Here is a 211,274-nt window from a genome sequence, read left to right as displayed (position 1 = left end):
ACACCAAGGTGTGACAACAATCACATCCAATTAAGGACCTATCGCTATGTGGTACTGGGTATCTGTGGCCTAAAGCTGATGAGGAGCTAATCAAGTAAACAGTGATCTTTATAAATATTGTTGACTTATTGTATCATGTTGTGCTAGCCTGAAAACATGCTATATCATACTGGCTATAGATTTAGAGATTAAAAACAAAACAAAGTGATTTTTCCATATCTGTATTTGCCCTAAACAGATATCATGGAGCCCTCTCAGGAAGGAAGGATGCAATCTTCAAGGTAAGCCTTATGCTATCAGACCTACTGATGTGCCTTTCTCTGTGTTCTTTATTAGATGAGATTGTGTTTGATATTTTTCATTTGTCTTTATGATCTATTAATATCACTTTATATAGGTATCACTCTCTATTTTCTGTATCATTTTATCCAGTGCTTTTGCTTTTAAGATGGTTCTAGAATTTATAGTACTATTCCATGTCCTGTATGCATTTTGGGCATATATCATACTTAACAGAAAGTTTTGCAAAACCATAGTTTTACATTGTAATGAGATACAGAGAGATTAAGGCTATTTTAGTACTTTGGCTACTGGATGGCAGATGAAGGGCAATATGATTAAATGCAAGATAAAACTGTGAGCTGAATGATAAAACCAGACAAGTATATGAAAGATTCTTCTGTCAGAGGTTTTTCTTATTTGTCATGTAAATATTGCCTGAATGCACTATTACTGAAACTGAAGTTTGTAATTTTGCAGCTAGTAATTCTCTATTAGAGGTATCATTTCATTTATCACTATGGGGTTTTTTTTTGGAAGAATAAGAAATGTGACAAAGTCACATAACAATAATCTCCCTTAACCTATGCTAACCTGGCTGTACTGTTTATTTCTAGCAGCATGCACCATTTCCCAGGGCTGAGATCTAACAAGGTACCACAAGGGATGCCACATGGCTCTGCAATGTATAAAATCAGTATCTGGCTCAAAAAAAGTGCTAAAAACAAACAAACAAAAAAAAGGGGCAAACCAGGTTGCCAGGGTCTCTAGGTCTTCATCAGGGAGAGGTATGTACATCTGGTAGGTGGTTAATATGCTGAGTGGGGAAGCACCAGGAATTAGCCAGTAGGATATGCTGAGCAGCAGGGTCTACTCAAACATCCTTGCAAATTATTTCTGCTATCAAAGAGTGGAAGAGTGGAGAAGAAAGGGATATAACACTCCAGCAACCTCATCTGATCTTTTTCAGGACCCAAGGTGATATCTGTTTTGGAAAGGTCCAGGCTTGCTCAACCATGGCTTAGAGATCCCTGTGGTGCACTGGGGAGTGGGATGGGCTTTGGTTTCCCCAGCTTCATCCCACTGTCCCTGAGCTGCTGAGGAAATTACCTTGATTTTTAGGGTGTATGTAAAGAATGGAGATGTGAACACTTGTGGTTATCTCTCTGGTAACACAATCTTTGCACCAGGAAACAATAGGAGCCCCATTGCCAGCAATATTCCACCTCAATTTTTATATCAAGACACAGAAAACCAGCCTGATCCAGGTTTTGGGGATGTGGCTGGAGCACCTGAGCCTCACACTAGCAATGCACGCTAGTTCTAGCGTGGGACGAGGTTTGCAGGGGTTTGCTGATGTTGCTGGTTCCTCTTGCTGAAAGGCTGTGGGGGCTGCCTGTCTGCTGATGCAGCTTTGGAGGAAGACGCTGCTCACCATAAGCTACCAGAGCAAATTGTAGGCTCTGTGTAAGTTGCAAAAATTACTGGCCAAAGATTTTGAAAAATGAATACATTTGTTCTCAAGCTATTTATGAACAGGAAAAAAACAAACCAAACCAAGCTCCTAAAAACCAGTGGTTGCTTGAATGTGCTTTGTTTGCCTGGCATTAATGGATATCTGAAGGAGCTCAGTTGCATGACTCATTCAGTCAAGCTATAGAGATGATCAAAGGGGGTGAGAAATACTTCCAAAGGATCCCATTCTGCATTCTTCAAACATCCCAAACTCCCAGTGAATTCAGTACAGAAGAATTAAGATGAGGTTTTCATCCTTACAGGTCCCCTGCCTCCCTGGTACTTTGTGTACAGCAGAACTGAGACTAAATCATGTCCCAGAGCTCATATGGGAGCTGCACAATTGGCTCATTCTGTGTGACATTTTTTACATGCATTTCCAGTCCCTGAGCTGGATCTAAGCAGTTCGCATGTGACCTGCTGCCTGTCCCCTGCCACACTCTTTCCGTAAGGCCCTCCCCATCACCTGGGGATGGAGACCTGCTGTGCAGCCCTGGTTGTCTTGGTAATGAGCTATCTGGCTGCTCTTGCTGAAGTCCTGGGGTCCCTCGAGGATGTGTGACACCCAGGAGTAAAATGGAATTATCACTATAAAAAAATCTGATCTTTTCATGTCTATAATTTGTTCCTGTGTTTGTGTGTTATTGCATTGCATTAAGCTCCTTCTAAAAATAAAAAGCTACAATTCATAATCAGAGAGAGAGAGAATAATGCTGGGAATCCCAGATTACTGAAAAAGAGAGGAAAACAACAACACAAAATTGCTGCCTGAGATGATTAAAGACACTTCAAAATTTTATGTGGAACAGCCTGCAAAATTGCTACAGAAAATGGTGGGAGATAAGGCAGAACAGGAGTTGCTTATCAGAGGAAGAAGTTGGAGACCTTTTTTGGAAAAAAGTCATCATATGAAAATATCCTCTCTGGTCTCGAAAAACAAAAGGTGCCAAGAGCAGATATAACTAAGGAACATAGAGATGATCAGTGTCCCATGCTTCATTCAACTGGGCAATCAAGATAATTGCAAAGTATGGGAAAGATTGATTAATGGCCAAGGCAGACATTGAATTGACCTTTTCTTTATTGCTAAAGCAGTACATTTAAATAGTCTCCACTTAGCAGGGTTTAAAATAGAAAAGTGAGCTGTTATAGATATAGTAAATGTGTAACTAAGAATGCATGATCTAACACCCCTATTCTGTAACTTGCTTCCCACTTTTAATAACCACACCATCTTATTTGAATACGAATTACTTTAATTTCTTGAATCCATGCTCCAACAGTAGTACTAGTTACTATCTTATAGATATGAATTTATTTAATGGTAGTAAAATAAATATAATTTTAAATATTTCAAATTGAAAATACGAAGATGTAGTGGTCAGTGTCACTTAGTGAACTGGCATCAGTCATCTTATTCAGGGGAACAGGATCAGGGGAATTGAAACACACTCCTCACGCTGGGAGGCCCAGGTTCAGTGACAAATTAACTTATCCAAGGCTTTCTTGGTGGTACCTGCTGCTAGGAGAGCCTGGCATATCTGCAGCTGGGCAACCTGAGCTGCTGCATCTTCATATCAAGAGATTTTGGCTCAGTCACCCACAGCTGGGGCCCATGGATCCGTCACAGCATCAGTGCCAGCAGTAACAGTGACAGAGAACAGATAGAAATCTCAAGGAGGAAGAGAATTTGCTAAGGCATCTTTGGATGGTTGGAAGAGCAACCAAGCAGGTGAGAACAGCAGAATTCAGGGTACAGCAGTGCTGCCGCAGGGAAGCCAGGACTCAAGTGTGCCCAGGGAATATCCCCCTTTGGAGAAGGGTTTAATTTACCTTTTTTATACAAAACATCCCTCTCTAAAGTGAGAAATACAGCAAGCTGGGCTCTATAAGGTGACCCTAATAGCAAATGTAAATGAGAAGCAGAGGTAGGCACAGATACTTCTCCGACAGCAGAGAGCGGGAATGAATGATGCTGGATTTTGCCTGGAGGCAACCCAGGGCAGCAGTGTTGTCAGATCTCGCACAGAGGAAGTGCACTATGTATCCTGCCATCAACAAGGGCTGGGCTGCAAGTGGTGTGGGCCTGAGCACCGCCGAGCCTGCTGGGGACGGCTCAGCTTCTCACTGAGCTTCCGTGATACCTCCTAAAGAGTCACAGTGTTTTCTCAGCCGCTGAAATGAAGAACAGTGTGTAGTGCTCAGGGCTGTTTGCTGAACAGTGCTCTTCCTCACAGGCAGGTCTGCAGGGAAAAGAGAAGGAAGTTAATTAGTAACACTGGAAGGCATTTAGGCAAAAAAAGCATATTTGGAAAAAATCCACACCAGCCTCTGTGGTATAACGCAGGTGAAATCAATGGATGTCTACAGAAAGTGTTTTTGCAGAAATTCACAAAATCTGCAGGGAAATTATGACATTAAGCAATGCTTGCAACTGCAGAATGGTGTTTGAAGCAAAAAATGTTACGTGTTATTAATTCGTAGTAGTCAATTCCCCCCCCCAACTAGAGTGTTAGCCTTTTAATTTTGTAGAGTTGAAAGCCATTGACATCTTGTATAAAAAGTTTTCTTCTGTGAGTTATCTCTATTAAGCAGAAACAATCTTGATCACCAGCATTGGATCAGATATTCAGCTCATGTAAATCAGCAGAACTCCTCTGGTGTCAATAAAACCACCTTGATTTACAGTAGCAGGAGATCTGAGCAGTGTATTGCTTTGAAAAATTGAGGTGTACGTTTATTCATTGTTTTAAAGGTAGAGGCTTGATGTGCTCTGCTGGGACACAGCCTTGCTGTGTCAGGCAGCTCCACTGAGGTCTGTGCAGGCTCTGGAGGACCAGGGCTTGCTTACAACCTGTACTTTGCAGGATCAGCTCCTCGCTGAATAGGAGCAACTCCAGCACTTCCTGAGGAATGCCTCTTTACCCTAGCCGATCAAAAACACACTTGCAATGGCAATTAATTGGTTCTGGGATACCCTCCAATGCAAATGGCCAGATCCGAAGCCCTCTGCTTTGCTGGCTTCAAAGGGCACCAGCTTAGTCTCAAGGGTGTCAAGTTTTGAGACTGGTGCTGGTGCTTTATATGCATCTAGGTCACATTTCATCTGTGACCAAACACGTGAGCTGCGATCCTGTGCTGATCCCCAAATGGGTGTAGGGCTACGTGGAGCCCTTTTTAACCTCACTGCTCCAGTTGCTGCAGCGTGGGTGTGAGAGTGCAGTGAGGCTACACAAGTGCGTGGGGGTGCTGATACCTGTTTGCATTTGCTGGCCTGCACCCAGGCTTTGTAGTCCTGTTCATATAGCACTGGCAGGTAGGTGAGATTCCAGAGCTGGTCTTATTGAGAAAGTTGCTTTAATCAATTAAATATGTTAAAAAACCCCAACAAACTAGTAAGGAAATGTATACTTTGTAATATGAAAATGGGGCTGCATTTTAAACAAGAGGGCAACAAACAACTGTTTTGGAGACTGCAGAAGGTGCTGTCAGGTTGCAGCAGGGTTTGGTTGTGTGTTTATACTGCATTAAATGCCATAGAACTGGTGGTTCAATGTGGTGAGAAGTAGAGTACTTCTGTCTAGTGCTGAGCATTTTCCATTCTCATTGACTTCGCTGGAGGAAGCTGAGGGAGCTCTGCACCTTGGAAGGTGATTGCAAGTGCTGACATTTGAATCGTATTAATAAAATAGGTTCCCTTAGTGGGATATGCATTTCCCCTCCCCCTAAGTTTCAAATAATACTACTCCTTAAAGTAGGAACAAACATTTTACTTATGGCTAGAATGCATTTATTGGTAATTTTCACATAAATCAACTTATATGAAAATATATTCATAATCCAGGCTTTCTCTATAGTGATAAAATGTTTCTGCTTCTGTGGTAGAAAATAGCTTATTATGCAAACAGCATTGCCAGTGTTACATTATGCATGGGAGTCACCTGGAGAACATCACAAAAGCTTCAACCAAAAGGAAAAAAAAGAGGGGAGAAAATCGGGTGTTCCATTTACTGCACCACTTGCCTATTATAATTAGCTGTAAACGAGCTGATATCTGTACTTTGAAATGTATTTCATATATGCCTTGGTAACACTATACAAATAAGAAAAGCAGAACAGAATGGAAGAATACAAAACTCACCAAGGAATGGCCTTGCAAAATGTCACCCCAATTAAAAAGGGAATGCCAGTTGCCATTTTGAAACTGGTTACTTGTATTTACTTTGAGAATGCCTTGGTTGTATTTATATACTACTTGATTTAATTCAGGATGCTGCAAGTTCCCACTGGACCGTCATTATTATGAATGACATTACTGAGAAGTTTAATTAAATAAGATCTGCTCAGGCTAAAAGACATATTTTCTCAGATTTTTTTTTTTTTAAATAATGATGCAGAAAGATTAGTTCCAGCACAATCACCCAAGGCCCAATGTCTCATGTGGCCTTTCTTCTTGAGGGATAAGAAGGTGGTTTTAAAGAAAAGTGGGGGAATCAATGCAATAATGTAAGTCCTCTGGAGACAGTGAATTCTTGTAGTTGTTCCTGTGGCACATCTTTTGGGAAGTTCTGGAGAAGCATTGTGCATCAGAGCAGCTCTTGCCTACACTGCATTTAGAGTCGGGCTTGTTCAAGATGAAGTCTCTGATTTTGTAGTGAGAGGACTAGTATTCAAGTTTCCGAGTATTCAAGTATCCGAGTGTTTCAGAAATTACTCAGTTTTAGGAATGTATATGACTGCACCAGCCCTCTCTTGGCCACTGTCTTTACGCCTACAATGTTGTTACGTCTCTTAAATCTTCACTGGTGGGATTCTTTTGGCTACAATCCTCTTGCAGTGGCCAGATGTTTCCATCGTCTTCTCTATATCAGCTTGTAAACAGTGAGCTCTTGACTTCTCTGATATTCTTTGCCGTGTCTATAATCAAACTGAGTAACTTGTATTTTCCTGAATCACTTGAAACACTGAAAATGTGCCAGACAATTGGAGATGGTTTAAATCTCACTTCAGCATCCACAAGATATGGGTGCAGGCAAACAAGAAGTTAATCAGAAGGCACTTTTGTTACTGGCAACACTTTGATCTGAGACAGCTCATGTGCTTGATGGTTTCACTTAACTGTCTTTTGGAGACATCACTGGGGAATGATGAAAAATAGCACAGAAGAAAAACATGGTGCTAGCATTGCATACATATACTATATATATTTAAAACCCCATGGTATGTCTACAAATGCAAGCATATGTGTATCTATATCTAGAAATCCAAGACTGAGAAAAGAGAAATATAATCTGTGACTTCATTTAAGGCCAACAGACTGATCCTGGAGTACAAAGTCTTTAGTAAGAGACAATATCATGACAGGAATCTGGGTCAAAATACTCACAGAAATAACTGTTTGAGAAGTCACAATTAATATGTGGCAAAGAAATAACATTTCTGAAAGGTGGTAACTGAAGCTGCATTTTTTTCCTTATGGAGGCTACATGAGAAGACTCTGCGACTCATAAGGGAAATCCAGAATATTAGATGAAAAGAGAGTGGCAGAAAGTAATGACCAACAAAAATAGCATATAGAGATGCACTGAAAACCAATGTAATCAAAGATAATGCCTGATAATGGGATAATGGGAAGATATGCAAAATTGAAATGGTTTAGGTTACTTTGCAAGAGTGCATATGCCAGCAGAGTGTGTACAGCATGGACAAAGAAGATGACAACAGAATCAGTAGCTCTGAGCAATTCCTTCTTTGAACAATGGACACTGCTGAAGGTGAGTGGAATATTAGCTTGAAATCAAATGGAACATTTATGAATTTTAATTGGACACAGGTAGACAAGCTGGTGTGGGGCCAGAAACACAGATATTATCATGGAGATAACAGCCACAGGCAGTAGGAAATGAGTTGGAAATGTTGAGGCTTACAGTGGGAAACTTATCTCTACTGAGAGAGTGTGTGAGCTAAATGTATAAGCAAATAATAAATCACGAAAAAAAGATTGACAGATGTGCGAAGGTTGGGGGATCTATTTTTTGCTTTAAAAATGTAATAAAAAAATGTACAGTTATTAAGCTGGAAAAAACCTAAATCTCTTTGATAAGAATTTGAGGGGACCTTCCAGAGGGTGGGGAAGGAAGTAAAAAACCTCAGGCTAAATTTGAATAAACCTATTTATCCCACATCTAATGACTCCATGACAGGGTTTTCTCGTATTCTAAACTGGAAGGCAAAAGTGCAGCTAGTTAAGTTGTTGCTATAGAATCCCAGAGTAAGTGAAGCATCCCTCCAGAGTGGATACAATTTCTGGGAATTGCAGGGGAAAAGAAAACCTTTGGTTACTTACTGATATATTAAACAACACTGTGAAAGGTAAGTCTGCTTGCCAGACAGTGACATCTTTGGAAACACGGACGTTGCTGAAGATGCTGTGTGTGTGATGTACAAGTGCCAGCTGGGAAACTCCTATAGTGAAACGGTGTTTGCTCACCCCACGTTGTGTCCTCCTGAGGAGCAGCCGAGAAGCCACTGACTGCAGTAGATCATTATATGTGCCCATAGGACCAGGTTATGTTCCTAAGGAGAGTTCAGCAACACCCCCACTGTCCCACACCCAGTTTTTCTCATCTTGGTTGAGAAATTTGTCTCCACTTTCACAGTCATTTTGCCCTATCTCTACCTTATTTATGATCCTACCTATGTTACAGCACTGATGAACTGATTTTTCTTTTCCTCTTTCTTGCCTATGTTAAATGAATTACCTAATGAAAAGGTATTTAATGAGAGCATACTTTGAAGCTCTGCTACTCTTCAAGACTTGGGAGACTGTGAATGCTCCTGATTCATTCTGGGGCTTGAGTTACAGACCTTCCCCAACTCTATGGTGCCCTTTGCTGCTTTGTCTCAGGACAGGTCTGTGTGGCTCTCCAAAGGTTATAGAGAAGAAGTCTTATCTCAGCAGGTAGTATTTTTTTTTCTTTCATGTGTTCGCCCTGTAGATGGCTGGTGAGCTGGACTAGCTCACAGTCATAAAGCTGAAGAAAACTGATCAAGGAACATTAACTGAAAACTCACTCTGTCCCCAGATTGGTATCATAAGTTCCATGCCTGCCTTTACTAATGAAATTACAGACTTGTGTGAAAATAGGAGTAAGTCTCAGCACATGTGTAGATTACAATAATGAATAGTCATTTACAGGATGCTGAAGATCCTGCTGCTCTCTGAATCCAGCAGAAGGAAGATGAATCTTTTCTGGCACACAAATGGTGATGACCATCCTGCCTGTGTTCTGCCTAATCACTTTTGCTTCTGCATGGAAAAGTGTCATATCTTCATATTCCACCAACCCTATAAACGTCTTCACTTTCTTATACCCTAAGAAACAAAAGGCCTTTAATGTTCAATGTACTCAGCTGACTTTAACTAGAAATGAACAAAAAGAGGTTTGAGGTAAACCAGAGAGACAGTTTCTTCTTCTTCTTCTCCTCCAAGTTGTGGTATCATCAGTAACTGCTTGTTCATTGAGAGAGGCAGTAACTGGACTGGAAAAGGTAGAGTCATTACATCACTGCACCCTTCAATGAGATGCTACAAGTTGTGTCTGCCCCACTGCAGGCCTCCAGGTCTGGCATGAAGGCCAGTGGGATCACACTTGTTATGATACAAGCTACTTTCTCTGCTCTTTATTGGCATGCAAATGCCAAGACATAATGTGTATAGACCCATGTTATTTTTCCAGTTTACTAGGAAAAAAGATGGTGGAAAAGGGAAGGATACCAATGTGACAAATGGTAAAGTAAACGACAATTGCCATGCACCAAGAGGTGGTCTCAAGGACTGGAGGCTTCCTATGAAAGCCTCCCACGGGAGCTGAGATTTTAGAATGGTGGCTGGGAATCAGAAAGGAGCAGGAGTTACCATGCAGGAGCAGAGGAAAGTAGAAATAAGCCCGTGGGATCATGAAATAGTGTCCTTTCAGGCTGCTAGACAAGAGAGAGCAGTGCTCTTCAGGCACAAGGCTGAGCTGATAGGGTAATAGCTTGCTATAGTCAAACTGCAGAGTGGGATTATTATGGCTTTGGATAAGAGCTATTAACTATTGTTAAGGTGATTGATCACTTTTATCATTTTGCTATGGAAGGAGTTTCACAATCAGAGCTAATCATGGGACATTACCGTGCCCCTGTCTGCTTAAATGCTGAAATCCAGAGATAGATTGTGAGGTGATTACAAAAATTACAAGACTCTCATTTCCATATTGAACATGGACTGGGCAAAAAACTTAACAACACATGTATTGCTGAGGCACCCCATGTAGGGGAAAACACTTGTGAAGTTTGCTTTCAGCCTCTGGAGAGGGAAACAAACAAGTTTGCTCACTGTTGTGTTTAACTTTTCCAGCACAAAAAGTTTCTACAGTTTTAAGGCTGTGCTGCTGTGCATCTCCTGTGTTATATCTATGTCTGGGTTCTTTGGTACTGACTTCTGCCAACTCTCAAGATTTTCTGAGATTTTATCAGGGAATGCTCAGAGAGTGTTTTCCCGTACAGGTGTTTAAAGCAAAGAGGAATAAAAATGCACCTCACACACAGAGGAATGGGCTCAGTGTTGCAAGGCCATAGAAACATACTCAGGTGTCTCCAGAGCAGGTCCTGCATCAGGACTGAACAGAATGGAAAAATACCAATGACGCTGGCCTGGCAAGCCAAACTTGGTTTGAATTGTACAAATAATAAATGGTGCAATAAGAATTCTGCAAATAAGTACCATATTGTTGTGCACAATATTAATAATGTGCCAGACCAGCAGAGCATGTGCACACCAATGCAATCTCTTGAAATGCTGCTTCTCTGCAATGGCTAACTACTACAGGCAAAAAGAGACATCTCCTACTACAGCCAGCCTGCATGAGAGACCTCATGCAAAGAAACATTTCCCTGCCACTACCTCGCTTGTTTAAAGTCTGTTACATCAGACAGGTCCTTCCTCACATCTTCCCTGGTATTTTTCCACTTTTGACCAGGAATATGAACTCTTCTGGTCCTAAAGCTCAAATTGGCAGAATCTGATTTTATGCATAACAGGCTCAGTTCTGCTTTGAAATTATCACCTTCATAATCTATGAATGGGAACATCAGTACAGACATAAACTTTGTGGGGTTATTCCTGGATCAATGGGTTTCAGCACAAGTCCATGTACATGAATTTCCCGAAAGATGCTATGTGGGTGTTCTTTGTTCTCCTTTGACGCAGATGACCTTGACCAATATTAACCTATCAATTCATTGGTCACAACCCATTCATCTGTCACCAATGCAAAAAGAGCCCTGTTCATAGATATTATACTAATCCGTAGAATGATACAAACATAAGACAAATTTGTAGATGTTTCATACGACTAAACATACCTGCCTTGGGAGGACATGATTTTGCAGGGAATGGAGGAGAGTTGGTGTCAGCTGATGTGCCCAGATTTCAGCCTGCTTTCTGAACAGAGGGGAAAACCAACTCTAAAGTCTTTAAACGTGCGTGCTAGCTAGATTAGGTTTGTACTGATAGCTTTTGTTTCCGTTCCTTTCTCTCTTGCCTAGTTTAATATGCATGGCTATATATGGAGAAAATGTGTCTCTGTGCTGGCATAGCAAAGATAACCTTGAAGAGTATAAATGAATGTACGTATTGATGGAGCAATTTGTGTTTTTATTGATTTCTTGCTGTGTCTTGCTGAATTCCTAGTATGTAGAATAGGCTGTAACTACTTTGTTATGAAGAATGCTACAGAATATATTTTCTCACACATTTCTTAAGGGACATAGACGATTTATACATGAGAATATGAAAGAAAGCCTATGGTATGTATTTATTATTATTATTTATTGCTATAAGTAGGATTTAGGGCTCCAGCTAGAGATACAAGACTTGATATCAAAAAAGGGTGGTATATTTTCTGTATAGCAGGGCAGAGCTGCCAAGATTAAATACCAAGATTTTAAGTTTAAAATCCATAGCTTTTGCCAATGTGGAGAAAGTTGAAGGTGACACGTTCCTGAGAAGAAAGGATGTTGTCATGGAGCGGTGATTAATGCTGTCAAAATTCTAATGGCTGACTTGAAAAGGAAAGACTGGGCTGGCTCTCCTCTGTGCTGTGGACCAGCTTGTGCTGCAGGTGTTTTTCCAAGCAGGCAAGGTGGGCCAAGGTGTCACCAGCATGTCACCAGCACTGGGATGAGATGAGGATGTCAACCAGGTCCAGCTGCAGGTGCAATTCTAGGCTCTGATCATGTACATGCTTCTGGACCTGAGATCCTTTGGTGTCTTTGAAACCAGTTATCTTCTACATGCGGACAGGGGACTGTAAAGTAGGGATGTAGTTTGAATTGGTGATAGTGTTTAGCAGCATTAAACTGAAGGCTCTGGATTTTCTTCTGTTTTCCAATCACACATTCCACCTGCTCTGAGCACAGAAATAAAGCAGAGAAATGTGTTGAGTCCTAGCTCCTGTGCAGCCTTGCTGGGCCTTTGTAGTGGGCACTGCAGACCCCGCCAGGTGCTGTTCAAGGCAGCTCTAACCCAAAATTGAACCAATCCTCCATTCAGCTCAAGGAGAGGCAACTGCACCTTTCTTGTCTGGTTGCTTGTGAACAAGGAGATGAGCAGTGTGTCCATCCTGCTGCACAAAAGTTAGCAACATCAGAGACACTGCACTGGGAAGGAGGCACCTTCATTTGGCCCAATATTTGCTTTCTGAATGTGCCCATAAGTGGATGCCTAGGAAAGCACGTAAATAACAGTGCGCACAGAGCATGACACTTTCCTTCAGATACCGAAGGAGTTTCTTAAGGTTGCCTCTGAACCCACGTTAAATAGACACCAATAGCACCACCCTCTTTGAATATGTTTAATCTCTTCTGAACTCATTTAGGCTTTTGTTCTTTGTAACATCCGCTGGTATTAAACACAATTTCACTGTACTTTGTGAGGAAAAAGTACTTCCTTTGATTCCTGTGTAGATCTGGGCCTCTTAATTCTAAATGAACATACATGGCTATCAATAAGGGTTTTAAAATGGAGTGGGGAATTCATGAAGCAGATCACATAGATCTAATGTCTGAGGGTGAACACTGAAATGTGGGAGTGGGCAATGCCAAAGGCCTGAGAAACTAAAGGACTGACAGAATGGAATAGTAGTACTGTACAAGACCTTGCTAGATTTGCAGACTTCCAAGAGAGAATAATTATGTGAAAACATGAGACTTGTCAGAACAATGATCAATCACATGATATATATTATCAGTGAAGTTGTGGGTCATCATGCAAGTAACTGTGTATGATGAATGTCTGTGAATGAAGACTGATTTAGCATATTTCCTTTCCATTCATCTCCTTACCAAGACTTCAAATTCTCTGTCTTCAAAATTTGTGTATACCAGGGACTTGTACCATTGTATGCTGGTAAAATAGTTCCTCTTTGTTCTCAGCCCTTTGCTATTGTTTCTTTCCATATGCTGCATTCTCAAGAGAAATACAGGAACTTATTTTTGAAGATGGACAGTCTAAACCTAGGCCAGCTCTTAATTCATGCATTAATAAGGAATTATGCAGATTTAACAATGACTTAAAACTGTGCAGTTTCTATGCATAGGTGAGATGTGAGGCTCCAGATATGTCAAGGCAGCTTACTCCTGAAGCCTGAGGACAAACCCGTGATCCTTATAGCAACCTGGTGAGCAAGGCATCTTGGCGCATCCTTGCAGGAGGGCAGCAGCTCTGCTGGCCTCCCCTGAGCCAGTGCCATGGGGACTCCTGCTCAGACCCAGCACTTCTCTTGCCAATTTACTTGATCTTTAACACCGTTTTGTCGGCTAAGCAACCTATTATTGTCTAAAGAATGCTGATTTCCTTGACCCCCTTCCTCATGGCTTTTTGGCATGCAGGAATGATGTCAATCTCGCAGAGCAAGAATTTCCACTTGGTGACAGGCTCTGGGGACAGTTTCAGTGCTGAGTTCCTTCACTCTGCATCTGACCATGTCATGGAGCCCAAATTTGTACTTTGAGCACTTCAGAAAGGCAGGTTTTGCTTCACAGCACTCCTGTGGAGACAAACTGGAGGGAGGTGAATGGGCCCACAGCTCATTCAATTTCGTGGAAGAGCTTCATTTTCAGTGTTCTGCTGTGGGAAAGAGCTCATGGACCTTGATCCAAAGGAGAGGCAGGGCACCTATGTGGTATGCCACCAAAACAGGCTTCCTGAGGGCTGGTCTAAATGCTTCCTTGTCTTCATCCATGTTGCCTCAGCTGGAGCAGAGTCTTTGGAGCCCTGCTGCATCTGCTCACATCTTGCACCTGGCTGGGCTGATGACCTCATCTGAGCTGGCATCCAAAGACATCTTCCTTAGGGTATCTCTGCGTGTAGTACGGGAGCCAGCCTACCTTGGGGCCAACTCTATCCTGAAGCACTGAAACCTGGTATCCTATGGTCAAGCCACCTTTTGACAAAATGTTGCCTTAAATCCAAATCTATTGACCTTCAAGACATCGTTTTTTTCATTAACACTGCTACTAAAGGGAGAAAAGAGGCGATGCCAAGGAGCTAGGAGCAACAAATTCCTACAGGTTTGACTATAGGGCTGTTGTCTTTAGTGAGAGCTGTGCACAGGTTCCTGTTTCTGTGGGAATTTCCAGTGGAATTTTGTTTCTGTGGAAGACACAAAACCTCAACATTTCCTGTGAAGCAAGATAGGCAAATATTTTTTTTTAGCATGACTTACATTTACAATTATATTGTTAATTTAAAATTTCTGAACTAAATAACTTGAGGATAGAATCAAATTATTCTAGACCAAACATGTTGCAACAGATGTTAGAATTTTTAAAAAATGTTATATTAACTGAAATGAAATGTTATTGAAAATCTACCTGTGAGATATTCCAGTATCAAATTATGGAATCTTTTGAGTTGAAAGATTTTCTTACAGAAGATTTTAAGCACACTCTGTATTTGTTTTACATGTGGTTTTAATGCATTTTTATAATTTCAAAGCCAATTAATAATAATAATAAATGCAAAAGAAAATCTTTCTGGGACTAAGAACATTTAGTAATAACGGACAGTGCAAACCCAGAAAGTATTTTTAAAATGGCCTGTATGCTCCTACTGTTTCACACTGAAGAGTAATTGCTTCTGTAAGCTATCAGACTTATTTTATACAATGTTCAGATGTTACAGTGTTTTCATTAATTTATGTTGACAATACTGTGAAAAAAAAAGAGCCCTCTAGAAGAGCACAGGAGGGCGAAACTTCCTGGGGAAGTTTCGCATCTCATGGACCATTTGTATTATTTGCTTTTAACCATAAAAGAGAGTTTCCTGTTTTCATCTATCTCTATTTGGAAAGAGGAGAGTGGTTTGGTGACAAAGGAGCACTCAAAGTACATCAGTGTTGCAAAGGCAGAAATATAAAGCAGTAATTTGAGGATCTTGAGGGCACTGTGCAGACTATTAAACTAATGGAACAGCTGTTGCTGACAGAGGAGCAAGGTTTTCAGGGCTTTGGGAAATTCTTGTAATTACTTGCTAGGTTTGGCAGTATTGTTGCAGATGTTCAAAATTCAGACACTAACTGTTCAGCAACTAAGTGTAGTGAAAACTTTTTCTAAAACAACTGAAGACTTGGGAGGGGGTGGAGAGGGAAATGTATTATCCAACAGGGTAATGCCAAAGGCCATTTAATGGTCACTCAAAAAATGATGCTATCTCCTTCCAGACCACCAGGCCACCCATTCAGGGCTATTGGCTGGTACTTCCATCTCAAAGTCTTTTCTGTCGCTAAGAACACACACCTCATTCTCAGAAAGGTAGAGCAGAGATCATTGTTTCTCTTTGGGTGTTTCATGGCCCCTAGAGCACGAAAATCAGTCAGAGGACCTGCTTGCTCTTCAGCGATGATCTGTGGTTGTAGTGACGACATGAGAAGCAGGAGGTCTGGAATGAGAGCCCCATTTAGCTTAAATCCACAGCTCCAGTCTAGCAAGATTGACCTGAGAGGCTGTTGGTTGCAAACTCCTCTGTCTCTGACTGTGGTGTAGAAAAACACTGTCAACTGCTCTGAGGGCCTGATTCTGATGGTTTAGGTATTCTCAGGGCCTAGGGTACGGGACACTGCCTAGATCCTGTCCCACTGGGACTTGTTTTAAAGGTTTTGTCACTTGGACACAGACAACCATGGCAACAGAAACGGCATAAAATTTTCACTAATTTCTACATAGATCTCTAAAGAAACTTCCTTCTGTTATGAAACACTTGTTTTTCAGTACCTTCTGGATGACTGCTGTGTCAGAACCCTGCCAGTCTGGGTCTCGTATGAATCCACAGAGTAAACAGCAGTTTGTGATTTCCAGGCTGAGATTGAAGCTCCTGAAGCAAAAGTCTGATCTTCACTGTAAATGCCTAGTGCCTCCCCTACTGAATTTACCAGAAGATTCTGGAATCATAGGATGGGATGTACTTCTCCCCCCACCTTTGAAAATGGTAACACAGAACTTTTACAAAAATGCATACCTCCAAAGCCAGTGAACAAATGAGTGTAGATAACACAGAAACATAAGAACTGTATGGCTGTATTTATATTGATTCTGTTTTTTAGCTAATAATTATTTGGTAACAAAATGCCAAGCTAATAGTACCAAATACAAAGGAAAGAGGAAAAAAAGTCAATACTTATTATTTTCAGACTCAGAATGTGTCAAATAGATATGACCACTTTTTGACACATTTGCCAATATTTCCTTCCCCACTCCTGTTAACAGCTGTCTGGCAAAACCCGATGAGTGGACACAAAGGGACAAATTCAGCCAGAGTTTAACTTCAGAGGAATGAATCGAGGGGTATGTTCAGTCCATTATGGAGAGCAGGGACTGCAGGCTGATTGGCATCTTGCCAGTGTTACAAGATTGTATTTAAAGATGGAGAAATTACTTTTAGCACATGCTGTTTCCACCCCAAAATGTGTGCACAGCAGTGCACACTGTATTTTCAGGAATATGATTGCCTTTAAAAAATAAGCTGCTTGGATACGTTTTCCATTCTTCTGATTTATTTATGGATTTATAGGTTGAGGGGCAATTCCTCTTGGCAGGGGAAGTTTTTTGTTTTCTTTGGTCTCTTACAGGAGTTAGCCTTCTTTATAATAAGAAGTATGGAATCTGTAGGTGTTTAATTAACATAAAGTAAAATGTGAAAGCTGGTATCATTACAAAAGATGACGAAGATCTCTTCAGGCTGCACCTTGCCTTGAGAAACTCTTTAGAAATGCCAGTAGATACATTGGTGACACTGCCAAAGCAAAGCTAGAACAAATCCTCTTAGTTGGAATTGAAAATACTTGTTTATAAGTGAACTTCTCAAGGTTTCTAAACTTTAATACTTATAAAATTGGGTCCCTGGAAGGCCAATGACCTAGAGCAGGAGCCACCCTGTTGCTCTGTGCTGGCCTAGTGGCTTGTACAGAGGAGTCCAGGTTATGACCAAGCCACTGAAGTGCTACAGCAATGAAAAGCATTGCCCTGTTCCTTGCTCAAACCTGTGCTTTGCTCTCCTTTTTAAAAAATTAATAACAAATAACAGCTATGTATGTGCTTGAAGGGACTGGCATACTGAAGCTTGCCAAACGTAAGATAGAATTTCTAAGATAGGAAGGTTGCTATGTGTGAGAGGATGTATCTTTACATCTTTTAAAAGCAAACTTTGAGTGATCTGTAGCTAGGATGTGAAGCCAGATGGTTACTCTGCTGAGGTGTGCTGGTGTTTTGTGACCCTGCTTTACGCAGGATGCTATCTCGTGTCTCACTCTTCAGAGGGACAAAGAAATGGAAGGTCACAAATGGCCACAGGACCATAGGCTTCCTTTTCATGCACAGTTTTTCTGAAGTGGTATGAGGTAGATAACGCTACTGAAAATGTAGCCAGCTGTCCAAAACTCATTTGTACCAAGGCAATCTGTGTGGTACTATGTCTCTGAGAACTGAGAATATCACAGGAAAATGTCTTTAGTGAGCAAAACACAGGTTTCTTTTAAATCTTACGTCTAAATTAAATGGTGCTGAATTATATCTGAATTATATTAGTGCTGACCTTTGGGGATGATGCTTGAACTCTAAATCTTTGCTTATCAGATCCATACTAGACAGATTGTTGTCACTGTTTTTTCTTGTGCTCGTGAGTCAAAGATGGACATTTATTGCAGAAAAAGAGCTACAAACATTAACTTCCTTCTTCTTGCAACATTACCTGGAGGTCATGCATTACTGTCTACAAAAAGTTCCCACTATTCCTAAAGGCTTTAGGGCCTGCCTTGAGTGGCTTTATGACCCTCGGAGCAGCTCTAGCTCATATTCCATGGCCAGGTCCTACCAGATGAGCAGTCCAGTTATGTAGCGTGTAAACCTTGAGTATTACATAGACTGTTCAGGGGACGGGTGAATGAATAAATAAGCATCTGCCAGAGGATGCTTATCCAGGGCTTCTGGTGGAACACACCCAAAGTGTGATGCCGAGCACAATTAGATTAGATTTAGAAGATTAGATTTCTCACAATGTGACCAGGCTGCAGTTGCAGGTACCAGATTGGGGGGGCCCTGTAGGGAACGGGGTGCTGTTCGTGGCAGTGCCCCTAGAGGGCACCCCCGGATCCCGTTTGAAACATGTATGTCCATAAAATCCTGATTTCAAGAGGTAATCAGCACCAAAGGAAGATGAAAGGGTGGTCAGAGTCCCCCATGGGATGCCTGTGGTGGGACTCAGGATGGATTTGACCTGCTTCCTCCTGCTCTCCTCTGTCTCCCCTCTCTCCCCTGTGCTTTAACTACAACCAGTTAAAAGTCTTTCCTAGGCTTTGGACAGGTTTGAGCATTGCTGAAAATGCGGATACTGAGTGCTCTCATCTTTATTTCAAATCAAAGGAGCTGTGTGTGAAACAAAGCCTCAAAGAAGACCCAGTAATTCATGAAATTTTGCGAAGCATGCAATTTCCTGAATTAATTATGTCAAATGAGATAACATAGATTTCACATGGGATCTTTTTTTTTTTTAATAGTGCTGTAGACCAGATAATTTTGGGTGATGGAGCTATAAGTAGAGTATGCTATACTTTCCAATTGCAATACCTTTTGATTGCATCAATACCTTTGGGGCAGATGTCACTGAAAAGTTTTCCTGTCTTTCAGCTAATAGCATATAGGGTTTGCCTCAAACAAATATAAACAGTCTCTTCTTAATGGTGAATTTAAAGTCTGCCAAAGTACTAACCTGGGTGTCTGAAAATAAAAGAATATCAAGAAAAAGTCAGTGGCTTTAATTTATTCAAACTACAAACAATGCAGTAAACTCCTGTAAGTGTTTGGGATGTGTCAGTGTTCTCCTGAATCTGCCAGCTACAGTTTTTCAGAGCACAGCTCATATTTGCTTGCAGACCCTGGCAGGGGAGACAGTGTGCTCTGATGAGCTGCAGGCACAGGCTGCTTCAGTAGATTCCAGGGATTTGCTGTGCCTATTTATTCCAAAAATAAGCGTATCTCCTCCTAATAAATGTTGTATGCAAATATGGCTCAGTCATTTCTACATGAGGTTCTAATTCATTCATTTAAAGATGTTCATTTTGTAGTCTATGCAAATTTGTGTATGTAATTCAGCAAAGGCAGGAGCAATCTTTTATTTTCATCACTTCTGACATTTTAATCAATGATTTATGTCTTATTTTTACATTTTACATTTACTAGCCCTACCTCAGAATGCTAAGGCAGATTATTATGCATTGATATTTCTTTACATATATAAAGCTCCTTAGGACTCATTGACAGAAGGATGGTCAAAGTGCAGGAACAGGGGCAGGCATTTGAGGCCTTATGCTTTAACTTCTCTACAGGCTGGTTGTGCTCATTTGATAAACAACTTCCCCATGTCACCGTTGTTCCATCTGTATAATAGAGATAGCATTGCCCGAACTCAGAGGTGTGACTAATTGGAGTTTCTAAAGCTTCCTGAGGTCCCTGACTGGAAGCTGCTATATAAATATTCTTCTGGTCACAAAGAAAATTAATGAGGTACAGTCCTATGTAATGGAGATATCAACCATTGTTTCTAGTTTCTGTCTGTGTTTAAAGGTGGCTGGTGAAATGGCATCTTCTTCATCTAGAGACTGCCCTTTGTAGGTATTCACAGTCACACACTCACTGACTTTTTAGACAAAATACAGTTTTTACTGCAATTTCCTTGGCTTTCCAGATCAGAGTGACTAAACTGGATTTTATTACCTCCTAGTCACCACAACAGGATAATTTATCTAGTCAAAACAGAATGATTTATCTATCCAGTTCTGGGCTCCACAGTATCAGTTCTGGGTGCCACAGTATAAAAAATAAATTAAACTACTGGACAGTGTCCAGAGAGGGCTATGAAGTTGGTGAAGTGTTTGGAGAGGAAGTTGTATGAGGAGCGGCTAAAGTCACTTGGTTTGTTCAGCCTGGAGAAGAGGAGACTGAGAGGAGACCTCATTGCAGCTACAGTTTCCTCACAAGGGGAAGAGGAAAGGGAGGCACTGAACTCTCCTCTTTAGTGACCTGTGACAGAACCAGACGGAATGGCAGGAAGATGTGCCAGGGGAGGTTTAGGTTGGACATTAGGAAAAGGTTCTTCACCCAGAGGGTGCTGGAGCACTGAACAGGCTCCCCAGGCCTGACAGTGTTCGAGAAGAGACTGGACAATGCCCTCAGACACATGGTGCGAACTGTGGGGTTGTCATATGCAAGGACAGGAGTTGGACTTGATGATTCCAGTGGGTCCCTTCCAACTCAGGACATTCTATGATCCCATTATTCTGTTCTCCATGCCAGTCAGTCACTCCTCTGTGAAACCTTGTGGGGCAGTTGTGTTACAAGGATGATTGGAAAAGGTGAAATCATAAGACACAGAATTACAGAAGAGTAATTTTGAAGGCCCAATTTAACCTACAAGAACTTTATGTCTGGGATCAATGTGTGCACACAAATAAATGAGCTGGGATCACAGATTCCATTTCGAGTCTCGACCAGGTCTCAGAATTTAGAGGAGTTATTTGTGATAAGAGAAAACAAAAAGGGTTTTTTCAAAAGCATAATTTCACCTTAGAGTGGAAATACAACCCTGCAAGTCTTTCAGTATTAGAGCTTTGTCTACACGATCTTTGGCAATATGTTTGTATTCCTGTATGCCATGAAGGCAGCCCTGAGCCATGCAGGAATCCATTTTCAATCTCCAGCAGTGTAAATCCATTGACAGTACTTACCAAAAGCAAAATCCCAAGCATGTTTACACTTAGGAACTATAGACTCACACTTTGTGCATGGGGTTGCGCATTTGGTGAATGTCACACCATATTCTCAGAGAACACAGGCATATGTGAGAAATCTGTTCTTTATTCAGTGCAGCCACTGCACACAGCTGAAGTTCATGGTGTCCCTGTGAAAAGAAAATTTCTGGAGGATATCTGGATGTCTCAGTGGAGCAGTTTATGAATTGCCTGTCCTGCACACTCCAGTCAACATGTTTGAATACATCCATGTGGCTGCAAATACTGACTACTTGGCTCACAGTAAGAATGACAGACACAAGAGACATAGAACATACAACTGGATATTTTCATCACAAGGAAATCCCATCTGGCATGTAATTCTACTCAGGTATCGTTCTGAGTCCTATGACTGTCAAATATATCCAGATAATTTTGATGCCATCCTGTCAAGCCCAGGATAAACAGGATAAAAAACTTGCATTGTTAGTTTCTCTTGAAGAACTACAAGTAAGTATAGTGATACTTTTAAAAAAAGAGTAATTTTTTACATTAATCTAATGCTAAGGATCCTAAAGAGAGATGTGTGCACATCCCTCTGTTCTTGGATGTGTAGCTTAAAAAAGTTCTGGTTGCTACTAGTGAGGAAATGTATTAATTCTAGGGAGGTCCTCAAGAGTCAAAGAAAAGTGGGGAAAAGAGGCACTGCAGTATCTTAGCAATTTTGACCCTTCTAAAATCTTGAGTTGGATTCTCCTCTCCTAAGCAAACTATTGTGAGTCACCCAGTTCTAACACTCCAAGGTTAGACAACTACCTTAAAAAAAGAAAAAAAGAAAAAAAAATTTCAAAAAAACGACATGATTCCAGGGGCTGGAGCTCTAAGAAAGTCACTGTCCATTCTCCTCCTCTTCTGTCTCCTGAGACGTGGGAAAAAAAGCTTCGGTGTTTTGTACTCTCAGGGAATACAGTCTGTTCTCCACATTGCCAAAACACTTCTTATTTCATATTATAAAGGCATTCCAAACACTTAAAAAAAATATTTTAATTTTATACCAAATGGGAAAAAAGACAACAGGCATTGAAGTTCTTGTTTTTGTGGTTTCCTTATCACTCAAACCAGAGTTGGCAAAATGGAATGAGAGGAAGAGACTCAGCTGCAACTGCAATGGTTTGTTATTTATTAATCCTTATCCTACACCACCCTGCCACCTTCCACTTTCTGAGGGCAGCAACAGCAACACACCGACTCACTGAGAAATTATCTAATGAATAAGAGACTGTTTGGCATCACCCACTTCCATGAAAAGCAGGTTCTGTAGGACAGGCAGCTACTGCCTGTCAGGTAACACACACTTAGACGAATCCCGAGTTTAACTCTCTGTGTCTCAAGGGCTGTCAGGTCAGGACACCCAGAGCCCTCCTTGTGTCCTCTGCTGTCTCTCCAGGTCCCGGGGGAGAGTGCCTGCAGCACAGACTGTGTTCCCTCCTGGTAACTTTGCCTTCAGCACCACACACTGAGTACCCTTGAGATACCAGCTTCCTCCAGTCTCTGCTACACCTCTGATTTCAGGTCTGGAAGGTCTGGGCAGGAGAGCAGGGAACTGACTCAGGCAGTCCCATGACTGGGGCAGCCCTGTCCCTCCTCACCCTTCACTCCTCAACCAGCAAATACAGCATTGCCTTTTCCTAAATGTCAAATGCTCCACCAGAGGAACCTTCCCCAGCACTTCTAAGGGTTTCCTCAATCTGTAATTAAATAAACAGCACTGCAAATCTGAATTAATAGTAAACATGGCAAATATAAACCTAAAGAGAAAAGATGCCGGAGAGATGGATATAATCTGAAGAGAATGTACCAAAGGATTTATAGGACTATTAAACACAGAAAACAGAATAGGAGAAGTACAACAGTACACAAGGATCACCACTGAATGGGTTTCATGGAAAGCCCAAATATTATTTTAATTTGCTCTACAAATAGCACTTTTTTTTCATGTGCTATAAAGAAGCTTTTGTTCTCTCTGCTATGAGGACACAAACCCATAGCTGGATCTAGACAGAGGAAATGGTGCAGGCAGTGTAGTGCTGCCACAAGGAGTTAACATTGCTGTTGTCTTTCTCTTATGGTGCCTGCCACCATGTGGATACCTTCAGAGAGGTGCTCCAGGATAGAGGCAAGATTACACCAAGACAAGCAATGTTAGCGCAGTGAGACCAGCATGGGATTTGACCTGGTCTTCCTTGTGTGCTGGTCCCACTCACCTCCACCATCCCACAGGAGACTGAAGACCCCATCACAGGCCTTCTCCATTCAGTGAGGATCTTCTGAGAAAAGCATCTTGTTAGTGCTGGTAAATCCAAGAGTCTAAGGGATGAATGAGGCCAGACCTGAGCATGGACAGCAAGGCGGTATGTGGACCACTGCTGAATGTTTGGTTCTTAGACTGTGGGTTCTTCTCTCTTTTGGCTACGAATCTAAGACCATTCATAGCACTCTCCCTTTGGGGTCCGTTCTCTGGTGCCAGAAGGTTCTGCAGAGCAAACACTGACCTTCCTTAAATGGGAAAACAGCAAAATGGAAGAGATTTTGACTATGAGAAGTGCAAAATGATTTTTGCTTCTGTATCAGATGCCAGCAAAACAGACACATTTTCAGGTAGGTACACGTTTTGAGTTTTTAATTGCACGATATATGGTGTCACTGAAAAGTCAACCTGGAGCAGCAGGTTCTGTGCTGCTGCTCCCTCGGCTGCTCTCACCGATCTGAGCTGGTCATCCAGCTCATGAACCTCTCCAGCCATTTGAACATTTCATAAAAAGCTGCACTTCTGGAAGGTCTGATATGTTTGCCAGTGTCTGCACAGGCCCTGGTGATTTATTTTTTGGTAGTAAGTACTACTCATTCATTGAACTTCAGAGATTTCCTGTGTGGTTTTACAAGTAATTCGGCCAGAGGTAAGAGTTGCAGACCCCATAGGCTATAGCCAGCATTTGTTTCACATAAATCATAGCTTTCTTTAGGTTACATTTTCTTTGGAATGGAAAGTTAATTTGTTTAGTTATGTTGGTCTGAGGGCATCAAATTGGACCATATTGTCACTGATACCAAAAACAAGCTCACAGACTGCTCAGGACATCAGTAAAGGTAATCGGTCAAATGACTTCATCCAGCCATAACTCTAAAGGTAGACGTCTAATAAGTTAGTCAAAGCCCCACCTTTCATGAGCGATCAGTTCATACATCATACATCACTCTTGACATGAAAAGGGCCTCATTCCCACAGCTTTAGTACCAGAAGTGTTTTTTTACTCTTAAAAATAGCATCTGTGCACAAGATAGTCTTGGAAATTTTATACGAGAAACTAATATCTTACTGAAACAGACCTAAAGGATAGTTCTCCTGGGATATTTGAGTTTATTTGGTAATTGTACTACTCATTCATTGAAGTAACGCCCTTCAAATCAAACCTTAATATAAAATCCTAGCAAAAGAAGCAATCATTCTTCCAGTTTCTAACAGTAAGATGAAGTAAGTTTAATTATTCAGTAAAATTATTTATGGGCAAATGTTTTTTTGGTAGCCTCTGTTATCATTACGTCTCAGACTAACAGAACACTTTTTAAAATCAAAAGATTCTTTGTTAATTTATTTATTATATGGCCTCTCTTTTAAAAATTTTAATGCTGTACCTTACAGAACTGTAAGATAATTATAAGCAACAGGACAGTGGTCTCATTAATGAATGACATGAGGATGTTGCCTCTGGTCCTAGAACAAGGATTACCAAAACTCTACTGGTGACCACTGCTGATGGCCTGGAGTCCCAAAGCTTTCTTCCCTTGCTTTAACATAGAAGTAACCCCCATCAAAAAGAACTATCTCTAACAGATAATACTGGATATGGATCCAGACATTTTGTTCCTTTCCTTTCCTTATATTAACTTTGCTGAAGAATTAAAATTTAGGAAGAGCGAAGACATCTCTGCCCCCAAACTTTAGTACAGTGCATTTACCTCCTGATTTGGTAATTTTTTTGCTATTGTCTAGCTTTAATAGGTCTGGTTGCATTGATTTTCATGGAATGAATGACCCCAGGGGATCAAAGGTGTTAAGATGGCCTTGGATTTGTACAGCATTAAATAACACAACAATGTACAAGGTTTCAGATGCAGGTACTTCAGCCTCCTTGTTCTGATGATATTTTAATGTTATAAGGAGGGAAACATTAAGTAAAGCATTTGGGATGTGACTCATTAAACTTTTTGTTCTGACACCATTTCTCATAAATGTTTTCTACAATTGAAAATAAATAAGTACATTCTACTCTTTCACATTTTATTTTCATCCTTTCTTTGGCAGGAAAGAGGAGAAAAGGAAAGGAGAGAAGAGAGAAAAATACCCTGAAGATGAAGAAGATGTTCATGCAAACACAAGTGCAAGGGAAAAATCATGGCATACAGATATACCTTGAGTGCAACCACACCCTCTGACGCCTGGTGAGCTTGTACCAGAGTCAAGTTGTTTATGGCATTGCTTGTAGTTGTGCTTCCACTCACATCAGGTGACAGTTTGATCTTTACCTCGGGTGGAAATTTTTTTCACTGCAAGATTGTCTAATTGTTGTTTGGTTTGGGTTTTTTACATGTCGCACTTGTGTAAGCAAGCACTTGTGTAAGCAAGAACTTTTAGCACTTGAAATGTCCCATCCCAAAGCCTGACTAGCATTTTGCTAATTTTGTAGCTACCACCTTCTATTATTAGAAGACATAAACAACAACTCTTCCCCATCCACTTTTTCAATGCTCTTCACAATTTGGCTGTATTCTCCCCATGCGATTTCTGTTCCATGCTAAAGAACCCTAGTCTGTTGTTACTCCTTGTAACGGAGATACCCTCATTACCCGTTCCTGGCATCATGCTCTTTCCTCTTCCAGTTGCCCTGTTGTCTTTCTAAGCGTCTTGTCACCACTTCGTCTAGTACATAACATTTTCTAGCTATTTATATGTCCCTGCTACATAGTTTACAATCAAAATAATTTGTTTGTATAATTTAGTAGAAATCCTGTCTCCTAATACACATTCTAGTATTCAAAATACTAGATACAATACCATTTCTGCAGTACCTAACTAATACCCAAATGTCCTGACCATAATTAGAAATGGACAAAGCAGCAATCACATCACAAATAGATGGCAGTATGCAAGCCTTGATCATATAGAGCCTAATACGTATGGGTACATAGGAAATCAGGCTGTTTCTTCTTGAAAGTGTACAATGTAAAGTTTAATTCCAGCTGCTATGCAAGAATATGTGCAGATGTAAGGGTTTGTTGCTCTTTTCGTTCAAACCTGAGTACCAGCTACTGAAAAACTGGACAAAATATCATGCTTTCAGCTCTTCCCATTAACAGCTTGTCTCACTTTTCTACCTGTTTTCACATTACAACAACTCATTCCAATACATGATCAGAAAAAGAAAATGGTAGCATTATGATATCGGGGAATTGCTCATCTGAGTTTAATAGCTCTATTATTGATTGAAAATTACTTTCTCTAAGGGCTGTTGAAATACATTTTCATGATACATTTTGCGCCAAAAATGCCAATACTTACTGCTCAATAATCCTGCCTTTAGTTTGCCCAGTCCTTCATCTGCTGAAAGAGGCTCCTTTGTGTAATGCTCCTTTGTGCAGCACACAAATGCACCTTGGTGTAGCAATCATTTGTAGCAGGGCTGTCTCACAGTGTCACTGAGATGAGGCAGATTAGAGGAAATGCTAACTCTAACTGAATGACAAACAATCCAAGGGGACACATGATTACCAACCACTTGCTAATTGCTGCATGAGAAGATCATTGCAGTTTGATTGAACACCAAGGCTGTACGCTGCTGCTTCTGCTGTGGTGCATCCTGAAAGGCACCGAGAATGATCTGATATGGAGATCTGTGAGAAAAATATTAATTGAATTAATTAATACCTTCTATTTCTCGGATTATCTAAGCTGTAATGTTTTGTATAAAATGCAACGGTAATCCTTTACTTGAGCCTGGTGAGCTGGGAATTGCCATGTCCTAATCCTATGGTGTTTCCTGGACGGCAGGTTCTGCCTAGCTTTAGGGCAGGAATGGGAGCCTAAGGGTCTGTTTGCCACCCAAGGCCGTGAACCACTCACCATTGCCTTCTTCCATATCAGCAGCCTCCAACCTGGGGACTGGAACTATAAACACTCTAGCTGAAATATTAAGCAGGGCTGCAGATGTGACAGAGAGAGGGACTGCCATGCCAACACAGGTGCTGGTGTGATGGCAGGAGAGCAAACAGCAGGGAATGGGGAGGAAGCACCATTCCCAGGATCAGGCTGTGGCCTGGCTGGGAAAGGAGCAGCAGGTTCTGGCAGCGATTGGGATTTGGGCTGGCAGGGATGGGGATTCAGGCTGCCTGCTGGGTAGGGAGTGGAGGGAACACCAACATCCAGCTGCTAGAGTGCTAAAATTAGCCCATCAAGATGTTGTTTTGAGGAATTGCTGTTTCTTCCTTTAGGCTTAATAGAATATTTGTAGGTGTCTTTCCTGTTACTGTTATGTGCACCAGGTAGTGCTGAAGCCTGATGTGGTTTCAGAGCTGAAGCCTGCAGAGCAACAGAACTGGTGAGTCTCAAAAATGTTGTTGCTGTTTAAGGTTGTCAGGCATCTTTAAATTGTGCAGTCAGCAGAAGTTTCAGTGCATAGCTGTGGCTATGGTTGTGTTTTTTTGTTTGTTTTTTTTTTGTACGTGCCCTGAAAAATTTTAGTCCCAAAGGATGTTGATTAAAAATGTTAATATGGGTTTTAACAGCCAAGCTACATGAAAATGCTCAGCCTTTAAGCACTGTTCTCAGCATTAATAAAATTAGCAGGAATACACTCTGCATGTATGTAACAATTATCCCCCAGTTTCTGTTTTGTTCCACTAGTTCATCTTGCTTGCTTCAAGTATCCTGTCTCCATGATTTATTGCTAGATCTGCTTTGTCACCATCTGCTCTGCTGTTGCTCAAGAAAGAACAAATCCCCTGAAAACATTACTGTCCAGACTAAGCATCATATAAGCATCCTTTGCACATTCAGCCAAATATTGACTAATGGTGAGCTAAGCTATAATCACAAATTCCCTCCTTTCCTGTTCACTACAGTTCAGATTCATATCAAAAACTTGGTGGAATGCAGCTATCCTCCTTGGGGACATAGGTTACCATCTGTCTGGTTTCCAGTGGTACATTTAAAAAAACATTTGTCTCATTTTCATAAAACATCCTGCTGCACAGCAACCACTTTAATATCTAATTACACAGCATTATGTATCACATATGTCACAACCAGAATAATTTCACCTAAGTTTCTCTTATCTAGTCTAGTCTGTTTTCCTGTTTTAAATTAAGTTATCCAAACACCTAGAAATCCAAAAGTATGCCTCTAGCTAATGTAATTTTTTTAAAAAAAGTAAATATTGAACTGCCTGAGGAATATTTTGGATTTAATTTGGTAATTTATATAAGATTTTCATTTCAAAAGCAAGCTAGTTTTTAAACTGAAGGTTAATGTACTTACCATAGCATTGAAAATAATCTAAGTTAGTAAAAGCAGGCAAGAGAATAGCAAAATAGATCAGTTTTTAAGCTGCCCACATTAACACACAAATGCCAAAAATGCAACAACATGAATTTGTCTTCCCCACGCCTCAAATTTTCACGGCTGTCCCCCGAGGCCTGTGTAGAGGACAGACAGTCATTCTGTGGTCACTCAGGGAAAAGCATCTTCCCAGGCCACATCTGCTCAGGCTGCTTGATGCAAAGCTTACTTGTGTCTGCAGGAAGCTTCCCATTGACTCCACCAAGCCATGGTGCTGTGGGGACTCCTGGAGAGGGGCCGGGAAGAGGCAGCCAGACTGTGCCCCAGCCTTGTCCCTCCTCCATGGCCAACCCACACATCTTCACTAACTGCACCTCTGAGCACCTTTACAATGCAATTAACAATGATTGGGGCACTGTGATTTCAAGTGCATGTGAACCTGCTTAATACCAAAATCCCATGGGACAGTGGCTTTCACCATCCTAGACCAGTAACTTGCCTTGCACCACTTTGCCCAGCCGTGCTGTATTTCTGCCCTGCCCATGCAGGGACAATGCTCCAGCAGTGGAGGGACGATGCTCCAGCGGTGGAGGGACAATGACTAGAGCACCCTGCTTCTTCTTCCTCTGGCCAGGATCTTTCTTCTTCCCCCAGCAAGGTGCTGAAGCAGAGCAGAGTTGCCATGAACATGAGTTTAGAGGGTTAATGGTCTGTAGGTCCTCAGGGGCTTGTTGAGGGTGGGGGATGGGGAAAATCTTGGAGACTCCACTCAGTTCCTCTGGGAGAGCTCCTGGGTGAAGAGCAGGATGAAAGTGTCTCAGGGGCTGGTGCTCAATGAGAGGAGAGGCAGATGTAGGGAAGAAAAACATCCATCCTTCTTCTACCCAGAAATTCAAGTAGACCCCTTCGCCAAAAGTGTTGCTATCTAAGTTGTGCCATGATACTTTTTTCTGCTATCAGGTCCTGAAAGATTCAAGCATTATTTCCCATGGCTATCCCAAGGTTGTGGCAGACCATTCCTGAGATGACAAACAGATGATGGATAGTAGCAATTATTTTTTTAGCACAAATTATTTTCTGTCTGTATCTAGCCAGGAAGCAGCTATCTCGTCCACAGCTATTCGTCTAGAGAAGCTACAAATGTAACTGAAGTTCACGGGGAACATACAGTCTTGAGGGAAGTGTTGAGGAACATACTTCTGTTATCACATCAGTTCTGTCTGCACTGAATCTGAGGTAAATGATTCATTCTCACTCAATTTCTCTGAGTCTTCCAGATAGATATGACTTAGTCCAAAGAAAAATGTTAATGATGGAGTCTGTACTGTAGGATTCTTCTCCAAAATTCGGAATCACCTTAGAAGAACACGCACCATTAAGAACCTTGTCCTGAAAGTAGCCAAGCTTGATCAAACAGCCTGTCTTCACTGAGTTTCCACTGTGTTCTTCAATGAGAGGAGGGCTCTGGCTGCTTTGCAAAGAAAAGGCTGTTCCAAGGAAGCTGTGTTGTTGGAGTGAGGGAGAGATGGGATGGCTGAATCTATAGAGGTACCTTGAGAGACTAACTCTGTCATTTCTAGAGCATGAATGACCTTTATATAAGGTGTATTACTGGGCAAAGGAGGTTTACATCCCCTGGGACTGGTCATGGTTTGGTTGCACATTAGCAAGCATCAGTTGTCTGGTAGCAATGTCCTGAATGCACTGCGGACACTCAGCCAGGCTTCCTGGGGCTCAGACAGAGGGGCAGGAGGCACATGTGATTGGAGCTGCCCATCTTTTGCACATTATGATTATTTTCATTATGTTATTGGTGTTAAACTGAATTCACAGTAGTAAATGTCAGATCTTATCAGAGAATTATGTCATTTAAGAAATGGATATTGAATTCTCGGGAAGAATTGCAGCAAAAAAATAGGAAAGTTTGTAAATCACTTAGATTTTCAAGAACTTGTTCAATTCTACAGGCATCCCAGTAGGACAGAGAAAGCTCTCTGTAGGAAAAAATGCACAGAATCATATAACGTTTCATTATACTGCTGAGCTAGTCAATGATATTTATAAAATACTCAGACATCAATACCAAAGCCTATTTGCTAACTACCCCCCCAGTGGAAATATTATAGTATGGAGCGCAGCTAGCCAGGAGAAAAATATTCTGATATCCATTAAAGTTTATCTGCTGTTTCAGGACAGATTATGTGACTAAGATCAGTATGGCTCTGAAGTTATCTCAGAGGAGACCTCCTGAGCTCTATGATATTCAAATCAACATCTGAATGAGTAAAAAAGAATTCAAGCATCATAACTTTTGAGATATTTCATTATAAGATTGTGAGTGGACATCTTACCTCTTCAACTAACCAATAAACAAATAAATAAATAAATGCAGAAGGAAAGTGATCTCTGCATTACCTTAGTGTAACTTTGCACTTTTTGATGAATGACAGAATTTATAACTTTATGCACAGAACTGCATTTATGCATCCACTTTTGAGCACATTCACTCATACAACTACTGTGATTTCCAGAGCAAACATGCTTGCAGCCAAGATACAAAATAATCCTCCATTTATGAATTGCCTGTGCACAGAGGTCTAAGCACTCCAATAAAGGCAGGATTTAACAGTTCATCCCACTTCTCATCATGGAATTAATGAGGACAACTGACAGTAAGGCAGGCTTCCTATTTAATAAGCAGATAATAGTAATGAGTTTTGCACACATAAAGAGAAAGTATCTGATGTCCCCAACCTGTACAGGGGGGCAGAAGTCAAAGGTTTTTATTAATTTATTAGAGATGAGAGTGGAACAAAACAAATAAATCACCTGTAAGATTAAGATGCCTCATAAATGAGAGTGGTGACCAGAGGCCATTGGAATAAAGAAGTCTTGGCTCTGGCACAGTAAGGAAGCTGCTGCTCTGGGCACCTGCACATTTTCCATAGAGATTCTTATGTCATCAGTTCCCTGTTGTTCATGTGCCAATAATTCACCAGTGGGATGTGCAAGTTCGATCACATGGATGCTATTATTTTGGCTAACTGGATTACGGTGTAAATAAGTCTCAGGATGTCTACAAATTCTTTTTGTGTCTGTGCTGTCTCCACATGGCTGTGCAAGGAGCTGAGCAGACGTGTTTGCTCCTCACACTTTCAATGGTTTTAAGTGTAGTGCTTTTCTGGTCTAGCTGACAACTAGATTAGCTGTTAGGCTATTTCTTTAGAGAAATATATAAATAAATCTTCACAAAAAACCTGAACATATCTAATCTTTCATCCTGAAGTGATGGAAATACTCCACAGTATTCTTTGCATAAACCTGAAATATGCCATAAGACAGGATGTTAATTCAGTTTTATAGCTGCTGGTAAATGCAAGACAGAGAACACACGTACATCCATCCCAGAACATACATTAATATATTCCATGAGTGTTTGAAGGATCTCAGATGAATGAAACAAACAAACAAACAAACAAACAAATTGTGTGGTCTTTTGTTTGTTGGTTTGTTTTAGAACTGATAACAGTTTTAGTGTCTTAGTCTCAGTGCAACTTCTCCAACTAAATAAAAAGCCCTAGCTGGTACAATGAACCTGAGAATATGAAAAGTATCTTCAGTTTCAAACACAGATTCTGTTAAGCAGTTGTTACCTAAATTCTATTTTAGGAAACAACTGACAAAATCTGCTTGGTTAGTTAGTAAGAGGGTATTAGAGTGAGTCTGCAAACACAAATGCATCTTTGATTACAAGCTAATATGACAAAGCAAGCTGTATTTGTAAAAATGAACCTGAGGATTTCTATTTTTACTTTGCTGAAGACTGTGATTTCCCAAAGTGTGTTTTTAATACCTAAGGGATATTTGATGGAGGATGTGGGAACGAGCCATTATGAATCCTGTGACTAGTCTAGCATCTGCAGCTGAGACTGTCTGATGACTGGGTAACTATGGGAGAACTACCAGTGTTTCATATAAAGATGTGAGCTTATATCTTGCCTGAATTCTTAGGAGTAAAGACCTTGCCATTTGCTAGCAGAGAGTTTTGTAGAATACTTTCCTCATACTTAAATTGAACTTTCAAATGCTTGTGCGATAGAGTAATAATGATTAATCATACAGCATCTGAGCTGCAGATCCAAAGTTTAGGCTAAGAAAAAGACAAATAGGTGACTGCAGAGAAGTACAATAAATCATACTTTGAAAATTGTACAAAAGAGTGAAGCAGCTTCCAACCAAATGAATAATTTCTCACAGAAACATAAGATTAACTCTTACCTAGGTTAATCTACATGGTGTTTAGCTGTTTCACTCCTTGGTATTCTAAGTACTAGGATTTGCAATAGGTCTATTAATCAAAGTGATAGAAGAATAAAATCTTCACACTCAGCCAGGAAGGCATCAAGTCAATATCAAAATCATAACATTTTAAGTTAAAGCCGTCTATCTGGACTTTGGAAAAGTTTAGACTACACAAGCAAAAGTTAGAAACCAAACATTTGAACTAAACTGATAACAAGCGATCATTAATTAAGGCTGAAGTCAACAATCTGGCATGGAAGAAATTTCTAGGGCCATGAGCCAAAATTCTAAAGTAAGAAGTCCAAAGTAAGTTCATAATAATTTATCATCAATTTGAGATGAGATAAGCTCATTGGAGGAAGCCAGATGTAGATAATACAGGGGACTACAGGCAGCCTGTATGATAAAAACTCCTCTTCTGAGAGGGAAGCTAATGGGGACTCAGGATTCGGCTAATTTAGGATTGGTTTTATAACTGGATAAACAGTAATGTACAGCTGAGGCTACTAAGTATTATTGATGTTTTCAAAGATTTATATCGAGATGCCAGCTAGCTACCAAAACCAGCTGTTGAACCCAGTTGTGCTAGGCTGTGTGCCAGCACACATTAGTGCCAGCCCTTGCTCCACCTACCCTTCAGTCTAAAACCAGTCTGTTAGCACAGGAGATGAAAAAACAGCCTTAGTAATAAAATAATAAATACAGTGGGATGTGCTCAGTTTTCAGCCATCCAGTAGCAAAGCTGTTAGCAGACAGGTTATGAGCAGATTATGCTCTGCTGAGCACTGGGGATTTTCAAGGGACAACCCATGGTCTGCTGACAGTCTGCAAGACACACGGAAGTGTGTGGTAAAAGCAGAAGCTGCATGTTCTTAGGGATGAGGTTTAGTGACATTGTAGGTTACCGGTTGGACTCAATGATCTTGAGGGTCCAAAATTATTCTATGATCCTATGATTCTATGATTCTATCACTGATTCTTCTTCTGTGTCTGCTTTTGCTCTATGCAATGGTTCCCAATTTCTTTTAACCATCTAGTGTCCTTCAAAACTTGTTGAAGAGAATGATTGTGCATAGGTTAGAACACATAGGTGGGGAGCTAAAGGAAAACCCTGTAGTGATGGATTTTCTCTTCAGCTTTTTCATTTCCAAGAGGAGTCCTGGAGAGAGAGAAGAAAGTTGCCCATGCGCTCTGTATATAAGCTATGTGTATGGTACGATGGGAACCCTCCTGCTTTTCTTCCCCAGGACCATGTGATGTGTCCCAATGGAGCTGCTGACTGTGCCTGAGCAGATGCTTGCAGACTTGCTATATACATGACTTGGGCTTGGGGGTGACCCCGGTCTGCAAGACAGTGCAGACTGTCCCAGCCTGTTCCTGGAAAAGGCAAGTGGCAGAGGATGCTGGAAGGGAAGTGAGTTGAGGTGAGATGAGGTGAGACGAGGTGCAGTGAGAGGCAGCTGAAGAGAGCCAGAGCAGGAGCGGGGAGGGAGGCACCACTGGTGTCTGAAATAACCACTTCCACCAGCAGCCAGGACCTGTGGTGCTCTCACATCACGCCATGCAAGCAGGGCAGCTGGGACACCCACAGCTGGTGTCCCTGTGGCAGGACCTCTCCCACCAGCAATGGGATGTGATCTCCTCTTGCCCTCCTGCACGGCTTCACCTGACCATTCCACATATGTCCTTGAGCCCGTAACCAACATCACTCAGAGAAATAATTGCACTCCAAACTCTGCGTTCATTCTCACTCCTCACACAACAGCCATGCACGTTCTCTATGGTAACGGCCCTTCTGCAACACATACTCTGCACCAACAGAAACTGCTGCTAGAAAAGGAGATTCTGTGGCATCTTTTGGTTATGAATACCCCATCGCATGTCTCCCAGTGACAAAAAACTCCTGCAGTAGCCCCAGCCTGCACCGTAGATGGCAGTGTGCAGTTACTTTCCCTGGTGTATTTACCTATTAGCTGGTTCCCTGACATTTGCTAGAAAACTACTTCACTCAGGTAAACAGCAAAAACGCTAACACCAGAGACTATATTTAAACGCTATTAATTTCATATCTGAAATAGGAGTATTTGTTAAGTGTTTGCTGTAAACTTTAGTGTGCCATAAATCTAGTTGTTTTTATAGGTCAGATCCCAGAAGAAACCTAAGCAGAGAGACCAAAATGTAGATAAGCAGAACAAATTTTCCTTGGGCTGTCGTATATAAGAATAATAAGAAATACTTAGAAGTAAAGTTATTAATTCCCCAAACACATGACTACATTCAGTCTATGTGAATACTTTAGTCAAATTCAAAAGCTAAATATTTTAAGTCAACATTACTGCTCTCCAAAATAACTAATATGTTCACCAAAACACTTTATGAATCTACTCATAGTTCTTCAAAGACTTAGTCCTTTTAAGGTTTCCTGCATCACAGAATGCAGCCTGTACTTTTGCTGACATTCAAAGATGTCCTCCTACTCATTTTTTTCCTTGACTAATAACCAGACTTCGTAACTGCATTGTACCTACATGGTGGTAATGGTCTAAACTTCAAAGGGTGAAATGTGTTGGAGCAGACCCTGCTGTTTGTGCCACTATCACTGCTGATGCCAGCCAGGAGGGTTTGAGCTGACTTTTGGTTCCTTAAAGCTGGGCTTCAGAATAGTCATCTGATGACTAGCAACTAAGCACATAGATAAAGATTTTGTTCCTTCTCCCAAGGGTTTTGTCTCCCAAGCAGGAAAAGTGGTCTGGAGACCAACATGGGAAAGGACAGAGCATGAATGGGGCTTGAGCAGAAGTCACTCCCAGGCTGACTCAGGAGCCCCTAACAAGCCCCTAGATCCAATAGTGCTCTGTGAGGCTTTGTCCCTCCACTCCAGCAGAGCCGTAAGTAGAGAGGCTAAAGGTGAGATTGCTGCAAATCACACTAATGGCTGCCTGCTCAAAGCTCTCACGTGAAAACCTTCCCTCAGATGATTAACCACTGCAAACCAGCCCAATCATCCTCAAGCTGAGGTCTGAGCAGTAGCAGCGAGCTTGTTTATTGACACTGAGCTACCACTGAACACACAGTTATAGCAACTGAACACAAAGATGGAGGATGCAAGTGGTCCAGGCCCTGAAGGGGCAGATATAATATTTGAAAGTCACTACTCACTGAACAACAGTGACAGAAGAGTTGCTCACAGACATTGTGCCAGGGGACACTGCAAGGCAATGCACCTCACCGACACCATCCAGCTGGGGAAAGGCAGCTGTTTATGTGAAAGAAGGTACCGTGGGGCCCAAACTCAGGAGCATGTCATGTCAACTCTCCAACTAAGGCAAGGAAGATGCACCAACAAACAGAAGAGGTTGCTCCAGGGAGAACTGTGGTAGGACACAAACCCAGACCATGCCTGGCACTACCAAATCAGGTTTGTGATGATGGTGAAAACCAGTTTATAACTTAACAACTTGTTTGAGGATGACAGATCTCATGAGACAGACAAACAGAGCAACCATGTTTGGAAGAACTGTGTTGAGACCTTAACAAACCATGTGAGTTGGCAACATATGGGCAAATGAAACGTGGTGTCTGCAAATACAGGGTAATACAGTTCAGAGATGCACATTCAGACTTCAGTTTAGACACTTCTCAGGACTTATTCTCAGTCCCCAGTTATTAGTGATCCAACATTTAAAACTATTATATATAGGGCTCACTGGATAAGACCTTTTTCTTGTACAGAAATCTTGTTTGGGCAGATTTCAGGACTGTGCACTTCAGTCCAGAAACCCAAAATGTTTCCTCTGCAAGCACCCTGTTCAGCCATACAGTGTGAGCCTAACACAGATTGCTCACTGCTCGGGGAAGTTGGACATGATGTTTTAGGGCTTTTTACCTCACCTGAAGCACCAGAGAGATTAATTTGGATTAGGTGAATGGCAAAACCCATCCGGTTTGTGATCTGGAAATGCAGTGTATCAGGAGCAACAAGCAGTTGGGCACAACTTGCAGCAGCTCAGCTGCTGGTCAAAACTGCACCAGGTAGGCCCAGTCCCTGACCTGCCCTGGGCTGGGCAGAGCTGAGGTAGAACTACTCCTTAAATCCTATCCACCTGCAGCCGGAACAAAGAACGTGGGTCTCAGTTTTCAAGCTCATCTAATCTTTCATTCACTACTTGTATTATTATAATAAATTAAGATCTAATTTATGTCATCAAATGGTAATTTTTTCAGACCTGCCATGTTTTACATATTTTGGGAAATCTGCGGTACATAGGAAGTGTTAAGAGGCCATACCAAAGACAGGACAAATACAATGAATGAACAAAAAGTAACTATCTTTTATGAAGATGCAATGATACAAAAGCAAACCTGAACAGATGGTTCTCACTTGGGCAAAATGTAGCCCAAGCAAATGGGTTTGGAGGACTTGAGCCACAGGAAATGAGAGAATATTCTCACATTCGAAGATGCAGGATTTGGCCCCGATTTTTAGCATTGGATAGCAGTTATTTAATGCTCAGAATAAATTGGTAACAGCAGTAATACAAGCATTTTAAAAATTCCTCTTCTGTACTATTAAAATACTGAATAAAATTATTTAACTGTTGCTGACTGAAGTGTCAAGGAACAGTTTAGTTTAGTTTACAAAAGAATAATTATTTTAGATCCAGAGGATCCATTGCTGATGAGTTATTTTTGTGGCCTTTCAGTACTTAAAGGGAGCTTACAAGAAAAATGGGGACAAAATTTTTAGCAGGGCCTGTTGTGATAGGACAAGGGGTAATGGTTTTAAACTAAAAGAGGGGAGATTCAGACTAGATATAGGGAAGTATTTTTTTACAATGAGGGTGGTGAAACACTGGCCCAGGTTGCTCAGGGAGGTGGTAGATGCCCCATCCCTGGAGACATTCAAGGCCAGGCTGGATGGGGCTCTGAGCAACCTGATCCAGTTGAAGATGTCCCTGCTCAGTGCAGGTGGTTGGATTAGATGATCTTTGAAGGTCCCTTCCAACCCAAACTATTCTATGATTCTATTTGTGTAGAATTTTGATGTGTTAAAAACAAACTACCAGTGCTAGATATTAATATATCCTGCAGAAATAGTTCTCCTACAGTTCTGTAAAGTATGCATCCCACTTAAGGCTTCAGGCACTATATAATCTGTCCATCTGTAGAATTCTTTATACATTAATTGCCAGTTATTATCATGCTTTAGTTTTGCAATAATAATAATAAAAAAACCACTGCATACTTTTAAACTTAGGTACATGTTTATCACACAGTCTGTTACTTAAGGATTGAAACAGTGTCCTCATGTTCAGCACTATTTATTTGGGAAAAAAAAGAAATTACATTTGTATGTATTAACTTTTTATTTTTGAATGTTCAAATATTCTTTTTCTTGGTGTTAGTGAAAAAAGACAGTTGTCTTCATTGCCTGGTAAGCACATTTTCTTTCTGCACTCAAATGTCATGTTCTCTCACATACTTTCCCTTTTTTATTTATTTGTTTTGTTTTGTTGTTGTCATCGATTCTGTTGCAAAGAAAAAGAAGTAGACACTCCACCGTGCAGAGCAAAGCAGGTCGGCTTGATGCTATCTCTCTTCCCTGCCCTTTCTGTAGCATTATTCATTAATATGATTATACCACTAAGTCTTCTGTTTGAGGGATTAGGGAATTGCTGGCAATAGCACACTGAGCTTTCCACCTCTACCTGGTAAACTTGGTACTACTTAAAAATGGTTACGGTTATGAAGATTGTTAGAAAACATAGTTATTTACTAGCAATAACTTATTCTTTATCTGCAAGTTACAAAGAAGGAGCTATTTGCCAAATTATAGTTGAAAATTGGTCACATTTTGACCACCGTTTCACCGGAAAAATGTTAATCAATCTTTTTTTTTTTTTGGTTGTCAAAACATTTCCCCATGTTCAGTGCTTTGAAAATAGCTCTTAGAAATGCAACAAAACAGCCACTTTTACACTTTCTTGATGACTTTTTCTTTAGGATTTTATTGGCTATTGTTGCTAGCAAAAGGTGATGTAATCACTTACTAGCTTTTTTTTTTCGGAATTGAGAAATATTGTTTGGAGCATTTGTTTCTGAATCAGAGGAACTTCTGGAATAAAAGCAAATTAAACACCTCTTCAGAAAAACTTGTTGGTAGCCATAAGACAGTCTATTTTTAGATATAGCAAGATCACCAATTTCTGTCTCTTCTAGACATGTGTCCTTGTTCTTCTGCTCCTAAGAGCTCTATGCACCCGTGGATGCTGAGAGAGAGCAGAGAGCACCACTGTGGTTGTATAGAAGAGATACATTCAGTGCACATAAGTTACTGTATGTAAGCAAATCTCTTCACCTTTCATTACACGGTCTCTACAAAGCTCAGTGTAAGACAAGAACAATCTCCTAAAGGGTAGTTGGTGGATGGCTGGGATAATATATCCCTTGAACAGGGATGGCTGCATTGCTGGCTTGAAAACAGCTTCTGCTCTTGATGGCTTAGAAGGAGAATTTCTGAAGTCTGAACCTCACTCCTCCACCTAGCAGTGCTACAGATTTCAGATAAGGAAGCACTACTACTGCGATATGCTTATATATGTATCAAGATACGAGTAACCCAACATGAGTGGAGCCCTAAGGCATTTATGGAGTGACTAATCTTACTTTGACAGTCATCAAGCGGAGATAGATAGCCCGACTTCTACATTTTTCTCCAAAAGCTGTAACCGGTTTTCTCACCAGGTTAATTTTGGGCTAGTGTAAGAGGTGCTGCTTTTAATAGCTGGCCCATGTAACCTCATTCCTCAAGTATTCTCGAGAGACTTCAGAAAACACAGTGATATTCCTGACTGGGGTGAAAAACAAGGCAGTGCAGATCAAATCCCAGAAATATTTATTCAGAAATAAATCATAAAATATTGACTGTCAGAGCTGTAGCTCCCAACCCAAACCAGTTCAGAATGATTCCTCCCTCCCATATGTGAAATAATGCTGAAAAAAGAAGCAAGGTAAAAGAAAGAAGGAAAGCAACACATTTCTCTTTGAGTCAATCAACCACAACACACTTTGTGGGTTTCACGGATCTGTTTGAACTTGCTGATGCAGGCAATGGGATGAGGTTTTGCAGCCAGAGAAGGAGCAGAAGCATGGTGGGAGCCTCCCTGGGGCGTGGGGCTGAGGCTGGGGTACATCTCGGTGCTTCGCCAGCTGTCCCTCGATGGAAATGTGGGCAGCCTGGCAGGTGACAGGGATGTGGGTGGCCTGGCAGGTGATAGGGACGTGTAGCTTGGCAGGTGTGTCTCCCAGCAAGGCCGTTGCAGGACGGCCTTTCTCAACAACCAGCCAAGAATAAGGACATAGATTTAGAGTGCAGCCGAACAGAGTTTTGTTCAAAATAGTCCTTATGTGCATAATGAAGCAGCTTATGTAGCTCGAAGGGTTTGCAATTTAGATGGTAGATTTTTTAATTTTTATTTTTAAAGGGAAATATGCTTGTGCCGGGCTGATTTTTGAAGCTAGTAACTCAATTTAGCCTTCACATTCTTTACAATTCAAGACAATAGTTAATGAAGAGCCAGGGTGAAATGACCAATCCTGTTGGTTACCTCAAGCAAGATGTGAGCTGAGCCTATCGTTACCCTAGTCAAGACAGAAATGTGCAACTATTTAGGGGTGTTTGGAAGATCCAGTCTCTGCTTGGACTCTAGGAGCTGAGCCAAAGTCCCAGGGCTTTACTAATATCAGTAGTGCCCATGTGAAATGGTAATGTGATTAGCTCTCATGCTAGAGCTCCATGAGTCACTGAATGTTTTATACTTTAAAGGATCCCCCAAAGTATCATAGTGAAAACAGGAAAAAAAAGGCCCAAACCCAGAAAACTGAGTGTGCTAAGATTAGTAGGAGCTATGAATCTGTTTAAAGAGACTTTAATATCTGTTTTTACAATCAATCAATTCTTCAGACATGGATAGAAAGACTGCAGAGGTCATTTAAGAAAAATTGTTTGATCTTGCCCTGAAGCAGATGAGGAATGCTATAATGTGCTTTCCCCATGGGTTTACTGTGGGGACTATAAGAAAAATCTGTTAAATAGTAATCAACAAATGAAATTATCTTCTCTGCCTGTTATATGACTAATCTTGCCTTCACTAGTTTTAATACTAAGTTTATAAACAACAGTAATCAGAGCAATAGCTACATGGGCTTTTAAAAACAATATTTTTCATCCAAATTCCACATTGGCTTATCACCTGGAAGCTGGAAGACTTCAGCTAAGATAAATAATAAGCAAAGTCTGCATGGGTACTTTGCAGGAATGTTACCCAAAAAAGTAGTTGAAAAGTGAGGTACTCTGAGCCATCTGATGTCCTCAAACTGCAGATGAAGGATGCTCACCAATGGTTTGCATGACATTTTTTCCTGTATTAATTAATTGTGGGTTTAGTTTAAAGGAAGTAACATGAATAGATGCAAATGAATCTGCTAGCATCTCAGATTTTTTTAAGGATGCGGTTACACAGATGCAACCTTTATAAAAGAAGAGCAGAAAAAAGGTCTCTGTGGTTCAGAACAATCCAGTTCCACTAGAGTCACATCACGTTCTGTAAACTGCATTCGTATTTTAGAGAAAGCAAAAAATAAGCCCAAATAAGTCAGTTAAGAGCTTAGCAGTTCATAGGAAAACTGCCCAAGTATCCTCAGACTTTCAAGGTTTGCTGTGTTTGCAAGAACGGTACCAAAATTTGCCTCCGATTTTTAGTTGGCACAAGTGAGATAAATTCACTCGAGTGAGTGAAATGCCATTTATCCACAAAAAAATAAACCAACTACCTATGCTCTTTCAGGCAAATACTTAAGCCTCTGCAAGATTTTTCTTGCAGGATGGAGCAAGATGGGATTCAAATAAAGACAAGGGCAATTGTGCCCATTTAATGGAGACCCTGCACAGCTGCCATAGATTACACAAGAGGGGAGCAGAGATAGCCGCTGCTTAAAGCGGAACATAAAGGCAAACTTTTTATCAGTGATGCAAGCCCTAGAGATGCAACACAGGAGAAATAAATGCAGGTTAAAATCATGCTGATGCCTGTGGATTGGGAGCCCACCCAGTTTCCCTGCAGAAGAATACCTCTGCAGTTCCTGCAGTAGCTAAATATCTAATACATATATACATATAAATATGAAGGATTATTTCAGACCTCTTTTTTTTTTTTAATTTTTTTTAAATTTTATTTTGGAAGATGGTGAATTAATTACTAAAATCAACATGCGAGCTGTGACTCATTTACTCAGCAATTCCTACCCAGTGCGGCTTTCCTGCAAATCTGACAGACAGATCTGTTGTTTCTCTGTCCTCTTCACCTGAGGACAGCAAAACGTACCATGCAGACCTTACCCAGCTCCTCCTCCAGACCTCATCCTGGTCAACAAAGAGATTTCCTTTTGACCCTCCTGGAAGCTGGATTAGGCTTTAAAAGGCGTACGTTTCAAAACATTCCATGGAGGTTATGTTTGCTCTAAAACCATAGCGAAGTAAATGCAAAACTATATTAATATTTAACATTGGCCTATGAAAACTAGGAACTCAGAGTAACTACAGCTGCTACAAGTTTAATTCACATCATCATTTCAAAATGAAAATGCAGAGAAGGACAGAATATCGCATCTTCACATTTGAAATTTCTTTAAGATCCAATTTTATTATTTATATACCAACACCTGTTAAATAGCCCTGAAAAATATTTTGCATTTATAGAATTTTATTAATTTGCTTTTCATATCCAGTATTACTGGTTATATTTAAAGAAATAAAAAGAGAAAAACAGGTCAAGTAAAAAAAAAAAAAAGATAATAGATTAGTCGAAAGAAAAGCAAACACAAATATTGTGCTTGTGGACTGTATTTGGGCTTGGCCAGAAGTCTAAGGTCTCGATAGATGGTTCTCGGCACACAGTTTTATTGCTGGTACACAGCACACTTTGTTCCTTTTGTTACACAAAACCTGCCAGCTTTGGAAATTAGTGACACGGGCATTCAAAATGTTTGGCAAGTGGTCAGACTCCAATATACATATTCATACCCCAGCAATAAATGATGGCAGGAAGTTTCAGATGCAGTAAAAAATGAATTATTTCGTTCAACCCAACTTTAATATAACACTAGTTTCATAAGCTCTTTTACCGTTAAAGCAGGAGCACCTCTTAGATAGCACACAAGGGACACATCATTTAAAGAAATGTTTTCTTGCTTAAACCAGAATTCCAAATCTGCTCAGTTCATTTAAAATATTTTTTTTCCTCTAGAATAAATGAGTAAGCAGTTCCTTTTGTGGTTTTCCTGATGCTTGGTGACTTGCTATTATTCTTCCAGCAGAAAAAGGATCAGACACTCATACGAACAGATGCGTCCCTCCTCCTCAGCCCCACACTCGCCCTCTCCCTTTGGAAAATAAAGGTGATGGGCCCACTGTTTGACTAAAAGAGGCTATAAATCTTCAGGGGATATACCGCTATGTCTTTCCACTTCAGAAATATCGAGGAAAGGAAACAGGTTAAAAAGCAAAGAGTCCTCGTAATAAATCACACACTGTGCTTGTGTTTTTTAACTCTTAGAAGTGCAGGGCTGCTCCAAAAAACTGCCAGCGCAAGAAACGCTTCTGCTTTGGGGTGTCAGCCTAAAGGGAAGGCAAGAGGCACACTTGGGCGTGCCGGGAGGGAAGGTGCCCGCATTTAAGCCCTGCCGATTGTGCCCAGAGGCTGAGCCCGGGGAGGAAGAAGCCTCCGAAAAGCAAAGGCAAATTCCGCTCCGTCCGGGCTTGGCCCCGTGTGACCAATAGAGCTGGCTCGGGACCGGCCCAGCCACACAGATCGCGGGGGGCAGCGACGTGCGGGACGAAGCTCCGGCGGCAGCGGAGCGCGGGCAGCGGCGGGCCCGGGGGCGGCAGGTGAGCGCGGGGGCGGCCCCGCGGGGGCGCGGCTGCGGGGGAGCTGCCCCCAGCCCCCGTCCGCGGCGCGGGAGGCCCCGCATAGCGCCCGGGGCCGCCCCCTGCCTGCCCCGGCGGGGCGGGCGGGCAGCGGGGCGGCGGCGGCGGCGGCGGCGGCGGCGGGGCGATGGCGGGGCGGCGGCGGGCGCTGCTGCTGCGCTGCCTCCTGCTGGGGCTGCTGGGCGGCGGCGGCGGGGGCCAGGCCGGCGGCGGCGAGTACTGCCACGGCTGGGTGGACGGGCAGGGCGGCTACCACGAGGGCTTCCAGTGCCCCGAGGGCTTCGACACGGCGGCCGCCACCATCTGCTGCGGCTCCTGCGCGCTGCGCTACTGCTGCGCCGCCGCCGAGGCGCGCCTGGAGCAGGGCGGCTGCACCAACGACCGGGAGCCCCCGGACCCGGGAGTCACCGCCCGTGAGTGCCCAGCCCGCGGGTCCCGGGGCGGGCGGGAGCCGGCCCCCGCGGAGCATCCCCCGGTCGCAGCCCAGCAGCCGCCACCGCGGCAGCTGCCGGCTCGGTCGTGCCCGGTGGGTGGGCAGGAGGCGGGCGCGGCTCCAGGTGCGCACAGGGAGGAGGCGTCGGGCGTGCGGGGCCGCGGCGGCGGGTGACAGCCGCGGGAGCGGCCCCCGCGCCGGGAGGCGCGCCGGGGGTGCGCTTCGTGTCGTAAAGTTATCGGCTAACACGGGCTCCGCAGCTGGATCCATCCTAACTGGAAAGCGCAACTGTATTTTAAGTTTGCATCGGCAAACTTGACTGTGCCTGCTTAACTTTGTTTTTTCCTGGAGGTGAGATCGGGCTCCCGTGCTTTGCAGACAGAACCTCACGGTGCAAGGGGCCGTAAGGTTTTAAAACAAAAGAAATCCAGCAGTGCATATGGAGACTAGTTTCCCAAATCACACATTTTATGTTTATTTTCCACCTTATGAGGGAAAGCGACTTAACAACATCTGCAGCATTTGAGCTTCACCTGCAGATTCATGCTGTTGCATTGGACAACCCTGGCAGTTTCAGGAGATGAGGGAGAGGGAGAGGAGTGTGATTCTTGAGTGAAACTTAACTTGAACCAGCAAATGAGACATGGTGTAGACAGCTTTCACCATTGGTACCCATTAAAACTCTCAACAGAAATAAATTTTGATGGGTACACACAGGGTTTAACTTTGCTCTAATGATAATGGCTGTATCTTCTGACCAGAGTGTGTTAGTGGGACTGAAGCAATGTGGGGCTTCATAAACTCTGTGGAGTGTATTTCTGCACAGCAGACCTGTTATTTTAGTAGGCTAATGTGCATGGCTTTTCTTATTCTTTCTTCTCCCAGAACCAATCTACGTCCCATTCCTCATTGTTGGATCAATATTTATTGCCTTCATTATCGTGGGCTCTCTGGTAGCGGTTTATTGTTGCACATGTTTAAGACCTAAACAACCGTCGCAGCCAATACGATTTTCTCTGCGGAGCTATCAGACCGAGACTCTTCCCATGATCCTGGCCTCGACGAGCTTCAGGACGCCATCGAGGCAGTCAAGTACGGCAACAAGCTCCAGTTCGACCGGCGGCTCGGTTCGCAGGTTTTCCTTTCCCCGGGCAGAGCCAGCGTGCCTTGTGTCATCGCCACCTCCGCCGTACACATCAGGCTGCTTCCAGACAGCCCATGCAGTCCACCTGACCCAGCCGTCAGGATTTCTGGTGTCACCACCGTACTTCGGGTATCCTCTCCAGCCAGAGCCTGCCCTGGCTGGGAAGAGCTGCTCTGATTTTAGTCAGAGCTGAAAGGAGTTGTCAAGAAACAATGCAGCCTTGGGAAGCGCAGGGACTGCTGCTGCTGGGTGTCGCACTGACATGCTCTGGGGTTGCAGAAGTCAGAACCGTTCCCGTGGGTGAGTTGCCCTTGAAAAGTGCAAGGTCTCGTTTGGGATCTCATTTCCCCAAATTGGATCACACAGATGAATTACAAAATATTTCAAACTTAGTTGCTCTAAAAACTGACTGATCTGATGGTTCAATTTGTGCAGAACAGATTCAGAGACAGGTGACAAAACTATTGGGATAAAGGTACTCATTTCACAGAATTATAGATGATGTTTTAACTCTAAACACTATTAACTTGGTTAACAAACAGTGGCTATGTTCCACTGATAATAATCAGATTAGTTCTATAAAGCAGCAATAAGCCTAAGAAGAGAGGAGTAATTTTAACTAAGGGGAAGAGTTGGCGGATCCTGAAAACAGCTGTTTTCCCCTTACACAAGCAATGAAAACCTGAGGACGAACTTTGCTATAGATATCAAAATACATAATTTTTAAAAAATACACATAATATACTTGAACTTACACTGCATATTTGTATTAGTAAACTTTAACTAAGATAGACAAAACTAGTACTAATTAGGCTAGTTGAAAACATGCAAATCCCAAGCAGCCAAATAATTATCTATGAAAAACGCAGAAGGTATTCAGTAATACCACTAGTAACTTCTCCTCTTAAAATTCTAAAAATGATGTTATATTAAAGCATTTTTCAAAAATAAGTATTTATTGTTGGCTTTTTGCTCAGCAGCGTGTGTAAGTTGGACAAACTGATCATAAAGTTCTATTTGTAAAACTAGCCATGTATAAAATGTAAAGACAAGCTTGTAATTTAAAATGTATTTACGGCATTGACAACACTAATTATTTAGTAGTCACATGCATAAAAGTTATCAATAAACTGTCTGGTTGAAATATTGTGTCATCTGTATGTCTCTGTACTGTTAGTGTTTGATGAGCAAATTTTCATTTTGATGACGTAAACTGTTTTCCTGTTAAAAATAGTTTATTTTGCTTTTGTAAATGATTTACATCTTTAACTGTGCACCTGTTGTGCAGATTTAATAGAATATAAAATTCCGACTACATAGCAAACTAACAGATGAATTAATGTATTTTATATGTAACCGTGGTAAAAATGTGGTAAAATCTATGGTAATTAGTTGGGTATTTTAATTTAAAATATCCTGCCCTAGGAATGAATTTTGTTTGCCCTTCTACATTCCTTCCCCCAAGTAAACCAACAAACCAAATGGAAGAAGAAAAAAATGCTCCTAAACCAAACACATGCAGCACGCAAATAGAAAATACACAAGAAAAAAATGCAGCCATTGAAGGGCTTCTCTGTATACTTATTTTTGTGAACAAATCAAGTCATTCTCTGTGTCAGAATCTACATTAGAGGCTGAACTTTCCTATTTTATCAGCCCCAAAATCCCTGTGTATAGGATCTGTTGAAGTAGATTCTAGCTGACCTGTTTTACAAGTACTAGCATATTGGTGTGTATTAAAATTACAGCACTTCTAGTCTGAATTACAGTGTACTTCTCTGTATTTTAGAAAATCTTCATTGGTTCATCCTCAAGAGTTGAACACATTCTTTTCTCAGCAAATAACTAACATTCAGTATCTTGGCATTTACGAAAAAGTTTTTAACCCTTTTAGTATGTTTTTATTGCATAATTAACAGCACAATCTAATAGATATTACTGCTGGAAATGTGGTTTCTAAGCAGAAGGACCACTTAAGTTGTATACATTGATGTTTTAAGTAATAGGTTTTAGCTTGAATGTTGTAATTGTTAATTACAAACTAAAATAATTATACACAGTATCATATGCTTTATAAAAATATAGTAAGTAGATTTTGAGTACTTGGGAAATTACTTGAAAGGTGTTTTGGCTTGCAGTTTTTAAGAAACAAATCTTCAAGGAGGGAGGCAGGTAAATTTTTGCCCACCTTTGTTGATATTTTGTAGGACTCTCTTCAGTGCTCATTTTGAATGGATAAGAAATATGAGACCATTCATCAAGTAACTTTTTGGAAAAATAATTTGATATTGCAACAGATATCGGCTCTGTTGTTTGGAAGCATCCCGCAAGATCCACTGACCGTTCTGTATAGAGCAGAAGCAGTAAAACAGGTCAATTGAACTGTATTTTTAGTGAATATATAAGAAGTCTTCAATTAGTAATCTTTTTTTATCTAGTAAACCAAGGCAACACCGATCCTTCTGGAAGCAGAAACTTGATAAATTCTAGTTAAAGTGCAATTTCAAGTTCCTTTAAAGAGTGATTAGTCGTCAGAGCCACTGACACAGGTGATGGGGTAGCTGAAATACAGTGCTCTCCTCAAGGATGGGCTGTTACACTAAGAAGTCACAAGTTGGACTTGGTTATGTCCTATTAACATTTGGTGGTGTGCACTGAACAGGCCCACTGAACACCATAGTGGCCTCAGTGGGCTCTGTAGTCAGATTTATTAATGTTTCAACATAGGTACAGATTTCCGCTACGCTTGCGTAAAGTCTTGCAGATTTTAATGGTTATTGAGCCTAAGTAGAAGCTGTGAAGTTTGCCACGTCGTGTGAAACCTGGCCTGGCAGGGAAGAGCCCTCTGAGCTACTTCCTTTCCTCCCCTGATGCATGATGGGTTTGACCTCAGAAAATGCTTGAAGAACTCCATGCGCAGGAGTAATATAATTGAATCAGACTACACAAGCCTATAGGTTTACGGAGTGCTAAGCACTTCATAGATTGGTGGCCAGAGTGCAGCAAATCCTGCAGGCCGGGTTCCAAGGCTGGGAAAGATCAGGGGTAGTTAAAGTAGCTGTGCTGGGTTACCTGCAAAGCAGGAGGGGTGCGGGTTGTGCACCATCTGCAAATAGATAGACAAGAATCTGTAAGTTCAGAAGAATCTACACATCTTTGTTCATGTAGCTACAGTGGCAGTGACCCATCTAGCTGAAGGGGAGGAGGGGAGCTGGACAGAATACAAGCCCATGGACCAAAATGCTTTTTGCAACTTCCAACTCAGATTTGGGCTGCAAGTGAGAATGCTGAATTTCCTTCCCAATGAAAAGTATCTATTGGCACTAGATGCTCCTATGATTTATAGAAAATAGTCATTTTTCTAAAGCTTGCAGACAGAACACAAATGGCGTTCTGATACACAGTTTTAATGAGTAATGCAACAGAGTTTGAAGGGCTGGATGTATGCTTGAACTAAAAGAAATTACACGCTGTCAGAAACAGCGTTTACACAGAACTTGCTTTACTGCCATGCTTATTTTTTAACACAGTAGGCTTAACTATTCCTTTTGTAATGCTGGAGTTAGCTCATACTCATTATACTAGAGCAATACCAATCTAAAATAACTCAAAATGAAACAAAAATCACAGTAAATTGATTATTGTGATTCACACACATTATGCACAAAATTATTTGATTGCCATTAACTAGTAATGGCATGTCTGAAACCCAAGCCTTCTGTGGGCCAAGAACAATAGTGGCATGAATTGGATCACCCAGTTGTTTTGTATTTTTACACTCTGCGTTTCTTAAGCGTCCATCTCCAAAATGCATCAAAACTCTTCAGGGCTAAGAAAAACATTACACATAGTTGCAAGAATATCTGAAGGATTTTATTTGAAACTAGGCAAGCGATACAGTATATGGCTATGTACATTCATGAATTATTTGTAATACTAATCTCACTGGAATTAAAAAATGACAATTTCAAAATTATTTTCCACTACTGTTCAGTTACAGTCTGACAGTAACATTAGGGAGATGAGTCAATTTTCAGTGCCTTTTTTCTACATATTGCCACGTGCTATGGACTTGATACTCTGAACAGAGCTTCTGCCTTTGAGGGGGTGGCTGCTCCTCAATACTCACGTGAACGGTTTTTGATTCACAATTACATCAAGGCTGTAATTCCATGCTATCCTATCTGCATTAGCAACGGCAGAAGAAATGCCTTTTCTGTTCTTTTTATTCTTTCCATCTCCGACTTGCGCAAACTCAGGGGGATGTGGTATAAATCAGGTTAGTGAAATGATTTAGCTTAAAAATAACATTTGCCAAAAGAAAAGAGGGAAAGGATTTGAAAGGGAGCCTGGATCCTTATAAACTAAATTATAACTTGAATAATTCCAACAGCCTCATGACGGCCAGTATAATAGAAGTGATGACTATACCATGAGGTGGAATCTCCTTAAACCAGCTCTACCATTAAAGACTGGGTATCATGAAACTAACAGCATGAAAGATACATCTATTATTGTACCTGGCTAGTACAGAACTAGTTGTCTAGTGCATATAAAGAATCAACCACCTATCTACAACCAAACCAGTTCAGATTTGGATATATTGATTTTTATTCAGGGGGTGGCCACTGTTAGGGGAAATAAATACCTGCTACTAGCCCAGCCAGAGGATACAGTATTTCTGTCTTCTGAAAAATTAGATGATGTTTCCTTATGCTTGTTCTACAGTTCTTGTACTGCATTCTTCTCTTTCAAAATACAGTATCACCACCAGAAGTATGTCAGGGCTCTGCTGCAAATCACTGAACCGTAGGCTTCCACGCACACTTTAAAAAATTAAGCTACTATTTATTTCTGCATGTTATTTTCTTTTTCTGGACTTCATGTAAGAACTGAAAAAGACATCTTAAAATAGGTGTTTAAAAAGGCCTCAAAAATATTTTCTGCTTTTCCAGTGTACCTTAATAACAGAAGAATTCTTTGCTATTTGTGAAATGCTTTTTGTGATAGGTCCAATTTTAAAGAATTCCAAAGCAAGAGTGACCTAAGTTTTTCTTTGAAAGTAATCCCTAGCATTTGCAACCAATCAATTCAAAGTTTCTTCATTTAATGGCAAAGTTTATTCATTTTTTTAACAATTAAAAGACAAAACATTTAAAATTTGCAGTTCAAAACATGCACATTCACCAAATGACATGTAACACTGCATAGAACTTAATGTGTTACTAAAGAGAGAACTATTTATAAAACACAGTGCATTTAACATCCAGTTAAAACTAAACCTGAGAAACTACCATAAACACCGAGTCAAAAAGTCTTCATTCATGCAGCTTCATAATTTCCACAACAGTTTCAGCAGTAATGGCCTAGTGGAGCTGTAAAGCCTCACTTTACCTTGAATGCAAATTTTGCTATTACAGACCGACCGCTTTCTGCAGCGGTTCACACATATCAAACACTGAAAAATCTTAATGAAAAATTAAGCTGAAGTAGAAAAACAACATTAATGCATTTATGGCTTCTATTCTACAATAAAGAAACACCATAAATATGATTTAAAAAAAAAAAACTTGCTCTGGTCACAGCTCTGCAATTACAAATCCCTCGCTCTATGGAAATGCTTTCATTTCAGTTAAAGTATCAACTCTCCAACTACTCGCTGCTCAGATGAGTAGTCCTTATACTCACAAACAGTCCCGTTGAAGCCTATGTAACGGTTTGCATAAGCAGGAACCAGGTTTGGAATGCTAAAATATTCCTTTGTTTAATAAAGATCTATTGGTTAACAGCGAGGAAACGGGGGGAGCAAGGGTGGAGGCGGGGAAGGAGAAACTCACTTGTTGAGTTTTGTTACCAGTGAAAACATCCAGTACCAAGAAAGCTGAACTGACAAACTCATTTGCTTACATAGCACTAGCTTCTCAATATATTATGAGCAGACATATAATGAAGGCATCAAAAAACAGGGAACAGCAACCACCATGCATTGCCACAGAACACGTAAAAATATTACTTCATGCAGACAGAATGATAAAGTCATCAGAATTACATGTGCTTTTACACGACATATAAGAAAAAAGGGAAACAACTTCTCTCCTTAAATTTAACATATATTCCAAATTACTCATCATTCAAGATGGGTCTAAATGAAACAAAAGAAGTCTCAAGACACTTAACACACATCTTTGCAACACAGTGAATTTTATGGATGCATGTGGACATATAGGAATTTTCAGCTATCTCTTAGAGTTTCAAAATATTTTATTTATCATTTTATATAAATAGAATGATCACGAAGTATAAATCTGTTGAAACTGCTTTGCAAAAATAAGTGTCAAATTAGGAAACGGCAAGAAAAAATTCGAAATACAAATTATCAATAGGTTTGTTAGAATTTGTTTCCTTTCACTTACTCTTTTGAATCATTTATATATATGTATATATTTAAAAATAATCCAGCAACAGAATTTGTATAAGGTATCTGATTTCTACGTGGTGCTCATTCAACTTTTGATGGGAATTTTTAATACTAGCTTGTAATTATTATGCAGTGCACATGAAACAGATGGAAAAGTCCATCTCAATTCTGTATTTAACAGAAATTTGGATTTTCAAACAATAAGAACAGAGGCATTGTTATGAGCATTTTTGTCTGAACTGTTTTTTCTTCAGATAAACATCTGCACAATCCCCTTATTTTAACAAAGATATGATTTACTAACAGGATGGTAATAACTATATTACTATGTACTCAACATGAAAATAAAGTGCATATTGTATACCTGACCTGATTTAAAAGTGGGCACACATAGTCAAGACAATCTTATGTTTTAAAACTGAATTTTATGAGCAATCAAAAAACACAGAATTGCCACATTGTTTTTTGTACTATTTCCAAGACGCGGTATCTTCCAACTACTGATTACCAAATAATAAATAACATATAGTGTGTAGAGAGATGGGGAAAAACCCTTCAGAAGTAATAAAAATGAAAACTGCACTTTATGAAATACTACAAATTCTGTAAAGATGCAAGGATGAAATGCTGTGATGAGACAGTCTTAACCTTAAATCACAGTCTAAATTTAGGACCTTAGAGCTCTTTCAGTTGTTTTCTTCCTTTTTAAGACAGTTAACCTGGGGATATATGTGCGTTGTTCTCCGCAAACTGTATTACAACAGTGAGAAAGAATTTTATTTCATAGGAAGAATAAGAGATCATGTAAATTTCTCATTGTAAATATTTTACAATATATTCTATTCCTCACTTCCCCCCCCCCCCCCCCCAAAATCAGCAATTAAACCATTTGGAACAGGAGAAAAAAAGGTAAAAAAAAAAATACCCATAAAAAGAGCATGTACGTATTGAGTCATTTTATATGAGTTGAGTACGCTGAAAGATTATAAAGGAGCAACAGTGTCATGGTTAATTTCAGAAATGTTTTGAAGTTGGTCATTGTCCCTCAGATGGCAGAAAACAGGGATCCCCATTTTAGGAAAGGGGCATGCCCCCAAATTTTTTCTTGCCGTAGGTCAAGTGATTTGGCCCTCCCATATTGATCCATCTATTTATCTATGTCTGAAATGGCTTTTCTGAAGGCAGTTCTTGTCTGCATGACTGACTGGCAGTACTGTTTCTAGTGGGATACGTTCCCTTTGTCCCCGTGTCTTCTGTTTTCTGTGTAAAGATCACTTCGGGAGAGTGAGAGGAAGACGTTGCATAACATGCATGTGAAATGCAGAGTGCCTTCCCATTGATATGCCTTCCTAAATATGTACTTTCTTATAGTGCCTTTTGTTGGCATTTCCATGTGTTTTTGTAAGTTTCTCTTAGGATGGAACATAAGAAACTTGGATAGTGCAATAAAATTTTATGTTAAGTGTTTAGTTAGATGAAAGGCAAGGAGGCAAAGTCAATCTTTACTAAGTATACGACTAATGAAGGAGGGCAAAGAAAAGATGGGAGGGGTTGACTTGTTGCTTTTAAGTTGAAAGTGCATGATTTGGTGAGTGAAGAGGAAATTCTTAATTTAACAGATCACTGGGGAGGTCATTGTTCTGCTTGTTGATCTAGTTGATCTCCATTCAAAGAAAAACAGATCATTTCTGTGTAATGCACAGAAATGTAATTAAAAATAAACCCAACTGCTAGTATAGAGAAATGTATATTAAATGCAATTGTAGTGGCTTTTGAACTCAGAGACTAAAGAGCTGCAAAATTTAATTAAATTCTGAAGTTAAAGTAGCTTTTCTTAGTTTGAAACCTGACTTTTTTGAGAAATACCAAAGATAACTACTTACAAAAGTTATCGCAATTTAACACCTGCACTCCCTTTTTTTTTCTTAAACCAGATGTGTGTATTTTTCTGCAGTCACCTCCTCTCCATTTTTAATTAAAGGTGAGAGTATATAGGTATTCTGCATGACCAGTAAGTTGTAAAGGGGCTGCTGCAATGTGTTTCCCACCTTTATAGGAAGTGGCTTTAGTGCAAATAAAACAGTACATACCACAATCTAGTGGGCATGCTTTGCTATCTATTTCAATGTATGCATTTCAAATAATTTCAGTATAAAAATGTTGAAAATTTAATAAATTTTAAGAAATAAGTTAAAACAAACGTTCTTTTGAACCTACAATATAAGCACATAAAACTAAGCATCGCAAAAAAAATTAAGTTTGCTAAAGGGAAGTAAGGCAGAGCAATTCTTAAAAAATTGAACAAAATAACACATGTACTCAGTTTTACAAGGTGGCAGCCATTTTCAACATATGCAACACTAAATGAAAATAAGGGAAAAGCTCGTATAAGGCCAAAGGTGCAAAGATTTGCAGTTTTGAAAGCAAATGCCGTAAAGGCCACTCAAATTAGACCTGCTGTACTGTAAATCTTTCCCCTCGAGTGCAGAGACTCAAGCATGCACTTCTGAGCTCAGGACTGGAGTCAATTTCTTTTCAAATTATCTCTAACAACAGAAAACATTTATGGAACTTCTTTGGCAAACATTTTTAGGTTAGTTTGACACAAACATCTATAAACATCTTGAATCAAAATCTTTCTCAATTAACACCGTTAGGGTACTATTTTTTCAGCACTTGTTGAAATCAAAGGCTTGTTATCAGCTGTATTTAAATATATTAACACTTAAAAACCTCCACAGATGCTAATGGCCTGTCAATGTAAAGTATGTTTAGCAATCTGACCATTGCCTTCCAAGTACGTGACCAGTATCTATTCAACTTCATTGTAAAATAAGCAAGCTGGCAAGATACAAGGTAAATTCCAATCTGTTTACAAAGGCCAAGCAAATACTTGTTAAAAAATTTAGAGATGGTGTGTTACGGTGTAGTTGCACAGTGCTTATGTCTACTGAATACAGAAATCCAAACTTTATGAAACAAGACCATCATAGATCTTTAAATCTCTGAAAACTGGGCCATGGCTGAAACTCCCAGAAAAGATCTAGTAGTCTGTCTCACAGAAGTAACTGACTAAATCTCATGCTGTGTTCCTTCACCATTCCTCAGGCCTTTGTTTTGTGGTATCATAAGCTCTTATTACTTCAGACTGGGAAACGATTCCATTTTCATCTTGAGAGAAGGCATAGCCATCTGCAGATACAAACCAAAATAGAAACCAATTAAGTTTTGATCACATATTTTTGCTAAAGCTTTAACAAAACCAACTTAACAAGGGTCAGTAGGGGGCAACAATAACCTTTTTAGCAATTAGTAGGGAGAAAACTCATGCTGCTTCTTACATAATTTTGCAATTATAAAATAGCAGAAAGAACTCTATGCAGTATCTTAGGAATGAAGAGAAACCTACCAACAGGCAAAGAACACAGTCTACTGTGTTTAGGATACTATATCTTTACTATAAACAAATGCAGTGAAAGGTAGAATTTTAATTCTATATTATTAATGGATATTAATTTTTCTTTGTCAGTGAACACTTACGAAGCAAGTTTTGCTGCAGAGAGTCAGAACGATACAAGTTCACATGGTTCTTCTTAAAAACATTCTTCAGTAGTTGGGCTCTTTCAGTTAAGCTAGAAAGAAAGTGGACATGTGTGAAAAATATTTATTTACTAATTACAACATCCCTTTATCTTTGAGTCTGTAAACTGAATTAATTATTTAATGAAAAGTGTTCATTCTCCTTTTTCTCTTTTAATTGTGCCTGAACTAATTATTAAGAAGATGACTAAAAGCGTGTGTGAGGGCAGATTATGAAATCCAGATCCCTGGTAATGTTTTTACTCGTCACAGTACAAGTAAAACATCTGTTGTGTGCTTACAATACAAATAAACGAATAATATTGCAAACATTTCAGCATGACTCCTTGAGAACCATGCAATGTAAAGGAAAGGAACTGGCTCTCTTGACGTAGTATGGCCTGACTAGTGCCAGGCTGACTTAGTCTCTCCTTTTCTTACAAAAGAAAGTGCTCTGAACCTCTGCTGAGACAGTGCCCCAAAGGGACAGGGAAAAAAAGATGGAGAGAAAGTCACATCCACGGCCATCAAGCTGTTTGTACAAAATCATATTGATTCCATGTCCTAGCAAGGTGTGTTCCACATGAAACTCTAGGTGGTGTTTTTCTGAAGATCATACCCAAATAACAGATTACTTTTACTAATAGAAGTTGGTCACTTCAGCCCATTTCCTTCTTCCTCAGCAGTACTGCGTCTGTTGTTTTGTCTTTATTGCACTTTAATGTGATCCAAGCAACTCTCCATTTCAACCCAGCTAGAGAACAGGAGTATTAAACAATTTTTAAACTGAGTCTCAAGTCTCAGGTGAATGCTGCAAACTCTAGTGAACAAAGCCGTGAATGTGTCAGGTTTCTTTACCATGAATCTTTCTTACATTTAAAGTTCTCTTAAATAGGATCCCATATTACTAAATAAATAACAACGCACTAGCCATATCTCAGAAAGCTTTAGAAATCTGACAATTTTGATACATATAAAAGATGTGCAAGGGATATGTTAAACTCACACAAAACCTTCAATTTCTTCCTCTAAAGTTGATATTAACTGAATTAGAGCTTGTGTTTCAGAGAAGTACCAACCTATCACTGACACATTTCCAATGCTGAAAAACCCATCCGCTCCCCATGTGGACTGGTCTAAAAATTAGTTCACTTACAAATAATAAAGAGTTTCTTTTGTTTGTTCTGAGTATATAGTGATTTGATTTTGTTATTGTTTTGCTAGATTATCAAAATTGTTTCTTGTGTAAGGATGTAGTAAGTATAACAGATTTCACATACCTATGTTACTGAGTTTTGATCAGTCCAATTACTTTTTCAATTAGCTTAACAGGTTTACCTTCCTGGGCTACTGACAGACTAAGTGGTGCAAGGAATGGAACTAGACCGCTTCAGCCGTTCAAACCATTAAATTAGAAATTCTCCTTCTTTCTTCAGTGAGTATATACTTATTTATAAAGTTGCACCATTGTCTTAAACTGGAGAGACTAATGGTCTTTCTGTTCCTCTCCAGTCTGGTGGTTAAAGCATATAACAGGAGGTGAGAGCTTGGCTCTTTAAGTTAGAGACAAATAAAGCTATTATTGCTACACCCATAGAGGAATGCAAAATCTACAAGATAAGAGGACAGGCAGGGGAAACCGCTTCTATGGCCCTGTTTTGACTAGAAAGACAGAATGAGATTTCCTTGTGAAAAAGGAATTGGGTACCAGTTCCAGGAAAGCTGTTGGCATCTGCTGTCTGAACCAAGAGTGGAGAGGCTGGAGTACTGAGACACACCGTACTGTCAGTGTTTTAATAAATTAGCTCTTTGGAAATGTTTTTTTCCTTCATCCTAATTGCTCCTCTAGGCAGGGTAGGACCCTTGTTTTTTAGTTCAGAGCTACCAACTGTGAAAGTGACCAGATCAATAAAAAATCAGGGACTGAGGTTTAAACCACAAAGATAAACTGAGTGGAAAAATAAATATCTTCATGAAAGATGGGATGTCAAAGAGGTGGAAGACCATGTAAATACTTTGATACAGTTATCAGCTGTGTCTCCTTTGCAATATATCTGAAGAACCCTTCTTAATGTGAGTTGAAATCTGCAAATTTCTATGAAATTTTTGGTTTTGACAGGTGTTATTTTCATTAAAAACATTCCACGCCTATTCTAGCATTTTTGACACCATCACTATTCTTTGCTCATGTTCCAGAATGAAATGTTCAGATTGCTTAAATGCTAGACACTGAAAATTCTGCTTTAAGTTTTACAGGAACATGAAGCATCCACACACCTTAGTTTATCTATAATGATGTTTCCACTGCACAGATCTGATTACTGGTACAGAAAATACAAATAAAGTATGAAATACATTTGGGAAAAGTGCTTCCAGCTATCCAGGTATTAAATTCTGCTCTATTTCTATACTTGAAGAAATACTGCAGGCTCTTGATGATGAATCACCCTGTTGCCATTCAAAAACATATTTAAAAATCTACATGCGAAGTCAAGAAAACATGGTTTCATAATTAACAAATGATAAATCATAGTAACTAAATACCTGTGCTCATTATGTGTACCAATATGGACAAGCAGAATATTAACTATTTTTGAATATGAAATGTATATATTTACAGGCAATTAATCTCATTTATAGAAAAAAAATACTACTTTATATGTTTCTGACCAATCACTTAGCTGGTCTAAAAACAATGTCCAAGTGGATTGAATGAAAAACAATGATGATATGAAACAGCATTTACAGTACATATATCTAAACTAATTTCCACGATTCTGGGCTGTTATTCATATTATTGTTAGTCTATGTAGTATTCAACCCAGTAAAAATATTTTTGTACTAAGTATTAATACTGTTGTTTCTGCTTAACCATTATAAACAAGGTATCAGAAAACTGTTTTTGAACAATGGTTTTTACACAAGTATCCTTTTACCTCAGCCATTTTAAGTACAAATGGTTTCCTGGTGTTTCAATTACAATGGCTCTAAAGATGGAAATAACAAACTTGTGCCACAAAAAGTATTAATCCACTGAAGCTGCTCTATTATTTATGCTATCAAGGCACCCTCAAGTCAATAGTATTCCAACATGAAAGTTCACTTTCTGTTGGAAAAATGACCATGCAAAATTAGTATTTTCTTGCTCAAAATATATTCTTACTTTACTGACAAATACATGTGATAAAAATCAATTTCAATGTGTTGCCTACAGAAGAGCAGAATAAAGTGTTTTTGGACAACTTTGGGGAAAAAATCTGATTACATAATCTTATACACACTGAAACAGCAAGATATGATAGGAATGCTCTTCAGTGATAAGAGTTTAAAAAGCTTTTCAAATCATCACTGGAAAAATACAGGGGATGACAGATTTTAAGACTATAGACTAGCATGTCCTACTTTCAAAGCATATGCTAAAATATAATAAAGATCTTTGAAGAACAGGGTTTTAAATTGTTTCAATGTAAATGTCATTTTTTATCCTAATTTTAAGAAAACAGCTGAAAGCACAAATTCAGAATTTAAATAGAAAATTCCCATCCTAAGATTGTTTGATAGGAAAACACCAAAAGGTAAAGCCTTACAATCCTATTTAAATGCATGCAGTATCAGGTCAACACAGTGCTAAAAATCTGCAACAAATATATTCTAGTTGAAAAAAATTAAGTTGAAAAAAGCCATAAAAATTAACACTAATGTACTTCTAAGTAATCATTCAGGTAGTGTCTGATTGCAACATCTAGCCAACAGTAGAATCCTGACCTGTTATCTGTGGAAGCTGAGCCTCTGGTTTTGTGTTGTAGTATTTTTAAGATGAGAATGGACAGAGTGGAAAAGTTCCTGAGTTATCTTTCTCACTATTTCCCACTTACTTCTTAATCAAACAGTGATTTAGATATTCTTAGATTATTTTGGTATTTCATGAGAACAAGTTCCTTCTTTTGCTACAGTATAAAAAGGTACTTCCGGAGACATGCACACTAGAAAAAGTAGTATTTTGTGCTGAAGAATACAGAGTAAGTTTGTCCAAAATAACTATTTGTTCTTGCATGAAAAGTGCTACAACTCAAGAGTAAGAGAGTTCTCATGCACATATTTAAAACACCTGCAGAGGACATTCCTTACCAATTTAACTACTTAGTCTGTGCTGGTAAGTAGTTAATCCAGGCACTTAGGACACTCAAACATGTTTACAATAGTTCAATCCAATTTCTGAAGCTGCAAGTAAGTCAGTTCATCGGACCAATTTTTAAGAAAAAATATTTTCTCCATAAAGGGCAACTTTTCATCTCTATTACCCACATTAAGTTATAATAACAAAAAAAAAAAACCAAACATGGAGAGAATAAACCCTTAGGAGATATTAAGATGTCTAACATACATTGATTTGTGTGTTAGGTGGATGATTATATACATTAAAGAACAGAGGTCTAAAAATAACTCTGTAGAGAAGGAATGAAGACATTCTGGCAGGTAAGTAAATCACCTTCATGAAGCCCTCCTAACTACTTAATTGTGGGATAAAAAGATAACTATAAAACACCAAGTTCCTCTTAGATAAATAAGAAGGGTTTTGGAAGACCTTCTGTAGGATGAAGGGAGAGCATACTGCCTAGACGATGGAACTGAAAGTAGCTGAATTTGGGAATACAAGAGAAGTCCTGGGAATGCAAGTATGGAACACTAAAAGGTACATTACCATACTTTCTTCCGAATCCACAAGATGTTTCCCTTCTAGCACTTTCTAGTACTAATGCCTGCTTTCTTTTCTGTAATTCATTCTTCTTCAACTTTTGCACTTTGCAAGAGAGCACACAGCACAGATTCCTTGTGGCTCAAAGCTCAGCTCATTGGTATATGAGTTGGTTAATTTGGAGGAAAATCTTGCCCTGAAGCTGCCTGAATGAGCACTGCCACTGGAGAGAGGCACCCGTAACAATCAATTTAGATCACCTTTAAAGGCAGGAGAACTTACTCTTGCAAGCACTAGTGATGAAGGAAAAGTCTTGCAGTGATGAAGGAAAAGTACACTCCATGCAGGAATCATCATTAACTGGGGGATTTTGCAGTACGGAAGTATGGAGCTGCTGCCACACAGACAGCATATGGGGCCTGATGGGAGACACTATACAGGAATGTGCTCTTGTGTAGCCCACCACACTAGACTAGGTGGTGTTGCACCAGTGGTGGGATGAGCTTCCAGGCCTCATGGTACATCCCCTAGTATTTGTCTGTGGTACTAGGGAAGATGAACTCCTCTAGAGGGAAAACATTCTTGTGAAAATAATTTCTAGGAAAAGAAAGGAAAAGTGAGAGCAAACACACAAGCTGGATATTCCATGAATTAGAAATGGCGGTCATCACCTTGGTATGCAATGTAATTTGGTCTCAACTGGTAAATCCTAGTAAGCTGACTCCCGCAGAACTGGAGGAGGCATACAGTAAGACTGAAGGAGAAAGGGAACTTAAGTATCTTTATGAACTAAAGGTGATTCCTGAAAACTGATCCTACAATAAGTGGCTGTGCTTTCTAGTCTCTTTCTATGCATACCTTGGTAGGAAAAAACCCTTCTTGGCTAAGCCCTTTGCCATGAAGATACTAAAAAACCAGCAGTTCAAAGGAAAGAAAGAACAGGAAAATAAAGTATTAACAGTCTTGGCTTTTTTTAGACTTCACAAAACTCATGAAAATGAAGATAAGAAAGCTTTCCCTCAGCCAAAGGGCACTGATGAATTGGAAGTGGGGGAGAGAGGGGGGTTTCTCATCTCACACTCCCGTTCAGCAAGCATTTGCTACAAGTTCAGCTGGGGTTAAAAAGTCTTAAGTATTTCAGTGAGTGCACACCTTTACACTGAGTTTACACATAAAGATTGTCTAGTTGTTCAGTCTTACCTTCTCCCTTTTCAGATTACCTGCCTGACCCATGAAGGAGGATGTAATGAGGGAATTCTTGTGGAATCTTAAGTTGAATGTGTATGAGGTAAGAAATAATTTCATCAAATTTGTTAGTTCTGGACTGGCACTAGATACAAAGCTATTTTTTTTCTTTTCGATTTCAGCAAATACAAGACAGATTTTCTTGTTTTCCCCTAGGCTACCAAATAGGTTTTTTTCTTTTTTTTAATAAATTGTGCTTAGGCCCAATTTATAACTATACTAGTGAATGATACAGGTTTAAACTCACTTTATGTTAATTGTTAACACAGTTAAAAAAGTTTGTTCTATACATAATAACTAGAAATATAACAGTCAGCTACAAAGAAACACATCAGATAAAACTCTTGGTAAAACCTAAATCTAAGCATATGAAAAGAAGTATGGGCTCAGTATACCTGAAACCTCTTTACAGAGGTTTCTATGGATTTTGAAAAATAATCTTTGTCTTTGATACATGTATAAGGCTGAAAATATCTAGTTTTTTTTTTTTTTTTTTTAAACAAAACAAAACAAAACAAAACAGTGATCTACAGATTTTTACAGTACCTCTTGCCATGCACAACTGCCCCAGGATCCTCAGACTTTGCTTCCAATTCCTGAACTTCATCTACCAGTGTCTTAAAAGTAGCTCTCTTTACTCTGTAATAAAAATACTGCCAGATTTACTCTTGTTGAAAATAGAAGAACAGATTGTTTTGACACTTATATAAACATTCAATTTACAATTCCATTTTCCCAGATGACTTAAAAATCAAGCTTTGTAAGAAGAAATATTATCAAGCAAGTCTAAATAATACATTTTATCAGCTGGTCTTGCAAATTAGAAAACACAAATATTTATTAAAATATATGACAATTATTGAAACATTTAAAATACTAATAACACTTGTAATAATATTTTTCAAAAACCAACAATGTGAAAATATATAATCACCAGAGATGAGCTTCATTTGCTTTTCTTCTATTAGTAATTAGAACACATATTTAAAATTCAGTACTTTCTCCCATAAACCTTGGCATTTCTGTACTCACACTTTATATACCACATCAAAAAGTAAAGCTGTCATAGGAATACACAGAAGTCCCATCCAAAACACTCCGGAGCTGAACATCATAGCTGCCTGGAGGGGAAAAACAAAACAATGTGATGGTGTTATGGCAAGAACAAGGAAAAAAAAAAAAGCCAACAACTTAGAAGTATCAATTAGTTAGCTGAGGGTATCAAAAGCAATTTAAACGAATCATTCTAGACTCTCTAATGTGAAATAAAACTTTAACTGTTTTCTAAAATCCTCAGAGTCATTCTAGAAATCCAGTAGATAGTCAGCACTAATTCATGTTAAGAAGCTGGTAGAAAGAACACACTGCTTAGCTCACTGAGAGAAGGGGAATCTGTCCCTCCACAACCCTGCTCTACACCACTATGCTGACCGTAGACATTTTCATTAAAATCAGGTTTATCAAAAATCCATCCCCCCCCAACCCGCATAATCTTTGTCAATACGTGATGAGCACAATTTCTTATTTGTAATCAACCCTAGCAGGATATAATGGTTCCTGATGCTTGATATGGATATTGGACACTGTTACAATCATTTTGCAATATAACTTGGATCTAAGTTACGTCAAACAGAACTCACTGTACCACAATTCCCACACTGCCCCAGACTCCTGTTCAACAAACTGCTTAAAAATAAGAACTAAGAAAACAATAAATTACGTAATTATATAAGTATGCAAGACGTTGTTAAATGAAGATCTAACACATTAATGCACAGCAAAATACTTGCAAACCAGATAATTGTTTTTAGCTGTGTGTTTGCTTTTTTATACACTGCTTTATTTTAATGCATAGGAATTTCTTCTGTTCTTCTATCTGTAAACATACTAAAAACTAAAACACACTAAAAAGCCAAAACAAGCATCATAATCTATGGACATTAAAGGAAAAAAAAAACACAACAAAACTTCACCCTTGTAATTCGTGCCCAAGTATCTATATCAATAGTATTATGGATGTAAGGAGTATGATAAATACTTAATGAAGCATATTACTGAAAGATTGTTTTGCAGTCAGTATTAAAAATACCTTTGTAATGTAATTAGATTGCACAGAGAACGAAAGTTACTTACTACACGATATGCTTTCAAATCCTTTGCTCATTACTTGGAGATTAATTCCTTTCTAAGGCTAAACCTCAGTATGCAACTAAAATAAACAAGCTGAAATTTTGCTAACATTAACTAGCAGACAAATTCAGGTAGCTTGCAGTAGCTGAAGTCTAATTGCTGAGTGCATATACAGAAACATTTTAGAATTATACTTGATACGTACATGTGTAAAACCAGAAGTGAATTATTTTCAGAGTAAAAAAGTCTCATTCTCATACAGGTAAAAAGTTCTATTTACCTTGTTTTTATATCCAAATTCCTACTGACACTGACTGTTTAGAAAGCATTAGAATGTATTTGAACTGAAAAGTTGGTAAACTTTCCACAGCTATATTAAAAGTATAAAGATATTGCCCCGAGATTCTAGTAATTATTTCTGCCAACAGCTGTCAGCAAAGGTGTAAACACCAAGCAGTGACAGGTTCAATATAAAACAATTCACATTTTCAACAGAGAAAAAAAAAAAAAGAGAAAGTTGCATGAGGAAGTGGAGAAAATGTATTAGCATAGTCACTTCAGAAGCAAAACATGACTTTTGATGTACTTGATGAAATACGCATTTCCTAAAACAGCAGCTAATAGGAAATGTTCATCACCGCTACATTTTGCAAGACTTTTTATAATTAACTAGCAATTAGAGAGACAAAGTTTCCTAAACAAAACCAAGAAAAAAAATATTAGAAAAACCCCAAACCCAACTTGAAGTAATTACGACTCTTACTTCCTATTCTAAACATTTTTTTTAATTTATAAGGACATAGCAAAGAGCTGTGCTTGTGTTAGCCACCCTGTATTAAATGTTTGCTGGTGAAACAGCAAAAGTGATAATGTAGGTCTTAGGATGTTAATTCTGACCATTGTAATGCTAACTATGAATGAAGGAACAACTGGCGCCTACTATTCAGTCCATCCAGCCTTTGGCTTTACAAATGAACAACATGAATTGGGGAAAAAAAAAAGTTTTTCTGTGTCATATTTGAAAGCCTGTCAGATTTTTTTTTCTTTTACAGAGTTAATCCAAACCTAAAAGATTTAAAGCCGACATTCGCATTAAAGACAGAGGGCCTCTTTGTATTTTTTGGACGAAGAGGGGAAAAAATAAAATCCCACAGAGGTATTTCCTTCCTTTCTGTACAAGAAAGCTCCCCCCTCACTCTGTAGAAAACATTTTTGTCTCTAACTTTTCACATCTCTCTACACATAGGCAGGTCATCTGGGAAATGGCAAACCAATCCTTTTCAGACAATGGCACTAACAGGAGCAGCCTGTTCTGGGGACGGACTCTGGCTGCCTCTGTTTGTGGTTTACAAATTGTTCCTAATGTGAGAGATTTGTGGTCTATGCCAAGTTTTCCCCCTTTAGGCCTTGTGAAACCAAATGGACTCTGCCACAAAAGTGGCTCCCAGGGGAATTCAGAAGTAATCCAAATTGAGGGCTGGGAAGCCTAGTTTATTGTAGGACTTAGAAATCCTGCAGGGAGGATAAATAATTTGTCGTCTGTGGAGCTCATGCTCAATATTAGGACTTTCTAAAGTGAATTAACATTGCTTAAGTGCATTGTACAGATTTTTATATCAGCCCCTGTTTTTCAAAAAAAGAAAAAATGCTGAGCATTACTCCCTTTCATGGCTTAGTGGCAGATTAGAAATCCTGGCTGCAAAACATTTTTAATGTACTGATGAAGAGGTACTATTAGGAAATTACATGTCAAAATTAACAGAGAATATTCCCTTTTTCTTCACTACAAGATGTTCTACAGAAAGAGCTAGCTGAGATGTAAAAAGCCTTCTGAAAGTAAAGACAGAAAGGCAAAACGAACAGCAAAATTCTTGCTGCAGAAAAGCTTATGGAAACTATCTTCAGTTTTTCTATTTCAGGTATCATCTAGGTATGTGCCCTCTCCTTATAAACTACAGATTAAAATAATACCTCCTCAACACTACCAAACCAGCTCCAGATTCTCCTACTTACTACTTCTTTCTTACTTCTTCTACTTACTGTTGTAATATGAAAACAGATTTGCATTTATCACCCAGTGCAATGAAGTTCCAACAAGTGATCTCTTGTAATGCCTCTAGTATTTCTTTGCTATTTAGAGTTTAAAAAACATTTCGTAGGTCCTATTAATTAAGAACTAAGTAGGAACTCTGCTTGTTAGGTATAGTAAAAAGGGAGCCCCTCCATTTTCTGCAAATACATTCAAAAGAAAACAAAGCCTTACTGGTATTCACCACACAGTAAGAGGTACTGAAATAGAGGGAGTACCAGGCAGTCCGGAGACAGGTAACTGTGGAAACCTGCAGGCAGATTCTCTAAGTTTTTACTTGAACAAATCTCCTATGAGATGAGAAAAATGACTAAGGATAGACTCTGTAACATGTCTTCACTTTTCCCTAGCTCCTCTAATTTTCTTCAGGTAAGAACACTACTAGCCCATTGCAAGATCACTGATTTCCTCACTGCAGGTGGACATGAAGGGTGGAATGTATAGCACAGAGCCATGATTAAGATCTTAGTCCTAATTATATGAAGGCAAATAATAAATATTACAAATAATAAAGACACACACAAAAGCTCACAAATACAGACACGTACTATAAATCCTAAAGCTTCACAAAGTACCTCTATGGTGACACACTACTTCTAATTGTGCTTGTTATCAGAAAATACTATTCTGCAAGAAAAGGCTAGACTGTCGTCTTCTGCCTTAGAGTAAAAGATTCCCAGGGAAACCTATCTGAGCTGATTCAAAGATGACATAAGAAACAGTATCGGGGGAAGGAGATGAAAAGTCACACTGAGCGGATGAGTCCTGGCGGTTCTACGCGGTTTGTTACCAGGATAGGGGCTGCCTGTGCTAAAACAGGTGTGACAGGAAGAAGTACAGGAAACACTGGAATTTGTAAGGAGCTGAAGTCATCTCTCATTACAGCACATCAGTAGAGAATGTTGCTATGGAGAAAGATGGCAGCTGAATATCATTAAAGTGTCATTGTATGCATAACTGCAACAGGAGTGTGTACTAAATTTGATTCACAATGTTTTAAAGCGAAAAAACCTCAGAACTTTAGTTTATAAAGGAGACTGACAATAATAATGCTGAGGGAGGGAGTTCAATTAAATGATGATACTGGGAAAAGATGAACCAATAAAAAGGAAGAATATTCAAAAACTAATACAACCCAGACAGTTCATTGTAAGCAGAAAAGTTAAATTTGCTAGTTCAAAGATCAGCTCTGCTGTTTCTGTTTGCACCTGTGCAGCTAAAGAATGGGAATGCAACTACTGAATATGGAATAGGATCTTTGAAGTATTTCTGGGAATAGCAGACTCTGGCTGTGTGGCAGAGGCACTTGACCCCTCCCCAGCCAAACCAGCAGCTGTCTGCTCAGGAGACAAAACTGACGGAAGTGGCAGATGCATCACAGGTTTGTGTTGCCATCCAGAGAGACTGTGACTGGTGGAAAAAACGGGCTGACAGGAATCTCATGCAGTTGAACAAGGAGAAGTGCAAAGTCCTGCACCTGGGGAGGAACAACTCCAGGCAACAGGAAATGCTGGGGGCCGCCCACCTGGGAAGCAGCTTCGCAGAAAAGGACTTGGGGGTCCTATTGAACAACAGGTTGAACATGAGCCAGCAATGTGCCCTTGCAGCTAAGGTGGTGAATAGCAGCTTCAGCTTCATTAATCAAAATATTGCCAACAGAGGTCAAGGGAGGTCCCCTCAGCACTGATGAGGTCACACATGGTGAAGTGTCCAGTTCTGGGCTCCCCAGTAGAAGAGACATGGACATCCTGGACAGAGTCCAGTGAAGGGCCACGAAGATGCTGAAGGGGCTGGAGTATCTCTCATATGAGAGGAAAGGCTGAGAGAGACGACTCAGAGATAATCTTATCAATGGAGATAAATACCCAAAGAATGGGTGTAAAGATGATGAATCGAGGCTATTACCAGTGGTGCTCTGTGACAGGACAAGAGGCAATGAGAACAAAGGGAAACACAAGAGGCTGACACAGATTGTCCAGAGAGGTTGTGGAGTCTCCATCCCTGGCAATGTTCAAAAGGCGTCTGGACATGATCCAGGGCAACTTTCCCTAGGTATCAGAGGAGCTGGACCAGGTGACCTCCAGAGGTCCATTCCAATCTCAACCATTCTATGATTGTGTATTAGGCTAAATATGGGCTTTGCTCTCCATTAGACTAAAACAAATTCCCCCTTTCAGATCAGACTTCAGACAAACATCTCCCCAAAAAAGACCTGTTGATTAGAGATTGAAGTATCCAGACAGCTACAGTTTTAAGAAGTGTTTGTGTTTTTTGTGTGTGTTTGTTTTGGTTTTGTTTGTTTTTTGATTTGTTTTTGTTAAAAATCAGTAAGGAGATTAAAGGATGTATATCTAGTATGATAACAAGCACAATTCCATATAAGCAGGTTATGCAGAACAATACAGAGGGAAGCAACAATGCAATATTTATGAAACTAATACTGTTGGCATAGTATATTCTAACACATATTTCCTACATGGTGCAGCTAAATCATCCAACAAGGAATTTCACAAAGATTTTGCAAACCTCAGTCAAATGATCTAAAATTCTGCAAAATACATGCTTGATCCTTAACTTCAATTTCCGTCAGTAGTTTTATAGATCCCCTGGGTCAGACAGAGCAGAAACAGACGGTGCTCTGAAGAACTTTACAGTGCATTATCTGCAGTACCACAATAAATTAAAAAGTTATGCAGATGTTGAACTTTAGCTTTTAATCTAAATGTCATACTTCTTATTCCAGTAAGTGTTATAATTCTGAGCTAACTTATTAATCACATAGGTGTATAAAAAAAGGCCTAACAATTCAGTGCACACAACGGTAACAAATGCAAAAGAGTCAGGAGTTGCACTAGTATGAAATATGCAACAGGTTGGTTTATTTTTCTCTCCTCCCCAACTTGGTTTTCAACTCAAATCACAACCATATTTATTCAAGAAAGAGATAACCATACCAGCTTAGACCTGTATCCATATTTTTTCAAATCAATCTGCTTCTTTAAAGTGCCATTAAAAAGAAAAGTAGCCTTTGAACTGCAGGGATCAAAACATTAATGGAAAATGCTTGAGCAGCTTTATAGTCTACTGACACATAAATGGTTGCTACTCTTATTAGGGCAATGTAAGTTACTGAAACTTTATTAATTAATGCAATTATTACAACAGGCCTGTTACCAATCTCTAACAGACCCCAGCTATATAGCTACCAGCTATCCATATCAGGAGATCACTTGTGTCAGGATACCTCTGGTCACGTGAGCCAGAAGCCACCTTTAAACTCTTACACCTATTTGGCAACCTAGTTACCACTGTTTATAGGACTTAGGAGCACTGGAACATAGACAAACATCTAGTTCCCACACCATGAGGAACAGCATGGCACAGCTGGGATGAGTTGGTCCAGTGTGGGACCAGCAATCTTGAAAGACCAGAAAACAAAGGTCTTGATGCCAGAACTGCCTCAGCATTCTAGACCAACAGGGAATTTTGGATCAAAGGGGTCTTTGGCTTTTTTCTGAAAAGTCAGAGCAAAACAGCGAGAAAGAAAATTACACCTGATTATAGTATTAGGAACATGGCAAAGAAGGCAGGGAAGTGCCCTAAACAGTGAAAAAAACCTGCTGTCACTGTCATAAAGTCATCATTTTTCATTTCACTATATTTTATTCTAGAGCACAGCATTCTATCTTCTTTCCTTCTGTATATGCAACATACAGCAACACATATGTAAAAGCCAACTTTAAATATCTTCTTTACAATTGGAATGATACATAAAATGATGGAAACAAGTAGAGAAAACTTGCAAAAATATGTTATCTACTTGTTTCTTTGTCCACTAAGTTAGTGGACGATGCTTTGACACTAAAAGATGAACACAAACCAACAGTTCTTATGATTTAACTTTGGGCTGCTAGCTTCAGTGCTCCAACACAAGAGTGTTTTTGCAGCATGAACAGACTCTTTTCTTCTAGTACAACTATTTTTTTCTTGAGGCATTATCTTATATCGTTCTCCATTAAAACATATTTATCAGAGCTGTATAGGTGCTTTATAGGAATACAAGAAAAACTCAAGTTTCAAAATATTTAGATGAAACCTTTCCCCTGCATCCGATGAATGAGTTTTCCATCAGCTCCATATGCTTTTTCTCTCCCCTTCAAGAGCATTAGTATTTTATTTTCTTGGAATAGAACCAGCAATAAGCAGCAAGAACCTTATTATTTTCATGACATTAATATGAAGAAGTTACACTGAATCCTTATTAGACTGTTTCAGTAGGTTCTTTTCTGTCTAAAAGAAGCCATAAACCAGATGTTTGTAGAAGACAGATATCATCATCTAGTTAGGACTGAACAGCTGGATGAATGTTGTATCAAGAATACTGACTAGTAAGACTATAAACCTACTGAGGTAGAAGTCTTTTTAGCAGCTCCAAGGGGCTGAAAGATAATATGTTCAAACTTTATAAGGATTATAGTTGGTAAAATTTCCTTAAAAATCTACAATTTATTAAAAAAGGGGCATTTTAAATGAACACATTTGGAAAAAAAAAAGCCTGAAAATCCTCTTCAGCATAATTTATCAGATCAGGCCAAGGCAAAACAGACAAAAAGCTACAGAAGTAGAGGTCAGCTTTTGACTTGTTCATTTAATTTCTGCCAAATGTACTTGGATGAAGTCTTCAAGCCTGACTTGCACATTGGAAGAAATTAGACAAAGCAGTGTTTGCACATGCAAGCTAAGATGTTCATAGGGATTTGTTTCTATAACGTCACAATCTTTTCTACAGTTAAATTAGCGAATCTTTTAGTTCAAATACTTATGGAAGGCCTGGACTTGCTTTAGAGAAACCCTGTGAATTCTGTTCTGTCAGAGACCACCTCCTCAGGCAGGGGCTTCCAGGGGGGCATACAAAAATCCTGCTTCCAATCTGAGCCACTGGTATTTATTGACAGGACTTTTAGCCACACAGAGTACAGCTCAAAAAGCTAGACCAAAGCTTTTAAAATCAGTTCTTATGGTCTATGAGATGTTTAGGGGACTTTATTCTGATGTTACAGACTTCTAACTATATTCTTAGTAAGAAAACAAAACCAAAACCAACCTCACCCAACAACACAAAAACAACTGCTTACAGGTACACACATCTAAAGCTACTACATACACGCACAAGCAAACACAGTAAAAAAATAAGACTGTCCATTTCAAGTACAGGTACAGTTTTATCACAACAAGTATATGCATTTGGGTTTGTAAGTCAGATTACTTTGGTGACACGTTCAATTCAAACCCCAAGAGTATTTATTGTTGTTGACAGCTACGTCTCTTTATGAATAACTGTTTTTCCAAGTTTGTAGGAATTACATTTTTGCTCACAATAAATTCAGAGACTGAACAAGTACTAAGTAAAATATCCAGTTATTTCAACAGTGAAGCAGCCACCTTTCTGTCATACCAAGTATAACACAGCCTGCTGCTTCCAATGTGCTTATTACTATAAAAGTTCTTCTGTCTTAAAGAAACTTAATTCCTTGCACTTTCCATTAAAATGCAGTAGTTATATAAATGCCTATATACTATTTTTCCCATAACTGTTTATATGTAGGAGGTGAGATTTGTGGGTCTGAATTATCTCCAAGTGAGGGAGAGAAACGCACCTAGATTTCCTGCATGAGTTTTTAAATTGCTGAATTATGTCACAGAGGTGGAGTTAAAGGCACTCACTCTTTTACTGGTGTAAGGCTTATTAATAGTTGATATGCTCTGAGAACCATTAGAATAACATCCTTCTGAAACAAGCAGTTATTCTCAGTTTCTGATTCCCACTGGGACTACATGCTGAACTCCTCAGTTCAGGAGGCATTGGCCATACCCAGAAGCAGACATTACCGTCTGGGAAATTAATACTAAATTTTAGATCTTTCTCAAACCAAATGGTTTTGAAAATTTGGCACTGAGATCCAAATCAGATCAGCACAGGCAGCAATTACGCATCTTTTATGTATTCAGTCCTGTTTGCAATATTCAGAGTAGGTTAAACAAATGAGATAATAAATGAAAGTGACACCAGCAATTACTGTCAAAAGGTTAAAGATACAGTACAATAATGCATTCCAAGCAGCACATAGATAGCACAATAGAAAAGGAAATGTGTGCATGACAAGCAGTTGCTAATGCAATGTTATGGCACCTCATATTTTTTAAGGCATTTTACAGTTTCAAATACTTAGCAAATCTGTAAAACTGAAGATGAAAAAAATTCTTAACCACTGCACTGCTTGTGCTACCTCGTTATAAAAACCCTCCAGCCAAATAAGCACTGTAATTCTGAGTTCTGAATTTGGTAAGACTTCTCGTCAGAAAATTCAGACTTACCAAGGAACTGCAAAGCAGCTTACCTGTCTATTCTTCCTCACTAGACCATATAATAACGGCTTGTTAGTTGAGCTACATTTTCACAAGACAGAAATTCATACTATTTTAAACAAACACGGCTACCACACAGAAGGTATAAAAGAAGCAACTCTCTTATGCATCTCTAGTTAGCAGAAGGATTCAATAAAGATTAAGCCTGTACTGAAGACTGAAACAATATTATTTGCACATATTTGGATATTAGTTAAAATATTATTTTACCTCTCCTGACATATCAGGTGCCATAGGAATGACTGGCCACAAAGAAGAGTAGATTCCAAAAAACACTACCCAAAGTGCTATGCTGCCCCAAATAGCTATATGGCTGAACTGTTGAAACAAAAAAAGAAAACAGAACAATCATCACAGGTGTATTATGACATAAAAGAGATTTTTGTTACTTAGTATTTACAATGCAATTCTGATACATTAGATGAAATTGCCATGACTTGTAGTAATTTAACCCTGCTACTTCAGTTAGCTATTTCTTGAAGAAAGAGGATACTTTCAGTGGCAATATTACTGCATTTTAAACCAATTCAAGTTCTATTACAATCAGTTCAGAGGAATTTGATTTTTCTAGTTTAAAGGTAACTCTAAGCCTTATCCCAATGTCCTCCTTTTCAATATTAAACTTTTTGTATGTGCATATTCTGTCTTTCCATGCCATAACCACAGTTTAGCTTGATACTGTGGGGCGGGCTGACAAACTCTAAGGGCCTAATATAGTCAGTAACAAGAAAAGAATAGAATTATTAATCCATCAGATTTATAGAACATTTGAGAACATGGTAAAGACATCTGCTTACCAAAGTCCAATATGAGGTCTCTAATCCAGCCTTCAAACACACAGTTAGAACCACAAACTTAAAAGAGGGAGAGAAAAAAAAAATATTTAATATGGGAATCTTACTTAACATACAGAATTGATTAGCTGTGTTAAACGTTTAAGAGAACAGAAGAGAAAGTTCAATGATTTTCATACTTCATGTTTACTTGCACAAATGAAATAAGGGAAAGGATAATCAATCACTTCAATTTAAATGTAATTTCCTTAATCACACTCAACAAAGCTCATAAAGCAGAAGGCAATCATTTATATGGACCTGCAGAAGCTACAGAAGAGTCTTTCCACTTTAATAGGATCTGCTTCCCAAAAAACGTTGGACCCTCAGCAGCCCTGAAGTGAAATTCTTTTAGACCACAGCCAGCTGTATTTTTCCTCCGTTTTTGTGTGTGCGCTTAGTTCTGAAGTTTAAGTGACCCTTTGAAATGGCCACAGTAAAATGCCAATAGAAGATTTAAAGAAACACCCCAGTAATGACCTAGTAATAGAACACGAAGAATTATTAGCTTCTATTAATAATCTCCACTAATTTGACTCAGAAAAATCTTCTGTATTAAAAGTCTTAAGCATTTCCCTTGCCTCCTAGAACTCTGTCAGTCTAGTTCTTATTGAGTTGTTGGCTTTTTTATTGATGGTATTTTGCATAGACAGAAAGGTTTGTGAAAAGCGTAGTCCACTTCAGTAGAGACGGCAGATCCCTTAGTTATGGAGAAGATGCCTACTGCTTCCTACATGAAGACAGACGATACAGATGCTGAGCTGAAAACTTGCAATGAACCAAGCTTACAGTAGTCTAAATTAAAACCCAACCAAACAAGTTTTATTTACTTCATTAGTACTTGGTTAGTAAATCAATCACCTCAGCCAAACCCTGAAAAGCCAAAGAGTTAAATGTCAGCAGCCTATGATCCGTGTTCTGCATACAAAATAACATGGTGAGCAAGTCTCTCATTTTCATCCTCCCCTCTCATCTTTACTCTTTTTATGAAGCAGTCACTGAAAATGTCATATTATTGTCCTGTAGGGCATACTCCAGTTTAGTTTAGAGATGACCACTAGTAGAAAGTTTATAATCCCACAGCAAGGACTAGTTGATTCAGGAAAATTGTTTGTCTTCTTCCTTTGAAATTCACACAAACAAGTTTTCTGTTTAGTAAATAAATAGTTTTTCCATTTTGTAACTCATATGTGAGCATGTATCGGCAGGTTTATCTTTATGTGCAATCTGAAGAACATGAGGCTGAGAAACTGAGTCACAAAGACCAAGCTCCAACTCTAACAGCTATAGTTGAAATTCCAGTTTGTTGGCCAGTCTGGCAGCAATGATTTGAGTTTGTGGTTGAACTTCAAGGAGCCCCAGCAGCTCAGAAGAGATTTATTTCAATCAGAAGCTGAAAATAACGGGTTAAATATATTTAGCAAATCTTTCACTATGTCTGGTGCACAGAAGAATACAAATCCTGCCAAAAAGATTTTACTCTAGCTAAAAGTTTATGCTTTTAATTCTGGAATCTGTTTCAACTACTTCTGCATTATTAAGGACAAAAAAAAATCACAGTGCCACAATTCCATTATCTAAAATGTGTGAAATCTAATTAGAAGAAAATTAAGGATCATGATGAGTATTAGAATTTAGTCTATCCAGTTCTGGTGCTATGTATGGATGAGTGAAAAAAATGAATTATGGCAAAAAATTACTTCTGATCTGGTACAACTGCTTGCTACTTTTGAGTCAGTCATAAGAAAAGAAAACATCCTTCTTTGCAATCAGATCAAGAATTCTCATTGCATAGGCAAAACAGATACACAAAACACTGCAGGTCTCTATATAAGGAGACACAGACTATGTGAATATATACCCTCCTTGCATCTTAACTGATTCCTCTAATACAGTTACCAAATATGCACAGCAGCTTACTTGAGAATTTGGGTTATATTGCTCCCTCCTCCTCTTGATCCAAACTAACAACAGCTCACTGAAGCCTACTCAGGAAACAAGAAATCAAACTGGTATTCTGTATAAAGCACTGAGCTTTATAAAAGATCTCTCAAGAAGGGTCATACAAATATTTTCATGGAACTCCACTCCTACTTGAAATTTATGTTTGAAGAAATTATTCCAGGACGTTACACGAATCAGTGCACATTCCTGACTTTGTGGATCCAAAGAAACCGTGTTCATTTCTGAATCTCTTTGTTGCTGATTTTCGCGTAAGGGATGAATGTAGACTTCCAAAAAACAGATTAAAACAATGGCAAGAATGAGAAGTTCCTTAGCCTTATGATTTTGATATTTCAAGACAATGACTGACAACTGTCCTTGCACATCACTTCTCATGCACAGATTTTTTTTTTTAATCTTCTAAAAGATCTTCCCCTCAATTTTGAAGGTCTCTCAATCTTCATATATGCTCCAGGCCTCCTTGAACTCCCATGCAAGAGCAGGAATACATCAATGGCAACCCCCATCCCTCCCCAGATTTTCAATCTAAAGTGGACAATCTGGAAAACAAATGAAAAAGCAGGTTGCCTGGACTCATAATGGTAAAGTAACATTTTCTTGGTAAAATTATTTATCATTCTGCAGGTTAGTAGCAAGCAGTTAGCCTCTCAAGATGGTGAAGTTTCAGCTCTCCTAGTTGAAAACTGGTTGCAGAAGGTGACAGGACAATTGCACTGTGACCTCTGTTTTATCATTTATGGATACAGTTTGACAAACAGTAATGAGTAACCCCACGTTACTACATTGAAAGTATGAGAAATCAACTAATTTCTGAAGGTGCTGCAAATCTGAAAATGCAGGCTTTGATGTTTACGAGTCAGACGATGTCACAGATGATACTCCAGTGTTCTGCAGTACTGTAAGGTTTCAAGACAATCTAAGTGACAGCACTTTTCAAACACTCACTTCCACAGGACATAGTGTAATCCAGTAAACTCTTAGTACAGAATATGTAACTTATTTTCTCCAGGTGCGAAGGTTGGCTTTTGGAAGGAAGCACAGAGCAACTGGATAGGATGAAGTTCTAAGATCACTTCAGGAATGAACTTCAGCTGTGACTGCAGCAGTACGTTGAACAATTGGAATTAACAAGTGTACAGTGCTAAGTCACTCTACAAAATTATGGCCAATACAAAGGTTACTTTTAGAGTAAACAAAGGAGATGCTATCAGAAAACTCTGCTTAGGTGCTAAGATAGGTGAAGTTATGCAACTTAGGTACATGTATACATGCACACAATTCATAAAATAAACTTCAGCTGAACTAAGCACAGTTGCAAATTCTGTGTACAGTAAACACTGAAACATTAGTAGATAGGGTGAAAATCTGGTGCAGAAAATCTCTGCCCAAGAAGAACCTGTTTCACTTAAAATGACACGTGGCACTGGTAGATACTCAAGTATTTATCAATACTGGGGAAAGCACAGACGTTCAGATAAATGACTGACTTCTAAACACTGCTTGGTGTTATGAGATCTAATACTAGCAGACCTGTGTCTGTTGATTTACTTCTGTCACGACTGAACTGCAACAACGACCTTAGATCTTAATTTTCTTAAGACTTGCACAGAAAACATTTAACCAGGATATTCCATCCATTCCTAATGGGGATCAGTTCATCATAAGACAGACTGCATGATCATATGTGACTACTGCTGACAAAACATGCTGTGCTCGCCTTTTGGAACAGGTAAACAGAAGGGTAGAGCAAATAAACTACTAAGAGGATGTGTGAACAATTTTTCGATATGCCGGAAAGAACCATTTTAAAATCCCTCTATGTACTATCAGAATAAATATTATATTTTAACTGCCACAGCAGTAGGAAATACACAGAATGAGCTGTGGTTACTCAGCCATTTATTCCCTTTAACTTTTCCAGTTAGCTGGCCAGAAAACACATTTCAAAATGTTCTCTCATACACAGGAAATGTTAACAAATGACATTCTCAAAGGACTACAATGTATTCTAGAATACTTTCCTTTTATTTCAGTTATGATGTCTCTCTATTCCTTAAGGAAAATTATTTTGATGTGAATTTGTATTACAGCCCCCTTATTTTGATGGAAGAATTAATTTATTTTTTGTACCTGCCAACAACAGGAAGCAAAATAACTAATTGAACTGTTAACGCTGGAGAACAGAGGAGAGTAAGCACAAGTCTAATTTTGCTTCTAAGAGAAATCTTGGAAACCTGCATCTATTGGGTGACACTCATACCTAGCAAGTGAAAAGCAGGTATTTAGCTTCATTAATTTATTCTAGGAGATAAAAGATCAAAAGAAAAAAAAACACAATAGTGACTAATATCTACGAGAGTAACACAAGATTACCGTTAGGTGGGGGTTCAATTTAATTTTGCTGGTTTGTTTTTCTCCAAAGCAGCATCCCACCAACACCGGTTCCATGTTGCTTTATCCCTCTTTCAAGGCCCCATGATAAATTAAGAGATGGAGAACAGAGTTGTCCACAAACCAGTTCCATAACCAATAACCCCTGGGCTTTCTCTAGTGTAGAAACTTACCTTAATGAGCATTCTAATTAGTGAATTATTATTCCATTATTAAAAAAATAGACAGTTTCCAGTAAAAGACAAATGTATCTTCTGCATCTTTATTAAATGAATTTATTTTGAAAATTGGAATTAGAATGCAAAATATACTTTTAAGCTTCTCAAAGAGTCATTCAAGTGCCTTTTCTTAAGGCATGGCAATGAATCAAGTCTTCTTTGTAGAGAATTACAAATAATAATAAAACCACATCTCTTTAAGAGGTAAATATATAGTCAATAGAGATAGCTGATAGTTCACCAGATAGCTCTAGCGAGACTTACAGTGTATACAGTGTTCCCCAGGAGCAGGTAATCTGAAGTTTTACCATTGCTGAATACAGTACCTAGAGAAGGAAATAGTGATAAAGGATGACTGTGAGCTCTGAGAGATTTTCATGATCTTCAAGATTTTATTTTTGATGTTTTAATAAATATCTGCTTGAACATTCATTCTCCTGCTTAACACTGTATGTGTAGCAGGAAGGAGCGTAATGAGGATAAAAGAGGTAGCAAAGTCTGTTCCATCAGTCAAGGCACTGGGACTCAGCACTCTTAGGTATCCAGCTGAGCTATCCCCCTTTCTCCCATTTCTCCTTTCATGCCTCAGGATCCTCCTTCAAAGCTATTTATATAGTTTTATGAATATGTACATAATATTGTTCCTACTTTTAAAGAGATTCTAAAGAAAACATTTTAAATATACTGCATCTACTCTAGTTCTGGAAATGGTATCTTGAAATTAAATCACTCAAAATTGTTAGTATTTTATAAAGCTTTCCCAAGAAAAAAATAAGGTATTTAGTACTTTTTCACATTTATGTTTTTATTTTCCATAATACTTGCCATGCTGAAGGGCTTTCAGTGGAAACCAAAACAGAATGAATGAGTGGAAGAGGCCGTTTAAACAATGAACCCAGAAAACCTAAGGGAAAACAGAAAATCCATGAGAACCATTTGCAATAAACTAGCTCTGTGAACCCTGACCTTTCTTTTTATCTGTGTGTTAGATTCACAAAATGTGTTTCTGTCAGGCCACCACAGTGAAGTAATATAACTGACAGGCACCTTCTGCCTCTTAGCTCTTCATGGGTCATTTGATTATTTTTATGTTTTGGAAAAAAGTGTGTATTATCTCCTCCTTTTAATTTCAAATTAGGAGGGAAATTAAAATATGTACAAATGGGAATATCATCAGAAGAAATTAAACTAAACCAGACAACTGGAACAAGTGCTACATTCTAAGTAGGGAATTAAAAAGGACTCTAGCTTTCATAATTTACATTTTGTGTAATAAGAAATTTGGATGGTACTACAATCAAAATCTGAGATTTGCATATACCTACCTACATAGTTCCACATACAAAGGAATTTAAAAAGGACAAATTAAAGTCTTTTCCTTAGATTTCTCCTTACATACTTGATTCTTGAAGTGCTCAGCTTCATCATATTAAACTTCCTTTAAATTATTTGCTAAATAATTCGAATTTTACTTTCAACCTTATTTTCTTTTGTAAAATATGCCTTCTGAAAAAGAACTGTTTAAGAATAAACAACCTATTGATGCTTTTTGTAGTATATTGTGTAAAGACATAAAAAGACTTAATCAAAAGTATGTAACATGTTTCCTTCAGGATAGCAATCACATTTTTTCACTAACAATGTTTTTGACAATCATAGCCTTCATTGTAACTAACTGATGTGTATTATGAGTGTTAAGGTGTTCAGGCAATTGAAATTAAGTTGCCTGCCTCTCAACATTTTCCACAATGTCTCGAAGACTTTGTTGGATTATACAAGTACACTAGGTTGTATGATCCAATTTACACTCCAATACTTTGCACATTTGAACTTGTGCTACTCATTAACCTTTGTCTCTCCTTCTTGCTATGTCATTACCAGAAGTTTTTATTTGACAGAAAGCACAGGTGGGTGCAAGAAAAATTAGTTCTACTTTTCCATTTTCCTGACCAATTCTTATTGTCACACACTAATCCTTTAACCTCTGTCACGACCTCATAACCTTTGATCCCTTTTACCATAACAAACATCTGCATCAACATTCAGGGCAGTAATGTTTCCCAATTCAACTTATATAGCTGGGAATTCTGTAGCTGGGAAGTTTGGAGACATTTACTTAAAACAAGTGTTATATGGGAATAGCTACACATTTCCAAGGAAGTCAACAATACATTTGTGCAATAATAAAAATTATAGACTTAGAATTTAAAAACAATCCAACAACTGTAACTCATGATTTGTATTGCATTAAGGCTATCACAACACAGAAGTGTCTGCATTAATGGACCATGAAAGATCTTGGATTTGTAGAGCATTCACAGTGACAGAAGAAACACTATTTTCCCCAGTTTCCTTACAATTTTTAGGCTTGTTTTTGTGGTTGACAGGATGAAGTGAGGAAGAAGGAGAATAATCTCATACTGTCCAGTGAACTAAGTTCAGATAATTCTATATACGTAGGAGTACTCCAGTTTTACAACACAAGTTGCACAGAGCTAAGTATGCTCTATCAGCTCCAAGCATCTACTACAGACCACTACATGTAGGAGGTGTTAATTCAATGACAGATCGAAAATATCCCCAAGTTCAGCGTATGATGACATTACTTGAAATGTCCCAATTACATTAAAAATATCAAATCAGAAGGAACTCTTGCAAACATCATGGTATTCATGAAATTGCAGATTGGGAAAAAAGTTTCAGTTAGCTTTTTTAAATAGAGATTACTTACAGATAAACATGTAGAAATTGTGTATATTATATATATTAGAAGTCCTACATTCTTTTACTGCTTTTTGTGCTAGTCTCTCCAAGGTGAATGTCACCCATTTTCCATCTAAAGGAGCCTCAGATTTCTTTTGTTCCCCCCTGACAATTGTAACTGTCTCCAAGTATTTTTTCACAAAACTCAAAATAAAACCATAAAATCACAACTCCAAATTGACAAAGAACCGTACCAAGTACCTCCTTCTACAAATCTAATGACAGTTCTTATTGTCCTCTGCAACACTTCTCCACAGGCTTCAGTAATCCGTTTCCATATAACAGTACCAATACATACAGCCCAGCGACAGAGGTGTCTAATCACTTCTGCCTATAGAAGACAGCTTTATTACCATTAGTGGGGGACTGGAAGGAGGAAATCTACGCTGAAAACCAAAACGCTTGCATTTCCATACTTGTTAAAAATGGATAAACATGATTTGCACCATTCATAGACAAACAGACAGTTGGAAATAGTAGTAATAAAAATCACCTCAATTTTTAATTATGACCAGCACAGAACAAAAAGGATAACTACACTGAATTCCTATTAGTTTCTGCTTTAATTATACTGGAATTTTTATCTACCTTAGTATTAAAGTCCAGTGCATTTTGAGAAGTCTTGTATAACTCTGGATATTTCAGCATGTTTTCTTTTCGACAGGATCTCTCAAATATTCCAAGAGTTAGTGGAGGCATTGCTGTAAACATCTAGTAGATGGATTAAAAGAAATGAACAAACAAACATATCACAAAACTTTAGAGGTAAAGACTTGCTTAAAGATTGCTTACTCAAGAAACTCCCATGATTATGGTTGAAAATAACTGCAAATACACAAAGCATCTTACCACATTGTAGAGACCTATACACCATCTTTCAAAAAGAATTTGTCCAGAAAAGCCATTGACGAAAGCAAACCAGACCTGAAAAACAGGAGAACCCAATATTACTCAAATGTCCTGAGAGGTGTGACAAATTCACTTTTTTTCCTCAGCTTCACCAAAAGGAGCATTCCTAGAACATCTTTACAACACAGTTGAGGATGTTATGCCTTAAGCCTATATGAAAAAACACAACAATAAAACCAAGTTGTGTTTAGAACAGATAATGGGCAATTTAGTCAAATGCGTGATAAATGATTATAAACATTTCAAAGAGGTAGCTATTTTCAAAAGGAATTTCATGTTTGTTACATATTTAAGAGGGATTTAGTTCACTGCATTTGTATTGTACTTAATGAAAGAAAAATTATGAGAAATACTGGGGAAAAAAGAAAAATCAAAGGAAACGTAGATTAGAAACAGTCACAATCTTCTAATCATTAGCAAACCTCCTAACTAATAGAGTTCATAGAGTAAGCTGTAGTCTGGAAACCAAAATTATACCAAGATTCCTTTTTCATACATGAAACTCATGAAAAGAAGAGGTTTTACCAGAGCACTAAATCAACTACAATTACTTAGTTAACAAGCACTAACTCAACTACAGAGTATATTTGAGAGGTAGCTGGAAAAGTCTTGATTGCGTGAATTTTACCATTTTTCGCTAAAAAGTTAAATAAATAAAATTTAATTTGAAAGGTGGGATGACACATTTTCCTATGTTTTTCAGTTCAACATGGAGCAGGACTGCTTATGTTTCTTACTTTGTACTTATATACTTTGTTCAATGACGAAGTGGCAAAGCAGCAGATCTGCCGAATCTTTATTAACAAGCTACACTGAAACTATATTATCTACAACAAACATAAGCTATTAAGGTGACAGAAGCCAGGGTCATCTGAACAACATTCTACTCAATTTAAGACTCACGTTTTTTCCAGTGAATTTTTAGACGCTGCTTTGCAGAGACTGCGATCCAGTTCACATTTCGTTTGACTGTATTACGGAAGCATGAATTGCTACAATCAATACGTATGTTTATCAGTATCTCAGGGTGGCCTCCAGGGTGACCATATTCTATCATGTTTTTTATCAGCTTGTGGAATGTTTGAGCATGTTTGTGAATACTTTGAGATGGAAAAAAACATTGAAATTAGCAACTATGAACACTAAAAATGGGAGTTAAAGTCCAGCTAAAATTTCATTTACTGGTTGTAAATACATATCTTTTAGAGGCCAATTATTGGAACAAGGCTGAATACAAAATAATGATTATTAGACGCTGCAATATATAGAATACGCTGAATTTTCTGAAGTCTTATAATGCTGATTGTCTTTATTTTGATTAGTTTAACAGTAACAAGCACTCTGTTTTCTAACTTTTCAGTCTATTAACTGGAAAGCATAGAATTAAATGAGATTTTTATAAGCTCTTGTGTATTTTGTTTTTTTTTTTTTTTGACTTTTGAAATAGGAGTTATGTTGTAACTGTGAAGAATTTAGAAGATGTTTATTAGCAGCAGTTTCTCAGTAGTCAAGTATGAGGGAGTGAGATGAATGCATAATCAGTTTTTCATTACTGAACAATTAATTATGCACTCAACATCAGCACAAGTTTTCGATGCTTTACAACTAAGCTAAATGTATGAACCTAATCCAGAACCTCACCACCGCTGTTGGATACACGTTGTGCTCCTCAACTGCCTTCTCTCTTTTCAACCTTCTTATTATATGTAGTCCCTAAATTCCTGTACTCCCAGCCTACGAAGATGGCCAGGAAGATAGCTCTTAAAATAGAGGAGTGAAGGACAAATACCATTATGTGACTGACTCCTTAATTTTTATTTTATTCTTTTTATCAAGTACTGGAGCAAATTTTAGAATTCTTAATCTGAAAGGGTTTAGGGTTGTGGAAAAGGACAGTTTGGGCGGATGCACATTTACATGTACACATATGTGTTTATATATGTGCACTTCTCATTGCTAGGAATTTCAGAGTTGAACAAAAGTACAACTCTCTAGCAAGAAAATAAAATAGACCACAAGTAGACATATACTTGATTCTTCATAACCACGGAGTATAGGGAAAGAATATTAACTTTCTCTTGTGATTTATCTAACAGTTGAAAAGTTATTAAACTTTAATATAAAAAGAAAGGCCTAAATACATGTACTGAACCTATTCCAGATATTCACTTCTATTAAAGGGAAGTGACGCTAAGCAACACTTAAAAATGTTTTTGAGCGAGCGTTTTAAAGAAATGCAAGAATTTATGATAAAATTTCCATTTATAATAGAACATCATATATGTAGTCACTACCAAGCCTCTCAGAAATGCTATGCATCATTTTATCCCTTAAAAACCTTTCAGTTTTATTTTGTACATAATTTCAGTTAAAATTTTCAAGCTATTTAAACTCTGAAAACTACAGTTTTACTGTAGAATTGTAAAGAAATCCTTTAAGTTATAACAGTGACTTCCTGAAATCTTAAGTACTTACTTTCTTCCAAAGAAAGCATGCAAGTTACAGGCATTTCAATTAAGTTTTAGTGTAAAAAGGAACTGGAACAAATCTTGCTCAGAACTCTAGATGCAAACCAAGAAGAAATGAATTTGGGTACCAGTCTCGGGTTCTAAAGTTCTTGCTGAATCTATCCAAAAAGTGTCTGAGAAGAGAAACCTTTTAATGTGGCTAAAAACAATGCCCTTTGTAGTAGAACACTACTACTTAGTGAAATACCAGATATACTGTTTTAAGAGACAGCATCTTTAACATCTAAGCAGAAACATGGATTTTCTATTGTTTACAATATAGTATTCGAATGTTCGCATTAAAAAAATCTATGGCTCAAAAATAATTAGCAGAGCTAGGGTAGAGGTGGTAGTGTGGGGGAAACAGCAAGGATAAATACAGCCCTCATCGCAAACTGTAAGAGGGGAAGATTGGAAGTCACCCACTTACCCTGACTTCCGAACCTTGGACCCTAGAAGATTACACTCTTAACCATACATGAAAAAACCTCTATGGAGCTTACTACAGTATTAATAGTGACAGTGACAAGAAACAGACAATTTCTCACTTCAGAGTGGGAAATTTATTCATGGACAAGTGTGTTTCACTCTGATCATGATGAATGATGAAAGCAGCTGTACCTGTAAAATAAGTTTTTAGGACATATTGTACATGATACTAAGTTAGCAGCAGATTCAGCCACTTCTCTCCTAGCGGGCAGGCCCTACTGTAACAGCTCAATATACTAATCCAGCACCTCTATACAGAAGGACAGGAAACACTCTAAAGTACTTCTCAAGCCCACTTAATGTGAGGGAGGAGTGAAAATTCAGACTATTTTGCAGTTCAGTTGCTACAGAATTTCCATTGAAAATGAAAGACTTAGGTTCACAGCCAAGTTTTCAAAGCATACAATGCAAAAAAACTGGGCTATTGCACAATTGCTTTCTTCTGTCATGCTTTAAACTGAACTCGGTGTGGTTCGCATGCATTGAGTATGCAATGGCATACTGAACAACAGCACCTCAACTCTACAGCTTAGAAGCTTAGAAGCAGTGTGAGCATACACAGAAACCGGGCTCATGTTTGGGGTTCTGCATGTCTCAGAATGACCACAGGCATCATTCACCTGAGGTGTCAGGCAGAGGAAATCAGGAACAAAATGGTAAACTTCAGCTAAGGACGGGAGCAGGAAAAAGTGTATAATTCAGTGGTGCGATGAAAAGGGCTCAGGCAGGGAAAAAAAAAAAAAAAAGATAAAAAATGAAAAAGAGGATGTTCCAGCTCTAATTACTCAGTATAATTGAACTTAATGTGTTACAAATGGCCATGTTTAAAGATCCGTGACTGAACTTTAAATGTGAACTCCATGCATCTGTTTCTTCTGTTTGTGTCCTATTCTCTCATACTCTTTTGTTTGAATCTTCCCCTATGTGAAGAAACATAAATGACCTAGGCAGGTCTTCAAAAATTATTTTTTTTTAATTGTAAGCCTTTTTTATTTAACATAAACCAGTAAATTTATGTATTTACTAGTTATCATTATCTAGCAGAACAAAAAAATAGGAGTAGGAAAATTTCGTCCCTCCGATGTTGAAGAGAGATTTGTGTAACTTCACAAAAGAATCAGTTTAACAAGAGTATATAGAGTAACGGTAGTTATAAAACCAAAACAAATCCACAAAGGAGTTCCCAATCACTAGATCAATCTCAACTATCATCAGAAGGTAAATACAGACCCTCAAATTATGTCTGAAAGTCTGCACAGGCTTCACCTATATGAGTGTGAGGCTCGATACAAGTTTCATAATGTACATTAGCAGTCTAATAGAAATTCAAAGTTTTCACTTGCAATTTAGAATGATACTTTCATAATATAACCTCTGAAGTTACTGGGACTAGTCCCATAGAAAAGATGAGGTCCATGTTTAAATATCTGCTGAGTCAAGACACAGAGTAGAAAAAGTTATTGCAGACCAGATTCAGTTTCTTACGAGTTTAAAAGTCAATAAACACTAATCAGTGTGCAGGAGTATTACTATGGACCTTTACCATTTTCTGAACCAAGAAACCAATAGCACTTATTTTGCATCACCCCACAAATGCCTACAAAAAAGGCTGTATTTTAGATTAAATGGTATCTATTATATTACTTGATTAGTACTGAGCAGATATTTTAAAATATAGTATATATCTATTAAGTAAAGGTAGGTATTTTTAGTTACTGTCAGCCAAATAAAAGGAAAGTTATTTAAAGCAACTTTCCAGACATGCCTTTCATAGTGTTATTTTCTAAACTCCAAGACAGAGGAGGTGTGGCCACAAAAGCTTCACAGACGTTTTTCTGATGTAGCATTTCTGCATATTAAGCAGCAGCTTACAAATACTCATTGAGCTCTCTGCTCCCACGCCTGATCCGTACAAAAAACTGAAAAGAGAGATTCAAGACTGGCAGTTGTCCTTTCTAGAGACATTCAATGATGAATTTCTGCCCATTCACTCACAGTATTGACATGAGCTATTAACATCTGTGAAAGTTTTCAGAGCTGACAAATGTCAGTTATACAGGAATTAAAGCTGAAGCCATCTTGTCTTCCAGAGAAGGTGTGCATGGTAAAATGCTTGTGTGCACAATATATAAAGGGTCGTAACCCATACAAAAATGATCTCTTTGCCCTTCCATCTGCTCAGGAGGCACAGACTACCTCTTCTAGCCTTTTGTATTTTTAGACTATGATCTCTGTATCTTGCATTTAACTTGCTTTCACGAAGAATATAAAGGGTGGGATATGTATATCTGATTGAAGTTATAAATTTACAATGTGTTTGCAGGTGACAATAATAGAATGTTAAGAAAAATAAGGTAGTATGTTCTAAAGCCTACTTTGTACGTTTTCTACGAACACAAAGTATAAATTAATACTGATTTTTCAAATATTTCAAGAGGCACTGCTAATCAGTACTTCTGGAAGTTGGATAATTTAATCAGATATTCAGCTTTTGGAACGTAGGATCTGAAGTCTGCCATCACTTCTAAAGCAAAAAAAATCTTTAATGGATTTGCTTTTTCTATAGCTTCTTTCTTTGTTTTTCTAAAGTATATATTCTAAACATACGAACTTGCTACTACTTAGATTGAAATCTACTTATGTTAATAACAAAGAGAAAAAAAAGGAGAATTTAGAAAATGTAAGAACAGGCTAAGAAAAATGCACACTTTTTGGCTACAATACTTGTACATAAACAAATGTTTAAAGCGTTTTCAAATATTGCAACACTGTAAGATCACACACATAAATATCAAATTTGGAAATATTAACCTAATGTTTACGTTAGGTCTAACAGAAATAAGGCATTTTCTTTCAATAAAAGCAAGATACATACTCTGCAAGTTTAAGGTATTAATTTGGAAATGCATTAAAAAAACTAAGAAAGTTTTAAGAATAATTGTTAACCTCATTAATGTAAAAATACGAAGACTTATTTTGCAATCAAGCTTTGCAGCAACTTTTTTCCCGTATTTTAAACCCAAAGTATAACTGCGAATATAAAGTTTGAATCAATTATAAACATAATTACTAGATATATATTTGGTTATAAGAAAGCAAGCAGGTGTTGAAAGAAAAAGAGGAACCGTAAATGAAGAGGAGGGAGAAAAAAAATTAAAAATCCCTTTAAAAATATGCTCAGAATTTTAAGGTTGCCATGTAGTCATGATTGTAACAAGAACTATAGCTATACATGCTGTCTTAACCATACCTACCAATAAACACACATTTATTACAATACAGTCCTCTCATACTACTGAATTTTTCACAGGACTTCAGACTCCTTAAAATCCTAGGTGAGAAAATTAGGTCAGCTACTTTCAGGAAAGTATGTCTGCTCATGAACTAGAGACTAAGGAGGCATGGTTACCCATCAACGAGTGACAGGTATGCAACAGTGCAACTAAACATATACGTAAAAACTCTAAATACGGTTTTGAACAACAGCTCTGCAGTTCAAGAGTGACCTGCAAAAGGGCTTCAGATCACAAACACCATCTCAAAGAACGTAAGCACACAGATCTCTTGGTAAATCTAAAGCTACTTGTAACTGTATTCCTAAAATACTGTACTGATATCATAGATACATAATTTTAATAAGCTAGCAGTAGTACATTCAGTACTAATATTTAGTAGATATTTTTAAGATAATTGGGTCTTCAAGAAAAATCACTTTAATATTAATCAGTGTATTAAAAAGCAAAATTCAGTTAGTGTTTATTGACAGTTTAAATCATATGTAATAATCAAAAGCTCAAAAAAGAAAATTTTCACTTTCAAGAAGTAACATTTACTGTACTGTAAAATTACCTCGATAATATAAAGAACTATATTCTTGTAGAAACAATACAAGATGCATTTAGCTACTCTGTTATAATTCCAGGCTCCATGAACCAACAACAAGTTCTTCAAATACTTGAACTGCAAAAAAAATGAACAAACATATAATCAGAACATGCATACACCAATATTAATCTGATAGTAAACTACTTTATTGTAGTGTTTTACAGTTTAATGACTTACCTGAGCAATTGAGTAGTCTGAAGAATTAGCAGCCTGCAGACCTTCATTCCCACTAATACCAACACCAACATGTGCTGTTTGTATCATACTAACATCATTTGCTCCATCACCAATCGCTAGAGTTACTACCTTAACTTGTTTTTTAACCATTTCTACAACTTCAGATTTTTGAAGTGGTGATACCCTAAGAGGCAGCAGAAAGAAAAAGGTTTAAATATGAGACTTTCAAATGAATGTACTTTCAAAACATATTTTATGTTCTGTGAAAAGGTAGTAAAACCAGGCAAACTAACATCCTGCTCAGTGACATGAATTTGTTATTGCTCTTTAGACTACATGCTAAAATTACAATCCCAGTGAAATTCATAGCAACCTTTGATTTGTTAACAGGACTGGAGATGCATAGATCAAACAGCAATGGGTCCCTAAAACAGAGTAATGGAAGAAACCCCAAACACTGCCACTGGCTTTATTAACTTACAACAATTGCAGACTTCAGCATATTTTGTTGTTAGGTTTTCTATATTCCTCTGTTTGAACATGTATTTTGTAAACAAACAACAAGATATTTAATACACAAATGTCAACGCAAACAGGTCAACGTGGACCACCACTATCTTAACATAACATAGACTGCTAAATTAGGGGAAGCGACTTTGAACATTGACTCTTGATCCTCCACTTTGTTTAACTGCTGGTTAACTTCTCCCTTGTTCTTTTCAGGGCCATTCCAATTATCTGTCATTAAGGAAACGTCCACAATTGCGGGGACAAATTATTCCAGGGATGACTCAAAAGCTCTATTGATGAAACTATATCAGTTTTACCTCCATCTATCACTGTGTGTATCACACATATACCTTCCATTTCATGTTGTGAAGTTCGAGTGAAATTCAGTTCTTGTAGTATTTGAGATACAATAACTGAAAATAATAAACAAAAATTATGTGCTAGGACTGGCGTGCTTCACTGGGTGGGGAAGGGAAGGAGCAAACTCTAGGCAGTGTGGCAATCCACTCTTGCGATTCCTGGCACTAGAGTCAAGTGTCCCTCTCCCTGTCCCTCTCTTTTCATGGTAGAAACAGAAACAATAGGAAATGCAAAAAAATGTGTTTCCCTATCTTCAGTGTTCACTGCTTCATACAGACAAAGCACTCAAAAGCTCAGTAACAAGGAAAAACGTTACCGCCACATACCAAAAATTCAGGGGTATTATGGCATTTATGTGCTCCTGAAGATCATCACAAACAACACTAACAGCAATGCAAAAAAACCCCAAAGAACTGAGGCTGGTGACTGGTTTAATTGTGTTCCATGAAAAAGTGAATGCAGCAGAAAAAGTTCAGGAAAAAACCCAGATCTTAGACATCCCACTGCTATTATTCATTTCCTGTTATCCATTTCCTCTATTAACAAATCCAAAGCTCAGTAATTCCAGCAAAAGCTGAAACAGTCTTTGAGAAACTTTCATGAATATGTCATTTAGAAATGCCAGTTTCACCAAACCAACATTAATCTCCTAGGAAAGGAAAGCACTTTCCCACTAAAATAAAGACTATGTAAGTTTTCAGCCATCTTAAGGTCGATTGTGATTATTCTGAAATGTAGCTTAAAACTGTAGGAGGAAACCAAGGTTTTATAGACATGGTTTTTACATCCTGAAACATACATTTATTCATATAACATGCATGATGAATAAAGTTTTGTCTAAAATAGTAAATTACACTAACAAACACAATTCTTACTAGTTAAAACTTATCTAACATTTCTGAAACTCAGACTACTTAAGAGATGAAAGGGATCCCAAACTATTCCTGGTGGACAAAGACAACTTACCAAGCATATTGGAACTGTTTTAAAACATTAAATTTTAAACAGAAATTATTAGAAAAAATAGTTGAGACATTATGATCTGCCTTCCTGCATATTATTTCATACTCAAGATATGCAACTTGTGAAATGGAAGCACATTATCTCTTCTATAAATTCCTTAATATTACATTTAAAGTGTATTTGTTTTATTGTTTGTTTCAACTACAAGCTCCCTTGTCTTCTGGAGAATGAGATCTTAGGCATGCTTGAGGTCACACTCATCATGATCACATAACTTTGCTCTACACCACACTTTCAGTGACATCAGTTTATGACTTCAGTCCGTATCACCAAGGTACTCATTTTACTACGGAACAGACTTATTCTAGATCCAATTCCAATGCCACAGAAGAAATAATGGAAGGAATTATATGAGCTCCACCACTGATCATTCATAAAACAAAAAGAAAGTATTTTCCATTTTTCATCTGGCAAATGTCACTGTATTTTCCTTTTGTCTACTATATAAAGTTCTAGGAAGAAAAAAAACAGTCCTTCAACAAACAGACTAAACCTCTACATCAGATAGGTTGCTGGGTTCCCAGCACAGGGGTTAATGCTCTTTTCTAGACCACGGGGCTTAACACTGAGACAGTGCTGTTAATGGAAACTGGGTACACTGTGTCTACACTCATCTTTGCTCACATACGATATTCTAATTCCCACTGGGTTCAGTAACATCTTCGTAGCTCTCCTGGTTCTCCCCTCTATATGCCAAAGGACACATTCTCACAGTTCACCTGTGGGTGATGCCTCATCACCTGAAAAAAACCCCAATGTTTATTCTGTGCTAATTCAGTAAAATTTCTTAAGCTTTAAGTACAATAAATGAGAGAAAGGTTGCATAAAATTTAACAACATAATTTTGCAATAGGAAAAAAAATAAAGGAGTGAAAAATAATACAGCCTTTGGATTGAAGGTAGCTATCTAGTCTACTTTATTCAGCAGCCTGTGCAACACATGCTTTCAGATGTCTGAGAAAGTTACTTGGGATGAGTACAGCCTTGTGGTGAACTTGGGACAAAAGCTTCTGGGCAGTAGCCCTTTAGAAGAATTCTATGGTCCAAGTATATCAAAAAGCATGTCTATGTCTTCTGTTACATGTTTTATTTGAACTCTGCTGATGAGTATTGTATCAAGACTCACTACTGCCAGCTTCTACAGACGATTCCTGACCCAAGAACTTTTTCATCTTTTTTTTACTTTCCCTTTTAGACAATGTTATAAGGGCAGTTGGAAGATGGTACTTATTGCCTGGTGTATCAAATTCATGGTGAAATCAATACAAAATATTTTATGTTCATTTTGTTCACTCTTAGCTGTACATTTTTATGACTGAATAACCCATCTTCTTCATGCATGCATTACTCTGAAGCCAATATAGAGTTGGAATTCAGAATCATGGAAGTCTTTAAGCCAAACATCTGTTTGGAATTAATAACATACACAGATTTTTGAAGTGAAATGACTACTGTATATTTGTAAGCTTCATCTGTGTTATGGCTAGTCTTCTTGTAAGAACTCATAGGTAATAAATGCTTCTGAACAACTGAATACAGTCTGAAAACTTCAAAGAAAGTGACGTAGTTTGTACTTTTAAAACCAAGGAGTGCTTAAAATGTTTACTGCCTTTATATGGACAGAAAAGAGACCTACATTTTCATTTAGTCAGAACAATATAAGTGATTTATATTAATTAAACATTTTTTAATTATTTTCAGCTCACAAACAAGGGAATTATTTTTTTTTTTACTAATGATGGAGCACTAACAGATTTTTTTTGTCAGATTTCTGACTTCTGAGAAGCATGTGATATTAAAAAAACACATACTAAAGCAGTCAGTGCTACAAGCAAATATTTTAGTTTTAAACCTGCAGCCAATTTTTAAACAACCACAAAATATGGCAGAGCATATACCTAGACATGTATTGAAACCAGCTGACCTAAGTATCTTATGGAAATGTAGAAATGTCAGAGAGAACACTAGCAGAACAGAAACTTCCATTTTGCACTTTCTGTTGTTTCATTGCAAAAATGTTACCAATAAAAGTCTGTATGTGCAGAATAAAAGCTATATGTACAGAACATCCCTCAATGGTTCTGTAGTCCAACACAAACAGCAATATTGTCTCTTCAAAAAGCATAAAATATATTTTCACATCAAAGAAAGTGAAGAAACAGTTTTGGAAAAGCAGTTCTACATGCATTTCCTGCTTGTTAACTTATTATACTGAGCAAAATTGGAACTAGTAGAACAAGCACCAAGCTCCAACTTGCTTGTCAGAAAGACCACTGCCCTTAGCAAAATGTTTACACACAGTATAAACTGTGTATTAATATAAGATCTTGTTTTAAAAGACAGTAAGACTTTGCTTGAAATTCAGAATATTTCATGCTGGAGCATGGCTACAAAGCTAAACCATTAAAAAATCATTTGGTGGCATAACATATCACTTGACTGAAAGGATGGAAAGATGGAAGACCAGGTGCTTATTTGGGTACCATAACTTCATTTGTTTTTCCCCGTCCTTTTGCAAGGCACAAAACTAGATCCATTTTGAACACTGATTTTTCAGATTAATCTGCTTTATCTTAATGGAACATTATTAAACTCTCTACCTGAACATGAGAACCTTCCATTTATTTCTTACTAATCAAAACCACACAGTCTATTCAGGTGTATTTACAACAGTTTTCACATTTGTACACACCATGTCTTTACCTTCAGGTAGATGATAAGATAGGCAATCATGAGGTAGTAGGTAGTAAGCTCATATAATTTATTGAAAGAAGATTTGAATTTGGTAAGAACTGATGCTGAATTCTAAGAATTATTTTGTTCTTGTACAAAATCCAAGCTGACGTAATTTTTCATAGATTTTTTTCCAAAGCAATTAAAGTCAGACATAGCACCCTATTTAAAAATGGAATTAGATGTAACTTGAATACACAGACAATTCTAAATTTTCAGTACTACAGCAACTGAGAGAACTTGAACTTGTGACACCTGTATACTGAGAAACAGCAAGCTATAGGGACTCTAGAAGAGCTGGAATACCTTGTTTCTGAGATAACTTTTCTTGTTTTAATATAGGAAACAGCTTTTTCTATGCTACTACAAAGGTCAAAATAGTGAAAAAATACTCTGAAAACATTAACTGGCTATGCTTGTTAACAGTTACCTCAGACAGTGGTGAAAATAAGAGCAATTTCCACAGTTGTGGAATGCTTGATTGCATTTCTAATACAGATATCCTACCTGTGTTGCCAATGATCTCATAAAGAAAAGTCCCTGAATCTGCTTTGTGACAGATTAATCACTTGGCCTAAGTCAAGTTCTTTAAACATCAACAGGAGCAGCTGATGTTTATCTAGCTACCAAGTACCCAACGTCACTTTTTGTTCAATCATTCAAATGTAGAAAAGGTGATGTACTGCTCAGGAGGTGCTTGCAGTTTTTGTGTTTAAAGCCATAAAAATGTAAGAAGGCCCCAAAACATGGAAGTTATCACTTATATAGTCCTACTTATTCCTTCCTTAATATAAATTTGGAAATATTAAAAGGCAAATCAAACTGCTTTCATAGCGTGTACACTTAAATAATGTAGATACTTAATTTTCTTTAACCTGGAAAAAGTTGTCTTGTTATGGTGAGCTTACAACTCTAACAGCTGATGTTTCCAGGAAAGGATTAAATATCTGATTGTATAAGAGAATCCCAAACCAATCAGGAGTAATAATAATAATAATAACTATAGGTGTTTTAACTAGCTCCATGAAATAAAAATCACCCACAGTAGTACCTTTAACATTTTTGTGCACTTCCTTCACAATGTAATCCATGGCTTACAAAACAATCTTGCCTGCAGAGGAAGCTCTACAAAAGAATCAAGATGTGCTAAAACCTGCAGTTAACTGTAGTATCAATTTTAGGTTAAGATCCGTGTTTCAATCTTGCTAAGACTATCCTTGATGGATAACAAATTATTTTTCTAGGTATATGTAACCTGAATGACTTTGTTTGACAGGTATACTCTGTAGCAGACTGCACTTCAGAAATATTTTGTTTGAATGACCATATTTCATAAGTTTAGCTACTAAAGTGGTGTGTTTTTTTTTTAATTTTATTTTTTAATCTATTTCATGGTCTGATGACATGAATATGTGTATTTTTCTCTGAAATAAATTTATTAATTTTTATATGTCAATAAAAATACCATAGAGCAAGAATAACATCAATCTTACCTGCAACAAATAACAGCTTTACAAGACAAAGCCAAATCCAGGAAATATTGTCTCACTCCAAATGTCAAAGCATACTTCAGAGATTTACCATCAATGATGAGAGCAAAATCATTTTCCTTCCTCAACGCATCACCAAGAGTACTGCAATGATGACTAAGTGTCTCTCTCGTTCCCTGTTGTACAAAAAAAAATTGTGTTCATTATTTTTAATTCCTGCTATTCTTAAGTCGAAATTATTTTTCAGTGTGATGAGAAATAATGGCATTTCCTTTTCTGAGGAAATTACCTTTTAATTATGCTATCAAATAGACAGTATCATTGTGCAGGATTGCTCTCATGCTGCCAAAAAAAATATGTGTAAGTTGTGGTGGAACTTCTAATGCTCAGTTGAATAAATGTTTGCTAAAATGTATTATTAAATAAGTTTTCTATATACCTATGCAAAAGAAAATTTATATATATATGGATACCAGAGAAACAATTTCTGTTCACTATTACATAAAATAGCCCTAAATGTTTAGAAAAATTAAAAGAAATGTCAAAGATAATTCATAAGTAGAAGCACTATAACTGACAATCATAACCTTAATATTAAATCTATATTTTAAGAGAAGTCCACATCAACTACATGTTATATGTGTTCTTATTTTGTATTTTTCAGTTACTAAGGACAGTTTGAGTCATATCTACACAAATCACTATTCTGTGATCCAGTACTGAGAACTTCAGATTATATGCAGTAGACAACACATTCATATGTGTTTCTGCAGCAGGACCCATAGCCTGCTGTGGGGAAGTCACGAATATCTAGCTAGTTACAGTACAGCTCTATCACACAGTGTCACAAAGAAGAAAAAAAACTGCTTGTTGCATTTCTTTCTTTTTGAGTGGCCTTCACAGACCTACAACATACTCTTCTTTTATTTCCTGCTTCATAGCCCAGGAGTAAGAAGGGTTTTAGAGGAGACAGGAAGAAGAAAACAAAACTTTTGCTTACAAAACACTGAATTTGGAAAACAGTAACATCCCATGACAACAATGTTCCTATACAACTTTAAAAACCAAATAATTGTGCTACTTCGGTGATGTCAGGTGTAGATAAATAAAATTTGGTTTAACTACCTAAAAATAAAACATCAGAAGTAATTACAAACCCTCTCAAAGATACTGCTTTGCCTTTCCCAACTGTGCCCAGTTCTGCACACAGTTGTCCATGGTTTCTGCCTGCTTTGATTCCACTGGCCTTCTCGATATTCACTGGTTAGAAAGTCCTTAGAATGACAATAACTTTTGTATCTATTTTCTAGAGTGTCTTTTCTGATTAAGAAATACTGCAACATAAAGGAAGTGTTGATTTTTTCATCTCTGTGGACCATTTAGCTTCTGAGCAAATTTAAGCAATACCAGAGCCTGATATTCCTCTCATCTACTGTTTCTTCTCATACCTGCAGTATAAACTCTCCTGTTTAAATTTACCTTAATTTTTTATCATAAACAGACATGCCACCAGGTAGCTCCAGGCATGCTACATATTGAAACAAACAAAAAATCCCCAAGACAATACAAAACACATCAACTGTAAACCTGTCATATTTGAAATTCCTTTGTGGGCTTACATGCAGTTCTATACTGAAATCTGGTGCTTTAAATTAAAATTTAAATCAAAACATGCCCTATTTGCTTGTACACTATTTCCATTAAACATTTCTCAGTGAAACTGAATGGTAATCGAACTATTTTCTATTATTATTGAAGTTCATAATTAAAAGAATATTATTTCAGTCTATGTTGACCAGTACTATACTGAAATTTAGCAGTCCATTAAGTTAATATTAAGGTAAAATAAAACCCAGTGTTCTTTTATACAATTTTAAGAACTTACTAACAAAAACATATTCTGTTTGTGAACCTAAGTAGACGTTCATGGGAATGGAGCCTCAAAACAAATAATGTTGCAAAAAATTAGAGATACATAAATGCTCTGTAGAAGTCTTTCCAGTTCTATCCCAGCCAATGCTAACTGGGGAGAGCGAGTGGAATTTGGGGTATTTGTCTTTAAATTCCATAAATAAGGGTAATGGTTCATACAAAATAGATCTCTTATTTCAGCATATTCTTTTTAAACTCAGCTCAGAGCTGGGATACAGTTGGGATACAGTCTAAACAAATATATATATATATAAAAAACATTTTTTACTCCAACTTCTTCTGTCTTGCATGCTAGGGTCGTAATAATGACCAAATTGAGGAGGTATTTATTTTGTTAAATCTGTTTTACATGTCTTGGGGACAGGGTACTCTGCCTGTCCCTGAAAGGATTAGTGTTGAGCTAGTTCCTTTTTAGAAGCAGCCACTGATATGCAATAGATATTGCACTATTATTGCAAAAGCAAGGGCAAGAATCATCCACTTACTGCCACTCTTTCCAGTACTGTGAAGGGGGTGCAGACCAGGAGCATCCAACCTTCCTAACTCCTAGGAATGTACCACTGTCTTCACACAGCCAAGAGGCTGTACCATACCTTGCAGAGCCAAGGAGGAGAGGACTACACACAGACCAACTCTTCTCCAAGATCCTAAACACAGTTCCCACCACACTGGGATTTTTTTCTTTTAAGTGTTCAGAGCTGCTCAGTTCCTCCTATGCGGAGGGAACTGGTTTGTCCAGCAGCCCTCATGGGAGCATAGTTCCTCTGCAACGTAAGGGACAGAGTCCCAGTACAAGAGGTGGATCTACGCTGCTCAAAAGCCAAAGTTTTAGCCATATTCTTTAACTAAGTATTACAGCCATATTCCAGCTAACTATTACAGCCTCTTGCCAGCTGTTGGTATGCAGAAAGGAAAGAGGAATTGCATCCACCCTTGCAGCTGCACTGACTCGAGGTTCTGCAATCGCAGCAGCCCCCTCCTCCCTCCATTTCCTGAGACTTGCTCTGCTCCTCTATTAGAATAAATTTCAAAGCCATTTTTGACTCAACCAGTCGCACTATAAATGGAGACTGACATCTCATTCCAACCACATCAGTAAGTAAAAGGTAAGACACAAGGTATACATTAATCAAACAGTGAAACATGCACCATCAAGCAAGGCAGAAAACTTTTAATGGAGTATCTTGTTAAAATATTCGCACAGAGCAAACTTATTATTATTTTTAGAACTGCCTCTTGCCCTCAAACTATCCTATTACTGCATTTATCTGCTCTCAAAAAACATGGTTTACATTATCACCACAGAAAGATTGGCAAGCAACCAGTTTGCATATGCAATTTCAGCTGCTATACAATATCTGCATCCCCCTGTATGCTGAACGTACACTGTGCATACAGGGAAAGGATATCTCAGTCTCCACAGAATCTAGACACTTCAGTATGAAATAGGGAGTGCGGTACAGCTACCGTATCAGATACTATCTTTATTCTTAAACAATATTCACATACATTTATTTTTAAAATATATCACTTAATATATATTTATTCAACATTTTAGTAATCACACTAGAAGTGATTAATGTGCAACGCTTGTTTACTGAGTTTTTATTAGACTTCTTGTGGTTAAACAAATCTACCTCACTTTATTTCATTACATGTGAAGAAGTATACAAAGTAGTCAGTCTTTCACACTTCTAATCTATTAAGTATTGCAGTAGTTTTGAAAACCAGCAGTCTGTGTAAATAACCTAAATATAAGACAGAAGTTCTCACTTGCATTGGTTAATTTTTACTCAGAGATTGGCTGAAGAGTGAAGAACTCAAAAGCAAAGTTATGGGCTTGAACAATGGTCACAAGGTTTCTAAAGCTATGCAATGAACTAAACTAAGAAAAAAGCCTTTTTTCATGAATATGACAGGCTACTTGTGTCAAAAGTTGTTTTCTATATCAACAGACTCTGGTTCCAGATGTTAAACAATAGCTTCTACTTGTCCTGTGTTTGGGAATTTATTTTAACTTTTATGAGCAAAAATATGCTGCTTAAAACAATTTATATTTGAAGTATAGTCACAATGATAAAATTCATACTAATATTGAAAATGTGTTATTGTAAATGGGTCAAAACATTTTTTAGAAGTCCTTATTTAAAAAAAAAAAAGTAGCATTTTAATTTATGTTGCTGCATACTCTTACATGCTATCTCTGAATCCTTCAGTTAAGGCACTCCCCCTCAGTTGCCAGTTCTCATAGTTTCTTTTAACTTTTCTGTCTCTTTCTCTCTCTCAAGCAACCTGACCGCAATACAGAGTAAGGTAAACTTCATTTCAGGGTTTTCTCCTGAGGTCTTCTGGACAGTGAGTTTTCTACTGAGGAAATTCTTCCACTTCTAAGTTAATTTAAGGCTCCCTTAGACGGTGGCAACAGGAGTTATTTTTTTCCCCTGATGGGATTTTTCACTTAATATTGCATTCCTGCATTATCTAAAGAATCTTTTTTCTACAAAGTACTGTACGCTTGCAAGTTGCCAGTTTTAACTTGTACTTCAACAGCTGACTACAATTTCAGCTGTTTAATCACATAATAGCAATTAATTTTTGGCATATTCAAAGTATTCTATAAGAAACAGCATTAGAAAGGAATTTAGGATTAGTTTATTTGGGCTCTGCTAGGTGCTACTAGGAGCATTTGAAGCTCCTGACTTTGTGCCTGCACAGATGGAGTCATTTTATGACATCACGTTCGTTTGCTCATCATTCTGAGGTTCACTTGTGTAGTAGCTACTCTGTGGTTTTGGAAGCTGTAGACTAAGTTTCTAGTCATTCGGTAACATTTTATCACAAACAACATACGGACTTCCAAGTATGCAATACTAAAATTAACCGAGAAGATTCTAAAAACAAACAAAAAAGCACCCCCCAAAACAAACAGAAAGATAAAAAACCACCAAAAAGTGGTTTTAGCAGAATTTTCTGTGTTTGTTCAGACAAATAGATGCTCCAAGTTATTTTTCAGGTCACCTCCACCATGACATCTAGATATTTTATGCAGTAAGATAACATTTCGTTAACTGAAAACTTTGCAGGTTTTACTTACATCAAGAGAGGCTTCATTTATAACAATTAGTCCCATGTTCTTTCTCAAAAGTTTACAGGAGTGACCTGTTAAAAACATTTTTGTTTTCAAAAATTTGTTCCACAAAAATCCATTATAATATAACAAAGCACTTTCTCCAGTAAAAGAACTCAGCAGAAGGACAAGAAACATCTTTACAGGGAGTTACAAAGAACAAACAGATCTCCCTTAGCTTTGCGAATTTTTGGAATGCAACTTGCATTAAATTCTGGAATGTCATATAATATTATTTTTTACAAGATGCCTTTCTCTTCTGAAAGCAATTTCACTCTAGCAACTTCTATAATTTCTAAATCTGTAATAAAGCCATCAAATAATTGCAAATATAATACCGATGTTAATGGCAGTCTCTTGTTTGTCCCCAGTAAGTATCCAGATTTTTATGTCTGCTTTCATGAGTGTCTCTATGGTTTCAGGCACTTTGTCTTGTAGTTTATCTTCGATTGCTGTTGCTCCAAGCAGCTGAAGATTCTGTAAACATAAAATATTCAGTACATGCCATTTTTTCAGTTTAAATTCAGTTTTAATCCTTCAGTTTCGTTTGTTTCACTTTCCATATTTACAAGATTAATGCTCTCTAAATTCATTAATCAGATTTGGTATCAAGTATTAAAGAACTTCCAGTTTGTTCGTATGATCTTTAAGTGAAGTATCTTTGTGGCTTGACAAACTGTACAGTGTGACCACTAAAACTTCACCCAATTATTCGGAAGGCCAGCAGCTTGTTCAGTAACAGTTACTTTGTCCTGAGGGCACTTCTCTGATTTGAAGATTTAAGGAGTACTATTATTATGTCTTCTCTTGCTTGTAAGAGAAACCTTCACCTTGTAAAAAACCAAACAAGCCTGTCAATTAATCTTAAAACTGTAATATTGATTATGTTTGAATCTACCATGCAATAAACCTACACGGTTTTTGTGGCTACAGCCATTATTATACTTCATATTTATGTATCTTTAAAACCAGCTAAAACCCTGTTAATGGCATGATTATAAACCTAATAATGTGCAATTCTGGATGCAGCGTGGCCTGCATACTACAGGCTGAGAAAGCACTTGGGCAGCTAATGCAAAAATTCTAATGGTAGCAGAGTTGCCATGGTGTTAACAAAGTTTTAGTTTTAAGACTGTCTTGTGCATGTTTGGATAAACTGCTCATCTATGTAAACTGAAGTCTCACAAGCAAGTGAAGCTATATACTCTCACTCTTCTTTTTAATGAATGAAACACTGCAGGTTTTTGAGGCTCTGAATTTTAAGCATTTTCAATGTAATCTCTCTTATCCCTTCCACAGAAAAAAAAAAAACAACAAAACCAAGCCTCCCACAAAAGTCAGGTATCAAAACTTCAAGCAATACTGGCCTCAAGAACGCCCTTTGCTTGTACATTTAAGAGCCACAGAAACCTTTTTTGTTGAGGCAGTGAAGTTTAAGCGTGTGCTTGGCTACTCCAGCAGCAGCATTGCCAGAAACTCAAGGGAAGTTATCACAGCTCTGCTCTGTGTGAGGCTGCATCTGGGTATCACCTCCCTTTCTGGGTCTTCAGTACAACAGAGGCTGACAAAGTGGGCCAAGTCCAGCAGAGGGACATAAAAATAGCCTGAGGTTTGGAGCACACTGTATTAAGAGTAGGTGAGGACACAGGACAAGTTTAACATGTGAAAAAAAACAAGGCTAGGGGAGATATTCCACAGTGCACGGCAAAAGGGCAAAAGGCAATAGTCATATTCTGCAACAACAGAAATTTTAATTCAGAAAAATGGGAAGAAGTATAGTTAAGTACTAAAAAAAAAATGCCTACAGCAGCTGGGAAAACTCCCTCATTGCAGATACTCAAAACTTCAAAGTGCTGGACAAGCAAAATCAACCCTGCTTTGAACAGAGATTTGTGTCTAGATGACCACCAGAAGTCTCTTTCAACCTTAACTACTCTATGGTTCTAAGATCATTAAACAATGAAGCAGATTATGTTTACCTGTTATTACATTTTTTTTACACAGTAGAGCAACCCTGAAAAAAAGGTTTCCACTCGTTCAACTCAAAATCAATACTTCCCAGCAAGGTAACTGCTTGCTGCAAAAGCTTTGTCAAATGAATCTTTCCTTCATTTTGATCATCTAATCCGCAAGAGCTACATGACAAAACTGTCTAAGCATTATTCCTCAATAATGATTAAGATTTCATTATGTAAAAAGCAAGGTCATTAATTAGAAAACCACTCTCCTTGCTGCACCCCACTCCCCCCCGCCAAACAACCACCACCAAAACAAACCAGAAAGCTACACGTACTTTTTCAATTAGCTCATAGCTCTCCTCAAGTTTGAGCACTCTGTTCTGTATAGCTGTAGAAGCTCGGTGATAGACATCTAACCACTCTTGATAATCACTTTCTGAAATCTCGGCCACAGCAAAACACAGAGTTCTCAAGCCTAAAGAGGAAGAAGACAGTTAAGTACAATTCTGTATTTGTTAATTCTTTCCTTCATATGCCTGCAATGAGTAACTATTACAAGCTGAATTTGTTCTGTGTTTTATGTCTGCTTATGCTGATTTTCAACTTAACTGGTGCATGTCTTGAAGAACTTTTAAAAATATATATATACATATAAAAAGTAATATATATAGCAATTTATTCAAGCAAGTAGCTCTTTCAAGGTAGCTGAATGTAATACAGCTGATGTACTTCAGGGGAAAAAACAATGAAATTTTACACAAGATTCAACTTATCTTAAACTCTAAAGAAAACACGAAGCAATTCCAAATAGCGCTTGCTGAACAGGTATATACATTAGATTTTTAGTAATGCCAAAACTATAATATTGAATTATATTTATGAATGAAAATTTTATAAACTTAAATGTTGCCATACCAGAAAGCAATAAAGTTAAAATATATCACCATAATGCTCTTCTTCACCGCTCCTCCATGTCCTTCAGCTAAAGTCTGAAATTTACCATGCAGAAGCCGACTTGGAATCCACTTACAGATTGAATCCCATCTTACACGTTCTTTCAGCTTTCCAAATTCTTAAAATAAAATCTTTATGTACAGGCAACACTTGAAAATTTTACTTAACAATCTTTGAACTGGTTATACTTAAACAGATCTTTTTCTCCTTCGGCAGAAACCTGAATTGAGCATTACAGTGAAAATGTGAGACTGCAAGTCTATGATAAACCTCTATTTTTTGACAATGCACATTTACATTCTATTTAAGTAGCCAGCTGTGAATGTCCTAACTTCATTTTCATTTATTATGAGATTCTTAGATTTCTAGAGCATGAAATTGGCATAACTCTCTACATACTGAGAAGAGCATTGCTTTAGCAAAATAATGTCCTATGAAGACACAATCTGAAGGCAGGTAGAATTAGGAGAGGGACAGGCAGGACCAAGGTATTCGGTGCCTCTGGCTTCTCTTCTAGGAGCACCACAATCAGGGATGGCTAAAGGCAATCTCCATTTGTTCACAGGTTTCTATTGTCTGCAGCTCAGCACCATCAGCAGTTTCGAAATGATTATGACACCGAGCATGAAATAATGAGTATGTCTTAGATGTAAGACAGTAGTTTAATCTCTTCAGGATGAAAACCATGTGTAATCCTAATATCTTAACAAGTGAACAGCATTAGGCACACAGCTTCTCACCATCTAGACCTAAAGAATTAATTTAAGACTAACGAATCAACTATCAGGTTTTTTTTTTTTGATTGATTGTTTATTTGTTTGTTTTCTCTGTATAATAAGGGTATGCTAGCAAAGTCCAAAGAAATAAATATGAGTTGAGGAGGAATAAAGGAATTTATGACTGATTAATAGTAATACCATTTCCGCAATTCTTGCTGAGTATTTTATGCAGATGATAGAATGAATAAAAGGACTCAGGAATATCAACAAACAAGTTTTTCAAACTTTTTCTTTTTGAATCAGAGGCTAATTATTTCTTCTATTTTAATTTTAAAAATATTAGTGGAAAACAAAATGTCATTAATTCTGCTTCTTAGCAGGCTGGAATAACAACACAGGAAAATTATACACTTTCTCTATTTATCCAAACAGGCATTAACACTCAAGCTTAATAAATGCTTAAATATAAATGCCAGCCATGCTAACCACTTCATTTTTGAACAACACACCAAGAGCATGCAGCAAATGCCAAGGACATACTGTACTGCCACATGAAAGGATACACATGAGAAATTTTGCAACGTCACTGGCTGCAATTTAAATCTGATGCAAAAATAAACACAAATTTCTTTAATCGATTCCAGAGAGAGACATACTTATTTTTTTTTTTTTCTTAAGACTGGATTTTATGCTTTTGAAAGGTTAGTAATTCACTCTTTAAAACAGTAAATCTTTTCATCTGTTGAAAAGAAGGGTACAAAAAGTACTTGAACAAACTTCTGAACACGCATACTTATGTGCAGTGGTTTTAAAGATGGGTGGAATTTTTCACTTTTTATGTTGATTCATTCCATCCAACCTGCCTGCTAAGGAAAAAATGGTATCAGTTGTAACACTGATGTAATGAGAACAGTAATTAAGAATTAGATTGAAAGTTTCATATCAGCTCACACAGGATAGCAGGTGTTAATGTATTTTTACCTTTTCTGTCACCAAATATGTAGCTTTATGACCCAAACTAACTTCACATCTAAGTAACTTTTCCTTGACTGATCCTGGTTAGGCCTTTAGAAAACCCAAACTGGCCAATCACCTCAGTCAAACAGATTCATGACCTCAAAGGGTGTATCTGAAGCTTTATGTTCTACCATCAGTCAAATTTGTTTGGATTTAGTTTTGCTTTCAACTTTATTGTATAATTTATTATAACTTTGATACTCTAAGATTATTTACGGGTAACCAAATGTTTCCTGCAGAGATCTTGATATGGAAAACCAACAAAAGAAACAGATCTGTGGCTTACTTCTGCTGTCACTGACAGAATCAAGAGACTGATGGTGCTGGTCAGGACACTAACAAAAAATGCTAAATTCTATAATAAACCAAAAGAGAAAAATCAGAGAAGTCATATGTGTAACAGGCAGAAAAAGGATCTTTCCTAATACAAGAAGATTTGGCCAGACATAATTTATCGAAATGTATGGACTGCATTTCAGAAAGAAAATATTTTAATAAAGTTTGCTTTCCAGTGTAAGCTTAAGACACATCAAAGATAATTTTAGTGTTCTAGTAAAAGCGTATTACAAAAATGAAGAGGTAAAAAATATTGCAGTTCAGATTCCCATAACTATTAGATTTCTGCTTTCAACCTCTCTCTCCCAAGTCATCAATAAACTAAACACTATCATACTTCACAGTACAACACTACAATCCTCTACTAAGACATCACAGAGGGGGCATGGCATGGCAGATGTAGGAACTGTGCTAGAAGAACAAACATGAAAGCAGAAACCTCTCTACAGTCTGCTTTCCTGCCCACGTCTATACTGTGGAATCCACTATTATTAAATAACTAACTGGTTGTTTGTATCATTCATCTTCATGGTCTTCAAGATTTTACTTGCTATTCCTACTTCAATAACCATTGTGAAGGGGTTCCTCATCTTCAGCAACTGCTTGGTAAGAGTAATTGTTAAAACAGCAGAAACCAAAACACACCACATGGAAAGCTAGTGCTGACAATTCCCCTTATTGTGACTGTGACAGAAATAACACAGTGTAAAGCCACCTTAAAAGCACTACACTAGTCATTTCCAACCACCTTCGCTTTGGCTGCTTCTTCCTGCGTGCCATCCCTACAGCAATTCCTCGTGTGAGGGACATCAAAGTGGTCATGGGAAAGAGAGCTTCACAGAAACAAACAATGTGCAATGTGTTTCCTTGCTAGAAAAAGATATTTTGTTTAAAAGACTCCACTGTGTACTGTGTGGGTGTTTGTGCTGGGTTTTTTTTGTTTGTTTGTTCTTAAAGCATGAAATTGTTACTGAAACGTCTCAGGAAGAGGAAGATCTTTTTAGGAGGCATTACTAAAACATAATTTTCAAACTTAATGTAAATAAAACATTATAGCAACATAAAATTGCAAAACTGAAAAGTTGAGCAGTAACTGAATTTCATATTTAGTGTTATACTGAATAATATCACCCACCTTCTGTAGCAAACTGCTCTAGATGTTTTAAGGTGATTTCTTTGTATTTTGAAGTTTCAGCAAGACGGTCATAAATTACTGTATCCTACAAAACAAATAAAATGAACTCAGAACAATTTAATAGTTTTTTTTTTGTGTAGACAATACAAATCATGCCTGAAAATAGCAGAAAAACATGCAGCACTGTATTAATTTATTTCAGCATCAAAAATGAATGGAAGTAATTTTATTTCAGAGGAAGGAAAAAGAAACACATTCAAAATCCTCAGATTCTCTAAATTTACAAATTCTGCCATGATGCAGTTTTTCTGTCCTACATTTTTTGCTTTTATTTCCATTCATTTTGAGAAGTGCTGCATCTTCCTTTAGCTTGCCATGTGAATTCTTTTGTTCTCCTAAAATGCTGGCTTCCTCTTAATATTAAAGCCCACAAGGTAAAATTAGTGTTTCATAACTGCCATTCTCAGATTTTTGTAGCCAGCTTGATTTACAGAATATTAACAACAACTTATTCTCTCCACTTGAGACGATACAGAATGGACATTTATATTCAGTCCATTTCATTTTTTAAAAACAGTCAGGAACCAGATCTGGACTCCCCTGAAATGTGACATAAGATACACAGAACAATAACCAATGAGCAACTCTGCCATTTCCAGATACATTATGACTAAGATATCTTCCAATAGATATGGTTTTCAGGAAAATTTTCTTCTGGCATAACATCAATGAATGGTAGGTTAAAATTCCCATCTAGTCAGTTATGTTAGATTACTATGTTTACCTAGTGATTCATGCTTAGCAAGTAACTAATAGATTAAACCATATGTTCATCCATTTTCTTGGAACACAGAAGGAAGCAGTTAACAGGAAGTATAAAGGCATTAGTTCAGTACAAAGAATAAGATGAACAGGTCCATCACACCTTCATAGGCAGTTAGTAAAAAAAAGACATTAACTAGTTTGTCACATTAAACAGCTACACAGCAAAATTATTTAAATTGAAAAAGGCATCAATATTCCTTTCCCCACATTTTCAATGTTTTGACTGCAGTTGTAACAAACTCTTGCTTTCACGTTTTTGTATTGGTATCACATACGCTTTGACACAGTAAAAACAGAATAAAACTCACAGCTCCTTTGCAGTAGAGTCTTAACTTCCCTGCTGGTGTGCGAACTATCACTGACATTCTCTTCCTAGAGCTGAAAGAGGAAAAAATGCCCGATATAAGGTGGTTCATAAATATAAATATTTACCATCAGTTTACCTAAGTATATCAATATATGTCTTATATAAGACAAATGAAAAGAAGGGCTATCTATTCTGAATGATGTTGTCAAGTAACTGGGATGGAAAAACAGTTTTACTGTCTAATAATTAGAGTGAATGCTGTTTTTCTGTGCATATTTCTGTAGGCCTTCTTCCTGTAAAAACAAATCTGAGAATCTTCACCATCTCAATACTGTCTACTGATCACAAAAAAGAATCTTAAAGCACAAAGCACTTGTGACCAATATTATAACGAGTTAGGGCATCATGGAATCCTTCAGCATTTTCTTCCTTCCCAGCCAGAGTCTCATACGCTGTACTGTGCTGCAATCCTGTCAGTCATCCCAGAATGTCATTCATCACACAAAATTTTAAGTATGCTGAGATTTGGAAGGGAGCTTGCCTCATTTTAACCACCCTCTGGCTCTCAGTTGTCAATGAGATCTAAGTATTTTTTCTTTTTGTCCTTGTGACTGAGGTAGGAATTGGAGGAAATGTGGAGAATACTGTCAGTCTCTGCTTTCTGTCTTTCCTTTGAGGTCCTCCAACAAGCATACTTCAGATTCCAGATCACGTCCAGCTGAAATGTGTATTTATAACATAATTCTTTCAAACTTCAACATTTTAAATAAATCCACAGAAACTATTCAGGAAACCAAACACATTTCTCATGCAACAGTTCACAGTTCACACTAAAATGCACAAGAGAGATGGAAGTAAATGGTCTTTTCACAATTTTGGTTCCTGTTGAAGCTGGATCTCATTTATAGATCAAACAGCATTATTGTATGAATGGTTCTTGAAGTTCACACTGCCATGGAAAACATCCGTGGAAGACTGGAACACATGGAGATAGGTAGAGGAAAGAATTTTATAATTACTGGTGAAGTAACTGACTGAATAGTATCTTCAATAAAGTATCTTCCTATTCTACCTGTGTGTGCACTTGGCTTTAAGTACAGATATCTGAACAGCAATATTAAATTGTATTTCTACTGGGAATATTGTATGAGAACATAAACTCCTGCAACTCTTTCTCCATTTTTTCCCTAATCCAAAAAACATCAGATAAACAGAATTCCAAAACCCCTTAGACAGTGTCCCATTGGGGATCTTCTTAGCCAAGAGTCGAGAAATTCAGATCATCTAAACTGCAGTTATGTTGCCTAAAATAAAAGCAACTCTCAGATCCACTTGGATTTCTGGCAAGATTACCTAGCCTACTGCTACTTAAAATCATTACACTTGCTTGAATGTTCAGTAAAGGAACTGTGGAGGAATTACAGCAATTTAGGGTTTGTAGATATAAAAAAAAAATTATATATGTCCTTGATAGGTGAAAACTTGGCAGGTTTTGCACTTGTTTTGCAATACCAGAAAGCTGCAATCCTGAAGTTCTGCACACAGCTGCCTATCAGTCTACCAAGGATGTAACAACCTATGTTTTCCTTTAGCATTCTGCAACTTCAGCTATAAAGACAGAAATTGAATCTTGATTGACATACATTTTCTTAGCAAAACTGCAATAAAGCTAATGAGCGGGACTCACCATCAAGAACTTCTAACTTTTTATGAACCTTTTCATTGCAGTGACAGTTTTATTTCCTTTTCTTGTTGAAATACAGAAAACCACAAAAATGCACTACTACAAATAACTGCCAGCATGAAGTCATTTTTTTGCTTTGTTTTCTTCACCACAGGGGTGATGTGAGCAGCCATAAATGTGACCCGGTTATAAGGGGAAAAATGCTGAACAGAAGATGTCTGCTGAACTACTGACAGAAAATGCCAGCCTGGGAACCAGAACCAGCCCTGAGAAGTGCAGCTGGGTACCTAGAAATCAGAGACATCCTGCGGTACTATCAATATGCACAAAACAAGGAACTGTCACTGCACTTTACCGTCTGGAAGGGTGCAAAAGTCTAGCAAAGGGAGAAAACATTCTGAGAGAGCAGGAATTGACAAATGCTATTGGGTGTTCCAGCTGAAAGAACAGGTAAACAGTCTGGAAAAATAAAAATTGGTCTGAGGGGAAAAAAACCCTCACCATCATCTACTGGCTGTCCCAAGTGAGAAATGGAAATCACTAGCATCTATTGACTGCTCCAGGTGGTGGTGTCCTACACCCTCTTATGTCTCTGACATATAAAAATGACTCACTTTTACCCAAAATGGAGCCTCTCTCTGCAAACTCTCCCTGCATGAATTTCTCTCCTAGATAAGTTACTGGCCTATCACCAGGAACACCACCTGACTCCAGGCTCTCGCTCTTTGAGATGAGACTTTGCCCATCATCCACGTTAAGGCCTCACTCCTGGGAGTGGTTTGGTGAGCACTGTACCCATATTGTTTTGAGTAATATATATGTGTGTGTGTGCAGGCACGCATATATAGATAACTGATTTTAAGTGTATTTCTTCACTAGTGATAATTTAGTAGGAACTTGTAATATACAGAAATATATACTTGCTGCTATTAAAATATAAATGTACTTCATTACTCACGCGTATACTTGCTTTACTAATAGTCATTTTTACTAATCTGTAAAGAAGAAATTTAGAAAATAAAGCCTCCATGTCCTTGTATGTTATAGAATCCTGCGAACCCACTGTTGTGATCTCTATATACCCACAGGCCAGGTAACCCTTAGAGTCCTGACAAGCAGGCAGAACAGCTGGTAATTCATGGAGTTGCCATGGGATTACAGATGGACAGAAGCATCTTAAGGTAAGAGGAATATCTCCCTCAGGCACAAGAACTACTCTTTGCCTCCTTGAGCCTAAGGTACCGTATCAGATGTGTCACCTGAGCAGAACATCTACTGGAGGCAACCTAAACTCCGCACAATTTATCACAACACAATTCATTTCACAGAGATTAGTACTACCTTTTAGGAATAACTGTCAGCTGGTTAAGAATTATCAGTTGTTTCCTGTATGCTCACCCACCAGTTAGGTTGATAGCTAGTGCCTGGCCACGAACAAAGTGTTATTAGCTTATTGTGTAAGTCTACTACTTCAATTTTCACAGGCACAGCTATGATCACTGTAAAAAGAGAATACCATAAAAGGCAACTCTACCAAACAACCCTACAAGTTTTACTTCTGTAACATACTTCTCCAAAAGCCTATCCTATGAAATATTGACACTTGTACTCTACTTGCAGAAGAGTCTTACCTGGCTTGTACTGGAAGGTGGCAAGGAATTAATTTGCATTTTTTCTGGGAAAAACTTATAACACCTGGAAACTCTTTATAGTTTCATCACTACAGATTATTTCCCTGAAGGTACATGCTCCTACTCATACAGATTGTGTTATGTTTTGGAGCCAAAATTTCTCTTCCTGTGGAACAAGGGTGACCTCTAGTGCTTCCAACAAGTTAGTTCCAAGCAAAGATAAATATTACAGATTAAGAACAGAAACAGCTATAAAAACTGAATGCTTAATGAAATTGGATGTTTAGTATTCACTAAAAAACTTAATCCTCCAAAGATTAAGATTTAAAAGAAATTCTCCTTTCTCCATAAAGTATCACTGTTTAAATAATAGTTTTAGACTGGCACTAAAGTTTTAAAATATCTATGAAACTAAAACAAAGATCAACACCATAAACAAAGCTGAATCCTTCACCGTTACACCATGAGTGCAGTATCAACTTTCAGAGGTCTCAAACACCACCACACTTTGCACTACACACTTGCTAATTTTCCAGAACCGAAAGTGAAAGTAGCGCCTATTGAAAAATGAAGCCATGGCATAAATCTGATAAATTTCAAAACTGTCCTCTACAATACACAAAACCAACATTAATTCCAAGCAGCCATTAAAAGACATTCTGAACTATAAAAATTACTTTCTGTCGCATTATTTTTGTTCGTGGTGATCTTTGTTTCACATTCTCAGTGCTATTATTGGGCAATTACCTCGCTCATTTCACCCAACCTACACATCTTCAGCCCATCTGGCCAGTATTGCCTTGGATTTTTATTTTTTTATCTTTTTGCTTCTTCAGCTTTTTGCTTCTTGAGCTAAGCTCAAGACAAACATAATAGGACAGGAAGGAAAATAATGACCCCTTTCTATGAGCACAATTACAAGTAATCATTCTAGGAAAAAAAAAAGTTTCCTCTGCGTACAAGTCCCTTCCCCATCCCATGCCAAAGTAAGCAATGGGCCTACACAAATACTTAGAACACAGACAGCATACATGGGTACAGTTTAAACAGATTTACGTAACTAGTTAAACTGCATCCAGATTTTTTATGGGTACCTTTGTAATTCCAACAGCTTTGACAGAAATTTTTTACTGAAAGCAAAGTTTGTGATAAACTCAGTTTCCAAGAAAACTAACTGGCCGATGCTAAAGTGATCCCGCTCAGAAGAAATGGATTTCAGTCTAGAGTATTTAAACACGTCATAATTAAGCAAGTATATTTAAAGTCAAATACAAAATCTGTCAGTCAAGATCACATGGTGACAGGGTTTTCATAAATACATTTAGAAGCTCAAGTACTTTCCTGTCCTGTCTTTTCACAACATTTTTTAAAGTTTGGAGATGAAGGTTTATTTCAATCTTTACACAAAAGCAAAAGTGAAAAATATTAGCCAAAAAGGAGACAACAGGAACAAATATATGCCTCTGAAAATTTTTTACAATAAAACTAGAAGTGTGATCTTAACCATAAACACTGCCTGTCTTACGAACACATTACAGCGATAAAAACCACATAACCTGCATACAGGTGCAAACATTTTTATCTATAAGAGAAATTCATAAAGTATTTTCACAAAAAGACACTAAGTGCACAGCATGCTGTTTACCTTGTAAATTCCAGGACATTTAGCAGTTCATATCTCTCTTCCTGTCCCAACTGAAGAATAAAAAAATAAAAATTAAAAAAAAAAGTGAGAATTAATGCAAAAAACCCCAAGCAAAAGAACCAAAACCAACCAACCAAGATTTCAATGGATATGTACCATGATGCAGTTATTCAGAAATGATTTAACACAGCAAGAGTAAATACAGCAAATTATAATGTTACTCCAATGTACTTACAGACTCTACGATCACTGAGTCAGGTGTCCTTCCAGTGAATACAAAACGAAGATTCCTGGCTGCTCTGACCAATGCTCCTTCATCTGCAACAAGTCAATTAGTTACTTTGCAGATGTACCAGAAAAACTGTTAGATTACCCCATGATTTAATGGACACAGCCCAAGCTCTTATACTTTTGGCTTCCTTTTTCTTTTATAGATTTTTAAAATTATAGGTGGTGCTGGAAATAACTCTTTGTTTCTCTTGTTAAAACTAAGAAAATGAGTTTACAGTTCAGAGAAAATAAGCCCCCAAAGGAACATGCCTCTCAGCTCAGTAAGGAGAACATGCTCTTCAAAGCACCTAGGCAAGCACCTTCCTCAGTAGGCCACTGGACAAGGTGCGTTTCTTTTTTGTATAAGTTCTATTTTAGAATGAAAGAGTGATAAGTCATTTATGTAAACAGCAGATAACTTCAATGCCTACGTTCAGAAAACATTTTAAGCAGCAACCCAGCCTCCCATAGGCATCTGTTCTCTCCAAATGGTTTAGAATGTCAGAACGGAATTAGTTCGTAATGCCCAATAAAACATTGCCATGGCCCGGTTAGCTTTATTTATTGCCCTACCTCTGCCCTGGTCTTCCAGTTGCTGAAGGACAGAATTTAGAGAGATAGTCACCTAGGAGCTGGGACAGACAGGGAAGAGGAAGGCTGGAGACCTTCTGCCCTTCAAGTAATTTCTCTCATCATAACTTGTTATAATAGATCGGTTCAGCAGAGCTGAACAGATTCTAATCATTTTGCCTGGTTTCATCATTTCCTGAATTCAAAAATTGTCTACGAAACACAGTAGGCTTGAACCAGACCTTTTGTACTACAACCTTTTCTCACTCTCTACTAGAACTTACCACAACTGTTATCCTATTAAACACATTTACTTTTCACTTTTTATTACAAAGACAGTATTTGTTCTAAATCAATACCACAGTTACCAAGTACAGAACAGGTTCACAAGCCAGGACGTGAATTTGTCTCCTGGTTTGATTTCTATTTGCATTTGAGCAGCCCCTTCAGGCTTTGACAGCAATCTGACACCACCTTAGGAGTGCTTAGGAGGTTAGTCACTCTTTGCCGTTACATAATCCACAGGATATTCATACGTATTTTCCAAAGCAAATGAGAAAAGTCTAAATCCTTTTCTGACAAAACCGATTTTAGCTGACACCAGTTCTTTAAGAGATATGTTTTCTTTTTTTCTTTTTTTTTTTTTTAATTTTTGAAGATATTTCAAAAACAATAAACTTCAAATAATATTTGCTTGTTGAGTTGATATAGTACTATATGTTCACTCAATTATTTGAGTCTCACCTGGAGATGCTGCTTGATATATAATTTTATCACCATCTCTTTCTGGAACTGCTGTATGACACACTGCCATCATTGTCAAAAACTCACATATTATAGGTGCAGTTGGCTAAAAAAAAAGATGTCAGAGCTTGATTAATCATTTAAGCAGTAACTAACTGAAAAGTAATAAAAGATATGGACTAATAACAGTCAAGAAAAAGCTTATGAAAGGTTTTTTCCACTCTTCTTCAAAAACTATCAACAACTGAACAAATCAGACATCACTGGAAAAAACAGAAAAAAAGGCTGGATCTACTTAACATGTATCAGCAACAAACAATTACAAAAGTATTCATGAGGGCATGCTGATTTTGTGTAAATATGTAATCTATTTCTTTTCTTTCTAAGGACATCATCTTTTGACTTGCTGAAAGTAATGGTTTAATTTCACAAAACAATGGTAATCGTTTCTATATAACTTACATGATTGCTCTGAAGATTCTCCAGTAATGATGAGTCACTAAATGTTTTTTCTTCTCCATTTTGTGAGCTTTGCCTAGAAATAATTAGCAGAAAAATATCATTAGCATATTCTTAACAAGTCATATCCAAATCATCTACACTACTGTGCTAAGGTCAAACACAAATTTTGGTTTGTAGCTGCTACAATACAGGCTGCAATCACTTACTGGGAAAACAAGAAGTGAAAAGGTACTTGGTTTCACATCTCCAAAGTTTATTAAAGAAACCTTGATTTATGTCAATACACTTAAATCCAGGTTAGTTTTTCTGCTGACTTCAGGTAATGTAGGACAAAGTAACAAAAAATCTACAACGTAAGACTGTTGCTTCTTGTCTTCTGATCTCTTGAATGAGATTATTGAAGGAACTCAGAACAAGATGTGTCTGAAGAGATCACACTTCTTTGAGAAATCAGCAGTTTTGTAATAGGTTTTCAAATGTTTGCAGAAAAGAAAGTCTGATATCTGAAAGGGGTAAGCAAACTGAGTTCAGACATCAGGGAAGTCTGCATGGAAAGGGTTTGCTTTTTATTAATCATGAACAAAAAGGAACCTAGCAAACTGATGGATAAAGAAGACACAGCCACAATGGTGAAGTAGGAAGGGACTGAAGAGATGCAAGGTGGAAAACAGTCATATACTAACACCTTTCAAATTGCACTAAACATCTGGCCAAAGCTGACAGCTCAAAAATGCAGGTACTTCTACGAAAACTTGTTACTGCAGTTGACTTTTGAGTCTTAAGACAATATAGGTGAGTTTGAATCTCAGTGAAATAAAACAGTGCTGCAAAGTGAACTCCGTTGGAGGAAAGAATTCTTTTTTCATTTACTTTGGAATTGCCTTGGCTCACATAATCTTAGAAGACAGTAAACACATTAGGTGATTTAAGTTGAAGGACAAGCCACGTATATCAAAGGCAGTCTAAAGTTTCTCTATTAAAACCAAAAGCAGGCTGTTTTAGTCCTGCACTACCATGAAGGAATACAAAATGGCAGTACCTCCTATATACAGCCACTCAAGGCCTAGTTTTTCTAAAAAGCTATTATGAAAGTGAGAAATGCAAAGCATCTTCATTCACCAAGACTTTTTGTTTAAATGCAAAGCAAATAGATCTTGAAGTGTCAAATGTTAACAACTTCTGATGCACTGAATTCGGTTAGAATTTAATGTTCAAGCTCTGTTTGCTTGAAGCTTTCTGACAGAAAGACTTGAAGATATTTTCCAGATTCAAGTGCTAAAAAAAAATTTGTGGGTATATATTGTGTTAAACTGGAAAACAATTCCTTCTAATAAAAAAAAAAATAAAGATTTAAAATATTTTGAATTCAGTACATTAGTCACTTTAGGACTAAATATGTTACTGTCATAAACTGATTATATTAATTACAACAGATTTACAGACAAAGAATTTTCTTAAGTATCTTATTTCATAAGTACTTATAAGATGTTCGTCACTTATAAAAGGGAAGTACTTTGTTTTTAACTACTGTTCAGGCATCAGTTTATCCGTTTCAGATGTGCTTATGAAGCTTTTTATGTGTATTAGTCAAAATCAGTTTTATTTCATAAATGTCTTATAAACAAGCATGCTTAATTTCATGTAAGCAATGCATTATTTTAATGAAACCACTTGTGTGCAGTTAAGCACACTTGAACATCTTTGTGAGAAACATCTTGCTGGTATATCAAATGAGGATATTCAGGTCAGGTAAGATTTTTGGATGTGCATGTGTGTCACTTTTTGTATGTATGTGGGGGGGGATTTTTCAGGTTGTCTTTTGTTTGTTCAGTTGTTTTTTTTTACTATAAAGAAAGTTTGATTCTTATCTAGAAAAGCAAGTCTTTTCCTACAACCTGTAAAAACACATTACAGCTTTGTGCAACGTATCTTGCCGTGACATTCAACAAGTACAATAGTGAAAATTTAAAGACTGTAAATGACATTTTTTCCTCAATCTGAGCTTATTTTGAACAGTATTGCAAGTATTTAGTTTAATAAAGAATGATGAAGAAGTGCAACGCATCATGCAGACAGCAGCAGAAAAGAAGTCAAGACTTAGTCTTTCATGAAGTCCCTGTTAGGAGATTAATGTTGTTCCCAAATGTATTTGGGTGTTTTAATCTCAGTTTCAGTTAAGAACTAGGTAGTGTTAATATTCTAAAACTACCTGTGGGAAGCAAAGTACTAACAATAATTTATTCACTTTCAAATATGGCCTTTTTTCCAACACGTTAGAGATCATTACTAACCTATTACTAAATAACAGTAGAAAAGTGTGATCAAAGTTACCATAATACCAACCGCCTTAACAAATGCCAAAGCTTTCTCTCCAATAGCAATTCTGAATTGTACAGGATTGTCAGTAGAATAACTGTACTATATCTCAGCAACCCTATTAGCAATTCTATTCCAGAATGCACAATCTAATGCCATACACAAATTTATGCCATCAGAATTCTAAGACACTGCTGGCTCTGCATCAATGGGAAGCTAAAGTAGTTTTAATTAAAATATCTCACATTTAGCTCCATTTCTAAAAATCTGACTCACTGGCTTTAAACTTGAATCTTCAACAAACATCACACACTAAATGATTTTGAGAGCTTACCAATCATCTGAAGGAACACTATAATCCTCAGGCTCAGGGCAATGGCTGCACAAGAAGCAAGGGAACAATAGAAATAGGGAGAGGAAAAGGAATCACAAAGGCAAAAAAACTGGATCGCGTATAAAAAAGAAGTTATTAATGAAATTAAATGGCTAAAGAAGTAGTTTTAAAGTTATTTCCACCAAGTATTTTGCTAATGCCTAGATAACAATTAAATGATGACCCAGGTTTGCATATATCACAATTTATAACACACTTTGAAAGAAGATGCATGGGAGAGGAAACAGCCACTTTTACTCTTTTCTATGTTCCTAACTTCTTATTTCCATCAATACAGGAAGACAGAGTGACTCTGTTCTCTGAGTAGCTATGAGAGATGCTGCAATGGTAACTCTGCTTTCTAAACAGTAATGCTCATCAGTAAATCAGGCTATGTCTTTTCAAAATGAGGTACATGAGAGCTGGGAAGCATAACAATAAAAATCAGATAACTTTTTTTTTCTAAAAAATACATTCACACTTAAGTTTCACAAAGGAGAAACTTTAGAATTTGTCCTAAGCCAACTTTAGATGAAGATATCTAACAAAGCAAATATCAAATACTGATTTTAAGTTCTACTACCATTAATGCATTTTTATATTACAAAATCACTATACAAAGAATTTGAAAATAGTTAGCTCAGAGCAGTTTCTCTGAAGTAATACAATTAGCTCATAAAATTAGCTCATGTGGTTGAAGCTGAGCCCAACATACATACATCTAAACACGCACATTCATATACATCTTTAAAATATCAGGACTAGAACTGTATTTCATTACAACTGTTAATTAAAAAATAACCAGTATGGTTACGGCATTAAGGATCTAAGTTTTCCTCAAAAGAGAAAACCTAGATCAAATTCCTGATGTATGGTTTTTCAAGGGGATGCAAACGACAAAGCCACAAAAGCCAAATCATCACCTTTAGCACAAGACCAACACTTTTCATAACCTGTACTTGATCTCCATCCAGTTCTAGATGTGTTTAATTATCTGCTACTCAGTGCTCTGAGATTGGCCCAGGTCCAGCATCTCACATAGTGGTAAGCCACACTGCCATTTATAATACAGGTGCTTCTATTTATTGCTCTAATGCATTTTTTTTTTCAAGTAAACAGCCTTAGAAGTTTGAGACTTTTAAAAATTCTGTTGAAGTAGTTGGGTGCAACTGCTGGCAAACGAATAGTGAAATGCTTTGTTTGCATTTATTTGGAGAGATTTCTTAATAGCAACATTGATATTTGGAGTCATGCCACTATAACAGTATTCATAAAAGCTACTTGGATGGTGGCTATAGTACTGTAGTTCATGCTACAGTACTGTAATTCAAATTCTTGTTCATCCTGCATAAGATTTAGTGCAAGAGCATATTCCTATATAAAATATGAAGTACAGGCAATGATACAAGTTTATGCAAGTATGAGGTAAGACTCTTTTTATAGTAGCAACATTAAGCAGACCGAGTGGTAGAAAAAAACATGCACACTGAAGTTGCATTAGAGCAGTAAGGCCTTAGTATCTAAATTTTTTTCTCCTCTTTGTCAAAAGAGATATCATGACTGAAGTGATGATATGTATTAGAAGTAACATTTCATTGTCACAAACAAACTGACTCCTAGTTGTATATATTGCCAAATGTAAGTTTATTTTAACTGTAGTATTAATGCATAGTTAGATATGCACGGCCAGAGGAAAAGGCACACAGATAGAGAAAAGTATATAAAGCCACCTACCCATAAGCAACTCCTGCTACTGTACATTTCTTAAATTGCATGACATTACATGTCAGGGTACCCGTTTTGTCAGAAAATATGTATTTGACCTAAATGAATGACAAAATTCATTATACATTAACATTCAGCAGTTATTTAGTTACATTAACATTAGCAGTTATATCTAACACAATTCATGACTATCAACACACGAAATATTTCTACCATTTCTGTAATCTTCATAGTTTACAGGAAAAAAAACCCGCAGTACATTAACATGGCAGACACGCAGGCTTGATATCCATTTCCAAACACGGCAATCAACTGAGATGTCAGGAAGCTCAAGCTTGCTTCTGTGCACAGTGGTACACTTAACTGTTCCTCACTCTACATATGGCTGAAATGCAAGAAACTAGTGAAGACCAGTGACTTTGCTAGTAAAATATTCAATTTCTGACAGAAAGCAATATGGTAAAAGAAAAGTATCTAAATGCATTTCTAAACGCCTCTTTTTGACATAGAAATATATCCTTATATCCAAAACATTACTTAACAAATAACAGTTGAGGAATGCCAAGGTGCAGGAATAGAAGAAATACATTCCTTTCTACCTACCCCAGGTCTCCTATTTCCATAACTGCATAAACCCTTTGTGTCTGGAAACTACTAGTTAAAGTATTTCAAAAATTGAACCTGAAATACATGTATCTGTGTTCTATTTAAATTTAGTTCAAACCTAGTCTTAAGAACAAAGTTAATATATGAAGAAATGAAGTGGTCTGTGATGAAACAAAGGCTCTATTAGTCAAAGGTAAACTTTAATTTTAATCCATTACAATTTATTTTTCATTAAAAATCACAGTATTATTAATTAGGAATTAACTGCATTATAAATGAAGCTAATAAGGCTACGTATTAGTAAAATTTACTCAGCACCTCCTATTTAAACATTCTGTTTCTGACGTATTTTGACTTCACCAAATCAACAGTTAGAAGAAATCTTCCGTGCCAGGTTTATGCCTCAAACTGCACTTTTGTTTCTGTGGGCAGAATGGGACAGCAGGAATTGCAGCTAAGAAAACCTTTTATTCCAAACAATAAAGTTTTGCCTTTCTTAAAACCTGATGATCTCTTGGGGGAAATATTCTCTTCATTATGTGCAGCCCTCATGTACTTCAGAGAAGACACTCACTCTTTCTGTTAGCAGAGTCTTTTGGTCTCCTCAGAACAATATGCTCAAATTAAGAATCCGTCAAAAAAGTGAAAGTGGAGATCCTGAGAAACCTGACTAGATTTTGGTGGTGAAGAAGACTTTGATGAGAAACGTAAGAAATGAAAACAAGAACTGTCCAGGTTAAAAAGGAGGAATGTGTCAGGGAATGTGAATAACAAGTTAACTGCAGAGATGACACAGATGGATTGTGCAAAATGAAACAGAAAGAAAGCTGAGATTCAACAGTCTCTTCCCCACTAGAGGAGACTGCACTCCCCTTTAAGGCCAGGAAGAGAACCAAATTTTTGGCTTTCTGCATATGCTTCTTAAACCCAGTAGGTAAAGGCCCTGTTCTCTTCTATGTAACCCCATGTTAGAACATGTTTACCTGCAACTACTGTTTTCCCAAAAAGCAGATCTCTGAAGTATTAGTCCCTAAGACTTGTTTGCCACATGGCTAAAATTATTATTTATTATTCTTGGAAAGCTAAAAAATTTTACATTCCCATGCAATAAGCTAAAGAATTAGTAATGAAAATTTCTAGGTTAGGAAATGCAAGAATATGTATCCTTGTGCATATTAATACAGTTCAATTAAATGAGCACATAATATTTTTTCCACGGGATCAGTTTACCATCACCAGTCAGTGTAACAGAAAGCATAATGTTTATCATGTTTTTAAAGCAAGACTGCAAATACAATTGGCTGAAGCAGCAAATATAATGTGTAGTGCTTCTGGAAGCATGCCCTGTGTCTCAGACACACTTCTACAAAGTTATACTTCCCTAAAATGAAGGACATACAATGAGTGACCTCTTGTGAAAAGCCTAACAGATTTTGTAGTATTAAATGAGAACTTTAAAGCAAAATAAAGAATTAACCTCAAATTTCCAGGGGTAACATACTAGAGATGCACACTATCACAGTGTATACACAGAGGCTGATTTTTTGTGCCAGACAAGTTTTAATGCTCAGACTTCCTCTGATTTTGTAGGTTTAATGATACACTTCAGCCTTCTGTGATTACCACATGCAAACTGACACATAAAACAGCATTTGCTTATTTAATACTGGTTTCAAAAATTTAACTCCCATGTATTGCAAAGTATTTTTAAAAATATCTGACTAAATGAAGAAAATGGAAATAGGCAAAAAAAGACTAAGGCAAACACATACAGTTTTTAAAATAAATCCTCACATTATTTTAATAATTTAGATGGTAAAACCACACGTAGAATTTCACATACAGAGTTGCAACCAGTAATTTTTTTCTACCTGTCCAAGTTCTTCATTGAGGTTGGATGTACGAGCCATCGCAGCAGTGTCCGTAGGTTCATAGTGCATGTCTATGTCCTACAGATTAAAAAAAAGTATATATATTTAAAAATTAGTCTTCCATAACTTATTACAAAAAAGTCTAGTACACAAATAGAAATGGTAAGTGTAGAAGAACAGACTGAACATTAATCAAGTTGTCTACTTGTGATTATTACAACATGGGAAGCCACCAACACAATCAGATCACTTCCAAGAATCCCCAGAATAAATTAGATTTCCTCTTTAAAACAAAAATCTATATGTTTCTTTGAGATTTTACTAAGATTATTTCCAGTCATCTGTATTATCGAAAAACTGTTGTACCCATGTATCTAAAATCCATTTAGCAACAAGCAGAAATACTACACTGTAATATTTAGTGAGAAGTCAGTCTTATCTATTTATATTGTATGCACAACCAGTCATTTCTAAATAGCAAGATAAATATACCTTGAGATAAAAACATGAAGATAAATTTTAGAGTAGATAATAAATGCGGGGTACATTGTAGGGTGCATTATAAGCGGTGGGGTTTTGTTTGTTTAACTTGTTAAAAAGGAAAAAAACCACCAGAGTATATTGTAAAATGTAGCAAAAAATTAAAACGGTGTGAAGTATGGCAGGTGACCAACTTCTCTATATCAATGATATGCACACACACACATAATGCTTGAGATAATAAATGTCCAGAGTCCCAGATTAAGATAAATTGATGATAACTAATCCCTCACATGGGAGGGTAACAGAAGATAAAAGCGTCTTTTGGATTTGTATAAACATTAGTTGGTCATCTACACATTCAAAATGGGCAAGCCTTTGTTGAGTATTTATTTTAGAATATAAAACATAAAGGAAGAAATTAATTGCATTTTCTTATTTGTCAATAGCTGCCCTATAGCACAAAGTAAGACACCAAAACCAGAGGACTGCTCACAAAAAGATTTAACTTTTAAAACAAATCATACACTTCACCTGCCACTCCACCTACACTTTTATCTCTATCTACATGACATCATATCTTGCACACAAATATTTCACACATTTGATCAAGGAAGAATGGCATGATTCATTTCCATTTGGGAAAAACTGAATGCATATTATTAAAAAGTACATGGCTTTAAGGAAAATACCTCACCCCCATCCCAGAGTAAATCCTTCTTTTCCTCCATTAATTCATTAACAAAAAAAAAGATCAAGGATGACAACATGATCTTTATATTTGTAAGACGTCATACTAACAGACACTGGCTTTGTACAAAAAAGCCACCATTAAACTACAGTGGTGGTGTGTAAAATGAGTGAAATACTGAAAAAACTCCAAACAAACAGACGCAGGCTATGCTTAGAAAAAACAAATTAAACTGGACAAAACTCCACTGGACTGCAAACACTTTCTTCTGATCATTCTGGTTGAAACCAATACCTGAACATTAATAATGAGAAAGTACAAAGCACATGAAAACATGATCCAAAAAGCAATTTGTGCAGATGTAAAAACACTAAATAAACTCCATTCATTATTACCTTCTGAGATTCCAGTAATAGCAACTAAACAGCATATTTAAGTATTTACATTAAGAAAAAGTCTGAAAAAAAGGTACACATAGGCAAGCAATCAATTATTTCACTTGCTTGTAAACTACTTGATTGTAGAAATCAATGCGTATTGTAAAAATAGTATTTACCCAATTTATGAAATATGCCTGGATAAATTTAACAACTTCAAGCGTAACCAACAAACTGATTGGAATAAGATTATTGAAGAGAATTATGAAAGTCAAGAAATTCAATCCAAAGTTGCTTGCTCCACCATCTGCCAAAAAACAAAGCAAATTAAAAAAACATTTAAGATCATTCTTAAATGTATATACAGTGTGTTCAGAAGATTGCATTAGCTGCTGTTTTTTAACATGTTCTATGGCCAAGAAGAAACTTGAGAGTGAATTACAATATCACTTGCTTATAAATATAACCTTCATAAGAGTTAAGAATCTCTGTTATAAAGTGGAGACCTTTGACATCTTCTCCAGTTTCTGAAAAGCAAAACTTACCAGCCATTCCCTCTTTTGCTATCTTTTAGAGATCATAATCTTGGAACATCTATATATGTATCAACCAAATTCTAAACTCTGAATTTTAGAGTTTCATATTTTTAAACGAGGAATGTGCAGTGGAATGATTTTTTTTTCTCTATTTACTCTCACACCTTCCTATTACCCACCCTCTCAACAAAATACTATAAAAAAGGTATGTTCAGCCACTTGAAGAGATGAAATTAGAGAATTTAATGAGATTTCTGAAAGAATTGGAAATGTGAATATTAGCATATATAACAAGCAGCTTTATAATATTTTTCCCTGTTCAAGATTTAGATAACTAGTAACAACCCAGAGGATGAAACTGGGAAATCATAGTCTGCTTCCAGCACACTAGAACAGTAAAAGATGCAGCCTGCCTGTCTGTATCCAAAGATTTTGAAGAAAAACAGCCTCAGATGGGTTTCCACTGCCTATGGAATATGGATCTGATTGTTACTCCAACATCCAAGAGAACAGGTTTTTAACGCTTTCATTAACACCAGTTCCGGCATCAAATTAAGTACCAGTCTAGAAGACCAGAGAGCCAACATTCACCATGATGTTGATATTCTCAATAATGACTAAGTTTGATACCTATTGCTATCTGTAAATAAAACAATATTCAGGTGTGATTGCTCTAACTAAATATTAACAGCATTCAGAAAGATGGGGCACTGCTAGGAACCTGTTTCACTACCATACACAAATTAAATAACTAAAGTGAAAAGGGAATTGTTTCTTACATATTAAAAGTGCCTGGAACAACTATGATCTGAATGTAGCCTTAAAGGGCATACCTTACAAAACTCAGCACAATTTTATTTAATCATGGGGAATATATCAGAAAATAAACTGACAAGGGTAATAACTTGAAGAATACAGAAAATATCAATAGCCACTATTTCATATTTATTTTTTTCAGAAATAAAATCATATTGCCTTGCATCCCCTGTGAGTACATTTGCCCAGTATAACATGTTAATGAAGTCTTTTGTGCCTGTTTTATTTTCTTTAGGAGCAGCCTGCTAAGGTCAGATGTTGGCAGGCAATAATTCGTTAGATCCCCGTAGAGTAAGAATAATAAAGCCACAGCATAATTTCCTGGGATGAGGGAGTTTAAAAATTCAGGAAAGTCACTGCAGCTTTAAATATAATCCATCAGTAACAGCTGAAAATGGCTTTGGTCTGATGTCTAGAAGCTGACTGGTTATGCCAGTGGAATGCTGATACACACCTTGCTGAGCTGCAGAGATGTAGAGGCTGAAAGTAGGAGAAGCAAAAAACAAAGCTTGTCCTGAATTTATCAAGAGATCAGATGGCACAGTAAGGCAAATTTCATACTTGCTGTGATACGCCTAGCCTAATGGCTTTAGTCAACAACCATTTAAAAAAATCCTGATAAAAACACACTATGTAAATGGCGGTAATCATCCCCCTTTACAAATATGAATACAACAAAACACTAAAATATTAATATTTTACTTCTTACAATTTAGGTCAAGATACCAGTCTCTTTCAGTATGCCTTCGATTCCATATAGCTGAACCAATAGAGCAGATCAAAGACATGGCAATAAGGATGCAGAACAGAATCAAAATCTGAATATTCGTAATTCGTTCCACATTAGACATTTTAAGAGGTGGACTTGTTGAATTCTGCAAAAGACAAAAAACAATGGTGGTTATTAAATATTAGAAGAGGTACAGTTCTTGCTTTTCAAATTACATGTTGCTGCATCCTTTTCTCTCATAAGCATCATCATCAAAATGGCATAACTATTTTACTCAAAAGAAAAGTAAGCAGCCTATAAATCCACGAATTAGAGCTTTAGATTTGTGTCATAAGCAGTTTAAATCATCACACAGAACACTCATAACAGCAACAGCTAACAGTAAACATTAAAAATACATGTGCGCACACCCTTCTAGTGCTGTAGAGGACAACTGCTATAATACAATCAAACTTTTTCAAATAACTAATTTACATATCAGAAAAGCAAAAAAGGAAAGACATGCATGACCAATCTGAGAACATTCTTTTTTCTTAACAAATACACCTCAATTTTTTATTTCAAACAGCACTAGGAAACATAATTTCATAGTCCTCATTTTGCAAATAAAGTTCCACTTCATTTTCTGACAAGAATGCTTACCTTCGTACTTGAAGGAAAGCTCCACAAGAGGACAGTTTTAGGAGCAGTCAAAAATAAAAAAGATGAACAGGCAAACTATAATGATCCAACTTGCTAAAAGAATAGTTTTTAAAACACAAGTTAAAAATAGTATCAGTGAATATGCTTGCTAGTAGAACTACTCTGTGGCTAAGTGACTAATAATAACAAGAAATTGCTTTATTTTTGTTGATTTTACTTCATAAGAAAGATACTCTGTTATTGACATTTTAACTATTATATTGAATGTAGCTATGTTTTCTGACAGGATTTTCTGTGGTGTGTAATGGCATAATAAGGTAACAAAATGGGTAATTGAGAGAAAACCTGAGTGACAAACCTGCATAAGTTTTGTGTCATGTCCTGTATAGACAACAATCCCATGAACCCACTGTGTATTTCTCAACTGAGCTCCTCGTAGAAGAATCTGATCAGATCCCAATGGAACAGTACTAGAAGAAAGGAGTTTTATACTTCAGCATTAAAACAATCAATGTCAATGAATAAACATAACCACCAGCTGTTAAAACCTATTAGCTAATTTATTATAATTTGGATTATTATTGTAAATTCGCTAGGCACCTATTTTTCAGAGTTAACTTTTTGGGAATCTTGACAGCGAAAACTTGACAGTTCAAAGCAAGTCCAAAAATTTAAGTTTGCAAAAATATTACTTACCACTTAATTGTGACTATGGACACTAAAGATACAGTGCTACTTAGCAAACAACTGAAACTAACAAAGGCCAATTTTCCTTTAATTTATGATTACAAAGCTTTTTCCTACGTGTATGCTGAAACTCAACCATGCTTATAAATTTGATTTTTACAAAGCAATTTTCAAATGAAATGATTTTCTGAACTCTCAACTTAATCCACTTCCAGTGAAATAAATAACTTAAATTAGCTGTTTAAAATTCACAATATTTTCTGCACCTTCTCTAAATTACAAAACCAGATATATTTACTTGTGTTATTTTTCTAGAACCCCACTGAGTATATGAGCAACAAAACCTCATAAGATGTTGGAAACATTTAACTGTCTTAAATTCAGACAGCTAACTTTATACATACACTATAGCTCATTTATTTTTGTAAAATATGAAAAGTTTGAGATAATTATTACTCTTTTCCTGGGATAAACAATACACTATTTTTGTACTTTTATAAGTACCAGCTAGCAGTTCAGACTTGTTAATAGTGCTCTAGTGTTTGGCAGTCTTACCTAAAAATATTCTCTACTGTTGTTTGAAATGAACACATTATGAAGATCACAAATAAATTGCTTAATGACAGCATCTATACCTCTGGTAGATAAGCTATAAAGAATCTGAGGCAGCCATGATATTGGGTAACATTTTTGGTAGCACAAAGAACATGAAGTCAAACTCAGCAAGTAAGTTTAGGTAATAATTTCTTCTGGATCATCATGTCCCCTTCTCTCATATATAAGCTTTTATAATAAGACTCAAAGACTGCGAGTAAAGAGGAAACGACATAATCTTGCTCCCCTAAAATTAACAGTGGCAATGTTAATTTGCAAAAAGTAGAAAAAACCACATTTGATCTGGAAAAATATTTGAGTGCTTTTCCATAAAGACCAAACAAATAACAAATGTCATCCCATTATAACTTAGTTCACTTTTTAGGGGGTCCACTCACTGTTTAAAGAATCATTTTCCCCATCAACTAAGTATGCTTCAGCAACTGAAATGTTGAATTGTATTTCCATGGAAAATAATTTCCAGGTGCAGGTGCTTCATGAAAAGAAGATATCAGAAAAGTTAACAGAAATAGGAAACATACTGAGATTTACTTGCTTTCTAAATCTGAACTGTGCTGCTCTTGTAGTTGAGATGTGTTCATATCATGGCAAAATTAAGAGAATAAATGTCCTTTGAAGTATGAAAGGAACTGGGGTTTGAATTACCCAAGAATCATTAAAAGGGATTAGTGTTGCCAGAGATTGCTTCTGCACTTATTTGCATTCTTTGATCAGAATCATTCTAAGACTTTTGGCCCATCCGCCAGCACAACATGTAGATATTCCAGTTAAGAAATGGATTAGATGTCATTCCAAAACTAATTAGATATATTTTTAGTCTATTAACTCTAAAAAGAATGTCACAGAAGATGAAAGACCTAACCAGAGAAACGTTATTTTTAAGTTCCCCACAGATAAACTGGAAAGCTTTTCAACTACGGTCCTTCTCTGGAATATCAGATGACTTTCTGTCTACAAGATACTCTAGGAAAGCAGAAGTCAAAACCTTTCACTTTTAATTCTCATACTCCTTGAAAAGTCAGGTGAGTTCTAAGACTCTTCCTGCCACTACCTGATCATCCTCTATTTTCCCCTCTTAAAAGCTGCGAAGAATATGCAGTAAAGTCCTTTCTATTGCAGAATCCATTGATTCTTTTTGCCATCAGGACACTGGCTCTCAAATGGATACCCTTCTCCAACTTGGAACAGGAATTTATCCTCAAGGATCTGTTATTGGGAAGACAATCAGAAGAGAATTGGGATTGCAGCCTGTGGGAGTTGTGTCCAGCAGAACTGGTACACAGACCAAGGAGAAGAAAACAGAGAGCAAAGCAACCAGGGGCATAGAAAGCCCAGATCTGCCAGCTGTCATGCTACTGATCCTCAGCATTGTGATATTATCCCACTCTTCAACGATGCGATGGTGCAATGACTTGTCAGAGATCTCAAGTCTATTTTCCTGGCCTCAGCCTTCTCAAAACTGCTCCAACCCATCTGAGTCTTCTTGTATGCTACATAACTAATGACTTCTCAGCAACATATTTGGGTTTTATTCAGTAAGGGATGTTCTCAATGGGGAAGTACCTTTTCAGCATACTTTTCTGCCAGGACTGTCAAAGATAAATTAAGAGCTAATAAGACACATTTGAAAGCTTACATATCAAAATCTTTTTCTTATCAAGCAATTTATGTAAAGAATATCTTCAGGAAAACATTTACTTTACATCTGGATAACCAATGTCTGCCCTTGTTTTTAGCTTGCTCACCCTTTTCCTCTGAGCCATTGCCTAATAATAATTTCAAATTTATCCAGGTTAAAGAACTTTTCTTCTTTCCCTAGCTAATTGTCTTCATTGCCTTAAACCAAGAGACATGCTTCTGTATATTTGTGAGCATAACAAAGACCATTAATACACTCAAAATCTGAGGATACCATGAAAACTTTTGCAGCCTATTTTAGCACACAGTTTTAGCCAAAAGGCAAAATAACTCTAGTGGAGTTATACCTCCTTGAATACAGAGTATCCAAAAGAAGGAAAATGGAACCTTTATTTTTTTGAGTTTGGTCTCCCATGAATTGTAAAAGAAAAGTCTGAAAAGGTCAACTAGATACAACATTTATGGACTGTAGGAGTCTGGCACTCCAATAAGTTATCTAAAGGGAAACAAGGGGAAGATACATGCTCAATATCTTCTATTGCTGTTGCAAAAATGTTAAGATAGTAGTGGATAAAGTCGCAATCACAGCTGCTGGATCTACAGAATCTGGTCAGAAGGCCTTAAAGATCTGGATAAATAAATACCAATTAGATGAACTTGTGCTGCCGCTAATACAGGCAGAAAAAGAACGGATCCCTGATTATTCATGTTGAAATTAGGGTCAGGATCCAAAAAGAGTTACTTACCTGCAATTCTTTTTCACTGAAGGTAAATATTATATTAGAGCCACACTTTTGAAACTATCCTACTGTGCAGAAACTATATTCAAAACATTCCAAAACTGAATTTCTCAAATGACAAATTCCTTGACCAGGAGATGGCGTGCTCCTACACATTCTTGAGGCATAATAGCCATCAGTACATTCGATGTTTCTTTTTTAAAATCAAATTTTAAAATTAAATAATTAGTTTAAAAATAAAAGTATGTTTTTCCCTCTAGCCAGGGAAGAAGGATGAGTGTGTGGATCTATTATAACTATTACCTTCAGAGAAGAATTACAGGTAAATGTTTTTCTCTTCTTAACGACAAGTACAGTGGAATTATAATAGATCCACACTCTTGCGACTGAAAACTCCCGGAATGCATCTGTAAGAAATCAGTAAATAAAAATGGAATATAAAAAATGTATTTAATAATTAGTACTATATATATCAGTCTAAAACCACAAACATTAATATTGTATATGGAAAAATAAATGCCTACCAAATAAAAAAGAAATCCTGTAAATCCTTGGGAATCAAGGACTTAACAATCCTGGATTTAGTAATGAATTTTATACTCCTAATGCATCACATTTGCTGTGAACCCACAGAAGACTCCAAATATCAATATTTGATAAGCACTTAAGTATTTTAACAATTTTTTTAGCAGTTTTACAAGCGTGTATGTTGTAATTGCAGTGAGGCAGTCTATTTTTAGACAAACATGCTTTCAGTAAGCTAAGGTCTTTTGGCTACCAAATTAGAATAAGTTGAGGTATATAGCAATGGACTCAGTTTCAATCCAGATTCAGACAAACAAAAGAAAACAACAATAAAAAAAAAACAGACAAGAAACTACTATTCAGCTTCTATTATATACACTTAACAGGCAAGGAATGAGACACTTAAGAAGTGAGTTACTAGGTACATATTGCAAAACTATAAGAATTTGATTAGCACTCCCTTCTATTATTAATAAACTATTGTTTTCTGAAGGTCAGCCAGTATAAAAACCCAAGTTGTAGCCATTAAAAGTAAGGTTTTACCCCTAGAGTTTTTGAAAATAATGATGTCTAATAAGGAATACATCAGAAAAGAATTTACCTCTCTAGTCTTCACAGAATTAAGACATTACTATTCATATTTTAATTTGAATACTTTAAAAAGACATAGCTATCTGTTGATTGAATCTCTTGAGATGATCTTCCTCAGATTTACATACCCATGCCCATCCAGTCTGATGTTTCCAACAAAGTCATAGAGATGTCGGTTTGGGCTCTCACATTCAATTCTGCCTGAAAGTCTCATCAAGCTTTCTATGTCCTTTATGTCTGATGTTAGTGGCAATCCCTGTAAAAAAAAATTAGTTTGTCATGACATTAAAAATCACTTTCCAATATATAAATCTATGTATTATAAATCTGATAGTGCAACACGAGAAAACCAGTATACCTATACGGGAGCAAAACTGGACTGCTACGCTTTGCTGTCATACTGCTGGACGCTACAGTGAAAAATTCACCCTGGTATCTTAAAACATCATGATAAAGACAGGGTCATAACCAACCATATAGCTCAGCAAGAATGTCCCTGCATACGGGGACATGGAAAACTCAGTCAAAACCTGCTATTCCCTACCTGTCCCTCAAGGACAATACAGGCACTATCAGCTTCTCTTTGAAGGGCTTCTCCCTCATGTGTCCTCTGAACACAAGACCAATACCCAGACGACTAACATTTCTACCTATTTTCCCAAAGGAATACCCTAAAATAAAGCACAAGGGATGGCTTAGGAGTAATCATTCATTCCTTCCACTTGATTAATTGAACAATACTTTTATGATGGCAATAACTGCAGCTTTTATTCAAACAACTAAAATTTTAGTATTTTAAAATGGCTATTAATGTCATGAAATATGTTTTTATAAGCAATATTAGATGAAAATAATATTAGAAATATTCTCAAAAAATTAAATTCCTACCTGTCGAATTTTTAAGTTTGTCTCACCATCTAAGTTAGATGTTTCGATGTAGCACATAGCTTGCGGTTCACTATTAAGAAAAAAAAATCCTTAATTTTAAATAATAATGTCAAAAGGCACAAACTTTCTGTAATCTTTTAACATATACTTATGCAATCATGTTTTTCTTTTCCTGATCAGATGTTCAGAACTAGAATAATTTACAGTTAAATCTGTAAAAACCAACAGCACTTTACACTTTCAGAAAAGTTTGCCAAAACCTGTTGTTGTTCCTGTCAAAAATACTGTATACAGCAAAAGTATCCTATGTATTCAAGAGACTAAGATACAGCCACCAACGCAGTGCATTCATAGTGCCTGCTACTGTAGGCAGCGGTAGTTTCAACATGAAAGTTTTCTTGTAAAGGGTTCTTTTATTAAAAAAGCCTAAATTATGGATAACCATTATAGAACTGTTAACTAGGAAAACAGATAAAGAAGGATGAAATGACTTTTTTTCCAATAGAGAGTAAACAAGAACAGGTCAGGATTTCTGAATTACTCCAGTAAGCTCCTGTTTTCTGGACACAAGGACATAACACCTACTACTTATATCTACGATACAAGGATGTTTTGATCCTGTAAAGGATCAAATGAGTCATAGTAATCTCCTTACAACTTAGAAAAAAAACAGTTTACTCTCTACACCACTTCAAAGCTTCTAATATTTTCCTTCTTTCCAGCATGAAACTCAAGCATCTAGTGTTTTTAAATTTTTTTCTTTATTTATGCAACAGTGGCTACTGGTAAGCAACTTAATTTTAAAATGCTTGCAGAATAATGTAGGTTATTCTAACAAATTTTTGTAAAGCAAAAGCATTTGAATGTGATAGATCATGATCATAAAATCCTTTCAGGCTAGCATTTTCTTGTTGGCAAACTTTTCTAAAAATTTGAATAACTTCTACTCTGATTGTTTGGATAGAATCACCTGTATAAAACTTTATTATAATTCTAGCATTTCTATTAGTTCATAATAAAACCCAATATATTTGTGAAGCACTTTTAAAACAAACTAAGGCAGCAAAGACATTTCAAGTGACACACATGCTTAACTGTAGTTACTGTAGCAGATAGCAGTGACCTCCAAAGTAAATAAGTTGCAGTTAGATCAAGGCAGGCCCATTGATTAGTTAAGGTAAAAAAATGTGTGGGAACAACGCAGACAAGAGCATAAATCTAACATGTCTAAGGAACATGCAATTTGTCACAATACACAAGAACAGCGCTGCTTTTGCCACCGCATGCAGCAGAGATTGTGCAACAACCAAATTTGTGCAGAGGGTCCTCTACCAGTCCTACCAACGTTAAACTATATTTGCTGAAAACATAGGATGTTATAAACATGTATATTCCTCTTAATTTACTCTAAGGAATCAAACATATATTTATCCTGGTTTTTCACTCTATGTTTATTTAATGACAAGTTGTTTTGATAAAATTTCATGGGGATAGCGTAAAAACAAATTTTCATTTCTTGGAGTGTTATCGTGTATTTACACTTTAATGATCTGTATTTTAATCAGCTGAACCCCTTCTAATTTTATAGATGTGTCGGTTTTGTAAAGAAAGGTGAACAGCAAAGCAAAGACTGCCAACACAGCAGTGTTCTTCATATTTGGTGTACGAGGACCCACATACACGTATCCTGTGCAACTAGTTTATTCTAACCTTGAGGACAGACTGATGAGATCAGCTGGGAGATGCTCCCCATTGGTCACTTTCACTACTTCCCCTACTGCCACCTACACATCCCAGTTTGAAAATGATTAGAACAGAAAAATAAGTGACAAGGGGAAAAAAAAAAAACAAACAAATCAAAACCAAACCAAAACAAACAAATGGACAAAGACAAAAAGACAGAGTTTTAAATTATTATACAAACAATACATGTTAATTAAAATGTCTGATGACAAATTTTTCAAAATCTAGTTTAATCAGGTCAGGAAGAAAAGAGCTAGAAAATTTTCATTTTTACTTGAGTGGACTGTTTTACTGTAAGGTACTAATTTTAAGCTGCAGAATACATTGATATTGTAGAGTAACAAAAAAAGCTGTTGTGTTTCTTTTCCAACTGACATAGTTTTTAGCCAGTCCATACATTAATTAAAAAAATAAAAGCTACAACAAAAGATTTTCTACCAACTTTTCTGAAAAGTCAGGTGACAATAACCTTTCGATGTAGACCTGCTGAAAATGAGTTTGTGTTTTGTTCCAGCTTTGTAAATTTCAGTTTACACTGAACTTGGAAAGAACCAAATGGAATTAAGTCTCAGAGGTTTGTGTCCTTTCACTGTAAGAGATTATAGTTTCCTAAAATAATAAGATCCTCTTGTTTTCCAGAATCTGCTATTGCTGGTAAAAACTGAAACAAAACAGAAACCCAGTACACCCAGAACCAAAACCAAAAAAATCCTCGAATGTTATTACTTTTAATTAAAATCAGGTCCACAAGCTTGCATTTCTATCGAAACCTAAAACGTAACTGGGCATCACCAAGCACCTGGAGAGCAGAACTGATGAGACTGCCTGCCTGGAGAATGCGTGGCTGTGTGGAGATGGAGAGCCCAGGCTGGCACGCAGGCAGAACGAGACGTAAGGCAGCAGCACAGGGCTCTCTCCTGGCAGGAGGGCTGCAACAGAGCCATAGGAATATGACTAAGGAGGAATTTTTAGCTGAAAGAAATGCCTGAACTGGGCCCAAAAAGCAATCGTGATTCGCAAACCGGATCATACAAGAAAACCTGACAGGAAAATTCGAGGTAATGGTCATAGTTAGGATAATGTGTTCTGACAAGGGCAGTCAAGGGAGGTTAAACGAAGTCCTGACAAGTCCCATAGCAGCTGAATATTATTTCAATTTACCAACATGGGATGTAGGATTCCTTCGGTGGGGGGGGACAAGGCTTGGAAAGAAGGCTTTGTAGAAGTTGGTATTTTTCTGTGTGTAAATTACAACTGGAAAACACTACGACATGAGTGTTGCCCAAATCCAAAAGGGCAAAGCTGAAGACATCTAGGCAAAGACTCAAACTTAGGAGTTTACTCAGGAAGATTATAAAGAAGCTGCTCTGAGAGGATGCAATCTGTTTCACTTGCAAAGCACTAGGGTTAGTGTGACAGAAGTTATTATCAGGCCAACAGAACAAGTGTTTTTGCTGCATGGTGTATTGCCTACGAATAACTTGGAGAAAAAGCACCAATCAAATTTATAAATGCTTCTTGAAGTGCAAGGTTTATAGAGGACACCCAATACAAAAACATCCGAAGTTACGACAAACATTAGTATTGAAGACAGATGGTGGGAAAAATTTATAGCATTATCTGGCAACTACTTTATAATAATTTAATAGAACTGTCTTAGGAAGAGCTACACTTAATTCTGCAATATAATGGAAGATGGAATCAACAATGTACTAGTCTACATCACAGTCTGTCACAGAAACATGTAAGATCCTAACTTTATTAATTGTATGTATGAGTGGATTAATTAAGTTCAGTGGAATCATAGAGGGTTTATACCTAATCCACAATCATACACATTACAATAATGCTTCTCCTAGTGCCATAAAAAAATGGAAATGGCACTGTAAACATACAATAACAAACCAAAAGACAACTGATTATATTTAAATAATCTTCATTAAAAAAAAAAATGTTGTCTTAGAATATGTTGTTTATTGACCTGATAAAATAGATGTTGAAAAATATGCATCTTCCACATAAGATGTGGATTTCTTAAATAAAACTGTCCAAGGAAATGATGATAAACAACCTCTGATTGTCCATGTAATAAGAGTCACAGCATTACATGCTATAAATCAAGTCTTGCTTTCAGTGCTGAAACTATTCATAATATGTATTAGAGAATAAAGTCAATGTTAAGCTCATAAAGACTGTGCTAATTTGATGGTTCACATCTCATGCTCACTTTTTCCCCAATTCAACTATCAAACTGGCAACTATATCCATTAAAAATCAGTTCTGTTCCCTGTATCACATCCATTTTAATTTATTTACAGGATGCAGCCTGTTAGGTACTTATCAAAAAGCCAACCTGGTTAAATATGGCAGTTGAGGTCCAAATTTTAGACAGAGAATCAGCCTTTTTTGTATTATATTCCACAGCAAAATAACATACTAAGTTTTTCCTAGGAGTGAATTGAATGCCAGTGTAATTTTAGAACTGTAATTGTCACAGTTTAAAGAAACACTGCCTGAAATTATAAATGCCCAAATGAACAAAAGACTATGCTTCAAAACAGCAGCGTTTTTGTTTATTCCTTATTTCCTTGGAGCAATCACAAATCAATCAATCAATAAATAAATAAATGCAGGGTAGAGAAACCAGCCTCTACACTATAAGCATCAGTGGGCATCTCTACCTTGATGAGAGCAGTACAGTGTCAGCAGGTATATACTCTTTGCCTTTTATAATAACTATATCTCCAACATCTACCTGAAAGAAAACTGGGAATTGGTTAATGGTCTCAAACAAAATATGTTATCCCTTTGTTTTAAGCACAATAAATATTTACCTGCTGAACTTGCTAGAAAGACTGTTAGAAACTTGCACACTTAGAGAAGCCTATAGGTATTAGATACTCAAAAGTCACTGGAATTCTTTGGAAATCTACTATTTAACAGGCCAAATCCTGACCTTCTTTATGCAGTTCTTTACTTTTTTAGTCATTGCAAATATTTTATTGGAAGACTGAAGTTGAGTTAAAGAAATTAATCTCCCCTAAGATGACAGATCTGTTGCATCATGCTGTGTCCGTTATCCTTGCTTCTCTAAAGGTATAAGCCAATTTCATATGAACTTTGGCTGCAAACTACTGAGGGTCAAATTTTGTTCAAGCTTTAAGGTATGGAAACAATTAAAACTCAGGGACTAGATAGACAACAGAACATTTAGTCCTTGGAAGTTACCTTTAACAGTCGCTTCCTAACTACTGCATAAGAGTCTTTAAGTTCTCACAGTTTAAGCCAAAGAAGTTCAGCAAATGCACAAAGTAACTCCTTTCCAAAAAGAAGTTTCTGCCTTGTCACAGCAAATAATACTAAGGAACTGTATAATTTGCCATGTGTGAATACTTCCAAGTCAATCATACTATTAAAGTTATTTTTTACTGAATTTAAAGCCCACCATTTAACAGCAGTTTTGCCTGACTCATGACATCAAAACGGACTTGACTTCAAAGTACATTTTAAGAGACAAGTATTAACAAACAAAAAATAAACCACAAAAGATTATACACTTGCCATCATACCAGTTATAGGAGAAATAAAGCAAACATTACATCTAGACTACAGTCTAAAAGTCACCAACATAAACACACACCTTTTCCCAGTGGACAATCTCCCACGCACCATTGCGTAATACTGAAAAGAGAAAAGCAGAAAGAGAATTTTCCAGTTGTACAATCTAACTGCCATATACAGGTATGTGTTAGATTTCTTATCACACACAGTTAATTTACACAATATTTTACAGCATGCTTTGCTTCTATAAATTCAGGTAAAACATTTCAGTAATATAGCACATATTCCGTGTAACCGTTTTTGTATCATAGAATCTTATTACAAGGTCAACCAGAACATTCTACAAGGTTTGAGAATCAACTAAATCTAATATAGATTGCATAAACAATAAACATATCGGAAATCCCCCAAATCAACCCAGGCCATTTAGCATAAGATTTAGTATAGATTTTCCCTGCCAGTAGCAATTAATATTGCAGGCAAGCTCCATTAGTCTAGTTTTAACTATTGTTACTATTATACAAAACCCATGCCTTGTTTGCCAGTTAATTGCCAAGACTGTGTTTCAGAGAATAAAGGTGACTTTTTTGGTGTGTGTTAGCACCGGTTACAAAGCTATTGAAGACTGATGCGCAACAAAAAAAAAAAAAAAGAAAAAAAAGAAAAAAAAGAAAAACAAAAAAAACCAAACCAAAACAAAACAAAAAAACCCCATATTGCTGTGTCACAATACTCAGATAGCTCCGAGAGACTGTTCTCTTTCATTTTGTCTCCCAGATTTCAAACTGTCAGGATGCTTATCTAAGTACCTGATCAGGATCCAAGTGTTATGCAAGCATGTGGTGATTTCAAAAAAGTGGATCAAAATCTGGGAATACATATGGCCTTTACATCCAGGTCTTCCTTGAGGTTCTGTCCACACTGACCCCTCTCTTCTTGCATCTCAATGATTTCTATGAGTCATTATCTAACCTGCTTAATAATTCTTTAGGAAGAAATAAATTCTCTTAGCCTTCCTTCCCCCATATTTATGAGTGCTGATATGCTCAGGGTAATGGTAAATGGAGCAGTCTTCCTTTCAGACAGTAAGCAAGATATTTTAATGACTGTCTCACCAGTCAGTCGATCATTACACAAAATTTATTTTGACAAACCATTTCCCTCTACAGACCCAGAATGAGAATTGCTAAGACATTTGAAAATTTTGCCACAAACCACCTACTTCCATCCCATTGTGTCAGCAATACTGTTTGTGGGGCTGTGGTATCAACCAGATGAGAGAACTGATGAGGATTAAAAATATACCTTGCAGCAATCCAGCTGACTAAGTTCCACAAATAGCTGGAGCAGAATAACTGCCAGTGCAGTCTGCAGGTCTGAAATTTAAATAAGTTGCCAGAGGTGGCCAGGGGCTTCTTAAGAAGTGCTGGCTGCAGATGCACCTGCACTGCTGAAATACATCCCAAGGCTGCTCCATGTGCATCCAAGCTGAGCTAACCCAGCATTGCCACTGCAAAGGGAAGGTCTCAATCTGCCTCCACCACACACAAAGGCATGAGCCCTGACGGCTCAATGCATGCTGTCTCTGGTGTTCACTGGCGCCTTCGATGAGACAGTTTAACCCACTACATGGAAGGAAACTGCCAGCTTTCTGGATTTGTTACTTGCTAGTTTAGCTGGTTAAAATCAGCTCACAAATGGATGAGTCACACATCTGAAATCTCAAGAGTACTCTAACCCTAGCTTGATCCGATAAGCTTTTAAGCACAATTAACGTACACTGAAATCTAATTAAATCCATTTTCTTATGAGGACAAAGAAAAGAAGTGGTTTGTTAAGTACCTTTTATATAATGGTTAGAGAACTTGCGCTGAAAAGTTCTCTGCAGCCTGGCTTTCACATTTGTATCTTCAATTTTTCAGTTGTCTCTAACTAACTTCCAAAAGCGTGCTCCATCTGCCCTACAGAAGTCTACTTCACCACACTGCTGAAATGCACATCTCATTGTGTCAGAATGTCTGACAGTGGCCTGCTGTATATGGATGCAACCTGAGGTAGAAAAAATCACCCCAAATACAGCCTAATAAATCAAAATCCTCTACCAAAGGCTTTTTATAGTAATGAGGTATTAGATTTTTCATCACAATCTAGGCCCACTAAATATAGTGGTGATTATGATCTTTTATAGTGGTGATTATGATCTACAACATCACCTGTGTTAAATGAGTAAGTGTTTCTTAGGAGTTTCATAAACTTAATCTAGAACATTATCCATTTTGTGGGGCTAATGTGACTGCAAATTGTTATTTCAACTGTTTAGAGGCCAAATTTTGAAGTAATCTGCATCAGCAATTTCCCCCCCAATTACCCGTCAGCAGTTCAGATTACATTACTACCATTTGCAAAAAATTCAAAAAACAACCCCCAACTACAATTCATAGGCTTAAAAAAATTTCCTACCTTGAGTTTGTTTCTTGTTCACCGCATTATCAGCTTTATGCCTTTTCTAAATTAAAAATGCACAGTGGTTAAAGACTTCTGTTGACATGATAAGGGTTTCACACTTAAGATAAAAAACACATGCATCACCCCCTCGCACTCATCAATTCAATAAACCAATTTAAAACAAACAAGAAAACAAAAAAACAGCATTTTAAACAGGACTACAGATTACTTGCATAGTTACGATCACAGGAAAGTCACACCCAGTTCCAGGCCAATAGTGTTCTACTAAAATGTCCTATGGGCAATCACCATCTAAAATGTTCCGTATGTAAGGAAGGGGTGCTTTGCCCTTTCCCGGAATTCAGAGATGATTCTACCAAAGATCATGGATTTAGTTCTAATAAAATGCTGGTATGACTCTGAGCTAGCTGCTCTTAAAGGCCACCTTATCACTCTGCAGAGACTAAGCTGTTATTTTTTGCTAGATTTTCATAGATTATCAGCAGTCTCCTTCCAAAAAGATAGCTGATTTTATAGATAAATAACCTTTGATCAATGGGAAGACATAACTTGACCAAAGCGGGTGTTTATTTGCCCACAGGGAGAGTCTCTCCAGCTTGAAAAGTAACAGTTTAATGCCAGTTGCTTTCTGAGCTGTGATGGATGAAAATAACTGGAAACAGCTGATAATCTAGCACTGCACGTCACAAATTTTGCTTGCACTTCTAAAGCCTATATGGAAAACACATGCTGTTCATGAATAATGTCTTCTGCTAACATCTTGTGCTCCTTGGGATTTCACTCCAGAAAAGGCAGCATTTGGTTCTTGAGCTAAAAGTATTATTGTGATAAATACATTTTTTGATACTGATAGATAATGTTCCCACCCAAACACCAATTAATCTTGCTTTAATATTAGATGAAGATAACCATTTCTGGAGATCTGAGATATCTCAGCATGTAAAGAAATTAAGACATAATGAAAATTAAAGGTTAAAAGAAAACACACTGAATACTATGCAGCAAGTGGTCAGCTTTCCCAAGAATAAAAATACAGCTGTCAGAGTCAGTCGAATATTCCTGCACAATAACCAGTAGGTAACATTAAATTTCATACGTTTGACTAAAAAAAACAAAGCAAATTGTTTTACTTGGACTACAGTCTGTGAAACTCAGCTGTGCAAGTGAGAAATTCATGAAGTTACCATCAGCTACACACACACACAGAGCCTTTACACCAGCACCTAAATTCTCCAAATCAGCTTCTTCACCTCATTCAGTTTCACCCAGCTACAGCAGGAATTAATTACAGGCTGAGACAATGTAAACTTAAAAGAAAGAAAAATAGTATTTGAATTGCCTTTAGGTATCTCTGTATTTTTTGGTAATGAGAACCTTACTGGTTTAGCTGATATATTCAAAAAACTCCAAAATTCTTCGCTGTCTTGCCCCCCACACCAAACTGTACAAGTTGCAAAGAGCAAATGGTAGAAACAAGTGACATAAAGGAGAGTGGATGAGAAAATTTTAAAAAGGACACTTTGTACAGTAGCAGCAGCCTCAGTTTTATATTTGCCTAGACACTGGCATATGGTCCTAAGTCTGTAAGCACTAACAGCAGAATGGTTAAAAATATCTGAAAGAACATGAATTGATTTTATGGCTTTTTAAAAAGGGATTTTATTTATGTAAAGAGAAAGCAACAAAGACATTTAAGGAGAAGCTGACCATTGGGCAGCAAATACTAGAAATGAAGAACAGAACGAAAACACTTAATGGAAACATCATTGTCTCTTGCAGGACCACTCGACTTGTGGCCCAGGAGCTTCATACAGCCCAGGGGGACAGTATGATCTTGCCTACCATCCACTGACGGGAGTACCTGAGGAGAAGACTGAGCTGACTGTATCAGCAGGAAAAGCAGCATGTGACCAGCAACCCTCCATTTTAAGAGCTTCTTTACAGTTCACCACTCTTCCTTTTAATCAAAGTTTCTGCATGTACATGGTAATTCTTCTCAATTACATGTACATGGTAATTCTTCTCAAACACAATAAATATGATGCTCCCAGGAGCCCACTATTTGTGTGCAGGGAAAGACTATGCTACCTGCAACTCTTTCAAAAAAAATCAAGAGAATGGCCTGCAACATATAGTGGACAAGGCACTCTAACATATTATGATGTATCTAACTTCTTGTCCTCCACATAACACATCTGCAGAACTAAAACAGAACAATGGTGGATGAAGAAATTCTTAGCATCTAGAGTGATTTGGTAAATCGTCAAGACAAATTCCCGAGACACAAAAGACTTCAATTAGAAGAGTCAATTATGTTATGCAAATTAGAGAGACAAGTTCTACCATACGCTCTGAGTGAGAGTGAAAAGCAGGCAGGAATGTACTCAGATAACTGCAACATCTTCTGTATCAAGTGAAACAGAGCCTGAAACTCATTTCCCTACTCACAAAAAAGAAGAAGTCAAAATGGACACTTCCAAGTCAAGACAATATCCCAGGTCTTTTCAAGTTTTCATTCAAGGCAAGAAGAAAGCAAAACAACCACTACCACAACTGCTGACTGCAGAAAGCCAAGGAAAATTTGACATCGATGTGGACATCTGCCTAATAAGGTCAAGTGTTCCATATCTATTCCTGGCCACCAGGCATCAGCAGATCACACTTACCAGCAAGACACGAAAGACTAACAGTAAATGGCACTGGGCTGGAGCAACAGGACCAACTGAGAAAGGCCTATTCCTCTTGCTGTCCACAAAACCGTGCAGAGTCACAACAGGGAAAACAAGGATTTTATGCATGTGACTTCAGAAACAAAGAGATAAATGAGACCTGGGTTTAGACCTGGATTTGACAAGTGGGGAAAATCCATTTTCAAAACTTTAAAAATGGCACATTAGTGACCTGAACTCATTAATCTAAAATGTATTAAACCAAATAGATTACTATTCTAAACAAGCAAAGTGCCTTGTTATAATTCCAGTAGCAAGTTAAAAGGCACTTTTTAGAAAGGTCCAGGAATTATTTGATCCTCAACTGAGTGCCCGAGGGCTTATCTGCTTTTTTCAGGGTACCTAAAATAAAGATGTAAAAAGAATCCTGGGAAGATTTCTTTTTTAAGCCTACCTTCTTCATTGTGATTAAAGCCAGAAGTTCTCACAATTTTTCTATAAAATGCTAGTCTAGTACCTCAGTGACAGATTGAACTTAAATCCAGCCCACAAGCTTCATTAGTGGGAGTACTCTGCTCCTGCTCATGCAAGAAGAAAAGAAGATAATTCTAACCAGAGAAACATTCAAAGCTTATATGGTTTTAAAATAGATTGCACCTGAAATGAATTTAGTAGTCTCCAATCTTCTTTTGAAGAGCCCATGTTTGAAAAAAATTGGCAATATTCTGGACTTGACTGGGTTCTGTGGAGTCTTTGGTTCCAGTTCACACTTTAAAAAAATGCTTGTAGTATATAATAAACACAACAGTCACTGTTTTGCCATGTTATTGTCACTTATATATGTAGTAAACACACTTTCAAATCGTAACACCATATTCTAAAGATTTAATCTTCTGAAGTAGCTTTAGAAGCTTTCAAACGCATCCAAAAGGTAAGAATGGTTCAACACAGAATTATTCAACAAATTTTTGTAAGACAGTCTACGAAGAATTTGAAAGCTATTTACAAAATATTGCTATTAAATACTTACAATATCCTCTATTATCTCCTTCACTGCAGCTACAGCTAAAATAAATAAGAGAGGGACCAATGTTGTGTAACGGCCTGTTGGTGATACATCTGGTATTTGCTATTAAAGAAAAAGAGAGAAACAATTTGTTTGTATTTGTTTGCTGGTTTAAAACATATTTTAATATAAGCAACAGTACTTTCTGTGGAAATACAGAGAAGGCAACTGGATTAACTTTTTAGACATGGTGCTGCTTATTTCCATGGAGGGTTACTGTCTTCAATTCAAAAGTAGCTGATGCAATAAAAGAACATTTGCATTTTAAATAGCATAGCATTCAGTGGAGTTATTTTCAGAAATTTTAGTGCCTGCGGAATATTCACCTTCTTTTGCTGTGTTTCAAATTAAATTAAAATACATATTTATAAAACACAATCATTTTTTTTTCAGTTTAGATTTTTGTTAGAGTGGACACAAGTCCAAGGTATTTTTACTTCCTTATAGTTTTAATCTCCAAGAGATATTTTGCATCATATTAGTTATTAATTGTCAGAAAGTAGCTATTTGAAATTCGTCAGACTACTGTAAGAGCCCTTTTTTGCTAAGCAGGTACGGGCACAGATGATGCAAGGAAATGTGTACATAAAGTAAATGCTAAGAATACGCAGCTACTTATGTGCTAATCATGGATAACCATCCATCTATATCTTAATATTGACTAGAGTTCTTAATGACAACATTGTAACAGGCAAGATGACTGCTGCCTTAACAGACTTATCATAGGCAATGCAGCCCATATGACTACAATGAGATCTTTGCAAGAAAATAGTACAATAAGTGATTCTTCAATGCAGTTAAAAGACATCCTCAATTTATCATTTTTATCATAAAACATTTTAAAAACAGCCAATGTTATTTCTGGATTATATACATTTCTTTTTTCTACCACCACATTGTGCCTCTGAAAGAAAACAGGATGCTATATGTATGTATGGAACGTTTCTTGGAGTAAGGCCAATACAGTTCTATTTTCCAGGTTACTCTAAATCACATTTTTCAAGCAATTAAATGGAATCCAGGCAGAAAGTTAATATTGGGCAAGGGCCTATGTGATGGCTACAAGGGAAAGGGATCTATCACTTCTCTGGCTATTCCTACCCTTTCACTCCTCCCTAGACAAATGCCCAAACTTCCCCATTCCAATTGCACATTATTTTCCAGGCAAAATATGAAAGCAAAAGAGACACCAGCCGGTACTCTGGTTCCATTGCCCCGTATTTCTTACTTCTGCCAGTGCAGTCTCACTGATAGCCTGATAGTAGACAGCGGGCCTCTAAGCCTTAACATTGCACATCCTAACACCCCAAACACCAACCTGCCAGCCTCTCACCCAGTCATGCTCAAATGGCTTCTGAAACCTCATTCTGTGTTGCTAGTTTGATGTGCACACTGGCACCAGAAGAAACGCTGCTGGACCACTGGATTAGCCCGAGATGCCAGATGGGGTCAAAAGGTTGTTTATTTAGAAGCCACAGGTTTTCAGGCAGATGAGCTAATGAAACCCTTAACTTCAGATTTTTTCCTCTAGAAAACTGTGTAAGCTACCTGTGCAGATGTATTCTAAGAAACTGCTCCAAGCACTTACAGTAGAAGCAAGAAACCTGAGTAAGTACAGAGGAATCAACTTTCACTTGCTGAAACATCTGAAGTGTGGGAAAAGTACACACAGCAATATGCATGCCATTATTTTAGTAATTTTTGTTTGGTATGTCAATTCCTAACACAATGACCTCCGCAACAGAGAAATCAACACATTCTAAAAAATGTGCTAGAAATTATAAAGAAAATGTATTTTTATAAAATATGATGGGAATATGGAATTACAATCGTAATTATCACTGCCCCTGCCCATGGTTCAATTTTCATTCATCACCAGCTAGTGCATTTATAGACCTGTATATAAAACAATCTGCTTTATCAACTGAAACTACCACAAAATTAAAATATTCTGATATATCTGCAAAACATCGTGTACTTCTTCAAAAAAAACCCCAGTAAGATGGTCACGGACAGCCCTTCATAAACACACTGAATGAAGCTACAATGGTGGTATAGAAAAGACTGCATGCTTTTTTCTTAACCAGCACAGTTAACCAGCTGGGATATGGGAAATAGCTGTTATAATACTGGACTCCACTGCTGTTTTTCCTCATCTAGGTTCAACTTCAACCCTTATCAGTTTCCCTCTAAGAATAAACAATCACTTCTCAACTGCAATTCGTGCCCCTCAAAACAGACTACAGGATTAAAGTTCACAAAGTTCAGGTTGTTAGGCAGTACCCTCCATTACGAGAAATGCCAACTACAGGTAACATTTTTCTGTGCATGCTAGATATTTTTAAATGGGATTTTCCTGTCACAACAGTTTTTTTCACCTGACAGTATTTCAGCTATACTTAATTTGTTTTACAGCAAAATATTTGTGTGTATTGTATTGTCTCCAGGGAGTAAAAAAAAAAAACAACCCAAACCCAAATATTTATTAAATGTACATCTACACAATACAGCTATTTCGTGAGGCTAATAAGCTCAGAAAGAACGGCACACCAACCTCAATATCTCTGCAGAACATTGTCTATGGCATAAATGTGCTTCAACAAGTTTCAAACATGAGCATCTTATTGTTGATCTTACCTGAAGTAATGCAATAAAAAGAAAAAACGCATTAGCAGCTCTTCTGAACTGGGAATAAAGGAACCTCGGCAGGAATGTGATTATGTTGTACTTTGCCGTGCTGAGAGAAAGAGACAAAAACACGCACGATTATTACAGTACAACAAATTCTTCAAATGTTCCCTCTTAGCTACACAAGCTTTCAAATAAAAAAAGAACCTTTTTGTGATTTCTGTGCTAGCAAACAGATTTATTTTCGCTGAAAGAGAAACCAGAAAGACTTCAGCAGAGACAGTCCGGCAGGTCTCCTTGAACTGGCCAACCCCAGGAAGCGCCTGTCATCCACAGAGACTGCCATAAGCTTCCATGTTGCGGCAAGAAGTTCCCTCCCCACCTCTGCCAAGCTCTGCTGTCACTCAGTCACAGGCAACGAGCAAAGGAAATAAAGCCAGGTGAAGGTCACAGGTGTGCGGTGGGGCAGCCTGAGGCCTGTGGCGCTGGGGCCCAGCACTGCCAGGCCCGCAGGCATGTGCTGGTAGCTCTGCACAGGTAGTTCAGGCAACATTCCTGGGGAACAAGGTATAATATAATCCACTGAATGGAAAGTTCACTTTTTTACTTTAAACTGATAAATACTGCATATTAAGTGTAGTTTTGCTATGCTGGACTAACAGAATACGTCCTATCCAAGTGTAATAATCTCTACTAAGCCATCATCACAAAAGGTTTGATCTCCCAGCTCTTTGTCAGCCTTTTTATTTTTTTTTTTAAGAACAATGCTACCATTCAAGGTCCTAAAACAGTAACAGTGAAAATAATCATGCCAAAAACATACAAGCAAAAGACTTGTAAGAATATTTTAACTCCTTTTTAACTTACTAATATTTACTTTGACTTTGCATAAAGGCCAATTTAAAGGAGGAAAAAGCTCAACACTGTCCAGAAACAAACAAAAAGACAGAAAAGACAAGTTGCATACACAAACTGAAAGCATTACACATTTTCTCAAGCGTATGGAAAACCTCCAACACATTATTCTCAATGTCTATAAAATTCCTGCATATTATCAAAGGTATTGTCAGAAGACTTACTTGGGACAAAGATATCTTTGCAATTCATCTACGTTCAATTTTAACAACAGAACTGAGGATAAGATCTAAACAGACATTAGAGTATGGTTTATTACTTAAAATTAAATAAAAACAAACAAAACCCCACAACATAAACCATCAGCAGAGTCCTAAAGCCTGAACTTGAAATTCAAAACTAGTTTCATAAGGAACCACAGCATCTTTGTAGCTGACTGACTGACTAAGACCAGAGTTTCCAAAGCACAAACAATGCCATGTTGATGCGAAGTCCAGCTGCATTGGCATCCAACTATCAGAAATACGTTCAAAGATGAACTGAACTTCAGCTGAACTGAAAGCTGAAGAACAAATCAATACACTAGGGACATGCTGATGGTGCAGCTGTAAAGCATCCATACCTTCCCCACCCTGTCCTTAAAAATCTGGAGGGTCAGGTTTGTAATTGAAACAGCTCTGGTGCTCTCCTCATTTCACTTCATTATCCCCTTCAGGGTCTGGGACTGTAACTAGTGGTCAAAAGAAATATTTGCTATGCAACATGCAACGTTCTGAAATTAAATATGTGTTAGAAAAACACTAATTAATACCTGACATGGTTGTTGCAGAATTTGGTTAGCTGGGGCTGATTGATGAATATAGTTCTCAGTTCCTCTTGATCAGCTAGGGAAGTTTTCTCTGAAACATCATCTGTCTTCTCATAGCCTGTAAAAACACAACATGGTTTTCCACATAAATAGATTTATATACACAAATACACAAGATTCAATGCACTTCATGACAAAAAAGACATCTATTGTGAATGTGAACTCAACGCATTTGCATTTCTCACAAGTAATGATAATTTAAAAACTAAAAAACTATTTAGTCAAGGTGCTTTGTAAAGCTGTAATATTGAATAATTGTGAAATCTACTGAAATAATGAGTACAGTTATATAGCTTGTGCTGCCTCAGAGTAATATGAAATGCACTATTCTCTGTTGATGCACATGAACCCAGAAGTGAACATACCAAAAAAAAAAAAAAAAAAAAAAAAAAAGAGAGAAGGCAAAAGGAATAAAAGCCCAAACCTAAAAAATTCTCATCTCTCTCCGAGCTGAGTGATCTTGAATTACTATTCCTTTACCTGCTACAAATGTTCTGCATGACATTAGCCAGATTATTCCCAGATAATTGACATCGGTAGATTCTTCATTTCATGTGTGTTTAACTTGAAATGGTATTACTAGACTTACTGAAATTCCAAGCACCTGCCTCCACTAGTCAGTGAAAGCTGATCTTTGCATATATTCTTCTATAAACTACGAGGAATCTTGTACAAATCTGCATAATTAGTTTCATCTGTAAAAGGGGATACCAATGTATTTCTCTCTCAAGACACTTCACTAGTGTTTTGTCCACCACTCAGCCACTACATTGATAACTAACAGGCCTAAGTAGTCTATTCTGGCTGGAGCTTGTCAACACAGGTGTGGCATAAATCAGTCACCAAAAAGTTTTAAAATTATAACAATAATCTGTGTGTGTATAGTTGTCTATTAAATACACACTGTTCATTTTGTAAGCCAAAGGAGAAAAAAACAAAGAGAAAAAGAACGATGTTAGAATGGAATTGTGCATCAGAACTTATATGCATATCAAGGATAATTAAGGCTGTAAATGAAAACTTAAAGCTCATTTTTAGTATGTTCTGTACATCCTTACAAACAGGTTATATGAAACCCAAGTCATCCTCCAGTCCACTGGCCCACTATATAGCTTCTTATCTATTATATCCAGAAGATATATTTCAGACACTACCTTGCAAGGTCAAGTCTCCATACATCATGCGAAGACTCAGCAGAAACTTGTAATTTCTTGCCATTTTGCTATTCAGAATTCACAGATCCTATTACTTTGCAGGAAACCTCCACTACTACATCCATCCACTGCAATTTCTCTATTTCCTTCCTTCCAGCTCCCCCAATGAGAGGCACTCATCCAACACACTTCTATTGAAGCTCCAGTATGCACCTCAAGAGGACCCTTCAGAGGAAGCGCAGCCAGCCTAACAGACTGGGCCCACCTGAACAAGCATCCACACAATCCTCCTCAACTCAAGGAACCACATGGGCACATGTGGCCAACTACACTTGCCATTTCCTACTCTTGCCATCACCTCTCCTCGAAGGGACAACCATCATACAATTGGCTATGCACGACCTCCAGCATGCAGTTCCATAGACATATATACCTATAACACAATTGGATATAGGTACATCTTTAAGGCAACTAGGTTTTCAGTCAAGCCGCAGGTGCACATCCAATCTCATATCTGTAGCTGACTGAGCCCAAATCCATTACATAGTGAGCACACCTTCATCCTGGGTATAGGACATTTACCTTCCAGTTGCTCGATGAAGGAGCAAACACGATATATGGCTCCTGTGAGAGCACTTGGGTAAAAAAGTTGGAAACTACTGTGTCAAAAGTATCAATCTAGCCTAAATTCAGGAAATACGGAGAGTTTGCACATTTGTGGAATGTACTATTTTAATTTTAATGCATTCATTAAAAAACTTACACCACTATAAGCCTTGAATACTAACAGTGATAAGAGTTAAAGCAAATGTTAGCAGGCATTAAACACTATATACTATCCATTAGTTTAAAAGATTGCCAAAGTATAGACATTTATTTTCATACATCAGTACTACAGTATTTATTTGCTCTCCTTTAATCAAAATGACAGCAAAAAGGTTCTGAGGAGCTCCATAAACATTCACTGCCTCACATCCTACTACCTTGAATTCACTTTTTTTCCATTCTCACTTAAAAAGCAATCTTAGGAATTAAGTTCTGAGCATCACCCATAGCCCTCTATACCCTGCAGCTTTGGTAAAACCAGCTCTTCTGCCTTAGGTGCATTATACTATTTTGAAAGCTTCAAAGGTTACATGTCCCACCACCTCCCTGCCTAAACTTTAGAACACATTCACTAGAGTACACAGATTAGACTGATACACAAAGCTCAGTACCAAAGAGACACGATTTGTCTTCCGTGTTTTTGTGTGTTCATATATATATATATGTGTGTGTGTACATGTACACAAAAATATCTAAAAGCTTACGCATTTACTGAAGCTATTATGTCATCTAAAGCGGTAGTGTGCTTAAATGACTACCATGTTTTCCAAGCCACAAGAGACACAAAATGCTCTTTGATATGCTCTGCTTTTATACAAGGTTATCAGGAAGAGTGTAAAAAAAAGAAAGACATAAAATTTTAGTTCACTATTTGATGTAGAACTTTCACATCCTACCCTCCCACAATGCTATTTCTTTAAATGTCCATACATCACCTATCTTGCCTACACTACCTACCCAAGAACTTCAGTCAAGAGTCAGCGCCCCTGAGTTTCAGTTCCTCTGCAGCCCTGCATCTGTCCTGCTTACCTAACAGATGCCTGATGCCTGGCCAGAAACTGGGCACACTCTTCTTGCCACACAGCTGCTGATTTTCAGAACTGCCTGAGGTCAAAGAGAACTCTCTGCTGCACAACAGCAAGGGAAGCCAAAGCTCAGGCACTGCTTCTGGGCTCTCAGCAAGCCAAATGTCTTCAGGGACAATATACCACACTGGCCTGTCTGTGGGTCAGGCCTACCCTACAACAGTTTCGTTCTTAAAGTCAATATATTATGTTTTGTAAGTGAAATTTTCCAATAATTTGTCAGATACAGGACTGTATGTTCGTAGGCACCACCCTGAGCACAACTGGGCATCTTCCCATATGATGCATTCACTAGAATTGCAACTAAAAATTATCTATTGCATTCCCAGAGTTTGTTTGTATTCCACATCTTCAGAAATCTAACATAAAGCATTTCCAATTTCTGCCATGTCTTGCCCACACTCATCTAGCATAAACAGATTAAGTCATCAAAAGCTTTATTTAATTATAGTTTGGGTTTTTTTTTCTCAAATGTAACATGCAAGGAAATCTTCAATATATTTTATTTACATAAGGTGAGTAAAGAATCTGACAATAACTCAAATGGCCCAAAGTAATGTCAGGAAGTAAATTTAAAAAGGGATATACTTTTCAACAAGGGAGGATGTTAAATGCTATGGCAGTTTATATGTTCATTTGAAATTCTTCTAGCCTGTAGATTGGTAAGCAAGAAATTAAGATTGCAGATTTGTTCCACTGATACAATCCCTGATGCAAACTAGCACCTTACAGGAAATCACATAAAGGCACATATCATTTCAACTATTCACTTTCCAGTATGAAGTAGGACATCTATCAAACTACACTCGCAAACCTGAGTCTAACTGCAGTACATTACGCCCTGACTTTTAAGAGCTACCTTTCTATGAAATTTTAAAAACCAAAACTATAAGTAACTTCCTCCAGAATAGTGAGGATCCATTGAGTTCATACAAATTGATTTGATGCCAGTCTATTAATGAAAAAACGAGGCCATCCTGTCACAAAAATGTTGCCTACAAGTAATCACAGGAACAAACAGAACCATACCCATACCTTCCATTTTTGAGAATGGAAATTTCACCACATCACCTCTTAGTGAACATCGCTATATTTTTGGTGAAGCTGTGTTTGAAAAGATGGTTGCCCTTCTGTAATCAAATAGGAGGTTCCAAGACAACAGGAGAGCATTGACCCAAACATTCAGGAAGTTAACAAGGAAAAAAATATACACACATGAAGTACAGAATCCAGGCAGGAAGAATAAAAACAAACCAAACAAAACATAACAAAAGCACAGACACCACCAAAGCATCAGCTGTTACAAAATTCTGATGATTAAAAAGTAGTGTGGAAAAAAAAAAAAAGAACTTAAGAGGAAGCAATCATTTTAATCTCTTAAAAATAAAAAGTGTGGTCACTGCTGTGTTACAGGTATTTAACTGTAGTAAAACAGCAATTACCACATTTCAGACAGGAACTGTGATGCTGTACTAGTAAGAATTGCTTTTCAGAAAGAAGAACAAATATATTCCAAGACTACCTCTGCTGTGGCTTGCAACATTGCTGATATTTAACCACAGCTGAATTATCAAACAGATTCTATGACATAGATTTTTACATGCTCCCAGCGACAGAAAAGCATCTGACTTGAAAAGTCAGCACTCTAAAAAGAAAAATAGGAAAAGCCAACATGCCATACTACTCTGACACACTATTATGCAGAAATAGCAAGTTTCAAAACTAATTTCTTCTTAATATTCACAATCACACCTTTTGATATTATATTTTGATTATTTTATTATTTGCGCAGCACAGGTTCAACACCAACAAAAAATGTGCTTCAACAGCAAAGGAATACAACTATTGCCCTAACCAAAAAGTTTATTTGCAAAGCTGCTGCATAAGCTAGAATTACCGTACATAATCTTCTGTCTTGCACCCTGAAAGTTATTTGGTAGTGAAGCACAGAATCTGGAAATTATTGATGGATAAGCACAAAACATTACAAATTTCATTAAAGTCACTCAGCAAATAATTGAGGTTTTGGCTCAGGATTTCTTTCAATCTTTTCAAAATTGAAGAAATAGAAATAAATTATAAGCAAGAGTAGGAAAAGGCAAGAAAAAATTGGAAACCGAATTGCTGTGAAATCTGCAAATATGGAGACTGGGTTGTTACTTCCCAGGATGAAAAGTGTACCTGAAAAAACCCAACCCAACCAACCAATCAAACAAAAGACCCAACAAAAACCAAAACCCAAACAAACAAAAACCCCATCAAAATAGGAAAATGTGTATTTTGCATAGATTACATGTTTTCGGTTTTGCCAGCAAAAACATCATCTTCAACAACAACACCCAAATAAATAAATAACCAATGAAACAAACAAAAAAAGCTTCCAAACAACTAACCTGTGCTTTCTCCAACAAGAGAATTAATTGAAGAACGTATTTTTGCTCACAAGAACAAATTTAGAAGAAGAAACTCTGTTTCAACAGACAATATTTGCAGGGAATCTTCCTAAACCAGTTTTGATTTAAAGTTTCTAAATTAGTAAAACAACAATAAACGGTAAAGAGTAAACATTGTTCAAATATTTTCCTTTAGGTAGGGTCATTTACCAGTTTCATCTTTCACACCTTAAAACAGTCTCATTGCCATAACAAGGCAAAGGTAAATACAGACTATAATATGGAAAGTAAGGGAGGGAAAGAAAACCCTCAGTCAGGTCACCAGAAGGATTTTAATTCCCTTCCCTTAATCATTAAAAATGTCTTTCTTATTCTCAAAGTACAGCATTCAAAAGCTTTGAAAGCTGGTGCTGTAGCCAAGAACCTCTTATATGAGCAAGTCTGCTAGGTCATGTTCCCAGAGAATGCACCACAGTTTCAACAGGGTACCGTTATGAAAAAGAAGGTGCCTTTGGAGTTAATTGCCATAATGCTGTGATGAACCTTTGGTGGCAGAACAGGCACGAGGAACCTGACCCAGCAGCCTGTCCTTCTGAGGACAGAGCACAGAAGGGAACTGGAATGAGCTGCTCCAACCTGCTGGTACCGCTCCGTTATAGCTAGACCCTATTTTGAAGCACTGGGATCTAAATGAAGTCAGTAAAACAGATTTGTCAGGAAAAAAAGCCACAGACAAAATAAGAAAAACAAGCAAACAAACAAAAAAACACACAAAAAAATTCCCTGTCACAACTTGAGGCCATTTCCTCTTGTCCTATCATTTGCTAGTTGGGAGAAGAGACCAACACCCTCCATGCTACAACCTCCTTTCAGGTAGCTGTAGACAGCAATAAGGTCTCTCCTCAGCCTCCTTTTCTCCAGGATAAATATCCCCAGCTCCCTCAGCCGCTTCTCATAAGACTTGTGCTCCAGACTCTTCTCTGTCAGTTTTGCCACCTTCCTCTGTACTCTCCAGCACCTCAGTGTCTTTCCTGTAGAGCGAGGGGCCCAAAACTGAACACAGTATTTGAGGTGGAACCTCACCAGCATTGAGTACAGGGGGAAAGAAGAACCGTTAATAGTTATTATCTGCTGTTGTGGGTAGACAGCACCATGGCACTTCAAATTTCTACCCTTTCTCGAAAACCTAATATAGTTCACTGAACTCCACCAACACATGGAGGAAAAGCATTAATGCCTTAATTTTCAGAGAACCCTAATAAGAACTGTAACCACAATTCCACTCTCCCAGTCTCTCAAAAGAAATAAAATGCTTTGAATTATTCCATTTCATGTTATTTAATAGATGCATATATTAACTGTGCAGCTATATATAGCTAAAGTAACCACAGTTAATTACTTCATTTAATAAAGCTAGATATAGGCTAGAATACTGAAAGATTTCCCATGTGTTTTGTAACTGCAGGATACACGATGCTATTTCCACAGCAGAGATCAGGTACAATTCTGAATTAAGGTTACTGGTGGTGAATCACTGGCAGTGATTTCTTAAATTCGTTTAGGAAGGCCAGATCTTCCATGCCTTGAGTGGGACTTTATTGATACATATACCACTTTAAAACTGCAGCGTTTCCTAGGCTTATGGTGAACTGCAGGTGACCTTTGCAGCAGGGATAATAGGCACAAATATCTGTTAAAAAAGGTTATAAGCGAGCATGGTTATCTTTAATCAGCCATGAAGAGCACAAGAACTTGCAGAGGTTTTGAAGAATGCCATGCAGGTAACAAGTGTTACAGACGTTTAAACACCTACAATTTTTATTTTGTAATAATTTATAGGCTGTAGTGTCAATTTTTCTGCACAACTGTCAAACAGTTCTTGGGAGTGATATATATCTGAATGGTTCTGACAGTTCTGATTTTGTTTCATCTGAGCACAAGAGCTGATTTTCTCTAATAACAGTATTACTATCTCTTCATGTCAGAGAGAGCTTAGTTCTGAGATGATGTCAAGACAGTCCAGCCTGATAAGGTAGCTCATGATCCATGAAAAAAAGATCTCTGAAGCAGAAATTAGTTGCTGACAGTAACGGGAGAGAAAAATGAGACTTTAGTCCCAAAGATACAACACAAAAATTCTAGAATAAGGGAAGCAATATTAAGCTTGTCTATTAGATCCGCACAACTCTTGGGTTACTCTAAGGAGTGGTCCATGCCATAACAGCACTCACAGCGGCTGCTGTTTGTGATTACTATTATCAGTGACTTCCAAAGAACACAGAGAATAAGTCTATGCTGCAGGTAAGAGTTGGGTGGAGGTCTCTGAAGGCAGTCTTACCATCACTTTGCACAGTGCTTATCTAAGAGACCTGCATGATGGCCAGAGCTAGGCTTTTACAGTTCCTTTATGTCACTGTCAAATGCTAGGGATGAGACTCACTGTCAAATGCATACAGATGAGAACTTTGGAGTTCTCCTTTTTAGAAAATAGTAACATTTACCTACAAAGACCTGTTTCGAAGTACAAGCCACACAGTCCAAACGTGTGGACCAAGTAAGCCTGGAAGCCATTTATCGAGAAAAGAAAAAAGAAGTAAGAGAGTCATTGACACTGGTTTCATTGTGGATGAGCTGAGTTCAGAAGAAACTGAACTGAATATAAATAAAATTAACTAGTGCCACCTTAACCTAAGAAAACAGTAACAGTTTCAAAATTATTTTTCTTTGAGTAATACTATATTTAGTATAGTATGAGTCAAAAACTCTACCACTGCAATGAAAAACTATCATGTCATTTTCCAGAACTTAAGTTTCTTAAAAGAAGTTTCATCTCTATTTTCAGTCCTAAAGAAAGTATTTTTGAGAAGTTTCTTAACTTCTGTATTCCACTGTCTTATAACTATTCACATAAACTAGACTTTTATTTTCCCCCTTTACTGCATCTGCCTTAGATATTTACCTTTAGGGAACACCACATTTGTTAATTTAATAACCATTACGATTCCTGTAACTGGATAATTTTAAAAAGAGCATCAATTTTTCCCAATTTATTTGTGCTAAGCTTGCAGTGAAAACCAACAGTTTGGAACCAAACAGAAATTAAGCTCTGAAAATCTGGACATTTAACTAGTCTCATCAAATGCATTTACTAATCACTGTGAATACAGCAGCACTGCTGCTCTGGTAGTAAACACAGTTCAACAGTGTCTCTGGAAGGATGGACCTTCTTCCTTTCTTCATAGAAAGATGCACGCTATTTCTTGGCCAGCTAACATCACCTAAGTAGAAGCAGAGCCAGGCCTCCTACAAACCTAGTTTTGGGGAGGAAGGCGTGTAACATGGGAGAAACAGAAAAGAAAGTCAAGATAACAGACTACTTCCAATCTATCTTTCTTCATGCTTTTCCCAACATATAAAAAAAAAAAATCCTTTGGAAGAAGAAAGATACAATGAGAAACTTTCACCTCCCTATATTGCCAAACAAAGCAAAAAAACCCCCAAACAACAAAACAACTCAAAACCAAAAAAAAACCCCACCACAACCTGATGTAATGGTTTAAGTGTAAAAACTTTAAGACAAAGAGATAAAACCTGCATACCTGCCTCAGGAGTATGCAGCATTACAGTGGCATTGCTATAATTACCTACAGTAACAGAAAATCATAAGCTGTCCCAATACACTGCTTTGGCATCGGTGATCTCAAGTTTTACTTTTGCATGCAATAAATATTATATTAAGATAATTTCAATGCAGTGATTCTTTATACAAGGCAGCCCTTGACACGTTGTTAGGTGAAGGTAAGCAATCCCAGCTCTCAGGCATGAAACATCAGCACGGTCTGACGCTTCCCGGCACGTTCTCTATATCAGGAACGTTTATTTCTGATGATCAGTGAGCAATTACATCCTACATCTAAAAGAAGTTTGCCGACTTAGTCCCAGGACGAATACCTCAAGACAGCTATCCCAGGCCATGAGCCACCGCTGTCTCTCCCCCTCTGCCGCTCGGGGCCGGCGGGCCGTGCAGCCAGACACACCGGGGAAAAGAAACAACAAAACAACCGCTCCCCGTGAAACGCTGTCATCGCTGACGCGCAAACCGCTGCCCGCGAGCTCTCCGCCCTCAACAGACAATGCAGAGCCGTAAATACAAGAGCGCCCGGAAAGCCCGGCCACCACAGCGCTCACAGCCCGGCGCTGGGGCGATGCTCGGCTGCAGCGAGCGCCTTCCGCCGCAGCCTGGGCGATCCCGGGGGAGCTGCCCCGCGCTCAGGTGTGCGGCGGGGGCAGAAGGGGCGATGCGGACACCTCCTCCCCTGCCGGGTCGGGCGGCGATCACGGCGCGACCGGAGGCCGCGGTGAGGGGCGGCGCGGCGAGCAGCGCTTCAGCTGCCGGCGCGACACCAGCTCCCGCCGCTTCGTCTCCCCGCCGCCCCCTCCCGGCCACACGACGCACGCCCCGCCGCGGCTCCGCGCTGGAGGGTCGCAAAGCGCCAGTCGGGCTCTCCCGTCCCTCCCTACGCCTGGGGAGAGGCGGGCGCCGGGCGGCACTTACCCTCTGCACGGGAGCGGATCTCGGATACCGTTTTCTGCACCGCCGGCATCGCCGCCGGGCTTGGGGCGGCGGCGCGGCCGCCTCCGCCCGCGCGCCCTGCACCTGCCGCACGCCGGAGCGCGCCCCGCGCCGCAGCGAGGCCCGGCCCGAGGGCGCCGGTCCCGGGTCCCGGCGGCGGCTACTCCGGCTGCCCGAGGCGGGAGGCTCACGCCCCGGCTGCGCCTGCCGCCGCTCGCGCCGCCGCTCCGAACTGACAGCCGGGGCGCCAGCGCTCCGCGCTCGCCTGCCCTCCGGAACCTACCAACTCCGCCTCTCCCCCCGCCTCTCCGTCCCGCGGCGTCCCGCCGCCATCTCCCGCCCCCTTTGGGCTCAGGCTTGCCGAGCCGTTGCACCTAACCGGGCAGCGGCACTATGTGCGGTTTCGGTCCCGCTTCTGGAGTCAGCAAAGGGTTTCCGATGTGCGTCGTCCCCCCCACACCCCGTGACGGGAGGGGAATGGAACACGCCGAGGCCAGGGCCGCTGCCCGGCACCAGGGGCGGGCGGGGGGAGCCCCGGGGAAGGGCGGCCGGTGTCCCCCTTCCGGGCAGCCGGGGCGGCGGGTGCCAGTGTCCGGGGCGGCGGATCTCAGCCTCGGCGGGGCGAGGTGGAGTGCTGAGGGCGACGACCCTCGGGCAGCGCAGGGCAGCAGGCCGGGAGGGGGAGCCTGTGGGGCTGCCTAACCGTGTTTATCCTCCGAGAGGACTCCTTCCCTCCTGGGGTCTCCTACGCAATTATGCGCAGTGTAAATGAAGCGAAGGGCGCCGTGGGGGGAGGTGTTAATCTGGTGAGGGAATTTGAAACGTCGCTCCAAAGCCGCCGTTCGGGCGGAGGGAGGTTCGGTACCGCTCTGTTTGACAGGCAGCTTTCAAACTCTCGCACGGCTTTTTATTTTTAACGTTTCATAAGTCAGAGTGCCGCAGTTTGACAGCCCTGAGGCAGCGTGAATCAAGCTCTCCTCCTGTGTGGGCTGGTGGGAAGGAGGTCTCGGCTGCACATGCCTCCGGCTGAAGCACCAGCGGCAGTTTTATTTCCAGGCTGTTAATGTGGCACTTGGGAGACTGCAACAGGCTGAGAAATGTGTCTCTGGCATGTTGTCTTTATGTCTCAGTGAAAACAGCCACAGTAAAAACGGGCTGGAGAAAAAAATAGGAAAGGCGTTAGGATTTGGAGCTTTAGATCTTCTTGGCATAGTTATGTTTTGCATCCATTTCAGTCACGCACAAAGCGAGGACGATGGAAGTTATGAAACAGAATAAAGCTACTGTTGTGCCGTCAATCTTGAGAGGATTTGAGGCTGACATGTCTATCAAAGGTCAACATTGCGTTCTCCAGAAAGTACATAATACGGGCAGATGACAGACATGGGATTGCTGCTGATTTCTTTACAGGGCATGCATACGTGCTATGGGAAAATAAGACAGATATAGTCTTTCTAAACAGCAAAAGAGTCAGGCCTGTGTTTGATGAAATTGTATAAAAGTAATTGTGTAAATCAACCGAGCAGCACTTCATTCATGGAGAAAAGTGAACCAAGAATTTGTTTTTGTTAAATGTTGAGCTCAGATAACACGAAAGAGGAATACGTTGCCTCACAGAAGACTAATAAATGAGTTTTTTGTTTTCAAGACATGGGTCAGAAAACCTACTGGAGACTCCTTTCCAAAAGAGAATACTCTTCTGCCTCGTCCTATGCAGCAATGTGTGTGGATTGTTTGTGTTGTTTGCCTTTTTTTTTTTTTTCCTGAACCAGAAACAAAGATGGTAGGAAGATGTATCTTCATGCTTTTTTTACTGGAAAAACAAAATGCCTGGAGAGAACATGCACTGCTTATCCAGTTTTAAGAAATAGTGTAGGTCATAGTCAGCCATGGACAGAGTCTTGGACAATGAAAGTTACTTTCTGTAGGAAATAGATTTTAGTTTTCCGTTGAGATTCCATTGAAGCTTGGCTGAAGCAGTCATGTAGGATACTCAATATATATATCTAACCCTTACAGCATAAATAGGGCCTTTTCATGAAGAAGGATCTTGTGTGTAGGGTTTTTTTTGCAATTCATAGCAGCTACACTAGCGTTAAAAGGTTGCAGCCAGACTCACTATAAATTTATATACATGCTAGTCAAGAGGCATTTTCCCCCAGATCATTGCAAGGCTGGTGACAAATAGCATTGTCACTTAAATCCAGTTTTAAATCCCATTTTATGTCTAAACTTGGTTTTGGCTGTAAGACCCCTGGCAAGCGGTGCTTATTACTGGTATCTTTGGCCAACTGCAAGTTTATTCACTAGACTTCAGAAGATACTAAAACAATGCTACCAAGTGCCATTTGAAACTGTGAATAGTTATTTTACAAACAAAGCCACTATCCATATTATAAAACAGCACAGCAACAGAATTAGTAGCTTTACTTTTGGTATATGTTTGTGTACTCCGAGTTATTGTGAATGCTTAATATCCCCACAGACACGCTTTTTTTAAAAAAAGCCTTTTTTGAATTTATAATATATTTTGAAGAAGATAATGAATAAGGTTCTGTTAAATCTTACCAGCACTTAAGAATTTATCCAGTTTTCCAGTTTTTATTCTACATACCCTCAATGCTATTCTACATTTAACCGTTTTGTTACACAAGAGACCAACCAGATGTTGTCCAAATGTAGGAAACTCAACCACTGTTTCATAACAATCCCCATCCACCTGCAATATGCTCCAAGAGAAGCCCAGCAGCCTCTGTCCTTTCTTCCTTTCCCCCACAAGATCTGCCAGCAGAACCAACTGGGCCTTGTATTTATTTGTTGGAAAACAAGTATGTGAGCTCCACCCCCTCACCTCTTCTGTGGTAAAGTCTGTGTTCACTCAAGCAGTTTGCATTTCCACACAGCACCGTTCTTGTTTTGATAGAAGCATAACAGAAAAGGCTTCTGCACCTTCCTAAGCTGAGAGTATGCTCAGTTTACACACTTGAGAGTATGCTCTATATTTAAGAAATCCAATACTTGTTTCTGTATCATCACTTGTTTGGAATGTGCATGACAGGGCTGCAAAACAGAAGCAAGACAGTCAGCTTTCCAGCAAAGGTGTTAATTAAACACTATGCCTATATTATGCTGTAAAAATTAGATGATGTTCAAAATTGAGCTTTGTCTTTGATTTCAATGTACATGTGGAAATATGTTGAAGTTCTGGTGGAACCAATCATAATTAATTAGCATTAATTGACTAGCAAACACTACCTTTTTGGCAGAGGATAGATACCTTGTTCTTTAAATATGTGCAGAAAAATTGCATATCCACAGAGAAGAACAGGTTATTTCAGATGGAGAAAAAGCCTTCCAATGACAGCTGAAATGTTGAGCTAGTAAAAGAAAACTGTGAAAGCTCTTGATTAAAAGTCTATTTGTATGTCAAAAATATCACATATACTACTTCATAGTTTTATGGATTAGACTGAGCTATGCTGAAGCAGTCTTACCTCACCAGTTCATCTATAACTGCCTTCAGTGGTACAGACTACTTAACCCAACTGAAATCTGTTCTTGCAAATGGTATAAACACTTATTTTATTAGGACTTTAAGACAGAAGTTTCCATTTACAATATACTAACTGTCCACCGTAGTAGCCTCCCAGAGTAAAAAATACTCTCTTTAAAATGAATGCATGTATAAACAGGGAAAAAAGTCTGCAAGCTTCAAGTTTTCACAAGCTTTACATATATAAAAAATTAATCTGGAGTTTTTCTGTAATGCTATTAATGTGTGTGAATTGGTGCAATTTTCCTTTGTGATATACTGTCAGAAAACAGATGGCCAGGTTTCATACAATAGTGGAAAGGAAAATTAAACTATAACTGCTGCTTTTTTTCCAGAATTGTCTGGAAAGGATTTCTGGCATATGTCTTTTTCTGCTTCATAAGATATTGAAGCCACTGGAGGCTGTGCAATTAATCTCAAGCTCTCATAATATTTTAACCGACACCTTTTTAGTTTAATATATAAAATACTTGCATAGCATGGGAAGTTTCTAATGAAATGTTATAAATAGCTACACCTGAAATTTAAAAAGGTAGAGGGAAGCAACCATTTTAGCTCAGATGAGTCTATAATTTCCCCATCAACTAGGAGACAATGGGTGGTATTGCTGAAGACTGTGCTGTGTACAAAGGAGCAAAAGCACATTCTTGTTTCCTTTACCTTCTTTGACCCTCTGAAAGAATAGCACTTGCAGGCTTTGTATACTGATTTCTAAATCCATTGTGTGTATGTCTAAGCATAAGCTTCTGCTATCTATAAGTGGATCAGATAAAGTGCTTTGAAATTCTACCTGAAGCCATTAAAATGGTGACAAAGTTTTATTTCCTAAATAAATGTTAACTCATTATTTTCTAAACTTTGAAATCTCTCATGTTAGGATTGTCTAATCTTCTCAGATAAATATATCTACAAAGCGAGTTTGTTTGTTTGTTTTTTTTTAATTATTTGACTTTGCTGATATTTCAAGTGCTCCCAGAGAAATTTCTGCCAGTTCTCTGTGTGTTATTACAGAAACTAACAAACCTTTTGTTTGCCCAAATTTAACATCAAATACATCAACTAGCCTCCTACACCCTGTAAGCCAGCAGTCTATCCAATGTTCACGTATACTTATCAATATCTCACTGCAAGAGATGAAGAATGATTTGTCTTCTACTTGCTGTTTATGTAATGATGCTTTGCCCTAAACCATTCTGTACCTCATCCCTCTTGCTTAAAAATAGATCACTTGTGGAAACAGGCTGTGAAGTTTTCATTATAGAATGTGTTTGATCTGTACAAGCCAGTTTAAATGTATATTGTGTGTATCCTTTATGATTATGAAAGACAAAACTTCTCTTTCCCTGAGGCAAGACATGTTAGTAAAAGAAACCTCAAACCCCTGAAGTGGATACTTAGTTATTAATATATAGAACATACCACAAAATACATCAGGTAACTCAACCTCTGGGCTGATTTACAGAAACCTGTGGAGGCATTCCTGTTAGTTTTCTACTCAGCTGCTGTTAACAGTGGTAGAGTGCATAAATAAAGCATAGGAAAGCAAAAAAAAAAAAAACCCAGACAAATAGAAACACAGCAGACCCAGAGTGTAACAAATAGAGGCTATATCTGTGTATCAAATGTCCTTTACTCAAATTTCCTTTATACATTGTTAGATTCACATTCAGGGCACTGGGGGAAAAAGACTTGGGGATACATAATTCCATATCATAGACCCACACTCACAGTTACTTGCAATGGAAAACTGCAATGACAAGTTACCTGGTGTGCACCTGTAACACCTGTAGCAGCATCAAATGGCCCACATCAGACACACTAGTTCTTGAAAAAACATGATCTCACATGCTAAAAGTAACTGTGGTAGTTGGAAGTAACCAGCCTACAGATGTCCACAACGGTGCAAAGCCATTATTGGTCAGTTCTTGGTCTGTCTTGTAGCTTGGCCTTGCAAAGACAGTACAGATACTGTTAAGTGTGCCATGAGGAACATTCCTTCTAGTCAACAAAAGTGAATGTATCAGTACTTTTTCAAATCCACCTAGTTATCCCTTCCTGAGAAGAAGGTGGGTGTCACGGGCTATGTATCTTTTCTTTACATGCGGAGGGAAATGAAGTTATTATTTATCTTTTCCCAAAATAGGCTTTCACATAACTCAATTTGCACATAAGAATGATGGGATGGATATAGACAGAGAGAAGGTATGGGAGAAGAGATCCTTGGGGACATCTGCTGCCTTGGTTGTGCCATATACTTCTATAGGAGTTGTCACACATCTTCCCAATTCTCAACTTTGGAAGCTCTCTTTAATTTTTTGAGTGGATTTTAGGGTAACTTTATGACATAGAAAGAGATCCATGTTTGGAGATTGCGTATTTATTTGTACTATTACGTTTAAAGTAGTGTGAAAAGGTGAGACATCTATATTCTCTTCCTGCGTGTGTGACCTTGAATAAGCACTTTCTGGCTGCTTTAAGTCCATTTCTTTGTGATTTGAGCTGTTTGAAGTAAAGTTTCTCTCTCGATATTAATTTGAGTAGTGCCAGCTGCACCACAGTGGGGCCCTGGCCTCAGTAACAGTGCTAACAACAGTGCTTAGCATTTTATAGGAGGTGTTCAATACCATGTAAGGCTGAAATTACCATCATCTTGGGCTTTCATGGTCTGAAGTAGTGGCTATAGGTCCACAGCAGAGGCAGTTGCTTGCAGGATTGCCTGTACCCAGCTGCTGTACTCACAGGACCTCCTATGCTACAACAGGGTAAACAGGAAGAGCAGTTGTACAAAAGCAGAGAGCTAAAGGAGAATGAGAATGTGCAGGTCTGTATGTGAGTCTCCTGATAGTCACTCACAGCTGTAGAAAATAGGAGGAAGAACACCATGCCTGAAAAAAAACTTTGCCAGAAAACAAGGCAAAGATTTGAACTCTTGCCAGCGTCCTTGACATTCATAGTGCGTTCAAGGCGGTTGTATTATAGCATTCTGGAGGCATGCCTTGATGTTTGTGAAGCTGCGCCAAACACGCAAGCACCCGTTGCTCAGCAGACAGAACCCGAAACAGTCATGATGATAGTTTCAGTTTAGTATTGTGGTGAGCAGATTTATCACACAAGGAACATGGCACAGGAGCGAGCATTGTTGGCACATAAAGAAAATGGAGCAGGAAGAGCATGGCCAACCAGATGGCCTCTTTGTGTCTAATCACATGCTTATGCAAATACTAGATTAAAACCACAGAGGAGATACACAATGCAGATGTTTATATTAGATTAGTTCCTTCTGTGAGGGCAAACCATTCAAGAAAATGCTAAAAGGATAATGACAAGTAGTGTCCACAGGTCTTAAATATACAGCATGACCATTTAATCCTGCTGTTCAGTGATTACTTTCACCTTAAGAAATTGGTGCAAATATAAGTTATATAGCTTTACGTTGATAGCAACAGTATAATTTACTGCTGCTTTCCTCCAACACTTTTGTTTTTAAAGATGTTATGACACTGTAAACATGGAATAACCGGGTGGTGAATGAGGTCCCTGAAGTTGAAATTTAAAACAGCTGCAGACACTTTTCCAATAGCATTGTTAAAATACTTCTATACAATTAGATACACATGTCTGGGAGAGCTAGGAAGAAGGATAGGAGAACCTCTGTCAAAATAAATGCTTTCAGTTTTCCAGGCAGTCAATTACAAAAAGCACTTATAAGAGATTTAAATATCTATCAATGTAGATACCACTGGGAGCTACGGTAGCAGGAATATTCAAATGTTAGTAAACAGAAGGAAAGCATAAATCAAAAACTGCATCATCAGTCTGAAATCTACTCAAATCAGAACAGATCCTGTTAAACAAAGTGGAGTATCACCTGAGTCAGCTCCATGTTTTTGAAGAACGAGCAGGTGTCACTCTCTCTGTAGTAGTACAGCAGTACAACAGGCACTGTCTGTTATCCTGCAGTGTAGCAGATTTGAGCTTGGAAACAGAGCTCCGTGCCTTCTTGTCTCCCCCTGATTTCATGGCACCCAAGTATCAGAAGGTCTTCTAAGAGAGAAAAATGAGTGTGTCGTGGGGAGAGTTAAATAATAACTAATCATTTAGTTGAGAAACTGCAGAGTCTTTGCAGAGATGCAGGTGATCTACTTGATTGTTGGAAGAATGCTTTATGACATTGCTTGGAAGAAATTGAAAATAAGGTCAACTGAAGCTGGGTGACTCATGACTCTGAACATCTGAGCTTGCAGATTTTCAACACAGTCAGCATTTCACAGCCAAACCTCTGAAGGTTACACAGTTTGCCAGATATATTCTGTCCCAGAACTACAGGGAGAGAGCAGGATTCCCTTGTCTAATAGCTCTTCGAAGTGTCTTGCCCAGTATCAGGAGGGCCATTACTACACTGACATTCAACCAAGAAAAAAAAGTTAAACTTCCTGTGCTTTTCCGCCTGTGCCAAGGAGGATAAAGTATCATTCCTGGTGTCAGGAAATAGTTGTCTGTAGGGAAGATAGGAGTAAGGGAACATTGTACAAGTCAAAGGCCTGGGAGTTATAACAATGGATAAAGGGTCTTCAGCTACCAAAGTACACCTGTTTTAGGACATCAAGAGGCTCAGGCTTTCCACAGACTCCTGGACAAATGTCTGGTGTTTGAAATTGGGGTGGGTGCTTGTCCTAGTCCTTGGCTAAGAGTCTCATCTCTTGGACTGTTTGGGTAATAACCAAATGTTTAACAACTCTGGCAACAGGTAAGGTTTGAAACTCGTGACTATCAGGATACTCATGGAGTTTAATACAGACTTCAGCAAGTGATTCAAGGAAAATATTAGTCCATCTGTAAAAGAATAACTTTGCAATGAAGACATCAGATGGTTTAGATTCAAATATAATAGTTTCAATGGAAAGTGAAAATAACCTGCATGATGGCTTTGGTTGTAGAATGCCTTTAAAAATATAGGAAGTTTCACTATATGGTTACAGAAGCAGTTTGTCACAAGTTGGAAGTCACAACATTCTTGCTGCCTATTGAACCTTACAGGCTTCGATGCATGCATGAAACGCTGCCCAGTTTACACTTTGATCATAAGCCACTTTTCTGAAGGTCCCAGAGAAGTTTCCTTTTCATACTGCTTTTGTGAAAACTTTCTTTTGACATCTTTCATATCCTTCAGCAAAAAGAAAAGCTCCGAAATAAATCCCATATATGCTGAACATGACAGTTGTTTTTGCTATTGACTTTAGGAATGCAAGGATACTACCTAGAATTTTTTCCGGTAGTTTTAAACCCATCATGTTACTATCTACGCAGTAAAAGCAAATCACAAACCTCTTCTGACTAAAAAACACAGTCCCAAATAATGTTAATCTATAAATCATTATTACTCTGCAATGATCTGGCTTATTGCATTATCCATTTTCTCTCTGTTCTCTCTAGAGCAAGGTAGTGTGGGACAATTAAAAAAGGTGAAGGGAGGAAGAGCATTCTTATGTAATCTTTAAAAGAATGTTATTACTAAATGAAGAGTATAGTTATGTATAGCATGTGTTGAATGTACATTACAAGGTATTTTACTTCCTAATCCAGTAAATTCTGTCTTCAGCATTCATTTAGCTCTGCAGTATCACAGTGAAGAGAGCTATAAGACTACCTACATAGAAAAATAGCCATAACACATTTGAAAAAAGAAGATTCTGATGTATTTTGTTTCAGGAGCTTTTGAACAACCAGTGTGAGTGACTGAACATCCCACTTTTCACCAATTTGTTGGCACACACTCGATCTAGCATACACCTAATTACCCAGAGGTGATATTTACCGGTATAGAACAGCAGTATTTTCATCTATCTCTTTGACAGAAGGGTCTATTGTGTTAACATAATCGCAAGCATTTACAATGTGTATTCTCTTTGTACATAGGTAGTAAGTACAGACAAATCTGAGGAATGAGATCATTGCTTATGTACTCAAAATCTTGCAACACTGAGCCCTTATGAAATATTCTGATCATGTGTGTTTATGAAATAGTTTTCTTAAAGAGGGTACTCATACTTTGCATGACCTTTAAACAAAATAATGTCCTTGTGCTGGGTTCATTACAAAATGAAAACATGCAGCATGGTAGGAGTCTGAAAAGCTTTGAGAAGTTCAAATATAGATAGAGTGAATGTAACATGACAGATGCCCATTCTTCTGTGTTAGGGAGGTGAGAATTCATGTTTTATTTTTGAGATGTTTGACATGCCAAAAAATCTCTGTCAGTCTGGGTAATAAACAGTGTAACAAATGATTTAGCTCAGTCTCCTCCCTTTTTATTTATGTATCTTCACACTATAATAATTATGTGCTGTTCCATTTCTGTTTTTCAGAAACATAACTTGTTACATGATTAGTCTGTTAAATCTCTTTATGCATGTCCTCTGTTACTTTGTTTATATCTTAATAGGCCAGATTCATTCCAGATATACTCAGATAAAGGCAGTGGAATGAAATAAAATGAAATGAGCATTGAGTGGCAAGTGGGGTGTTAAAAAGGTGTGCAAAGAGCCAGGTATATATCTTCCATTAGTCCAAAATAATGCCTGTTATCTGACTGGATGACTTGGCAGAAACAAGATGATTATAGCTCTTACTTACTGAGCACTTAGGACAAGTGGCTGTACTTTATGTACCTGTTCTCAGGTGTAGCAGGTTATCTGCTCTAGATCTGAATCCAGCTGAGTGTGTCAGTTTAACATATGAGACCTTAGAGGTAAAGGTGGGCTTAATGTTTCTGTACAGATGGCATCACTCAAGGTTGGAGGCTTAGCAGAGTTCTTGGCATTAAAGCTGAAAACGCCAAGCATTATCTGTGTCTATGATAACTCTTCCCCAGAACTCAGAAATTGTAGCTTTTATAATAGTATTGGGAATATGTAAGATGCTTTCCAATCCTCTGCAGACATCCAGCTAAACTCCTGACCAAATTCCTGGTATCACATGGGACGTATTTTCTTCTGTAGTATGAACGCATGGTTTTTCCGCAGGACCTTTAAAAGTTCTGCAGGTAGAATTTCCTCATCTTCTGCAGTGTTTTTCCATATGAGTTCTGACAAATGACAATAAACTTGTGCATATTGTGTAAATTATGGCTTCAGGGAGGCTCTGCAGCAAAATTTCATTGATATTTTCTCATCACCTACATTGGGTGGCTTCTGCGTTGCAGAGATCCCTAAGACTATAGCCACAGCACGCCAGTGCAGTGTCTCTGAGTCAGAGCCTAATGGCATTACAAGGTCTGCAACAGCTGCTGCAGAGATATATCTCTGACTCATCTGAAATCCTACTATGAATAAAGCACTAATCCAGCATCATAGCCTATTCTGCTGGCCAAAGAAAAATGCTAAATATAAATAAATCTGTAACGGAATGCAAATGTAGTGGAAGGTTGGTAAGATTTCAGAGAAGTCAAAAAGCTGTAACTATTATCCTGGAAAATAAAAACTGAAGGGGATATGAAAAAAGCGTTTTCTCAAAGTCTTCCTTTTCCATTTCTCTTTTAAATCTCTAGGGGCACCAACATCTATTTAGATACCATGAGACTAATCTAATGTTTATATGAGAGAAAAGAATCATAAATATAGATTACCAAGTGAAATCACTATTACATCATATGTTTGGAAATTAAAGCAGATTATTCAGATTTTGAAATACAGAACAGTATTCACTGTGGGTGGAGTTTAACTAGTTCATATAATGCCAGCTGCAAAAGCTCCATCAGCTTCAGCAATGCCAGTTTTTGTTTTGTATCTCTTACCAAGCTGATTTGATGCATGCTAGGATATAAAGATTAGCTTCCTCAAAACCAAAAAAAATATTGCTTTATACATTCTTCTAATTCTCAAACATGAGCCTACCGAAAAAGAGACTATTCTTACTGAGAGAAATACTTGCTGTAAACTTAGATCTGGAGAGATTCCTTTCACTGTCACTTTCTTTTCCCTGCAGTGCTCTGGAATAAACTGAATTCAATGTTATTGAATGTAAGGTTCAGAATTAATACAACTGCATGCAGTTTGTGCAACATCTCAATTTTAATAAGCTTAGTTGTGGCTTTAAACCCCACTGAGATGGTAATCTATTTATATTTCAGAAATACCAGGCGCAGCTGCGGTGTGCTTAGGACCCAGAGAACTGAGTGGTCTTGAACCAAATGGAACTCTATGCAGAGCTGATTTAAGGGGAAAGTATAGGTTACCAAAGACAAATGTGACAAAAACAGGAAAGAAAATTGTTTTTTTCTAAACTGGATGCTTTTCTGGAAAAGGGGATGGGCAAAAGTAAAGGCGCTGCACCCTTGGTTATGGAAGATCAGCATGCATTCCCCCTGGCAGCGTCTCTTTTTTATTTACTCGTTTTCCTCACTAAGCTAGAATGCAGACATGAATTTAGGTCCAGATAATGCCTCTCGTTTCTTGCAGTGATTTCCACAATTGTTTCTTTACCAGCAAAATGTAGCTGTTAATACCTTTTGGCAACATTTATAAAATTCTTAGTTTAGAACAAACTAATAGTGTTGACCACTTTCCATTCTTCTCTAGAAAAGGGGCAAATATAGAAAACTAACTAAAACAAGTCTTAAAAATACCAATCTATAACACCATATATTATTTTGCAGTTATACTAGGCATTTCCTGTATATTTATGGAGAACCATTTTAGTTGTAGAGATGAGTTTACTCTAATGATTGGTAATGGCGAATCGTTACTCAGCGTGCAGTGATCAAACATGAGCAGCAACGGGCTCGTAAATCAAAGCAATGACTCAGCATTCAGCACGTGATCTTTGCCTGAGTTTCCTTTACCAAAGAAAATGTGGCAATGAAAAGAAACTGATTCCTCTCTCCTGTAGGGAAGGAGTGGAGAGGAATAGAAACCTGATCCTGTTCCTGCAGGGTACCCCTGCTAATCTCAGTTCTCTGTGAGTGTGGCCAGTAGCTTCACTCCCAGCAATTTCACCCTTACTGCCTTCCTCTTCCAAATGAGAACGTCCTGTTGCCATCTGGAAAGAAAACTGTAGCCTCTGCCAGAATTGCCATGTTAGGGTGTTAAATATATTCGGGCAGTGTGATCACAGGCTGCCCAGGCAAAGCCAAGGTAGATGCAGGCCCACTCTAAAGGGGAAGCTGAAGGGTTGTGCAAACATGCTACGTGTTCCTGTGGTATCAGCTGTGTCAGTCCGTGCAAAGCTCCACTGCTTCAACAAATGTCTGCTTGCACAAGGCTGAGACAAAGGCTGCGAAAGCTGAATTGCTTTTTTTGACGCATGATGTTTTGATGGAGACACGCACACTAACTGGATTCTTATTGCTTGCCCAGCAGTGCTATCTTTACTTGGCTTTGTGATTAAATCATGCTGGGGATGAGGTTGTTGTCATTGGAAAAGGACCTGCTATAAACTGCATTTGACAGGTAATAAAATTCATATTATCAGTTCAGGTCTCTGCTTTTGCGCACGTAGTTGACAGAAAAGAAGTGGCTGTGAACTTATATTTACCATCTCTGACCCAAACAGCAACATTAGTGTGCTTTTTTTTTCTGTAAAATGAGAATTTCGTTTTAGCTCTGTACATGAAAAACTGCTTCTGTGGGAGACAAATGGCCAGTTGTAATGCTGCACCATTTTTGAAAGTAATATAAACTGAAAGAGAAAAAGAAAAAAAATAGCAACAATTGTCTTATTATATGTGTTTCATACGTAATGGTGGAACAGAAGGAAAAAACCAATCATGAGTGGTCATTTATGAAACTGAAGTAGTACATTAATTCATCATGTAAAGGAGAATACTGGGCACCCCAAGAGATGCTGGTAATCATTTTCACAGGAATTAGTATTGGAAACTCATTCATTCCCCATTCCGCAGCACTTGTAAATTATTCAGTTAATCCTGTTTGTGGAGATAAATGTTGTGTCCTATAGGAGCTCATGCTATGGTATTTATTAACTTAGTTTACTGTTTGACAGGCATCAAGTTTGCTTTTCCAGAATGCCAAATATTATTGTTTTAGTTCCTGTATTTTGCTTCTTCTCACTGAGCTTACAAGAACCACCCCCATCTGGGTTTCTACTTGACAAGTTTTCTGATATGAATCAATTAAAAAGTTGTTTGATGTTTTTAAAATCTATTTCCGACATTCTCTCTCAGATATTAACAGTATCTGTCAGCCACCAAATAAATACAGTTTATCTGGACACTCTTCATGCTTTGGTACACTTTCATTAGCTTTTAAATTTTATTTTTTACCCAGGTCTTATGTTGACAGTGCTGTCAATTTCAAATTGGTAAGTGTTTATGAACTAGTAAAAATCAATACATTTGATGAACAGTCTGGCAAAGTATTGAATGAATCCTCATTATCCATTTGGGTGAAGAAAGTCTGGCTGGTTTTGAAGTACTTGCTGGAGCACCACACAGTGCCTTACAGTACAGGTTACTGCTACCTTGTGCTTTTTCTCAGGGCTGCAGTCCTCAATGCTCTGTGCTTCTCCAGGCTCCATGTACATTTGGCATTCTTTTTAAAACGGTCCATTTATTTTACAGGTCATCCATTTCTTTTCTTATTTCACCATGAAATACTTTGTATATTGGTTCAAAGCCGCCATTTATATGGTTAAAGTGAAGACATCACCGTTCTGGTGAATGCCTTTCTTACTAAGATTGTGCCTTGATTACAGTGGAAGCAAAGGGGTTGCAGTGAAGAATTTGTATTACGCAGTGAAATGGGACATGCCCTTTACCTGATGCAATTTCTGCTTTTGCAGTCCTTTATCCCTGCAGCAGATAATTCACTGACCAAAAAGCAACTTTACTGTGTTGGCAGCTCCTCCGTTTCACTGTACATTGCAATCACGCTGCCCATGTGCAGCTGCAGCGGGACAAGCAAACACATTTGTCAGGTGTACGCTGGAACCAAAAGCAAGCACACTGACAGAAAGACAAGTAGTTTTCCTAAGCACTTGCTTTCTAGGAAAAATCTGGCCTTTTCTGCCCCCTAGAAACCTCTCATTCTCAGTGTGTGCTTAATCTGTCACTGTTATCTTGTAAAAAGATCTGAGGATTGTTCGACCTGATACAAACCTAGTCTCTGGGACAGCGAGGCGAGCTGGCTGGAAGAATTCCTTTCAAAAATATTTATCTGATGGCATCACAATGGGAATGCAACTGATTATTCTGAAAATATATAGGAGAACATGTATAGCAGGGCAGGGGTTGATAATTCTGCTACAGGTTTAAGCATATAAGAGTATTCAGTATCTGAGTATTCCAGCTAAAAATAGATGAAGTGAAATGATAGGATATATGCAAGAACCAGTTTTAGTCATCAGAAGCGACTATTGTATTAGTAGAAGTCCAACACAGCTTGTCCACAGCCCCTGTGCTTGGGGCACCCGCACGGGCAGTTCAGCTGCCATTACAGTGCGTGTTGCACATACACCAGAGCAGTCCCTGCCCTGCCAGTGCCCCCCAGCCCTATCTCCAGACTCATATGTTCCTGAAAGCTTTTTGTGTTTCAGTATGAGAAAAAAAGGCAAAGTCTGAATCCGCAAAATAGGGTATAAAATGATTCTTGTGAATAGGCATATGTACATGCATGTGTGGGGACACACAGTAGATATACACCTGTATTTCTTTATGAAAACAAAGAAGGAAATAATTCCAGTTGATTTCAGGTGCCCAGTTCCTGGATTTGTTAATCATTAGAGGCAAAAGACAAAACAAAATGCAGCTGCAAATGGAGTACTGTTTATCAGAGCTACATTTTGTAAGAATTACAAAGCAATCATTCTCTGAACTGTATATACAGCTGTGATGCTATATAAGTTATTATCTGGAAATTCTCTGGAAATTCGTATTTCTCTGAAGCAGAGGAAGGGAATGATGGATGCTTTAATACAGCGATAGTTCTTCCCCTCATGTTTATGAGTAAGCCTTGAATTATCCTCCTGGGTTTTACTTTATTACAATTCTACTTGACCTGAATCTTCCTTGCATACTTTGATTTGATGACGCCATTATTTGGCAATGGAGTTATTTTAATCCTAATTACTTTTCTTGACTGCGTTTGTTATTTTCACAAAGTGAGACAGAGACTAGAAAGAAAAAAAAGTAGTCATAAAAGTCCTAATATTTGGCTAAGGTTTTATTTTGTTTAGCCCAGCAGCTCCCCACTGTGAAATACACTGGTGATCAGTGTTGGACCTGGCTAGAAAACATCTGGCTTACCAGTTAGGTGACACATTAAAAAAATACTTTAAGAATGCAAGAGTGAAAGACTGCATAGGGGTAAGTTTCACTGGCCTTATAATTTAGGAAATTTGGGTCAAACTTTATTTTCTACTGAAGGACTGAAATATTCTTAGGCTTTTTCCTACTTGATTATTTTTTCCCCACCAGAACACCAAATTTTTACAGAAAGTCATTGCTTCAGTTACCTTTCTTTTTCTTTTCCTCCCATCACTGAGTGCTATTGGATGCATCCTCATGTAAAACATTTTTAACAAGTTGTTAATCATGCCACATTTTTATTCATCCCGTTTTCTCTTTTTATCTGCTGTTGTTTGGTAGTTAAGTTTAATTAGCTCACCTCATGGAATACTTCTTAAATTATATCTGCTAGCAGGGATGATAATTCATCCAGACAAGCTTTCTTTTGTAAATTGGAAGATAGTAAAGACATGTACTTCTCAATTAATAGTAAAAGATACATTGGTTTCTTCCTTTGTCACTCCAGGCCGTGTGTTCCAACACAGCGAGAACTGCTATCTTCTTTTTTTAAGAAAACATTTTTTATCACATCTGAATGTGCTAGAACACAGGAGAAATGCTGGTCAAATGAGCTGTCTGTGGGTTTTTTTTTTTTTAATTTTATTTTTATTTATTTTTATTCTTATTTCCTGAAGCCATTTAATATGGAAACTTTTCTTTGTTCTGAAAAAATATTTTACTTTTTATAGTTTTGTCTTTCTTGAAATATAGTTACACAATATACCAAGCGAGAAAGAAAAAAAAAAAAAAAGAGACAATGGTAAGTGAAAAATAAAAGACAGTCTAGAAATTCAGGATCCCCTGAACTTAAAGAATGGTGATTTTGCCTAGCATTTCCTATGTTGCTTTTTTTATGACTTGAGAAGCTCAGATACTAAGATAACATGCCTGTCTTTCAAACGTCATGGTAGTAGCCGTAACAGTGAAATTCAGTTGTACTTTAAGCTTGTTTTAAAATGAGCTGCTAGTAGACATTAGAAAAGCAATGTCCAGAAAGGAGTGGGAATCTAATTGCATCAAATTAACTGACCAAACTCTGCATTCAGCAGCCCCACTTTAATAATTCGCTGGTTCCTCTGACTTCCTCTACCCCCCTGCTCCTGATTTCTCCCTCTTGTGCTTATCTTTGCATTTCAAAACACTTGAGCATCTAACATAAACAGTAATGGATAGAGATGGTAAAGACGAAGTCTGAGATTTTCTCCTCCACTCCCTTTTTAAAATATAAGTTATTTTCCACTCCTGTTCTTTAAAGCAGATGATTATTTCGCTGTCTTAAATTTTGAAAGGGAATAGGATATAATTTAAAACCTATTGTACCTTGTTTTATCAAAAGATATCCCAATTTCTAGTTTAATTAGGTGATTGGCTGTGTAAAATGAGAAAATAAAAACCACTTTTAGTTTTAAAAGTTTGATTCTATTTTCAGTTGCCTAGTTTCTAAAAATACAGTAAACTCCTGACACTATGACAAAGAAATGCAGTTACATTTTAGTGCCATCCATGATATGTGTGGGTTGTTTTTTTTGCATTTGTTTTAGGTTTTGGCACAAAGCATGGCTTTCAGAGATAAATGGTAAGCACGTAGGACAGCAGGAGGTGTTCTGTGGGTATTGCTGATGCCCAGCAGAATAGGAAGAAGGCAGAAGCAGACATTGCACATTGCACAAGCTCCTCCAGGATTAGAAAAGAAACATTTCTCTCAACTGCCAACAATGTCACAGCAGCAGATTCCTGGTGCTTGATTATAGACCTTTTGAGCCTTCTTCACTCTTCAGGGCTCATTTTGCTTTCTGGAGGGGTGGTGGAATTTGCCTTAGGTGTTCAAACTTCCCCCAGGCTCTGTGTATTCCAACGCAACACTGGACATGTCTACACTGCGGAGATAATTTGAATGAGTTTGTTCTCTTGGGTTAAAGCAGCACAGGTGCGACTGCGCACCAAAAAAATGACATTTGAGCCTCCATATCCACCTTCCCAATGGAGTGACTGCTGCTAATGTTAAAAGCCCTGAGGACCAACCCATAGTTCTCCCCTTTGGAGTATGCTTCTCTGATGGATCCTACATACAGAATAGGGGGAAAAATAGTTTAAACTTTTTTGGCTGTATTCTTATTCTCTTACTTCCTTTAAGTCTTTCAGTTTCAGTATCCCACATTCAGCAGCATGGTTAAAGTTTTTTTGTTGTTTGTGTGTTGTGTTTTTTTTTTTTTTTCATTCAGAATGATGTTAGTTCTGGTTTGTTTAAGTTGTTCCTTACATTTGAAGGATGGCAATTGTGCCTCAATTGGTTTTTGAGCAGATAACAAATCTTTGTAACAAAGATAATTAGGAAAACTGAAATTTTTGTTTTAGTGCCCCTCACTTTTGTTTTGGGAGAGCAGTTTCCCTTGCTGTTTGCCTTCTGTTTTTGCTACAGGTGCTAATGAGAACAGAGACCATGATGTGCTAGGAGTCTCAGTCTCTTACAAAATTGGGGATTATACAGGTTGGATTCCCCATCTTCTGAGCCAGCAATAGGGTCTATCACATTCAATTCAACAGTTAACTTTCAAGACAGTGGAGTCATCTGTGCAATTTTTCCACTTCAGTCAATAAGCACAACTGCTAGAAATTCAGCCTTCTATATTCTTTAACTTTGTGGATTAGCTGTTTCTTTCTAACCAACCAGTCATTCTTTTTTGGGATCACACTCATACTTCCTCCACCTCCCCTTCCCCAAAGAGACTTATATTTAAATGAAATTAGTGTTAAGTGAGGAATAATTTGAAACGTCTAGGCAATCAAATTTTAAACACTGATCTGGATTATTCCCTCTATGTCAGATATTACCCACATTACCTGAAGCAATTCTGTGCCATCTCACATCATGCACCACCACACGTTACTGGGTTGAATGGATAGTCATTAAAGACAGGATGATGGGAGGGAGAATAATGTCCCTTAGGGATTTTTCTTTTATCTCTCAGCTCCCTGGTGAATGTGATACAGGGAGTGCATTCCACTGTGCAGAGAGACACAGACAACTATGGGTCTGTGATCAACCTTGTGTTACTGTCTGTGGCATTCCAGCTACCGCTTTTCTCACTATCCACAATCAGCATGCAACTCTAGGCTTATTATTGGCTGTTTTAATGTACTTAATTTCCACACTTATATACATGATTTCTGGAGAAAAGATCTAATATGAAACAAGTCCTCCCAGTGCTGGAGGCTGACAGGGGGGACAGAGGAGGGACAGAATCTAGCAAGCCTTGTATCACTGCAAGGACTAGAAAAACTTGCATTGTAGCAATGTCACCTCCATACTACTCTGCATTTCATTACTCAGATGTAATTTTTTCCTTCTTAGACTATTGATTCTACATTCCATGTAAATACAGGTGTGCTTTTCCAGAGCAGCTGCTGCTAAAACCTCACCTTCCTTTAGCCTGCTCCCTGTGTATCAACAAGGTGACACTACAGTAAAGATTTAGGGTACCCTCATGTTTCTTCTCCTGTTATTTCCTTGGGAGGAGAATTTATGCCCACAGCGCTATGGCTGTGGGTGTGTTGTAGGGAGAGGGTTTGGTCCAGCCGAAGTGCAAGGAAAAGCACTATCGTTATCCTGACCCAGATGTGAAGTGCAGCCCCTCATGCAACTTGGCAGCAGCACCTGAGCAAAAAAAAAAGGTGGCAGTTTTTGCTTAAGTTAAACTACCTATCTATTTGATGTGTTTGATGTATTTTTCATTTGTCTTTAGAAGCACAAAGCTACAGCTAGGTTTTACCAGAGGAAAACAGAAAGTCCTGAGTAGCAAGTGCAAAGATATTGCACCAGTCAGTAAGCGTCACTGCAAAGGAATGTGCCACCTTGCTAAAGGAATATGCAATAATCCACCACTCTAGTTTGATAAGATCTTTATTTCCAGGTTAGTTCTCTAGTTTCAGATTAAAGGTCATCCCAAGCTATCAATGATTTTAGACCTTTAAGCATAGCTCTATCCTGAGCATGCTCTCCTGTTTAGTTTGTAAGTTAGAATTCCACTTTTGCATCAGTTTATTTTCATACGTCTACTCTAATCACACTGAGGCAACCTATGCTTGCATGTGTCAAAAATAAGATCAGGATCTAGGAATTTCTGTAGCTGCAGCGTGTAAACTCCTTTAGAAGTTTAAATACAATAATGAATGACAGAAGGCCGACTACTATAAATCATAATGATTTTTCTTTTTTCCTACGTTTACAAAAGTCAACAGAAGCAATAAAAAACTACTATGAGATGTAAACATTTCCAAGACTTCCTAAAGAGTCAGCACAGTTCTACATTTGCTGTGTACTCTGGAAAACTGATCTTGATCAAACATTCTGTTAGTCTGCAGCAGATTAAACAACCACATTACTGTAAACTGAGTTTGCTTCTCAAAATTCAATTAAATTCAATTCAGCTTTCACAATTTCTAGCTACATCTATTTAAAGTAGAGGCTGTCCAGGGCAGGCTCCTTTTGCTCTGCTGGTTTCTGCTGGTTGCTGGTGATCAGAAACATGCACTGTGAGATGGCTTAGAGAAAGCTTTACCTCTTCAGTTCCACTTGTCCTTAAAGAAGCTAGCCATAAACTTGTCTTGTTTTTCTTTTTTTTCTTTGTTGTTGTTGTTGTTGTTGTTGTTGTTGTTGTTTTTTCCTAATTCAGACTTTAAAGCAAACTCTATATGTGATTTGGAGCAGTTTACTTTCAAAAAGTTGTGAAGAGCAGAACTTCTCCTCAGATTGCATCCTAAAGAATTGGGCTTCAGTCTCAGGCACAGGCATCCAGGCGCAGCTCAGAAGCAAAGATGAAACACTGAGAACTTTGCAAAACCAGCATCCCTAAGCACTGGGAGTTGTGAGCTTTCTGATGGACAAAATATAAGAGTACTGTGATGTATTCAGTAAAAGCCTCACACACTTTTAACAGTGGCAAGGATGAGGGCATTAAATCCTAGTGTTACAGAAATTTTAGCAGAAGTGACAAACAGAGCCTTTGCATGGTGTACACTATTTTAAAGGTATGGTAAATGTTGAAGGAGCTTTTATTTCCTGTCTAAACTTTTTGCTTGTTTTTTTGTTTAATATATATATGCCAGAAGAGGAGGGGAAGAGGAAAACGAAAAACTGTGATTCATTATGTTATTCCTTTTCAGTAGCTGCACAGAAAAAATCTGGTAACTACAAAACATTTGCAGTCCCAGAATAACAATGAGCTCCGGGAAGCCCTTTCTTAGTAACCAGAATTACTTGACTTCCTACACTAGCTTATGGCAAGGCCTGTGTATGCTGTGTGCTGTCTTGCACCCAAAAAAATGCTATCTGTGTCATAAAAAAGAGTCCTTCCTTGACTGGGGACAGGGGTGGCTAAGCTTCACCTCAAAATAATAAAGGAAGGCAGAGGTTTTTAAATAGCTATATTCCATTCATTAAGTACCCATCCTAAGGAAAGGTCTGCAGAATACTAACAGCAGCTTATCATGGCTCTGTGGTTTCTGATGGGAAAACAAATACATCATGTAAAGAGAATAAAGTGCTTTTCTCTGGTTATCATTCCACTCCAGGCTTTTGTGTCGCAGATTGTCTGGCAGACTCTCACAATTGTTTCCTCCTGCAGCTTCTGGAAATGATCTTCTCTGCACTAAAGAGAAATATGCCCACAGCAGAGATGGGTTTTATTTGCGGTATTCCTTTGTATTTTTCCATTTTACCATTAACTGATTTTTAGTTCTCAGTCTGTTTCATATGTATGAACGTCATTTCTGTCAAGACTTGTACAGTGCTCCAGGTAATTGTTGATATGCCCTGAAATCTGTGTCCTATTAATGTATTCATATTGTTGTTAAATCTTTGATAAGCAGATCTGAGTCACCCCATGGATGGTGCATTTCAATATTGCAAATCTGGCTGCACACGAGGAGCATGTCAAGCAGGTGCTGAAGAAGTGGGTCTGATGAAAGGTACATACACAGCTGATGCTAATACTCCCTAAATGGACTTTCCTGTTTGATTTGTTAGAATTCATCTGTTCAGAATCTCATGAAATCTACTATTTGGGCTGCGTCATGGAAGAAAAATATCTGAGACAACTGCTTTTGACTTTGAGTTTGATCATTTATCTAATGAAAGGAGACTACAGGCATTTGGCATATGAGCAAGCTGGCTAGTCTGTGCCCAGAGAGTGCTTTTCCCCCTCCCCCAGTCATCCTTCTTGGTGGCTGAAGCAGCAGCAGCTCCTTCTCCCAAGGCTGCTCTCCCAGTGCCCAGGGCCAGCTGGCTCCTTCCTCTTGCCCGGCTACTGTGCCACCCTGGAGACACACCGAGTGCCCACCTGCTTGAGGCCGGAGCATTGGATGCTAGCCTGTGAACTGCAGGAAATTTGGCTAGGATTCAAATGGATGCCACTAAGAACAATCCTTTTTTTTTGTTATTATTTTTTCCCTACCCAATGTGACTGCAAAGCACATTTCCTTATTTCCTTGAGAGCTGGGGAAGTGCACATTGAGCCTGACATTTGATGGAGCAGTTAGTCTCTGCCTGACATCCTTTATTTGATGAAAGACATCACAGGTGGAAGGTAGCATTAGTGACTGTTTTCCTCACAACACCTGAAATACCTGAGAATGAACAGGTTCAGAAATGAGCATTTCTGCCTGTCTGTCACTTCCAACCCCACCACAGACCACGTTTATTTTTTCAGTTACTTTCTTCAGGGATTTCAGTTGCTTACTGTGTATGCAGCATTGTCCGTGCTCGTGATTCATTATATTGCTTACGGGTGTTTAGTGTCTGGAAGCCTCCTGTAAAACATGATTTGTAAATACATTCTCCCTGTGAGATGGGAGGAAGAGAGTACTCTAGTACTTTACTGTCTGCTGCACTGATCAAGCATGAAGAGAGGAAATAATAAACGTGTGTCCAAAGAAATCTGTTCTCTATTGGAAGAGCTTAAAATGGAGGTATAAAATTAAGACAACTGTAAATTATATATATATATATACATTTAACAGTAACATTAACAACTGTTTGGTTTTAAATCATAGATGCAAAACTAATTCCCTCCTTCCTTTTGAGAGAGCGCAAGAGCTGGAGGGACTGAGCATTACTTAATGTTAGGAGGGTTGCTCAGGATCTTCCCCTCAGCCCTTCTGCCTGTTCTAGACCATTGCTCCATGTTTCTCTCTGCTCCAAGCCTGTAAGCAGAATTTGACAACTAAATGCTGTGGAAAGTGAAATGGAGCAGTCCCATGTGAGGTGTGGTAGGAAATAGAGAGTCAGTTAATCTAGTTTTATATAACTTTGATGTCACTGAATTTGCAACTTACCTGTATGTTTTTCTGACACATTTCCTAGATTTAACCCCTCAAAGAACTGAGGAAACCAATGCTGCCATAGAAAAATCATATTGACTGTAACATAGCAGGGTGAGTCAAAGGTCTTGAACATTTTAGATCCAATACACGAATCTCTTGACTATCACTGGCTGAGCTAACAGCTTCTCACTCTGTTTGCAGAGCAGCCAAATGATGAGAACAACATGAGCTTCTAGTAGCAGTGGAAGGATGGGGAATCTGGTGATCTCTGGCTCCATCAGGTTCTGAAACAGAGAGTGCAGCCTGGTGCAAGCCCATGGCTGTGCCCCTCTCTTCCCCTTAGTCCTTTCCCTCCCTCAAATGCAGATTATTTCTGTCTCACCCAATACTCCCTTGTCCTTCTCTGCTTTGAGGCACCAGCTTCTCTCAAAATGATGAGAACCAGCCTCTTTTTCTAGCTGGCAGTAATCTCCCTGAAACCAAAATGGAAATCTGCACCTTGCTTTACTTAAGCTCTGTATACCCAGCCTTCCTGTGCACGCTGTGTTCACTGGGACCAGCTCAGACAAAAGGAAGACTTGAAAAAGGGGGTTTGAGTCTTTCTTCATAAGTTGCCTAGAGCTGCTCAGATGTTTTCCATTTTATCAGCATCTGTGCCAGGATATAGCATAATGAATGCATGAATATTATTAAGCAATTAGCCAGGTGACATTTTTGGATTTTATATTGCCCTCTAGTAAATGTGTAACACTCATACATTAGTCAGTGATTAAATATTCTGCTAGGTCTCAGACCATAAGTAATTATGTGCCATTTTAAAGTCAGCCAAAGGAGCAATGTAAAATGTTTAAATGAAAAAAGAAGCAGAGAAAAAAAAGATAAGTCTTAAGAAGACAAGAAAAAAATCATATTCATGATCTGCACTAGCTCATAATTAGAAGACACTGATGTAGCATAATGCACTTAAAATTACAGCTGCTTCAATACCTGGTAGGAAAAAAAAATATCCTTTTAGCTCAAACTGGGAAGAAAACTCTTATGCATTTACTGAAATAAAAATTTTTCTGAATGTCTTACGTAAGTCTTTCACAGGTTAATCATATAAACAGCCCCTTGTCATGGCCAAGCCTTAAGAAAAAGTGGCCTTCTGTACTGACCAAGTGGCAAATAGCCTCTCCCACTTTTTAGTCAAACACAATTTGTAATCTACTTCATTCTAAAAGCTCGGCCTTTCTCCCTTCTTAGAGAGGAGCTTTATCTCAGAACACGCCTTTCCCTCCCCTGAAGTGCTCACAGATAGGAAAATGCTGACTTGAGACTGGAGCAGAGCTGCCACTTGCCCCACATCAGCTGTTTGAATCCTTGCCACATTAGACTAAGTAGACTAAGTGTGCTACTAATAGTAGTAATAGTAGCTGTAGTAGTGCATTGGTCCAAGAGTGAGTGCTTTTCAGTATTCCCTTTTTGAACGTGATAGAGAGAGATGGAAGCCAGTTCCATCACAAAATCCACATGCAATTTGAGACAATAACATCACCACCAACAAAAAGAAATATAGCTGGCCTTGTTTTCTACTACTTCCTCCACTGACTTATCTCTGTCTGGTGGGTTGCATGTTCATAAGACCATCCTGCAAAATGATTGGGTCTATCTAGAGATAATCTGGGAGTCTAGGATCATTTTCCAGTCTCATAAGGCTGGCTGTCCCAAAAACAGCTCTCAGAGAGGCCAGGCGGCAACAGGAACCTCAGGAACTTAACGGTTGGACCGATACTGGAGTCCTAATGGGAGAATAAGGGCAAGGCTTCAGTGCCTGGTGGAGACCATGGGAGATGTTCTTCTTTTCTGGGATGCGTGGCCTCTGATGGCTCTACCATGCACACCTGTACAAAGGGGGTGAAAAGTCCCAAACCAATTTTAGCTAATACAGAACAGGCTTGGTTGAAAATCTCAGATAAACTTCAAAGTGGAGTTTTTTACTCTGTGTAATTGATCAGTACAACAGAATGAGTCCTGAGAACATTTCAACATGGAGACAATATTTAGCTGGAAATCTAATGTTATTTTTTCAGTACTGCCGGTTGGAGGAAGATTGGCATTTGTCTTTTTGTTCTTCCTATTTGTGTCCCTTCCCACCTATGAACTGCTCAAAGTGATTTTTCAAGCCACATCAACCCAGACTCCTGGAAACTAACCCTTGATGGATGATGTAATTTGAATGATGGATTCCTGTATCTCCTTCTAGAAGTAGAGGCACCTTAGCTGTTCCTCCTTCAAATATTTTACAACCAGCAGTAACAATAAAAGAAAGAGAGCAAAGACCTTGAAAAATATTCACGTTTTTCTTATTGCTATGGAAACGATTTTTTTTTTCCACACATCAGTACATGCTATTACTTTTTATTATGAAACTCTGGTAAGGCTTATCTTCTTATAATGAAGAGCTTTATGTAATTTATGTAACCTTCCTTGAATTTTTGTAGAAGTGGTAAGTCTAGACTATGAAGTAATGCTTTACAGTACAATTTTAGCTTGAGATATTTTGCATACCAGCCTCTGTGGTCGCAATAACATGGGCTGCTCTGCCTGCCTGGGAGAAGCTTGTGAGGAGGAGGGTTATTCGAAGGCACGACAAAAACAGCTACAGGTGGTATCTCTAGGCAAGCACTGAAGGTACAAGTAAGAAATCTGAAAGACATTTCACCATATTCAGTGAAGACAATGCCACAAGTATCTCCTTAGTTGCAGATATCCCTCTTGAGATCCTGTTATGTGCTGTTAATCTCACTTCTGCAATCTACTATGTAGACTTGTATGCCATGCTGGGGACATCTCTGTTTCCTAAGACTCTCTGCCTCTGCTTTTCTCAATATCCATACCCAGACCAGCTGTGGAAAAAACCCACCTTTTTCTTAGAGGATTACGTAGGCATTATGGCCTGTCTCATACTCTATGAACAGCCAGATATTTTGGAAAAGCTGAAAATTAATTGTTCTGTGCCTTTTCCATGGCGCAAGAGTTTGTTGAAGTCCTATACAGAACATCATTTTGACAAATGCCATGTGAGGCAGCTCTGACTGTGTCAAGTGCCATCCTACAAGTTGGTCAAGCCCAGGTGTATTGGGCATGGGAGAAGATGTGTTAGTAGGGGATGGACTGTAGGGTGGCCTCTGAGGAGAGACTGGGGCTGCCCCATTCTGGACACAGCTGCTTCCAACCAACAGCACCATCACTGCAGTGCACAGCTGAGCCCACTCTCTGAGCTGGTGGCACCTTAATGAAAGCATATTTAAGAAATGTCTTATTTTCTGTCAGAGCAGAAAAATACAAACTGAATGATGGGGCCTCCTTTTTCACTGTACAATAATCAGGAGAAGAGATGCATGTGACCACCTCTATTAACCACAGCCTCTTCCAGGAGAGCTTAGGAATGTGCCTTGAGGACTTCCCTTGGGCGCCCAAGCCCGACTACTGACTGGATGTTCGGCTGAATCCTGCTCCCTCCCCTGCCCAGGAGGAGTTTCCAACCTCATGCTCAGCACTTCCCAGGAGCCTGAGAGCTGAGGGAGCAGCTGAAGAGGTCACTCCAGCCCTATATCCCCCTGAGTCAGCTAGGTTCTCCCAGGATTTCTGTCATTTAGCTTTCTCTGTAAATGGCAAAGAGCAAGGGAAGGTTCAGGACCAGACCAAATGTTCCTGGCAAATTATCTATTGCAGCTGCTGTCTATCCTGCTCTCCCTTGGGGCTCATAAACTAGAAACTACTGTTGCAGGCTGGCTGCTGAGAAAGAACTATTTCTCACTTCTGGCTCTAGAATCATCTAATCTCTCTGCTGCTAGTGCCAGTCCTGCTGAGTCAGCTTGATTATATGCTGGACCAGCGTCTGTACCTCCTGACTCCTGCATTATCAGTCTAGCAATTTTCCAGCACTTTTGAGCACACAGTAAAGAGTGGGGTCAAAATCAGAGACAATGCCTTTATATTGTGTGTCTGAAGGTCTATTGAAAAGCTGTATATGTAAGAAAAAACAAACAAACAAACAAACAAACAAATAAAAAACAACCCACAACAAAACAGCACAGTACTGCTTCCTGGACTTCATGCAGAAACTGCCACACAACCCATCTCCTGTCAACTGATGCAGGTGCAAACCAGCAGCTGTTTTTTTTTTTTGCTTAGACAGTGAATATACGTGCTGAAGTCCTTTTTCACAGACACTGTGGCCTGTTTGGATCCATATAGAAGCATACAGCAAGGAAGTTGCATTACTTTTCCTGCCATGGAAAACCTGAGGTTCCCAAAACCTTCTCTTCCACAAGGCTCAGCCTGCTCACAGAAGAGATGCTTTCCTGACCTGTCTCTATTGCCCCCACTTCTATCTATCATGGGAGCAAACTCTCTTGGAAACTAGCTACCTGCAATCCTGCTTGGGAGTGGGCTGTGGGTTTTTAGATGCTGCGGAGAAGCCATGACTATGTGTATCTGTCATCCGGAGTAATGTGGGTGATGGGACCATGATTCTGGCTTGGAAACAGCATTAGGAGAGAGAAATTATAGGGTAGATTTGCCTATGTTCAGACAATCACGGAAATGAACACTTAAGGTAGTTCATATTTGGGGCAGAATTGCCAAATGCTGGCCAGTTCTGAGGTAGGGTGGGAAAGAGAGGGATATAGTGCTATGGAGGTATAAACATGGTCAGGAGAACTACTGGGGAGGGCTCAATCCAGGCCAGTATTCATCACCATCAGACTGAAATGTTAGAGGAGAGGCTTAATGGGAATTAAATAGACAGTAAAGGTTTCAAGGAGTTGCCTATTTGATGTAAATTTCTGTTTAAATTTCTCTCTTTTTGTTTAATGGGGACAAGAACAAATCATTAAAACCCCTGAATAATTTCTAATAATACTTGGTGGCTAATTTTAACATATTAAAAATCTATGGTGCTATTGAAGTAGAAAACTTTGAACACTAACCATTTTGCTTTGTCAAAATATTGTAATTTCACTGTCTTTGATTTAAATGTAGTTCCTTAAATCTCAGCTACACATTAGAAGAAGTGAGTCATGAATTTAAATGGCACAGATTAAAGTCTAACCAAAAATATTAATAATTTTCACAGGAGATATGGATCTTCTCTGTCCTTTATATTGTAGCTATATGTAATACAATGTGACTATTACTGTCAATAGAGTATGTTCACATGAGAAGGAAGAGATTCTAGTGAAAAATACTGTGTTTCATGTACCTGCAGACCATGTTCTTTTAAAAATATCTGTGATTTTAGCTCCCATGTTTCTTCTTCTCATTTCTAGAAGGGAGACACTTTGCATTCTTTTCCCAGTACACATAGCCTGGCCATTTCTGAAAATGCATTGAAGTAAAACATATTAGGTACATGGTAGGTAGGAGCACAGAAACAAACAAAAGTGTTTTGTTTTGTTTTTCTAAGTGGGAAAATGCTGAAGTTGCAAACTCTAACTCTAAACCTAAATACCTGAAAAGACATACTTATCTGGACACACACAGTTCCTACAAATCTTCCTCTTTCGTCTATGTACTATAAGGAGCTCTTTTTACAGACCTTCCATGGACTTTGAATTCATCAAGATCTCTGCTGCCTGTGTAGCTTTGTGCTCTATGTTTTTGTTCAGTAATGGCAATAGTTTACAATATATGTAAATATATGTATGTTACTGGTGAACATATGTAAATGTGTGTGTCTATATATGTCTGCGTTCCAGAATCCTGCCTGACAGTTTCAGGAGTACACTGCCAGGATACTGGCTACTAGAAAGAGAGATTGGGGAGTGTTGTAGGGATCCTTTCCCAGTAGTCTCATACTTGCATTTTTTCTTATGTCAGGGGTGTCAAACTCATTTTTGTTGGGGGCCACATCAGCCTCGCAGTCGCCTTCAAAGGGCCGAATGTAATTTTAGTACTGTATAAATGATGTCAGCTGATGTGGCCTCTGTCTTACATGGTGCAGCATGTCTCCTCCTAGAAGCTGCTCTCCAGGCCCTGTGTGTGCACTGAGGTGCAGTAGGTGGGGTTTCAGTTACACCAGGCTATTAAGTGGACCTTGGAACACAGAAGGAAGTTGCTTGCATATTCATTCCTATACTTCCTATTTTTAAATGCTTGTTGCAGAAATGCTTATGTATAGTTCATTCTCCTTCTTCTTTCCTGATGTCTGCTTTTGCATTTGTTGTCGTAGTGCTTGTAGATACAAGATTTAATGTTGAGCTCTGGCCCATTGCTTCTGCACTTCACATAGTGAATCATAAGCTTTATTTCTTTAAATAAACAGGGATTATCTCTCTTGATTTTCTGGGATTGTGTGGCAGATACACCCCCCACCTTTCTCCCCCTCCCTTCCTTCGATATGGTAGGTGCAGACACATCTCCCATCCCTCTTCTGCAACGGGGTTAACAGCTTCTTTTGTTTGACCCCAGAGCCTGTTGGCCAGGGTTGTTAAGAGAGAGCAGGAGGCGCCAAGGAGTGCAGAGGCGCCCAGAGCCAGGGTGGGGGTGCTTAGAAGCTTCAGGGCACCCCACAGCCAGAGTGGGGGTGCAGAGAAGCTTCTGGAATGCCCACGGTCAGATCTGACAAAGCTTTAAAAAATGGGACCCCCGCCAAGGTTGCACCCGTTCTGTGGACCTCTCGGAGCGCGGGCCGAATGCTACGGCAGAGAGCTGTCCGGGGACAGGGACACCGTTTGCCTCATCTCCACGTCTAGGTGAGTGAAATAATTCCTTGCCGCTTGGGCAGGTGCTTATTCTGTGCTTAAATATAAGCACATGTATTTTCTTTAACAATTCCTTGCCAGATTCAGGCAAGTGTATATTTTTCCCGGAGTCAGGGATGGCTCTGGCATTGTTTTTGGTGAGCCACATGTATGCTGTCTGTGGATCTCCATTGTTATTATTTGCTGCACCTCAATAATTACCTCGACTGATACTTGAACCTGTATTTGTGTCACTATTGGAGAGCTAAAACCCCATTTTCCACCGGTTAATCTGCTGCACCTTCTTTACCGAATAAAAGTTTGTTTTGGACCCTGTTGTCCGCTGAAACTAACTTCGGGGTGCCTCCGTAACATACTTATTGTCTCCTTGTGTGCAAATTATCATAATGGTTTTGCCACTGATCTGCTGCCCTCTTGAGATCTTTACAGAATCACAGAATGTTAGGGATTGGAAGGGACTTCAAAAGATCATACAGTCCAATGCTCCTGCCAGAGCAGGAACACCTAGATGAAGTTACGCAGGAAGGCGTCCAGGCGGGTTTTGAATGTCTCCAGAGTAGGAGACTCCACAGCCTCCCTGGGCAGCCTGTTCCAGTGTTCCAAAGAGGTCCTTTTCCCAATTGTGTGTTACCAGTCCCTGGTTTTCTCCTCCTTGCCTCAAACATCTACCACCATGCAGTCCTCTTCAGCCAGTCCGAACTGTTCCAGGTCCCAGTGATTGGGCTGGCCCTGCCAATCAAGAGGTTCTATCTCCTCGTGAATGTAATCTTTATACTGTAAAATTTTTTTCCACACAACTTCTGTGCTGTTCCCAGAAGAATCATGTTAGCATATGTGTGTGAGCTTTTTGGGGATTTAAATTTAGTCCCATAATCTGTTTTAACTTCAGTGGGGGGTTTTTTGGGTGTTTTTTCTTTTCTTGTTTTGTTTTGTTTTGCTTGTTTTGTTTTAATATTTTTTTCTCCTTTTCCTTCATCTAGGTAATTTTCTATTTAATTTGCCTTATTTCTACTGATGATTTTTGTAGTAGTTGAATCTTTACACACTGATACTCTTCTCTTTCCTGGACCCATTTCACCCTTGACCAGTCTTTTCTATTGGACAGGTCCTCTCTTGTTGGCTTGAGGTGCCATCTGCTAACGTAAGACTCCAAGAAAATAAAGAATAACTATCATAAAATGATGGGAAAAAGTCACAGTGGTGAGGAAGGAGGAGGTAAGAAGCTGACCATGTAGCAAGGCAGAGAAGGATCACTGCATCTGAAGCAATCAAAACAATGTTGAAACAGGAGATTAAATCATCTGGAAAACAGCTATAATTCTCTCTCTAAAGCAATCTCGTACTAAGTACAGATATCAAGATGAGCAACTAAAAACATATGAGAGAAACCTGCTGTGTTTTTCATTTCAAAACACAAAACACATTCTTGTAGAATATCCAAGTGTTTGGTTTTTGTTTTTTAATTTATAATTTCCTTTCCTGCTGCTCTTTTATGGCTTACATCCTCCATGCAATAGATACGTTTGTACAGTTTCCTCTTGCCAGCTTTGTAGGCAGTGAAGAAAGGCAAGTGATAATATCAGAACCATCCCTGAGATCTGATAGAAGGTGACATTAGATGACCCCATGCTAAGCTGCAAGGAGACGGTCAGGAAGTCACTGAAGCAAGGTAGGTAGCAAAGTGCTCTAAGAAGGGGGCAATACTGAAATTAGGGTTAGAGACATGCATAATGCTTATGTGGCCTGAAGGAAGGTTTGTAGTTTATGGTGGTGACATTTTATTTTTCTAACAAGAGGAGAGTGAGAGCAGTAGCTTTAAGCGAAACAGGTAATTCAGTGAAGGAAAATAGCAGACCTGTAATGCTGAGACATGCCCTGTGGAATTTAAGGTGAAAGCTGGAACTGGAAAGAGGTCTAGTGGAGTGGGTAATTTAGTTAAAACAGCTTAACATTTGTTTAACAGACAAGGCAAGAAGAGATAAGGTGGTGAACGTTTATTGGTGGCAACAGCAGATCTGAGTTTAAGGCTGTATTTAACAGGTGACTGCTCTGTGATACATTAAATAAGTTGTTCTCTTATTCTCCGGATAACATTAAGATACAAATCACTGAGCAAAATAAGAAAGAAGCAGTCATTTTCAGATGACCTGCCCTGATCTGTGGCTTTTAAACTTGAAGGAAGAATGAGCTTACTCAATGAGGTCCTTGCATAGTCTTTGGAAAAATGACACCAAATTGGTGCCATTTTCTGGTTTCATATAAGAGATATTAAAGCACCTTTAATAGTATTGCAAGTGTTGGATGACATGACCTTACAAAGCCTGCCTTGTCTTAAGACATGTCCCCACCCATCTCTATGTTGCTCATGCTGCATGCTGTCAAGTACTTTCTCTTGCACCTATCTAAGTGCATTCTTGTGCCAAAGAGGGTGCCTTCATGGAAGACCTTTCCTGGCATGCCTGTGAGCAGAACGGCCATGCTTTAAAAGCAAAATTATAAGCAGTTTCACTGGTGTTTTTTCACTGCTACAGGACACCTCAGTGAGCAAAAGTTGTCTGAAATGCTTTCCAGGGTAGCCACCATGTTCATGTAGTTTAATTTTCATGTGTTGCATAAGAACCTTGCTTCTCGTTTGCCTTCGATATCCTGAAAGCCAGGATCTTGAGAGCCAGGAGGAATCTGAAGACTCAAGAATAGGCTTTCCTTTTGTTCAGGTAGCACCTCAACTCTGGTTTAGCAGGTGTCTGTCACATCAGAAAGGCAGGAAGGGCAAGGTGAACAAGCGTATGCAAACCTTGTATGCCTCCTTGCCAAAGTGCGGTATAGACACAACTGAGACATCTCCCATGAAGGTGCAACTGAAGTGGGTGAAAGAACAGTACTAAGCCTGGGAAACTGGTATAAAGTTGAGTGATCCTATCAAGGGGCAATATATACACAGCCTATGGCCAATTCTGCTGCCTTAATAGGTCTTTGTCTCTGAAGAATTGATCTTTGACATGGCACTATCACATGAGCTTCTAATAGAAGGCTGAACACATTCTCAAGTCAAAAATAAGTGATAAAGCTGTTAGTAAATAAAACAAAGCCAGCCTAAAAGTGCTATTAATCTTTCATGGACTATTTGATATAAAAAAAAGGTGCCTTCAAGAGGATTTTGTTATTGCAGCATTGTAGTGTGTCCCACTTTAAACTTAAGAACTTATATTAATTCTTAGAAAACAATTTATTGTAGGTCAATGCCTAGAGAAAGAGCAGCAGCAAAGACAGTAAGTTGGATGACTGGGAAACTGTTTACTTGGAGGAACATCTTGTAGATCCCTCTTCATAGTGCTTACTGGGGGAAGCGGTAGTTAGAGAACTGATGGGTTATTGTTGTGAGAAGGCATCTTTTATCTAAATTTAGTGCTCTGAGTCATCCTTGCCTTCTTTGATTATTCTAATAAAAGACTGTCATTAATTTGGTGGCAGGCAGAAGCTTTGTATATGCAGCTTTACATCAAGAGCTTGAAAGAAAGATCATTGCCACAATTATTTTTGAACTCGGTATTCATCTCCAGAACATCTTCCAAACAGTAACAGCAGAACAAGATAAAATAATTTTGCTCTTGATCATATCAGTAATCCAGATGGAGAACTGTTGTTCACTTTGAGCTTCTATGTGGACCATCCACTTTCTCTGTGAACAGCTGCTTTCAAATTTCTTGTAGTTGAACAGACACACATCACTTACCTCTTCACCATATTTATAATACTGTTTTCCCCTAAGTAAGCAAGACATATGCAGTGATTTCAGTCTGCCAGGTCTCCCTACAAGAGTGAAAGCAGATGAGACACTCCAGAGATCACAACTTTGCAATAAAATTAGAGTTCAGATTCTGTTCAAGGTCACAGTGCAAGTATTCTTTGTAACTGCATTTCTGTTTACATACTTTGCAAACTAGAATTATGTTCCAAGGAAAGGTATAGCAGTCACTGTTTTGGTGTGGATATGATGAAGTGACCTTGGTACAAAACTTCAGTTTGTTCAAACCACTGTTATTGTGCTTTCATTTTTATAGTGGTTAATTCAACAACTGTAGGAAAAACACTACGCTGGGAGAGGTACAGAGTGTCTTAATGCTATAATTGCCAGGTGTTCCAGGCTGCTATTGTTTCCTATGTCCTCATCTTAGTAGAAGCCAAATGTATCAATTTCACAGAACTCCAAGGATTTTAGTTTGAACTCTACTTTGATTTTGAAAAAAATATATAAATTTGCTCTTGTCGCTTTACTGAAAACTATCCAAGTTTGTCTGCTGTCCTGTTAGGCAACTTAGGATATTACCTTATTGTCAAGTCTCATTTTTTTTAAATGAAGTTTATCTGGAGGTAAGCAAGTAATAGATTTAAGTTAGACGTATAAAAAAATCCAATTGTCTACTTGAGAAGCATACATCTTCATTATGTTAAAAGTGTTATAAATAGACATCTGCAATTTCTGTGAACTATTTCAATGGAGTTTAAATGTCAAAGGGCACTTAGTACTGTCAGGCGGAAGTATTCCATATACAGCCCATATATATGGTCTTTTATAATGTGTGTTTTCTTTTTTACATAAATGAGAAAAAAGGTAATGTCGTAAGAGAAAAGCTCAGATTGCTTTATACTAATTGTATTCCAAACCATTTTGCATTTGAAGTTAACATAATTGATGGGGAGTATTTATCATAATTTCCTCATATTGTATAAAACTTCCGTGTTTTATAATGTTTTAACTCTTCAGAAGAAAAGATCTGAAATCTGCATCAAAGATATGCAACTATGTTACCATATTTGCACCAGAATTTCAGGTTTCATGTGTAATTTTGCACTTGGGTGTAATTTCATGCTCAGGTGATTAATCAACTCCCTGTTTAGTTAGACACTTTTACTTGCAATTATACTAACCTGCATAAAATCTCAGTAAAGCAATGGATGATTTACACAATTTTTTGTATAACTATAGGTTAAAACTAGATATAGTTAGTCATAACAGCAAGGGAATACAGTGAAATAAGTTCTTAAGCCCTAAATACTTTTTTTTTTTTTTCTATTTCTTTTGAGATTTTCTGGGAATTGCAAAAGTAAAGAACATCCCCAGACCTCCATTATTTGTTATTGTTTGAGCCTGAATATCAGGTTAGAGGACTTCTGGTCCTCTGACTTGATGCAGCCCTTTATATATTTTCAAAAAGGCCGTTTCAAAAAAAGGGTCCTTTTCACTTTTATGATATACTGTATCAATTTCACTTTGCAAGGAAGTAGCCACTCTTTCAATATAGAAATACTTGGGAGATATAATAGTGCTCCAGAGTGAGTTATAAGCTGCTGCTGTGAAATACCTGGATTCATTTTATGGAGTATCTTTTGCTCTTACACAATAAAGATAATGGAGCCTGTATTCTCAGTTCAGCTGAAATACATTCATTTTCAAACTTGTGTTCAAGAGCTGCTGTATTATTACCCTGTAAATTTGACTGCAAAAGGAATGAAACCTTTTCTCATGTGTGTTACTACTGAATTGCTTCTTCCTGATTGCAAAAATCCTGAAACATTCTTCTAATCTCTGGAGGAGTTAAAAGATTAAAGTATAACAATCATGCATCATGTGCTTGAAAACTTGGCTAAGTAAAAGTAACATTGATTTATTTATTTTTACGATGTTGCTGATGTATTGGCTGTACTAGGATTTACAACAAATAGACTACTTCTCCAGTTTTAATTAAATGTGACTGGCTTAAAATGTGAAAGTGATAAACAGGAATTACAGATTGTTGTTTGCTTGAGAATGGTATTCAGTGTTTGTATCTTAGAAACACATTTTTTACTTCAAAGTCACATGTATATTGACTGTTTTAATACCTAGAATATAAATTAAACTCAGAAAATATACTCAGTTGTTTATGAACTCACAGAACAGAACAGATATTGAAGGGCACAGTAAACAATTCTGGTAAACATTATAACCCTATAGTCTACAGAGGTGTTGCTCAAAAAACCAGAGGCAGCCTCTGTACAGTGGTTTCCATTCTGCATTCTGCCAGCCCTGTCAGTGGAAGATCAACTATTGTACTAATGTTCTCAAATAGAAAGATCTACATTGGAAATGGTTATGTTATTCACAAACTCCGTGGTAATGAGGTTTACGTGCAAGACCAGGGATTCATCTTCTTGCTAAAATACAAGGGAGACTTTGTGCTATGGCTGGCTTGTTGCTTAGCATGATGGCAGATTCCATCTTCATTAGCTTATTTGTTAAACACCTTATTTTTTGTCACTGCACATATGTGGAAGTTTTAATTTATTTTTCTGCTAGACCTTCCTTCAGCATAAGAGTTTTAGTCTTCTGTGGGTCTGCTCAGCATGTCTTCAGAAAGCCCTGGTGTACTTTGGAATATGAATGGGATTTTTCTGTTCCTTTTACACACTATATAAAACACCCACTGATGAGAGAAAGGCTCTTTACAGACTGTCAGGTAGACTGCAGCTCACTTGGCTTTCACCAGTTTAGGATGCTTCATGGCCGTGATGAGAGTATGATCTGACTGAAATGCAATAGGACACATGCAGCATCTTCAGCTCTGTCATATTGAAATTATTCTGCCTTCTTTTAATGGAGATATTAAAAAAAAAACCTATGATGGAATCTCTCAAGGGAAAAATGATACATTTTAGCCAGTAAAGTGAAATCAAGAGAACTAAACTAGGATTAATCTGGCTTGTATTGAAGAGTTAACTCAGTTTTAATTGAATATTGAATGTATTAATAATATTCAATACACTAATATTCATTGAATCAGTGAGATGCTTTCCATTGACTGATATGAATTTGGCTCAGAGCTTTGTTATTTCTTTTTGCTGGATCATTCTACTTGGTCTCAAAACAGGCAAAACTGTTTTTATCAAGTAAATCAGAGGAAAGAATGAAAACACTGCTTTCTCCATTTTCCCTGGACTTACTTTCTGCCTCTTAGGAAACAGATTGTTTTTCAGTTTGAGAAAATGTTATTGAGGAATGCATGGACTTTGGTATTTTTATTCGCATTGCTAAAACCATATCACTACTGCTATTTTCTTTTGTCAGGATGAAGGAAAATAAGAGAGTTCCACCTTGAGCTATGCCCAGGTATTGCAGATAACTGGTAGCCTCCTTAATGCAGTGTGAGCCCATATGAAAATTTAAAAAAACTATCTCTAAATTTGTATTAATGTATAACTAGACATGGCAAAGTATATACTCACTGAAAGGGAAAGAAAGAAAGGTACAATGTTTATTGCAATTTCGTGCCATGGAAGTGTGCTGTACCATTTATAATTTCTTCCAGCTGCCATATAAATGTTTTTTCTTCTACAACAATGGCAACTTTCAGCCTTGATTCTAAAAAGACAGATGCAAATGCCATTTGCTTTCTTGCAGTCAGTGGGAGTCCCCATAGTGACCAACATTATATTTCTACTTACAGGTCTGAGTAAGTAGGCACTTGCATGCTATCGAGGTTTTTATTTTCTGCTCCAGATAAAAAGTTATGTTTCTGAAAATACGTACAGTTCACAGTAGTGAAAAAACATAACTATGGGGTGTTCAGTGTCTCCTGTGACAGTGGCTACTGCAGTGCTGTGAAAGTACAAAATAGGCAAATGTTCTGTTGGAGGAACATTGTCATAAAATCTGAGATTTTTGTTTACATATTTGCTTTTTTCATTTTACTTGTATTCCTGTTTTTTAGTTCTGGTTTCTTGGTAGACATCTATTCAAATGCCTGTGTTTTCAATTGTTGCTATCATCAAAAACTGAAAACTCATAAAAAGTAGGAAAATTGTTGATGAAATACTTCTCCTACAGTTGCATTACCACCTTCATATATTTTGTTCTTTATGGGCATTGATTTGACATATTTTTTTTTCTTCACAGACTTGTCAATTTAAATTCTCTTGAGTCATCCTTAATGTTCTTGATGCATTTTTAAAAATTACTTCTTACATTGGCTGCTATTGCCTTTTGTAAGTATGATTTTTCTCTAAGAAGTGTATTATATAGTCTGACATACTTTCTCTGTTTTATTCACATTGGATGTAACAGTGAAAGTCTGCTTTGTTATATCATATCCCAAGCATATTAAGATCTGGATCCTTAATTGAATTGTAAACAACTAAGCCTGTCAGCATACCTCTGGATGGCGTCCAGACTGCACCACATGCCTTAGTGTCATGGGAAACTTGCTGAGGGTGCACTCAATACCACTGTCCAAGTCAATGACAAAGACGTTAAGCAGTGCCAGACCCCTGAGGAACATGACTCACCAGTGGTCTCCACTTGGACAATGAGTTGTTGACTGTAACTCTTTGAGTGTGACCACCCAGCCACTTCCTTATCTACTGAGTGGTCCATCTGTTGAATCCATGTCTCTCCAATTTAGAGACAAGGACATAGTGCAGGACAGCGTCAAATACATCGCACAGGTCCAGGTAGGTGACATCAGCTGCTCTTCCCCTATCCCCCAATAGCTGTATTTATTACATTGATTTTGCCATTAGTTTTCAAATACACATAGTTCTTTGGAGAATTTACTAATAGAACCCGAACAATTCAGGGGTATCTGATCCCAGAATTGGGCATAATATGCCAATTTATAAATCTAAATTTTGAGTTAAATGCAGTATGTGTGATCACAGTCCACAGAACGTAAGGCTGTTCAAAATAAGCTTTCTATGTCTATTATTTTTGGTTCAGCAATTTCTAGAAAAATTTTCTTCATCACTTTTCTTAATAGAGAAAGCCAGTGATATTCTGTCAATAGCCCATCTTCCTTCTTCGTTTCCTTATTATTGTTACTGTTTTACTTACTGCTTCACTCCTGTTTTTCAAATAATGCTGCAGTGAAAATAAGCCATTGGCCAAGGACAACTACAGCCTAATATTGCAAGAGCAAATATGGAAAACAAAGGCAGAGAAGAAATTTTCCAATTTGTTTCCTAGCAGTGACACAAATCTTTAATAATGTTTTCATTGATTACACTCTCTTGCTCAGCATTTGCGCTAACAGAAAAATTATTACTGTCTGTAATGTGCAGAACTCAAGTACTGGTGAATGATTTACTGTGTCTATCAGCTACTTAATTAGAATTAATTATTCATAGGCTTCCTTGATGAAAGAGGGATTATTATTACAATAATCATATAATGTAGGGTGTCAGTGTTTTCTGAAATACCTTGCCTAATAGGGTTACGGAAATTGCTTGTGATTTTAGTCTAGCAGAAACAACGATTAGAGAGAAGCCCTGAAACACAGTCTGACAGAATTTTTTCATTGCTCTATATCAAGGCAATGCAGCAGATTGCACAGCCCGGTGTCTGGCCCAGATCAGCTCCTTTGTAGGAACATAGGGCGAGGACATGCCGTTGTCTGAGCAGGCTGGGAGCGATGCAGTGCATTTCTAGGGAGGACCTCAGCAAGCATGATGCAGGACTGAGATCTGGGGAGGACAGGAGCAGGTGAGTGGCAATTCTGTCTGCAGTCAGGCTTCTGCAGACTGCTGAGGTGCTGGGCTGGAACCTTTCAAGAAGCAAGTGCTTCTCTAGAGAACGTCAGCTATTGCTAACCGGCATTAACTAATCCTAGCAGATGTTGACTTGTGGAAGGCAATAGGAGGAGAGAAAGGGCAGCAGTTTCTCTGAGGGAGCTGGAGCACCAAGGCTGTCTCATGTAGTGGGAGAGTCCTTGAGTGAAAGCCATGAAAATTCTTAGGATTGCACACTTACCTTGCAGATCCAGATGAGATGTTGACTTTGTTAGAACACCTCTGCCATAATCATCACAGAATATTTTTGCTGCATATATCATAGGAATTCCAGTTATAATCAGGTAATTTATTAGAAAAGTATTGTTCATATAACATATTCAAGCCTTCACTCTCTGATTACCGGGAGGATGCTGCATTAGCAAATCTTGTATAAATGAGGCTTGAGGGCTTTCACTTTGGCAGAGTGCCTAAACCAAAACTGGAGAGAAAATGGCCTGTTTACAGCTAGAAATGAAACTGTTGATTTGTCATTGCTTTCTTGCTCATGGTGTAAGCTGTAATTCTTTATATTTACTTTGTGACCAACAAAAAGCTTTCAGAATTCCAGTCTTGCATTTTTTAGATTGCATTTCCCGGTAATGTTAGCGATGGTATCTGATGTGTCGAAGGAAAAAGAAACAAACAGGATTAGTTTGTTAGTATTTTATCTAGACCAGAAATAGAGAAGGAGAATGAAAGCAGGCTGGGAATGTGGCATCTCACACAGGTGAATTTTTGCCATGAAACAAAAGGTCTAACTCTTTATTTTTTCTTGATGGTCTTTGGGCAGCAATATCTTTGGATGGAAAATTCCCCTCAGAATTTGATCTGAACTCTGAGATATTCTAGATCTATTTTAAAGACATCTGAGCCAGGGCAACCAGCATCTATCCATCTATTATTGGAAATGAGGTGAAGTTTACCTCACTAATGCTGTGAATTAACTAGAGTCAAGGAGGAAGATCTCAACCTGCCTAAGCAGTAAATGATCTAAACTACTTTCTGTATTGTGATTGATGATGGCTGTCAAGTCAAGCTGCTGAAGTATCTCACTTAGGCTTATTAGTAGGGGTGAGATCCATTGAATTGTTCAGTCTGAGTTTCACCTGGAACAAACTTTTAATGTCTGGCACTTACCCATAAATGTCTAGTAAGGACAAAGCCCCAGCTGACTGCTCTGGTGATTGCTAGATTGCTGGCTCTTAGCTTAGCGCTGTTGAAGTTGAGAAGGTAAGAGTTACCTCTCACATGAAAATGCAAGTCACAGAAATTTGGGGAAGGAGGAAGAAAAGGGACATGGTTGTGAAAGAAGGGGAAAGGAAGGGAAATGGAGCAATCCCCTTCCCTCCTGCAAAGAACATGAGATACTTTGTGTGGTTAGGATTGCTCGTCTGACAAAAAGCTTTTAAACAATGTTGAACTTTCTATTAAGTTAATTTAAAATAGCAGTGCTTAGAATAGCACACCATTATTAATTCTGAAATTGTTTCAAAGCCCCCCTTTTCCTCCCACTCCACACATTGCATAGACACAGTTATTTTTATGCTTAACTCCCAGTATATCTGAAAATGAACAATGAAGTATGTTCATATTATGGAATCAGGAAAAGACACACACATTGTTGAATTCTGCTTCAGTTACGCAGGTCAATAGCACGTGTGAGAAAGCCTGTTCCTCAGCTCTGAGTTTAACTGGTTCAGTTGAAGGTACCAGTAGCCCTTTAGCTTTCTCAGTATTTGAAAATACAGAAACCAGTGTAACAAATTTCTGTTTACTTGCTTGCATGAAATTATTGCACTGTTATCTGCTTTTTCCAGAAGTAGATATAAAGCCATAGAATTTTGTCTGAGCCTGTCAAATAATAGTGGTAATCTTGTAAAAGGTGAAAAGTTGTTTTTACCCAAGAGTTCTGGCTGTGATGTTCCCATGTGTCCTGCTGATGCAGAGCTGGTAGGAGCAAGATATTGCTGCCCTCAGAAAATACCCCAAGCTTGTAGAGCCATCCAGTTCATTCTGGTCAGGGAAGGTGTAGATGATGTAATAGCTACTTCGGTGAGTTTATCTGCTGGGATGCATACCCTCGTGTGGCAGACTGCTTGTATTGCATCGGCACGGAAAAGGAAAGGCTTGGAAAGCTTCAAAAGACCTTTGCCACTACTGTGGCAAAATTCAGCATAAGTAGACATTATGACATATATCTAAAGGAATGCTTGTCTGTCAGAGAAGAAACTACTCAATCACTTTCCTTTTTATTTCTGTGAGCTTTAATGGGGATGAGTTCAGCAGAATTAGTCCTCCTGAGGCATTTTTGTTTTGATTTTCTTCCTCCTCCCCCGTCCCGCCCCAGATATTTGGGAATGATCATCTGGGACCATATTGAGTAAAAACAACTCTTAGCTTCCTACTGGAAAAAGTATTTGTATTCATACTTAAGCCTGTGGCTAAAATTAATTTCAGTTACCAGATGAGTCAAATATGAATCATGATCAATAGAAGCAGAGCTCCTGATCGTCTTGTGATTATTTGCTGTTTCTGAAAGCCCTGTGTATATGTTTGGCTAATTTTTTTTTGGTGGTATATCAATCTATTTAACCTGTCATTATATTTTTGAAACACAAATGTTTTTCTTTACTGTATATGATAGTATCTTCAATATCTTTGTTCTACAACAGTTCATAACTCACCGTTTATACTGCCATAAAAGCATGCTACATCTATTGTGAGGGACTGAGGCACAGTTTAGGCCTAAGTTAGCATGGCACTGGGCAATGTAGTAATAAGGCTATAAAATATTTCAGTCACCACTTTAAATACAAATGTATTTACTCACACTGGATTTCATAATGTGCATTCCTTCTTAGGGAGCTGGGAAAACAACACAGTCTCACCCATGTTACGAAAAAAAGGCAAGTCAAAACTCACATGACCAACAGGCCTGGGGAGAGGATAAAAGATGTATAAACATGATGTTTTGTGCCAGTGTTTTACAAAATGAATATGGTTGTCACTAAGGAGATATTTGTCTTGGCATTCTTAATGCATAGAAATGGCACTCTTATTTAACTCTCACTAAATAATGTTCTGTTGGACAAATTTCACATTTTCCCATACAAATTTCAGAATTCTGTTTGCCACTATTAAGAAATCTGGGGTTTACTGGAGCTATTTTACTGACAGATATCTGATTTAAAAATATGCCTGACTAATTAAATTCAGGCTTAATGAAAACAAGATATTAACAATTTTTTTACTGTTCCAGGACTGGATGGTCACACTGCTTTTTTTTTTTTAACCAGTGTGACTGTAATGGTTGTAATCACAGACTGGGAATGGGGTGACTATATTTTTATGAAATCATAGGTCCATCTTCACTCACTGGGGCCACGTGATCATTTCTTGTAACATCCCCTATGTATCACAGGCCATTATATTCTTCCATATACTTGTGGACTGAGCCCAGTCCCTTGGTTTGTCCTGAAAGGTGTCCAACTTGATTTTAGGACACTGATATGTATTTGGCCTTAATTTCTCATATTCCATGGTGTCTGAATGGAGCTGGACACAAACTCAGCAGAGTACTGTCATGTCTAAATAATGCAATGCTGTGCCTGGTTAGAGATCCCTGGGCTAGTTTTGAGGAAGCTGGCACATATTCATAATGTAGGGCAGCCTTATGCTAAAGAACTAACACAATTTCTGGAAGCAACTGAGGATGACATGACACAGGGAGCAAATATCAGCTTGGCTTGTTTGCACTGTGCTGCTGTGGCTGTACGACTTTCCACCGCCAGCTTGACAAACACTGGCTGGTATCTTGGCCAGTGCTGCAGCAGGTCCACATTTTTCTGCTCTAGAATATTTTCTCCAATCTTGAATTATTTCTTTCACTCTTGCCTGCACTACGTGCAAGCATACACCTGAACTTCATTTCCATACTCTAACACTGGGTTTTTCAATACTGGATCCACTAGCTTGTATTCTTTTTTTCAACAATCTAGATAAATTTCTGAATCTGGTATTACTCAGAGCTGTTCTACAGATTCACTAATTTTCTGATTCATTTATTTTGGCTGTACAGTTTGTATTCATTTTTTCTAGATGTAAAAAGCTACATTTTGCTGAGTTGAACTGTGATATTGAGGTTTGGCTTCCCCCACTCTGATTTGTTAGCCATTTATTAATCTTTGTAATATGCAATTTATTGATACTGTGTTACACTGATTCGTAGTCATATTTTGTCATGTTGCAGTACATCAAATAGGTTACAGAGCTGTGTGAGTTACATCTGCTTAGTTATTTTAAATCAACAAAACTTATGCTTTTAAAGAATGCAATTACATTCATTTGACAAAACAGATCTATTTCTGATAAAACCATGTTGACTGACATTGATTAGATTCCTGAAATTCTTAATTGATTAAATAATGTACCAGCTTCTCTTTGATTTTATCCAGGATTGAGCAAATTTGTGCTCTTTATGAATCTTTTTCTTTTTCTGTTTTGCAAACACTTCTTACCAAGAAACCCATAATGGACAGTGCATTTGTATAGAGCAGCTGGACAGTTGAGAATGCATTAATTAGTATATTATAGCAGTGGCACTTATTATTTATTATAGTATCATCAGAGCACACAATTAAGTTATTGTAGCGTTGCTATGGTTTCCAAAGGAGGTACAGTGCAGACTAATTACCTCAAGATGCCAGATGGTGCTGAATAATTCCTGAGTAAATGCCCCATCACCTCTGCCTCTCCTGTGTTTGTATAGTAAACAAAACATTGATAAAATGGAGGCTGAGAATGCAGTGATTTCCCTTTATAGGTCTCCACAGGTTTCTGTTTGCCTTAAGCATATTTACATTCTTCAGACTTTATTGTTTATTTTTCTCCCATCTGTGCCAATATCCTAATGAATGAACTGCAGACAAGCATGTAAGAAAACTCTGCTGCTGGACATCTGGACTGCAAATGCTTCATCTGCACTGTACCAGCAATTTTTGTGTTGTCTGTCATGGGTGTCCTGAGGATATGTTGGATAGAAAGATGCCTGATCCTGTCCACAGGGCAAGTAAGCTGTAAGGGACTTTAAACACCATCTGCATTCAAGATTTCTCTTTAACCTGAAAACTCACCACTTCACGGATCATGGAGACATCCTGCAGTGCAGTTGTGTAGATGAACATTTATTTGGACTTCAAACCTGACCTATAGGATGCCCCACATAGCAGTGCACATGCAATCACCAGGATTTAAAAAAAATTGCAAAGCCTAACAACAGTGAAATTTGAGGCCACTCAGTCTTAGAGACAAAGCTTTCTTGGAGATCTGCACCTGATCTTATGTTTTCCCTGGTTTCTCTGTCTTCTCTTTCAGCGGTTAGTTGTGTGCAGGCAAAATCTTCTGTTATACAGCCTTCAGGTCTGCACATGTAGTAAGTACCAAACTATGACTTTACCACCAGGGGATACAGCAAAATGTGAGGCCACAAAGAAGACTCTTTGGGATAGTGTGTCACCGTGATGCATGCTGTAGTCTAAAAATTCTGGCTGTCCTGAGTGTCAGTCTACAACCAGATAACATGCAGCATCAGGTCAACACAACGAATAGGTCAAGCTTTGGGCAAGGGCTTCTGTGCTCTGCTTCTGCTACTAGTACTGCTTCTGCTAATTCTGCACTGGATTGCCAACACACTGCCCTAAGAAACAGCCTTTTAATTTAGTATATGCCCCATTCAGAGTTTAAATTCAGATTTTCAGTGTGGTTGGTCTAGGAAAACAGCAATGAAAAACCAGAACAGCAAATATTTCCCCTCCAAATTCAGAGCTTGCCTATACAGAGCTTGCTTAGGCTTTTCCAGGTATTTGGGGTTATCTAATTGATATCCTATTTCTACACAATTTCATGGGGCTTGCTTATCTTTCAGCTGGTCCAAACTGGTGTGGTTCCAGGCTTTTTTAGCTTCTCTGTGGGGTTTCAGTAATCCCTGTTATGAGGTCTCACCTAACAGAGACAGGCACAGATGCAGCAGTTTGTGTGTCGGTCTCCAGGTCCTAATTTGGGAGCTTCTGAACCTGCTGGGGACAAGGTCCAGGATTTCTGACAAATGCTTGGAAAACCCCTGAGAAGCTTAAGGGTGCCTGCTACTGCTGAGTAAGGATGAGGTAAGGGGAGATACAAGAATGAGACCCCAAGGAAACTCTAGCAGCTTCTAATGAGCATGATCAGCTACCCTTGACCCAGGGTGACTGAAGCCTTTGTTGCAGCCACCAGTTAGGGAGGGTCAAGCACCCTTTTAGCTGGTGCTTGGAACAGGCTTATTTAAGAGCTGGGTGTTTAGTTGTGGTGGTGACACATGATAGAGCAGTTTCCCCCAGGAGGTGTTTGGGTAGCAGTCACTGCTAGGACAGAGTCTTTGGCATAAACTTGAGCTTCAGGTGGCAGATGCAGTCCTACAGCTCATAGGAGATGCGGGATCTAGGGCCTCTCTTTGATGCAAGGAGGAATGACCTTCTGTCCTGCAGGAGCTGTGCCACCAAGTGGAAGGGTTACAGAAGGAAGAGAGCAGGTTTGTGTGGCGTTGGGGAAGAAAGGATCTTCTCTGAGATGGAGGAGGTTAAATAGCCATGGACCCTAACAGCAGCAGAGAAGCAGGCAGTGTCCACATCTAGTTTTGAGGAAAGTACAACCTCTGGGGAATGGTAGAAGCTGGTGACTTCTAGCACCAAGAGGAAGGATCCTGCTCCATCTAAGGGCTTACAAGTACAAAACAGATTCACTACACTCACAGGTGAAAAGCAGCCAGGTATGCATTCAAGCAAAGGATCTGGTCTACCTTTAGCCCATAAGGATGAGTTTGGTCAGAGGAAAGGAGGTGCAAGAGCAGCAAAAAAGGTGACTCTGGAAATAAATTGAGAGTAAGTATAAAACCGGGTAAGGAACACAGGAGGGGATGAATCTTCTGAACCTAGGAGTACAGATGTTTGCAAACACTAATGAAACCGACCTGTGGACTGGGATGCTGGCCCATCTTCTGGGGTGCTGGAGGGAGCTCTCTTAACCCACTGAACTTTCCATCAGGTCTATGTCTGAAAGACTTGGTGTGGGGTACAGTAAAGAAACATAGACTTGCAGCCAAATATTAAGTGGTGGGGGGAGGGAAGGGTGATAGAGCTGTAATTCAGTAGCATTAATAGTTGTGTGTGTTTCATAATACTTGAGTGATAACACATTTATAATTGTATGCAATAATTATGCAAAATGATCTAACTAAATAAGTAGTAGTGATATGCTTATTAATTAATTATATTTTTAGGCAATTATTTTCTTACTAGTGTATTGCTTAATCAGTAAATGCTTAATCATTGTACTCTCTTACATCAGTAACATTTCAAGCCTGCAGGTTAGAAGGTCTGAGTTAGACCCATGAAGCAACAGTGTTCAAAGGAGAACATACTTAAACCAGTGAAGATGTAAAAATCAATTCTTATTTTGCAGTGTTGGACCTTAGGTAGAAAAATGGCTGTCTACCTTGTCAGATTGTTTAAATACTTAAGCAAGAAATTAGTTTGATCAGTAGGAATTGCAGTCATTGCCTGAGTTCAAACTCCATTTGAAAAGATCTCTTAATTTGTCACTCCTGCATAATTTTTCTTCTTTTTTTTTGATTCCAGCAAAGGAAATAATAATTGAAATGCCCAGATCAAATTAGATACTACACTTCTTCCCTTAAAGTACTAGCTTAGAAACACTGAAGACAGATTACTTTCTCAGGTCAACAAGTTGCAAAAGAAAGCACTGTTAAAGCATCAGCCAGCTGACTTTAGGAATATGCAGGTTTCCGGAGATAACACATTCAGCTGTACAGTTAGTTTGAGGAGAATACATATAATTCTGCTATAATAAAATTATTTCATTACAGGAGTCAGAGGAGTATGAAATCACTTCTTGCATTACACTGTTAATTGATCATGAAACAGTAGATTGCATAGTTTGGTAATTTGTTGGCTGTAATCTATATTGTTCCAGTCAGAGAAACTATGTATTTGCTGTATATAGCAGATAAAACAGGACTTTACTGAACACAAATGTTTATATTGTGGAAAGTTTACAAGCTATACATTCTAAAGAATAATTTTATTTAAATGCAAAAAGTAGTCTAGCGATTGAACTCTTCCAAGGCAGGATTCAAGGAGGTCAGATATAGAAAGCAGATGAAGCAGCGAGGCTGAGGGGTGGGGGAAGCAGACTGAGCAGTGGACCAGAGCAGTGTGGAAAATCAAAGACAGAAGTACGACACTGAAACAGAAGCACAAACATGCATACAAATAGTTTGTCAAATTAAACAACACATGCCAAAGAAGTTGTAATATGCCCATTAAATACTTTTTTTTTTTCGAAGACAACCAGCATTTTAAATTTACTCTGAGCAAAGTAAGACTCTTCTGACTCCAACTGATTACACTGAATTCACTTATTGTGCACCAAGAAATCTTACCAGCTCCTGAAATCAGTCATCTCATGTATGTTGGATAGTGCAAAGGGTTACAATTGTGCACCAACATGGAGGAAACAATTTTCTTCCAAAAAGGAAAATAAGATTCATTCAGGCATTTCATTCCAGTAAGTATGCATGTGTCACAGCTATAGACATGGACAACCAAAACTTGGACTTCATGTTTGTTCCAATCAGGTATTTATCAGTATAAAAAACAAATTTTACAGTAGATATGTGTTTTCAATAATACAAACATGGCATTCTTGTAAGCTGTATCATCACAATATATGCCTACTTTTATATCACAAGGAACATTTTTTTCAGACCTATGAACAATATTACATGATGAGTAATGTCTCAAGTAACAGAAATATATGAAATCAAAGGTATACAAATTTCCGATTTTTTTATATGTGTATATATATATATATATATATTTTTTTTTTAAGCTACAGTTTTTGCTTAAAGTATACTCTGTGTAATTGTGGGCATCACTTACATGAAAACTGACATCCTTGGGTCTCATGAAAATAATCAATATGTATTACATGGACAAATAATTGTAATGCAGAGTTTGTAATACCATGGAAAGGTGTTCTGTGAGAATTCATTTTTGCTCCAAATTTGACAAATTAATTTTTCTTTTTAAAGCAGTATTTCAATGTTATCACTGAGTTTCCAAAGCCAAAAAAACCCTTCCCTTAGTGTTCCTGATGTGAACTTTATCCTGCTTGCTTGTGCGAATGATAACTCAGTTCCCTGCTGCACTCTGTGTTGCCTTCCCCTGTCAAACTGCCCGAGGAAAGGAGCAGAAAAAGGCCCCACTTTACTGCTTGACGCTCTCTTGTCTCATGTGGCTTTAACCTTGTAGCCTACTGCATGCTTCTGATATTCTTAAAGGAAAGAAGGACTGAAACAACAAAAATAAAACTTGGCAGATATTCTAGAGTTCAGTTTTTTCATCAAGAAAGACTATGACAGCTACCTGAGCACTAACAGGGGGCCATTCAGGTCAATTCCATACGTTACCACACTTCTTGTGTAGTCTGTCTTTGAGCTGCTCAGAAACTCCAGCTCTTAATACAAGAGTTAGGTTGTTTCAGTAGGAACGAAGCACCTAAATATTATTGAGGGTCTGGGTAATGGCATAACATATGTGGTTACTTTGAAAATCAGAGTGCTTTTGCCATTAGCTGCTGGCATCCATATTATATTTACACCAACATTCACAAGTCTCATTTACCCTTGTAGCAGGCAACATGGGCATCCCTCTGAGGAAGGTCTATATTGACCTGGTTTCTAATGAAATACCCAAATGCTATCACTAAAATGCCAGGTAGGACAATTAAGGCCATGTGAACTATAAATGGAGCTATATCCAGCATCTGTAAAGAAGTTCACCCCTGAGGTGACTCTAAATTACAAATCCTCCTACAGAAACGGGTGGTGACTTGCTCCTCAGGTGTTCCCAGGTTAAGCAATGTGGATGACTGACAAACACTTTTGCACTGCATTGTGAAGATATTCTACCAAAAGATTAGGTGCTTACATGCTGCAGTAATAGGGACCCAGTAAGAACTGCCAGTAGAAATTTGTGTAGGCAGATGATTGATGGATTAGCAGATGCCAGATTTTGGGGTCTCTTCTCGCTGAAGAGAATAACTTTTGATGTGTGACTTAATGACTAAATCTTCTACTACTCTATAGCTTGCACAATGGACAGTACTGAGGATGTTCAAGAGAGATGTAAGGTGCTATATGCACCTGTTGCACCTCACCCTAAGAGACTAGATTCAGCAATCCTTGCAATTTTGCTGTGAATGTCACAGTAACTGGTGATCTTTAGAAAAAGAGTAAAAAATGTGGAGATATTCAAAACCTGACTGGACATGGTCCTGGGTAAATGCACAACTACTGAAAAAAAAGGATTGCATAAAAATCTCGTCTTCCATGAAAAATGAGATTGCTTTCCATGTTGCTGCAGGGAAAGGATTGAAACTATCAGAGGGATGCAACAACAGGAGCAAGATCAAAGAGAAAAGAAATATACACATGTCAAAATCATACAATATTTACTCAGTCTGCAGATTTTATGGGACTTGACTCATGATTTTTGAAGATTTTGGAAATATCATTGGAGACTAAGATTCATTTGGGTTCCTAGCTGGGACAGCTTTAGATAATCTGATGTATATGCTAGAGCTAAACCACCAAAATGTCTCATTTTAAAGGAATCTTTACCCGCCCAGCCGATTTAGCTTTCATCTGGGTTTTTGTTGCTGAAAGCAGACAAAGCCTGATGCAGAAAAGATGAGAATCTGCCCCAGAAAATAAGATGCAGAAAAATTTGTGGAGGAAACCTCACAAATTATTTGGCCTGGAACAGAAGTGCCAGTAGAATGGCATAAGAGAGATTTTGAGTCCAATAAATGCAAGTCTTTGGAGACCACAGTAAAATGGGATTCTAGTGACAGTGCATGTCTATGAAAATTCATTGCAGTGTCAGACATCCCAGGTGCCTATTTTATCAGGAATCATTATGCTGCTCAGTGTTCCAGGAACAGTTCTGGACAATGAAATAGCTTTTGCATTCAAGGAGGTGACAGTTAGTCACCAGGCATTTAGCTACCGGGCATAAAGGCAGTGGCTTGCAAAAAGCATTTGTTTGCAAGGAGTGAGTGCATGTGTGTGTTATTAACTGGAGACTAAGGGTAAACTTTTAAATTAAATATGCTGCAGCTCAGGCAAGATCTTGGGCTCAGAATCATTGATGGTGGAGTGATGGGGCGGTCTGAGTTCCACCTGAGCTTATTTAGAGTCAGGACTTCCACTGAACCTTGCCAAAGATTTGGTTTGAAATCTTTTATTTGTGAATACATATTTCAAATGTAAGAATCTAATAAAATGAGAGCATGCATTTGAATATGCCTCTGATGAATACATACCACAGAGGAAATAGTCATTTATATATAAGCATTCAGTTGAAGGCTGTATCCTTTGGGAACGGATATAATTCAGCAGTTTCCTCAGCTCCAGGGAGCAAAGAAATAAGAAATAACAAATCAGCAGTTAGAGTAAAACTAATCAAACCAAAACAAATCAGTACAAAATAAAAAGCCCCTCCAAAAGGTATTTTGACCCGGAAACCATTTTATAAATGATGGACTCTTGCATTTGGGGAAGAATCTTGCAACTAAAAGGTGGAACTGTCATGCGATCAGTAATAATGTTATGGGGCTGGGTGCACTGAAAAGCTCTGACAGGCAGGCTCAGTACACAGCTCTCAGACCTGCCTGCTGGAAACAGTGTTGGATACTGTCACTGACGCTCAGCTGTGACAAGCAGTGGTAGAGCAAGAAAGGGAGAGATACAGAGAGAGAGACAGAAATATTTCTTTTGTTTTGAAACAGCTTTAAGATCATGCAGGAAAAAAAGAAACTGATTTAGCATAAAATACTGTTGGCAAGTCAGACATTATTTGTAAAGGTTTGACCAAGAAGCCAATAGAGAAATTCACATGCAATTCAATATTTACTGGAGAAAAAAGCATTACAATTTTCCTTTCATTTTCCTTGTCACTTTCTTTATGTGTTGGATGTTGTTTTGGATCGCAGGTAGGAGAAAGCAGACTCATGCTGCACCAGGAGCTCCTGGGGTTTTGAAACCCAGGGACTGTTCTGACATTGAGAATTCCTGTGGAGACACACTGTCTTCCCCTTTCATTTGCAGTCTGGTTAATGAGCCTGTAAATTGAATTAGCTCAGTCTAAGTGCTCAAAATCCAAGCTGAAATGAAAACAAGATTAGAATAGTGTATGTAGGCTACACTTGCTTTGGTGCCTTTGGTTTCCTGAGGAATGCAATAAGGCTGAAATAATAACAACAAAAGAATACGCGACCGAAGATATATGATTCATTATAATGTACAAACTAACCTATTAAAGAGGGTTCAAATATCAGAGTGCTGGGTACTGTGGTGGCAAGACAGTGATTCCCAGTTTAAAAAGATTGCCTAAAGAGGGTGACATCTTATTTCTACCTCCCCGCCTTTTCTTTTTTTTTTTTTTTCCCCCCAGTGGTATGATATGTGCATATCCTTTTGGACAATTTTTTGAATCTCTTGTTTTAAATAGCAAATGAGTGACCCAAGGAAGTGACTGCAAATTTGAGTCAAGAATAAATGGATTTATAACAACCATGCACTGAAGTGTGAGGAAAAAGCCAGACAGCACTGCGTCATTTGTTCCCAATGATATTGAAGCAACTGGTGCTAAAAGAAGAAACCATAATTTGTCCTTCCAAGCTTTTCCTTCCTCTATAGATCAAAACCCACATGTTTTAGCAATCAGAGAAGGAAGGTGTCTCTCCTCTGCCTCTCCAGCCCCCTCTGCACCTGCCTGGCACTGCTGCGGTACCTGACATCCCTGTGCTGATGAGTGAATCACCAGTCCAAGCTCCTTTGTTTCCACTGACTAAACTCTGAATTTCTGTTGGTATAAGGCCAGTGATTTCACCCAGCATCAGCGTGGTTTCATCAGTCAGTCCAGACAGGCATTTGCTGACATTATTTCCCTGCTCATAGTAAGGGTTTGTCAGATTCAAACAGAGTGAGGTGATTTCCGATTCAGTGCTTGAGATCCACAGAGCTTAAATGAATTAATGATTCATCCCTCTTGCAATTAGCTCAGCCATTAAAAAAACCCAATACCGTAACCCCCCTGCCCTCCACCTGATCTTTATCTTTTCACTTCTAGTTTTGGTTATGGGTCACTGTCATGTGGAATAGTCAAACTGGTTTCATCTCTTCTGTGTCCATGTATGGCTCCGGGTCTTGTAAAGATTCACCTTTGGGACGTCAAGGCTATTAAGCGCTTCTCAGGGGCACACAAGACAAAGCTGATATGTTTCTTTTATTCTGAAGGCTGTATGAAATGCTATCCTTCCTTTCCATCTAGGGTTTAATACATTTGTATATACATAAATATTTCCTTCACCAAAACTGATATCCACTCTATCCACTCTAGCACAGCAGTCCAGGGATTGGATGGCTTTTCTTATCAGGTAGTGGCTGTATGGGAAATCACAGTGTATGCAGATCATCTTCCTTATACAGGAGTCAGTCTGCTGTTATGTACATAAACAGTAGTTGGAAAAAGCCAGCTTCACAAGATTTTGGACTCTTTCCTCAGCAATGATCTGAAGATGTGGAGAACAAACAACATATAAGGATTTATCAAGTTTTGAATAAAAGAAACCCACAGAAAGAACACTAGCAATAACATTAGCTAGTAACAATGACAGTAAATGAATGTCATTTATCCTATTTTCATCACTCTTATTTCCACCTGTGAAATGAGAGCTAAGCTGCATTATTATATCTACTGCCTATGATCACAATAGCTATGTGGTTTTCTAAGGAGAAAAAAATGATAGGAAGAAAAGACTAAATATGATATTCTCCTGCAAAAGCCAGAGACACAAACAAAAAAATAATATTCTAAGCCATTAGTAGTTATATTTTTGACAGAGGCATACAACATCTGTGTTTCAAGTCAGATGTAGGGTTTTGGTAGACATTTGCATGCTCATCAACAGAATTTCCATACAGTCTGCAAGAAGTAACTTGTAAGTATTCCCACAGAAGAATTAATTTACCCAAAAAAGGGCTGCTTATGCTTATGCTCAGAGTTCAAGTCCCAAAATAAATATTACCTATCCAAAAACGCAGGCTGGATTTAAACTGACCTGAAAAAAATTTCATAATTTAAGAATAAAATTTTTAAAAGATAAGCCTACTCATGGTACTTATAAATCCTTTCCATTTCTTTATGTGAATCTCAGATTAATTCTAGTAAAACTATGTAATTAAATATTTCTTGTCTCCAAGGAACATTTAAGAGACATATTTAAATAGGGTCACTCGCTAATGAAGTGTTGACAACCTAGCAGTAAGACTCAGCAGCTATTTAACAGAACACAACAACTCAAGAGGAAGACCACCACACCCAAAATTTAACAATGAAGCACTCAACATTCTATTTGGATTTTGTCCAAAATATTAAAAGCAACATATAAGCCTATGTCATACTTTAATCTCAGCCAGAAACCAAGCACCACACAGCCACTTGTTCATTTCGTCGTGGTGGGATGGAATAATTGGAGGAGATAATTCGAAGGCTAAAAATGAGAAAACTCATGGGTTGAGATAAAGGCAGTTTAATAAGTAAAGCAAAAGCCATGCATGTGAACAAAGCAAAACAAGGGATTCATTTACTACTTCCCATCAGCAGCCAGGTGTTCAGCCATCTCCAGGAAAGCCAGGTTTCATTGCACAGAACAGCTATTTGGGAAGACAAATGCCATCACTCTGAACATCCCCTTCTTCCTTCCTCTTCCCCTAGAATATGTACTGAGTCTGACATCATATGATATCGGATATCCCTTTGGCCAGCCTGGGTCAGCTGTTCTGGCTGTGCCTCACAGATTCTTGTGCATCTCCACCCTTCTGGATGAAAAGGCCTTGACTTGCTATAAGCACTGCTTGGTAATAACTAAAACATCAGTGCATTATTAATATTATTCTCATACTAAATCCAAACCACAGTGCTATACCAGCTACTAAGAAGAAAATTAACTCTATCCCCCTCAAAACCAGGACAGCTAACACATAAATTATACAAAGGATTGTAAGGATTTTGTGTCTGCTACACATTTGAATATATGAATTTATGAGTCAAAAGATGACAGAATTTTGACAGAATCTGTTTTAAATTTTATTTAGCTCATATTACCCAGAGATACTATCTGTGAACATGGATAGCCTGGAATATGCACTTGGCGTACTTAATATGAGAAAGAGAAGAAATGAATTTAACTGGAGTGTTAGTTTTTTTCACCTATTTTATTTCAACATAAGTGAATGCCAGATCCTTTTAGTTCCTCTACTTGTGTTATTTTCATTTTTCAACAACAGGCTCAACACAGAAAGATGGCCTACATCTCTAGTGGAAGGTAAGAGA

The 211,274-nt window shown here is 38.1% G+C and overlaps 2 protein-coding genes across 6 annotated transcripts; one reads left to right on the top strand and one right to left on the bottom strand.

The window, feature by feature from the left end:
• Window positions 1-44,141: 44,141 nt before the first annotated feature.
• Window positions 44,142-46,100, top strand: SHISA3 (shisa family member 3; the record flags this gene model as incomplete). Its single annotated transcript, XM_082050614.1, has 2 exons — window positions 44,142-44,427; window positions 45,333-46,100. The coding sequence occupies 2 exons, from the start codon at window positions 44,142-44,144 to the stop codon at window positions 45,782-45,784; spliced, it is 738 nt and encodes a 245-aa protein (XP_081906740.1). The 3' UTR covers window positions 45,785-46,100.
• A 6,777-nt stretch (window positions 46,101-52,877) lies between these two features.
• ATP8A1 (ATPase phospholipid transporting 8A1) lies at window positions 52,878-156,465 on the bottom strand. 5 transcript variants are annotated; one of them, XM_082050339.1, is made up of 37 exons: window positions 156,240-156,465; window positions 146,390-146,504; window positions 144,733-144,832; window positions 142,060-142,158; window positions 138,355-138,400; window positions 135,974-136,014; window positions 135,015-135,088; window positions 130,591-130,660; window positions 129,831-129,958; window positions 125,265-125,376; window positions 124,244-124,409; window positions 122,362-122,489; window positions 120,635-120,712; window positions 118,167-118,255; window positions 116,394-116,438; window positions 113,744-113,816; window positions 113,282-113,387; window positions 111,933-112,015; window positions 111,698-111,747; window positions 106,739-106,808; window positions 105,606-105,690; window positions 101,780-101,919; window positions 99,825-99,963; window positions 99,454-99,518; window positions 94,431-94,603; window positions 88,312-88,495; window positions 88,099-88,209; window positions 81,194-81,268; window positions 80,933-81,055; window positions 78,407-78,485; window positions 77,846-77,907; window positions 72,972-73,028; window positions 72,385-72,492; window positions 62,562-62,650; window positions 62,076-62,168; window positions 55,550-55,641; window positions 52,878-55,201 (listed from the first exon to the last, which is right to left on the bottom strand). In XM_082050339.1, exons 1-37 carry the CDS (start codon window positions 156,286-156,288, stop codon window positions 55,104-55,106), a joined length of 3,495 nt encoding a protein of 1,164 aa, XP_081906465.1. In that variant the 5' UTR covers window positions 156,289-156,465; the 3' UTR covers window positions 52,878-55,103. The 5 variants fall into 5 exon arrangements, with proteins under 5 accessions (XP_081906465.1, XP_081906466.1, XP_081906467.1 ...); XM_082050340.1 differs by lacking the exon at window positions 135,015-135,088 and adding an exon at window positions 132,301-132,374; XM_082050341.1 differs by lacking the exon at window positions 116,394-116,438.
• Between the last annotated feature and the right edge of the window lie 54,809 nt (window positions 156,466-211,274).

This window comes from Streptopelia decaocto, assembly GCF_964273445.1.
Source record: "Streptopelia decaocto genome assembly, chromosome: 4".
In the NCBI taxonomy this organism is placed as follows: domain Eukaryota; kingdom Metazoa; phylum Chordata; class Aves; order Columbiformes; family Columbidae; genus Streptopelia; species Streptopelia decaocto.
The sequence above is the reverse complement of the archived record's forward strand: the minus strand, read 5'-3'. Positions and strand labels throughout refer to the sequence as shown.

Excerpts from the sequence above, each read along its gene's own strand:
- ATP8A1 (XM_082050339.1), bottom strand. The coding sequence starts at position 156,288 with ATGCCGGCGGTGCAGAAAACGGTATCCGAGATCCGCTCCCGTGCAGAG. Across the intron at positions 138,401-142,059 it reads AGGAGATAATAGAGGATATT|AAAAGGCATAAAGCTGATAA; the intron begins GTAAGTATTTAA and ends TTTTTAATTTAG. Across the intron at positions 111,748-111,932 it reads ACTCAGTGATCGTAGAGTCT|TTGGGACAGGAAGAGAGATA; the intron begins GTAAGTACATTG and ends TTTATTCTTCAG.